Here is a 288,358-nt window from a genome sequence, read left to right as displayed (position 1 = left end):
TATTCTATCGTGCTCGTATCCGTCAGGCAGGAGCTGGCCTTCAGCTGCTCCATAAGTCCTTCCGCGGGTTTGTAGTGCCATCTACACTCGCCCCCTAACGTTCAGTGAAGTTGTAAAAGCCAGCTGCGGCCAACAGCATTAGAGTAGCCAGAAAAAAAAAGCCTATCGTGATAAATTCATCACGAATTTATCACGATGGTTTCTAGGGGGAATCGCGTGGAGGTCATTACATACCTTATTATATTGCTACTAGCATTGTAGTACATTGCTAGTAACTAGTAATAAGATAATCAGTCCACATCACTTACAACCTCTATCCCCCCTCGGCAGGTAGTTCATTCCACAATCTAAGCGTACGTAGAAGGAAACTCCTTTGTAAAGGTACTATACTAGACCACTTAGATGCAGCGTGTGGAAAAAAATAAGAGATTGGGAGTCAGTGGCGATAATTTATGAGTGAAAAGATAACAAACAAACCAACAGACTTGCTATTGACAGTAATGCCGAAATTTCCAATAATTGTTTATGATAGACATGGACGTCACAGCTAATGCACCGCACAGCGCAGCATTCGCATGGAATGTGTGTAATTGCATGTAACGGCGCGCGAACCGATCTCCGGAACCATATTTACGGACCATGAAAATTCTGGAAACTACTGCAGTATGCACGCGCTTGCAGCGAGAATAATAACATATCTAGAATATATTTACGTCACGCGATATTGGGTACAAACGTATCATTAGATAAACTAGAGAGAATAACTTATTTAAAAATGGTGCAAGAATATAGAGCTTCATTATTATCGGAAGATATAACAAGTTTTTACGACTTACTCTATTATTACAGTAAAGAAATAAAGAAATAGATTAAAGAATTAAAGAATTTATTTAAACCAAAAACATAGTTATAACAAATAACATGTTAAACGTAAGCAAATAAGGTAAAACATGGGTCGAATATGGCCACGTTAAGGTTTGACACTAGAAATAACGTATTTTATAACAATGAAAAGATACAAATAAATATTTATTTGATAACGTATAAACAGACACTCTAATTTTATTTATATGTAGGAATATATGTATAGATAATTGTTTGTATCGATTTGGGTGTTATTTATTTATATTATGCATGCATATTTATAAAAATATGTATGTAGGTATTGGTTTCAGTTGGTATCCATAACACAAATTCATCCTAACGTGGGACGAGATGGCGCTGTGTGAATTTTTCGTAGTAATAATTATTATTATGTTACGGGATACCTCTGCTATAGTACTGTGGAAATGTGGTAATGCTTTGTAAAGCAACATAGGTCCAGACGTTTTTTTATCGGACTACTCTAATGCTGTTGGCCACAGCTGGCCTGTACAGCTTCACCGGGCGATAGGGGGCGAGTGCAGATGACACTCCAAACCTACGGAAGGAAGTTCTTACGCTCTATAACTTATAGAGCGTCTGAAAGCCAACTCCAGCCTGACGGATACGACTTTAGCGTGCACTCAACGAATTGCCACAGTAACTAGCATTCAGATTAAAGGATTAATATCCAATTTAACAACCAATGGCTGTAGCAGACTGCACGTTTACTTTCTCGCAGGTTCAATCCTGCACTCAACATTAACAGTTGTAATTTACTTGTAGCTGTTTATTTTTGCTTGTATATATTGAATTAATATTTATTACCCGAGATAGCTTTCTACTACTTTCATAGAAGTTAATTTAAAGAGTGTCTCTGATTCTAAACACCTTATGTTTTTAGCAGTAGATAGAGTGATTCAAGAGGGAGATTTATACGTATAGAGGGAGATATACATGTACACGGATAGCTAGTATAAATTAGACTATGATAACACCCTGATTTGCATGCTTGCGTAATTGAACATTACGAATTAAAATAGAATGACAAAGTATTCTAAACCTGTTAAAAACTTTAACACTTTAATAATATCTAAAAGCCTAAAATTCACACGTTTCGAATAAAAAATGTAAAGTTACAACGATTATTTAAAAGAGCAACACGCAAGTTTCTTGCTCGTGTTACTTGTGATGAGCTTTTCGAATGAGCGGTAGATTCAAAGAAGGCTAATTATGACTTAAACAATTGCTTAAATTAAGTTTATTTATTTGAATAAAGGTTTTTCTATTCTATTTTAATAAAAAGGACTATAAAACCATTCAGTTTCAATTAACATTCATCTAAAACACTTTCCACAAGAGTACGCAAAATGAACCTTTACATGTAGCATTTAGTATAATTATACACAGTTTTACTCTGCCGAGAGCTAAAAGTGGTGGGTTTTTAAGGCTTTCTTCAACTATGATTATCTAGGTAATTGATCGATAAATATAGTATACTCTACAAATTTCCACAGATTAAAAATGGACCTAATATGAGTTGTGTTATCCAGTCTTCTTCAATATTGGACTTTTTTCTTATTTGGTTCTCTAGGTGTACATGGAATTATAGACTGTAGTCTGTAGGGGTTAAAGATCTAATTGTGCAACGTCGCTGCCCGCTATTTCGACTAATTTAGAGTGGCTCATTCAGCAGAACTGTAACTAAATAGGCTGTTGATACATATGAAATGAAATGTAGAATATATAAAATACAATTTATTTAATTGTAAACTAGCAATGCTCAGTTTCGCACGGATACATAGAGTTGCAGAATGATAATGAAATTATCTCTCAATTTATCACAAACTAAAATATAGCTTTTTTATATAATTTTTTATAGGTGAAAGATTTTTCAAATGATTTCCTATTTTTATATTTATACATTACTAGCTGTACACGCGACTTCGTCCGCTCGGAATTTAACTACATTAACTTTTTGTTTTCTAAATTAAAGGTAGCCTATGTTACTGCTTATTACATCAGCTACCTGCCAAAAAAAGTCCCGTCAAAATCGGTCCAGCCATTTCAGAGATTAGCCGGAACTAACAGACAGACAAAAATTGTAAAAAATGTTATTTTGGTGTATGTATTTATATTCATATGCATGTAGTAGAAAACGGTTATTTCAATATTACAAATAGACACTACAATTTTATTTATATGTATAGATGTATAGATAAACAAAAAATCTACAGTTAGACAAAAGTAGATTTTTTTGCAATACTAATACTTACATATGATAGGTTACTTCCAAGTAAAATGATTAGAACGAACTGTAATCAATCAATGAGAATAAAATTGAAGCAATTTATTTAATTAATTAGCATTGATTTGTAGAAAACAACGCCTGTTGAACATAATACTGTTTACCTACTTCTAAAATTGTGCATACCGCTAAAATGATATCCACGCTTGCAAAATTACCTCGGACACTTTACGTAAATAACATGTAGAGAAATATGAGACTAAGAAAACCTCAAAGCATGGTTATGCAACATTATTAATGTGTGTTCAACACGCTCTCGACTGGCTACATTTTTGGGACATACAAGTACCGCCATGCGGATGTACTTATGAAGTGAGTATGTAATTGTAAAGTAATATAATAATAGTCCAACGGACGGACATAAAATTTGACGAAACAATCTGGCTACTTACGTAAACGATTCTAGAATAGTATATACATATAAATAAATTTAAATTGAAGTGTCTGTTTGTATTTCAAATTAACAGCTTTTCACTAAATGCGTATTTAATAAATTAAATACGGCAGTTACATCAGAAATTAATATAAAAAATATTAGAATTTTAATATTTAAAAAATCTTAAATCTTTTATTTTTTTTGTATTAAATTAAATTTTTATAGACTTTGTAATAAATCTAGTTCGGTACCTAAATACTTTATTAATTATAACTAATTATATTTGCAAAATCTTAATATGAAATATTTACAAGTAAAAACTAATTTATGTAACTCACTTCCAGCTAGCTATATTATAATTGATATTTCCAAAAAGTCCTAAAATAAAATAAAATATATACAAGTAACAACAAATCTATGTATCTCTCTTTAAGATAGACCACTTACAGGGTAGACAGAGAGGATCGAGGGCTATTGGCTTCTATCTTTAAACAATATTCTTATTTCTTCCCATTTTATAACCCATCTCATCAATACACGCCTGTTCTACAGACTCTTGACTCCTCCACTCAGCACTCTACCTACTCAACAATGCTTAATTTTGTGTGCTATTATCAATTAAAGATAAACAGATATCCTCGTGTGCCATCTGCAAATATTTACCAAAGCCACCTACCTATAATAGCTTACAATGAACTTGTTCCGTAGAAATCAAGTTAGCTAACTGGTTTTTTTTTTAATACGAGGAAAAATCCTGTTTTATAGATCCAATAATCGCCAATGATCTACAAATATGAGAATGAACAATTGGATAACATGCCAGATTCGATAATGAAATTAATAACTCAATTTTGGACATACATATTATTTTCTCATTTTATTATTTGGAATAATAATAATAAATTTATTTCATTAACCAAGATGTTTTACTTAGTTTTTTTTACATATCAACAATCACATATTCTTATTAATATATTTTCTTAAGCTGGGACAAGAATCTCCTTGTAAGCATAATTAAATACTTGTTAATTTAATTTTAAATTTATTAATTTAATAAGTTTAACATCAATTTAAATTTGCATGCTCTAAATGTAGCTGAATATGGAACTGTGAATTAATTTCTAAAAACAATGTAATCTATTCAAAGCAAATAAATAAATAAAAATTAATTGCTCAGAAACAAAATAATATATGCGATTACTTCAAGTACAATATTTAAAAACAAAAGCCTCTTTGGTTACAGAAACCGTTGGAGCAAATTGTAGGAGGGCTGTGCTCATCGAGATGTCCTTAATAAAATACAAACAAGGAATTAAATAAGGTTTTAATAATAATAATACTTGTAAATAAGTTATAGATTTATGCAACAAACAAAAAAACTTTTTCAAATGCCATAAACAAAGTAACAATAGTATCCAAATACTCGACCTTATACTGTCTATTACTGGGTACAAAGAAGCGTTGTATTCACTATATGCAACACCGGGGTCATAGGTTCAAATCTCACACCTACTCACTTTAGGTCACCTCAATACTCATAGTACTGGACCACTTGTACCTATCTTCTATCTGCTGCAATCATTTAATTTAGTCGAAGTAGTTACACTACCTATTTTAACTTATACATGAATGCCTATAGAAATCACCTCTCTAAATAAGACGAACGAGTAAATACTTGACAATAACTATTCTGTAAATAAAAAGCGTACTAAGTAAATTCTAATTAGGTATGTACAATATAAACATTAAGTTGAAACTACAATCATATTAATATTTCGTAATATCACGCTTCGAATTTATGTTAACTCAGCAAAAATAGAATCAAATCATTAATGAAAAAACAATTGACAACACACAGTTGCCTGCTTATTAAGAAGAAAAAAACAAAAACGTAACCTTCCTATCTATTTTTACGCAATAATAACATAAAAAGAGAATAATGAAAACACATCTTTACCTCGAATTTGGGAGTCCGATCCGTGTCAATGCACCAATATTATACAACACAACACTAACACTCAGTTAAACACAAAAATGTTGATGGATCACTTCGGGAATGGGACGTTTTTCGACGCGTATTTTATGTCGTTGATAGAAATAATTGATATGAGTCGTGCGCTCGAGAAGGCGCGCGCGGTTATACTGGTTCGTTCACAAAACAGACAAACTACAAAGCTGTCCAGTGGTCAAACAGACGCATTCGGACGGCCACAGTTGCATTACAAACGTAGCGTTAGAAAACGTATAAATCGCATAGATACGGTGTATTTGCCAATAAATTAATGCGTTGAGCCATTTTATTGTGTTGTAAGAAATCGTGCACTCGGCAAGATTCATGCAGCGACCATATTTTTTTTTATAACACAGGGGACAAACGAGCATGCGGCTCACCTGATGGTAAGTGATTACCGCCGCCCATGAGCACCCGCAACACCAGGAGAATTGCAAGTACGTTGTCGGCCTTTTAAAAAGGAATAAGCTCTTTTCTTGAAGGTTTCAATATCGTATCGGTTCGGAAATACCATTGCTGGAAGGTGATTCCATAATGTGGTTGTGCGAGGCAAAAAGTTTCTAGAAAACCGTACTGTGGAAGACCGCCATTCATCCAGATGATCAGGATGGTATTTATTATGGTAGTATATATTTGATGCATGGGTCCTTATATAAACAATATGATATCTATAACTGGTATCATTAGTTAATTAATTACCGGCATCTTTACATAGTATAAAATAAAGTCGATTCCGCTGTCTGCTCGCTTAGATCTATTACTACGTAACGAATTTTAATGCAGCTTTTAACTATAGATAGAGTGATTCAATAGAAAAGTTTATATGTATAATACATGTACACCCGTGCCAAACCGGGGCTAGTACTACTAATAAATATTAAATATATATTTTACTTATATCATACAGCGCTCTCTGAAACAAAAAAGTAATAAAAACAATACTAAATTGTTATAAACTAAACAATTTATAACAATACATACACAAACAAGAAGTCAAACTATTATAAACATTCATATTAATACAAAGTAATTAATGTAGTACGGGAATCAAACTTGAGATCACAGGATAGTAGTGCAGCGTGCTAAATCGTTCGAACGTAGAAATTTTCGAATTATAAATCATCAGAAGCATTGTTGTTAATCCACTAAACCACCATGGACGTCCACAATTGTGTAACATAAAAAAATCAGATGTCCGTCGTGCTGTAGTGTTGTACATTTATATGTTCATAGTCCATTCTACGCCATCTACCACTGTCTACTCTCCTCTACCCAAGTGTGTCTGGAAGGGATTGCATATGCGATAAGACTGCCGTACTTCATTACTAATTTAATATTATAATATATCTAATTTAATTCTGGTGCAATAGAGTTAATAAATAAATAGGCGACTGTTAACACTTACCATCAAGTGGGCCGTCAGTTCGTTTGTCATTACAAATAAAAAAAACAATAGGTATTTAACAGGGATGTTATTGATATGAAATTTCGGATACGGATAGGTTTCGGATATAGGAATGATTATTATACCGGATACGGATACGGATGCGGATGTGAAATTATTTCGGATTATCCGTCAGTTTCGGATAATTTCGGTTACGGATATTTTTTTAAGAAAAATCAAAAGTAAAATACAAATAGTTAATAAAATGGTTACATAACGTGTCTCAATTAGGTTCCACCCCTATTCGATATTATCCGAAATTTTTATTTCGGATTCGGTTACGGTTATGGATATATTTTTATATCGGATATATAAAAAAATATCCGTAACTGATAAGTAAACCATAACCGATAGTTTTGGTTATGGATCTCCCTAACATCCCTGGTATTGAAATAATCTCTATTCAAATAATCTTAATATAAGGACTTTTCTAATACAAGAAGAATGAGCAAGAATCTTGTGTTGCTCTTTTAAATAAAAGTAAATACACATTACCAATATTATAAATGCAAAAATTTGTTAGTATAAATGAATATATGGAAATACAATAGAAAACCATTGAACGGATTTTGATGAAACTTTACAGTAATATAGCTTATACATCAGAAACAAAGGCTGTAAATTGATTAGACAAACCGCGGGCACAGCTAGCAATAAAAACATTGATGAAATAAAATATTACATGACTGATTGGTACCATAGAATATTTTTACCTTTACTGTCGCACTGTAGGTCGGTGACCGTCTCACAATTAGTCAGATGTCAACTTTCATCCCAAATGTAGTCACGCCGTCACGCCCGACGTCGAGACGCTGTATTATTGATGATGTGGCAATTCACATCATACCTCGGTCGCCAGTTTGAATACGGCGAGATCTAATCCTTCGAGCCGGATCATTTGTACTATTTAATCCTATTTACGACTAATAGCTATTGTAAATGTGAAAGTTAGACTGCTTAGACGTTTGTTACTCAACCATATTTTAACGGTTAATGCATTTAACATTATAATAATAAGCTAGATCAATTCATACAGCGCCATCTAGTTTAAAACTAAACAGACCTTGAACTGTTAGTACTATACAGTTGGAAAGAAATTCTGGGAAAGGAGAGTATTAGTAATATGGAGGGCTGACCCGATTTCTAGCAATGTACCATATCAAATTACTCTCTACGCGGTTCTCCCTGGAAACCATCAACATAAGTTCCTAGTGAATTTTCACGATGGGTTATTTGACCGACACGAGGTCGGTCAGCTCATCTTCTCATCCTCCACCAGTGCCCCGCAAGCATGAACCGTTAGCGCAGAATGCACCATTCCATTAACATTCATAAAAAAAAACACCCAAAACATTACAATCATCAAGTCAATATAAAACCGAGAACTTTCATACGGAAGTTTCAAAATGTCAATGTTCATTCCGTAATAGGAAAACATTCAGATCAAAGAGTTGATAATTTACTTTTTAAAATGCACAAAGCATGCGTATATATACTGGCACCATCCAGCTGTTTGGTGGTTGTTTTTTTAAATACAATGTACTACCAGCGACTTCGACTGCGTAAAATAGTGATCTTGCTCAAATAATGAAAATATATTTAATAATTCTAACCCAATCAAAACTAAATAAAAAAAACTTTCATCGTTCTAGCTTCAAAAATGAGATATTTATATACAGAATTCCATACAACTTAATCAACAGTCTATAAAATAAGTTTCAAGCTTACAGCTTTAAAAATTACGATTTTTCCATACAACCTTGCATCTCACCTTTAAACCTCTTACAACCCTTTTTTCGCATTAAAAGTCTATGTCCTTTCTCAGGGTCTGAAGTGTGTAGCAAAATTTCATTTAAATCGGTTCAGTAGTTTTGGCGTGAAAGCAAATAAAAAAGTTAATAGAAATAAATTACTGTAATTATGAATGTATGAAGTCGTGCGCTCTGTCAGATGAAATTCATGTTATAAATTAAAAAAAAAGGTAATATTAATTAAAACGATAACAGTATAATTATATGTCATTTATTCATAATCACAACTCATTTCACACAGTACAATAGTACCTACCAATATTTAAAAACAAACCAAAACATATATATTCAAAAACAATAAGGGGCCAAACAAATTAAATTCATCACATCACACCAATTTCAATAGTAATTTTAATTCTATGCTAGCACAATTTACAAATTAAAACTTCGCGTTGTAATATTAAAATTGAGATGTAATGTGCTCTAAATCTCATTAAGACTGTACAATAGTACCTACCAATTTTTAAAAATATATATATTTAAAAACAATAAGGGGCCAAACAAATTAAATTCATCACATCACACCAATTTCAATAGTAATTTTAATTCTATGCTAGTACAATTTACAAATTAAAACTTCGCGTTGTAATATTAAAATTGAGATGTAATGTGCTCTAAATCTCATTAAGACTGTACAATAGTACCTACCAATGTTTAAAAACATATATTACAATAACACAAATTAAATTCATCACATCACACCAATTTCAATAGTAATTTTAATTCTATGCTAGTACAATTTACAAATTAAAACTTCGCGTTGTAATATTAAAATTGAGATGTAATGTGCTCTAAATCTCATTAAGACTGTACAATAGTATCTACCAATGTTTAAAAACATATATATTTAAAAACAATAAGGGATCAAACAAATTAAATTCATCACATCACACCAATTTCAATAGTAATTTTAATTCTATGCTAGCACAATTTACAAATTAAAACTTCGCGTTGTAATATTAAAATTGAGATGTAAAGTGCTCTAAATCTCATTAAGACTGTACAATAGTATCTACCAATGTTTAAAAACATATATATTTAAAAACAATAAGGGGTCAAACAAATTAAATTCATCACATCACACCAATTTCAATAGTAATTTTAATTCTATGCTAGCACAATTTACAAATTAAAACTCCGCGTTGTAATATTAAAATTGAGATGTAAAGTGCTCTAAATCTCATTAAGACTGTACAATAGTATCTACCAATGTTTAAAAACATATATATTTAAAAACAATAAGGGGCCAAACAAATTAAATTCATCACATCACACCAATTTCAATAGTAATTTTAATGTTGGTCATAATGTATAAATTAAAACTTCGTGTTGCAATATTAAAATTGAGATGTCTCTCAATCTCACAAAATCTAAGACGTAGAGGGATCCGATAATTCATAATTTTTTACAACTTAAAAACTCCTGCAGTCCTTTGTCTGTACAATACTATATTTTGTCACGTATGACGTAATTTCTAAATAGCCCCTAAGTCAAAAATTAAAACAGTATTCTTTAATACATATAAATAAAACATGAATATATTACCGCACGAGCGTAGATATAATGATTCTTTGTTTCATTAGTATTCAAATTATTTATTTTCGTCAATAAATACTTAAATAACAATAAACACAGACATTGCTTTGTAATTGTGTATATAATATCATTTTACCCGTCATTCTTATGTCATTTTATAAAAATATAATCTATACATACTGTGAAACAATCCGACTGTATGTATATATATGTCGCGATTATCTCAAAAACGAATCAACGGAATTTCTATTTTCTTCCATCAACAGAGTGATTTCTGAGGCAGTTTTAGGTATATACTTCGTTAAGATTTTGTACAATTCTAAAATACCCGCGTAGAGCCAGGGCGGGGCACTATAATTACATTTTTTTTTTTATAAAATCTTATAAAAAATATTTATATATTATATATTAAATTTGACGTGATCTTTTTTTTATTAAAAAAAATCAATAGTAGCAACAAACGAAGATGTGTGAAGGTAGACGAATAAGTTAAACTTAAAACATTGTATTTAATTACAAAACTTTGACATTCGCAAGCGGCTAAAATGAATAATATATATACATGTATTTATTAATTTTACTAATTTATAAGAAAAACATCGTTACTGTTGCAATAAATAAATAAGTAAAACAGTATATAAAGTAATGAATACTTTTTAATTAATTATTTTAAAAGTTGATTACACAGTTGAAATATACAACTTAAAAATATATATACAACAAAGCGAGAACGAGATGGTTAATTTAAAAACGTTGGTGTAAAAATGAGAAAGTGATATACGTTCGGATATGCGAATGACTGTTCAATGATAGACTGACGAAACTGTGACGCCCTACTAGCTCGAGTCTCCGAGAGCCCTATTATGTAATATAATTAATTTATCAGCACTTTTGTAACGTTACATAATAGAGTTTATTTGAATTGTACTTTTGTAGGCACTCTCTTCACTCCATAAGGCTATAAATATGTTACAATAATTTCCTAAGAAAGGTATATTAAACCTTAATATAGTATATATATAACACATTTTTCAAGAAGTCTATATCGCCCCCCAAAGATCTATGACAAACTGCAAGGGGTCTACGACAGCGGCCATCTTGTTGTTTTTACTTTATGTTTTTAACGCTAAACTTTACTACGGTTAGAAATTTACAAAAATCCAATACCAGGTAAGAATGGGGAGCTACCCAAAACCGAAAAATATCCGGGTCTAAGACACAAAAAACCTCTGGTGTAAGGCAACGCGCTCGTGTCACCTCTGGTGTTTTACGGGTCCGTTGACTACGGTAACTGTTTACCATCAGATGGGCCGTATGCTTGTTTGCCACCATCGTAAACATATAATAAAAAAACAATGAGAGTTTCAAGGCATTTGTGGCCCGTGTCCGCACCAGCATGATCACCTTCATGAAAGAGGACTACTGGCCTAAGGGTGTGGTGTATCGGCGCTACCGTGGCAGATTGCCGTCGTCAGTGCCGTGACCACAGAGACAATTTATTTTTTACTATTATTTCATATGTATGTTAGTCTATAAGGTATTTATAACATGGACCATTAGTATCCTGAATTAAATAAATAAATCATACATCAATATTCATCCATATCATTACATAGTATAAAACCAAGTCGCTGTCGCTGTCTGTCCGTCCCTATATATGCTTAAATCTTTAAAACTACGCAACGGATTTTGAAGCTATTTTTTTTAATAGTGATTATAGAGGTTTATATATTTTATTTATGGTTTATATATATATAATACATGTACACCTGGGAGAAGCGTAGCTAGTTTTGTATATACATAATTCGTATATTTCAACTGTGATCCGACAATTTGTTTATATAAAATTTATACAAATATATTTTAACTACTTGACATAGCATACCAATTAGTCCACGTCAAAGGACTTTTTTCCTAATGAATGAAATCTATGAATATTTGTAGTATTTTTATACAAATTTAAGAACAATTCTGATAACAAAATATACAAAATTCTTAAAATATTGAAATTCATTTATAAATAAAAGATATAGATATTATTATAGAAGAAAACTAGTTAATTTTCGTTTTATAAAAATACATTATTACATGGATATATTATGTTAATATATTAATACAATGAACTAAAAAAAATATTAGAAAAAATGAAAATTAAAAATATTTCTGTTTAACATAAGGCTCTAATTAATATTGTATTAATATATGTCATAAATACTAAATTTTAAACAAATATATACATATAAACGATATTTACCTGAGACTTATGTTTAAAGAAAATATTTCTTCTAAATATTATTATACTAAACTGAAAACCATAGTTTGTGGTAGAAAAGAATACAACATACAAATAAAATAATACTGTCAATTTTTATTTCAAATTGAGATTCTTACTTGAGATAACCGTTAAATTAGTAAAAAAATATAATTTATGATTACAAAATATACAATTCTTCAAATATGTTATTGGTTATTTAGAGGATTCCTTAACATGTAGCATTATTTAAATTCTACGCATTTATTTGTGTCTTATACAAAAATTCAAAAACATATTTAGTAAATAGGGGTACCGTACAAGTATTACGTAAGCTGATGTATTACAATTATTTACCCCGCATTCTTCTTGTCAGCAAAGCTCTTTACCCCTCCCTCCATGCTTACGTAAACATTTTTCAATTAATGTATTGTTTTTTAGCAAAGACAATGTGAGGGTTGCCATTCTTGTAAAAAAGTAAATAATTACCGATGACGTAATCATCATCTACACTCCCCCCCCAAAATAAGCAAAGCAAACCCCCTCATATTGCTTAAGTAATACTTGAACGGCCCCATACAACATACAAATAAGTTCATATACATATATTATATGCAATCATACATTCATACACAATTGGGTATATAATCCAAAATATATAGTAAATGTGAGATTTACATTGAGATTATAATTATTTTATATTTGCATATTTCTCATTATTTTTCATTATATGTCCATATTTATTTCTTTATATTAAAAAAAAAACAAAGTGCAGTTAAATTAATTATATACAACTATCAATATACAAAATATAATAATATTAATTGAAATATGTTGATGTAAGATTCAAATTGAGATTCTTTAATAAAGCACTGTCATGAACTGAACTGAATGATCTGAAGCCCAGCTCTCTCTAATTTATTCAGACAAAATTGTCTTTATTTTTAAGAGTGTTTTTTTTATTTTGTATCAAGTTATATTAATTTACATGTAACAGAATATGATAATAACAAATATTTGCGTCTGTAGATTATTTAAAATGTATAAAATAAATTGTAATTAAAAAAAAATACTTTCGGCGGCTAAAATGTCCTACATGAATAAATGATTTTGGATTTGATTTAAAAGTCCGTCAATCTATACTAGACATATAGAATAAAGATTTGTTATGTATGTTTGTGTGTAATAGTTTTTCTAATTTAAAAACTCATTTATAAAAATTGTACACCAAATTTAGAAAAATGTTCACCTATAAAAACTTATTATAAGTGAAGAACAGGATCTGTATATAGTTACTTTTTCAATAAGTGACAATTACGAATATCAAATTGAAAATTGCTATCAATATCTAATAAAGTATCGTTTAGAAAAAGTCAATAGGTCTTTTATGGGAATAGGTATAAAAATTTACAATAAGATACCAAAGGATATATTGGAATTACCCTTAAATAAATTCAAAACATCTGTTAAATCATATTTACTGAGCAAAGCCTTACTCACTAAACGATTACTTGAATGACGAGCGTGCATGGCAATAGTTATTGCCATGCACGGGATTTTCATTTAAAGTTAGACATAGACACCTATATAAATATACATTGTAAATAAACTGGCTTTAAAATAATGAATAAAATATTCAATTGAGTTTCATGCCAGTTCGTTTGTTTCAGTTCTGGACGGTAGGGAAAAAAAATAAAAATATAATGTAATATAAAAAAATTTACGTTCATAAGCGGCTAATGATTGTCCTACATGAATAAATGATTTTTGAATTTTAATTTATATTAGACAATATATGTATAAATATCCTACATATAAAAAAGGCACATTTCAATATTTCATTGTTTTAGTAATATCAGACTTTACATTTCAATGCAAATTGATTGGTTTGTTTCAATATCAGTATTTTGTTATAGTTGCCTTACTATTCAATGAGCTAAGAGTTAAAATGTAGCAAAATATATTTTTTAATATTAATCTCATTGCCTTCATGATATCTTTTCCACACGGTAAAAAAATCCAGCATATGTCAGAGGATACTTTTCATTTTTTTTTGCACTACTCTAATGCTGTTGGCTGCAGCTGGCCTTTACAACTTCACTGTACGATAGGATGAGTGCAGATGTCACTCCAAACCCGCGGAAGGACATATGGAGCGGTTGAAGGCCAACTCCCGCCTGACGGATACGACTTTAGTCTAAGGACACCGCTAGGGGTTCAAACCTCGGCTCAGTAATTCGTAATTTCGATCCCCGTTTGAATTGGACGGGGGATCGATCGGGTCAGAAAATACGTCACAAAATCTTTGAGTATAATAATTCTCGGGATCATTTTATGAATGTACTTATACCAATTATATTATAAATGTCTCGCATTTTTTTAAAAGCACACACACACAAATATTTTACACACTAAGGCGAGCCCTTCATTATTTCCTTGCGTTTTCATTTCAGTACAAGACGCGTGTATCAAAAGAATCTATACCTAAATCATTTAAACAGAAAGCTCTTTTTTAAATGAACTCGACGAAGCGTCTACAAAAACAAAAACGCACCAATGAAGGCAAAATGACGCCTAAAGGTCATAAGCGACAATAAATTAAATGAACCTCATTCATAAAAACAAATGTCATACAAACCTATTTATTTGTATTCATTTAAATTCAATGCACATAAATAAAGTGTACATATGGCTGTCTTCTACCTTACCTTGCGGCGTTATCTACCAGGCAACCATGAGTGATGCAGAGAAAGATTGTTGACGGTGCACTAATATAAATTACCTATTTTATTTATTTATATAACTTCTATGCACATAAATAAAGTGTACATACATATGGCAGACTTAATACCTTTCGCCGTTATCTACCAGGCAACCATGAATGGCGCTGAGAAAGATTGTTGGCGGTGCACTAATATAAATGATCTATTTGTCCTTTATTTTAGTCATGTGAAAGAAAGTGACAAAATACTGTACCATTTAAAATAGATTTGTAGATATTCGTTTATATGAATAATGTAAGGTACATATAAAACTAGATTTTGTTAGCAATAGACACATACTTATCTCATTACGGGGTCAATATATTTAGTCTATGGTTTTGTACTGTCAACACACTGATGGAATGTATTGTGTTATTTAACAATAAATCATAAATTCTAAACATTTTTATAGAATATATAGAGTTTCGATAGATCTATGTATGGATTTATAATGTTTTGTTTAATACCACTACAGTTAGCAAGTGTGAGAACACTGACCCGGAATTTGGTCATAATTTGATCAACATTAGAGGAGGTCGTAGTCAGTAATAATCGATATATAATATAAAAATAGATTAGATTATATCTAAGTAGTCAGTAATCCGCACTGAACATTTGTCGTCCCACACATATTACTTCGCAGACGCTAAATGTGGCGAAATTAAACGATATAATGATCCATTAAGTGAAATATATAATAAATATTGTCGGAATATATACATGCACCTATTCAATTGATTTTTTTACTTACAACCATTAAAATTTTAATTTAACTATAATTTTATAGTTTGTCTTTAATAATTCGATGCCTTTAACACGTTAATCGCCATGTCAGTCATATGTGACTGACGCTGAGGCATGTCTGACGTACGCGATTTGGTAGAAGGCGCTGCGTTCAAAACAACAGGTTAATACTTGATTAAGTATGAATATAAAACCTCCTTGGCCATCTAAGTATATTTTACTTTTTATTTACGTAATGATTCGAAATTCGAAATTCGAAATTTGAAAATTATTATAACAAAAGTTTGATACCACAACATGGCGTGTTAATAATACATTTTTTATTTTGTAAATTACTTAATATTAAACACTAGTGGATAAAAGGAAGTGGTATTATTTTATTGGATCCGTTAAACAATACTTGTGTATTGTTTGGATGCGTCAGACATATAAAACTGACGCGGCTTGTCGAGAAAAGTTTTGATATAGGGCCATGTGAGTCTTATATGTGTGACATAAAAAAATTATTATTCCGGGAATTATGGCAAAAAAATTCTGTGATACATTAAGTTTCCTTGATACATTTTTAACTAAATTAACTAATAAAGTTACCATGGCCCATGTAATTTTTTCTGATATTATCGTGGCGATTAACGTGTTAATATATATACAAACACACAGAATAGATTTGACAATCTAAATTGGATAGTGAAAATAAATTAGTTACATGTAAAAATATTGTTTTTAATTTTTTCGTTTTTGCATTACTATAACTCGTATTAAGTATGTAAACTTTAGTTAAATAAAAGTAAATGTACATAAAAAAAAATATTGTTTTAAATAATTTTGCAATGCTATAATTGGTATTAGACTGTTTTTATAATTAAAAAAATCTCAAATTAATAATACAAATTAAAATAATGTAATAATAAATTAATAATTATGTAAAACAAAAATATTAATATCATACAATAGTCAACATATACACACATATACATCAATTAGTAGTGACTTTAAAATTATACACAAAACATTTTTTAAGGTTATTTTTTTTTATAATTATTTTACTAATTTACTTAATACTAATAATATCTAATGGAGTATATTTCATATCAAAATAGTACTGGTTTTATATTCTGGGAAATAAAATACCGTAAGGGTATGTAAATACATATCAAAAATTTTCATGTTACTACAGTATAAAAATATTTATATTATTTATTCAAGTACACACAGGGTTAATCGTATAGGGTATAACCCAAGCCGAATACGAAAAAAATAATTTACAAGCTCCTAGTTTTAAAAACGACGATACTACCATACAATTTCTTTTTCCCCTTTTTCTGCATTAAAAAGTAGCTTATGTCCTTTATTAGGGTCTAGGTTATCTGTGCACCAAATTTCTTTTAAATCGGTTCAGTCGTTTTGGCATGAAAGCAATACAGACGGACAGACAGTTACTTTTATGATATTAGTAAGGATTACATGAGTATTCCACTTAGATTTGTACTTACTACCCCATTTACGACTAACACCATGTATATACTATATAGAATACAAAATACAAGTATTCTAAAACATACAGCAGGATTACACAACTCTGTTGTTAGTAATTTACGCTTGAAAATAATTAAATTGTTTAGTGATTATCTACGCGCAGTTTGACAGAAATTAGTAGCAACTATTTTATACTACTAAATGGTAGTATTTTTTCTTTACCATATTTTTTTATTTGCTATACAACTTTAATGGTGACTTTATTTTTTTCTTATTTCAGCTATTCCTCGGCTAAAACTTTCCAATAATCAATCTAATTCAATTGAAATTTGCTAACAACAGAGTGACATAATCTGGTTGTCCAATTGTAAAAATATATATAAAAATATATTGTTTAAGTTGTATGTTATGATATATAAGTCACAACACAATGTGTTCTGAATGAACACTAGAATTTACTAGAGACGAGTTAGAGATTCATTGATGTTTAATTTTAATATACCAACGAAATAAAGTAAAAAGTCCACAAGGTCCATCGAGCCGGATAAAATTTCTTCAGTAAGATAATAATAATAGTACTAGTCAATTAGCATTTATATCTTGCTCGAAGTGTGATTAATAAAAAATAATATTGGGGTGTTAATATCAAATAAGCACGAGTACTAAAAACTCATCAGGTTCATCATCCTACGAGCCGGATATGAACAAGTAAACTAACTGTCGACATGGTTGTAGTCCTGCGAGCCGAATACGAACGCGCTAAGAGTAGGTGTGTTCATTGCTATATTAGTGACTCTTCGAGCCGGACATAAACAACAGACAGAGGTTTTTCGACCTCAATATAATCACGCTAAGAGTAGAAGGTTAAGCTGTTAATATGTCCGGATCTTTCGACCCGGATAAACTTTGTTGAAAAGTAGAATGTGTGGTCGTCGCCATGGTAGTGGACCTTCGAGCCGGATATAAATACGCCAATTATAGAAGGCGAGGACGGCGGCGTCGTCCTTCAAATCGGACACGAGCTCGCTCAGAGTAGGTGGGGATTACGACGCGGTTACGGTCCTTCGAGCCGGACACGACTTCGCTGAGTGTAGAAGGCGCGCTCGTGGTCCTTCGAGCCGAATACGAATGCGCTAATATTAGAAGGCGAGGAGGGCGGCGCGGCGGCGGTCCTTCGGGCCGGACGCGTGCTCGCTAAGAGTAGAAGGTGAGCACGGCGGCGTGGTTACCGCGCACGAGCAGCACGCGGTCGGCGGCGGTGGCGATGGCGTGCAGCCAGGCCACGTACAGCGGCGGCGGCACGACGGCGCGGCGCCGCGGCATGGGCAGCGTCACGCACACCAGCCGCGCGCCGCCCGACTGCGCCGCGATCAGCTCGCGCAGCCGCAGGTGACGGTGCGTGCGGTCCCGCGCCGCCACCAGGTCCGCCTCAGAGATGCCCGCTACGACATTAACACCACCGGTCCAGAGCGATACTACCCCCGGCTCACTGGACCGGGCGGTGGCCGCCTTCTGAGGTTGAAGGCTGGGCCGTTTAACCTCAGAGGGCAACTACTTAGCATGTTTTATGCATGCTAATTGCTTAGCTTACTTTAGCATGATTTGTTTACATTCAATAAGAACAACTATTCAATATATATAGATATATACTATAATTATAAATGCGTAAGTTTGTGAGTGTGGATGAATGGATGGATGGATATTGTTACTTTTTTATAAAAACTACTCCAGTAAGTAACCCGGGTGTATGTAGACCTTCTGAGTTATACAAACACAAGTAAAGGGACCCCGAGGTCCCAATCTCTCATCCACTTCGGTGAATTTTTTCATTTAAAAATGTTTACAATAACATTTAGTACCCTCCTGCGTACGGACAGTCTTTAGAATATTTTCCCACACAAGAAAAAACAGTGCTTATATTTAAGTTGTATTGTTATATGTTAACTTTCAAGTTACATAACAAACGCACTACATATTCATAACATTTTGAATAAAACTCGTGGTGACTTAAATGACAGTATAAACAGGGGCGGATGGTGAATTTGTCCCTGGGCTAAATCTACTTAGGGGCCTACCTAATTATATTACTCAACTAAAAAAATACACCGACCAAACACAAGCTACCAGAAATTCCCCATTCCTTTCGATAGACGCACACTTACATTGGTTGTTTGATCTCAGGGTTGCCAACCTTATGATAGGTATAGGTTTTTTAACATTCTTGATATTTTTTATATTCTAAATATCGTTTCATTGGGGACTGGGGGCCCTTTGTATCATCGGGGCCCTAGGCTGCAGCCCAAAAAGCGCTTAGGTAGATCCGCCCCTGGATATAAGTAATGAAAATATACTTACTGTTATCTGTACTGTCTTCCGACTTGAACGGCGCGATCAGTTTGTCAAAGTACGCCAGCGTGGAGTCGCGCGGTCGCTTCGTGATATCCGCCACCATCTTCAGCGCTGAGTAGTCGATACGGAACTTGGATAGGAGTGACGCCATGCTACACAAACAGTTTTATTTGTAACTAGCTGTTCCCACGATTTCGTCCGTGTGGAATTTAACTAAATTTTTCTAAAGTAATAGATATTTTCTATAATAAAAGTAGCCTAAGTTATTCCTTATTATATCAACTACCTGCCAAAATTGGTCTAAATCGGTCCAGCCATTTAAGAGATTAGCCGGAACAAAAATGATAAAAAATGTTATTTTGGTGTATGTAATATGCATGTAGTAAAAAACGGTTATTTCAACATTACAAACAGACACTCCAATTTTATTTATATGTATAATATACACCCAAATGAAATTTCAATAATAAAAAAATATATTATTGAGATGCATAAGCACTGTAAAATATCATAAAAATCCATTCAGTAGTTTTTACTTGAAAGAATAACAAACGTCCATACTTACCAACTTTCGCATTTATAATATTAATAAATAAGATTTATCGAATTTGGCTTAAAGATACATTAAACATACGTTATAAAAAAACACTGTACACTCACTTCCTCTCTTCGATCTCCATTTCAGTGTTCTTGTTAGCCAGCGTGAATACCCGGAGCGGAGACGTGGACCACGCACGGCGAGTTGACAAGATATACGGCAGCAGGAGTGTTAGACCTGCATATTGAAATATATATTGTTAACTGCAACACCCGCTGGAGTCGACAGCATGTTAGCTGTATCTTCCGCTGGAGGCGCCACCGTCGTGCAACGCGTCTATAAAAGACTGCGACCCGGCGTGCGATTGATCCCCCGATTGAACCGCTCCGATTGATCCCTCGTCCAATTCAAACGGGGATCGATATTACGACGCCCAGAACCCCTAGCGGTGCCCTCAGACTAAAGACGTATCCGTCAGGCGGGAGTTGACCGCAGCCGCTCCATAAGTCCTTCCGGTTTGGAGTGCCATCTGCACTCGCCCCCTAACGTCCGGTGAAGCTGTAAAGGCCAGCTGCGGCCAACGGTATTAGAGTAGACCGAAAAAAAAATAAAGCGTGCGGCCTCTTTTGGACGACTGACGTCCTCTCGAACACTTCCCCTTGCATATCGCGTTTGCATTATATAATTGCATTGATATATTAAACTGATTGTTAAAAATTAATTATACGAATTACTGTTATTTTTTTTATTTAATTAAATTTACAAGTCATTCCTAATTCATTCATTATTACAAGCATATTCAGTACATATGCTGTATTATTTTAATGCACAGCTAGCAATAGGGTCTATATACATTTCTGGATTCAATAAGAGATTTTTTAATTTAGTAATATAATAATAGTTTTTAAAAATTCACATAGCGCTATTTATTCCCAAGCAAAGAAGAGTGGACAACTGATATAAATACATAGTTATTTTATGGTTAAGGGTTGGTTAAATTCCTCAAACATCACCAATTATAATTTATATTATAATTGTTGATGTTTGAGGATATTTATTTATATATTTATAAAATCATCTAAATATATCGTTATCTAGAATCTACAACACACGCTTTTTTTGCTTTTGGGAGTAGAGAGCGTAGTGTGAATTGCCCAGGGGTATTATTATTATTCCTCTAAAAGAGAGGTCATAGTATATAAAGTGTTGGTGTAGTCTCACTAGGAGTAGACGGCGTAGTGTGAATCGTCTACAGGTGTTGTTATCATACTCTTCTAAAGTGAGGAGATACTTTAAAGTGAGGATTCCCGTCTAACAGTTAGGAGCCCTTTCCAAACGTGAGGAGCTTTCTCCAGACGTGAGAAGCCCCCTCCAGACATGAGGAGCCCCCTCCAACAGTGAGGAGCTTCTTCCAAACGCGAGGAGCTCCTTCCAACCGCGTGTAGCTCCCTCCAAACTCGAGGAGCTCCCTCCAGACGTGAGGAGCTCCCACAAAAAGCGAGGAAGTCCCTTCAAAAGTGAGTAGGTGTGTAGTGTATGGTGTGGTGGTGTGTACCGCCGTCGTCGTAGAGCCACCAGACGTCGACGGTGCCGGCCTGGCGGCGCGTGAACTGCTCCACCGAGGTGAACGACGACGCGCGCCGCGCCGCCCCGCCCGCCCCGCCCGCGCCCAGCGCGCGCCGCACCGCGCCGCCCACGCCCGACCTGCGCGGGGGGAGGGGACGTTAATACCTGCCCTTACTGTACGGGAAACATTAACGCAGTAACCATAGTGGTGTCCAGGTCAATAACGTACAAAATATTCATTACCAGAATACATATTTAATGTAATACACAGTACTAATATAGATAAGTTATATCAACATGACGAAAGAGAAGATGACACCCGCTCTCTTTTTTAAAAACATACAAACATACTTCGTCTGCTATACCAGCCAGTCAGTCATCGACTGCTAACCTCGTTCTAACATTTACACGTACTCCATTCCACGCGTGAATCTACCTTTACACGCACTCCATTTAACGCGGTCAGTCTACCTTTACACGCACTCCATTTAACGCATAAATCTACCTTTACACATACTCCATTTAATGCGGTCAATCTACCTTTACACGCACTCCATTTAACTCGTAAATCTACCTTTACACATACTCTATTTCACGCGTGAATTTACCTTTACGCATGCGCACACACACGGAAATCGGCTTACACGCGGATAGGAATGTGCATGTAAATACCTGCCTTTACACGTACGCTCTATTACGGGTGAACTGATTTTGACTGACTGAATGTAGCCAAACTATATCTACTAATTCAAATCAAATCAAAAATCATTCATCCATGTAAGACATTTTAACCGCTTATGAACGTCAAATTCTTTATATTTATATTTTATATACATGTTTAATTACTGACTTTACACGTACACTCTTTCATGCACTATCAGGAGCGCACGCTATACAGCGGGAGTTATATATTAAAAAGCAGTAGGTATACATAAATAATTAATACTTACTTAATTATATGTACAATAAATATCGACGACCTCGGTGGTCTAACGGTTTAGCACATTGCTTTACGACCGATGGTCGCGGGTTCGATTCCTCGCACGGCACAAACATTTGTATTCATGAGTATGATTGTTTGTATCGGTCTGGGTGTTTTCTATGTATAATATATATGTATTTACAAAAAAAATTAAAAATCTATGTATTTGTATCAGTTATCTAGTACCCATAACACAAGCTTTAGCTAGCTTAACTTGGGTCTAAATGGCGCTGTGTGAATTGTTCTATGATTATTATGATGATTATATTAAATATATATTACTAAGTATCTATATAAAAGCACGGAAAAAAACGGAGTCATCAGTAATGTGATGACTCCGTTTTTTTTGTTTGTCGTGTTTTGTCATGTGCCGTTTGGCCTGTCATACCTTTCGTTGCGTGCGGGCTTGGTGTCGGCGCCCCGGGCGGGCGGCCGGGCGGCCGGGTCGTCGGACACGGCCGCGCGCCGCAGCTCCGGCGAGCCCATGGACACGTCCGACAGGCTGCTACCTACGCACATCATTACATTGCTTTTTAAGATACTTCAAAAAGAAATAATTATATCAATATAATAATCTCAGGACTGTCTAGACCCAAGTTAGCTCAACTTGGGTCTAGACAGACAGACAGTCTAAAGCTTGTGTTATGGGCACTAGATAACAGAAACGAATGCCTGAATGAATCTATTTCTTTTTCGTACATACATTCTACTTGTATCACTTATCTAGTACTCATAAAGCAAGCCTTTGTTAGCTTTGGGACTAGATGGCGCTGTGTGTGCCCTGAAATTATTAGTATTATTAAATTTATTCATTTGACGATTGACATTTGACGACCTCGGTGGTCTAGTGGTCTAGCACACCGCTTTATGACCGATGGTCGCGGGTTCGATTCCTCGCACGGCACAAACATTTGTATTCATGAGTATGATTGTTTGTATCGGTCTGGGTGTTTTCTATGTATACTATGTATTTATTTACAAAAAAAAAATCTATGTATATGTATCAATTATTTAGTACCCATAACACAAGCTTTAGCTAGCTTATCTTGGGTCTAGATGGTGCTGTGTGAATTGTCCTGAGATTATTATTATTACTATTTTTATCCAAAAATTCTCATCTCCCCTCTTAAGGAGAGGAGATGGTAACATACCCCCGGCAGAAGCACAGTCGGCCGGGGTTCAGGGCCATGGGAGAGAAACCGGCGTACAATACGGGCAGTCTAACAAACTTTCTGCATCTTTCCCGAGTTAATCCCAACCGTCTGAGATATTGCTCCTTGGGATCCTACTGGTTGGGATAAGACCGTTCACCGATATATCGATTGGAATGATTTCGGTGGACATCACCCCCCACATTTCGGTCACCTCGTGAGCCAGGTCGAGATATTTTCTCTTATTATTATTATTATTCAACAGTGTCCAGCATGCTGGACCTCGTAACGCGGACTGACTTTATACTGGAGTTAAATCTAAGTTAGTTGGAGACATAAAAAATGGAAGAGTGCCGAGTGTTGACAGAAATATTACGTACTTATTAATATTTCTATCAATTTCGGCACCCTTACAGCCATGTAGACCCAAATAAGTAACAAACCAGAGTTAAAAGCAGTATAACTATTAATTTCTACTAATCTATACATATAAATAAAATTGGAGTGTCTGTTTGTAATATTGAAATCACCGTTTTTTACTACATGCATATGAATATAAATACATGCACCTAAAAACATTATTTACAATTTTTGTCTGTCTGTCTTTCTGTCTGTTTCTTCCGAATTGTTTGTTCTGAATTGTCTGAACCGATTTTATTGGCAGGTAGCTGATGTAATAAGGAGTAACTTAGGCTAATTTAATTTAGAAAAACAAAGTTACTTTCCACGCGTACGCGGCCGTGCAGTTAGTATATAATATTATACAACACAAACTCACAGACAGTATCAATATATTACTATAAGTACAATAATTATCATTAGTGGTCGAAATTCAACCATATTAAAAAATACGAAGAGATTTTGAACCAGCATTAACGATTAAACAAAAGAGTAAGCGTATCTATGTCAAATACACACGTGTATGTAAAAATGTTTGTTTTTTGTGTAGTTTTTATGTATTTTCGTGAAAAGAGATACAAAGCTTTTACCCATTTTAATATATAAATACTGGTACAACTATACGATATCGTGCCTCAATATGATGAATTACAAAACCAAAATTATATTATAACTTTTAACTCTTAAGGTTAGAAATTGTATGACCACCACCCGTATTAGAACAAAATAAATAATAATACATACCCACTGATTGCGTATTCAAACTCTCCGTAGACTTGGAGTCCTTGTTGTTGTCGCCCATAGAACCTGTGCAAAGCGACGGATGGTCGACGATGTCGGTGTTACAACATACATATATTCCACGAACAGTCAATATCAACAGTAAACAGTTCTTATGATTTTTACAATTGAAAATTACCTTTATTACGGTATATATAAGTTATATTTCACATCGCTAATAGAGTCCATACACAAACAGTATCAAAAAGTAACTTTTTACAAATTTACAACTACCAAGTGAAAATGGTCTCTATTAATGTACACAGTAAGTTTTATTTCACATCGTTGATACAGTTCATACATAAACTATATCAAAACGTCTATGTTCCTAGCGTGTCCTAAATAATAATCAACAAATTTGGCGGCAAAAATTTGCACAAAACCATAGACGTTTTTTACTTCTCACATCCAGAAACTAATGTAGGATGCGTCGAGTTATTCTCTCAATTTATGAAAATAACTCGAAAGAAATTAGCAAAAATAGAATTTAAGTATTATTTATAGAAAAAGTATAGTTGATATTGACTGTTTTATAAATTAAAAAGCACATAATTATTAATATGTATATGAAGGCTTAGTTAGTCATAAATACAATAAAATAGCTCATAAATTGTTAACAAAACAAATGTCACTTCCTTATTTGGCGCCCATTTAACGATCAGATCATGGATATAGTAATTTCCCTTTTTGTACTCCTGCAGATTTTGAGAATAAACCTGCCAACGTTACTCACGACTACGCAGTTTTTTTAACAATGATTTATACGGCCCTGGGTACTGGTCCAATAAGAAACGGCTTACCAGTTCATAAAATGTTACTAGATCTAAAAGTTTAACCATATCATGAGCGAAATAAAATCACTACGATCCCCACAGTTCGCAATATAATATCATAAACAACCATAGACAAAATAAAATTATATTACTAATATGTGTTATCGTTACACTACCCTACCTTGACAATATTATATTTTTTAGTTCCAATAAAATAAAAAAAATTACGTTAAATTGTAGGAAAATAAAGCATTTGTCGGTGTATTCAGAGCTTGATTTTATTTTGTAAAAAATCCCATATTTAGCGCAGTTTCGTAAACCATTGTAGTTTAAGTATAATTATTAGGCACTAACAGATATGTGGATCAATAATTAATTAAAAAAAACATAGAACACATGTTTTAGTGTATTTGGTACTCACGTTCCCTGTCGAGACGGTCGAGTGGAGCGAGTCGCGCCAGGTGCTGCAGGTAGTCTCGCAGGTCGCCGTCCAGCAGCGCACCAGCCGACTGGCCGCCCTCCACGCGGAGTATACTCAGAGCCATGTGCATGTCAAGCGCCTTGCTGCGGACGAACATCGTTAGACGTATAACTACTATTCTTAGGACCACTCAGTTAAGGTAATCTATCTATATATATATATATATATTGTCAGTACATATATACATAGAAAATAAACCATACTCTTGAATACGAATGTTTGTAACGTGTGAGGAATCGAACCCGTGTCCATCAGTGTCAGTAGCGATGCGCTGAACCGCTAGACGTCGACCGACGACTATTCATAATTCAAAAATCAAAAATCATTTATTCATGTAGGACATTTTAGCCGCTTATGAACGTCAAGTTTTACATTATAATTTTTCCCTATCGTCCAGTTCGGTATATAGATCCAATTGAGAAGAACTGGCAAGAAACTCAATTGAATTACTTTTTTTTTAAAATCCAGTTTATTTACAATGCATTTATATAGGTGTCTATGTCTAACATTAAATGAAAATCCCGAACATGAAAACTATTGCCATGCACGCTCGTCATTCAAGTATTATAGATAAGAGACATATAAAAAAAGGACGTCTGTATTTTGTACTCACTTTTTCTTTTTTATACTCTGCTGTTTTTTTAATTATACAACGTAGTACGTTATATAATATGTACAAAATATACCATATAGTACCAAAAATGTATATAAATAATAATACCGTATATACTCACTGCATATGGTAAGAAAGGAAATAAATAACGCGATGACTGCGAACAGGGATGAATGGAAGAGAAAAATATATTACGACGACCACAAATAAATGGGGATAAGGAAGAAGCAGATGATGATACTCACTGCATAACCTCTACATAGTCGACTATCTCGGATCGATCGCACGACTGCCAGTCCTCCTTGAAGCCCATCATTAGAATGTTAGGCTTCAGCTTGCCGAGACCACTCGCCTGCAAACAAGTCACATCTTTCAGGTCTTTAAGATGCACTCAGTGAATGTATTTTCTTACACAATAATAATAATAATAATAATATATTTATTTTCTCCACAAATCATTGACACAATATTATGAAAGTGAGCCAAAAATAAGATTCAAATGGAAAGTTATTCAAAAGTAAAACATTTTCTTAAAGCTTAATATACAATTGATCGTAAAAAAACTTATTAAAAAATCAAGTTTTTATAATAATAATAATTATTATTATTATATCATTGTTTGGTGATTTTTACCCGCAATGATAAGTCTATTACCCCATCAAAGGGAGATATAATATATATATAAAGAAATAATAATAATAATAATAATATTTCAGGAAAATTCACACAGCGCCATCTAGCAGAGCTTGTGTTATGGGTACTAGACAATTGATATAAATACATGGATACATTTTTTTTGTAAATAAATACATATTATACAAAGAAAACACCGAAACAATCATACTCATGAATACAAATGTATGTACCGTGCGAGGAATCGAACCCACGACCATCGGATAGTAAAGCGGTGTGCTAAATCACTAGACTACCGGCTGTCATGACTCATGACTCATGTTTATAAATGATAATAATGGGTTTTGTAGAAAAAAATCTAACTTAAAATTCATATTCAAACGAGCTCGTGGTTCACTGATGGTAAGTGATTACCGCCGCCCATAAGCATCTGCAACACCAGAGGAATTGCAATTATTTTGCCAGCCTTAAAAGAAGGAATAAGAAGAACCTCTTTCTTGAAGGTTTAAAATATCGTATCAGTTCGAAAATACCATTGCTGGAAGGCGATTCCACAATATAGTTGTGCGTGGCAAAAAGTTTCTAGAAAAACTCACGGAGATGGACAGCCATTCATCCAGATGATCAGGATGGTATGGTTTCTGGCGGGTAGTGCGATGGTGAAATTCAGCTGTTATTAATCCGAACAATTCCTCAAAAATCTCCGTGATATATGCGATAGAAAATACAGAGATGCAATGTCTCACCGCAAAGCGAATGAGTCGAGATTATCACAAATGATAACATGACGATCGGTGTCTAAATGCGCAAATGAAAATGGAAAGTGGACTGTATATTTCATATTTAGAATGAAAGGAGGTGGTACATGGCAACTGGATTACTCGATGTCTTCCCGGAGGCCGGCCGTCCTCTCGTTCTTATACGATGCTACTCCAGCACACTATGACATTTCACATCCACTAATATCTATATGCAAATCTACAAAATTAGTCTATATATTGCCCAAAATGCTAATTATGATGCGGATGAAAAACTATGATAGCCACTATTCAATGATCTCCGAGCGACTACGTGTACGACTGCCCGAGTCTCGCGGATCGGACTCGAGCGAAACACCTCTGTCCTCTTCTGTTTCCTTGCCAAGGAAAGAGATAGATATAAGGAAATGAAAATAGGTATAGCGAACAATGGTAATGGTGATACCTGTATAAGTGCACTGGCGCCATCTTTGAACCCGCTATCGTCGACCACTGTGTAGAAAGCCTTCATCTTCCGTTTCGTGAACCAATAGTAAGCACGGTCCGTTAGAGCCTCCCTCGCGCGATGGCTCACTTGACCCTGAAATAAAAAAAAAACAGTGAGTCATACATATTAGAAGAAAGAAAGAATTTCTTCTATTCATTCGTTTATTCGATACACATAAACTAAACAACAAAACAAGTATTAAATACAATTTGTTCATATATATATATATATATATAAAATAAGGGTTGATGCTAGAAGGGTGAAAATTAAGGGTTGTATGTATTTCTTAATGACACAATAAAACAATATAAATAAAAAAACTATGCCTGAAAAATAAAAAAATAATGTTAGAGGTGGACAACCCTTATTACTTAGAGGTATGAAAAATAGATAGTAACTGATTCTCAGACCTACTGAATATGCATATAAAATTTCATAAAAATCGATCAAGCCGTTTAGGAGTATGGACATTGTGACACGAGAATTTTATATATAAGAAGATATATACTACGTACCTACATCTAGGCGCATGACATTGAGTAAAATATAATATACAGCTGTATCACATTATGCAAATATACTTTAAAATCGACAAATAATCGAAAAGTTATAAACGTTATATTCTAGGTGTGCTAGGGTTTCACCTATAAACTTTCTCAAGAACTAGCCTGTGATTTTTTTATTGGGGGGTTTTGGCTATTGTCAAGTGCCGACCTAGTAGTGGCAAGTATGACCTGTAACACTGCGACCTGTATAGATCTATTGTACTCGCCCGTATTCAAAGTTCGCTACCTAGACCCGTAAGCGACAAGAATTGAAGGATATTAGGAGCGAGGCTGTGAAATGCAAAAAGGTATTTTTATCGGCCTCGATTCCTTACTACTTGAAAGTACCATTAAATTAGAATATATTAAAAAAAATACCTGAAGCACGTGTCCGCACAGCATGAGCGATAATCCTTTTGTGAGTAGATATGAGAAGTCAGTTAGAATCGGCCTTTCTGCTGGGAAACCTGATAGCACCAGGATCTGTGGTCTGTAAACATATTAGGTATGTATACTAGCTGTACTCGCGACTTCGTCTGCATGGAATTTAACTTTATTTTTCTAAAATAAAAGTAGCCTCTTAATACATCAGCTAGTCGGAACAGACAGACAGACAAAAATTGTAAAAAAATGTAATTTTGGTATATGTACCGCATTTATATTCATATATATGTATATAGTAGAAAACGGTTGATTCAATATTACAAACAGACACTTGAATGTTATTTATTTGTATAGATTTAAAACTCTAATCGTAGACTCTACCAGGGTAACCGGTGTGGAGCTCCCGGTTGATTGCGCGGTATGGTGTGTTTGGGGTCGTCGTCTTCGCCGGCGAGGACGGTGTCGTGTGTAGTATATAAAAGTGTGGTCGGGACGGAACGGTGGGTTCATAAGGAAGTTAACTACTGTTATGGGGTCATCGGGTTCAATAAGAACATGCCTCAGGCGACATAAGTAAATAAATAGATTCATAACAATACCTATAATTTTATTCAGTTAAGAATAAAATTATAGGTATTGTTAACTATAACTACATAAAGGAAATTAAAACTGTATTTGTAACAGTGCAAGAGTTTTTGTATTCTGCATATCATACCATTAGGTTCGATATATCATACCAACTGCAAAATTCTACGAAATTAATCGAAATTTCGTAGAATAGTTTGTCGATTCTCATTTGTCGTTTCATATATAATATTTCTTGGATTCAAGTTGTAGTGACTGGCTATTGACCATATAGTATGATTAAAAGAAATAAAACAGTAAATAATATACCTAATGAAACAATTTATATAAAAGTTAGTGATTTATGGGACACAGTTACCTAGAAATAATAATTGCATTTAATAATATCTAGTAAGACTATCCAATTTTGTCTACTAAGTACTGCCGTGTCCAAACTGTGTCACCTCACCTTACATTTTCCTATTGTTATTTATTTAGTATATTGTTGTTTATTTAGTATATTCGCAACGACTGCTTCTAACAGATATGTAAATTAGTAGTTTTAATTGCAGTTGCTTAATACTGCCAACTTTTTTTAACGTCAATACAGTTATCCAAAATGAAATAAGCATGTGTATTGTATATATTCACCTATAATTTTTAACATGTTCAGTAACTCTGTTTAGGTGATGCACGCCGGAGAGCGCCGTTTTGTATGTCTGGGCCTGTGTTGTGGAGCCCCAATTAACATCTGTAACATTTACAAAAAAAACTGGTAATCATACCTACTATAAACTTGCATATGTTCACTAATTATATACACACACTTCAACTTAAAAATGTAAAGTAACAATAACATTACTTAAAAGAGCTACACACGAGTTTCTTGCTCGTTCTTCTTGTGATGAGACAGCTTTCATATGAGCGGTAGATTAAAAAAATGTGATGACTATTTAAAAGTGCTTCAATGTAAGTTTATTACAATAAATGATTTTCTATTCTATTCTATTCAATTAATAAACTATCTTTGTTACAGATAAATAATTTTGATTGGTCTTAATAATTATATCTTACTAATATTATAAACGCGGAAGTTTGTGAGTATGGATATATGGATGTCTGTTACACTTTCACGCAAAAACTACTGAATGGATTTTAATGAAACTTTACAATAATATAGCGTATACATCAGAATATCACTTAGGCCATAAATTTCACGTGCGTGAAACTGTAGTAAATAGCAGCGCCACAACTAGTAGTAAACATTTTATCAATAATATAAATAACATAGCTAACTTTGTGCTATGTATGTAGGTACTTATACCATCTGCGCTGTAACATGGTGACAGTTACTAATTAAATAGTAATTTTACATTTAAAAATTGCTACAATTAAGTTAATGCAGTTGTTAATGATTTAACATATTACGAATGTGGTACAACTGAAATACTAAGTCATAATTTATAAATCGCGGCAACTTTTAATAGTGAAACGAAACATTAATGAAACTGTCACCCGCACCATGCTACAGCGCACATGGTATAGTTTGTTCACAAAGTGAAGCTTTTTTACAGTGAAGTACTTACTCACATAGACCAGCTTTTTTACAGTGAAGTACTTACTCACATAGACCAGCTTTTTTACAGTGAAGTAGTTGCTCACATAGACCAGCTTTTTTACAGTGAAGTAGTTACTCCCATAGACCAGCTTTTTTACAGTGAAGTACTTACTCACATAGACCAGCTTTTTTACAGTGAAGTAGTTACTCACATAGACCAGCTTTACACCAGCTTTTTTACAGTGAAGTACTTACTCACATAGACCAGCTTTTTTACAGTGAAGTACTTACTCACATAGACCAGCTTTTTTATAGTGAAGTACTTACTCACTTAGACCAGCTTTTTTACAGTGAAGTACTTACTCACATAGACCAGCTTTTTTACAGTGAAGTACTTACTCACATAGACCAGCTTTTTTACAGTGAAGTACTTACTCACATAGACCAGCTTTTTTACAGTGAAGTACTTACTCACATAGACCAGCTTTTTTACAGTGAAGTAGTTACTCACATAGACCAGCTTTTTTACAGTGAAGTAGTTACTCACATAGACCAGCTTTTTTACAGTGAAGTACTTACTCACATAGACCAGCTTTTTTACAGTGAAGTACTTACTCACACAGACCAGCTTTTTTACAGTGAAGTACTTACTCACATAGACCAGCTTTTTTACAGTGAAGTAGTTACTCACATAGACCAGCTTTACACCAGCTTTTTTACAGTGAAGTAGTTACTTACCTTATTAGGCGTATATGAGACATTGCTTACCCGGTTTTCTATAGGAGACGAGTAGATACAGCATGAGTAGGAACGCGAAAGTAATTAGTGCTGTGGACCACGATATCACGAACATGATCGCTACGCACATCATTGAGCCGACGAGCGACAACCACATGTTATATAACTGTAAGAAATTAACAAAACTAACTGAATTATAGGGTACAAAAAGTGGCCATATCATTTATGCAATCTCTTCCAAACAACGGTAGAGGCCAAAAGACAAAAGGTAGCGCTAGAATAGAATGGTAAAAACATCATAATAATGGTCTAATTCAGGATAACCTGAAAATGTACGTTAAAATGTATCATTAGGCCATTTGACGTCTCTATGGTGACGGTATTTTAACGAACCGTCAGTAATTAAGCGCAAGATGACTTACTCTAAATGTAGGTCTCCATCCGACCGGCCTGGCGAGGCTGGCGTGGAATGTGGCGAAGTTGATCAGCGCGTACGCAGCCAGGAAGAAGTTGGAGATCAGCGGCGCGATTTGGTCCAAACCACCTTTCAATAATAAACAAAATAATAAATGTTGTTTGTAATAAATGCGACTAGTACGACAGCGACTTATAATAGACTAGCTTTTGCCCGCTGCTTCGCTCGCGTAATTTGCCCCCTTAGGGGTGGAATTTATCAAAATCCTTTCTTAGGGCTTGCCTACGTCATAGTAGCTTTATGCATATAAAGTCTCAGCCCGATCGGTTTAAAATTGACAAAGTTTCATACAAATTTTCATCCCCTATTTTACCCCCTTGGGAGTATAAATAATCAAAATCCTTTCTTAGCGGATGCCTATGTCATAACATCTACCTGCATGCCAAATATCAGCCCGATCCGTCCAGTGGTTTGGGCTGTGCGTTGATAGATCACTATGTCAGTCAGAAAACCTTTGAGTTTTGAGATATATTTAGATACATCGCTGCCGTACTAGTCGTATTTTCAATTATCTTCGTATATTTCCTAACATAACCCTCAATACCTCTCAGGTACATCAGATATCTGCGCTTTAAATTGAAAGTGGTTATTTTAGTTATTTTTAAATACTGTTACTCCAGTCAGCTCGTGGAACCTAATCGAAACGTCGAGAGAGGTAAATAACTTTATTTGGCATAAAATTATTCGTGTTAAGACCCCGTTAAGGTCCGGCCGCTCCGAGTTTGCGTTTCTAACAGCTGGACCAATACACTGTTTGTTTTTGTAGTGATGTGACTAAATAACCTTGAAACAGTGCAATTTGATGTGGTTTGACTTTTATGAACTATTGTTTCTATATTTGTTAAGTAGTTAATAATTTTAGCCCAAAATTCATACGTTTATTCTTAGTTGGAATATTTACTAAATTTTTAATGTTTTAATTTAATTTTATCACTCGTTAACAAGTCAAATGAAAATTATTTAAAATTTTGCCGTAAATTATACGTCGGTTCAAAGTTACAGCGCCCATTCGATCACGATCTGTCAGAAACGCAAAGTCTGACCGGACTGTAATGACATACAAGTAAATAGTGGGTACTTTAAGAAATATAATTAATATTCGTATCTCACCCATAAGTATGAATGCGGTCGCTATAATGAAGGTGAGCACGTAGCCACGGACGGGTTCGTTGTTGGCGCCGTAACCTTTTGCGAAAATCTCCAAGTACGGATACAGTTTGTCCTGGCACAGCGCCTGCTCACAAATAACACATTTAAACATTATTGAAGATCAAATTATATATTGAGGAGATAAAAACCATCGCTCCTAAGAATATCCTTCAATTCTTGTCCCTTACGGGTCTAGGTAGCGAACTTTGAATAAGGGAGAGTACATTAGATCCATACAGGTGTCAGTGTTACAGGTCATAGCACCTGACAATAGAGCAAACCCCCAATAAAAAAAAGAACATCAAATTTGATGAATACTAAAACAATGAAAGAAGGGAAGATACTAATAATAATAAAATCCAGCTACATAGAACTAGAAAGATCCACCGTATAACTTCCAATGGTCGCGGGTTCGATACCTCGCACTGTACAAACATTTGAATTCGTGAGTATAGTTCTTTTTATCGGTCAGGATGTTTTCTATGTATATTATGTGTTTATATTCTGTTTACAAAACGAATCTATGTATTTATATCAATTGTCTAGTGTCCATAACAGACGCTAGGTTTAACTTGGGAGGAAATAGTGCTGTGTAAATTGTTATAGAGATATTAAAATAAATAAAAAAAAATTGAATCCAGGACTTCCATTTCTGATATCGGTTAATGACTATTAGAAGTCATCACACAATGTAAATACCTGAAATACTTTGGGCGCGGAGACGAGCGACGCGAGCGCTGAAGACAGCGTTGCAGCGAAGCAACCACCGGAGATGAGGGGACCAAACCCAGACACCAATTGTATTACCTGCCAATTAATTTATACCCAAGTGGTTTATATCTTATATATAAAATTCTCGTGTCACAGTTTTCGTTCCCATACTCCTCCGAAACGGCTTGACCGATTCTCATGAAATTTTGTGAGCGTATTGAGTAGGTCTGAGAATCGGCCAACATCTATTTTTCATCCCCCTAAATGTTAGGGGTAGTCCACCCCTAAATATTATTTATTTTCAGGCAAAACAACGTTTGCCGGGTCAGCTAGTAATACTATATATTTCTTATCAAATTACAATATGTTACTACCGAGGGAAAGGGGATTGTTAGTGTTCAGAACACTGAGAAGGGGGAGAGGGGTGAGGCATCTGCCGGCACCGCTGATCCGCGCGGCGACCGGTCTTTCTCTTCCCATTCAGAGGTCACGGCGAACGCCCGCGTCACTTAATAATAAAATATCATAAAATTTTGTAGCTTATACTTCAATATAGCAATTTAAATTAAATTTGAAGTTTATTTTTTTATGTCTACATAATTCGAGACAGTTAGTAATGTGGACTAATGATTCCATTGCTAGCAATGTACCATGTTAGGTCGACCTCCACACGGTTCCCCTTGGAAGGCATCGTGATTATTTCAAGATAAATTCATCACGATAAGCTAACTGACCTGACTTCATGTTCATCCTTATCATCCTCCACTGGTGCCCCGCCAGCGTAAACCGTTAGCGGGTGCACCATTCCATTACCCAATTTTTATCCACCAAATCTGGGGGTAGAATCAACAAAACCCGAGTCGTTCGTTGCACGTCGCGTCGAGCACACGAAGATCCGCATTTTCTCCGCGAATCAACGTAAACGGAACCATCAGCCGCAATTTCCGCGCAACCATCTTATCAGTATATCATCCAATGAAAATCATCGTAGTGTTGTGGGTTTTTAAAGTAAAACGGCAATGCGTATATAAGACCTACGCGCGGGGACGACACGAGCCAGGTTTGTCCTCAGTTTCCTTTTTTACCCAACAGTAAGTATGAGTATGCACATAAATGTATCTTTTAATAATAAAAACGCAAAAGTTTGTGAGTATGGATGGGTGGTTGTTTGTTACTTTATAATTCTATTTAATCTTTGCTATTTATATATTTACTTCAAATTTATAAGCATAAATCGTCGATAGTCGTGGGTTCGATTCCTTGCACGGTACAAACATTTGTATTCATGAGTATGATTGTTTAAATCGGTCTAGGTGTTTTCTATGTATAATATGCATTTATAGAAAAAATGTATCCATGTATTTATATCAGTTGTCTAGTACCCGTAACACAAGCTTTGCTTAGCTTGGGACTAGATGGCGCTCTGTGAATTGTCCTGAGATATATATAAATCATATTAAATAATAAAAAATATGTTGTTGGTTGTCGCTCTCAAACTAGATGGCGTTGTAGTCACTAAAATCTGCTTTAGCGGGGCACGCTGGCGAACTATTGCTATTGACGGTAACAATATACAAATATTCCTACTTGCTACCCACCCCTTTGCACAAGTGTACATGTAATATACATATAATCCTACCTCACCTTAGGTTCTACCACCTCACACCTCACTCAGCATCACCTCTACCTTAAAAAAACCGCTTCAAAATACGTTGCGTAGTTTTAAAGATTTAAGCTTACATACGGACAGACAGCGACAGCGACTTTCTTTTATACAATGTAATGATAATGATTATATACTTTGTAACTATTGTGTAGTCCATAAGGGCAGGTGAAGTTGGCGAGGCAGGCGGGTACAACGTTCATCTGCGTCACGTCTCCGGCTGCGTCTCGCAGCACTGTCCAGCCGGCGATCAATGCCATCAGCAAATACGAAAGCGTAGTCAGCAGTATCGCCAGCAGGGTGCCCTTGGGTATCGACTTCTGGGGATCCTGATGATAGATAAATACTTTATCAATTACAAACAAATAGTAGGTATATATGATACTGTATAATTCTATATAAAAATTAATTGTAACTGGCAGCCTGCAAATATGTGCGTTGCCATATCCGCAAAACATTAATAAAAAAGAAAGTTGAAAAAGAATAAAATTCAAATTAACAGAGACATTAACGCAAAAATTGCATTTTTATTTTATAAATATAATAAATATCTATCAACCATCCCTTAAATCATCGATCAGGTTTAAACAGATACGGAAAAAATCATCATTATGAAGATCGTGCCCAGTGGCGTGTCTTGGGAAAGACCTATATCCAGCAGTGGACTGCTGTGAGCTGATGATGATGATGATAATGAAATAAATGGAGTTGATATTTTTAAACTTTCGCTCTTAATATACATTATTTATATTATTAACCGGGTCTTAACTCGAAACGTCGAGAAATGTAAATACCTTATTTGCCATAAAATTAGTTCGTGTTAAGACCCGGTTAATAATATAAGTAATGTAAATGGAATTGACTTTATATATCGCAAAGATGAAGAGGCAACCAACTATTATATACATCATAAAGCTACAGATAAATCTGCAGCGCTAATATTCTATTGACTCCTGGAATTAAATAATATTAAACACAAATTAATTGTACACAATTGAGAATCTATACTAATATTATAAAGAAGAGTTTGTTTGTTTGTTTAAATCTAATCTCAGGAACTACTGGTTCGGATAGAAAAAAATATTTTTGTGTTGGATTGTCTATTTGTCGAGATAGTAAACCCTTGCTCGATAGCTAGCTAGCTAACCTAGCTTCGCTAGCAGGTTTGAGCTATATAACATTACGCTACGACCAATAAGAGCGAAACTGCAATGAATAAAATTTCAAAAGATGGAGAAATGAAATGCAGACGAAGTTGCACGGATCAGCTAATATATTAATATTAATCTATTAACATTATTTAATATATTTATTAATATATATTGCTTATTCTTCTTGTGATGTGTCTCATCAGCTTTCCGAATAAGCGGTAGATTTAAATAAAAAAAAATGTTGACTATTCAAAAGTGCTTAAATTAAGTATATTTGAATAAATGATTTTCTATTTCTATTTCTAATATATTCTCAATTTGATCACAGACTCAGAGAGAGAGATCAGAATAAAGAAAAGAGCAGTTATAGCTATGCGTTTGTGTATCAAATACATGGTAGTGTATATAATGTTTATTTTTTACTGATTTAATGTATTTTTATGCATAATTTAAATAAAATATATTCTTCTTGTGATGTGTCTCATCAGCTTTCCGAATAAGCGGTAGATTTAAATAAAAAAAAATGTTGACTATTCAAAAGTGCTTAAATTAAGTATATTTGAATAAATGATTTTCTATTTCTATTTCTAATATATTCTCAATTTGATCACAGACTCAGAGAGAGAGATCAGAATAAAGAAAAGAGCAGTTATAGAAGCGTTTGTGTATCAAATACATGTATTTATATATTTTATTTTTTACGATTTCTATTTTTATGCATAATTTAAATAAAATATATTAGCATTCTGTATCCTTTATATAATATATTAAGTGCTGTGAATATCATATTTTCCGCAGCTCAATTTAAGAAGTTTTTACTTCATGTATTTATATATTCATTACGTTTCTATAGATTTCATAGAGCAATCCTTTAAATCAATATATGAAGGATTGTTCTGAATAGAGCAATGTCTAACAAATACGCAAGAGATGAACAGGAAAGAAGAAAGAAACTTAAAACCAACGACCAATATCTACATTAAAAAACAATGACATCTGATTAGTACTTGAAAATTAAATAAACACAAATTAATTACCTTTAAATCGCCCGATATGTTAGCACCAGCCAATATGCCCGTGGCGGCAGGGAAGAATATGGAGAAGACAGAGAAGAAATTGTGTTCCACGCCTTTATGTTTTCTGTAGTCCGACCACAAGTTCTCGTGTAGTACCGTCACTGAAAAAAAAATGTTCTTACGGTTAAGAACATTTTTTTTTAGAGAAGAAAACAGCTCGTCGTAATTTCGATCCCGGGTTCAATTGGATGGGGCGACCTTTTTTCGGACTACTCTAATGCTGTTGGCCGCAATTGGCCTTTACAGCTTCATGGACATTAGGGGGCGAGTGCAGATGGCACTCCAAACCCGTCAATATGATGTGACGAGATGTCGCTACTTAATTGATTAATTACCTAATATTTAGGTAGTGAGTATACAGATATAATAGTTGTACTACATTAATAAGTTTATTTAATCGTTGTGCTGCATGGCTTATTAGTAACGCGTACACTCAACGCGGAGTCGTAACGTAGACTGACTTTACACTGAACTTAAATCTAAGATTCTAAGATTATCTTGAGACGTAAACTAATGGAAGGGTACCGAGTGTTGACAGAAATAATACAAGTAAAGGCACACTATAATTGGTTAAGAATGGTAAATTTCTAAATTGTAGAATAGTAGCAATAATGTAAGTTATTATTATGCTAATAAATAAAAAAAAATTTAAAAGTTTGTAACGTCCCAATCAGTTTGGAGCAGTCATAATCGTAAATTGGTTTGCGTGAACCCACGCATGCGCTTGATGGACGCGCTGTCTGTCTACTAAAATCCTAAATAACCAGGATCAATCCAGGATAATATTCTTCGAAGCATCGCGTTGGAATTAAGGTGCAACCAGATCGTCACACAAGACTCCATCCAAGTAAATGCACGTATCCTTCTTATATACTGTGATCGTCCCTGCAGTGGTACCAGAGGGTGACAGACGAATTCCACGGCCTCAACGGTGTCTGCTGCAAAGTTTTCAAAAAGATACTCACTGTTATATCCAACAAATCCTTGCGCGACCTCCAAATCGCTCTTGGGTCCTACGATGGACCCTATGCAGAAGTCCCCGATGGCAGCCAGCAATATTACAAGCAACACGATCTGAGCCTTCGCCTCCCACTCCATTCCCACTATTACGATGCCGGTTAGCAGAACTATTGTTATGCACCCGTAAATTGATTGATCCTGGAAATTATAAAAAGAATTGTAGCATAAATGACAAACAAACATGCCGTGACCTTTATGGTAAGTTATTAATTTCTCGATTATTTCCTTACAGTTCTTTCTGTATGTATCTAAAATTTTGTCTTGTTGTTACTTCTAATTTTGTTTTACTTTCAATTTGAAGGTGTACCAGATCATTAAGTATATATTCACGAATGCGTATGTTGAAATGGATGTAACCAGGAATGACAGAATATATATTTGATTTTTTTCCTACATTCGCACATGAAACAAAACTCACCTAATCTTGTTTACAATATAAAAAAGTATTGACTATATGAGAGATTATATTTTTAAAACCAGTAATAGAATATAATTCATTAACTCGTTGTGTTGTGTCAAGCGAAACATTAACTACATAAAATTAATTAATTATTATATTCTCATCATTCAACGACACGACGACTTTTTATTTAGACATAAGCATACACACATACCCACAAATACAAACTCGATATACTCATCTGTATACTAAGATTTTAATTTAGTTTAAGTTTCGACACTGCTCGGTATTTTTGATTAACATATCGTTATATTAGATTACTTGTATATGTATTGACATTGATAATTTATGTATGTATGCTTGTGAGACGTGGACATTGACACAAAAAGAAAAAGACAAACTGGAAGCTTTTGAAATGTGGTGTTGGAGAAGAATGGAAAGAATTAGCTGGAAAGATAAAATAAGGAATGAAGAAGTGCTTGAAAGGGTTAAAAAAAAGAGACAGATCATTGATATTATTGAGAATAGGCGGGGAAAAATGTTGGAGCACTTGATACAATACGACGAACTAATTAACAACATTATTGAAGGAAAAATAGATGGAAAGAGAGGAAGGGGAAGACCACGACACTGCTATATCAAGCAAGTTAAAGAAAAAGCTGGAGTCGTATCAACTGCTAAAAAGACTGATAGAACATCGTGGAAGGTGGCGGGAGCTCCACCGACAAGTGCACAGCTCTTAAATTATGAATGAAGCGATAATTTAGAAACATAAAACAAACTGAGTCAACGTGGACCACAAGTCAGCATAATGCAGGAAACATTGTTTCCAGCGTTTGTAGCTGATTTTCAGAAATGATACAAACAAACGGTGAGCTGTATTACAGGTTGTAACCTATTTCAGACACCAGCTTCTCACAACAATTGATAGTAATGGTAAATCTATGCAATGTATTATATAAAATACTACATGTATCTGTTCCTACACATTGTGTACAATGTTTGTGAGGAGAAATATATAAAATATTATTATTAAAAAGAACTCACCCACTCCTTGCTGACCATATAACTGGTCTCAGGTAAGAGATCTATCAACGCCTCCCCAAAACCGACGACGTACATGGCGCAAGCCACCGCATTTGCTATAGAGAATATCAGTCCTATGGATCCGCCGAACTCCGGACCAAGGGACCGCGATATCATGTAATACGTCCCACCTGCAATTCAGAAAATTATCTTATATAAAGATAATAGAAAAAAAGAATAGAAATCTTAAGTCTTTTTTGAAAAAAATATCCATTGTAATGTATTTTTTATACCAATATAAAGTAGAGATTTCAACGAACAAAAAGCCACGTTTTTTAAAAAGCAGATACTTTGATGTGGGAATTTATGATTGAAATTTGGGGCGCTTTTTGAATATTAAGTCAAAATAAAGTAAAAGTGTTTTAAATAAAAAATAATATAATAAATATTTAACCCTGGACAATTCACACAGTGTAATCTAGACCTGAGCTAAGCAGAGCTTGTGTTATGGGTGCTAGATAACTTATATAAATACAAAGATACACTTTTTTGCAAATGCATACGTAATATACATAGAAAACACTCAGACCGATTCATGCAAGTATATTACAGACTCTTATTTTATCTCTTGCGAGTTGAGATGAACTAACAAGACACTCAGCTCTCATTCTTTTCAAATGAGCTTGTACACATTTAAAAATTACAGATTTATTGTTACATTCAAATATAAACTCTTCAGTATTATACTTTTAGCATAGATTAAAAGAGCTTCTCAACAATAAATAAATTATTATTATTACAAATGCAATTTAGTGAGAGTTGTTCTTAAATAATTAATTATGAAACTATGTTTATAATATTATGTATGTTATTTACTTGTTATATGTTTGATATGATTCTTTTGTATGCGCTAAATAAATATATATTTCTTTCTTTCTTTATATAAATAGGATACAAATGAGACGTACCTCCTTTGATGACTCCGTTGGTGCTGATGGCGGACATGGAGAGCGCCGTGATGGTGGTCACAACAGATGTGGTCAATATTAACAGCACTGACTGCGCTGCCATAAAACAATAAGAAATTGTTGAACACTCACCGGGAGAGTTGTCACCTAGTGCTTTACTACCTCTAAGCTAAACTGAAAAGTCAAGAGTTTGAATCTGACTGATGCAATATATTGTTCCTATTAATATTTCCGAGTGGGGAAATAGGCATGGTTAGTAATGTGAACTGATGATATTATTGATAGCAATGTACTATGTCGGGTTGACCTCCACGCGGTTCCCCCTGGAAAGCATCGTGATAAATTCCTGATGTATTTGTAACGATGCGACCATAATAAAAAATATATATTTGATTATATTTGATATGGTTCAAAGATATTTTTATTTTTGAACCAGCAATATCAAATATATATTTGATAAAATAGAAGATAGATAAGAAAATATTGTTTAAAAAATATATTTTTTTTTAAACAATATTTTCATTTTGCACTCCTCTATATAATCTATAAATTTCATACTCCTTCGTCCGCACAATGTTCGTAAAAAGGGGTTATATAGTTATTGCCGAATAATAATTAACTAGCTTATATACAAAAACCATAAACTATACCAACCGATGCCAGCCTGTGCGACGACCCAGGACAACCGCAGGAAGAGCATGACGCCCCATATGTTGAGAAGGCATCGCATCAGCACACCCTTAATCCATCCAAATTTCACGTTGGAGGTCGCCATGGCTGGGGTGCCATCTGGGTCTTTCTCGAGGGTTTGTCCCGGCTAGAATTATACAATTTTTTTTTTTTAATCTTTCAAATATTTTTTATATATAGTTTTATTGTAAATGTATTGATAAATGGGGGTTTTCAAGTACATTACTTAGTATAAAACAAAGTAGCCTTCGCTGTCTGTTCGTTTATATCTTTTAAATTATGCAACGGATTTTAATGCATTTCTCAGCAATAGATAGAGAAAGGTTTATATACATAATACATGCATGTTATAATATAGAATGAGGCGAGAAATTAAAAGATTTGTAATGCATCCGAGCGAAGCAGTAATATTTCTACTTGTAAGACGGATCGCTAATACTTTTATTAAAATAATGTATCAAACTATTTTTATCAGTTGTCTAGTACTCATAACACTCTGCGTAACTTGGGACTAGATGGCGCTGTGTGGATTGTACATGAGAATACAAACTTTTATTGGAAAATACTCATGTTAATATTTTTCTAGGCCCCGTATATTGGAGAGAGGTCAAACGGAACATCATTGTTAGTTGTTGCATTGTCTGTCCGTCAGCGGCTCGTAACTGACAATTACAATGAGATAACCAGTTAAAATTCATATACGTGGCAGTTAAATCTTTGGTTATAAATTATTCATGGGTTATTACTTCAATGACCTAATGGTTCTACACGCGTTATGTATGTATGGAATGGAAAACGAGCTGGCGGTTCACCTTTTTTGTATAGAAAAGGGACAGATCCGGCCGCATATGGAATACTGTTCTCATCTCTGGGCGGTGCACCACATACCAGCTACTTCCATTTGACCCCATTCAGAACCGAGCAGCCAGAATCATTGGCAATCAACGTCTTTGTGATAAACTCGACCATTTATCTCTGCGGCGAATAATTGCATCTTTGTGCATTTTCTACCACGGTGAGTATTCTGAGAAATTGTTATCGGTTTGATACCAGCTGCTGGTATCAAACCGAACAATGGTTTGCTTTAAAATTGATCGTTAAAGGAGGTAACTCGAAAATGGCTGTTTATTATAATTATATGGAATGTATATTTCAACTTTTCATTATATGTATTGAATATTTTTTTTCGCAGTAACCCGAATAGACTAGCCCCCACAAGCAGCACCCGTTCACGAGTATGTCGAATGATATTAGGTCGTGTACTTATATAGATTTATAAGTTAGAAAGTCTGCAACAAACAGTTTGCTTTTCCTAACTATATCTTCTACCGTATAATTAAAAGTTATATGCAAGTGCCCACTATTCTCATAGTAATTTACGAAGTACGCAGAGTAACAAAAGGTTAATATGGTGCAGCCATACTTTATGTAGTAGTTTAATGAAACACCTACGCGTGTAACTACTCTGTGCACGGGTCGCAATCCCTTGAACCGGGGTTAATTGCATACCCACATCATGGTGTACTGGATATGCCTAATTACGAACCATCATTAACTACACGAACGACATTCAGGTATTGTACATAGTAAAATTTATGGAATGAATGATAACACTAGGTCGTCATAAACTAGTTGAAGGCTCAATATAATATGACCTCACATTCCTTTAGTCACCGGTTCGATCCCCGGACAATAGTATTTATGGTCTGGATTATCTAGCGGTTTAATACACCGCTTTCCTTCTAATGGTCGTGGATTCGCTTCTGTACAGTAGAAACATATATTCATGAGTATGTTTGTATCGATCTGGGTGTTTTCTATGTATATTATATAAGTTTTACAATACAATTTATTTAAGTATTTATATCAATTGTCTGGTAACTATAAAACAAGCTGTACTTAAATTGGGAGAGGATGGCTGTGTGAATTGTTCTGAGTTATTTAGATTTACTATTATTTACTACAATATAATTTTATTTCTCTTATCTGTAAAGTAGGCCAGATTTATATCTTGGGGGCTGGGAGCGAGGATACCATGTAAGTGTAACAATTTGTATGCAATTCAAATACAAGAATTAGTAGTTCAAAGAATATTACTATATCATCATCTGCTTCTTCCTTATCCCATTTATTTGTGGTCGACGTAATATATTCTTCTCTTCCATTCATCCCTGTTCGTAGTCATCTCGTTATTTACTCCCTTTCTTACTATATCATCTTTTACACAGTCCATCCATCTCTTTTTCGGCCTTCCTCTGCCCTTATAACCATCCACATTCATATGTAACACTATCATCATATTTCATATGTAACAATATATATATATGAAACAAAGAATTTTTAAATTTATTTTAATAAAGAATATTCTATTCTATTCTGTTATTTATTAACCCAAGAGCCAAGATGTATTTATATATGAATAACCCTGGGCAACTCAGATACCGTTATCTATATAGTCTCAAACTAATAGTTATTGCATCCTCGAGTTCCTATTGCAGTAGGGAGGTCGTAGCAATATCAATCGAACTGATGCATTCATCATTTAGTATCATTGAGTATACGAAAACAATCCTATCAATACTACTAGCTTTTACCCGCGGCTTCGCATTGAATCGATTAAATAACTTCATTACTGGCTGCTAGATGGCGTTGAAGTAACAAAATATTGATATTTTTTTTTTATATAATTTTTTTTTATTAAAATTCGCCTATGCTCATTCCTATGCCTCCAAGAACATGTGTACAAAATTTCTTGATGATCGGATCAGTAGTTTTTGCGTGAAAGCCTTACAAACACCCCTACTTTCAGGGTTATAATATTAGTAATGGTAAACGCGAAAGTTTGTAAGTATGGATGTTTGTTACCCTTTCACGCAAAAACTACTGAACGGATTTTGATAAAACTTTACGGTAATGTAGCTTAAGCATCAGAATAACATATAGGCTATATTATTTATTTAACGCGGGCACAGCTAGTATAAAATAAATAGAAATGGCCGATAAGGTAAATTATAGTTTATCTATTTGCAAAAGTTCCATATTCTTGCTCTGGAGACAATGGGACAGATTGGGGACGCCTTACAGTAGACTGTCCCGCCCAAACCAGAATAAATGGTCACTTTACACATCAGAGTGATTACAACAAACAAAACAACAATAAATTACAACAGTTACACATAAAGGAAGGAAAACAGGAAATAAAATGTGTGTAATAACACAGTGAGGTAATAATTAAGTAATTATTATTAATAATAATATTAATTACTAATATAAGTACAATAATAAACTAAAACATGTTATATAACGAAATGCGGTTTGTGTAAAAGGAAATAATATATTATTGAAAGCTTAGTATAAGAAATAACAAACAAGTTGACGATGGTAAGTGGTAACCGTAACCGTCGCCTACATACATGAACAGCAACAATATATTATTAAACTAGCTACCCAACCCTGCTGCGCTCGGGTGTACATGTATTATACATATAAACTGTCCTCTTGAATCACTCTATCTATTAAAAAACCGCTTCAAAATCAGGAGTCCAAAGTCTGGTCATCAATATATATTGACGGCCTCGGCGGTCTAGACGTTTAGCACACGGTCTCACTTCCAATGGTCGCGGGTTCAATCAGATACAAATCATACTCATCAATACAAATGTCTGTCTGGTTTACTGTGTAAAATATGCATATACATAAAAAATCTATATATTTATATCAGTTGTCTAGTATCCATAACACAAGCTCTGCTTAGTTTAGGACTAGAAGGCTCTGTGAGATGTCCTAAGATATCTTATCTTAATCCTAATTTATAATAATATTATATTATAAAAGCGAAATCTTGTAAGTATGGATGTTTGTTACTCTTTCACGCAAAACCTACTGAACGGAATGTGATGAAACTTTACAGTATTATAGCTTATACATCAGAATAACATATAGACTTATAAATTTCGAGTGAAACCGCGGGTACAACTTATTATTATATATATTCATATATACATAGGTATGTACCTCTATAGTAACATAGGGACTGGCAAATTCCCAGTAAAAGACTTAATTAATTAATGAGGATCTTCAATTAAGACGATTACCTGAAGATTACCGCGTCATAGGAGACCGTAAACATCCATACTGACCTTATTCTATGTAATTAACCTACCAGGGGAAGGGCATTGTTAGTTGCGTGGACTGTTGAACTCATTGCTAGCAATGTACCATGTCAGAACATGCGACGACAAGTAAGTCAGATATATTTCGGTTTAGTATGTTAACGTAGCGTAATATATATTATTTACATAAAAAATATATATTCAAAATACCAACACAAGTTTCTTGCTCATTCTTCTTGTGATGAATCTGCATTCCGAACGAGTGTCAGAATATAAAATATGACTATTCTATTAAACTTGTATTGAGTTTATTTGTATAAAGATTATTTCTATTTCTATGTATTCTATTATAATTAATTTTATAACCATATACTGCCGGGAGAAAGACAAAAAAATAAATTGAAATAAAATAAATTATGGAATAGCGGGTCGCATATACAGGTTTAACGGACCGCGTGTTGCTCATCCCTGGTTAGCCGATTTCACTAATGTATTCTGGTAAGTTTCACTTAAAATAATGCATACACATTATTTTACTTCCCAATGGATTTCGAAATAAAAAAAATATACGGGTAAGAGGTCGCGGCCTCATTTATATTATATACCACATCTTGACACCAGATTTCGTACAGGGTAGGCAGAGGAAACCCTGTGTAATCTGTCCTTGTCCTTAGACTTTGATTTAGAAATAAAAAAATATACGGGTAAGAGGTCGCGGCCTCATTTATATTAGTACCACATCTTGACGCCAGATTTCGTACAGGGTAGGCAGAGGAAACCCTGTATTATCTGTCCTTATCCTTAGACTTTGATTTAGAAAAAAAAAATATACGGGTAAGAGGTCGCGGCCTCATTTAGTAATATCTTTACGCCATTTCTCTTACGGGGTAGGCAGAGGAAACCCTGTGTAATTTGTCCTTGTCCTTAGATTTTCATTTTGTCATAAAACAATATACGGGTAAGAGGTCGCGGCCTCATTTTAGTGATATCTTTACGCCATTTCTCTTACGGGGTAGGCAGAGGAACCCGAGTGTAATATGTCCATAGACTTCACTTTAGAAATAAAAAAATATACGACTTCGATTTCTTTAATAATATTACGTCAGATCTCTTACGGATGATTAATGAATGTGAGAGTTACTTCTCTCACATTCATTAATCATCTCAAGGACACGCCCATTTTGTTTTCTTTATACTAGGGTTGTGGATCAAGCATACGGCCCATTTGATGGTAAATTGTTACCGTAGCGTTGTGGACGCTTGAGACACTTGAGAGGAGTGTTAGAGAGGAAGGGGATTGTTAGGGGGTCTAGTGTCCCCATTGCTAGCAATGTACCATGTTAGTTCCACCTCCAAGCGGTTCCCCCAGGAAACCATAATAGTTAATTCCAGGTTATTTAATCACGATGGGCAAACTGACCTGACCTGACTCATCTTATCCTCCACTGGTGCCCCGGCATGGCAGCGTAAACCATTGCGCTGGCGGGAGCATTATTAAATTAAATAAAAAATGATTTATTCATATAGAACATTCAGCCGCTTATGAATGTCAAGTTTTAAGTATATTTTTTCTCTACCGTCCAGTTCACTATACTGATTCCATTTAGAGGAACTGGCAAAATATACAACTGAATTTCTTCTATCTTCTATTAAAAATACACGATTAAATAAATGAAATACTTCATGCAAATCAATTTACATAAGTATGCTCGATTGCCACACGTTGTAGAAACAAATTACCAATTACAGTTTTATGTCACTGATAAGAAAATTCCGTAGCTCTATCGGTGACACGAACGGCCCGTGCCGAATGCGTGCATCGTTGTAAAAAAATAAATATTCATTTAATATGAACGCTTTTGTATTATTTTTTATTAAAAATATTAAAAACACCCCAAATAATCCTAAATTTACTAATGTCAAAAAATTTGCTTTTGTAAAAAATGTCGGTGGGTTTTTTGTTCGTTGGATATGTTGGAATCTCTTTGGACTTTCTGATTGTATAAAAATATACATTAAAAGAGAAAATACAAATAAACTCGAATTCAAGTTTTTTCAATCCTCTATAAATATAATTAAAATTGGAGTGTCTGTTTGTAATATTGAAATAACCGTTTTTTATGTATGCATATGAATATAAATACATATAGTAAAAAACGGTACACCATATACGGTACATACACCAAAATAACATTTTTTACAATCTTTATCTGTCTGTTTGTCTAATCTTTGAAATGGCTGGACCGATTTTGACGGGACTTTTTTGGCAGGTAGCTGATGTAATAAGGAGTAACTTAGGCTACTTTTATGTCAGAAAAATAAAGTTAATTCCACGCAGACGAAGTCGCGGGAACAGATAGTTATATATTTATAATGTCTATATTGTAGTAATTTGCACAGTTAAGAATGTTCCATAATAATGACTAATTTCTGTATCTAATATATACGCGTATATATAATATATTACCAGAATTCTCTAACCGTATGTTCCGTAGGTCATAATCCTGAGATCCGAATCCGTAGGTCATAATCCAGAGAATACGATCGGTCAAAAGACGCTCCTGAGAGCATCTTTTGGCCGATCGTATTCTCTGTAGATCATAATCTCTACAGAGTATGCAACTTAAATTACCTTTCTGGAGAGCGACGCGTTGTGTAGTTCGTCCAGCGTGGGTCGTGGTGCAGCATGCAGCGAGAGCACATTCCTGTAATTGTCCAATCGCGGCAGTGCTTCGCGGGTGAAATGCCTGTTATGAAAATAATTATAATAAAAATTAAATTATTTGATTTTACTTTACTTTTATACTTAGTTTCTTTTGAGACTGACTTTCAGAACGATAAACTATATTAACAAGCGACGGTAGGTTTGCCCCTTGTTAGACAGGAACTGCGGATACCGAGTCAATGGTGAGGCGAAGGAAAACTCCGAGCAGTTTCCAGGACTTGTGACCCGGGTATAGGTTTAAAGGGCCCCATGCTGACCTAAGTCAACACTCATTGTCACCTCTCGTGTTTCTCCCCCTGCCCAGCTAGATATGGAGCTTGCTAGTGCAGCTTTAGATACAGGTTCTGGTATAGAACTTACTACAGTTCTAGACAGGCCAAGATCTTTTAGAAGATTGTGGAATCAAATGAAATTTTAACACTTAAAATAAGTAAGGTTCAGTTGCTGTTCTCGTTGTGATACTTTGTTTTTTAGAAATAACTCACTTCACTCTCCCTAGTAACTATTCATATTTTCAATAATGTCACTATCTACCCGTTCCACAACTGCACGGCAGACAGAGATGAATGATCTCAGTGACAAGTTGATCAGGGAGAGAGAAGAGAGTGAAGATGAAATTTTTAAAATTATAAATAAAAATACCCTATTAAAATCAGAATTGTCAGAACTTCATAAGTCATCAGGAAGTTATTGAGCAGCGAGATCAGCTTCAAGAACTAATAAGTAGCTTTCATGAATGTAGTGACACTCATGAGCAAGCCTTGAGGCGTATCACTGAATTGAAGCTTGAGTTAAAGCAGGCATATTCTAAAATCAATGATCTAGACACAAGATTGGAATCTCAACAAAGTAATGAGATTAGTAATTTATATAAATATTCTGTACTTGTCTGTAATTCCATGTTTAAATCCTGATAGGCTTCCGTCATCATCCTGATGCACGGGAGCTCCAGAGACATATCCCTTTACTATAGACGGTAGTAGGTACCGTTCCATCATAATACACGCTATATCCTGACAGGCTTCCGTCGACATCCAATCATAAACCACCGGTGCACTCCAAACCATTTACCATTGATGATCGTTCATTACGATTGTTCATACAACCTTTAATTTACACTCAGCCCGAGTGGGCAGGGAAGTGAAGAAGTGAATCTACCCCTGGCGCTGCCCGGCGCTCCCTCGATAGTCGGTTTTTCGTGCGCGAGGCAAAGGACTAGCAGCGCGAGTGGCAGAGTGTGTTTACATTCAGCCCTCTCGCTCAGTTGTCGCCCGGCGTTTTAAGCGGAAGGTAAGGAAGAGTCTCCCGGTAAATAAGTATGAGGGCTGATTGTAAACGACACGCAAACGCGTCGACTTCCATCGACGCTGACGCGACAATATTTCCGGCAGCGCGAGTTGCAGGGGAAGCAGCTGAATGTAAACGTGTTATTACATTATCATAAACTATTTAATAAATGTGTAGGATCATTACAAACCTGAAACTCTTGGCATATTTGGTGTCGTTAGCGGTGAGTGGGTCGTCGCTGTCCATACCAGAGGCGTCCGATTCTTCAGTATGATCTTCCGGCTTGTCGACCTCCATCTAAAACAGAATATTATACTTTTACATTGCGTTTCCACGAAAAAGTGTACAAAACAAGTCATTTATATTTTCCGAATAAGAATAGAATTTTCGTGGAAAAATTAATCACATTTTATATACAAGCGTTTTTATTATATGTTCCATGTGGAACTATTCCGATTTACCGAGGTAGAATTTGTAAAAAGTCATATACATATTATTTTTTTAAAAGGATGATAATGGACTGTGAATCCGCCTGCTCTATCTAATGGCGGGGCACCAATAAAGGATGATAGGAGAAGTAAGAAGTTAGGTCAGTTAGCCCATCGTGAAGAATTCACCATGAATTAACCACTATAGTTTTCAGGGGAGAGATCTCGTGGAGGTCGAGTTAACATCGTAAACTATTAGTAATGAACTTACTATTCCCCATTACTAACAATCCCTTCCCATTACAAGGGTAGTAAGATTCATTATCCTATCATTTCAGCAGCCAAGGCTTGCTTTATATGCTGTGTTACGGTGAAAGGTTGAGACATGGCAGTGTAAATACAGGGTATTTATGCTTTATACCTTAGTTCTCCGGGATGACAACGCATGATGGATATCACAGTGAAGTGATATCTATAGTACTCTTCATATAGACGACGCCACGGTTGGCTAATTAGTTATATAAAAAACTACTGCCACTTGAAAAACAGGTTTTAGGATGTATATAAATGGAATAATTTATGTGACAGCCTATTTAAACTATACCAAACCTTGTTGATTTGGTATAATTCAAATAGGCTAACTCTACTTTATTTAAATAAAAATAAGTTATTTTTGTCATCATCATCAGCCGTCTACAGTCCACTGCTGGACATAGGCCTGTCCTAAGGAACGCAATAATCCTTTTCGTGCAGTTATCAACCTTTCATCTCTCGTTTCAACCCCTTACAAATCTTTTTCGCATTAAAAAATAGCCTATGTGATTTAGATTATCTGTGTTACAAAATTCATTTAAATCGGTTCAGTAGTTTTGCAATGAAAGCGCGACAGACATACAGAGTAACTTTCGCATTTATAATAGTAGTAAGGTTTACAATTTCAGAATATAGCACTGTAACAAACGGACGCAAAAATAACACCATACAAGATCTATTTCATCTTTTAATTCGGAGCCGTAAAGTGGATGGTACCGCCATCTGAAGGTCGGCAGGTGGCCATAAAATATTGATGACATTGTATAAACTACATATAAATGACGTCACCTCGTCACACTGCGTCTATGTATAAACGATACTAAAAAAAGAACCTCTATAACAAATTGTGTTAATATATGAAGCCGAAATTCGTTTTAGCAATGTGTAATGTCGTGCTTTACTTTTAGTGGACGCAAATGTGGACTAAAAAGTAAGGTAAATATTGCATGTAATCGAGAAGATTCACAGAACACATTGTTCTGTGTTTGATTTAAAGTTTCCACGTGGGACCATGTGTCACGATACCCACCGATGCCCAATCTACATGGCCAATCTGTCGGGTCCTGAACATCTTTTTACAGCAAGAGGCAATGAGCTTTCGGCACACCAAAAAGTAAGATGAGTATTGTATTCGAGAAGATTGATTTAAAGTATCCACGTGGGACCATGTGTCACGATTCAGATTCGGCATGGCCAATCTGTCGGGTCCTGAACAGCTTTTTACTGCAAGGACAAACGAGCTTCCAGCACACCAAAAATTAAGATAGATATTGTATTCTAGGAGATTGATTTAAAGTATCTATTTGAGAACATGGTTCACGATGCCCAATCGACATGGGATTGGTCAGGATTGATTTGTCAGGTCCTGAGGACCTTTCATAACATACGAGAGCAAATGAGCTTGCAGCTCCAGCTAGTGGTATAATACAAGTGAATACCGCCGAAAATGAGCATCCGAGCAATACCAAAGCAACTGCAGGTAAGTATCCGGCCTTTTAAGAAGGAATGGTAGGGAAAGGAATTTGGAAAGATATAGCAGAGAAGAGAATGCGTGAACACTTTACATTGGTATTATTCAGAAGATGTGATACGTGAATTTGAACTCGTTTAATTAAAACGACTGGAAGGGGAGATTTTTTTCCAATTCGAGCGATACTCTTAAAGCTGCACATCCACGCATGGACATACCGCTTGTTTTGAAATGAAAAATGATTTGTAACGTAAATTGGCACGTATACGCCCTACATACGACAATAAATCAGGGGAAATATCGGCGCTACGAGCAGGAGGAGCAGACATTGCCGCTTGTGTAGCGAATTTAGGACTCCTGTGAACTTGGCACACGATATTCAAAAATCGACTTTTTTTTTAGAGTTCTGACATCCTTTTGAATAGTTCTAGAGTTCTTTATAATCATTTTAAATAGTTCCGATGTTTAAATTAAAAAAAAACAAATTTTAAAAAATCGTGCGCTAAGTTCACGCAGCGCACGAAATCACGAAAATCACAAATTTCTTCGGAGTTCTAGCTTGCTTTACAATAGTTCTACAGTTCTCTATCAGTTATATCAATAGTTCTAGCGATTAAAACGAAAAAATCGATTTTTGAAGTTTCGCCGCGTCCAAATTATAATTCATATAAGAAAAGATCAATTTCCGGCGCGAGTTCTAGCCGATCTGATAATAGTTCTGGGCAGCATTCTCCGAGTTCTACAGAAAAGCTTCATAACTTTTTCCTGGAAAATAATTATTTTGCAAGTTATTGCAAAAAATATAAATCTACAAAAAAAAAATTACGAGTTCCAGCTGATCTGATCGGAGTTCTGGGTAGCGCTACCTGAGTTCTATCGAAAAGTCTAGTAACTTTTTCCTGTGAAATAATTATTTTCCAAATTATCGCCATTTTTAACTTTTCATGACTGACTTATAGGAGAATTTTTTTACGAGTTCTAGTCGATCTCATCGGAGTTCTGGGTAGCGCTACCTGAGTTCTATCGAAAAGTCTAGTAACTTTTTCCTGTAAAATCATTACTTTCCAAATTATCGCCATTTTTAACTTTTCATGACTGACTTATAGGAGAATTTTTTTACGAGTTCTAGTCGATCTCATCGGAGTTCTGGGTAGCGCTACCTGAGTTCTATCGAAAAGTCTAGTAACTTTTTCCTGTAAAATCATTATTTTCCAAATTATCGCCATTTTTAACTTTTTAAGGCTGACTTATAGGAGATTTTTTTTTTACGAGTTCTAGCTGATCTGATCGGAGTTCTGGGTAGCGCTACCTGAGCTCTATCGAAAAGTCTAGTAACTTTTTCCTGTGAAATAATTATTTTCCATATTATCGTCATTTTTAACTTTTCAAGGCTGACTTATAGACTTTTTTTTTACGAGTTCTAGCCGATCTGATCGGAGTTCTGGGTAGCACTACCTGAGTTCTATCGAAAAGTCTAGTAACTTTTTCCTATAAAATCATTATTTTCCAAATTATCGCCAGTTTTTACTTTTCAAGACTGAATTGTAGGAGAATTTTTCTTTTGACGAGTTCTAGCCGATCTGATCGGCGTTCTGGGTAGCGCTACCTGAGTTCTATCGAAAAGTCTAGTAACTTTTTTCTGCAAAATAATTATTTTCCAAATTATCGCCATTTTTTACTTTTCAAGTCTGACATGTAGGAGAATTTTTCTTTTGACGAGTTCTAGCCGATCTGATCGGAGTTCTGGGTAGCGCTACCTGAGTTCTATCGAAATGTCTAGTAACTGTTTCCTGTGAAATAATTATTTTCCACATTATCGCCATTTTTTTCTTTTACTGTAGGTCTTACCTGAGATTTTTTTTTACGAGTTCTAGTCGATCTGATCGGAGTTCTGGGTAGCGCTACCTGAGTTCTATCGAAAAGTCTAGTAACTTTTTCCTGTAAAATCATTACTTTCCAAATTATCGCCATTTTTAACTTTTCATGACTGACTTCAAGGAGAATTTTTTTACGAGTTCTAGTCGATCTGATCAGAGTTCTGGGTAGCGCTACCTGAGTTCTATCGAAAAGTCTAGTAACTTTTTTCTGTAAAATAAATTCTCCTTGAAGTCAGTCATGAAAAGTTAAAAATGGCGATAATTTGGAAAATAATTATTTTACAGAAAAAAGTTACTAGACTTTTCGATAGAACTCAGGTAGCGCTACCCAGAACTCCGATCAGATCGGCTAGAACTCGTCAAAAAAAAAATTCTCCTACAAGTCAGTCTTGAAAAGTAAAAAATGGCGATAATTTGGAAAATAATTATTTTACAGAAAAAAGTTACTAGACTTTTCGATAGAACTCAGGTAGCGCTACCCAGAACTACGATCAGATCGGGTAGAACTCATAAAAAAAAATCCTATAAGACAGTCTTGAAAAGTTAAAAATGGTGATAATTTGGTGATAAATGGTGAAAATAATTATTTTACAGGAAAAATTACTAGACTTTTCTATAGAACTCAGGTAGCGCTACCCAGAACTCCGATCAGATCGACTAGAACTCGTAAAAAAAAATTCTCCTATAAGTCAGTCATGAAAAGTTAAAAATGGCGATAATTTGGAAAATAATTATTTTACAGAAAAAAGTTACTAGACTTTTCGATAGAACTCAGGTAGCGCTACCCAGAACTCCGATCAGATCGGCTAGAACTCGTCAAAAAAAAATTCTCCTACAAGTCAGTCTTGAAAAGTAAAAAATGGCGATAATTTGGAAAATAATTATTTTACAGAAAAAAGTTACTAGACTTTTCGATAGAACTCTGGTAGCGCTACCCAGAACTCCGATCAGATCGGCTAGAACTCGTCAAAAGAAAAATTCTCCTACAAGTCAGTCTTGAAAAGTAAAAAATGGCTATAATTTGGAAAGTAATTATTTCACAGGAAAAAGTTACTAGACTTTTCGATAGAACTCAGGTAGCGCTACCCAGAACTCCGATCAGATCAGCTAGAACTCGTAAAAAAAAAATCTCCTATAAGTCAGCCTTAAAAAGTTAAAAATGGCGATAATTTGGAAAATAATGATTTTACAGGAAAAAGTTACTAGACTTTTCGATAGAACTCAGGTAGCGCTACCCAGAACTCCGATGAGATCGACTAGAACTCGTAAAAAAATTCTCCTATAAGTCAGTCATGAAAAGTTAAAAATGGCGATAATTTGGAAAATAATTATTTTACAGAAAAAAGTTACTAGACTTTTCGATAGAAATCAGGTAGCGCTACCCAGAACTCCGATCAGATCGGCTAGAACTCGTCAAAAGAAAAATTCTCCTACAAGTCAGTCTTGAAAAGTAAAAAATGGCGATAATTTGGAAAATAATTATTTCACAGGAAAAAGTTACTAGACTTTTCGATAGAACTCAGGTAGCGCTACCCAGAACTCCGATCAGATCGGCTAGAACTCGTCAAAAGAAAAATTCTCCTACAAGTCAGTCTTGAAAAGTAAAAAATGGCTATAATTTGGAAAGTAATTATTTCACAGGAAAAAGTTACTAGACTTTTCGATAGAACTCAGGTAGCGCTACCCAGAACTCCGATCAGATCAGCTAGAACTCGTAAAAAAAAATCTCCTATAAGTCAGCCTTAAAAAGTTAAAAATGGCGATAATTTGGAAAATAATGATTTTACAGGAAAAAGTTACTAGACTTTTCGATAGAACTCAGGTAGCGCTACCCAGAACTCCGATGAGATCGACTAGAACTCGTAAAAAAATTCTCCTATAAGTCAGTCATGAAAAGTTAAAAATGGCGATAATTTGGAAAATAATTATTTTACAGAAAAAAGTTACTAGACTTTTCGATAGAACTCAGCTAGCGCTACCCAGAACTCCGATCAGATCGGCTAGAACTCGTCAAAAGAAAAATTCTCCTACAAGTCAGTCTTGAAAAGTAAAAAATGGCGATAATTTGGAAAATAATTATTTCACAGGAAAAAGTTACTAGACTTTTCGATAGAACTCAGGTAGCGCTACCCAGAACTCCGATCAGATCGACTAGAATTCGTCAAAAGAAAAATTCTCCTACAAGTCAGTCTTGAAAAGTAAAAAATGGCGATAATTTGGAAAATAATTATTTCACAGGAAAAAGTTACTAGACTTTTCGATAGAACTCAGGTAGCGCTACCCAGAACTCCGATCAGATCAGCTAGAACTCGTAAAAAAAAATCTCCTATAAGTCAGCCTTAAAAAGTTAAAAATGGCGATAATTTGGAAAATAATGATTTTACAGGAAAAAGTTACTAGACTTTTCGATAGAACTCAGGTAGCGCTACCCAGAACTCCGATGAGATCGACTAGAACTCGTAAAAAAATTCTCCTATAAGTCAGTCATGAAAAGTTAAAAATGGCGATAATTTGGAAAATAATTATTTCACAGGAAAATGTTACTAGACTTTTCGATAGAACTCAGGTAGCGCTACCCAGAACTCCGGTCAGATCAGCTGGAACTCGTAATTTTTTTTTTTTGTAGATTTATATTTTTTGCAATAACTTGCAAAATAATTATTTTCCAGGAAAAAGTTATGAAGCTTTTCTGTAGAACTCGGAGAATGCTGCCCAGAACTATTATCAGATCGGCTAGAACTCGCGTCGGAAATTGATCTTTTCTTATATGAATTATAATTTGGACGCGGCGAAACTTCAAAAATCGATTTTTTCGTTTTAATCGCTAGAACTATTGATATAACTGATAGAGAACTGTAGAACTATTGTAAAGCAAGCTAGAACTCCGAAGAAATTTGTGATTTTCGTGATTTCGTGCGCTGCGTGAACTTAGCGCACGATTTTTTAAAATTTGTTTTTTTTTTTAATTTAAACATCGGAACTATTTAAAATGATTATAAAGAACTCTAGAACTATTCAAAAGGATGTCAGAACTCTAAAAAAAAAGTCGATTTTTGAATATCGTGTGCCAAGTTCACAGGACCGAATTTAGGGCGACTTTCAGTATACTCGATTTTATCCCCATTATTACCGCTCCTATATTATCTCTGATGAAATCAGCTCTTTGGTATAACTTGGGTATGTTAAGTAGGATAAATGCGTAGTGTGAGAATGTGGGAGTCGCTTTCAGTTACCAGTAGGTTTCACTTTATGCTATATATAGTTTAAACATTATTGTAAACTCGTCAACTAGTCTACAGATACTGATGTAATGCTGAATCAGTGTTTTTATTTTTATTATCGTTATGCTTGATTTAACAGCTTTTGCTGTGTTTTAAACTTAATATTATTAATTCATAATTTAAGAGCTGTGGTCTTGTCGGTTGAGCTCCGGCCACCTTCCACGGTCTTCTATCAATCTTTTTAGTTGTTGATACGACACGACTCGTAACTTTTTCTTTAACTTGCTTGATATAGCTGTGTCTTGATTACTCTTAATTCACCAGGAATTAATCACGATGGCTAGCAGGGGACTTCGTGGTACATTATGAGCAATCAGGCCCAATATTCCTCATTTATTTATATTTCATCGCTTATGAGTCTAATCTGTTTGGATATTTTTGACCGTTGCAAATAGATAGTAATGAAACCGATCGTCCTCTTACGATTGAAGGTTTAAATTCCTTTGCAGTTATTTTTAGCCGCACTATATTTAACTCGCTCACGCATAAGTCCCATTACAGGTTATGTTTCTGGACTGTGGTTATTTATATGGCTTTATAAGGATGTGGTGTGACATCGTTGTCTTTATTAATCTGTTCTTGGAAAGGATTTTATTAGAGCAGGTAAATTATACAATTGTAAGGACAGGTTAACTAAACTAATCCAGTCATCTGAAGTCATCCAGTGGATGACGCTTACATCACGTACTAGCGGTTATTTGCGACTTCGTCTGCTTTTTTTATAAACGACATTATACATATCTACCCTTGGGATTTGGGATTGAAGATCTATCTTCATGTTAAACATTAATAATATTATATAATATCCCTGGACAATACCATCTGGACAGTCCCAAGCTAAGCAGAACTAATGTTATAAATACTAGACTACTGATACAAATACATAGATATTTTCGTAAATATATATATATATGTCAACTATCGTGTGACGCACCATTAATTAAAAAATGGTAAAGTCAATAAACATGTAATCTGAAACGAAACGTCAGAGACCAGAGCCAAAATAATCTGTGTGACATTGACAAGTAGATGGATGGATGATTGACGTAGGCAGCGGGAGTTTTGGAGCGGAAAAGTTGGAGTGTTTATATTATTATAAAAACAAATAAGAGATAGGTAATTATGAATATTGTAGGCATTGAGTTGTTTCTCTCCCTGACCAACCGGCATTACGTAAGTCGTCAGGATACTAGTGATATTAATATATATTACACATAGAAAACACCCAGACCGATACAAACAATCACACTAGTAAACATAATAGTTCGATTCCTCGTACGGTACAAACGTCTGAACCCGTCCATCGGAAGTAAAGCGGTATACTAAACCACTAAACAACCGAAGCCGTTATAAGAATGTTCAACGTGCGTCACGTAAAGACAATATCCGAGGTACTGTTAGTCTTTCGGCCAATTCTCATCAGATGAGCTATCAATTTGAAAGCCATAAAATATGAAGTACTAAAAAAATTGTGACTAACCGTATGGTTCACCTCAGTTCGTCACATCCGTTTGTCGGCCCGGCGGCGTGCTTATCTGCATTATTCCACAAACACCTACTCGCATGAATGAAATCTAAATCACGTTTCTATTAACATAAACATTCATACCGTACCGGTGACCGGCAGGAGTTTGGCTTGTGAAATCATGAATGAACTACATACCAAACTGACCTGTTCAATGCTTTTAACTCATCGATGTATCTATATTCGCGCTAGAGATCTCACAGAATAAACATTAAAGACCAAGTGTTATTAACAGAACAAAGAAAATATTAGGAATAGTTATTTATGTGGATTAATAACCATTGGCAATCCTCCATAGCATATGCCACTAACTACTCCAATACCAGTCGTTTGGCTGTATTTTAAATTTTTTGTCTGACCAGGTGTTGCAGTAACTGAGTATTTACTCACGGACCCTAAGACGGAGAACGAGGCTATAGGAAGCTTGCTGCCGCTCGTGCACTTATCCAATTTACCGCTATTATGATTTATTGGTTCGACCAAGTAGGCGCCTCTGACCTAGACCGCTGAACAAGAATGGTGTCCATGTGATGACCATGTGACAAAAGATAAAATGTATTTGTAATCATTGCTCTGAAATTCTTAAATAAATCAAGGGATTATGTTAAAATGGTTATACGAGGCCAGGCCAAAATGGAGTTACTCGAAATTCAAATCTTAAGTTAATTTGAATTGTAAACATAATAAGATAAGAACATGGATTATATGTATGTGGAGAAAAAAAGAAGTATTTTTATGTAATTTGAATCGCTGACATCCCACCTGATGGTAAACGGTAACCGTTGCCTATAAACATGTACAGCTCTACGGGAACGTTATAATGTGACACCCAGGATACCACTCATGAGTTGCCATTCGCATTCGCTGCCTGATCTGCACCCTATCTCAGGACAATTCACACAACGCCATCTAGCCCCAAGCTAAGCAGAGCTTGGTACTAAAAAACTGATATAAATACATCAATACATTTATTGTTGTAAATACAATAAAATATATACAACAAAATGGGCGAGACTAACACACTCGTGGACGACATTTTACAGTCTATCTCAAAACCATATTATTACAACAAAATCTCTTGCAAGGATTACTAGCGATTAAAAGATGGTAAAGTCGGTTGTAGTTAGGTAAAAACTGACTGCGTTATTTCAGACGCCAATCAGCTTGCTTTGTAAGCTCTGTTTTAGTTGATAGGTGAAATCTGGCAGTGAAGTAGAATAGAATAGAAACTTCTTTATTGAAATAAACTTACATTAAAGCACTTATGAGTAGTCATTAGTAATAAATTTGTGTCAAAACAAAATACCAACTAGCACTAATTCCTGATCAAAATAATGGACACAATCAACGGGTTGAGTAACTAAATAAGAGTAAATCAGTCGTAGTGATTAGAGCAGACCAGACCCTACAAGCATATTACAAAGGTATAACATCTTAGTCCGCTAGAATGGCAACGCATGAGGGATACAAGGGCTTCATGTGAAGACATGATAACTTTTCTGTTTACCATCAGGCTATCTCCTTATTTAAAGAAGCATTACAATTATATAAAAAATACTTATGGTCATATTACAAGAACAAAAACACAACCAAGGTTGCAACACATTTTATATCGGAATGTGAAATACGTCAAATACGACAAAACTTCAGTCTGGCGTCATGTGTGAAGTGGTAATACGCAGTGACTAATACTCAAACGTGCCATTTGCTCATTGATAATAATGCTAATTATTTTTCACGTGAATACTACATACTAGCGTAGTATCTAGTTTTTTGTGGATGATAATGGAATGGTGTCTTTACCTAAATAACGGTATACGCTGGCGTGGCACCAGTGGAAGTAATATGAGGGTTTGGGAAGAATGTGGATGATGATGGAATGGTATTTTTAAATAACGGCATACGCTGGCGTGGCACCAGGGGAAGCAATATGAGGGTTTAGGAAGAATGTGAATGATAATGGAATGGTATTTTTAAATAACGGTATACGCTGGCGTGGCACCAGTGGAAGCAATATGAGGGTTTAGGAAGAATGTGGATGATAATGGAATGGTATTTTTAAATAACGGTATACGCTGGCGTGGCACCAGTGGAAGCAATATGAGGGTTTAGGAAAAATGTGGATGATAATGGAATGGGATTTTTAAATAACGGTATACGCTGGCGTGGCACCAGTGGAAGCAATATGAGGGTATAGGAAAAATGTGGATGATAATGGAATGGGATTTTTAAATAACGGTATACGCTGGCGTGGCACCAGTGGAAGTAATATGAGGGTTTAGGAAGAATGTGGATGATAATGGAATGGTATTTTTAAATAACGGTATACGCTGGCGTGGCACCAGTGGAAGCAATATGAGGGTTTAGGAAAAATGTGGATGACAATGGAATGGGATTTTTAAATAACGGTATACGCTGGCGTGGCACCAGTGGAAGCAATATGAGGGTTTAGGAAGAATGTGGATGATAATGGAATGGTATTTTTAAATAACGGTATACGCTGGCGTGGCACCAGTGGAAGCAATATGAGGGTTTAGGAAAAATGTGGATGATAATGGAATGGGATTTTTAAATAACGGTATACGCTGGCGTGGCACCAGTGGAAGCAATATGAGGGTTTGGGAAGAATGTGAATGATAATGGAATGGTATTTTTAGTGGAAGTAATATGAGGGTTTGGGAAGAATGTGGATGATAATGGAATGGTATTTTTAAATAACGGTATACGCTGGCGTGGCACCAGTGGAAGCAATATGAGGGTTTAGGAAGAATGTGGATGATAATGGAATAGTATTTTTAAATAACGGTATACGCTGGCGTGGCACCAGTGGAAGCAATATGAGGGTTTGCGAAGAATGTGGATGATGATGGAATGGTATTTTTAAATAACGGTATACGCTGGCGTGGCACCAGCGGAAGCAATATGAGGGTTTAGGAAGAATGTGGATGATAATGGAATGGTATCTTTTAATTACGGTATACGCTGGCGTGGCACCAGTGGAAGCAATATGAGGGTTTGGGAAGAATGTGAATGATAATAGAATGGTATTTTTAAATAACGGTATACGCTGGCGTGGCACCAGTGGAAGCAATATGAGGGTTTAGGAAGAATGTGAATGATAATGGAATGATATTTCTAAATAACGGTATACGCTGGCGTGGCACCAGGGGAAGTAATATGAGGGTTTGCGAAGAAAGTGGATGATGATGGAATGGTATTTTTAAATAACGGTATACGCTGGCGTGGCACCAGTGGAAGCAATATGAGGGTTTAGGAAGAAAGTGGATGATAATGGAATGGTACTTTTAAATAACGGTATACGCTGGCGTGGCACCAGTGGAAGCAATATGAGGGTTTGCGAAGAATGTGGATGATGATGGAATGGTATTTTTAAATAACGGTATACGCTGGCGTGGCACCAGTGGAAGCAATATGAGGGTTTAGGAAAAATGTGGATGATAATGGAATGGGATTTTTAAATAACGGTATACGCTGGCGTAGCACCAGTGGAAGCAATATGAGGGTTTGGGAAGAATGTGAATGATAATGGAATGGTATTTTTAGTGGAAGTAATATGAGGGTTTGGGAAGAATGTGGATGATGATGGAATGGTATTTTTAGTGGAAGTAATATGAGGGTTTGGGAAGAATGTGGATGATGATGGAATGGTATTTTTAAATAACGTGGACCAGTAATATGAGGGTTTGGGAAGAATGTGGATGATGATGGAATGGTATTTTTAAATAACGGTATACGCTGGCGTAGCACCAGTGGAAGTAATATGAGGGTTTGGGAAGAATGTGGATGATGATGGAATGGTATTTTTAAATAACGGTATACGCTGGCGTGGCACCAGTGGAAGCAATATGAGGGTTTAGGAAAAATGTGGATGATAATGGAATGGGATTTTTAAATAACGGTATACGCTGGCGTGGCACCAGTGGAAGTAATATGAGGGTTTGGGAAGAATGTGGTTGATGATGGATTGGTATTTTTAAATAACGGTATACGCTGGCGTAGCACCAGTGGAAGTAATATGAGGGTTTGGGAAGAATGTGGATGATGATGGAATGGTATTTTTAAATAACGGTATACGCTAGCGTGGCACCAGTGAAAGTAATATGAGGGTTTAGGAAGAATGTGGATGATATATGTGCTTTCCGAACGAGCGGTAGATTAAAAAATGTAATGACTATTCAAAAGTGCTTCAATGTAAGTTTATTTGAATAAATGATTTTCTATTCTATTCTATTCTATTCTATAATGGAATAGTATTTTTAAATAACGGTATACGCTGGCGTGGCACCAGTGGAAGCAATATGAGGGTTTAGGAAGAATGTGGATGATAATGGAATGGTATCTTTTAAATAACGGTATACGCTGGCGTGGCACCAGTGGAAGCAATATGAGGGTTTGCGAAGAATGTGGATGATGATGGAATGGTATTTTTAAATAACGGCATACGCTGGCGTAGCACCAGTGGAAGCAATATGAGGGTTTAGGAAGAATGTGGATAATGGAATGGTATCTTTTAATTACGGTATACGCTGGCGTGGCACCAGTGGAAGTAATATGAGGGTTTGGGAAGAATGTGGATGATGATGGAATGGTATTTTTAAATAACGGCATACGCTGGCGTAGCACCAGTGGAAGCAATATGAGGGTTTGGGAAGAATGTGAATGATAATGGAATGGTATTTTTAGTGGAAGTAATATGAGGGTTTGGGAAGAATGTGGATGATGATGGAATGGTATTTTTAAATAACGGCATACGCTGGCGTAGCACCAGTGGAAGCAATATGAGGGTTTGGGAAGAATGTGAATGATAATGGAATGGTATTTTTAGTGGAAGTAATATGAGGGTTTGGGAAGAATGTGAATGATAATAGAATGGTATTTTTAATTACGGTATACGCTGGCGTGGCACCAGTGGAAGCAATATGAGGGTTTGGGAAGAATGTGAATGATAATGGAATGGTATTTTTAAATAACGGCATACGCTGGCGTAGCACCAGTGGAAGCAATATGAGGGTTTGGGAAGAATGTGAATGATAATGGAATGGTATTTTTAGTGGAAGTAATATGAGGGTTTGGGAAGAATGTGGATGATGATGGAATGGTATTTTTAAATAACGGCATACGCTGGCGTAGCACCAGTGGAAGCAATATGAGGGTTTAGGAAGAATGTGGATGATAATGGAATGGTATCTTTTAATTACGGTATACGCTGGCGTGGCACCAGTGGAAGCAATATGAGGGTTTGGGAAGAATGTGAATGATAATAGAATGGTATTTTTAAATAACGGTATACGCTGGCGTAGCACCAGTGGAAGCAATATGAGGGTTTGGGTAGTATGTGAATGATAATGGAATGGTATTTTTAAATAACGGTATACGCTGGCGTAGCACCAGTGGAAGCAATATGAGGGTTTGGGAAGAATGTGAATGATAATGGAATGGTATTTTTAGTGGAAGTAATATGAGGGTTTGGGAAGAATGTGGATGATGATGGAATGGTATTTTTAGTGGAAGTAATATGAGGGTTTGGGAAGAATGTGGATGATGATGGAATGGTATTTTTAAATAACGGCATACGCTGGCGTAGCACCAGTGGAAGCAATATGAGGGTTTGGGAAGAATGTGGATGATAATGGAATGGTATCTTTTAATTACGGTATACGCTGGCGTGGCACCAGTGGAAGCAATATGAGGGTTTGGGAAGAATGTGAATGATAATAGAATGGTATTTTTAAATAACGGTATACGCTGGCGTAGCACCAGTGGAAGCAATATGAGGGTTTGGGAAGAATGTGAATGATAATGGAATGGTATTTTTAGTGGAAGTAATATGAGGGTTTGGGAAGAATGTGGATGATGATGGAATGGTATTTTTAAATAACGGTATACGCTGGCGTAGCACCAGTGGAAGTAATATGAGGGTTTGGGAAGAATGTGGATGATAATGGAATGGTGTCTTTACCTAAATAACGGTATACGCTGGCGTGGCACCAGTGGAAGTAATATGAGGGTTTGGGAAGAATGTGAATGATAATGGAATGATATTTCTAAATAACGGTATACGCTGGCGTGGCACCAGTGGAAGCAATATGAGGGTTTGGGAAGAATGTGAATGATAATGGAATGGTATTTTTAGTGGAAGTAATATGAGGGTTTGGGAAGAATGTGGATGATGATGGAATGGTATTTTTAAATAACGGCATACGCTGGCGTAGCACCAGTGGAAGCAATATGAGGGTTTAGGAAGAATGTGGATGATAATGGAATGGTATTTTTAAATAACGGTATACGCTGGCGTGGCACCAGTGGAAGCAATATGAGGGTTTAGGAAGAATGTGGATGATAATGGAATGGTATCTTTTAATTACGGTATACGCTGGCGTGGCACCAGTGGAAGCAATATGAGGGTTTAGGAAAAATGTGGATGATAATGGAAAGGGATTTTTAAATAACGGTATACGCTGGCGTGGCACCAGTGGAAGCAATATGAGGGTTTAGGAAAAATGTGGATGATAATGGAATGGGATTTTTAAATAACGGTATACGCTGGCGTGGCACCAGTGGAAGCAATATGAGGGTTTGGGAGGAATGTGAATGATAATAGAATGGGATTTTTAAATAACGGTATACGCTGGCGTGGCACCAGTGGAAGTAATATGAGGGTTTGGGAAGAATGTGAATGATAATGGAATGATATTTCTAAATAACGGTATACGCTGGCGTGGCACCCAGAAGTAGTGTAACCCAGAAGAAGTGGAAGTAATAACCTTATATGGGGATATAGGTAGGATTTAACCACGATAGAATTAAGGAAGACCGCGTGGAGGTTAACAGGTTATATTACTATCAACCTCCACGCGGTCCTATTTCAAATACAAACAATCCCCATTACTAAGAAAATCCTTTCGGTACAAGCTTATCCAATAAACGTATAAGAAAAATATTGTTTTACTCTCTATCTATAGATATAAATAAAAATGTATATTTATGTTTAGTTTTTTACTACATGCATATGAATATAAATACGGTACCTACACTAAAATAACATTTTTTCCAATTTTTATCTGTCTGTCTGTCGGTCTGTTTGATCCGGCTAATCTCTGAAATGGCTGAACCGATTTTGACGGGACTTTTTGTGGCAGGTAGCCGTCGTAATAAGGATCTTAGACTACTTTTATTTTAGAAAAATAAAGTTATTTCCACGCGGACGAAGTCGCAGGAACAGCTAGTTTCAAATAATAAGCGTGCACACTATATGCGTTTATTGCAGTAATAGACATACAAATTAATTTAGAGCAAAGCAATCTATTGGCAATTTGGTGATGGGGGGCAATCCATTTCATCAATCACATTATTCGGCGGCTATAAACAAAACTAATTGGGGTACTATAAACCGCGCCTATACTTGTTTTATTTCACTAACAATAGCATTACCGTATTGGTATAGGTGTTTTCTATGTATATTATCTATATATCTTTACATATAAATAAAATTTGAGTGTCTGTTTGTAATATTGAAATAACCGTTTTTTACTACATGTAAGTATATGAATTTAAATACGGTACATACACCAAAATATTTTTTTTACAATTTTTGTCTATCTATGTGTCTGTTTGTGCCGGCTAATCTCTTTATTTATTTTTCCCCGATTTTGACGCTTTTTTTGGCAGGTAGCTGATGTAATAAGGAGTAACTTAGGCTACTTTTATTTTAGAAAATTAAAGTTAAATTCCACGCGGACGAAGTCGCTGGAACCGCTAGTGTACAATAAATTGTATCTGTGTATTTGTATCAGTATTGACTATCTGTGTATGGACTAGTACCCATAACATAAGCTTTGGTTGGAATTAGATGGCGCTATGAAATTGTCTTGAGATGTTATTACTATTATTACACGCAGTATCTTAATCTAATTTGTACTTGATCATTTCGAGTATTCGAATCATTAATACTCAGAAGATATTTCGTAATAATAAGAAGGAACGGGATTGTCAGTTATGTGGACTATTGACTACATTACTAACAATTACTAACAAAACTAACAAGAAAAAAGCCCAAACTGTTTCCCTGTGCTATAAGTCTCCTGGTATCCTTAAAAACAATATATGGTAGAACTAAGAACACTCATAAAATGATAGTAATTAAATAAATAGACCAACTAGTGGGGGGCCTTTCCCCCACTAGTTTATTTATGGGGGATTATTAGTAATGCAGTTACATTGCTAGCAATGTATGTACCATCTCAAGTTGACCTCCAAAAAGTTCCCCTGGAAACCATCATGATAAATTCCTGGTGAATTTGTCACCATGCGCTACCTGACCTGACCTCACGTTTATCTTATCATCCTCCACAGACGCACCACCAGCGTAAAGCGTTAGTGCAGGCGGGTGAACCATTCTATTATTCAATAAAATAAAAAATGGTGCACCCGCCTGGGTACTGGCGTGACAGGGCGAAAATTAAATCAGTACCGGCGAGTGTGGAGGGCACTCCAAGCCCGCAGATGAATTATAGAGCAGCTGAAGGCTAACTCCTGCCTGACACATAAGATCTGTTGTAATCTACAACTGTCCTTTAAGAGGAATGCGTTAATATAATGAAATTCGATGTACATATTCTTCAGTGTTCGTTCTATCATAGAGACCTTGCGTCTCTCAAGCGCGATAGCGCTACTTTCAATCGAAATATTGCAGTAAATATTTACGTTCCTTTCTACTCGGCTATCAATACAGTAAATATGAAGGTACTTTTTGTTTCGTTATTCTGATCATTCCAATGTATTTTTTTTATTCTGTCCTGTTGATTGTTCCTACGAATGAACTAAAGATAGGTCCTTTTTTATTAGTTACTTCTACTGAATAATTAGAAACGTTGATATTACTTCCCTTATCCTATAGACAAAATTTTATCCGGTTTTATTTAGTACATCATCATCATCGCAGCCCGGAAGACGTCCACTGCTGGACATAGGCCTCCCCCAAAGATCTCCACGACGATCGGTCCTGCGCTGCTCGCATCCAATGCCTTCCAGCGATCTTGACCAGATCGTCGGTCCACCTTGCTGGAGGCCTTCCCACGCTGCGTCTTCCGGTCCGTGGATTTATTTAGTTATTGGAGAAAATTTCATAACAGCACGATTTTTATAGATAGGTGTCGGAAACATGCCGCTTTAATGTATGTTCTTTTAATGGTACTTGAAGAAGCGAGGGACTTTTAGGTATATGGATAACTAGCTGACCAGCGCAACTTGATTTTTGTTTAATTTCCCCACCTTTTGCAATATTTTTCATTGCAGCTCCACCCCTACTGGTCGTAGCGTAATATAGCTTCGCTAGCTAGCTGGCTATCGAGGAAGGCTTTAAATGGACTATCCAACACAAATATAATTTTTCAATTCGAACCAGTAGTTCCTGAGATTAGCGCGTTCAAACAAACAAACTCTTCGGCTTTATAATAATAGTACCTATAGATGTGTTAATAGTTTGTAATTCCGTCCCAGATGTGTTGTTCACAGACTAGATTATGGTCTATTGTACAGAACATGTGCGCATATGACGAAGTTTGATGCGCGATTAAGTACCTTATGGACCATAAAAGCATAGACAAACATTATGTTTATTACACAACTGCCCAAATAAAGCAACGTATTGTCTTAATACAGACGTATTGTTATTAATATTCAGGTATATTATGTATTTATCTTAATTATTTAACCGCTCGTAAACTCGTGACTGATGACAAAACTCTTGCTTTCATTCAACAATCATCAGTGATAATTGATGAATTTTTGCCTTCGTTCATCAGTGATAATGAATGAATGAATGAAAATTAATGAGGCAAGAATTTTGTTTGAAGGTTGATGATTGATTGATTGGTGATTACAATGACAATGGAGGCCACCCATGGACTATGAAGATGAACTATCCAGGTTCCAAATTAAATAATTTAGATAGTTCATCTTCATAGTCCATGGTCCATGAAGAGTTAACTTTCAATATATCTATTATAAATATAATAGATATATTAAAAAGTTAACTCTTCATTAACAAAAATCTTGTGACATGGTGTTGCCATATCAATTAAAAAAAAGATTCTCATATAGAACATATGTGCAGTTTATGGTAACCCCTAGTGACAATAATGTAAAAATTGGTGTACAATATGTTAGTATTTGGGATGGAGAATCTACATCCCAATCAACCAATCCTCATTTGTGAATTCAGCAGGTTGAATCTAGTAAAAACGTTGAATATAGTACTACTATATTCAACGTTTATTAGTATTAAGATTATAAAAAAATATTTTTTATCTTTATATTTCTTTTAAACTAAAATATTCTTAAACTTTATGGTGATTAGGTGATTAGATTAGATTAGATGAAGTACAAGAATATTTTGTTTTCTTTTTATTTCTTTTACATCTGCATCAGCCCTTCGAGCTATAATTGTATTCTGTGTTATGGGCATTAGGAGATAAGGCACATCCAGTGAGGTGCCATCTCATTTATTTTTTGAGATGCTGGCTAGGCAAGAAATTTTTAGTCTAGATGGTAATTTATTTGTAAAATGATGCCTTATTGGTCTGATGGCCAGTTATTTGTAAAAAAAATTTTAATTATATTAATTGTGTAGCCTTATCGCAATAACATTTAAATCAGAATGTATACCACATTGTTCCAATCCAGAAACAATAGTATTATTAAGTTAATTACCACATGTGTCATTGTAATACATTGTACAAATTATCTATAAATCTAATGTAAATCCTGTACATTGTCTCTTTTTTATGAATGACTACTGACTAGACTGGCCTACCATGACTTTATTTGGTTTTGTCTATATATTTTCTAATCTGTAATGTATGTACATATATAAATGAATCCCTATTTTCCTTCGTCAGAGAATCTGTGTGAACAGCTAGACAGTTTCCCTAATTCATTTTTTGTTGTATTTGTTACTTTTAGGAAAAGATTCTTACAAAAGTGCGGACCATTATAAAAGTTAATTACTAATTCAATATTTATAGTTAGACATGTCAGTCGGGTCGGCTAGTATAATATATAGCCTTATTACTGCACCTCTCAAACAGTTAAAGAATTTCTCAAATCGGAATAAGAGATCCAATGATTATTTCCTCATATCAAATCAGTTCATATTAATTTAAATGGAGTAATGAAGTAATAATTATTCAGAACTAAACAACGCTGATATCAGTAAAGGATAAAGTGCCATCAGTTCGCCTAAATACTGAGGTAAAACTAATTAATTAAAATAATCCTACAAAAGTTATAATTATATGCAAAAAGGATAAATTTATTTCACCAAAACTTTAACACAAATGGACCATATGTTTATTTTGCATATAGTATAATATGTACCTTATTTACTATGTATATTTAAAAATAAAAATGCTCACTTGAAACCTGGTCGCTGACGGTTGATCCTTAAACCTGGACGGTTTCTCAACATCCCGGAAACTACTCTTCGTAACTGGTGATGTGGAGGGCTGCACAATAGCCGACCCCTGGGTGAGGATATCTGATAGCAGCCTGTCCTTTTCAGTCGATTCTTTTGCACTGAAATGAAGACCTGCTTCTAAGTCTTCTCCCTTAGGCGTCGCTTCACTGGGATACTGAATATTCCCGTTGGTGGCTGCCATTGACTTAGCCGAACTTATCTTCCTGAATCTACCGATTATTACGTCCTCTTCATCATTTACGGGCAATGTTAATTTTTCACCAGCCGGTATTTTACTTGAGTTTCCATTCCCTTCCGACCGTACAGGGCTAAGTTCTATATCCTTCTGTGGCGAACCCATTTTTTAGTAATATTATTTAGCTTTATACAATATATTTCTAAGAAAATATTTCCCGTATAAAAATATCAAACTTCGAATTTAATATAAACATAATTCTGCCTCTTTTTAAACAATGTCAAAATGCAAACACTCTCTTAGTTTTATTAAGTTATTGTCTCTCTTAGAAGTATATTTCTTTCTGTCATAAAACACGAAACACGCTGGTTTTCACGACTTATAAAGTTAAGACCGCCGCGAAATGAAGTTCAATGAACGTAAAACACAATCGTTCAAGCAACCGGTTGGCAATCGCGGAAACTGGCAAAATGTTTTTGACAAATGCTAACTAAAACAGTGAATGAAATATGAATGACAATGAATGAGTGAACAAATGCGTTGAGCTTATTGGTTAGAATCTGTGTATCCAACTACACTGTAAGTTTACCGTATTTTCTATGACAATCTACCGTAGAAAAATCATTACGAGTGCACACAGTTACGACTCCGAAAGAATTTTTATTATTTAGTATTTTAAGCTGCAGTAATTTTTACGGAGTGCGGTGCCTGTTACTCTCTATATCAAAATTACTGAGTCTAAATTTATAGTCCACTATATAAAATACTGATTAACTTTTGAATAGAAGAAATTATTTATGTATGGAATTTGATAATTATTATTTGTGTTTATGTAATTATGTGTAAAAAAAAGGCAATTACATTAGTAATATTATAAGTACAATATTCCTTTTATATGTTCGTTTAAATTTTATTACTAGTTTTCATACAACACTGATGGGTATGGCACAAGCTGTACAGGAATAGTTTATGGTCATCAGTATCTCAACGTTATTGTTATATACAAAAGGTGGATTCAATATACCGAATTTATCTAGTACTTGCTGTAAAAATATAAAGTTAAATCCGCGTGGAAATTATTTTTCTAAAATAAAATATTTTTTTAAAGTAAAAGTATCTTAATTTACTCCTTATTACATCAGCTACGTACCTCCCAAAAAAATCCCATCAAAATTGGTCCAGCCATTTCTCTGAAATTTTTTTGAAATTAACCGGAACAAACAGACAGACAGACAAAAAATGTTATTTTGTTGTATGTACCGTATTTACATTCATATACATGTAGTAAAAAACGGTTATTTCAATATTACAAATAGACAAAAAAATGTTATTTCCGTGTATGTGTCATATGCATGTAGTAAAAAATTTCAATGTTACAAACAGACACTCCAATTTTATTTATATGTACGGATTAGGACCCAGGAGTCAGACTGATCCTATGTTCTTCTACAACAAGTGCAATATTATTTGACATATTAAAAAAGTCTCTGTGAATTCGAAAACTTTAATAAAATTTGAAAATTTTAATACATTGAATAAATCCAAGAAAACAATAAAATGTTGATTTTTCATAGATTATACAATTATTTTCAATGATAAATAGTAATATTAAATGATTATATTGAATTTTATGGCAGACTGTACGTTTGTATGAATGGGTACAGTATTTTATCTCTATTTTCACCGTAATTATAAACACGAAACGAAACAGTAATTTTTATACAGACAGGGAGTTGTACACACTGGCTGGTTTAAAGGCAGTTCTTTATTTAGTGTGTGATGTTGATGGTTAGCTCGTATCGTGCATTTTTCTTATAATATATTCCATCTGCCAGAATAAAATTAGTGGAAAATGACTTTAAATGGTGCTGAAATAGTTCTAGACAGTCCAAACAATGCGTATTATTCAGGCCAAACGATTCACGGCCGACTGATATATGAGCGGGACAAACAAAAAACTTTTCGAGGTTAGTGCCGAATCCAAATACCTACACTAAAAAAAAAATAAGGCAAACCTGTTCACCTAATTATGCAATGCTTAATTTTTTGGAATGGTCGTTCTGTAGGCGTTTACAGCTCCGATTTAGTTATCTAGATTAAGATTTGAATCTGGCGACTGTATGACTGATTTGCCGGTAATGGAAACACTGTTAACAAACAGGAAGCAACCGCTCCCATGCTACATCTAAATATTCTGAGGATGTATCCGACATCGTTTATAAAAAATCTATGGCCTAGTTGCTCTGACGAGAACAAATCCTAATAGGTATCTACATCCTTCCCTGTCTGAAAATGTCCACAAATAATAAGATTTTTTACTTATAAATATAAAATTAGCTTCTGGTCGATTGCATTTCTATCGCCATCGCTTCCGCACTATACAAGTGCCGGGGTTGTGCTTAATATTTATGAGTAATAATAAATTATAAAAATTCCTTCATGACTTTTATACCAGATATGTCAGAGGCATTATCAGTGGGCTAATTATGTAACTTCGTTCGCAACGATTTTCGTATGTAACGTTGTGAAAATGACGTCATCTGTCAATAATGCGATCATATTGACGCCATTTGACGCTGTCAACTAGCATTGCAACGTAAACGCAACTTTACATATCGATAAAAATTATTTCTATCGAATGTCGATTTAGTAACCTCGTTGCAACGTCACGTAATCGCTATTTTGCCGAAATGACAGCGTGGAATTGAAACGGTTTTTACATTATGAGAAACAATTTAGAAGGTGTTTCTTTTGGTTACAATCTTTAAAATATCAGCATTAGCAGCATTATTTATCTTGTTTTGGTAATTTTCAGTATTACATATATTTTTATTATATTAAATATTACGTAGAAAGTCGTGAAAAGGTTTTAAATTTATTAAAATGGGAAAATTGTCACGACTCACAACATGACATCAGTGTTGCCAATTCGATATTTTATTTTCGTCCCAAATCACATAGAATGTTGTATTAACTAGAGTAAATGTTTAATATAAAATTAGGGTTGATTATGATATTAATATAATTAAAAAACTATTTCAATGAATACGGTGCTCTGTGAACGGAATACAACGTTTATGATGCTCTGTGATTTGTTTAAAGTAAATAAATTTATTTGTTTAAAGTTTTTACAATTATGTACAAATTTAAAAAGATGTGCCCATATCATTCTAAATTTATATGGATACTTACGTACTTACCTAGGTATCTATAGCAGAAAAGAAAATTTAATTTGTAGGTTAGATTAATATTATTAATGATTATAAATAGTTTGTATAAAATATGCTTTTATATTCAAAATTATTAACCTTATTTTTTCATTAGAATAGAATAGACTTTCTTTATTTTATTTTATTAAATGTCTATTAATAAAATTAAAATAAAAGAACAAGTGAACGCTGCAGTATATTTTGTAATTTTTGAACGCAATAAAAATTGTTTCAAATCAACCAACTAGTGTATTAACCCAATAATTTAAAATGTATCCCTCTAAAGGTATAAGCTATCTAATGTACTGACTTTTTAAATTGGTCGGATTAACAATATTCCGCTGCAACTTCATAGTAGTGTTTTATCGATAGAAATGATTTATGTTGCGGTCATTCGACCTTACTTGATCGCATTTTTTAAATTGAAATGATTTTATATTGCATCACAACTTCAACAGAAACAATTTCATATCGTGTTACATAATTAGCCCACAGATATAGGCTTAGTGGCAGTAGCGGCGTTAGTGTAGGGCGCGGTTGTGCGCCGCCCAGGGCGCCGGGCACAAACCGGGCCCTTTGTGACCTACGTAGATTCGGCAAGAAACATCGTTATAGATCACAAGTACCGGAATAAATCTGATAACTGAATATTTGTGACGAAACCTTAAAAAAATCATAAAAATATATATGAATATTTTCTTTCTTACCTCTATGATATAATCATAATTTTAAATATTCGCCTGCTTATAACGTAAGTACTTTAAAATATTTTTTTATTTGCTGGTACGGAACCCTTCGAATGCGAATCCAATTCGTGTTTGGCCAGTTTTTTCGAATGGGTTTGCAGTTAGAAGGCGTGAGTAAATTAAGGGGGAGAGGGGCGCCGCGCCGTATGAATCTCGCCCAGGGCGCTGGTAGTGCTAAAACCGGCACTGCTTGGTGGTGTCTAACACATGTTTACATTTCGTTACTTATATTTACAAGCTTACAACATATTAGAGCATAACGCGATGGACCCTATAAGTTCATATACTACGTTAGGTTCTAATAATAATAATTTTTATATATTTTTTTAACTATTCTAATGCTGTTGGCCGCAGCTGGGCGACTGCAGAAGGCACTCCAACCCCGCGAAAGAACTTCCAGAAGCGGCTGAACGCCGCCCGACAGTTACGACTTTAGTCTAAGGGCAAAAAAAAAATTCTGTAGTGCTGTACCTGTTTATAAGCGATGATTACCGTTTACCACCAGACGGCCCGTTAGCTTGTTTACCATTCAAATCACACGTTCGCCCGGGTGCAACACTTCTTATAACCGTGACGGTCCCGTCACTTTTGGTGATTTGCCAAAAATTTACTATGTATCTAGGTATTTCATTAGTTATTTATTACCACAATATCTATATGATATCATTGACCTGTGCAAATATTAAATCAAATACAAGAATATATCATCATGATGACTCTAACAATTAACAAAATATGTAGTATATATGTGTAGTATATATAGTCTTAGGTATAATATATGTCTAAGGTATAATCATATAGTATAAACACAGATAATATAATATTACATAGTATAAATATAGTTTATGATGTCTGTGCAGTTGAGGAGTCTGATTGTAAAATGGCGGGAACGGCCTAATTCAATGTGAAACGCAAATTAGCATTTTATTTATTTGAAATATATTTCTTTTGATTTATTGTATTTTATATGAATAATTAAAAAAAATATATTCTGCACTCCGTTTCTATACAAACTATAAGTGTGCGAAATATATTCTTAAGAATTCCTACTTCCGCGCAATTTTCTTAAAAAGGCGTACAAAATTTTGCTTCACGTATTAATGTATAGATAATCCGTGATATAGATTCTACAACGCAAAGAAAATCCAAATGTGTCTGAGTAATCCCATTGTCATCATTTATTAAACCTACTAAGTACGGAAACAAATGTACAATTTTATTCTGAGTTACAGTTCAACAAAAACCGCCCCTATTGCTACAGTTATAAGTGTTATTCCGAATGTTTTTTTTTACAATGTATAGTCGACAGTTCATGGTCGAGAGCAACAAATGAACAGAGCTAAAAATATTCTAGACGCATATATTTTTGGGAGTAAACTGTACTTTATGTGGAATACCTACAGTCTATTTCACCACTCTTCATACAGGCCTTTACTGGTATTTTGATCCATAGGAGAATAGTAATAATAAATTCCAATTTACTATTGTTAGTGTCTACTATGACATCAGCACACACGAAACCAACTTTTGGATTACCAATCTAGCTGTTACCCGCGACTCAGTGTTGCCAACACGACTACTACAAAATTTGTTAAACTGCTCTTAAAATTATGCCAAAAATATGCTAATTGTCATAAAATTATGCTAAAAAATATGCTAACATTTTCCAATATCAAATAAATTTTAGACCTTAGGCTACAGTATATTATCCTAAGTTATAAGAAGATATGATATTTTATATTGTTATAAATATATTTCAGGACAGACCATTGAACTGGCACCCATTTAGATCTCACCTCTTTTGTCGTAGAAGTCAACAATCAAGGCTTATATCATAATATTAAACTCGACTATCATTTCACATTTATGTTTTTGATGGGATAACAATATTTCCCTGCCCTCTTTAGACCGAATCTGATGTATAAAATAGCATTTAAGTTTTTATTCATAAATGGTTGCGAAGTTTGTTTTTAACTAGATTCATTTGACTGTAAACTCGTTCAATTTCTGCGTTAGAATGTGGTAGTGACAGTAACGACATCGCTCTCTGTGATAAATCTGCAAAGGTGTTATTAGAATCGTTTTATTTCATGGTCAAAATATGCTATATGCTAAACGACAAATAAATATGCTAAACACCGTAAAAATATGCCAAATTTAGCATAAAATATGCCAAATTGGCAACACTGTCAGCGACTTTGGCTGCTTTGTGAGATAAAATTGGATACGGGACACGGATATCATTTTATCATATGACAAACGTTGCCATTCCTATGAACAAAGATGTCATGCCTTTTTCCATGCACTTTCACTGCCTAATCTGTACCCTACAACCGAAACACAGTTTTCTTGTGATACCACTCATGCGCTGTCATTCCAGTGAAATAAGATGGCATGGCTCTTGTCCTGTAATTTCACTGCCTAATCTGTACCCTACAACCGAAACATTTCAATGGAATTATGCAGCCGCTTGTGCTAACGGTTTAAGCTGGCGGGGCACTGGCGAATGATAATATGAGTATATGGTCAAGTCAGTTTGCCCATCGTAACAAATTCACTAGAAATTTATCATGATAGTTTCCAGGGGAAAGCGCGTGGAGATCAACTTGACATGGTACATTGATAGCAATGGGATTTTCACTCCACATTACTAAAAATCCCCTTTTTCCAGCCGTAACTCACTTTACAAGGCAAGTTGCTTGGCGGCTGAATATGTGAATCTGAGGTACCAATATAAACGATTTTTTACAGTGTACCTTGGTTTGTTCGTTTGATTTGGTTTATTAAAGTACCTATATTAACTTTGTTTTAGCACAGATAACATAATAATACATAGTTTTATGTTGTAAGATTGTGGGGGTTAGACAGGCAATCTTAGTCTGCGTACATTTAAGTCAAATTGTTAGTCTTTATTTTAACTCAGAGTTTCCCAACATGGGCCCACGCCCCACAGGGGGAGGTGTAGGAGGGTATATATATTATGGTATAGGGGTATATATATATTATACTTATATGTTTTGAAAATTTACAGTTCCGTTGACAATTTACTAGTGATTTCTTCCTATAACCTATTATAGTCTTTAAGATTCTTAACATTTCAATTTTTTAATTTTATAAAATATGTAGCTATGTTATTAGGGACAAAGGTAGGGGTATGACACTAAAAAAGTTGTGAAACTCTGTATTTCAGAGAGCTTGTTACAGCTTATCTCGGTGTCGGTTATTAAAGTTGAGTAAAATTGTTTATATTTTTTTTAGGTATTTACATAAGAATGCGTGGGTATTGTGACGTCCACTGGAGCACTGACCATACACGCAGGGTCAACGACCGTACCGAGCATTACACAGTCGACCACAACTCGTACGAAGAATATATCGACCACAAGGTGTTCCTTGCTGGCGGCAACAGTGGTGAGACTGATTAGAATAAAATATTTTAGTTTCTGAATCAATACATTTTTTAATTTATTTGTACTAGGTAGCTGTGCCCTCGGTTTCACCCGCGATTTACAGCCTTTACGTTATTGTGATGTATAAACTATATTACTGTAAAGTTTTATCAAAATACGTTTAGTAGTTTTTGCATAAAAGGGTATCAAACATCCACCCATATTTTTTGTAAACTATGGAGTGAATTTTATATTTCTTTTATAAACATGCTGAAAAAATAACGTGAATAATGAATGTTAGTCATAGTCGGAGGTAAATAAGTTATGGCTGCATCATTCCACTCGAAATGATATAGCAATGATTCATGTACTCGTAAGCACACTCGAAAACGACGGACGTAGACTACTATTTCTTCATCTCAGCCCGGGAGACGTCCACTACTGAACAAAGGTCTCCCCCAAAGATCTCCACGACGATCGGTCCTGCACTGCTCGCATCCGATGCCTTCCAGCGATCTTGACCAGAGTCGGTCCACCTTGCTGGAGGCCCACGCTGCGTCTTCCGGTCCGCGGTCGCTACTCGAGGACTTTACTGCCCCAACGGCCATCTGTCCTACAAGCTGCCCTGCCCATTGCCACTTCAGTGTTGCAATTGTTCGGGTTATGTCGGTCACTCTGGTTCTTCTGCAAATTTCCATTTATGATTCAAATCATAATAATTTTTGGTATTAAATAGACTACTATTTAATGCCAAAAATTGTTAATATTTGAAAGGTAAGATGAAAGATTATATAGAAGTATCCTCATATTATTTAAAACTAGAATTTTTTTAGGACGTTGATTAAGTATAAGTTGATTAAGTGTAATAAGATCTAAAGTTTGTTTAAATAAATTTAAGGAAGTAAAATGATACAGGGGATGAATGTTTGTATAGAAATTCGTCATCGTCTATTCCACGCGGACGTAGTCGCGAGCACAGCTAGTTATTATCTCTATAATAATTAAAATTAGAATAATAAACTATTTGATAACATTGCTTTCAGCCAGAATGTCGCATCATTAGAATTATACATTTTAATAATAATAATAATAATAATAATTTTTATTTCAGACAACATGATCCATTGTGTTAGTAACAGCTTAATGACATAACTTATCCTAACTTAACCTATTTTGTTGTTAATATATTGTTTGTCTTTTCTTGACTGTATGTTATTCCCAAATGAACTACATTCTGTCTGTCCAATAGATTACACAGCGCAATCTAGTCCCAATCTAGGTAGAGCTTGTGTTATGGGTACCAGACAACTTATAGATATACTTATTATATACATGTATGTATACATAGACCAATACAAATAATAATATTCATGACTACAAAATAGGTGTACAGTGCAAGGAATTGAAGCCGCGACCATCGGAGGTGGTTTAAACTGACTATGTTTTAACCGCCAGGTCACTGTCTGCTATTAAATAAAACAGTGAATGATTTTAATTTCAGAGAAGATAAAACTGTAATTTAAGATAAATAGTTATTCCATGCTTTCTATCGCACGTATTATTAACTAGGTATCTATGGTCCATATTCATTAAAGATTAATGTTAAAATATCGATATATGATAACATATCAATATTTTTTTTAATTCATTTGAAAAATATCAATGTGTATGTAGAAATAGAAATAGAAACAGAAACAGAAATAGAAATAATCTTTATTCAAATAAACTTAATTTAAGCACTTTTGAATAGTCACGAATTTAAATATGATATAAGAAGGTAGAACCTTCTTATATTATATTCAAATTAAATTATACTATATATTTAAATTAAATTATAATATAATATTAATATACTTAAATTAAATATCTAATAATTAATTTATGTTATCAAAACATGGGTAATGGAATGTCTTACCCGCCTGGGCTACCGGTTTTCACTGGCGGGACACCAGTGAATGATGATAGAATGACCATGACATCCCATCGTGGCGAATATCTCCATCAGAATTTAAAATGATGGTTTCCAGTGGGAACCGCGTTACTAGCAATGATCATCAGTCCACATTACTAACAATTCCGATAGGTCGTTGATAACATGGACACAAGGCTTAGTCCCAAGTCCAAAAAAACAAGATTAGTAATAATAATAAGAACAGAACAGTAACGGGTTAAGGTTAAGTGGAAACACCTTCGTTTTGTTATACTACAGTGCCGCGACTTCGGACGGGTATTTGTACCTTATTTATTCAAAACCTTAATATACTATGCACTTTAACCTTCCTCAGAAATAACACTGTTGAAGTGTTGATTATGAAAACTACATGAAAAGTAGTAGTTCAGTAGTTTTTATAATTATCGCGAATATACAGATAGATGCGGCAAAGAATTTTCATTTATAATGTACTAGCTAATCGCCCGGCTTCGTCCGGGTATGGTACATGTATTATATGTATAAACTTTCCTCTAGACTCACTCTTATCTATTAAAAAAACCGCTGTTGCGTAGTTTTTAAGATTTATGCATACACAGGGAGAGCAGCAGCGACTTTGTCTTATACTGTGTAATGATGTATACTAGCTGATACCCGCGAATTTGTCCGAGTGGAAGTTAACTTTTTTTTATTAAAATAAATAAAATTTCCAAAAGCGTATTCATTACCAATCTTCTAGTGATAATCACGTCAAATTAATTGATACAACCGTTTCATAAATTAGCACAAAAGTGTATTGTTTTATGCTAATTTATGAAACGGTTGGATAATACACAATCAACATTTTTTTAAATGTTTTTTTATGTAAGTACCGTAAGTACTTTCAGTAGGCATTTAGTGAAAAGCTGTTAATTTGAAATTACAAGCAGACCACAGATAACATAATATTAAACAGACACTTCAATTTTATTTACTTGAATAGGTACATATACTCGTACATCGTTTTCGATATCGATGTTTTTCTGATGTCGGTCATCCCTTTTACTAGCCCTCACGGCGTGGCATCGCTGACGTCCACAACGCAGAATATTGATCTGCTTTACTGTTTCGTGAATGACGTCATTCTGCACCAGTATTTCACATATTACAGAAATGTATAGGAAATGTGTACTTTCTTTATTTTTTTTGTGGTAGAGCAAGCTGTACGACCACACGTGGTTGTTCAGCTCGATTGGGCCGCTCGAACCGGGAAATACCACACCTCGGCAGAAAACCGGCGTTAAGCGATATCGCGTTTCGCATGGTGAGCTGTAGGTTCCGGACGCCCCTCCCCCTCCCCCTATCCCTTTCCTACTTCCTTCCCCTACCCACCCCTTTCTTACATACCATGGCAGCGGATTATAAGAGATTTTTACCCCAGGGTGGTACCAGTAACCATGTTACTGGAGAATCCACCCCTGAGATATCACACTCAGGCTGCCCTGCGTATTCTGGGGTGGGCAATTCTCCGCTCAATTTGGCCAGAAGGAAACCGAGCAAATCTCCATCGGCGTTTCCCTTGCTCATAGTCAGTTTTTGCAACATCAGGGGAATTCATTCCAATCTCAACGCCGTTCACCACCATCTTGAGACGGCGAGGCCGGCTTTGCTCTTCCTTACGGAGAAGCAAATATCCTGTCCCGACGAAATTTCGTACTTGACCTACCCTGGATATAAATTGGAACACCATTTTATTCCACAGGCCGGTGTGTGCGCTTATGTCAGAGAGGATATTTGCTGTCTCCGTCTTGGTACACTTGAAGGTACTGACCTGTCCATTTTATGGTTGCGTGTAGATTGCGATGACCACCCCCGCATCTATGCATGCTTATACAGGTCCCATAGCGGTAACACCGAAACTGACCGACTCATTGAACACGTCCAAATGGCTACAGATTTTTTGCTCCAACAGATTCCCTCCGCTGAGGTCGTGATTCTAGGTGACTTCAACGCCCATCACGCTGAATGGCTCGGTTCACGTACCACCGACTATGCGGGGAGATCTGTTCATGGCTTTGCTTTGGCATATGGTTTGACGCAACTGGTATCCTCGCCTACGCGAATTCCTGATGTTGTTGACCATATACCTTCACTGTTTTTTTTTTTTTTTATATTTAAATACATTTTTCCACAGACATATTCGTCCGTGCCTTTTTTAATTTACTTTAATATTATAATATTTATTTAATTTCCATTTTTGTACAACTCCAGCCGAGATGTTACAATTTGCCTAACAGTGACACCGAGGCAGACCTTATCCGTCTGGCCCAGAACCACCGCTGGCCGGCCGGGTGAGTTGACAACATGCAGTGTCACCCATCTTTATTTGGAGGATTAGATTTACCAATATGCATATACAATTATATAAACCTAATACTAATAATACCTTCACTGTTAGACCTTCTGCTGACTTCTCATCCGGACGGATATCAGATCTCTGTGGAAGCCCCACTGGGATCCTCTGATCATTGTCTGATACGGAGCGAAGTGCCTCTCACGCGTCCTTCTTTGCCGCGATCTATTGGTCGACGTCGTGTTTGGCATTTTAAGTCGGCAGATTGGGATGAGATGCGAAGTTTTTTTGCATCTTACCCATGGGGGCGAGTTTGCTTCGCACTGGACGATCCCGATGCAATAGCTGAATCTGTCACCGATGTAGTACTTCAGGGAATGGAGATGTTTATTCCAAATTCCCTGGTACCTGTCGGTGGTAGATCTCAGTCCTGGTATGGCGGATCCTGTAGATCGGCGTCTCGCCATAAGCAGGAATGCTTCCGTGCCTGGATTGCAGCTGTGAAGTCGAGTGATCCAGATCCCAGTGCCCATAAAAGGAAGTATAACTCCGCTTCCAGGTCCTTCAAAAGAGTTATAGCCACAGCAAAGTCGGAGCACATCAGCAGAATTGGTAGGAGACTGAACAGTCTTCCATCTGGATCCCGGGCTTTTTGGTCTCTTGCCAAGGCTGCTCAGGGAAATTTCTGTCAGCCATCTTTTCCACCACTGCGCAGAGAGGATAACTCGTTGGCCCAACATGCTAAAGAGAAGGCCGATCTCCTTGGGTCTCTTTTTGCATCCAACTCGACACTGGACGATAGGGAGCAATCACCGCCGGTCATCTCGCGGTGTGAGACTTCTATGCCAGAGGTAAAATTTACCCAAAAGCTGGTACGTAAGTCTCTTTTCTCCCTAGATATCCACAAGTCGAGTGGGCCTGACGGTATTCCTGCTATTGTGCTCAGGACGTGTGCACCTGAGTTGGCTCCGGTACTAACGCGTCTTTTCCGGTACTGCTACTCTACAGGTGTAGTCCCGAAACTTTGGAAGACGGCTTTGGTTCATCCGATCCCTAAGAAGGGAGAACGCTCAGATCCAGCTAACTATAGGCCCATAGCCATCACCTCCTTATTCTCAAAGATCATGGAGTCGATTGTCAACCGTCAACTCCTACGATACCTAGAAGTGAACCAGTTGATTTCTGATCGTCAATATGGCTTTCGCCAGGGTCGGTCGGCTAGTGATCTTCTAGCGTATTTGACACATCGATGGGCAGAGGCTATTGAGAGTAAGGTGGAGGCCCTGTCTGTTAGTCTGGATATTGCGAAGGCCTTTGATCGGGTTTGGCACAAGGCTCTTCTTTCAAAGCTACCATCCTTTGGGTTGCCTGCGAAGTTATGCAAATGGGTCGCCAGCTTTCTCGCTGATCGGAGCATCAAGATCGTTGTCGATGGTGCTTGCTCCGACCCACACTCTGTGAATGCTGGTGTTCCACAAGGCTGTGTGCTATCTCCGACTCTGTTCCTTCTGCATATCAATGACATGTTACAAATCAACAACATTCATTGCTATGCGGGTGACAATACCGGAGATGCCTTGTACAGCGGCCATGCTAATATGTCGCAGGCAAAAGTTATAGAGTACCGGAACAAACTTGTGTCCGAAATCGAAACTTCACTCCATCAAGTTTCGGTCTGGGGTCAGGAAAATTGTGTTCAATTCAACCCCAAGAAGACACAAGTTTGCGCGTTTACCGCTAAAAAGAATCCATTTATCGTATCTCCTCAGTTTCAAGACACTCTCCTTGATGTGAAGCCAAATCTCGAGGTCCTTGGCGTTGATATATCCAGTGACGTTCAGTTTTGCGGTCATTTGGAGGACAAGGCTAAAATAGCCTCAAAGAAGCTTGGTGTGCTCAGTAGAGTGAGACGGTATTTCACGGCGGCCCATCGCTTGCAATTATACAAGGCGCAGATCCGGCCGCATATGGAATACTGTTCTCATCTCTGGGCCGGAGCACCACAATACCAGCTATTTCCATTTGACCGCATTTAGAACCGAGCAGCCAGAATCATTGGTAATCAACGTCTATGTGACAGACTCGACCCATTGGCTCTGCGTCGAGATATTGCATCTCTGTGCATTTTCTACCGCATATATCACGGGGAGTGTTCTGAGGAATTGTTCGGATTAATACCAGCTGCTGAGTTTCACCACCGTACCACCCGCCAGAAACTGAAATACCATCCTGATCATCTGGATGAATGGCGGTCTTCCACAGTGCGGTTTTCTAGAAACTTTTTGCCACGCACGACCACATTGTGGAATCACCTTCCAGCAATGGTATTTCCGAACCGATACGATATTGAAACCTTCAAGAAAAGAGCTTATTCCTTTTTAAAAGGCCGACAACGTACTTGCAATTCCCCTGGTGTTGCGGGTGCTCATGGGCGGCGGTAATCACTTACCATCAGGTGAGCCGCATGCTCGTTTGTCCCCTGTGTTATAAAAAAAAAAAACTTTCTAATTTTCTATCTAGAAAAATTATAACATGTATTACTGACTACTTGACCAGACTTCGCACGGATGTACAAACATACATAAATAACCCTGGACAATAGTTATTTATGTATGTATGTACATAAATAACCGTTGCCCAGGCAATGAACACAGTCCCACGGTAAGCAGAGATTGTGTTATGGGTGCTAGACAACTGATGTAAATACTTAGATATATTTGTTTTGTCAATAGTTACACATATACCTTCCTCATGAATCACTCTATATATTGCTAAAAACTGCATTAAAATCCGTTGCGTAGTTTAGAAGATGTAATCAAACAGATAGCGAGTGTGAGTTCATTTTATACTATGTACTAAGTAAGATAATAAAAAATAGCTGTTAACGCAACTACCTCCGAGTGGAGTTAATTTTAATGTTTCTAAAAACAAGCACTGTAAGTACTACTCCTTATACCATTAACTATCTGCGAGTGTAAATCGCGTCAAAATCGATCCAACCGTTTCAGAGATTAGCAGGAATAAGCAAGACAGATATTTTTTTAGAAAGAGAGACCCATGCTCATGACATAATCTACCTTTTTTTTTTCTTAAACTTAACTGCCCACCGTTGAGAAAGCAAATATGCAGTTTTCCTGCGACATTACCAGAAACTAAAAAGTTCTTTCGATTTCCATTACCCAATTGCAAAATCGTGGCGAATTGGTTAGTCGCGTGATATGAATATAACAGTATCACATTATCATATCATTACATAATCGTTCGAAGAATATCAACCAATCCATCGCGAGGCCTTACATATTCATTACTTTAAATTATTCGACTACCTTTTTATGTAATTCGAATTTCAAATAAGCTACATCACTTTATCATATGACACCCGTGATACAACTCCTGTGTTGCCATTCTAGAGAACAATTTTTTTTAAATTAGGGTACGTAATATTATTAGTCTGACCATCAATACGGTTACAAATAAAAATAAACAAAATATTACATTTGAATTTGGAATCTGTCATTTTTTATGAATGTTCATTTTGTTTTCGCGTTTTCTAATAAATGATTATCCGTTGGATTATGATTTAGGGTCAGTTTTAGAGAATCGCTTGCTCTAAACACCTTGATAATTTGGAATCACTATCCATAAGATTGACAGTGAGGAATTTTCATCGTTTAAAGTACTATATTGCAGCCAATAGAGGTCATTTCGAATAAGCTTTATCTATATATTTGTTATGTTTTTATATTAATGTTTAAACTAACACATATTACTGTAGTTACTTTTAAACTTTCGTTTTCGTTTCGTTTAATATAAATTATTAAACGAAACGAAAACGATCTATCTATCTATTATCTACATTGACATCGCTGTTACTCCAGTCAGCTCGTGACCACGGTTGGTGCGATTTAGTCGAAACGTTAAGACTCGTTTAATAATATAAATACTACTGTAAATAATAATAATTATACACACGGTGCTGCTCGCCAGTTCTCTTACTTGAAACTCGGCTTTGACACGCTACCGTGTGTCTAGATAATGTATAAAAAGAAATGTTATATGCAATAGGAAAAGTAATTATTTTTCTTTGTAGTGATATATAAAGGTTGCCCCAGAACTCAACGTCACGTGAGAAAAATCGTTTGAATATTATGGGCATTTGAGAAAATCCTAGAAATTTAGTCAAACTGTAACGATTTTTCGGTCGGTTCATTTTTATTATTTTTGTTCATTTAAACTTTGGAACCATAACCCTAAATAACATTTCTAGAACCATAGTCAAAAATAATGATACAATTGCCTCAAGTTTTCTAGAATTAACGAGTATTTGTTAAATCATAAATATATAATTTTCAAAATTTATCGACTTTGAAAGGCCTCAATAATCACTGGATTTTTTTTATTGGGGTGTTCTCAAAGAAAAATATTTATTCAAAGGCCAATGAGAGCGTAGCCGAGCATTATTTAATTTTCTGTTTATTACTCTATCAGTCATTGAGAATTGTAAGTTGCATGCCTCTTGAATATGAGGCGGACGTTTGTACCTAAACACTTGTAAGATTTATACCGTAAATGTTGGACCAAATTAATTATCTTATCTCATTTCATCTGACCCCATTTCATCTCATCTCACCTCACCTCACCTCACCTCACCTTACCTCACCTCAGCTTATCTTATCTTTCCAGGTGACCATCATCTCGGACCTGGCAAACATGAGTTCCCATTCAGCATTCATATCCCTCCCTCATGCCCGTCGAATTTTGAGGGGAGCTACGGACACGTGCGTTACGAGCTGAAGGTGGTTGTCGACCGAGCGTTTAAACTCGACCAGGAAATATCTGCACCCATCAGGATAATGGCACCACTCGACTTGAACAGAGAGCAATACGCTAAAGTAAGTAACTAGTTATATATTCGTTCAAGTACTAAGAGGTTACTTTTAACGACCTCGGTGGTCTAGTTAGTGGCTAGCACACCGCTTTAATTCCGATGGCAGTTCGATTCCTGACACGATACAAGTATTATTCATGAGTAGGATTGTTTTTATCGATCTAAGTGTGTTCTATGAATTTATTTGGGTAATAATGCCAGAAATCCCACTCATTTCCCACGGGGTGGATGATCTTTGAGATCATTTTTCACACGGAAAAAGAGACTACTGTTATACCTCTTATAGACAAGCCCAAAGGCTCTAGAGGGGAGGACTTGGATATACCAATCATATCAACCACAATGTCTTCGTTTTTCCATAAAATTAACTCTATTATAGCCACCAGATTCCATTATCCAAGTTCATTGTACAATTGAATGTCGAAGCTCTTGATTGTAGGTACTAATCTTACAGATAATAGTAAATTGTGAAGCACAACAGTAATAGTAAGGAATGAAATGTGTTGGCAGTACGCCAAATATTTTACCATTGATATACTGTAGAACTAGTATACAGTACAGTACAGTACAGATTCAAATTAAAACAAATTATTATATAATTAATATATGTTATTATACTCGTCCTATTTCAGAATATAAAAATGAGATATTGAATTAAATATTGTACAATATTATTAATGAATAATATATATACCTCCATATTATGTAATAATATGTTATCTGTGCTCCATATATACATACATAGGTATACCTACAGTTTACATTTATTAATAATTAAGTGAATTAGATGCTATTATTATTATGGTTGTTTTTATGTATAGTATGACATTTTATCTATACATATAAATAAAATTGGAGTGTCTGTTTGTAATATTGAAATAACCGTTTTACACTACATGCATATGAATACAAATGCGATACATACATGCTGCATGTTATGCGGAAGTCCATTTCACTACTTAATGGGTTTATATCATTTTGTTTAATTCCGCTATAATTAGCATGTGTGGGATCACAAATATTCGTGTTGACTCTCCGGCGACCAAACACGACCAAAGAAATTAAACTATTTGCAGGATCCCATTCAGCTGCAACTCAACGACTCGTACTGCTGCTGGTGTATAAATTCAGGATCCTCGGAGACACTGCTGAAGTTGCCCCTCACGGGGTACTGTCCAGGTCAAGTCATGCCCATCGAGTTGAGTTGCTCGAATAAGAGCAATATAGAAATAGAAAAAATTAAAATAGCCATCAAAAAGGTCAGTATACATTATTTTATGACTCATATGCCTGACCTAACGCTGCTATAACATGCTGGTGAACCATCAGTGGAAGCACCACTAGGGGTTCGAATCTCGGCTCAGGCCGTCGTAATTTCGATCCCCGTTTAAATTGGACGGGGGATCCATCTGAGGAGGGCGTCAGTGTTAATTGATGATTATGTAAAGGGTTCCGTTACATCTCAGCACTAAAGCATTTCTAACAGTTATTTTATATCCACCATAGTATAAAATCGGTTTAGTGCTATATGTGCTGTGTGAAATATCCTGTGTAATTATTATCTATATGCAGGAGGTAACGTACCGAGCAGTCAACAATCCCGACTCGAAGAGCGAACGCGACAAAGTGGTAGAGGTGAAGAAAGGTCCCGTGCCCGCCAACAGTTCCCGAAGCTGGTCCGTCGAGCTGTCCGTCCCCGCAATAGATATATACAACCTTAACACGTGCTCCCATATAGATATAGAGTACGAACTCAAAGTGAGACGTAGGAATATTAATTTATAATTAGTCATCGTACAATGAATTGCTTGTACATTTTTATAGTCACTTTTATATCACCGGAATTTTTCTCACGTCAACGTATAATAATACTTTAATATTTAATTGACTGCTGAACTCTCTTATTTCCAAAAAATTGTGTAATTAAAATGACAATCAAAATTAATACAAGAGATGGCGTTAGGCTGTGCGTAATAAAAACATGTTTAACACAGTTTACTATAGAGGGCACTACAATAGAACAGATAACTGTTAATACTGTGTATAATCGTCACCGCCATGACCAAAAAAGCCTGGTCGCTTTTTTTTCGGACTACTCTAGTGCTGTTGTCCGTAGCTGGCCTTTACAGCTTTACTGGACGATAGAGTGCGAGTGCAGATGACACTCCAAACCCGCGGAAGGACTTATGGAGTAGGCCAACTCTCGCCTGACGGATACAACTTTAGTTTTAGTCTGAGGGCACCCACTAGGTGTTCAAACCTCGGCTCAGGCCGTCGAAATTTCGATGCCGTATAAATTGGACGGGGGATCGATTGGAGGGGAATATAAAAATAATACAATACCTATACATGGGTTGGGACGAAAGTCAAACATTAGCCCGTTGAAATTTTTTTACTAGCGCCAGCTAGTAACAGATCTGAAAAACAAGTATTAATAATTTAAATGTATACATAATTAAATTACATTTAAAAATTAATCTCTATATTTGTAATGATCTTTTACATAAGTTTGTACATAGCTTATTTAAAAATAATTGGAGCCGAGTTTCTTTCCAGTTCTTATCTCGAAAGCGATATAACATATAAGCAACGATAAATTTGACATATCATAAGGTTCTGTAATAGTCCTACATGAATAGAGATATTTTGATTTGGTTCTAATTCATATTTTTACTTTCTGCAGGTAACTGTATCCCCAGAAGGTTGTCACGACGATACTGAAGACTCTTGCCTGCTCATCTTAGGCACAGTTCCTCTGGTCGGTTACCAAGATAACGTACAGAATCCCATGCAAGACCAGATGCCGCAACAACCCATAATTACAACACAAGTTCAGAACTACCCAGGGAACAACACGGCGTACCCAACACCAATTATTAACCAGCCTTTACCAACAGTTTCCCCGTATCCGGGCGCAGCACCTTATCCTGGCGCAAATCCCCCTTACCCGGGCGCAGCACCTTATCCTGGCGCAAATCCCCCATACCCTGGCGCCAATCCTCCATATCCCGGCCAAAACTCTCAATACCCCAACCAAAACTCACCTTACCCCGGTCCGAACTCGCCATATCCTGGCACAAACTCATCATCCCCTGGTCAAACCTCGCCATACCCTCCTCAAAGGTCGCCTTATCCTGGCAGAAATTCGCCATACCCCGGTCCAAATTCTCCGCATCCTGGCAACTCTCCTTACCCTCCAGCAAATCAACCATACCCTTCTAATAATTCATCCTATCCAGGACAAAAACCGCCATATCCGGTTGGGATTAGCCCTTATCCGGGTTCCACATCACCATACCCTAACCCTCCGGTTTCAACCACACGGGTACAGTCTGGCACTATAGGTTTCCCAGTTGGAACTCAAGATGAGGTCACGATTCCACTACTGCCACATGGAGCTAGAGTACCTTTACCTCGGGTGAGTTTTTACCAAACGAAACTATTGACTGTATTAACATTATAAATGAGAAAGTGTGTTGACGTCGTCCATGACGACTGCGTTTTTTTCCTCAAAATTTTTGAGGAAAAAAGTTTGACGAAGGTTTCCCTGGCCTAGCGGTTTAGCGTATCTTTGTAAGGATGTACTCGTATGTACTAAATAACTAACTAGTACAAAAGTACTGATTTTAACACTAAACAAACAATATACTAACTCGATTTCTTGCCTATCAAGTACCACTCTTACATGGCGACCCTGGCAGAACTGATAATACTTCCGATAGTCGTGGGTTCGATTCTTCGCAGTGCAAACATTTAATGATCCTCATCGGTTATATTGCTCTGGGTGTGTTTGTATGTATATTAATTATGTATTTACAAAAAAAATGTATCTAAGTATTTATATCGATGGTCTAGTACCCATTACACTAGCTCTGTTTAACTTGGGACTAGATGGTGCTGTTAACCATCCGGCTTATTATTAGGATTTTGACATTGTAATTTAAAAGAGTAACGCGAAGCTTAGCCCTCACTAAGCACTGCATAACGGTCTACATTGAAATAATTGGTTTTGGGATATGCATCATCTGCACTAATATTATAAAGCTGTAGAGTTTGTTTGTTTGAACGCGATAATCTAAAAACTATTGGTTCAAATCTTTGTCGTTTTGGATAGTCCATTTGTCGAGGAAGGCTTTAAGCTATATAACATTACGCTACGACGAATAGGAGTCGAACCGCAGTGAAATTGCAGAAGGTGGTGAAATAAAACGCAGACAAAGTTGCGCGGGTCAACTAGTAATTAATAGGATCGTTTGGTCAAGTGCCGGTTTTGAGGGCCCGAGATATAGCGTGCAAAACTTTGGAGCCATCAGGCACCGCCAGGGGCGACCATGCCATAGCGGCAGCATCTGATAGCTTATATGGGTATTCACTGTAGACTACTATGCAACTTCAACGTTACTCTTTATTACTTACTAGCTGCGCCTGTCGTTTCACCTATTTATATTTCAATATAAAATAAGGCCTAACTGTTATTCTGATGCATACGCTATTTTACTGTAGTTTCATCAAAATCCGTTCAGTAGTTTTTGCGTGAAAGAGTAACAAACATCCATACTCACAAACTTTACCGTTAATAATATTATTAAGCTTTAGTTATATAAATATCATTTGTGCAGAGCGCCAGCCCTGCTCCCAGTGCGCCACCCGCCGCAAAACCGGATGATAACGGTGAGTCCATACGTGAAACAGATAGGGTTGTCACAGCCATTCTTATGGATGATAATGACAGCCTCGGTGGTCTAGTGGTTTAGCACACCGCTTTACTATCCGATGGTCGTGGGTTCGATTCCTCGCACGGTACAAACATTTGTATTCATGAGTATGATTGTTTGTATCGGTCTGGGTGTTCTCTATGTATAATATGTATTTATTTACAAAAATGTATCCATGTATTTATATCAGTTGTCTAGTACCCATAACACAAGCTCTGCTTAGCTTGGGACTAGATGGCGCTGTGTGAATTGTCCTGAAATATTATTATTATTATTATTATAATGGAATGGTGCACCAGCCTGCGCTGTTGGTTTACGCTGCGGAGCACCAGTGGGGGATGATAGGATGAGCATAAGGTCAGGCCAGTTGGCCCATCGTAGTAAATTCACCAGGAATTTACCACGATGGTTTCCAGGGGGAATCACGTGGAGGGTAACCAGACATGGTACATTGCTAGCAATGGTGTTATTGTCCACATGTCCATAGTCTAACAATCCCCTTCCCTTTGTCAGGGCCATTGTTAACCGTCGATAACTCAAAAACTTTGTACTTTTTTTTGTACTTTAAAAAAATTATGCGAGTACTATATTTCGTACTAGCTAAACCCGCGACTTCGTCCGCGTGGAATTCAACTTTATTTTTCTAAAATAAAAGTAGCCTAAATTACTCCTTATTACATCAGCTAACTGCCAATAAAAGTCCCGTCAAAATCGGTCCAGCCATTTCAGAGATTACCCGGAACAAACAGACAGACAAAAATTGTAAAAAATGTTAGTTTGGTGTATGTACCGTATAAATATTCATCATATGCATGTAGTAAAAAATGGTTATTTCAATATTACAAACAGACACTCCAATTTTATTTATATGTATAGACTAGTTTTTACCCGCGGCTTCGCTCGCGTTAATTTATACCCTTGGGGGTAGAATTAATCAAAATCCTTTCTTAGGGGATGCCTACGTCATAGTAGCTTTATGCATCTCAGCCCGATCGGTTTAAAATTGACAAAGTTTCATACAAACTTTCATCCCCTATTTTATCCCCTTGGGGGTAGAATTAAACAAAATCTTTTCTTAGCGGATGCCTAAGTCATAACATCTACCTGCATGCCAAATTTCAGCCCGATCCGTCCAGTGGTTTGGGCTGCGCGTTGATAGATCACTATGTCAGTCACCTTTGAGTTATATATATTTAGATGTATAGATTAGGCTGTTCGGTATGATTAGGGGCTTTATTTATCTGCCAGTTTTGTTTGTATATAAGAAGTTTATTAAAATAAAAGTAAATTTCGAACATATATAGTTATATAGAAGAGTATAAGATAATTAGTAATCAGAAGTACAATAGTTGAAGAATGTCTGTAGAAGTTATTTTTGTAGATAGTTTTTCCCGCGCTAACGCAACGCGCCACAGATTCATAATATATCACGGCGCGCCGCGCAGCCGCAGTAGGATAGCGAGCGCATTATGGCAGTATGCGCGATGTTAATACTATGAGTATTAACAAGCACATTAGCTGAAACGAAAATGTTATATAGAAGAGTATAAGATAATTAGTAATCAGAACTACAATAGTTGAAGAATGTCTGTAGAAGAAGTCCTTTTGTAGACTGTATTTCCTGTGCAAACGCAACGCACCACAGATTCATAATATATCACGGCGCGCCGCGCAGCCGCAGTAGGATAGCGAGCGCATTATGGCAGTATGCGCGATGTTAATACTATGAGTATTAACAAGCACATTAGCTGAAACGAAAATGTTATATAGAAGAGTATAAGATAATTAGTAATCAGAAGTACAATAGTTGAAGAATGTCTGTAGAAGTTATTTTTGTAGATAGTTTTTCCCGCGCTAACGCAACGCGCCACAGATTCATAATATATCACGGCGCGCCGCGCAGCCGCAGTAGGATAGCGAGCGCATTATGGCAGTATGCGCGATGTTAATACTATGAGTATTAACAAGCACATTAGCTGAAACGAAAATGTTTAATCCGTCTGTGCTCATCTGATTATACCTACATTTGTTATATATACATTTTAAATACCTTTTTTCCTTTGTTCTATATTAGTGTCAGTTTCAAAATTATGTCTTTTACCATCAGCGACCTGAGTTTCACCTCGTATTAAAATGATTAGTAAGTAAATAGTCTTTAAAACCATCACATTTAAATTTAGTACTGTGCTACTGTTCCTTAACAACAGTAATGTTACATATAACCTTATAACTTTAGAGTGGAATTTCCAAAGTATTTTTTTAGTTAATCTAGTATTAGTTGAATATATCTCTTATCACCTATGGTCTCCTGGTATAATAATAGTTCACTCATTCATTCATAATTTAAGAGCTACGCTCTTGTCGGTGGAGCTCTTGCCACTCTCCGCGATCTTCCATCATGCTCTTTAATTCTTGATACGACACGACTCCCATTTTGTCCTCAATTTGTTTGATGTAGCTATGTCTTGGTCTTCCCCTCCCCCTCTTTCCTTCTATTTCCCCTCAATAATAATTTTCATGAAATCATCGTGCCGTATCAAGTGTCCTAACATTTTTCCTCGTCTATTTTCTATTGTGTTCAATATCTGCCTTTTTTCTTTTACCCTGTGTAGTACTTCTTCGTTTCTTACTTATATATAGTAAAATATTATAATAATAGTAAAATATTAAAATTTATATATTTGGATAAACCTTTTACTTGAATTCACGCGAGCAGCACCGTGAGTAACAGCTAGTATAGTAATAAACTCAAATCATTAATTGCAGATAATGGCGACATCGAATCGAACCCTCCTTACAATCCTGAGTTCATGAAGGCTAACGAAAACAAGAAGAAAGAAGACGAAAAGACAAGTTAAAATGTGTATGTAACGCTTATGATCTCTTAATTTTAATGTTCTTTTGAACTGCAGTTCTACTTTTGAGTTTAAACTACTAACTAACTACTTTGGATTTTAATACAAACCATTTTTGAACGGTTCATTTGAAACAGAATCAAGACTAAACCAAATATCAATAAAATGTTAGTTGGAAGTGATCTTATTTTGAATTTAATACGAAAAGGTGCAAAACTACGCAATCCAATATCATTGGATCGGAATTGAATTCTGGAGTAAACAAGTAGAACATTAGTATTAAAATATGAAAGTAGTCAATTTAAACCCATTGCACTCATTTGCACTAGTTAGTTATTTTACCACTAGTGGATAAGGGTTTAAATAGAATTAATAACATTTTATTTAGTACGTATTATATTATAAACATTTAATATACTAATTACGCGGAATAAAGAAGTTATACAGAGTGGACGCTTTTCAGCCAGTGGCTATTCTAAATACTAAATTACTGTCAGTCTTTGCTGTGGATCTTAAGACTTTGCAGTGGATGATGTTTATATTTTTGTTACGAAAAATAAGCTGTTAAGGCAATCTACGGCCAACAGCGTTCGAGTACGAAAACAAAATTCGTATTAATATGTAATATTATGTTATCTGTGGTATTACAGACACCTATAGATATTTGGATAAAGAATCACTTGGTCCTAGTATAGATACGCGCGAAAAAGTGAAACAAAAAAAAAACAGTAAAATGCAATTCCTCACGAGTGCGGTGACTTTCCCGCGATAAATCGCGGACTACTTATTCCGCGTGAAAGAATGTGGCAGCAATTGCCTACATTATCTATACATCTATACATATAAATAACATTGGAGTGTCTGTTTGTAATATTGAAATAACCGTTTTTTGCTACATGCATATGAATATAAATGCTGTACATACACCAAAATAACATTTTTTACAATTTTTGTCTGTCTGTCTGTCGGTCTGTTTGTTCCGGCTAATCTCTAAAATGGCTGGACCGATATTGACGGGACTTTTTTGGCAGGTAGCTGTAATAAGGAGTACGGTTAAGTAAGGTAAGGTATGGGAGTAAGTTTATTTCAATTTTACAAACAGACACTCCAATTTTATTTATATGTATAGATAATAATTGTCCATTTCTAATATTTCGATGCGTGGTTTATTATAGGTGTCTGTAATAGACCTATATGAATAAAGATATTTTGATACAGTTTGATATACTTTAGTGTTTGCATTTTTTAGGTTTTTCTTTATATTTATTGACTAGTTTATACAATTGTTGCATATAATGTATAAGTTCGGTGCCTAATGTCAGACATTCTAGATATAAGTATATTATAATAATAATAATCTCAGTACAATTCACACAGCTCCATCTAGACCCAAGTTAACCTAGCTAAAACATGTGTTATGGGTACTAGACAACTGATACATATACATAGATTTTTTTTGTACATACATTCATATTATACATAGAAAACACCCAGTACGATACAAACAAACATACTCATGAATACAATTGTTTGTGCCGTACGAGGAATCGAACCCGCGACCATCTGTCGTAAAGCGGTGTACTAAACCGGTAGACCACCGAGGTCGACAATTATTAAAACTAGTTCTTTGGTCGAATGTTGTCTAATCTTTTATGTTTTGTAATTATTTGCCAGAATCTGCACTAAATCTGACAGAGAGGCAATTCAAATCCTATATTAAACAATTTTTGTGTAAGAAAGCCTATTACAGGATAGTCATAGTATCAAGCTAGTTTATTAGTACGTTATAATTTACTCATTGCTTTCTTGATTTAATTGATTGATTTTAGAAATATGAAAGCCATTGATTGCCGCATGCATTCTTATGTAAAATGTGAAACCTCTCCCTATCAGATAGCAATTGTAAGTAGCTTTGACGACAGTTTTTGATTAAAAAATGTCTAGCGCAGTTCTGGCTTGGACTCCAGTTGGTTATATATTCAATATTATTTCTATGAGTATTTAATAGAATTAGTGCTAATTGGTGGTTTGTATTCACACACTTAAACTTAAAAATGTAAAGTAATAATAAATTATTTAAAAGAGCAACACGCAAGTTTCTTGCTTTCTTCTTGTGATTGTAATTAAAAAATGTAATGACTGGAAGAAGTTTATTTGAATAAATGATTATCTCCTTTACAGATAAGTCCATTGTTTACATTATACCTAATTATATTATTGTACTGTACTTTAATGCGAAATAAAATATTTGATAGAATATTTACACCTATTATGTGGTATCAACGTAACAACGTTTAAAGATGGAAGGTGGTGGAAAGTGGCAAGAGCTCCACTGACTCCAATGGGATAAGAAGCATCATCATCTACTTGTTCCTTATCCCATTTATTTGGGATCAGCGTCCCTCTTAAATCATGAATGAATAATACGATACTGTAGAGCTATATGTATCATCTCACCGCTGTAGCGTTATATTATATACTAGCTGTTGCCTGCGACTTCGTCTGCGTTTTTCGTAAAATAAGTAGCCTATGTCCTTCCTCACGGTTCAATGCTTTTGATGTGTTTTCCTAATATTTCCCTTCACTGCTCTGCTCCTATTGATCGTAGCGTGATGAAATGTATACTATAACCTGCCCAGGAGTATGAAGAATAATTGTACCATGTTTCGTTAAAATCCGTCGAGTAGTTTTTGTTTCTTTAACGAACATACAGACAGACAGACAAAAATTTTACTGATTGCATCAGTATCGATCACTGATCACCCCCTAATAATTATTTGGAAATATATTTCATGTACAGAATTGATCTCTCTACAGATTTATTATAAGTGTATACCTTATGCAAGCTAGCCATTGTACGCATTTTACTTTACCTCATCTTTAAAAACTGAGCTATCTTCTCCAAAGTCGGGTTCCAGGTTATAAACGGAGGCAATCCTTTCCAGGCCCGACCATTATGTAAGGAGATGTAAGGAGGTGAGGTGTCGCTACTTCATTTGTTTCCTGTAGAATCTAGGTAGTGAGTGTACAGGTGTAATAATTGAACTACATTAGTAAGTTTATTTGATAGTGTGCTCCATGCCTTATTAGTAATGCGTACGCGGTACGCGTAATGCGGACTGACTTCACACTTAACTTATGTTATGTGGAGATGTAAACAAATGGAAGGGTGCAGAGTGTTGACAGAAATATAAGTACATGTAGGCACATCATATAAAAAATCATTATTACACTAAATAATTAATATGATATTCCGTAGTAACCTATATAATAGAATGTAGGCAATTGAATATAGCAAAATATGTGATAAAGTAAAACTACACTCAAGGCCCAAGTTGCAAGTGGATTTATGGAAAGAATTTATTATTAACTATAATCCTATTAAAATAAAGCATATTTTGACTTAGCCGCCGACTTAGGTCCTGCTATATTAACATGTCATTCTGGAATAATGTACCTTTGAAAAAAATTCACTAATAGGTTCTTGAGTTAATTTCCTCATTATAAACTGTGTTGAGAGAGAGACACTGTTTGTAATATTAGTACCTACCTATAGATTTTTTTTATTGAGGTTTTTGGGCTATTGCCCAGTGCTTAGATCTTTAGCATTGCGACCTACATAGATATTTTTTTTAGAAGATAATGGAATGGTGCCTGCGCTAACGGTTTATGCTGGCGGGGCACCAGTGGAGGATGATAGGATGAATATGAAGTCATATCAGTTAGCCCATCGTGTCAAATTCACCGGAAATTTATCACGATGGTTTCCAGGGGGAACCGCGTGGAGGTCGACCTGACATGGTACATTGTTAGCAACAAGATCATTAGTCCACATTACTAACAGTCCCCCCCCCCCCCACCTACATAGATATTGTGATTTTTAAATTTCTCCATCTAGACCTTTCAGAGACAAGAATTGAAGAATATTCTTAGTAGCGATGGCTTTTATCTCAGAATAGAGTGTAAGTATTTTTCAAAGGAGATATTTCATTTATGCATGAGTGGGCTACAACCACATAGGATGTGTAGTGGCATTTTCTCAACTTAGCATAATATGCAGATTTTTATTGAGCACAGGCCTAAGTTTGTGTTTATTCAATGCAATGTCCAGTGAGGGCTTATTAATTTAAATAAACAACGGGTTTTTATTGATGTAAATATATAAAAAATTTATACAATATATTATTTAGAAAACATATAGGAATGTTTAAAAAACGTTTTATTAAGGAGTTTTAATGTACTTGGCTGTGTTTACACAATCTTATGTTTCTCTTAATTTTAATTTGTATTCAACTTAAGTGATTATTCAGCATAATATTAGATTATTATTTTATATATCGCTGATTATATGCCAAAGCCACATGACGAAAACGGTAAATTTTATAGCAGAGCAAATCAAAATTTTCACTGTGATATTTTTACTTTTTTTACGAATCTATAAGTGGTATATCTATGTATTACTTCTAGAATTATGGGTGTCTTTTTTTAATATAAAAATTATAACGATTTAGATTTACAAAAAATAGTTTGTCATTTTTGCGTTGTGGCCCTTTCGCATTTCATCAGCGATGTATAATAATGGATATTTTATTATTGTCTTTAAATGCAAAGTGATTGATGGCCATAATTAATTATGACTTATATTATATTATTACTATAATGATTTGTCAATAAATATTTTTAAAATTTATTATTAAATATGCCTTTATATACAAAATAGAATATAAGTATGTATAAAACGTAACCTAGAAATTTAATTATGCAACTTAATAGTTGTAATTCCCGAAATACAGTTTTGTTTAAGTGTTGAATTGAATTTAACTGTTGTACTTATGGCAAGAAAACATGGACATCTGTTTACAAAACGTAATTATACCCTCCCCAAATTGAAAGGGTCACGGGGAATGGATATTTACAGGGCCGGAGGAAACTGGGCGCCTCGTCAAAGGGGGCGTCACGAGATTCGGATATATATATGTATACCATAATTTTATTAAAATATAGAATTTATAGAATACTTAATACATTATAATAAATAATCTAACGGAGACATAAACCGTGCTAGGATAAAAATTGTATGCGGGCGCTGAGAATCCTAGTGCCGGCGCTAGATATTTATATTAATTAATGCTAAATATATTTTTTATTTTGCAAGATCTCTTGAGACTGTGCAAGATGTCCAAAGTTAGCTTCGAATTCTTGCACGGTGCCCATCTAGTCCTAAACAAGGCAGCTATTTCGCTAACAATATTGAAATATTAGAGGCTCCGGCTTCGCAATAATTAACTATAATTAAAATTAATATTTAATAAATATTAGTAAGATACTTGCACCGAAGGGCTATTGCATAATTCAGCATCATTTGAAAAGAACAATAACTGAGTTTCTTTTCAGTTCGTCTCAGCTCGCAGTCTGAACAGACGATAGATTTGAAATATTATTATAAGAGTGTGTAATAGACCTACATGAATATAAAGATATTTTGAATTATCATACATAAACAATTATTTAAATCAATATAGTCATATTCATGAACAGAAATATTTGTATTGCGTGTGCCTCGAACTCATGACGATTGGCAGTATCCTAAACCACTAGACCGAGGCGGTCAAAGTTAATATATTACTAGGCACTTGCCCAGGGAGTAAATTATGAAGCAACATGAAAGTTATACAGTCTATTAGCAAATTCGAGGTAATTCTATTATATTCGCATATGTGTTACTGTATTTGGATATTTTTGTGTATTTTTATAAACAATATAGGTACTATGCAAGTAGTTATATATATATATTTTTACATAAATAAATAAATCGCTTATTTTTGACTACATATTTTGTATCATTTTATCTTATATATCTTTTTAAGATAAATATTAACCAATCCTTTTTTTTAACTCCTAGAAAATCCCTCGTAGAGAATACCCATGAAGAAACCCAGGAGGTGAACGGGTACTTTGAGAGTCCTACTCACCAAAAACTCCAAGGTACCACGATGAAACATTTATTGCCAGAGTTAAGAGGTCGCGTCATAACGACCGCGGCTTTGGCAGGGGTTTTTTAATTAATGACAATGGAATTGTTTCATTTAGTTCGTGACAAATCACTAGGAATTTATTACGATGGTTTTTAAGGGTAACCGCGTGAAGGCCACCCTGATATGGTTCACTGGTATTATCAGTCCACATTACTGATGCTCTACTTTCCCTTGTCCGGCGGGAGTAGCACGCCTTCTAGATGGTGCAAGGCAGGCCTCATCTCACTTAAGCCTAGCTTACGTCTCAATATCTCATATAAGGAATACAAGGAATTGCAATATATTTGCTGGAGAACAGAACGAACTGGTCAAGGTTAAATAAAATCATTTTTAAATACAAAAATCTATTTCGACATACAAAAAACACGAATATACATTAAATATATAATAAAACAATCATGAGTACAATAAATGTGCAAAAAACAACAACATTAACATTAATAAATTATACTTAACTACCTATCCGCCCCGGCTTCGCACGGGTGAACATGTGTTATACCTTTTGAATCACTCCCTATTACTAAAAGATCTAAGCGAACACACAGCGGAAGACATTTTATACTATGTAAAGATAATTACACCCAGTTACAATCTTATATAGGTTTTTTTTTTATTTGACGTTGGTGACAAAAAAGCATACGGCCCATCTTAAGGTAAACTGTTACCGTAGCTTTTTAAAGATCGTGAATGTTTGGTCAATATGCTCACAGAGTTAACTTCAAGGGTACATCAAGCGGAAATCCAGGTACAACACTCATGAGATTAACCCTCAAATAACAAAAAATAAAAAAATCTTTCATACTATTAATTATGAGACTGCATTTGTACGGTTTCAAAAAAGTACTTTTAATATTCTTTTTGCATCTTTGGGAAACTTGTATGTTCTTTTTATTTATTTGTACCTACTATAGGTATCTGTGTAGACGTACTAGAGGTAGAAAAATACAAGAATAACATTCTAAACAATACAATCTCTTTTCACAAAAATCGTGTAGATCACTCATGAGATTGAACCTCAAATAACAAATAAAAAATAAATCTATCATACTAAATTAGTCATGAGTTCATACTAAATTAGTCATTTGTACGGTTTCAAAAAGATGCTTTTTATATTCTTTTCGCTTCTTTAGAAAACTTGTAGATGTTTTTTTTATACTTCTGTACCTACCTTAAAGTATGTTTGTGGTACACATCTATGGTAGTTATAAGAAAAACATTCTGAACAATACAATCTACATACAGCTACAGTTGGCAGTGGGCGGCAACACTAATATAAAAATAAGAAGAAATGACTATTTGTACACAGCTATTAAAAAAAATGCTTCAGATATTGGAGTACTACAAAAGGTAGAAATCACAGAGTTAATTATAAAATTACAACCATAATATTTATAAATAAATAGTTTCTATTGGCAACTATTTCTATTATCTTTGTACAGTCGCGTAATGATATCGAAACAAACTTGTATATAAATTTTATTTTAAACAAACTGTAAATATACAGTTGTTTATAGTTGTACTTGGACTAAATAATAATAAGATAAAACTGAACAACGTTCCAATCCAAAAAGTGTCAATTTTTATAACCTTAATACAACCTGCGCGATCACGTAATCAATAAAAGTAAACATCAACATTTGTATTAAACATTCTACTTTGTTTCTTGGCGAATTTTGTTCAGTTTTCTACGTGTCTTTGGACCCATTACGACCAAGCTGTATATCGGGGATGTTAAGGAGATCCGTAACCGTAACCGAAACTATCGGATATCCGATATAAAAAAATATCCGTAACCGTAACCGAATCCGAAATCAAAGTTTCGCACAATATCGGATAGGGGCAGAGCCTAATTGAGCCACGTTATGTAATCATGTTATTAGCTGTTTGTATTTTACTTTTGAGTTTCCTTGAAAAATTATTATCTGAAACTAACGGATAATCCGAAATAATTTCATATCCGCATCCGTATCCGTATCCGGTATAATAATCATTCCTATATCCGAAACCTATCCGTATCCGAAATTTCATATCCATAACATCCCTGCTGTACATGCTTTCAGTGCACTTATTTATAACATCCACGACTGTACTTTGTTTGTACTTGACATTCCTGAGGCATCACAATTACATACATAAAAAATCAACATCAACATATGAACTTGAACTCTATGGTACCCACCCATAGTAATACTAGGTTCAGAAATCAATGGCACTTGATGGTTAACATGGATAGAAATACTCAGTTCTGTAAGTAGTCTGTCTGTCTACTCTGGAAACTAATTTCGATGCAATAGCTGCCTTTATACGACACGTTCTTTCACACGTAATCGTGAGCGCGCACGATTTAGCGCGTGAAATCCTTCGCGCGCTCTCATTTTTTGTACTTTACTATTTTTATGATCCCTCTTTCGCGCCTATATCATGTAATTCACGTTCTTTTAAATTATCACACAGATTTTTTTTTTATTTTCCGAAGACACGTTTAAATAAAACAATAACTCTATAATTATGTCTTTGCTCTATAGTCAGATGTCCGCACTTTTGCAATGACAATTAATTATTATATTGCAAAAGACACTAAAGCAAGTTTAAAAGTCACAGTAATAAGCAAGATGGCGGCGCGTGAGATCTTTCTCGTTCCCTTTGCCTACATTTACATTCACATTTATTCCTGCGTGAAAGAGCGAACTCTCTTTATACTCTGAATTGTGTATTAACATCACGTAGCTAAGTATGAACACATCTCGGTTCAATGAAATAACCAACGGACATTGTTTCTCGAGTTATCAGTTTGTTTACATTTCGAAAGAAATGGATTTAATTGCAACTGATATTCATATTAGTCTCCAGAGCAGACCTTCAGATATTGATGGCACCTTAAGGCTAACTTAGGCTTTACGTTAGGAATTGACTGTTTTTATGTACAATAGTACACAACATTGTAAATATGTAAAAAATAGAATTTGATGCCCGAGAAGGCGGACGGAATTCTTAACACTAAAGGCAAAATTTGGTAGCTTCAATAACTTTGAATAATTACTAGAAAATTTGCAAAAACCTTTACCCGTATTAGTAATAAGAACCTATTTAAGCTAATCATCTGCTTTGTACTTTCTTACAAATTAATTAGTTACATTTTAATGAATTTGGCAACACTAACTGAACTGATTGGTTCAGTTATTATTGTCAAATCTATTAAAACTCATTTTAACCTTTAGCCCTATTAGTCAAAAAGCCCATTTTAGCTATTCTTCAGCTTTGTAATTTACTTATAGTTTCATTTAAACAAATTTGACGATACTAACTGAACTAGTTCAGTTTGTAATATTATGTTATCTGTGGTATCGCTAACTGATTCGGTTAATTATTGTCAAATTTATTAAAACTAATTTTAACCTTTACCCATATTAGACCTATTTTAGTTATTCATCTGTGTTGTAATTGTTTTAGAAATTCAATAAAATTATTCGTATAAACTTGGCAATGCCAACTGAACTAGTTCAGTTAGTATTGTTAACTGAACTTAACTGGTTCCGTTATTGTTGTCAAATTTATTAAAACTCATTTTATCTATTAGAAGGTAATATGAGTTTTATTATTATATAAATATGTTTAGTACTTATAAATTATTGCATATCAAAAATACAATACTAAATTATAATATAATATGTACCGTTACAATTATTATTGACTTGGATTGAGGTTATAAATCCACTCATGTGCTAAATACTAATATAGACTCCAGTTTAGCAAACACTGGTTGCCTTTGAGATGACTGCCTCCATGCGAATTATGATTACTATTTGTACGTATTTGGACTGGCAAACAAGCTGAGCAAATAAGCTCACCTGATGATAAGTGGCAATTGTTGTCTATAGACTTGAATTACATCCAGGATATCACGTCATCTTTTGACGCTTACATAACTATTCACGTGTTGCCATTTCCTATGACTACGATGATATGCATCCTTTCCGTATATGCCCATCAATTGAATAACAACTTACAAAAGCAAGCTACTTGGCTTCTTAAACAAATGACAAACGACTTAATACTAAGTATACTTAGGTAAAAAAATATAATTGATTACTTTTTATATAAATATTTTTTGCCTTAATTATTTATAGCCAGAACAAGCCTCTTTATATGTATAATATAGAATTATTTATGAAAATAATCATATATGTATACTTAAATACCATCAACATGGTGCTTCTTTTTTAATATTATATTTCAGGTAACAATGACATTGAAACAAGATTAGCTCGTACTGTATATACCTCAACCTTACACTACCTTCTCCTAATTAACGTTACTTATATTAAATTTAGTGAGTGCAATGAGTTGAAAATACACGCCTATATAAATAGCGTAGGATGTTATTGTGGAGTAATGACGTAAAGTTATGAAAAAGAAAACTAACCGTATACGCTATTATTCGATTATATACACACGTACAGTGTAAGGCTGCTGGCATACTGTCGGTTAGTCGTCAGGTCGTCCTAATGCGACATTTCGAATACTATACGCTCCACCTTAAAAAAGTGCAGCAACCAATTTGCCAACCAGAAACTATATAGACTTTATTATTCGAGTAACTTGAAAATTGACCGACTGTATACCAGTAGCCCGAAGAGTATTTAAATAAAATAAAATATATTTACTGCTAAAGAACACATATGGTTGACATTACATAGCATTTTCGTCTTAATATTTAACATTTAATTTGCACTGATGTTTCAACATATAGAAAAATGACGTCTCTTGTTTCTTAAAAAATATTTTATATATTCTCAGTTTAATTAAACTCATTGGACAATCTCTAGGATTATAGCTTTTAGAAAAGTTTAGTATTTAGATTTCTTTCCTAATTTATTTTTTTAAATGATATTATTATATAATGAAGGGGATAATAAAATCAGACCCGGATTTAGGGAAAGACTAGCTCTTAGAGAGAATATAGCGCGGCAAGACTATTGCTTATAGTAAAAATCTGGGGAGGAAAATTAGCTGCATACTAGATTTGTGTGATAATAAGATTACCTAATGTAGAAATCCATAGATTGGAGGATTTCCCAAATTTTAGGGGAAAATAGTTCTTGGATACGAATGTTTTTTTAGTATATTGTAGTTTGATAGTGATACGGATTTCCAGCCGATTAAATCACCGCGCTGCCTGCTGTCTTGGGCCGCGCGGCGGTTACAGAATATAACTTTACTGTTTACGTTTATAATGCACGTATGTTTTATGAGCTTTATATATCGAAAACCGGTGAAAATAGATACACTTTACGAGAAAGTGGGTTGAAAATTATTTCGTGTCGTTATATTTATCGATGGGATAGTATAATATAAATAAATTAATATTTTCCATTATCTCATTATTTTATAGATGGCGCTGACGGCATTGACAATGGATAAGGGGGTTGAGTGGTTGGTAAATACATACCGACTTGCTCCACTGGAGGGTATGGGGCTTTAAAGCCGTAACTCGCGTTTGGTTCCCCGTTAGACGTTCTAAACCCAATTTCCACCATACTTGGTACATGAGCGGGAAAAGCCCAAGATATTCTAGGTCCTGGTGTTACATTAAAACCTGGGTCAAATGTAGTGATGCCTGGAACCGTTGGGGCACCAGGGGCCGGTGGAGGATTCTTGGGGAGTTGGTCCGCTATCGAAGCACCCCACGTCACCGTAGTCTTATCCGTTGGTATCATTCCCAGTTTTATTTCAGAGGATCGCTCGCGCTTACCGTTCCAAGCTGATAATTTGAGTATTGCCTGAAACGATGAAATATGAAAATCTTATTATTAATATTATAAACGCGAAAGTTTGTGAGTATGGATGGATGTTTGTTGCTCTTTCATGCAAAAACTGCTAAACGGATTTTGATAAACCTTTCAAGCAATATATCTATCTATCCCCGGCTTCGCACGTGTGTACACCCATGCAAAGCCAGGGCGAGTAGCTAGTAAAATATAATAGTTTACAGGCCGCTCATTATTTTACTTATCCTACAAGAGTTAACAACATGGTATATCCTTTACCTTGAAATAGTAGGTCACATCGATGAGGGAACATTTGCTGAGGTCGTACACCATCATGCGTGGTAGTATGAGGTCGCAGACGAAGGACCTCCGCGAGTGTGCCGCCACCGGCGCTGTTCGACCTTCAACCAGCAGCCACTCCGGGGACGTCAGCTCCGCGCGAGGAGTCTGGCTGCGGTACCGACTTACCTGACAACATCAAATCTAAAATTGTAGTGTCTGTTTGAAATTTTAAAATAACCCTTGACTCTTGAAGTAATTTAATAAATAGATCACTCTAAGTTGGTAATTGTTTAATTATGTTTATTATATTTAAGAATTATTAAGATTAGTTTGTTATAATGGGGTTGAAATGTTTAAAACTAAAATGTCCAAAATAAATAAAAAAAAAGCTATGACTAAATTTATGAAAGTAATTCTTAATTAAAAAAAAAGTTTTTGTATGTCCATTTGTTTGTTCTTAATCTCTGAAAGGGCTGGACCGATTTTGATACGACTTGCACTCGCAGATAGCTAATGTTATAAGAAGTAACTTAAGCTATTTTGATTTCAGATATTTTTTTATATACGATACGATAATAATGTAATAATAAAAAAATTATATTAAATTAATTGGAATTAAAAAAACTTACCACCACAATCTTCAATATAATAGACAAAACTTTAACATCAGAATCATTGACTGCGTTCACCCGAATTGGAATGGTGTCGCCGGGACAGAATCCCGACCTGGGTAACTCTATGGTGATGTTCAGAGGTCTTGGACTGCATAGGCAGCCACTAGTAAGTGTCTCATCAAAAACCAATTTCAACGGTTCCTGGGGACAAAACAACAGTATTATGATATATCGGGTCATTGGGCTATAGGCTCACTAAAATATGGTCGATCGCAGTGATGGCTCATCCGTGATACTCGTGAACAATATACAGACGTACGATACATACGGTATTTTGTATTCACACGTTTTGAATGGAAAAATGTAAATTTACAATGATTATTTAAAAAGCAACACAGGAGTTTATTGCTCGTTTTTCCATATAGTTCTATACTTCATATTTACATTGTATTTTCTATTAAGAAAGTGGCACTGATGTCGGAGAAGTTAAAGAGTAATCGTCTATCGTGGTATGGACATGTAATGCGTAGGAATGAAGATCATATCCCATTTATTTGTGGTCGGCGTAATATGTTTTTGAACTCCATTCATTCCTGTTCGCAGTCATCGATCTCTTTTTACATCCATCACTTCCTTTCTTACATTCCTCTGCCCTTATAACCATCCACATTCATATGTAACACTTTTCTTAAAATATTATCCTCAATCTTACGCATTACATGTCCATACAATGATAGACGATTACTCTTCAACCTCTCTGACACCGTGACTTTCATCACGTATGAAGAAACAGTATAACTTACATTTATTTTGGGTAGATTATTATACAAGTTATAAGGTGCAATGACGGTGAATGCCTTTGTCAATTCTTGCCAGGGCATCAGAGGGTCCGGAAACTCTATGTAAGCCACTATATTATACAACACTTGTCCTTTATTCCCTTTGAAAGAAGATGGCACTGTATGTGGTATTTGGAACTTGAATGATAAGGTATAACTCTGGGGTTGTAGTTGAGATGCTCCTGAAATTAAATAATAATTTATTAGTAGCCGAGCCTGTGGTTTAACCTGCGTCAATTTTTTATGTTATTTTGATGTATAAACTATGTTACTGTAAAGTTTCGTCAAAATCCATTCAGTCGTTTTTGCATGAAAGAGTAACAAACATCCATCCATACTCAAGCTTTTGCATTTATAATATTGTTAATAATAAGATTTATAGGTAGTAAGGTAACGTAGTATGTAGTAGTAAAGGTAATACTGATATATATTTAACATTAGATACAATAATTTTAAGTATATAAATATAATATTGTTAGGTCCTGTAGATAGGCAATATTGCCATTCCCTTTCAGGGTGTTACAAAATAATTGTAATACCTGAATCACAGTCTGTATGCATCTGCTTTATGTTTTTGTGATACTGCAATAAATAAAATAAATAATAATAATATCCCTGGAAAATTTAATTTAATTTAATCATCCCCCTATATCAATGTTAATGGTAATGTTACCATTATCATTTTATCACTATCACACAAGTGTAGGGCTAAATTCCCTACAGTGACTATACAATATATGTATAATGAGTCACAGTAAGCTATACAGAAAATCAGTGGTTGTTGAAAGTCACTTCTTATATGCTGCAAACAATACATTGAGGTGCTGCCTTCTTCCATATGGGTTATGCACACAGACTATGTTACTGTTATTTTTGTTGACTGACCAATGTAATTGTGTATCTACTTTCTTTGTTTTTGTTGTTAATATTAGTGACTCGTGTGTATGTGCCTTTAATATAAATAAAAAATATATCTATCTATCTATACACACCTTTACCCCCACATAGAATCCGAACTTCATTGAAGTACTCCTCCGTTCCCTTATAAGTTACTTCTCCATAATATTTCTTGTCATGGTACTTGACTGTCTCATTGTCATTCCACAGTACTCTCGCTGCACCAGTTATTTGTAGAGTTATAGCTGAAAGATACTTGAAATTATTAATAACTAGCTACTCTCCCTGGCCTCGCGAGATTTTACATGTATTATTATTATATATATATATGAACATTCCTCTTGCATCACTTTACCTATTAAAAAAATCCACTCCGTTGCACAGTTTTAAACATTTAATTTTAAGCATACAAATTGACAGACAGCGACCTTATTTTATACTATGTAGTGAAGTAAGAATAGAATATTCTTTATTTAAATAAATTTAAATTCATTTGAATACTTATCACTATTTTTTTAATCTACTGCTGTTTTATAAAGTTACCTCATGACAAGAGGGGTGAGAGAGAAACTTGTATGTTGCTCTTTTAAATAACTGTTGTAACTTTGCATTGTTAACTGATTTCCATGTGTGAATACAATCTACCAACTAGCACTAATTCATTAGAGTCAAAATAATGAATACACAATCAACAGGAGTGGTTGGGTAACTAAATTTATTTAGCTGAGTGAGACTGTACTAAGAATAGTTGATGATACATAAAACGTAAAGGTAATAAGAATTTGTCGATGGGTTATTTCATCATACTAATAGGTACCTTTAAATGTCAAGGTAGTGTCCAATTTGAAATGTACATTTCCAGATATTTCTTGACCAGCATAATAAACAGATTTTGGTTCATTTAACGTTATCACACCATTCTTGAAACCGGCTTCCATTTTAGAATGCAACATTTTTTTTCAGTATTAATTATAAAATACTGCTGTGCATTAGAACTTAGAACAAACAGCTAAAATTCAGTATCTATATCCATGGCCTTCAACTAATTTGTTTTAGACAATGATCATTATAATAGTAACTAACATAAAAGAATAAGTAATAAATGAAATAGAAAATTAGAAATGAAATACGTAGAAAAGAATTATTTCGATATGTTTCGTAAGTTCGTAACTCAATAAAATATAATAAAATTTATTCGAGTAATTGAGATCACTTTATTTGACAACACCACAGACTACTTAAAATTTAGAGAACTATTACGTTAACAGAATGAATTCTGCGATTCAAGATTTGTTTGACAATGACTGACATTTGGCCTACAAATTGACCGATCGTTTCATCAATATCATTCATTTGTCCACTGACATAATAACTGTTGAATTGACCCTTGTTGACTTCTAAGTTCACGCTATGATTTCTTATCAAAGAACTTGTTTTAATAAATATTTAGGAGATATAATAATATATGTTTGTTTTTATTTTCAAGTTGTCAAGTCGGACACATCATAATGCATTATTAGTCAGACTACTACTATTAGCATTCGTAAAATTTGCCACGATGGTTATGTTTGCAGACACAGTAAAATATACTGGAAAATATTATGGCGTTGGTGGTCTAGAGATTTAGCAAACCGCCTCACTTTCGAGCTTCACGGGTTCAATTCTGCCAAGATACAGAAATTCTTTTATCAACTGCTTTCTATTTAGGTATTTCAGTTGTATAGTACCTACCCACAGTAGAAAGGGTAAGAAGATTGTTAGTAATGTGAACTGACGACCTCTTTGCTACTAATGTATGTATACATTGGTAGCAAAGAGGTCATTAGTTCCAGGTTGACCTCCAAACAATTTTCCCTGGAAACCATCTTGATAAATTCATGGTGAATATCTCACGATGGGCTAACTGACCTGAACTCATGCTCATCCTTATCATCCTCCACTGGTGTACTGTCGTCGTAAACCGATAGCGCAGACGGGTATACCATTCCATTAAATATAACCAGTTTATTATTAAATAGCACTGTATGAATTGTCCTGACTTATTAATACTGCCTACTAGCTGATTTTGACCTGTCTCAACTATGAATATTGAACTCGCATTATTAATAAAAAAGAAATAAACGCAAGTTTATTAATTTTTCTAGCATAGGTAACTTTCCCTAACACAACAAAATGAGAAATAGGGAGCGCTGATATCATGACCAAGGCAAATAGAGATTATTTGTTATATAGTATATCTATACACCGATTAGGTAAGCATGAACTGGGAGTCAATAAAAAGATAAATACCTACATACATACATATATACGTAAGTAGGTTTATAGATAATAATACCAAACAAAGGTATTAACAAGCACAGTGGAAACTACAAGTGTCATAACTGGGCAATAAAGATTATACTTATCATAATTTTAATTTTGTTTTGTATTACTTTTTAGTTAATTACCTAACCAGAGAATCCTTGAACAATGCTTATATAATAATGTTTTATAATCTGTGGTAAAATAATATTTGTATAGGAATAGGAAACATTTGGTTGTTTATTGTTAAAAAAATACGTTTATTTTTTTATTGAAATATTTTATACATAGGGTAGAGTGGTAGACTGGGCATGATAGTAACGGTGGACGGTTGAAACAAAGCGAATATCTCGTGAACAGTGCGTGATGAGGTAATGGGTACACGGGAAGAAGCGGGCGACAAGTCGAATTACATAATTTTAGTGTTATATCGTTTTTCGCGCGCTGTGCGTTACTCTTTCTAAAGAATAACTACTGAAATACTTTTGTTCCGGACCTTCTACAAAAATATAGTAAAAAAACATGATTGAAATCCTCAATTCAAAATGCAAGTACTAGACAGCCTCAGTGGTCTTACGGTTTAAAAATTCTCTTTATTTTCAACGGTAAAAACATTTGTATTCATGAGTATGATTTTTTGTATCAGTCTGGTTGTTTTCTTTTATTCTATTATTATGTATGTATTTACAAAATATATATACTACTTATAACAGTCGTCTTGTACCCATAACACAAGCTCTGCTTAGCTGGGGACTATTTGGCTCATTTTTTTTTTCGGGCTACTCTAATGCTGTTGGCCGCAGCTGGCCTTTATAGCTTTGCCAGGCGTTAGGAGGCGAGTGCAGATGGCACTCCAAACCCGCAGAAGGACTTATGGAGCGGCTGAAGGCCAATTCGTGCCTGACGGATACGACTTTAGTCTGAGGGCACCACTACGGGTTCGAACCTCGGCTCAGGCCGTCGTAATATCGATCCCCGTTTGAATTGGACGGGGGATCGATCGGAGGGGTCCATGTGACTTTTTATGGTAATCAAATTTCTTCTAAAACAATTAAAGAATTAAAGAATTTATTTAAACCAAAAACAAAGTTATAACAATAACATATTAAACGTAAACAACTACATTAGTTTACAAAAAAACTGTGTTGCAGTTATTTGCGCCCATCTCCAGAGCATTGTATACAATTTAAATAAAAACAAATGGAATTAAATGAATATTACTCCTTAAGAACATTTAGAAAAAGACAAAGTATATAAAATAAAACAAATGATATTTATAATTTATGAGCATTAGAACAAGAGTGTGTGTGAGTGAGTGAGTGTGTGTGTGTGTGTGTGTGTGTGTGTGTGTGTGTGTGTGTGTGTCTGTGTGTGTTTATTGCACCTCTGTATGCGTTTTATGTATTCCTTTATTATTATTATTTTTTTTTGTTTTGTATTCGCAAGCATAACTTGTATCAGTTTTATGTAAATACATACTATAAATACAGCAATTAAACTATTAGATTTTCTGTTTCATCATAAGAGAGGTTCAATAACCAGTTAATTATTTTAATTTTACATTCGCGATGATTAAGGGAGTATATTTGTAAAATCTTATTCACTCGATTATAAACTTTAGAACTAATAAAACAAAAATGTCGATCCACAAGCCTGAGTCTACTTGGAAACTGTTTACAAATATAATCAGTCCTGCGCTTGTTCATAAATAAATTATGGTCAAATACCATACTTGAATGTTTACGCAAAATTAGTTTCATAATAAACAATTTTCTGACAGTTAGAACTTTGCATTTGCCATATAAATCAGTTGTTGGGTATCTAATAGGTTTACCTAATAATACCTTTAAAACAGCGCGTTGAGCTCGTTCTAGTCTTAGAAGCAAAGTTTTGGCTGCGCCACCCCAAGCTGTTATACAGTAGGTTAATATAGACTGTGTTAGAGTATAATATACCATTTTTAAGGTTTGTTCATCAACAGAGTGTCGTAATAATTTAAAAACGAAAATCAATTTACGTGTACGGGCAATAATAGAATCTATCTGAGGTTTCCAACTCATAACGCTATCAATGAGAACTCCCAAATATCTTATACTATTTTCACGTGATAAAGGTGAACAATTACAGGATACAGGAGTAGTAAATTGGCAACTATGGGCGATGATAGACAATGATTGAGTTGGTTGTGACGCCATATTAGCAGAAAAAGTTACGAATTTAGTTTTATTTAAATTTAGAGTTAAAAGATTTTTGGCAAGCCATTTTACAAGAATATGCATTGCAAATTCCGCAGCCTGCTTGGCCTCAGTCCAAGATTTACCTTTGATTAAAAGAGCAGTATCATCCGCATAAGATAAAATATTACAATTTGGTATAGACAGTTTACAAAGATCGTTAACGTATATTAAAAAAAGGGTGGGACCTAGGACACTACCCTGAGGTACGCCAGATGTAAGAAGTAAATCCCCACTAATATGATTGCCAACTTTCACTCTCTGAGTCCGATCACTAAGATAGCTTTCAAAAAGATTAAGTACAATACCCCTAACACCAATTTTCTCTAATGTATACAGAAGAGTAGGAACAGAGACAGTGTCAAACGCCTTGGATAGGTCGAGAAATATACCTATTGTTTTATGTTTATTATTTAAACCATTAACAACAGAGTTACAAAGATTCAATAAAGCATCCTCAGTCGATCGTCCTTTTTGAAAACCGAATTGGTTATTAGCCAATAATTTATTACTATTTAGATAATTAAGAAGTCTATGATTTAAAATTTTTTCCATTATTTTAGAGAAGGTTGACAAAATTGATATAGGTCTATAATTATTAACACTATCTCTATCCCCTCCCTTGTGTATAGGATGAATTATGGCTTTTTTGAAAACTTTAGGAAACACTCCACAAGAAAAACATAAATTAAATATATAAGTTAAAATAGGTACCATCACATGGCGTGCAGCTTTAATTAGTGATGCTGAGATTTCATCCCATCCAGGTGAGCTATTTTTTAATTTTAAAATAATATGTTCTATCTCAGCTTCGTCAGTATTCAGTAGTCCCATGGAGTTTAAGTGAGACATAGATTGAAAGAGATCGAAACTATCATTAGTTGTCGAAGTATCAACTTCTGCATGTGTAGCCATTTTAGCAGCAAGTGAAGCACCAATATTACCAAAGTAATTATTTACCATGTCAACAGACAATGAAGGGCTTGAAGACACAGACAAGAGATCATTATTGAGAGAAGTAGTATTAGAGTTCAAGTTTGCTATATCCTTAATCAACTTCCATGTAGTTCTTGGATTACCCTTAGCCTTTTTAAATTCAGACCTCTCATAATTACGTTTAACTAATTTTAATAATTTATTACAATAACTTTTGTAGCGTTTGTAACTGACCATAAGAGTTTGATTAGATAGATCCTTTTTTGTTTTCCTGTATAGGTTGTCACGGTGTCTTATGCATCGTAGAAGGCCAGGGGTAATCCAAGGTTTAATAATTCTTTTTCTATTAGAAATTGTTTTAATAGTTGTATGATTTTTAATGGCCGAAGATAGTAAGTCTACTAGACTAGATGCTGCCTGTTCTGGATCAGCAATTGATAATACCAGCGAAAAATCCATCCTCTCAATTTGTTCTACACATGATGACACATCAAAACGTGTGAGAGTATGAGATGTTTTCCGGATCGTTGGTTTGGTACTACAGCAAAGAATCAGTGGTGTATGGTCAGTTATCAGAGAGTCAAGCACTAAAGTAGTAGCTGAAAAATTAGTTTTTAATAGAATATGATCCAAGCAATTACCATTTCGCGTTGGAAACTGATGACTTGGAAGTAAACCATGAGATGCAGACATGTTTAGATAAAGATCACACTCCTGACTTTGACAGTCAGGTAATATATTGATATTTACATCGCCCACAACTGTAACAGTTTTGAAAGACTTTAGTGTACTTAAGGTGGCGTCCAGAAAATCAATAAAGTTATGGATATTTCTGTAAGATGGTGAACGGTAAAGAGCAACAATAGCAGTATCATTGGCGAACTTCAAAGTAAGACAGTTAGCTTCACAAAAATCTAGCTTAGTGATGGAACAGGGTAAATTAACCTTAACATAGGCAACCACCCCGTCATTTTGATTAGAGAAATTAGATTTAAATGAATCATAACCCGGTAATTCTGGTAATAGCGAACATTTACTGAGCCAGCACTCTGTCAACAAAATAACATCAAAACTTACGTTTGTTCGTTTTAGCAGCACTAATAACTCATTAAAGTTACCACCAATGCTTCGTATATTGACGTGAAAAATTCTCATATGGTCTACATAACTAGAAATGTAGTCATAACAATTTTCTGCCGTGCAAATAAATGATTCCGAAACAGACAACTTCTCAATTTCTTCCGCTACTTGTATATTATTTATGTTATCCAGGATTAATAATTATAAGAATTTAACAAAATGTACAAATATTCAGAGTTACTCTTTATATTGTTATTTGACAGCATAAATAATTGAGTTTCTAGAAACCGATATAAATTATTGCTAATTGCCATATAGAACAATAATACAATATAGTAAATTATAAAATGTGATATTAAGTTTCTGAGATATGTATTATAGTATGTATGCAATATGAAGTATAAAATGTTTGTGTGGGTTTCATGTAAGTGTGTAAGTGTACATATTAATATGTTTGAACCTGTTTGTGATGAGGATTTATTCCATATTATGCTCAGATGATGATGATAATCAAAGTTGATAAACATATGACTATTACAAAGATTACAAATAAAATACCAACAATAAACCAAATTTAGTCACATAGAATCTGTTAATTTCTTTATGTCCTGTTCATTGCGTATGAAATTTAGTGGTGCACCTTCAGTTTTCCGAAGAAAAATCTTTCCATTTGACACCCAGCAAAATGCATAGCCATTTGATTTGGCATAGTCACGGGCAAGGTAGAATAGTCTTTTCATTTTTTGTGATAAATTTTCTGATATAAATATTGGCTTATTGGGACCATTAATTTTTAAACTTTCTGTGGTTAATTTGCTAGGCCCTTTGTTATACTGTCTATATTTATGGATCAGCTTTTCTTTAGTAAGTACACTAGTGAAGTCAACAATTACAGTTTTAATAGAAGGATCATGTGTGTTTACACGAAAGACATCTTTTACTTCATATGATTCAATATTACTATCAATTTTCTGTGCAATAGAAATTACTTTCTTTAAAAGTACTTGTTTGGATTCGCCTTTAGCTGGAGGAATATTTTTAATTTCAATGCAAGTCGAGCGATTTCTGCTCTCATACTTATCCAATTTTTCTTCCAGAGACGTAATATACGACTGATTTTTACGGCATTCAGAATCTAATTTTTCTACTTGAATCTTCATACACTCATATTGTTCGGACAAAAAGTCAACTGAATTTTGAATAGATTTATTTTGAGTTTTGATCTCTTCCATAACCATACAAATATTTTCCATTTTAAGATCATGTGTCTCCTGGCGAGCCTTAATCTCTGAAAACATTGCCTTCATCTCGGTCATGTATTCCGACATCCTTTCATCCATACAATCACTCCGTTTGCGTTTAAAGCGGTGAATTAAACCAAGATTTGTATTGTAAGTTTCATTGTTAAGTGGTGTAACGTTTAAATCTGGTTCAGAAGCACAATGGTGCATAGAATGTATAGACGTAGTTTGTCCATCTAAAATATTTTCAACGGTTGACACCTGCACATTCGCAGTAGTTACGGACTGCGACTGTGACAATGGCGGAGTTCGTTTTAGAGGCATGTTAATACTGTTTAGCCAGTCAAAGTACCAGGAATATATAAAATATTCACCTCAATTTCTAAATGACACCGAGGGGTCAATATAAATGGACACCGATCGACAATTTCATACAAAAATTGGATCCGTCCAAGTAGCCAAGAGCTCCGGTGCAAAAATTCTAATGAGCGAATAACCATATAATTATTCAGTTGCTGATTACTGAAGTTAGAAAAGGATAGTTACATTTGATTAGTTCATGATAAGATGCACTCACACTAGGAAGACGTTTCTTTTCACAGCGAATAGGAGGTACACTGCACTTATGGACTCCTATTATTTATAATTTAATTTTGTGTCACGAATTTATTATTTAACGTTATTTAATTTTAACACAAAACACGTCTGACCCGTTCAGATGTCCAGAGAGGAGGAATGCATTATTTGCGATAGTATTTTTATAAACATGATGTTAATCCTTGTACAAATAAATACTTTATTTATTGTTATTATAATTACAAAATATTTTAAAATGTTCTCATAATATATAAGTAATAGGTCAACAACTCAATACACCGGATTTGAAAAAAAATATCTGCCTTACAATATGCGCAGGCGCATGCCGGACAGCTGCTGTGGTCCGCAGATGCAACGCTCACTGCCCTGTCACTCTAACAGGCACGTGGCCAGTGGGTCATGGGGTGATTTTTTTTTGTATCTACCGATTTATAAACCCGGTATGGTTCTCCGTACAAACTTTTTATATATGGTGAAACGGAATTATTACTTTGGTAATTTTTTCGTTGTGTTACAACATAATGATTTCAGAAAAATGTTGTAAATTTTTTTTAACTAAGAACTTAAAACATAGTAATTAAAGCATAGTACGTACGCAAGCAAGTACACACTTTTAAGGAATTTAAAGTGTCAAAAAAGTCGTCAGTCTCAGTATTCCAGTCGACATGTAGCTTACTTTGTAAACTGTGTTTTAGTTTTACGGTAAGAAATTGCAGTGGAATGACAGGAACAGATGAATCTGATGACAAAGATGAATACGATGCTTGTATGATAGCACACATGATAATGTGATGTCCGTAGTGGTCATATAGGCAACGGTTGATGCTTACCATCAGGTGTGCCGTCACCTTACTCACAATATAAAACAAAAAATCTACCAGCGTCAATAAGCTAACTTAAAAAAAAATTACGCGCGTGTTGTAAGGCCTTGCCTGTACGGTACTGTTAACATTTGCCATGAGGCTAGACATATACATTTATTTGCGGTTAAAGATAATCTAAAACAAATCAGCTCAAACGGTCAAACACAGATTCTAAGAATAAATATTTTCGGTTCTATATTAAAGAAAATATATTGAATAGGTACCTACTAACTGATACAACAGACGTTGTAAATGTTAAAATGGCTATTAGGTTTTCTGTATTTATCAAATTTACTAATAAATAAGTTTTGAACTCAAAATTTTTGTTCCAAAAAAACTCCTACAAAGTATAAAAAAATACTAAAATATATTACGCGCGTGTTGTAGGTAATGTGAACATTTACCATCATGAACTAGACATTATTTTTTTTTCTATTATAACTATACTATTACTAGCTGACCCGGCAAACAATGTTTTGCCATATAAACAAACATTGCAATTAAAAAATAGGGGATGAAAATTAAGAAGTATAAATTTAATGCAATATCATTTAAAAAAAAATGGAGCGGGGCACCGTTATCACTTAGGGGTAAAAAAATAGATAACAATATATTCTCAGACCTGCCGAGTATACATATAAAATTTCTTAAAATCGGTAAAAGCGTTCGGAGAGTATGGAAACCAACTCTGTGACACGTGAATTTTTAAGAATCTCTAATTGTCCATAAAAATGGATCTGGCTTCGGTCATTATCAACTATAAACCACTTGTATATACATATATACACCTTGTAATGTCAATTTGGTTCAACGTCCATTCATTACGCGAATATCCGAACCATTTGTTGATTTATTCTGCCAGATGAGCCGACACCGACTCACAGTACAGTTGTGACCGTACAATCGATCTCACTACACGTCAACATGTCTAAAGATAACCTCACCGCGCTTCTATACAAACCAAAGGATCTTAAATTGGCAAGTACTCCTACATTTTCCATTCATAACTACCTATTCGCTTTACAAACAGATATTTTTTTTATTGAAACGATCGCTCGTTGTCTATGGAAATTTTAAAAAGCCGGTTCTATTTTTATTACTTCTCTATTCGATTTTCATGTTCGTGTTTTGTTGTTATCTGTGTTTTCATATATATTTTTTGTTATTTAAATTTAGAATAGTAATGACTAAATACTTAATTGATTTCTGGCCAGTAACTTCAAGAACACTGTTTTTATTATCGATTCTACAATAGTCATTAGTTTTCAGGGCCGTACAACTTTCATGTATTGGTTTCTTTACTATTGATCTTTGAATTATAGGGATGTCATTAAGAAATTGCATACAGATAAGTCCATTATGCATTTTGTTAGATCAAAAGTTAATATAAAATAAAATAAATATAACACGATTTTAGATTTCAAATTATTAATATTAAATAAACAATAAAGTTGTTGTTTTCCAATTTTGCAATATACTTAGGCAAACGAAAGTTTTAAAATCATACAGCAGCTATGTTCTTCAGTAGAAAGAATAAATATTACGCGCTTGTTTACCGCGTACAATTATTTTCTAGTAGGGGTTTAAATCTTTAAATATGTGAGCAAGTCTCCATTTTGAATTAAAGATCGCGACTTTCCATTTTACCTTTATGCTAATTCTCTTGTCTGGTAGGCAGAGAGAAGATCCTCAGCGAAGCCTCCGCTTCTGCACACGATTATTTTTTTTAATCAAGATATATGTATATCCGCAACTGTCTGTATTTGCTTCGGTGGTGTACCGGTTTACATCCGATGGTCGCGGGTATGATTACTTGCGAGGTACACTTGAGTGACCAGAAAATTTTATAATTATGTTATACATGAACGTGAATATTTTTATAATAGTAGTGTTATATAAACAAACAACATAGAAATGAGCTCTATACTAACAAGAATAAAACTCCTAATCAAACATTGTATTCGCAGGTACAAACACCTATACCAGAAATATCAGACGATGGTAAGTAAGTCAGCCTGTTCAAATAATGTCAAACATTCACGTGGCATTTATATAGATATCTATACATATAAATAAAATTGGAGTGTCTGTTTGTAATATTGAAATAACCATTGTTTACTACATGCATATGAATATAATTACGGTACATACACCAAATAACATTTTTTACAATTTTTGTCTGTCTGTCTGTCTGTTTGTTCCAGCTAATCTCTGAAATGGCTGGACCCAATTTGACGGGCCTTTATTTGGCAGGTAGCTAATGTAATAAGGAATAACTTAGGCTACTTTTATTTTAGAAAAATAAAATAAAATTCCACGCGGAGGAAGTCGCGGGAACAGTAACAGTAGTATGTAATAAAAATGTCTGTCTGTACGTGGAAGATACCTTTATCTACATAATAGAATTCAAAACAAAGTTTGTTAGCATTTATTTATTTATTTTTTTAGCAGTCTAGCACCGCTTTATTTCTTATGGTCGCGGGTTTGATTCCTTGCTCGGTGCAAATATATGTATTCATGAATATGAGTGTTTGTATCGGTCTGGGTGTTTTCTATATATAATATATATAATATAAGTGTTTATATCAGTTTTCTAGTACCCATAACATAAGCTCTGCTTACCTTGGGACTTGATGGCGGGTGTTAATTGTGCAGGGATATTTTTTTATTATTTACTAGTTGACCCGTGCAACTTCGTCTACATTACACTATGTAATATTATACTATCTGTGGTTACACATACTCAATTTACATTTTATCTTTTTAAATTACAGCCTATGTGTTATTACTGAACTGTAAAGTTTTATCAAAATCCATTCAGTAGTTTTTGCGTGAAAGAGTAACAAACATCCATCCATACTCACAAACTTTCGTGTTTATAATATTATTAAGATTTATTTATGTCTGTTTGTACACGCTAATATCAGTAACAGCTTAACCAATTTGTGACGTTTTCACTTGTGTATTGTCGTAAGTCGCCGCGGGTTCAACTAGTGGTGTAATAAATAACATGTTTTTTTTGTTATCAACACCAGTTACACAATATCGTAAATACACGCTACTCGTAAACAAGCTATCAGTATTTTGAATTAAAAAATATAGAATGGTAAAGGAAAATAAATTAATTATCAAATAATAAATATGCTCACGACTATAATCCCAGATGAGGTAGGTAGAGGCATTGTCAACTTGTAGGTACAATCTTGTATAATTTTATCTGAAAAGACCTCTTGTTCAAGCGGTTTAGCGACCGCGATCTGCGAAACGCGTACCCGCGACCCAGGAAAGTAAGGGGTATCCCTTACTTTCGTTGGGCGCGAGTTCTATTCCTCACAGGCAATCAGTTGTTGTTTTCTATCATCGAAAATTCGTAAAAAAAAAAAATTATAACCGTACAACTACTCGCCCGGATTCGCACGCGTGCACATTTATTGTATATATAAACCTACCTTTTGAATCACTCCGTTGCATAGTTTTAAAGATTTAAGCATACATAGGGACGGACAGACTGCGACAGCGACTTTGCTTTATACTATGTAATGATATTGATGTCTGCCCATAGTGTAATCTCTCATTGAGACCATGACGCTGTTCAAAACTTTCATTATTATTTATCTTAACCTTACTATTTTTTTTATGTACGTAATTTTTATTATCTGTGGTCAAATCGAATCATCCATTATTATTTTTTAATCTACTAACTTTTTAATTTTTAATCCAATATTCTATCTGTGCAGAGGTTCTGCTGCGAATGGACTGCGTTGGAATCTGCGGCTCTGATGTTCACTACTGGCAAACCGGTCACTGCGGACACTTCGTCCTCAAAGAGCCCATGATCATGGGGCACGAGGCTTCCGGAGTAGTTGCAAAAGTAAGTCATCGGTAGAGACTGAGGTGAGGAGAGGTTGTTAGAAAGATGGAAAGCAAAGAAGTAAGAAAAGTTTTGAATCAATGTCAAAAATATATATAAACTGTCTATGACCTTTCCAGCCAATATTATCAACAGAGGTCTGCTAAACCACTAGATCACCGAGGCTGTCATTGTAATTTGAACATAATATGAAACAAAAAATAGGTTTAGGTAACTATATTTTTTCTATGATTTAACGTAGGTAGGTAACATCTCATAAGATATCAGCTATAGTTTACCAATATTATTTGATAAGTAAATACTTATGTACTCGTATTTATTGGTCAGTACGCACAGACGCACAAGGCTATCAATTTATCATAAAGTTCAAATTATACAATTGCAGCAAAATAATATCAATTATAATGTGCTTGAAAAAAAATATGTTGTGTCAATAGATACTTATCAACGATTACATAATATATTACATGTTATTATTATATACTGATATAGATATATACACTGTTTATTATATTTGTAAGTTATTATATGTATTTAATCAGATGTAACGTCAATACAAGACTGTTCTAAACTACAGTAGTAAAAGTTAGTTTTTATGAGCGAAATAATCACAAAAACAGATCCATAAAAACTATGATCCATATCATACAATGTTTAAACTACAGCAATTAAGTATACTCTATTGATATATGTGTGTAAAAGACATTATATTGAAAGTAAAATAGTTTCATATTTTATTGACATTTTATTAAAAAGCGAACTCTCTAGATTCTATGTATTTAGTAGATTTAAAATTTAATTACCTTATGTTATATTATGTAATTTAGAATGAACTTTAATTTACAATAAAACATATTTTCTAAAGCGAACTCACTAGATTGTAAAAACAGATTTTCATTCTTGGACAAATACGTTAATAAAATTAATTTCAGATCCTTTTACTTTACGAACACAATTCTTAACTTCAAATTACAACATAACTAGCAGTGCCCGTGGTTTCACCCGCGTTAAATTTCTATATAAAATATAATCTATGTGTTATTCCGATGCATAAGCTATTTTATTGTAAAGTTTCATCAAAATCCGTTCAGTAGTTTTTGCGTAAAAGAGTAAGAAACGTCTATACTCACAAAGTTTCGCGACTAACGTTAATTTACATGTTTCAGAAGAATTATAATTTCTTGTGAACCTCATTCGATCGTGTTTTTAATAATAAGACCATTTCACTTTATAGCAAATGCTTCAATGTTACAGCTCGGCTCTAAAGTGAAGAGTTTGAAGGTGGGCGATCGGGTAGCAATTGAGCCTGGCGTCCCGTGTCGGTACTGCGAGTTCTGCAAGACGGGACGCTACCACCTTTGTCCGGACATCATCTTCTGCGCTACGCCGCCGGTACACGGGAACCTCGTCAGATATTACAAGCATGCCGCAGACTTCTGTTACAAGTATAGTACCTTTCTAGCTCTAATAATAACGTACATGATAAACCACCTGATGGAAAATGGTAAACATGGCCTATAAACATTATAGGTATTCATTTAATTAAAAAGGATAGAAATGCTCAGCCTAAAGTCGTATATCCATCAGGTAGGAATTGGCCTGCAAAAGCTTCATAAGTTCTTCCGCGAGTTTGAAATGCTATATGCACTAGCATCTCATCCTTCGACCAAGCTGTAAAGGCCAGCTACTTCAACAGCTTTAGAATAGTTTATAAAATCTCATTGCTAGAAATATAGGGTCATTCTGTCCAGTACACCAGTACACAGTTATTTTTGAATTCCCCAGTCTTTCTCTTTGAATCCTCTCTCACTGGTGCCACGGCAGCGTAGACAAAGAAATGATCATCATTAAAAAAGTTTCTAACTATAACTTTTAGACAACGTCTAGAAATAAATAAAATGTTTCTGTTAGAAAGTATAGGATATGCGCGGTACCTATTTTAATTTCTGGTAAAACCTAAACATCATCATCATCATCATCATCGCAGCCTGGAAGACGTCCACTGCTGGACATAGGCCTCCCCAAAGATCTCCACGACGATCGGTCCTGCGCTGCTCGTATCCAATGCCTTCCCGCGATCTTGACCAGATCGTCGGTCCACCTTGCTGGAGGCCTTCCCACGCTGCGTGGGAAGGCCTCCACCTAAACATGATGCAAACAAATTATTACAGACTCCCCGATCATGTTACTATGGAAGAAGGCGCTCTTCTGGAGCCCTTGTCAGTTGGAGTCCACGCTTGCCGCCGTGGAAAAGTGACTGCTGGAGACAACGTACTGGTACTCGGTGCCGGTCCAATAGGACTCATGATATTATTAACTGCCAAAGCTATGGGTGCTAGCAAAGTTCTCATTACAGGTATGTTCTAATCTATTAATTACGCTACCATTAGTATGTGTGAGAACGCAAATATTCAATTTTGAAACCTAACCAACGCTAAATCTCTGCGACCAAACAGTGTCGAACGGTCAACACTAGATTTCCAAGTTATATCCGAAGTCTATTCAATGCCTGATGATGCCTAGTTCAGAGGCGAAACACGTGTCGCAATATGGGTGTAGACTCAATACCTAATGGTCGGAAATTCATCACCAATAAAGAAGGTCGTAACGTTTCCAATAATGGTGTTTAAGTTTTCAAACTGAATAGATGTCTGAATATTTGTAGTGTCTGACTTGATAATGATAGCAGAATTAGACAAAATAATATAAATCCATTAAGTAATTAGTACCTTTTCTCAAGAATGTGTCATCTTTTTAGACGCGCGTTTTATAGTTATACGAGTATAATAAATCTCGAGCCAGAATGTAATGTCGCACCTGATTTTGTTGGTGATGCCGAAGTTTATTTATATTTGGCTATTTCTTTACAAGGTCAAACAGTTGACATCTCAAGATACGTATCCATAATTAAATAAATACATATAACAAGATTCGCAAAATGGGAAATGTGTTGCTGTGTTGTATGTCACTCACTTTCGATAGCTGGAATGTTGGATGTTCAGACGAATGGCTCGCATTTCAATAATACTTTGGTACAATATTGTTCAACATACTCACATGGAATAAACTATGAGTGAATAATAAGCTCAGCCTGTTTTTCAAAGCTGTTCAAATAGTAAAACAATATCTAAAGCCCATGTTACATTCGGATGTTATGACCATATATGTCTGTTTTTAAAATATCAAACTGAATGGTATAAATTTATATGCCATTTTGTAACAACGCGCTATAATTGAAAGAAATAATAAAAAATTGTTAGAGATCAAAGAGGCCGATATGATACAAGAAAACTATTAAAAGTACTGAATCGTATTTGTAATTAAATTTTACAATATTTTGAATATTATTGTATAATCAGTGGTATAAAATAGTATGAAGAAAAAACACACAACAAACATAGTTCTCTATTTGAAAATTATAAAATAAAATACTTAAAAGTTTTAGTTCTTATTTTTGTTAGAGTTTTCAACAGTCGAAATTCATATAGGTAGGTTGACCATGGAACATGATGCTAATATAATAAATTATAATATTAGGTAAATTATTAGAATTACGACTTTTTGGTAATTAGCCATACAAAAAGCATAGTCGTTCATGGTCCACCCACCTTATATATTCATATATAAATGTTGATCTTTTGATATCCAATCGTCTATTGCAGATGTTCTTCAGTCACGGTTAGACTTCGCAAAGAAGATGGGCGCCGACGCAACCCTCCTGGTCAAACAGGACTCCAACGAGGCTGACCTAGTGAAGAAAGTGCACGAGTTGCTTGGAAATCACCCTGATGTTTCTGTTGACGCGTGCGGTGTATCGGCCACCACTCGATTGTCTTTACTGGTCAGTTTCATATTCATTATTTCCTTAAAATTATTTCTTTGAAGTATTTTTAGTTGTCTCACTTTTTAAGTCTCAGAATTCTCAGATCATTTATTTTTTACTACTTAATCTGTGAAACTTCTTCTGCGTGACCTTTTCCTCGTTTTTTTGCTACATTTTTCATTGCAGCTAGGCTCTTATTGGTAAGATGATGTTATGCCGATAGCCTTCATCGATAAATGGACTATCCAACACCAAAAGAATTTTTAAAATCGGTTCCGTAAACCCAATCACTACCCCCTCCCCCCCCCCCTTTCTCTAATTATATTAAGTGTTAATTTCTGTTAGTCCATTTCAATCCTTATTTGATTTATACGCTACTATTAGAATGTGTAAGACCAAAAATGCTCAGTGCGGAAACCTGACCACCGCTACTAGAAGCGTAACGACCTTCTTCATTAGTGATCAAATTCCGAGCATTATTGTATCTACACCCATATTGGATTTTTATGCATATGGCATGGCATATACTAAAATTTGTGTTATACAAATATAGAATGTTGAATTTGAACTCTAATCCATTTGAGCTAAAATCGGTAGAATACTTATTGGATTTGGAGCCATTCAGTGTGTAATGTAATGTATTAGTGAAAAACGACTTAAAAGAATATATGGATATAGTCTATGGCGACTCCGGTCCCATAGAGCATTGAGTGTGTACTAAAAATAGATTTACTAAATAAACGGTTTTTCTAGAGATAAATGAGGAGTTTAAATTAAATTAATTAATACAAAACTACACATTCAGATCGAGTGTAAATTTTTCGTCGCAGATAAAAAGAAATTCCCAGTTTGTAGATATGCAAAGTTTACCGTAATAGTCAAACGTGTGATTGGTATTTAGTGTATATACCTCCTGTATATTTTTTTTAATATTAAAAATATGTTCACAGGCGACCAAGTCTGGTGGTACGGTTGTAATAGTTGGTATGGGAGCATCAGAATTGACTCTACCACTGGCAGCGGCGGTCGCCAGGGAAGTCGACATCAAGGGTATCTTCAGATACGTCAACGAGTTAGTATATAGTTATCATTTAATTAATTTATATTATATTATGATGGCCTGTGGTCTAGCGATGTGGCACACCGCCTTACTACCGATGGTCGCAGGTTCCGTTCGTCGCACGGACAAAAATTTATATAAATGAGTGATTGTTTGTATCGGTCTAGGTGTTTTGTATGTATAATATGAATGTATTTACGAAAAAAAATCTATGTATGATGTATAATGATTCACATTTATCTATGACCGATAACACAAGCTTTAGCTAGCTTAACTTGGGTCTAGGTGATGCTGTGTAAATTGTCCTGAGATTATTTTTATTTTGTTTAATGCCGCTACCATTAGCATGTGTGAGACCACAAATATTCAGTGCAGAAACCTGACTATCACTACTAGAAGCGTTATGTCCTTCTCTATTAGCACAGATAATATAATATTACATATAGTGAACAAATTCCGAATGTTATTCTCTTGTTTATTGTATATTGTTCTCCCTCTAAACGAGGTACCATCAGGCAATAATGTTCCGATATAGCTTGGAAGCCTAGTATTGACTTGTCACCGAACAGAATCTTTGGTTACGGCATCACGCGTGAACGGCTAGACCGATTTCGCAATTACTTTTGTAGTGTTTGTTATTGTTAGAAGAATCTTTTTGGTTTGAGAAACAAACTGACAGCCCATCTAATAATAATAATAATAACCTAGGACAATTCACACAGCGCCATATAGTCCCGAGCTAAGCAGAATTGATGTTATGGGTAGTGGACAACTGATAGAATACCTACTTGAATATATATTTTTTGTAAATACATATGTAATATACATAGAAAACATCCAGACCAAAACAGGAATACGAATGTTTGCATTATGCGAGGAATCGAGCCTGCGAACATTTATAGTAAAGCGATTTGCTAAACGGCTAAACTACCAAAGTCGTGAAAATAATAATAGAACATTCTAATGTGACTACTGTGACCACTCATACATTAGTATTCCTGAGGAATAAGAAGGCATGCCTCTTATCCATAATTTCACTACGACTTCCCGAATCCCTTAAGACTGAAACACATCTTAAATGATCAAGGCTTCGTAAAAACGTAGGTAACACAGACGATTATTCACAAATTCTATTATATTATTACTATTCGGTATTAAAAAAAAATTAATACAGGTACCCGATCGCGCTGTCCATGGTGGCGACTGGTCAAGTGAACGTGAAACCACTGGTGAGCCACCACTTCGACATAGAGGAGACCTTAGAAGCGTACGAGATCGCCCGCCGGGGTACAGGGATCAAAGTCATGATTCACGTTCAACCCAGAGACGCTAACAACCCGAATAAGTTCTAGTGATTTGCTATAGTAAAGTTCCAACTCAAATATCAAATTATAGATAACCTTTTTTAACATTATGGAATGTAATGTATAAAAAAATATACTAAGAGACTAAGGCCCAATTTCACCAAAGAAAATAATCGCGTTTACTTCGAACTGAACTCAGTTCAAACGTTTAAACGAGTGTGAAACTTCATTTTGCATTTCACCGCTACAATATGAACTTAGTTTTCGCTAAGTTTTCTGAAGCCCGATTTCCTGCGGATAATTTGAAAACCTTAAACGATTTAAAGCAGCTGTCACTTGTCAAATAGTCATCAATCAAATTTTTGACAATAAATTATCGAGAATAACTATAAAAAAATCTTCAATAAAGGTAAAATATTACCGTGTTTATAGCTGAAGGTTATTGCTATATATTTTATAGTTAACAGTACTTATTACGTACTTACGTATAGTTATCACATGATTGAATTTCAAATATTTCTTAAAACTATTTTAGTTAAATTACCCATTGCATCAAATATTATTTTATGAGCGTGTAACACTGTAAACGAATGAAAATCTAAACTTGGTTTTGGTAAACACGATCTATATAATTCTGGTGAATTTCATTTAAAGTAAAACGAGATCAACGTAGATCTTTAAACTAGTTTACGCTGAACTCAGTTTCCTTGAACTTAGTTTATACTGCGATTGGTGAAATCCGGCCTAAATTACGTAACGCTGATGCTATAAATGCTGACAATTCTCATTTTAATTTTGTATGGCCGATTTACTGCAATTTCTAAATGGCTTCTACCAATTGTATAACTGTAGATATATTTTAAAATCCATTACAAATTGAGAATTACTGCAAACGGCATTACTTGATTAAACCCTGAAGTTCATTCAAAGTAAATTCTATTACTTGCACATAAAGTTGAATCTTCTTTCTCTAGGCCTATATTTTTAATTTCAAACAGGGTAAAATTATAAAAAAATATTTGTTTGTAACAGACTCATATTATATATGTAATTTAGTTCAATATATTATCAGATAAACATGAAATTATGTTTATTTTGTCTCATTTTTATTTCACTACCATTTAGCGTTCTGTATAAGATTTCTTAAAATAAGAAATTATTTATCGTATTAAAGAGTAGGAAGGACGGAACAAATAAACTACCAATATAGTTATGAGCATCATTTGTTAATGATACCAATTAAAATACAATATACAAATTGTAAATATGATTTATTGCATATTAAAATAAAGATTATAAAATTATTTTTTCAATTATGTCTTTCATTTTAAGGAATCAAATATCCTCACCGTTGCTTCTCAATACATTTATGAAAATATCATCTATGCCAGGGAGAATATAGACAGTTCTCAAAAGAGTTAGTGATTGCACTAATAAAAGCTTACGTAACAATAACAAACTGATTTTACCTAAATGTCGTTTGGCTAAAGTTAGTAATTCGTTTTTGGCAATTGCGTAAGGTTTTACAATAAAATACCAGAGTCTGTTATAAATCTGCCAGAAAAAAGATTTCTATGTCAAATAAAAAAGCTTACTATAAAATTGAAGAGTTCGTTAACGAAAATAGTGTTTTTGTAGAAAAATTTAAAATTCATAGCGCTGACAATATTATTTGATTACACTAATAATGAGTGCGTAGCGATTTATATGTTGATTTATCGCATGCCTCTTACTTGTTATACTGTAATTATTTACATAAAAAAACATCTATTCAAAAGAGCAACACACAAGTTTCTTGCTCATTCTTCTTGTAATGAATCTGCATTCCAAATGAGTGGTAGAATCGAAATATGACTATTCAAAAGTGCTTGTAATGAGTTTATTTGAATAAAGATTATTTCTATTTCTATTTCATTTTCTGAACCAAACTGTTTAAGTATAATATTACCTACCTACGCGGACATATATTAAAATATTTGACGACATATCAAATGGGCGTATTGAGGGGGTAGGGGATTGTTTAATGTTCCTCTCACGAAAATACAGTTACATACACAATCCTTACTTCTTACTAATATTATAAACGCGAAATTTTGTGAGTACCGATGGATGTTTGTTACTCTTTCACGCAAAAACTACTAAACGAATTTTTATGAAACTTTGCAGTAATAACATCAGAGTAACATATAGGCTATAAATTTAATGCGAGTGAAACCGCAGGCACAGCTAGTAATATTACAAATGCAAAAGTTTGTAAGTACGAATGGATGTTTGTTACTCTTTCACGCAAACACTACTGAACGGATTTTGATGAAACTTTACAGTAATATATCTTATATATCAAAATAACATATAGGCCATAAATTTCAAGCAGGTAAAACCGCGGGCACAGCTTGTATGTTAATATATACAAGATTGATTTGCTACCAATCCACAGTCGGTAATGAGATGGGTTTGGTCGGTGGACGAGTGTGACCGCTATATCGTTTAATAAACGGGCGCCGCGGCAAATGAATCCGAGGGTTACTTATAGTTATAAATATTTGATAGACTTTTATGTAATTTTATATCAGTTACATGCAGAGGTCAAATGATTATGCAATCTGAACCCTCACGCGCGTAACAATCATATCGCTTATAAAACAATTCATTGATTATTTGTTCAATCTGTAATATATACATAAATATTTTAATTAATTTCAATGACGGAAAACTACGCCGCCGTGCTTTATGGGCCCCGTGATCTTAGGGTGGTAAGTAATAATTAATTTTTATTACAATAATAATAGTAATAAGTCATTGTCAAAAGATATTTATTAGTTGTTTTTGCTAATTATGTACGTAATTTTTTTATATCACCTTACCTTGCTCATTCTTAGTGTTTTAATCTGCTCTTCTGAATAAGCGACAAAATAAAAAAAAATCTATTCAAAAGTACCTACTTTAAATGAAGTTTATTTTTATTCTATTATATGTAGCATTTTGTTTAATGTATTACTTAAAAATCTTAATTGGATGGTGTAATTTAATAAGACAAATCGATGAAAAGTAAGTTTAACGACATTTTGTGCTTTTATTACTAATGTTCAAGAGGCATGTAGAAGCTGGATTCAGGGGCTGCAGTAGAAATGCTAGAAGATGTAATTATTGCAGTTATTTACCTTTTTTTTCTTTCAGGTACAATGGCCTATGCCGGATATAAACGATATAGGTATGTGCCTGAAACAATCTACATAATTTCAAGAAATGTACAATTTCAATTATTTTTGGTACAAAAATAGATTTTTATCACATAAATGATACTCAAGTGGATGAACTAAAGATTATTTATGTAGGGAAACCCAATATAATAATATCTCAACAGTTCACACAGCGCCATCTAGTCTCAACCTAAGCAGAGCTGTGTTATGACTAGTTATGAGTAATAATCAACTGATAAACAATACCTACACTTATTTTTTATAAATGCATAAATAATATACATACAAAACACAGACACGACCTGACTGATACAAAAAACTGATGAATACAACACATGTTTATCAGGGGTCAGAACCCGGAAAGAAAGCGACTATCGGAATTAAAGCTATGAGCTAAATCATTAGATCACCGATGCGGTTTGTTATGAAATTATTTAAATATGTTTACTGTAATTATTTATATATACAAAAAACATCTATTCAAAAGGGCAACACACAAGTTTCTTGCCCATTCTTCTTTTGATGAATCTGCATTGCGAATGGGTGGTAGAATCAAAAATATAACTATTCAAAAGTGCTGCAATGAGTTTATTTGAATAAAGATTATTTCTATTTCTAAAGGTACTATTTTAACACGAATAATGTAAAAGTTGAACGACAAAGTCGATGCTCTCTACTACCACATGTCTTTCATCACGTGAGGTTGTACCTATTGCATTCAAAGAGTTACAGTAAAAAATGTGTACAGAGGTGCTGGTGAAGGTAGACTCCGTGGGAATCTGCGGATCAGATGTGAAGTTTTATACCGACGGGAAATGCGGATCTGAGCAGGTCATTCAACCCCTGGTCATGGGGCATGAGGGCGCCGGAGTCGTTATCAAGGTACGATTAAAGACTGTAGATATTTTTTTTGTAAATACATACATATCATGTGTAAAAAACCCATGTTACAAATGTTTGCACCGTGCGAGGAATCGAACCCGCGATCATCGGAAGAAGGAAGCGGTGTGTTAAACCGCTAGACTACCGAGGCCATCAAGTATAACAACTAAGTAGTCAATTCTCTGGTGCGTCTCCATAGTTTCCCGACTACTTAATCCAATCCTATTGTAAAATATCCAGATTGGCGCCAAAGTGGAGAATTTGAAGGTAGGCGATCGAGTGGCCATCGAGCCAACACAGCCGTGCCGCACCTGTGACCTGTGCAAGCTGGGCAAGTACAACCTGTGCTCGCAGCCGCGCTACTGCTGCACCACGCACACCCATGGGAATCTCACCCGCTACTACAAACACGAGGCCCACTTCTTGCACAAGTAATGTAAAGTTTGATAATAGTTTTTAGCTTGGGACTAGATGGCGCTATGTGAATTGTCCTGAGATATTATTATTTCAACATCAGGACAATTCTCGCACCGCTATCAAGTCAAGCTAAGCAGAGTTTGTGTTATGGTTACTAGACAACAGTTGATATAATACATATATATTTTTTTTGTAAATACATACTTAATATATAGTACATAGAAAACACCCAGATCGATACAAACAATCATACTCATGACTACAAAACTTTGTACCATGCGAGGAGACGAATCCGTGACCATTCTGCTAAAATTCATTAAATTATATGTTGAGTAGACTCAATGCGAAAGTAATAGGAACCTGGTTGGCCAGGGCTGTTCTTCTCCATGGAACATGTAATTTCACATTATGTCAATATGATCTTCTTTTGAGGAGAATAGAGGTGGTTGCCCCGTGGCGATCCCCTTTACCACAGCATTCAATTCCGAGAGCGATTACCTCAAAAGCAACAATACAAGAGTTCAATTGTTGATGACTTGTATTTTACTTTTTATGTAGACTTCCAAATAATATATCGATGGAAGAGGGAGCGGCTATACAACCTCTTGCCATTGCTATTCACGCGTGCAACAGGGCAGACATCAGATTGGGGTCGGAGGTGGTCATATTAGGGGCAGGGCCCATTGGTGTTCTATGTGCCTTGACTGCTAAAGCTATGGGAGCCACCAAAATACTGATAACAGGTATTTTAATCAATCTTATATAGCATCACGGGTATTTCCTCAAGTGTACCGTTATTTGTGATGAGTTGTCGCTTCTTTATTTGTTGGTCCTCTGTAGTATCTTGGTAGTGAGTTATTGAGTGTAAGTATAGGTCAGTAACAGAGTCTTTCAAATCTGGATAGAATAGAATAGAATAGAATAGAATAGAATAGAATCTCTTTATATTTATGAATAATGGATGATCCAGTGATGGAAACACTTCGAAATGAAATTTTAACTGAATATGCGGCTGAAATAAATATTATTACCAATTATTTTCAATAACTTGGTGATTTCTTGAAATCCTGAAATCCACTTCACAGTGCTGTCTAATAAAATACAATTTCTGTGAACTGTTTTTGTTAAAGATTTTTTTATATAACTGTGAACGAAATTATCTAAAATACTTTTATAAATATCTCACTAAATACATGGCTAAGAGTAGTCACTTTTCCTGAAGATTAAGTTATTATGTCCATTCGTAACTTGTAATTTCACTCCCACAGTATTACCTTTCAAGCTAAAAGTTAAATACTACTCTGCCAGTAGTACAAACATAACAATGCAGACTTTTTCAGATGTGGTGCAGTCTCGTTTAGACACGGCGAAGAGTATGGGTGTTAACTACACACTCTGTATTGAGAAGAATTGGTCCGACGAACAAACAGTGGATAAGATTGTTACGATACTGGGTAGTAGGCCTAATATCACCATAGACGCCTGTGGTTACCCCAACGCACAGAGAGTTGCGTTACTGGTAAGTGGGATGGACAAAATGCCCATAATGTAAGTCAGGCCCATTAAGCCTTTACACAACACGTTCTTTCACGCGCGATCAAGATCAAGAGCGCGCGATTTAGCGCGGGAAAGCCAGCGCTCGTAATCGTGAGTGATTGTATTTTATTTTTTCTTTGTTCACTTGATAGCGTGTATTTTCACGTCATTTCACATTCGCGTGTTTTTATGCCACAGAATACGAAAATGCATGTCATAAAGCAAATATTGCTTCATGATATTCATTAGGTGTCCGCCATTTTGGAATTCATTATTATAAAAAAGCGCTAAAGCAGTCACGATTTAAGGACGCGGGAATTGGTGCAGCATCTCTCCCAGTCATCCCAAAGGTTGACTGGGAGAGATATAAACATAATTAAAAATATTTAACGTAAATCGTCAGGTTACTAGAACATGTGGCGTGGTTGTGGTGGTTGGTATCGGTGGTAAGACAGTGGAGCTGCCACTCTCTAACGCGATGTTGCGGGAAGTGGACATCAGAGGTTCCTACAGGATATGTAACACGTATGTATACAGTCTATATCTATATTATGTAACGCAGTTGTGGAAAATTCTTAATTGTAACAGATTCATATCACAAAGTAAATAAACACACTTAAATAAATAAAAATGAATCTGTATACTGAATTTGACGGTACGGAAAAAATATTAATATGACTTTCTTCAATTATAATAAAATGTCAAAATATTGAGTATTTTGACATTTTATTATAATTGAAGAAAGTAATAATAATAATAATCATCATCATCATCATCTTTATTTGTCTCAAACAAAAACTAATACAATTTTTGGCCATACAATAATAAAATTTAAAAGCAATGAAGGAGACAAAACGGTCTTTAACTCAGTGGGGGCAGTGAGTCCACCCTTTCTGCTATTCTGTTAAAGCCTTTACCAGTAAATTAATACAATAAGAGATCGACGACGACGATAATCATGTACTTTAGTTTTTATGAAGGGTGTTAATGTTGGTATATTTCGCTAGGTACCCGGCAGCGCTGGCTGCGGTTTCAAGCGGAAGCATCAACTTGAAAGCATTCATCACGCACCATTTCCCGCTGGCCAAGTCTAAAGAAGCCTTGGAACTCGCCGAGAGTGGTGCCGCCATGAAAATTATTATACATCCTAACAATTAAAATGTTACATTCGATTTATGCTTTTTTCTTGCGAAGTAGGATTTAAGAATAGAATAAGAAATATTTACTCATCATAACATTGTACTGGGCAATTTTTGTTTAATTTAGACTCTAGCAACTTTTTTTATGCACATGATTTGGTTTTGGATCGGAATACAGTTTTTAAGTTCGATATTAAAAAAAACAAATTTAATAACGCCCAATCTTTTACTTGTTTTGAACTTTATATAAAAAAAATATATTTAAATATTCAGAAAACTTATTCTTATAAATTTTCCTAGTCCCATTATCCCAGTCTCTCATTATGGATTCTTAAGAAACTTAAGAACAATTTTTGCATTTTACATTTACATTACCTCAATATTGAATTGAGGTAATGTAATTGTAAAATGCACACACAAAAAATAAAAAATAAATTAAGAAATTTAAAATATGTACACATAGCTGTTTGGGCACAGTTTCTCTTGCCTTTCCTTTAAAGTACAATATATAAGCAAAACAAAAAATATAACATTTTTTTAATCTTAAAAGTAGTTCTTTAAAGCAAAGGCAAAGAGAACTGCACTCATAAAGCCTAAATATCTGCGTGTTTTTCATGAAATCGGTATTTTGCGCGGAAGTCATTCAGTTAATATAAAGCTGTCAGTAGTTTGTCTGAATGACATTTATATTTTTTTTTTTTAACTCTGCTTTCTTTATAAAATTTTTGCCAGCTGAAATGTTGTGTTTTGTTAAGATTTAGGAATTATATTATTAATTTGTAATCAAATATGGGTAAACTAGACGTTATTATTTTACGGTACTTGACCAGTGAGGACTTTCGTGTTCTAACTGCGGTAAGTTAATTATTGAATACACAAAGTTGAATGATTAATATCAATATAGGTTATAATCTGCATTTAGAACGTTTCTTTCCTTTCCAGGTGGAAATGGGTATGAAAAATCATGAATTAGTACCCGGAGCGCTGGTAGCCTCTATTGCCAATCTCCGACATGGCGGAGTTCACAAATTAATGAAGGAATTGTGTAAACATCGACTCCTAACCTACGAACGAGGAAAACACTGTGAGTACATATAAATATCACACTGTTATCTTATAAATACACTAACATTATAACGAGAGAGGGCGGTTTTTGTTATGAGGAACTTAAATTCAGGAACCTTTTCACAGATTGAGAAATTCTTCCATAATTTGAAATTATAAAAGTAACTGGTATGTTATTCCAGAGTGGCATATGGGCTATATATTATTGTTATATACACGGAATTTTACTTTTCCATAATTTTTTTTGGACTCCAATGTCATTTCCAATGTGTCTTTTGTTGTTACATCTCAAAGAAAATTATAGGGTCTCTGAAACCATAACATTGGCAAAATCACAGATTAAAACTGGTGGCAGCCATTTAAAATAAAGAAGAAAAAGAAGATCCAGAGGAGAATATAAATTCTTAACATGTTAAAGACCACATAAAATAATGTTATTTCTCACATATGATTTTTTTTATTCTTAATTACATATATAATTTTATAATATGTTTTAGTGTACAATAATTTAAGGTAGATATTATTTAACCCTATATTTCAATTAAAGAGCCCACGGGTGATCTCCCAGTCCCAATATGTAAATTTACTTTATTGCAGAGTGACCCACTGGTGGGCATGCGGTCTTTAATGTGTTAATAGCATGTTAATTAATTTGTCTTCAGATGATGGTTATAGGCTCACAAACAGTGGTTATGACTACCTCGCACTCAAAGCCCTCACAAACAGGAAAGTTATTGCTTCATTCGGTAATCAGATTGGAGTTGGCAAGGAATCAAATATTTACACAGTAGCTGATGAAGATCGTAACCCATTATGCTTAAAGCTGCACAGGTAATAGCAACCTTGAAGTTCCAGTTTAGTAGTTTCTGTGTGAAAGAGTAACAAACATGCATCCATACTCACAAACTTTCGCATTTATAATATTAATAAGATGTGTGTATAACCATCCTAAGTGAACATGTTGGGAAACTGTAAAACTCACTTAGTATGATGTAAATCTTTATAAAATTCTTATGTCACAATGTTAGTTACTATACTCCTCCCAAACAGCTTGACAGATTTTTGTGAAATTTTATTCAGTAGGACTGAGAATCGACTACTATCTATTTTCATATCCTAAATGATAAGGGTTATCATTTAGGGTATGAAACCACCACCACTCCAAACTTTTGTTTATTATTTGGACCAATTTTTAATTATTTTTATAATGTAACATTAAAAAATACATACAACCCTAAATTTTTACCCTACTCGCATCTAGCACTGTTTTTAATAGCAATTTCAAAAATTTCTTTCTTCTAGTGTATATGTATATTTGTTTAACATATATTATAATACTAGCTGCACCCGCGACTTCGTCCGCATGGAATTTAACTTAAATAAAAGTAGCCTAAGTTACTCCTTATTATATCAGCTGCCTGCCAGTAAAAGTCCCATCAAAATCGGTCCAGCCATTTCAGACATTAGCCGGAAAAGTAAAATTATGTAGATAAAGGTATCTTCCACGTACAGACAGACATTTTTATTACATATTAGCTGTTCCCGCGACTTCGTCCAAGTGGAATTTAACTTTATTTTTCTAAAATAAAAGTAGCCTAAGTTACTCCTTATTACATTAGCTACCTGCCAAAAAAAGGCCCGTCAAAATCGGTCCTTTAGCGGGCCATTAGCTAGCATCGGACAGAGATTAGCTGGAACAAACAGACAGACACAAAATTTGTAAAAATATTATTTTGGTGTATGTACCATATGTAAAATTCATATGCATGTTGTAAAAAACGGTTATTTCAACATTACAAACAGATACTCCAATTTTATTTATATGTATGTATATATAGGTTAGTAACAAACAAATAAACAATATACCTATCTATCTATCTATATGTAAATTTGTGTATTATATACTACTACATAATTTCTTGAAACCTATTCCATTAAATAAATAAATGTTTCCAGACTGGGTCGAACATGTTTCCGGAACATTAAAGGCAAGCGAGACTATCACGCGCACCGTAACCGTGCCTCCTGGCTCTACCTGTCCCGGATCTCAGCCACGAAGGAGTTTGCCTACATGAAGGCACTACACGACAGAGACTTCCCAGTGCCAAAACCAATAGACTTCAACCGACATTGTGTTGTGATGGAGCTGGTGAGAGGAGGACCAATGTAAGTTATCTACAACATACAATCTACTGTCACCATTGAATAATCAGAGGTACTTTCAGCTGTCTATGTTGTGGAGAATGCAACGCTTGGCATTTATAATATATATATAGATATTATTATAAATATGGAACTATATTATAAGCTATGATATAAAAAAATAAACGTCAAAAACGGTTCACTGAGAATAATAATAACTCAGTCCTAAGCTTAGCAGAGCCTGTTTTGGGTACTAAACAATTTATATAAATACATAGATATAATTTTTTTTGCAAATACATAAAAAAAAAAGATCGCAGACCTATACAAACAATCTTACAATAAAAATACCGTGTGTACCATGCGAGGAATCGGACCCGCGACCATCGGCTAAACCGCTAGATGCCATTGCCGACATTTATAATAATATACTATTTTTAGGATGACTCACAAAGCTGAGCAGAGCTCCTGTTATGGGTAGGAAACAATTGATATAAATACATAGATGCATTTTTTTTTGTAAATAAATAAATAAACCTGGACATTTAACACAGCGCCATCTAGTCCCACGGTAAGCAGAGCTTGTGTTATAGGCACTAGACATCTGATATAAATAATTAGATATTTTTTTATAAATATATACATAATATACATAGAAAACACCCAGGCCGATACAAACAATTATACTCATGAATACAAATGTTTGCACCGTGCTATGAATTGAACCCGCGGCTATGAGACATAACCCGTTATGCTAAACCACTGGACCACAGAGGTCGTCCCACATACAAGTTGTTATACAAAGTTTACCTCTATAGATATAGCATATAACTGTATCCATTAAAAAGGTACCACAATACCAAAATATATTTATGTTTCAGGACCCACGTGACATCGGTCGACGACCCCGAGGCTCTGTACGACGAGCTGATGAACCTCATCGTCAGACTCGGCAACTGCGGCGTCATACACGGCGACTTCAACGAGTTCAACATCATGATTAACGAGGACGGCCACCCCATCATCATTGACTTCCCACAAATGGTGTCCACTTCACATCCCAATGCTGAGTTGTGAGTTCACCATAAATCTTTACTGGCAGTGTACTATAGACTATTGGACTAATTTGAAAAAGAACCCAAATAAATTAATAATAGTGTATATAATTTTTTATAATCAACATATGTACAGTAAATACAACCACTAGTGCAATAGGTTCAAGAATAGAACTGCTTTTAGGGGTTGTGGGAACCAAAAATTACATGATTTTGGTTACCATTATTTGCAAATAGAATAAAATTTACTTTTCTAGGTGCACTGATTGACAGAAGTTCACTATTGATCTTTCGATATAAATACTACTGTAATGTAATGTAATTTGAAATTTAATAGAGCAAAAGGAAAAACATGTGTATAGGTACATAACTTCACCCTACCATGTCTATAAGAAATTGCTTATAGTGATAAGACCTCCTTTTGTTTTTACTTTCTTACATACTGTTTTTCTATTGTTTTCTTTGTGCAGGATAAAGAGTTATTATTATTAAGTAAGTGTTAACTGGGAGTTCATCCACATGGAATTTTTATTTATTAATATAAATAAAATTTCTAATATACCCTACTAAGTACCCTAATTTACTTCACTTACTTACAAAGTTTCACTCGCAGATAGCTAATGTTATAAGGAGTACCTTATAACATTAGCTATTTGCGAGTGAAAGTCCCGTCAATATAGGTCAAACCGTTTCAGAGATTAGCTAGATAGACAAAGTTATGTAATATTAATGTTTTATATATTATAAGTGCCGGTTGTACTTTCATATGCATTTAGTGAAAAGCTATTAATTTTAAAATACGAACTCAATTTTATTTATTTGTATAAATAATAATCTCTTTGGGGGGATATTGCCATAATCGCCACGCTTGGCATGCGGGTTGGCGATCGCAGTGTGATGGTAGTTACTCAGTAGAACGCTGCTGCCCGTCCACTGGTCGATGAATCCCTTAGTCGCCTTTTACGACACCCACGGGAAGAGAGGGGGTGGTGCTATTCTTACGGCGACACCACACGCCCAACAGATGGCCGTTGGGGCAGTAAAGTCCTCGAGTGGCGACCACGGACCGGAAGACGCAGCGTGGGAAGGCCTCCAGCAAGGTGGACCGACGATCTGGTCACGATCGCTGGAAGTCATTGGATGCGAGCAGCGCAGGACCGATCGTCGTGGAGATCTTTGGGGGAGGCCTACCCTATTATTTGTTTTTCTGATATGTGTTCTTGATTTTCTTTAAATATTACATTTGTATTTCAGATACTTCGATCGCGACGTGAAGTGTGTCCGTGAGTTTTTCAAGAAACGTTTCGGATACGAAAGTGAAACATACCCGAAGTTCAGTGACCTGGAGAGAGAGGACGAACTCGACACGGAGGTCGCCTGCTCGGGGTACAAGCGGGCGAAGGATGTCGACGACGAATTACTTGAGGTAAAGGTTTTGTTGCGACATGATGCCCACGGCTATCTTTTACCATCTTACCGCTCGCCATCGACAGGGATTTCATCCCTAAACACTGGAATCTAAGTGATCTCGGACAGTGTGGTTTCAGAGGAGCTTCCTCCCACGTACACTTAGATTGTGGAATGAATAATCTGCCGAGGTTCTGTCGAGAAACTACAGCATGGTATTTTTCGAGTGGGGTATATTAAGTTTCTCAAGGGTCGGCAACGCGCACGTGACACCTGATGTTTCAGGCGTACATAGGCTACGGTAACCGTTTAACATCAGATAGGATATTAAACGATATGCTTGTTTGCCACCATCGTAGTATAAAAAAGGCGAAAAATAATTTCTTACTTGCAATGGATAAACTCAAAAAAATACTTGACACATTTGAAAACTGATTTTGACGACCTCGGTGGTATAGCTATTTAGCACGCCGCTTTACTTCTGATTGTCGCGGGTTCCATTCCTTACACAGTACAAACCGTTATCTATGTATATTATGTTTGTAAATGTATTCAAGTATTCTATTAGAGTCTAGTGCCCATAATACAAGCTGTAGACAGATTTTAAATGTTCTTACATGTATTTTTAATGGATGATAATTTTACTATTTTCTAGTTTCACTCATGACTTTATCTGCTTGGCCTTAATAAAGAGTAACCAACATGGGTTACTTATTGGTTGAGTATTATTTCCTGATTGACACTGAGCTTCTTTGCCTCTTCCATTGATTGAATATATTTATAGGAAATGGGCATTGTGCTGGCTGTAAGCGACGATGAAGGCAGCTCTGATAATGAACACGAGGAATCAGAACGGAGTACACAATACACGGAGGAAGAATTGGCTGCTTTGAGGCAACAGGTAATATATTTACTTCTTTAAATGGTATGAAACAGTTATATCTATGTCTGTCTATTTATTACACCACTAACTTCTGAATATTTTGATACGGGTTTCACTGTTATTTCATTGTAATACTTGATTATATAAAAAATGCATTTAAGCCTAATAATATTGTCTGTAATCGTAACGAGAATGTTACTAATGAAATATGGTGATTTTAAAATTGATTAAATATAATATAATTAGAATAACTTCAATAAAGATAATCACAAGAATGCGGTAACTTACTATTATCAGAGACTTAAATAAATATATAAATTAAAAGAAACTAATTGAATTGTTAGTGTATACTAAAATTATATAATTTTTCAGGTCGATACATCAATAAACAGTGACGAAAAAAAATCACATATTGAACATATAACAAATAAAACCGTAAACCTAAATATAAGCGATGATAAAGACGAAGAAATACCCAATCTTGTACCAGCAGAAGGACATAATCCTGTAGTAGAAGAGAATATCGCAGAGCTTGACAGAAATTCGCAGAAGTACCGATTAGCCATGATAGAGAAGGCGCTATCAGATGTTAGATCCATGCGCTCATACACGTCGGCGAGTACGATAGCACCTGAAGTGGTGAAGCAACAGGTGAAGAAAAATCTAGAGATCCGTCAGAAGATGGAGAGGAAGAAAGCAGTTGCTAAAGGAGAAGCGAGCGCGGTGACCAGAGCGAGGAGAGATAATAGGGAGACGATTAGAGAAAGTCACGGTCTCTGGGGATGGGATGAATAAATAAATGTATATAATAATTTAGTTTTTTTTTATTTTATGATTATTTTTCAACGCTATTTTGACTCTGGATATGCAGATCTTGCGTTACTGATATAAATACATAGATACATTTTTTTCAAATCAATTTCATATAATCATAAATAAATAACAATAGTGGGACATTTTACCCGCATAAGAAGGTTAAATTATATATATATATATATATATTTTTCTCTAGTTCAATATTTGTATATTATCCTTGAAGAACGTTAATAGCGTGTTCTTGATAAATATCTTGAGAATCACTTTTCGTCACTCCCCACTCGCTCCTCTTCACTGAAAGGCTCGTCGGTAGTAACGTCACGGAAGTGGTCAAAATTGTGCTCCCTGATGTACACCAACTGTAGGTAAGCTTCTATGCAAAACATCTACAAACAGTTAACGAATAATTTTATGTATGTAAATGGTAAACATGATAATCCACCTATGGAAGTGGCAACGCTCGTCTGTAGACATAACCTACTACCTCCAGTAGTATACATACTACTACACCCTGACTCACTGGTCATCTCCACCCGCCTAAGGAGGTGAAGGTGAACCCCTTTGCCCTTGCATCAACTCCGGGAGCAACAACCTTAAAGCCTAGGGCGAGTACACTTAAACTGCTGAACCTAACTTGCTAAACGTGGGGGAAAGGGGATTGTTAGTAATGTGGATTGATGATCTTATCGCTAGCAATGTACCATGTCAGTTTGACCTCCACGCGGTTCCCCCTGGAAACCATCGTTATATAAATTCCTAGTGAATTTGTCACGATGGGCTAACTGACCTGACCTTCATACTCATCTTATCATCCTCCGCTGGTGCCCCGCCAGCGTAAACCGTACGCAGGGGGGTGCAACATTTCATTATCATCCCCAAAAAAGAAAAACTTGCTAAACGTAGTGCCACACTTGGCGAATTTTTTTAAAATTATTATTACACCGGTAGTTTTAAGGCTTAGGTTTAAGACTCAGATTTTAAGACTTCGGTACGAGTAGTTTTTTTTTTGTTCGCTCAAATTTTAATGTGTACGCCATTTTGGTCTAAGGAAATCGGTCAAAATACCTACCTATATATTGATATTTTCATAGGACTTATTATAAATTCTATGTATTATTGGTGCATGTTTATTTACCCTGCCCTGTGTATGTACGAATGTATCAAGAGGCCATCCAATTAAGAAAATGATAGTGCCTTTAGTTTATAACGCAGTTGCAAACTACATACATAAGTGTACACTACATACAAGCGAAAACTTTTTATGATTAAATTTTATATTTAAGTATTAAATCTATTATATACTTTAATATAATATTTTATGTATAATATATGTGTAATTAAGAAAATATGTATTATATATCCCTACAGTGAAAACTTCCCCTGTATCAAATCGCAGCGGGAGCCTAAGATTTAAAATAAATCAAAATATATACGTTAAAAAAAACAGCGAAACAAATAAAAGGAGAAAAAAAAACTACATACGCTAGTGTCCGTAGTGCTGTTGATGTATATAGGCGACGGATACCACTAACCATCAGATTTATCGACTGATTGCTTGCCATTCCAATTCCCCTGACGTTGCGGGTGATTATGGGCAGCAATTATCACTTACCAACAGGTGAGCCAAAAGCTAGTTTGTTTGTAGTTGAATACTATAAAAAAATTACAAAATATAATTTAATATTATTATATAAGAACCTTTATTGACTTGCTGAACCCCTCCAAACGGAACGTGTACCCAAAGATGCTGGTGGAAATCTTCGCCTCTGACACGGCTAAGTAATTATCTTGATTAAATATAGGGTAGTCCGTTATGTTGTAAATACCCGCCTTTATTGGACATGAAATGCTGTCGACAAAGTTTTTTTTTATGGATGATAATCGAATAGAGCAACCGCCTGCGCTGGCGGGGCACCAGTGGAGGATGATAAGATGAACATGAGGTCAGGTCAGTTAGCCCATCGTGACAAATTCACCAGGAATTTATCACGTTGGTTTTCAGGGGGAACCGCGTGGAGGTCGACCTGACATAGTACATTGCTAGTAATGGGGTCATGAGTCCACATTGTTAACAATCCACTTCCCTCCTGTCAACAAAGTTACCTTGTTACAAATTTTCACAACTGTTATCTCAAATGGAGTGACTAGACTAGAGGCATTGTCAACTGTCGACATAATTGTAAACGCAAAAATAACATATCCACATTCAGCTGGGTACATTTGACTCCAGCGTGGCAGAGGGGAAGCCTAGTATAGTGTCATCGATTAATTTTGATATTTTAATTCTCAGTTTTTTATACTTTTTATTTATTTACTACAATATTTTTTAATTTCTAATATAATTTTCAGTAGTCCCCAAGATACAGGTCTGTATACGGCTGGGAGCGCGAATAACATAATTATGCAGTATGTGTACAGGACAGACAGACAGACATAGCAATCAGTAATGATAGAAAAAGTTTAGTTTAATATAGCAGAGTGCAAGTTTATATAAAAACAATATGTCTATTTTAAATGTGGATAAAAGAATATACAAAACTGCCAGTGAATCTCATTGTAGGTCTAAGATGTATAAATTGACAACGATTTTTGGTGTTGGCAGGATTCAAACTCACGATTCTCTTATCTAGAACGATAATAATAATACCCTGGAGAAATCACACGTCATCTAGTGCCAAGGTAAGCAGTGCTTATATTAGGGGTACTAGAAAACTGATATAAATACTTAGCTTTTTTTTAAAAACATGCACAATAAATGTACATAGAAAACATTCAGACCGAAACAATCATACTCATGAATAAAATTGATTGTACCGTGCAAGGAATCGAACCCGCGACCATCGGAAGTAAAACAACGTGCTAAACCACTAGGCTATGAGGCCGTCACACCTAATACATAGTTGTACCATATTATAGTATGCTATGAAAGGGAAATTAAGTCTTAAAATGCACCTTGGTCGAGATCGGTTGAAGAGCAATGTATAAAACTCCACTCTGTCAGCGTCGTTATGGTTGCAGCCGTCCTTTATCACCGGAAACGACTTCAAATAGTCACACGTGTCCAAGTTACGGATGTCCTGACATTTCTGCATCAGCGCCTGGAAACCGTCATTCTTAGCTTTCTTTCTTTTTTAGTATATAATCGTAGACTGATACGAGAGATAAAACGCAGGTATTCGTAGAATTTGTTATATATATTGTATATTTTATACAAATTAATAATTTTTTATCAAGAATTAATACTGCTCAATAATAAATATATTTTCCTTGTCACTCTATTGTTATAGGGAATGAGCACTGGTTATCCTAAAGTACAAGACTTTTTGATAGTTGTTTATGTATCTACGTACTTTTATTTTTTTATTAAACTACATCTCAAATAATATGGTTTTGGTGAAAGTTGTAGAACAAAAGTTGTTCGTTACCATGAGTACTTTCATTCTTTGCAGCTTAGTGTTGAGTATTATAGGACACAAGTGAAACAAATGACTGCTATAAGCACACGATTTATTAATTGTAAGCGGCCGTCAGATCTAGAGCAATCGCTGTAATACAATTCTATACCTATCTAAATATATATATAACACTTAGTATATCCTTGCTGAGTAACCTCTTGTATACAATAATTTAAAAACAATACCTTCACTGTCCAACCATCTTCAATATTTCGTGAAATATTCACTTCGCCACTCAATGACGAGTCGTGGAGCCTCGTACTCAAACTCATTTCAGAAACTGAGACCACTGTATTCCCAACATCGGGACAGGGTCCGACCCGGGTCGTTAATAAGTTGGTAGGCGAGAAATTACTGTCAGTTTTGCTCGATACAAAGCATACAAACATTACATAAATATGTAATTTAAATAACATTTCGCACGCACTGTTATCAATGGTGTTTGAGGGCATCTGCTTTGCTAATGAGTTTTTGATGGTATTAGTTGTACATATGATATTTGGGTTATGCAAATTATTGTGTACTGAACTAGTAGATTATTCCGGTTTTGCTCTGGTTATAGATTAACCAGTTACAACGGTATATGCCCTGATTAGGAATATACATATATTAGAATATAAACTCATAAACATTGAGCAGAAAAATAAATATAATAGTGGTCCAGACATCAAAATCCGTTACTTACTTAATTTATTTATGACATGTGATATTTATTTATTTCTAAAAGTATAAACAGACAGACATATAGAGCGCTTCCTATTTATAGCTACATAGTACATATATACAAGTTTTAAGGACTATATATTAGGTCACGTACACAACAGCCAGATAATGATCTCTTCAAATAAAAAAACATGAAGGTTTAACATCTGTATTAATATTATGAGATAAACAGTGTATTTTGTCAAGAGCAAGTAGACTATGGAACCACTGCACCGATTTGAGCAATTCTTTCACTGTTTTAACGGTACAACATTCCAGATTGATACAGATTTATGCAATGTTAGAACATAACAAAACACAAAGTTATGAGCACTCCGGTGCCGCCGAAGCGGGCGGAGCAGTATCCAATAATTAAAGATATGATATGGGGGATAGGAGGGATGACCTGGTGGAATGATTGGCAGAGTAATTCGTGAAGTACATGTAAAAAAAAACATTTTTATTAAAAGTACAAAATATAATTTCATTATTTACAACTAATTATTTATGGCAGTACATCTTAACAAGGCATGTCTCTACTAAAAATGGATAACATCAGACTTTTAAATAACAATAATGATAATTCAATAAATTATAACAATATGACAATGACATTAACAAATCTATTATCACACAGCCAGCTGCATTTGGAGGTATTGCTAATATCTTATTGTTGTAACAGTTGCAGATGCAATTGAAGACCTATGCAACTACTTATAGGCACCTTGACCTATACAAAAATATGGACATCACAAAATACAAATAAGACTTAAACGAGCAAATATCGCATATTCATTTTATGAATCCGGCTCGATGGACCATTGGTCGGGGTATACAAAAACTAATAAAACTCTGTTAAATTGTAACAAATTTGATCTATATAATTATACCGTATTAGAACGAAAACAATTGCAAAATGTAAGATTATGTTTGGGGCGTACTTAATAGTTTAATGAAAAAAATGGATGTAAATGTAAAACTAGTAAAACAAATGAAACGATCCTTGCTGGTATAAGACAATATTGGAGATGTAATAATTGAATTATTGCTAATTAAATACTGTATGCAGTTTAAATGAGATTGAGACGTGAGGGATTGAACACGCCGGGTCGTGTGTTGGTCACGCCAGGCCGGGTGTTGGCTACGTTTGGCCGGGCGTTGGCCATGTTAGTCCGCGGTATCGGCATTGTCCCGAGCTTGTTGACAAACTTGCTGCCGCTCGGGCTCGCTGGAACAAAGATGCAATAGTGACCACAAAAAGATTTCCTCACAGATCCGATAAGATTTGGATTTGAAGCGATCTATTTTTAGTAGACAGGGTTCTCAATAGTAGTAGAATGTTAACGTGCGCCTATCACCAGTGTCGTATCATTTACGCTAGACTCTATGTCTATATTCTAAGAACGTGCGGCATTTCTGTGCATTTACCGGCATTATTCACGTCTGTCCATTGCGGATCCTTATTACGACAATAAATAATAATGTATTTCGTCTTATGAGAATTGCGTAAGATTTTAAAACAAACTGCCAGAGTCTGTTCTAAATATGCCAGAATAAAAGATTTAAACCCGCGACCATTATGAGTAAACTAAACTCTCAGACCACCGAAGCCGATTGTAATATATAATCGAGACTACTAGCATTTACAATGACTCAAGACTTGTTCATTTACGAGTTAAATTATATATAGATAAATATAATTAAAAGCGAACGTGTAGTAAACTAAACTCTCAGACCACCGAAGCCGATTGTAGAGACTACTAGCATTTACAATGACTCAAGACTTGTTCATTTACGAGTTAAATTATATATAGATAAATATAATTAAAAGCGAACGTGTACGTACGTGTAGCGGCTGCGTAGCCCCCGCGCCCCCTGCCGCTCGCCCCCCAGGCCCCTCTTACAGCTTTCTTCTTCGCGGCCGACGTTTGCTTGCGTTTGTACCTGTAAAAAGTTGTTACTGAACTGGAATGTGAAACATGTTGACAGTCCACTTGTTAGTAGTGTAACGATGTATGTTACATGTAATAATGTTTGTTGCTACTGAAAGTGTTTTGCTCGTTGAGCAAATTGTTCACTGAGTAGCTCAAGCCTTTATATCCCTGTGGCACCTAGTATTTTTGTTATTGTCGTTGTTTTCATTTTACATGTAAGTTAAAGTGTATTGTGTTTATATAATATTCTCGCACGTTTATTCGGACATATTTGTTTGTAGCATTTGAGGGTAATATCTTCGAGACGAAGAAAGATTTTATCTATCTATCTAATAATAATTAGTATAAACTTAAACGCCTATCATTTGCCTATCATATATGTATATATAACAGTACCAAAGACATCACGTTATCATGTGAATCCCGAGATACTATTCATGGGTTGCCATTTTGGAAGAAGCATTATCATCAGTCTATTGATGGACTTAGGTCTCTCCCAAGGCACTATATTGGGTCCGGTCTTGGCAACCAATTATTACCCGGCGGTTAATAATTAATTGGACGAGAAGTATATTCGTGGGTATGTAAATGATATTCTATAGTTCTTTTGGGGAGTTCAAAGGGCTCACTTCTTCCTGACGCCGCCGCGGTAGGTCTTCCTGGCTCGAGAACTGGACGCGGACGACGAGCCGCGACTGCTGCTCGGCTCCGGCTCAGATTCTTCAGATTCCTCTTTGGCTATCTCTTTCGCCTCCAGCTCATCCTGGTACTGCATAAGAACCCCTAAATAAGAAGTTAAATTGACATGTAAAGAAAATAATATATAAAATAAAAATAAATATATAAATTGAACGGCTCTCTCACCCAACTTCTCGATGGCGTAAGCGGAGGTGATCTTTAGCAGCGCGGCGCCGTATTTGTCGTAGTTGGCGCGCGTGATGTGCGGCAACGACAGCAGGGCCTCCGACGTCTCCGGCAGGCGAGAACTCATCGCCTTCAGAGCAGCCTGCGGCAGCACCGCCGTCAGCGTCACCCCACGCGCCTCGCCCATCTCCCTGTATACATACACATACATACATACACTCACACACTGCAGCACCGCCGCCAGCGTCACCCCACGCCCCTCGCACGCACGCACGCACGCACACTCGCAATCACGCAACCACGCACGCACGCACGCAACCACATACGCTCGCACGCACGCACGCATGCACGTCCGCACGCACGCACGCACGCACACACGCACGCGCACACGCACTCACGCACTCACGCACGTACGCACGCACGCACGCACGCACGCACGCACGCACGCACGCTCGCACGCACATACGCACGCACACTAACCTGCAGGCCTCCACCAGGTCGGCGTAGCACCGCTCCTGTATGCGCTGCAGCAGCGCGTGTACGGGAGACTGTCCCGTGTCTCCGCCGCGCGCCACACTGCCGTCGTCGCTCGTCTTCTCCTCACACTTCATCGGGAACACCACGCGTTGCCCCTCCGACATCACTCTACCAGAACACCACTTTATTTTATTAAATGGAACATTTTCGCTTTAAATGTATACTGCTGTGTTATAAGTACTAGACGACTGATACAAATGCATAGAAAAAATACATAGGGAACACCCAGATCGATACAAACAATTGTATTCATGCTACAAATGTGCCGTACGATTATAAGAAGTAAGGCGATGTGCTGGACGCGCTAGACCATCGAAACCGTGTTATATGTATATATAGATGTGAGGTGGTACTTGTGCGCGTGCGGTCCGGGCTGGAGGTAGGCGCTGGCCATGTCGTTGGTGACGACCACCCGCTCGTGCAGCAGTCCGCGCCCCACCAGGTGTCGCAGCAGGCGCTGCACGTCGCTCACGTTCCACGACTTGCATCTGTGGGGACACCAGCTCTATAACTCCTATATCTATCTTTGTTTTTCTCGCTAGTTCGTTACGGGGTAGAGAGAGAATCGAACGCCATCAGCTAAATAGTTCACGGCACACAGAAAAGCGCGTCAACTAAAAAGGTGTGACATCGTTTCAAAAAACATGTAACATGTATAACGTTTAGTACGTTATACAGATTTAATATAAAATTTCTCGGTTTGTTCTATATTATAACACGCATGTATTATACATATAAACCTTCATCTTGAATCACTCTATCTATTGCTAAAATCAGTTGCATAATTTAAAAGATATAAGTGAACAGACGACAGCGACTTTAAGACTATATAAAGATAAATTATTTAACATAATATATTTTTTACACAATACACACTTTCACACCTACACCACTTTCGTGGTTTAAAAAACCGTCATACCGTCCATGTATGGGATGTTGTATGAGCGCGGAGAGCCGTTGTTGTCGAGAGCCTCGCAGCGCGTCCGCCAGCTGCAGCAGTGTGTAGCGCGCGCTGTACGACTGCACGCAGCTCACGATCGCACACGTATCCTCCGTCACGTCCACCGGCTGATAGTATAGAATAGAATAGAAAATCATTTAATTAAATAAACTTACATTGAAGCCCTTTTGAATAGGCATCGCTCATTTTTTTAGTCTATGTGACGTTTGTAATGTCGACAGTTAAGTAGAATAATACAGATGTAATTCATAGTGTTTTTGGTCCTTCGAGTAGGATATGAACGAATCGGAAATGATATATATTTAAGACAGGCAATTGTCGCAGACGGCAGCGGTCGTACCGCTCCCCGAGGTAGGCGAGTGGAGAATAGAACCGGGTACCTTGAACCGATGCTGCGCGCGGCAGTTGTCGCAGGCGGCGGCGGCGAGGCAGTGTCGGCGGTCGTACCGCTCCCCGAGGTAGGCGAGTGGAGAATAGAACCGGGTACCTTGAACCGATGCTGCGCGCGGCAGTTGTCGCAGGCGGCGGCGGCGAGGCAGTGTCGGCGGTCGTACCGCTCCCCGAGGTAGGCGAGTGGAGAATAGAACCGGGTACCTTGAACCGATGCTGCGCGCGGCAGTTGTCGCAGGCGGCGGCGGCGAGGCAGTGTCGGCGGTCGTACCGCTCCCCGAGGTAGCCGAGCACTAGCGCGCGGCGACACTCGGCCACACTGTCGCACACCTCCACCATCCGCGCCAGGTTCTCCTCGTGCACACGCCGTGCGGCCGCAGTCGTGTTCCGTTCCACTGTACCAACACCACCATACTTTGTACAATGTCGGTACCTCAGTCTCACCCATGTCTAGCAGCTAAGCAGCTCGCTCGTCGAGACTTACAAGCCGTCAGTGCGCTTTATACGTTGTTACGATTGAATGGTGTGATAAAGTAGTACTATTACAGAGCGATATCAATTATGTATATTATTAATAATACTTCAATTTTATTATGAACAATCACACTTTATTTTACTAAATTATATTTCTTAACCATCATGACAGTTTTACATAATCCACGCTCCCTACTCTAGTGATATACACTACTGCTAGTGATGTACAATTATTTGACAAGTGACACCTTAGTCTATCGGAATGATAGGGCTTCGCTCCAGTGCACATCAACACCACCACACTTTGTACAAAGTCGTCCGTGTCGCTAGTAACGTGAACAATATATATACTTAGTTTTATATTTCGTTTATTTCTATTGTGAATAACTAAAAAGGATTTAATATATGTTTTTCTTTTTTCTATTGTTATGTTATTGCGTGTCGTTATGTTTGACATGACAATGTTTTACGAGACTTAGTGTATTGTGGAGGTAGACTCATTGGCCAAAAGGCAACGTTAGTGTGGGTTGCTACTCACTGGCCAGCAGGCGGCGGTAGCGCACGACGTCGCCATAGGAGTAGTAGAGCAGGCAGAGTGCAGGTTCGCCGTCCCGGCCGGCGCGGCCCGCCTCCTGGTAGTAGCCCTCCACCGACTTGGGCAGGCTGTGGTGGATCACGAACCGCACGTCCGCCTTGTCCACGCCCATGCCGAACGCTATCGTTGCACAGATCTGGGGAAACAGGTGAAGTTACTTATTTAGACTATTATGGATGGTGCCAGGCGGCTGCACCGTCACGTACAGCCGCCTGGCACGCTGCGGGCTGCGTACGTACCACCTGGTACCAGTAAGTACCACCTTGTGCCGGTACGTACCACCTCGTACCAGTACGTACCACCTGGTTTCCGTACGTACCACCTTGTGCCTGTCCGCGAGCCAGGCGGCCTGCACGGCCCCGCGCTGCTTGTCGGAGAGCCCGGCGTGGTAGGAGGCCGCCTGCAGCCCCACGCGCCGCAGCGACGTCGCCAGCTCGTCGCACTCCTTGCGCGACAGGCAGTACACGATGCCCGACTGTCTGTATAATATATCATCAAGTAAATCCCATACATCACATTGTAATTATGCAGTATTGCATTCTCATATGTCAAGTATATTACAAAGTCAATAATTGGAACTGGCTATTAAAAAACGCTACTGACATTAAGAAAAGCCATTAGGTATTGGCTAAAGAGAAATTGATTGATTCAAAAATAGAACACCAAATGATGTTCTGTTTTTGAAATAGAACCGTATAATGGTACGATGTTCTGTTACTTAGAATTAAGACAGCGAAACGGTTCCAAAGTGCTGTAGTATATACACAAGTTCCAAACTTACCTGAAATACTTCTCCTTGATAACCGCAGCAACTTCGTCGTTGACTGTTTTCGGTTTCTTCTTCAGTATCTTGTATATGAGGTTCGGCCGATTGAAGCTGGACATGAACCATTTGCATTTGGTCACCTAGAGCCAACTTCACTATGAGATCATTTTTATATTCTATTCCTTAAATATATATAATCTTCGTATTCCAAATACTCAATTTCATAAATATACAAGATGATTTTAGTTGTAGGGACAAAATTGGCTTAATGGGGTCTTCCTATGTGACGGCAGGGATATTTTAGGATTTTTTTTCTACGACCAGTAAATATTTAGAGCTTCAAGTTTTTTATCATTTATTAACACATATTTGGACAGTATAAATATAAAATTTCAGCTAAAAATATTCAGTCAAACTAGAGTTACAGCGCTCTGAACACCCCCGCCTCGAAAAAAAGAGCTCCCACTTCCTCCACGATTCCGGCTGATCGGCTTATCTGAAAAAAAAAAAAAAACGGCGTTTTAATTTGTAGGCTTAAAAGCACGGAATGACCTATAATCAAATGAATATAAAAAAAATTGGATTTTTGATAGACATTTGAAATAAAAGTTGCAAATTAGGCGTTTTTTTTTTTGTTTTTTGCTATAAAAAAATCGAAGTTTTGAAAATTTTCGATTGATAATAGTTCATTCCATGCGTTTACATATATTGAGTGTGCCCTGTATATTTCAAGTAATTCGGTCCAGCCGTTTCTGAGATACAAAGGAGGAAAGTTTGAAAAACACAGTTTTGAGAAAAACGCGTTTAAAGTTTCAAGTCCGTTAAAAACTATTAAAATATCAACTTACTCTCAATCGGCGATGCCTGGTCCATAGAGTATTCCTTCCTCTTCCTCGTGAAACTCTTTTAAAGCAGATTGTTCAGCTCTTGAGTCAATCCTGGCTTGTTTAACGACATCACTTACGCGCCGCTCAGAGCGTAAGATTCGCTTTTCATCCCGTTTCTCAACATACGCTTGGGCTTCACGACCAACAGGGCATCCCATAATCGACATAACTTTTAAAATACCTTGAAAACCTTCATTAAACATAATAACTGCTAAGTAGCTAGCAATTTCAACAACTTTGGGACCAGAATGAAGATGTTTAGGAGCGAAAGTCCAAATCAAAGAATTCAAAGATTCGTTATTGTTTTGTGTCTCTGCTCCTAAACAACGAATTAATAATTCGTCTTTCGATAAATCTTCGAAAACCGGTTTGATAGCTTCTTGGACTTGCGGAATTAGAGGTGGTTTATCGTGATGAAATTGGTCCAGTTCATTATTAGCTTCAGCCTTACGCCATTTACACCAACTGTCTTCGCCTTCTGGACAAAATTGATGCTGAGGGTTTTCATCAGAAGAACATTTGTGATAGTACGTTGCCCAAACTTCCTTTCTCATATCTTCAAGCGAATCTGGATGGCGTCGAATTGCTAATCCGTAGAATTTTGTAATTTCTTGGATAACTTTATCAGTAAGTTTACCTGCTCCTTTTCCTGTTTAAGTCTGTAGAAACGTGTCTAAACTTGTATAAACAAATATATTAATAAAAGGGAGGCCAGGTATAAAGCCGACGGTACACAATAGGCCCGGTCTCTAACTGCCAACTCACCGCTCCGAACCGCTCTTTCTTTTACCTGCTGTATCTTTAAAACGACTTCGAATTTTCTAAAATCGCTTTACTACCGTATTCTAGACATGTTAAGGGAGCAATTTATGAAAAAAAAAATCGATTTTTTCAACCCATCACATAGGAAGACCCCCTTAATCTACATAGTAATACAAAAATGTAAAGTTTATGAGTTTGGGTATGTGAGCGCCATGAGCGGTGGGTGCGTGAACCTTTTCGGAGGTTGGTGCGGTGGTACCTGTAGCTGGTGGAGGATGTCGGTGCGGTGGTACCTGTAGCTGGTGGAGGATGTCGGTGCGGTGGTACCTGTAGCTGGTGGAGGATGTCGATGCGCACGCGCGGCGTGGCGGTGGCTGTGAGCGCCATGAGGGGAGGGCGCGGGAACCTCCGCCGCAGTTCGTGCAGTCGCTTGTAGTCGGGCCGGAAGTCGTGCCCCCACGCCGACACGCAGTGTGCCTCGTCTACCACGAACCTGCACAAGTTTATTCACTCTTTTATTTATTTGAGCGGCCAACAACATCTACACTATGAATTATATAGTAATCTCATGCAGTGGCGACTTTAGAGGGTGGCGAACAAGGCAATCGCCCGGGGCCTCGCTCTTGCGGAGGCCTAGCGTAACGTCCAAAGCAAATTTTAAACAACCAGGAAGTAACATTTAACACCTAGACCGATACAAACAATCATACTCATAAATACAATTGTTTGTGCCGTGCGAGGAATCGATCCCGCGACCATCGAAGTAAGGCGATGTGCTAAACCGCTAGACCACCGAGCCGTCATATATTACAGTCAATATACATCATATTAGTTTTATCCATTAATTTTATTCGAACTATCCAGAACTATACAATGGTTCTTCGAGCCATTATAGAAGTTCTTAACTGGGAGGGTGATTTCTATATATATTATTATGTATTAAAAAAAAGTATATATGTATTTATATAACACATACTTTGCATAGGGACTAGATGGCGCTGATGGATGTGTGAATTATCAAAGGACGAATAATAAAAAATATCTCTCGCTTTCTTTTGACCTATGTTTTTCTATGTTTTTGTTTATGTTTTTCAGGTTCTGTGTGTGTATTCTTAGGTTACATTATCTCATTTTTTGTTAGATTACCTAGCGATCTTATCCCTCGAGTAGAGAGTGGTGAGGACATCTTGGAACTTGGGTGAGCTGCTGATCTTCTCCGGGGTGACATATAGCAGCTTCAGTAGCGGCTCGCGCATTGACAATTTGTGGTACACCTCGTCTGCTTCCGCAGCGCTCATGTCGCCGCTCAAGTGCGCTGCCGGGATCTGAAAAATTATATTAGCTGCCATTAGACATGTTCGAGCGAGCATGTGTTGAGCATCTTCCGCGAAACCTTATGCGAGCCGCCGGGTACAGGCCTCGAGCCTTATGCTCTTTACCGGGGCGTACTGCTGGGGTGGTCGTTCGTTTTGTCTCTATTATACTATACAATAGGGCGAATGCCGACTGTTCTTCGAATGAACCGGATAAACGGGTGCAGGTTCAGGGCAAGCCCCGTTGCCCCAATATCAACTACGGTGGCTGAAACCACCAGAGATCTAGATTTAAGCCCTATGAGCTGAAAATTTACATATATAGACAAGAAAGAAGTTTTTATTTTTTTTAAATGTTATTTTTATTTAATTATTATACTACATATTCTTTCAAAAGCGATCTAGCGAGGGAAAGAGCAGCGGCTTTGTGGAAGTCCATTTTGCATTTATATTATTTTGTTTAATTATTGTAAGGAAATTTCTTCGTCTCACTTTCATCATCCTCATTAATACAGAAAGGAAAATCAAGGTGCCAACGTTTTTTTCGTTTGTTGTTTATATTGTATTTTTTACATTGCACTGAATAAAATATTTTTCTTTCTTTCTTTCTTTTCTTTCCAACGTCGAGAGCTAAGAAAAAAAATATCTATAAATTTATTACGTAGTACAATTAAATACTCACATCTAGGGACAGCAACTTGTTGACCTGGTCCAGTATAAGCGATTTGAGTGGCGATATCACGATCGTCACGCCTGGGGTCAATATCGCAGGTAGTTGGTAACACAGGGACTTGCCTGCAAAACAATTCATATATCTTCAACCAATGATATGCTGTTGTATTTGAGTATACACACAGCATCTCAATTTTTACTGTTCAATTCTAATGAAGGCCTAGGTGGTCTAGAGTTTCAGTACACAGCTTTATTTCCGATTGTCGCAGGTTCGATTCCTTTTACATTCGCGGTACTACACTCGCATTAAACCACAACAACCTCACATTATATTTCTATATTATCCTTGTATTTTTTTAACACGTTGACGACCGCACTGATAAAATTAATTTTCACATAGGGACGGGCATTTTTTTTTTGTTAATTACGTATGACAAGAATTAATCACGAGAACGAACGCCGGCCGGACTGCAGTTGATAAAACTGGTGCTTTGCGGATATTCTCCTACTTTGGAGTGAGTTATAATTTTATACTTTTATTTATTACTGCGCTGTACCCGCGACTTCGTCCGCGTAGAATTTAACTTTATTTTTCTTTGAGATTATTATTTTTATTATTATTAAATAAATACCACTACACGTGATATTTTTCCTTGTATATTAAAGGGTCAGTATAGTAACCTCCTCCAGTGGGCATCAGAACGAAGCAGTCGTGTCCGAGTAGCGTCGCGTTTATCACCTGCAGCTGGTTGGGACGAAATGTCTTCAGACCAAACTTCTCCTTGAACACCTCCATCATCAGCGACGAGTGTGGGTAGTTCAAACCATCAAATTCACCTGACAATAATGAGATGGTAATCATTTATTTACTAGCTGTGCCCGCGGTTTCACCCGCGTTAAATTCAATATTTTTCTATAAAAAATATAGCCTATATGTTATTCTGATGCATAAGCTATATTACTGTAAAGTTTCATCAAAATCAGTTCAGTTAGTTTTTGCGTGAAAGACCAAAACCAAACTTTCGCGATTATTAAGATATTTGAAAGAGTATTTACAGGCAGATTAATAAACATAATTGAAACAGAGAAGCCACTTATAGACTTTTAAGATTTTAATATAAAAAAAAAATTATGGGTATAAAAAAAACTAACATTAGAAAAATAATAATATAAAAAATCAACATAATCTATCAAGATACAACAGTTATAAATCAAAGAATTGCTTAATGAAAGTATGCTATTGGATTGGACAGACTAAAATCGTATACGTCCAGAAGGAATTGGGTCTATGCCGCTCCATAAGTCGTTCTGCGGGTTTGGAGTGCTATCTGTACTCGCCCCCTATCGTTCGGTGAAGCTGTAAAGGCTAGCTATAGCGAAACAGCATTAAAACGCAAAAAAGAATGTAGATGTAGTGTTTACACTTTAACATTGAGTGAACTATTAATCCAATTTTAAAATAACTAATTGTACTTAGATCTTAATTCAATACACTTCCAATACTTCTTGATTTAATATCAAGAAGTAAGTATTGGAAGTGTATGCGAAACAAATCATATGTATATGAATCAACTGATGTCTAGAAACATATAATTACACATAATATATAGGTTCAAACACTCATGTACAAGTTACTTTCAATTTCTTAAATTATAAAGTGGTTCCAGAATTTACGCCCCAAAAAACATTATATGTCATTATAATATTATTATTATGTCACAATGCATCATTTATTTACCTGTGATACCATCATTTTTAGTGCCTTCAATGAAATCGCCCATTCCCTCGTATTTGGGTTTATTGTCCTCTTCCCCTAATGATGTGTCCATAAAAACCTCTACCTCTGATTTTTTGCTATCCGAATTCATATTACCATCCTCAAAATCTTCCATCCTGTATTCTGGCCAACCGTCTTCATCTACTGGTATCTCTTTATTGTTTACCACTTCCGCAACTTTATTATGATCACTTTCAATAACAACAGAATCACTTGAGCCATGTGTAAATTCAACATCAACATCTATATCAACTGGTACTGAATATACATCCGTTTCCTCTTCATCCAATAGGGGATAATCATCATTAAGTGGTTCATCTACAATGGTATTGGTAGAAAGTAAGGAGCTTCTACTTACTTGAGGAGGCTGGAAGTTTACAGAACTATTTGCTACTGGCAACACTTTTGGTGGCTCTCGATCTACTAAAGGCTTTAAAGTTTCTAAAGCATTCTTTAGTTTTTGAGCGGTACTTGAAATTATGGGACTTGATATTGATTTGTTATTAGACTCCTCTGTGATAATTCGCGATGGTCTCTTGAATACGAATTTGCCCTTTCCTTTAACATTTGAGGGTGTATCCAAGTTGTCAGCATCAGACTCAGTAGTTGCATCTAAATTTATGATCGAGTTAGAAGGTGAAAATGCATCATAAGACAACGATTTCTTGACCGATTTACCTAATAATGTTGAACTACTAGGTCCAACATCGTAACTAAAATTACTTCTGTCTGCTTGTGTATGTTCTGCCTTGACAGATTTTTTAATAAAAATCGGACTACTTTTTATAACAAAATCTTTCAAATCATAATCCTCATGGTTGTTTAATAATGATGGAGATTCAGACAAATTTCTTTTAAAGTCACAATCAGCTTTAATTATTTGGTCACTTTGGTGCCTGGCCTTCTGTGGACTTGTGTTTTTACTAGTTGTCTGTTTTATGGCTGATTTCAATCTATTTCTCCAAAATTTAAGATGTGAATATATGGTACTATTATATCCAGGTAATGTTTCTTTTGTTTTATTTGGTATTCTATCAAAGGCATTAAACACTTTTTCTAATATTTCTATGTACAGGGTCTTGCATTCCTCTATATCTTGTAAGCTTTTTTTCTGTGAAAAAAAATACAATGCCTAATAAATAAAAATGTACAACATGTATATTAATACTGTGAACATCGATGTGTTTTAACCATTAGTCAAGCCAGTCATCCAATCAAGCCAGTATTCGCGATCGAATTTTGCCATCAAAAGTAATTTGGTTATGCTACTCTACAAGGTGAAAGGTTTATCAAAAATAATCATAACAGAGGGTCTGTTCACAAAGTTATAATAATAAATAAACATACCATTTTTGTTTTCTTTACAGCAGGATTGGTCGATATGTTGAATAAAAAACCTTTCAATGACGTATCCAATTTTAAACTTCTAGGTTTTTCATCGGAACTGGTTTTCTCTGGCGTTTTTAAAACATTTTTACCCGTCGAACTGTATTGTTCCGATATTTTTTTTGTAGGACTAGGTGTTGCACTTATTCGTATAGATTTATTTTTTAATGGCGATGTCGTAGATGTTTTGTATACATGTAGAAAAGAGTCCATATCATAATCCTTGAACAAATATAGAAAATTATAATGCTTTATATCCTTACTACTATTGTAAATGCGAAAGTAACTCTGTTTGTCTATCTCGCTTTCACGCCAAAACTAGTGAACAGATTTAAATGAAATTTGTTACACAGATAGACCCTGAGAAAGGACATAGGTTACTCTTTAATGCAACCCTTTTTTTACATTCTATCTTCTCTATTCTCCCCCTTTTCATAGGTTACTCTTAACCTATGAAAAGGGGGATGAAAATAACTGATTTTTAGGCTATCTCAGAATTTACACACCATCTAGTCCCAAGATAAGCTAGCTAGAGCTTGTGTTATGGGTACTGGATAACTGATAGATATACTTACATACATTTATAATCCATACATAATAAAAACATAGATAACACCCAGACCAATACAAACAATCATACTCATGAAGATAAATCTTTGTACCGTGTTAGGAATCGAACCCGCGACAATCGGAAATAAAGCGGTGTGATAAACCTCTAGACCACTGAGGTCTATTACCTACACAACATTCATTGTTATGTAGATAAAGTCCGCCACTAATAGTTTTTATCGCATATACGTCGTGTACAGATAATTTATAACACACCTTTGTGGCTTTCACACATGAATAAAATTGGAGTGTCTGTTTGTAATATGAAATAACCATTTTTTACTACATGTATATGAATATAAATACGGCACATACACCAAAATACCATTTTTTACAGATTTTGTCTGTCTGTTTGTTCCGGCTAATCTCTGAAATGGCAGGACAGATTTTGAAGGGACTTTTTTTGCCAGGTAGCTGATGTATTAAGGAGTATCTTAGGCTACTTTTATTTTAGAAAATTTCTCTTATTTTAGAAAAATAAAGTTAAATTCCACGCTGACGAAGTCGCGGGTACGGCTAGTAGTTAATAAAACAATACTAACATGGAATGCATCAATGGAGTCATCATATACACTTTGATATTTGTCTGCGTTCATTTGTTCGTATATATCATTTGATGATGTAGAAAGTTCTTTTGGACTGACCTGTAACAAATTATACAGTAAACATTTCAAAAACATGAAAGTTTGGAATGCATATCGTCTACTTTCTAGTTATTAAAAAAATGACAATTTTTTTAAATATTAAATCAAAAAGGTTGCAATTTATGCTTTATGTTTTTTGACTAAAAGTATTGCTTCAACTTTTATGTTACCAAACTGACTACTAGATGGCACTTTTTTTCATTTGCATCACCGTATTGCAAATGTCTACTTTACATATTTTTTAAAAGTAAGCACTTATTATTATGTCTTTTTTTTTCTTTCTTTCAGCATATATTTGTCCACTGCTGGACGTATGCCTCTTGCATACATTTCCACTTCAGTCTGTCTGTGGCGGGTCTTGTCCAGGTCGGTCTTGCCGTCTTCAGATCTGATGTCATCAGACCATCTGGCAGTTGGTCTGCCTACGCTTCTACTTCCCATCCTAGGTCGCCACATAAGGGATCTGTATCTGTTGTCTTTGCTTCGGCATACATGACCAGCCCAACGCCACTTTAGCTGCGTGATTATTATGTGTTTATAAATTAAACAAGTAAGATGTTGGAAGCCTCAAGTGGATATTCGCTCGCAGCAAGGAAGGCTGCATCATCAGCAAATGTTGCTGTTGTAATTCCAGTATTATGAAGCTTACCTCAATATACTGAAATTACAACACCAACATGACGTAGTCAGATGTGTACAAAATGTATTAGACAGCCTCTAGCACAAAGCTCTGTGGTACTCCTGCAAGGATTTCATAAAATCGTGATGTGCAATCATTTTCATTTCATTGTGATGTGCATGTGTGTGGATCATTTTCATTAATCAAACTTTATAGAATAGATAGAATAGAAAATCATTTATTCAAATAAACTTAATTTAAGACTTTTGAATATTAAATAGAATGTGTGTGTGTTGAAGTTTACATTTACAAGTCGAAACGTGTAAACATTTAATTTCATATAATAAAAAGATTAAATCAGTCTGTGATAAGAGCCAAACAGCACTTTCATCAAAGCCATCACTGCGCTCGACCATTATACATTTTAGTGAGCAATCAATTCCACAGACCACGTCAGACAAAAATTTATGGTAGTTACTTTCGCACTTTACATAAGGATGCATGCGGCAATCAATACAAAAGCCGCTACGCTATCATATATCAAGGGCCTTTATCAAAGGCCTGTTATATGTCAATCAATACAGATAGACAATTTTGCTTTTTTCATAAGTTTTTAAATTTTTCGGCGTACTCTATGAATCTGTTCAACAGTGGCATGTTCTTTTCGAAATCCGAATTGATGATCGGGGATAAAACATTTCTCTTTGACAACATTTGTAAGTCTGTGTAGACGGGATATTTACAAACACCTTAGACATGACAGGTTTGTGTAACATTGTGATTTGAGATACTTTCCACAGGTTTGGATAACGTCCAAATCTTAATATTGCATGAGATACACTATGACTCTGGAAGACATCTCTTCAAGAACCTTTTTGTCAATCAGGTCAAACTCTTGTGCCTTTTTGTTGTCCATGGATTTTATTTTTTCATAAATCTCTCTGGGTGTCAATAGTTTTACAGTAAGGACTAACTGAAAATCCTGTTCAAGAATTGAGTCAAGAATATGTGTGCAGTCTAATTTATTCATTGAATAAGAAAAGTGACAAGCACTTTTCTTCTGTATTGATTGATATGAATGAATCTGCAGGCACTGACCATTACTCGACGTTGCTTTGTCTACAGCATATAAAGAAAAATAACCAACAACCTATTAAAACTTTATCACGTATTGACTACAATCCCTGAAACAATACAATTAATGATTAAGACTTCACACATATACTCGTACATCACGCATCACGTCGGTTTCACAGTGTGTGTACACTTCCCTTTAGGGTTTGGGTCTATGACATATTTCGTCGAGAACACCTCCATAAACAATAGGAGATGATGTAGAATGTGGAATATGCGGTGTAAAACCCAAAATCTGTAACCATATCTATAGGCTTATGAAAATTCGCCTTTCAATATTTCAGGATGAAACTTACGCCTTAATAAGATGTCAGGAGGTAATTCTAAGCCTTAACTACATCAATCAGAACATATACATTTATTCGGACAGTTAAGCTGCTCTACTAGCACTTCACTCATACAAAATCCGATCTAAACTAATTTCGTATTGCAGTACTTATATAATATTATTAAAATACGTTGTCGAGAAACTGGGAGCTTCAAATGATACATTCAAGAGAGGGAATGAAACTCAAATGTTTCAGGTGTTTGTGTTATACAAATTTAGACGCGTCGCGTACACACTCCGCTCAGATAACAACGGTTTAAGGGTCGGTTGCCGGGCGGTTTACACGTGCCGTGTGATATGAGTTCTAGGAAAGATAGAAACAAGGACAAAAAGTGGCACGTGTAGAAACTTGACACAACAAAAAACACATTAATCAAATAATTAACGAGAATTAATTATCATTATGATTATTATCGTTAAATAATCAACAGTCAATAAGACGTGTAGAGAGATAAGTCGAGTATTCGAGTCAAATTTTGAGGATATTCAATAAAGGAATTATTTGTGACATTATCACTGTTATGTTATTAACGACAAACAAAAATTCCTTTTGTTGTGCGTCATTATTATTGTTATCATTATTCACGACAAACAAACATTTCTTTGTTGTGCGTCATTATTATTGTTATGTGTGTTATTCAAATGTTTCAGGTGAATTAGGTGCGTCGCAGCCGCAGGAGTTAAAAAAACCGAATTTATTTTAATATATTTAATTATAAATAAAATATTACAAACTAAAATATGACTATAACTATCTTCGGACGAAGTTGGTACCGAATTGAATTAAATTGACAAATACTGAGCCGCGGAAACACTAATTAAGATGTCGAGTTAGCAGTTGCCCAGCGCGATGGCTCAACGAAGATGTGAGGCGCTGATTCGTCATTTCGAAGTACGGGCACAAAGTACAAGGCCGTGCTCCTCATCAGCAATTTCCTTATTAGCAACAGCTATAACAGGTGTTTGTATTATACAAATTTAGACGCGTCGCGTACACACTCCGCTCAGATAACAACGGTTTAAGGGTCGGTTGCCGGGCGGTTTACACGTGCCGTGCGATAAGAGTTCTAGGAAAGATAGAAACAAGGACAAAAGGTGGCACGTGTAGAAACTTGACACAACAAGACACACATTAATCAAATAATTACCGAGAATTAATTTTGATTATGACTATTATCGTTAAATAATCGACGGTCAATAAGACGTGTAGAGAGATAAGTCCAGTATTCGAGTCAAATTTTGAGGATATTCAATAAAGGAATTATTTGTGACATTATCACTGTTATGTTATTCACGACAAACAAACATTTCTTTGTTGTGCGTCATTATTGTTGTTAATGTGTGTTATTCAAATGTTTCAGGTGAATTAGGTACGTCGCAGCCGCAGGAGTTAAGAAAAAAAAATATTTTAATATATTTAATTAAAAATAAAATATTACAAACTAAAATATGACTATAACTATCTTCGGACGAAGTCTTCGGACCCAGCGGTGGTGGCTCAACGAAGATGTGAGGAGCTGATTCGTCATTTCGAAGTACGAGCACAAAGTACAAGGTCGTGCTCCTCATCAGCAATTTCCTTATTAGAAGTTGGTACCGAATTGAATTAAATTGACAAATACTGAGCCGCGGAAACACTAATTAAGATGTCGAGTTAGCAGTTGCCCAGCGCTGTGGTGGCTCAACGAAGATGTGAGGCGCTGATTCGTCTTTTCGAAGTACGGGCACAAAGTACAAGGCCGTGCTCCTCATCAGCAATTTCCTTATTAGCAACAGCTATAACAGGTGTTTGTATTATACAAATTTAGACGCGTCGCGTACACACTCCGCTCAGATAACAACGGTTTAAGGGTCGGTTGCCGGGCGGTTTACACGTGCCGTGCGATAAGAGTTCTAGGAAAGATAGAAACAAGGACAAAAGGTGGCACGTGTAGAAACTTGACACAACAAGACACACATTAATCAAATAATTACCGAGAATTAATTTTGATTATGACTATTATCGTTAAATAATCAACGGTCAATAAGACGTGTAGAGAGATAAGTCCAGTATTCGAGTCAAATTTTGAGGATATTCAATAAAGGAATTATTTGTGACATTATCACTGTTATGTTATTCACGACAAACAAAAATTCCTTTTGTTGTGCGTCATTATTATTGTTATCATTATTCACGACAAACAAAAATTCCTTTTGTTGTGCGTCATTATTATTGTTATCATTATTCACGACAAACAAATATTTCTTTGTTGTGCGTCATTATTATTGTTATGTGTGTTATTCAAATGTTTCAGGTGTTTGTGTTATACAAATTTAGACACGTCGCGTACACACTCCGCTCAGATAACACCGGTTTAAGGGTCGGTTGCCGGGCGGTTTACACGTGCCGTGCGATAAGAGTTCTAGGAAAGATAGAAACAAGGACAAAAAGTGGCACGTGTAGAAACTTGACACAACAAAACACACATTAATCAAATAATTAACGAGAATTAATTATGATTATTATCGTTAAATAATCAACAGTCAATAAGACGTGTAGAGAGATAAGTCGAGTATTCGAGTCAAATTTTGAGGATATTCAATAAAGGAATTATTTGTGACATTATCACTGTTATGTTATTCACGACAAACAAAAATTCCTTTTGTTGTGCGTCATTATTGTTGTTGTCATTATTCACGACAAACAATTCCTTATCATCTTCTCTATCTCTTGCAAGCTCTTGCAAACCCTCAAAACCCTCAAAAGATTACCGACATCGTCCAGCTATATAAAGATAATCACTAACTTTTAATTGTTATAAAAAATACGAATCAGACCAAGTTATACATTTCAATTGTAAAATAAATTTACTTATTTTTTTTTTAATTGAAAAATGAGTAAAAGAAAGCATGAGAATATGGAAGAAGGAGCACCTCCTCGCAAACGTATGAAGTACGACGAAGAACCCATAAAATTTGCCTTCAGTGGATTACAATGGACATTAAATAAAAGTGATCAGATGGTGTCTCGTAGATGTGACGGGACACGGAAAAGCGTGCAGGATATATCGCTGCTGAAGGAGACCGATCCTGACGACGTGTCGACTTTTGTGGCGAGGGATTTAAACGAACCTCCTCCAGTCACATTCGATGTTACCATCCTGCTCAAGGATATCGTCTCCTTAAAAAAGAGTTTGGCAGATATGACGCCTCGTGTCAACGCGTCAGAGCTCATAATTAGTGAGTTGCGCAAGAAAGTGGATAGTTTGCGAAAGAAAGTGGATAGTTTGCGCAAGAAAGTGGAAAGTTTGCGCGAATTGCGTATATCGACACTACCGTGGCAGATTGCCGTCATCAGTGCCGTAACCACACAGACAATTGATATTCAATTTAATTAGAAGAAGTTAGTTTGTAGGGTATTTATAATATAGGCCATTAGTAGCCTGAATTAAACAAATATATATATTGATCGAATCTTTGTATATTTGTATACAATAATATCACAAATATTGTTGATATAAGATTCATTAATTATTAGTTTGATTAAGATATTTTAATGTAAGGCAGTGATTCCCAAAGTGGTCTATATCGACTCCCAGGGGTCTATGACGAACTGCAAGGTGTCTACGACAGCGGTCATTCTGTTGTTTTTACTTTATGTTTTAACATTAAACTTTACTACAGTTACAAATTAAAAAAAATCAATACCAGCTAAGAATGGGGAGTCTACCCGATATCGAAAAATATGGCAAGGGATCTAGGACACACAAAAGTTTGGAAACCTCTAATCTAAGGAAACAATAAACGCTTTTATTTACTTAAAGTAAATACACTTCAAAAATGACGATACTTCCATACAACCTTTCATCTCCCCTTACATCCCTTTTTGCCATTAAAAAGTAGCCTATGTCCAGTCTCAGGGTCCAGACTATCTGTGTACAAAATTTCATTTCAATCGGTTCAATAGTTTTGGCGTTAAAGCCACACAGACAGGCGGAGGTACTTTCGCCTTTATAATATTAGTAAGAATAATTGTTAGAAATATTTATTCATCTGCAACTTTTTGTTTATATACGTCCTGAATGGTTAGGGCTATGGATAAATTAAGTCCTACACTAATTATAAAGTGTTTAAATAAAAGAATGTGAGGTTAAAACGTTTTTAATATACCAAATTAACAAAAAAAATAACAAATAACATAATTTTTATTAAATCCTACATTTTAATGACTAACAACTAATTATAACTACAATAGGAGTGACACCGTTCGATGCTAGAACGAATGTCACTCAACTCGTAACGCAAACCAAAGTTACCCCAAGAACATAGTCAGTTTACAAATTTAATATGAAATCAACAATATTTCACTTAAAACTCTCCAACTACTATATTAAAATTGATACAATGCGACCTCGTTCTTTCATCGGCGCATCTAAGTTTTGCTCTTCAGCACTTTCCAATAAGGCTGTGCACTGCATGTTATACCATGCTCCATAGAGAAGCGACTACTTTGGCACTATGAGCGAAAATGTTGCATCCTGCAAGTATCTCATTAGGTATTGAATCCGGCATGGTCACACCTTTCGTTATAACATCTGGCGTCAGCGTTGGAGTGAACGTCGTCGGCTTTACATAATACCAATTAGTACTGCGGAATTCAGTATTACTATATTATGCCACAACTCTGATGTATCCACTGGGTTCTTCGGGCATTCAACCACCATGTACACGTGAATATTCCCATGTGTTGCTATATAAGGATGCGACGGAATTAGGATTGGTTAATAGCACTTTGGAATGAACGGTTGCCATCAAAATCTGGCGACTTAAAGTTTTAAAATTATTACCTATTCTATATCATTTATATTTCTAACAATAGCTATCTACTTTATTTTAACAATAAGATTGCTGCGATTCAGTCTTCGGGGTCCCGAGGCTTTGGGGTGGGGAAGGAAAGCAACACGAGTGGTTCTGTGTAACTAACATATTTGGTTTCATCGCATGCGGCGTTGAAGTGTGGATACCTCCGTTGGCTCAACTCGTAGTTCTGGATACTCGACTTATCAACACGGTCAACGATAAAAGTCTTTCACGCTCAATAACTTGAGCATGCTGTCGACTGCCCTAATTATGGTAGTACGATTGTTATATGACAAAAACATGGCGTATTACAGATTTAGCACGAAATTAACACAACACAATCACTTTTCAATAGGACTAAATAATAATAAAAAAACGTCAAGAACGGTATGATAAAGAACGAATGCGCAAGGCGCCGCATCGACGAACGATATGGATCGTTCGTCGATGCAGCGGCACGATTTATATATATTAGAGACCCGATAACTTTCGAGGACCATGCGATAATATATCTTATCCATTTTATCTATCACTTTTAATGTGCATGATATTGATTAGCGTTCAAGTAAAAAACATAGGTATTAATTTCAGCTATACATTAATTATAATGGGCACACCAAATTTCTCAATTAAGTCTAAAAATGTTTTGGGTCTATCGGAAGCCTCAATACTATAGAATACGAAACTTCCTGCTAGTAGATACCAAAACTGCGCTCGTACATTCGTTGTTACTCCCAATCCTAAACTATGCAGATTCCTGCTATTTAAATCTCATAGAAGACCGATTGAAACTTGAGTGACTCCAAAATATTTGTATACGGTTTATATTTGGTCTTCGTAAATACGACCACATATCTCAATTTCTCAAACAACTCAAGTGGCTTCCCATTCGTCATCGCAGAAACTACCGTATGTTAACCCTCCTTTACACTATTCTTTTCCACCTCAACATTCAGGAGTATGAGCTCCTGAATACTTGAAAAAGAACTTAAGATTCAAGCTTATAGGTTCAAAAATGACGATACATACTTTCATACAACATTTCATGTCCCCTTTCAACCCTTTTTCTTTATTTATATTCAATCAACAGCCTTTTTAGGCTAAGTTTCAGGCGTCTAGCGAATTAATTAAAAACGATACTTACATACAACCTTTCATCTCCCCTTTCAACCCTTTCTCTTTATTTATATTCAATCAACAGCCTTTTTAGGCTAAGTTTCAGGCGTCTAGCGAATTCATTAAAAACGATACTTACATACAACCTTTCATCTCCCCTTTCAACCCTTTCTCTTTATTTATATTCAATCAACAGCCTTTTTAGGCTAAGTTTCAGGCGTCTAGCGAATTCATTAAAAACGATACTTACATACAACCTTTCATCTCCCCTTTCAACCCTTTTTCTTTATTTATATTCAATCAACAGCCTTTTTAGGCTAAGTTTCAGGCGTCTAGCGAATTAATTAAAAACGATACTTACATACAACCTTTCATCTCCCCTTTCAACTTATAAACATTTTCTTCAAGTTTTTAACTAATTATAAAGATTTTAGCTTTAAAAATTACGATACTTCCATACAACCTTTCAACCCCTTTACTACCCTTTTCTAATTAAAGAGTAACCTATGTCCTTTCTCAGCGTTTAGATTTAGACTATCTGTGTACCAAATTTCATTAAATAAATTCTAAATTCTTGAAATCAATTAGAACAGCACCACGAGTCGAAAACTAAGAATAGTTACTATGACGAGGGCTAGGCTGAGCGTTAGCTAAATTGTCATTACTTATCACACATCTATTACATCTACATGTAGAGATACATGTATCTTAGGACAATTCACACAGCATCTAGTCCCAAGATAAACTAACATAGTTACACATAACACAAGCTCTAGCTAGAGCTTGTGTTATGAGTAACTGATAGATATACTTAGATATATTTCTAATCCATACATAGAAAAAACCCAGACCAATACAAGCAATTATACTCATGAAGATAAATCTTTGTACAGTGTTAGGAATCGAACCCGCGATAATCAGAAATACAGTGGTGTGGTAAACCTCTAGACCACTGAGGGCTATTACCGACACAACATTCATTGTTATGTAGATAAAGTCCGCCACTAATAGTTTTTATCGCATATATGTCGTGTACAGAAAATTTATAACATTGTGGCTTTAATTAAAATTAAATAAATAGATAATAAAATAATACTAACATCAAATACATCAAAGGAGTTATACACACTTTGATTTTCGTCTGCTTTAATTTGTTCTCCAATTGGATGGTTGGTGACATAATTTCTTGGTAATACATTTGGTGATGTAGACAGTTCTTTTGAACTGGCCTGTAACAAATTATACAGTTTTAATTAGTATACATTTCAAAAACATAAAAGTTATGGAATGCACATAGTCTACTTTCAAATTATTAAAAAAAATTGTAACATGGGCATTTTATAAATTTCAGTTTTTTTTTCTATTATATCAAAGCATTGCTTCAACTTTACATGTATGTTTCCAAACTGACTACTATTGACACTTTTTTCATTTGCATCACCATATTGCTAATGACTAATTCACATTTTTTGAAAAGTAAGCACCTATTGCATTATTCATCAGAACAACAGAATTCTATGAGCATACGGGAATGAGAACAGTCAGAGAAGAAATAGAGCACAGAGCAAGAGTATACAGAGATAGTATAAGGGCGCATAGGAACCTAAGTGATCTCGGACAGTGCGGTTTCAGAGGAGCTTCCTCCTGCATAAACTTAGATGGTGGAATGAACTACCTGTCGAGATTTACTCGAGCGACTACAGCATGGAATTTTTCTAGGGTATATTAAGGTTTCTTAAGGGTCGGCAACGCGTATGTGGTGATACCCCTGGTGTTTCAGGCGTCCATAGGCTGCATAACCGTTTACCATCAGATGGGCCGTATGCTTGTTTGCCACCTACGTGTTAAAAAAAAACTAATATCCTTGCAACAACACTACAAGACCCCTTGAAATGCAGAATCCTTTGTGTGATGTTAAAACACATCACACAAAGGATTTTATTCACTGATAAGAAACATTAAAGTTCAATCTCCTGTCAACAGTCCCACAACAAATCTGTTAAAGGATTGGTGAGACAATAGCAAGATAAGAAGAAGGAAATAAAAAGAATTGATCAATTTCAGATTCATGTCTAACAATGCTGCTCAGAATGTAGATGCATTCTGTTATATTTTGTCTGTCTTTAGACTTCTTTAGATGAAATTTCAGTAAAACTTTATTTTATATAGTCTTATCTCTTATATAGAGTTGTTGGTTTATATACATATAACACACTACAATTACATTTCTATATATGTAACTATAAAGCATCTATGCAAAAAATTTCAGAGATAGGTATATAGATATATATGTAGCGAGTACAGTCTACATAGCAGGTATACACCTATTTCTGCAATGTTTTATAGAAATAGCTATATAGCTGTCACACAGTCTGATTTGCCTGTCATCTATTTACACGCTTGTTACTAAGTACCTACTAGTAATCCGAACTGCTTCAAATCTAGGGACATCTAGTGCCTAAGTTGGTGAAATAGCCTGAAGAAGGTGTAAAATTATCTTATTTTCTTCTTTTAAATTATATTATACACATAATCTTGTTCTTTTGATATTATAATATTATTGCAATTGTTGCTATATTTCTTTAATTTTTATGTGCCAATTGTATTGTTAACAATAATTATTAGTGAAGTTATAAAAAATGTAGCGGCTGGTTTTAGTCATACAATAAGATATAATATACTGTATTATTAGTTAGGTAAATTACATTGCACACATTTATTCTTGATCCAAATACATTAAAAAAAACAATAATTTTAAAGAATACTTACAAATTTTGGCACATTCTCCGTTGAAGCATTTTTAAATGGTGGTGTCCCTGAAAACAATACATTAAAACAATTTATAAACAGACAATAATGTGAGGGAAGTTACCTCTGAACTTCTCACTTTAACAGAGTAACTATAGTGGTGTCCAAGTAAACAACGTAGAATAAGATAAACAAAATATATTTCTAAACAAGATAAAATAATATAAAAACACATTTAATAGAATATACAGTAATACAGATAAGTTATACGGATACATCAATACGACGACAGACAAGATGACAAAACACACTCTGAATAGAAATAGAATAGAATAGAAAATCATTTATTCAAATAAACTTACATTAAAGTACTTTTGAATAGTCATAACATTTTTTTTTTTAATCTACCGCTCATTCGGAATTCTGTCTCATCACAAGAAGAACAAGCAAGAAACTTGTGTGTTGCTCTTTTAAATAATTTATTCTTACTTACAATTTAAGTTTCAGTGTGTGAATACAAACCACCGATTAGCACTAATTCAATAAAATAATAAAATAGAAAAAACATTAAATATACAACAACTGGTTAAACAATTAATAAGGAAAAAATAAGTCATAGTGATTAGAGCAGACCAGTCCACACAATGAGCCCAATGACCCAGCCCACCACGCCGCCACAAGTCTGGACATTTTAGTGAGCATGACTACTCAAAACACCAGGCCACGTCATAGCTACTCTCTTTTCAGATATTCAAACATACTTCATCTGCCATACCAGCCAGTCTAGACATCGATTGCAAACCTCGTTCTAACTAATAAACTGAGCTGAAAAAAGGAGAGGAGCACAAGAAAGCAGCTCTCGTCACTTCTTGACTAAAATTTGTTGTTAACAAATTATAATCACTTATTGTCATAAGTGGGTTGATTATTCTGAAAAATTTCACTTAATCCAAATATTAAGATCAAAAGAGAAGTGTTAATTGGGATAACATTCAAAACATTATTTAAATTTTACACAAAATCATTATGTATAAATAACTGAGCCTCATTTATTTTCTAAGTTTAGACTAAATATAGAGAAACGCAGGACCGATCGTCGTGGAGATCTTTGGGGGAGGCCTAAGTCCAGCAGTGGACGTCTTCCGGGCTGCGATGATGATGATAGAGAAACTTAAAAGTTGTTGATATTACAAATACTATTATTAACTATTTATATACTTAAAACTTTAAGTTTCTTTATATCACAATTGGATTTTTAAATTTCGTGCACACAATAATACAAGTGGAGTTATTGTGAGTACAAGTGAGACAACAACAATATATTTGTAGATAAACTTACACTTTGTGGAATTTGTTGATTTTGATTTAAAAATAAATTTGGATTTTTTCTCTGATGATACTTGTTGGTCATTGGTGCTGTAATTAATCATTTATTATATAATTACTCATCAATACAAGGAATTAAAACAGGTATACATAAAAAAAAATTAATAAACCTCAGGCGTATATCATTCGATGAATCTTTGCTAACTTTCTTAACAAAATTTAATAAAGAGTACTTTTCTTTTAAATCCATCTTCTAAAATTAATTTTAATAATTACATAACCTACACATAAATTGATTAAAGTATTAAAATTCAAAGGAAAATACAAACAATAATTAATCAAAATAGAAATTAGATTGAAATTCAAATGTGATTGAAACAGATAAACAAGGTAGGTAGAGTTCTATCACAGATTATAGAAAATATATGATATTGTCAAATCATATGTCAACAGTAATTTTTTTGTTCCGTTTATCTTTAAACGAAAAGGCAAAGGGAACTATTCTTATATGCCATGGCTTTTGATGTTCTTAATTTTCTTAATTTATTAGTGTATTGAATTGTTGAGATAATGTAGTCGCACAGTACAAAAACTGTTCTCGAGTTTCTTAATAGTTCAGTGCAAAAAAAATATTGAGTCAGTAGTTTCCGACACGCCTCCATCATGGCAGTCCCCAAAGAGTCTCCCAGACAGGACAACTCGTCGTATAGAAAAATTTCGACACATCGAAACACACACTCCCCAAGCGCCAAAACTTTTCCACACACCTGGAAGGCTACTATGACCGAATAAGAAACAATCCTTAAGCAGGGCAGTTCAATAGCAGGCCTTAAACAGTCCTGCTTAAAATCGTACCGTGACGTCAAATTAGGTGAACTGTTTAAGAATTGGTTTTTAATAATGAGAACGTAAGATTGTCTCTGGCCTGTTAGCTTTTAACCAGTCTCGAAATTCACTACTCCAAAGAGCACATTCCGCGCTCCTACCATTTTTTCACCAAAATTCCCTTCTTGTCATCAGTCAGCCACTATTGAATGACAAATAGCAACTCCGCTGTCAGTCTATTGTCACTGTCAGTAGGTCACTGAAAATCTTGAATTTTCTTCACCATTTGTTCAATCTTTTGAATATTTAAATGTAATTTTTATAAAAGAAAATAATGTCCCTTAGAAAAGTGTTGTCTCTATCAAAAACTGTCTACGCTCACATATCAAAATTTCAAGCTGCAAATTTGCCAAGAACGACGAAGTTCGCGGTACCTTCTACACCTGCCTCAGTTAGGTTCTATTCTGCCGAAAATTTAGGTTAGTTTTTTTATTACTCTTATAAAAAATCTCTTCCATAAAATTGTATGCAGAAATCATCACTAGTTTTGACTCAGACGTAATATTTTTTTTGTTGTGGTTACCTAATTTGTCATAATTAATTTCAGAGCCAGTTATCTTGAAGTCATATTAAATAGAAAATTTTTATGTTAACACTATACATTTTACAAAAATGGGTCCACGGCTTAGTTTTCGCCTTTATTTATATAAAAACTAATTACTTAGTTTAATGACATAATTTCTTTCTATCTTTTATTTCATATAGATATAATAACAATGGTTCTGAAGAGTTTCAGTATAATATAAAAATTGTCTCACTTTTTTATCTGATTGTATTTTGCTACTTAATAATGGTTATGTTAAATTTATAATTATTTTAGGTAACAAAAAAGATGTACAATCTGGAGAGAAAGTAGACATATTGGGACGTTTCTTTCCACAAGCTTCCGTAAACAGTAATGATGCTCAGGTTATCAAAAAAGAACAGGAGGAATTTGACAAAGAGAACAAGGAGAAAACAGAGGAGAATGAAAAAAGTTGGAGAAGGATGAAAATTGGGTATGCTCTTATTGTGTGTTGGATTTAATTATTATTTTAAACTACTCACGACTTCGTCTGTGTGGTATTTAACTTTATCTATACTTTATTGGTAGGTAACTGATGTAATAATGAGTAATTTAGGCTACATATATTTATAAAATAAATGTAGCCTAAATTACTCATTATTACATCAGTTACCTACCAATAAAGTTCTGTCAAAATCAGTCCAGCCTTTTTAGAGATTAGCTGGATATGTATTGTATTTATATTCATATGCATGTAGTAAAAAATAGTTATTTCAATATTACAAACAAATACTCCGATTTTATTTATATGTATAGATTTGAGTATTAGATGAAAATTACTGCTGTATTTAATATATAGAATATAGAAATAATATTTATTTAAATAAACTCAATACCTGTATTAACTATTGAATAGTCTTTTTTTTTTTATTCTACCACTATACAGTCCCATCTTTCAATATTAGATATTATATAACATTACATTTAATAGTTAAAATATATGAGCAATAAAACTATTCCCAACCTTCATCTACATTGGGTCTAAAATTCGTCAAGTTCTTTCTGCTTTGATTATTATCATCATAATGATCAGATTTCCTTTATATTTCAGACAATAAATGTAAAGTTCAAATATATTTGTTTTATAGAACAGCAGGAAAGTTTCTTCCTGAATTTGAGTTCCGAATAATTTGTACAATAAATAAATAAATGTTGATCTAATGTCATACAACATTATGTTTGTATTAATAATGTTTCCCTCTATCTTAAGTTCCTTTCTCTTTTCTCCTACATCCAAACTTATTATATGTTTAGCACATATAATAAGTTTGGATGTAGGAGAAAATTTGTCACAATAATATTAATAAACCTAACTTCACATTATCATCCTCCACTGGTACTGCCAGCATGAATTATTAGCTCATACCAGTGTACCATCATCCATAAAAAAATTACACTATATTTGATTTTTGTCTTTGCTATAATAACTATTTGATGATAAGTGAGCAGGTGGCAAATAAAAAATTATTATACATATGATTAATATATATTATTATACACTGAAAGTTGAGGATTGAGTGTTTAAGGAAATTATATTTTAACATCTTTTAATACAATGGATTGTATTACTCAAGATTATTTAATACTAGCTGCACCCGCTTGATATTTTTAGCCTTTGTGTTATTCTGATGTGCATATACATCAGAATAATATTACTGTAAAGTTACATTAAAATCTGTTTAGTACTTTTAGCGTGAAAGAGTAAGAAACACCTGTGGATGGACCCATACTAACAAACTTTCGCATTCATAATAATATTATTAATATAATTTTTATATAGATTTGGCGTGTTTGGCGGAGCGATCACTGTGATGGGCGGATGTCTCGTGGTGGAGATGGGTGCCCCGCGGCGCGGGGACGATGGAGAAATAATAGAAGATGAATTTACCAACATGCCAATAGTACTCCAGTATCTTAAACGTACTTGGAAAGAACTAACGTTTTATGAAAAAGTAAGTATCCTCCATTTTACAAGTTACCTTGTGCTCTTTATTCCAATCTAATCCATTTTTATATTGCTACTACCTGTCCTATTCTAATTTAAGATCAACTGCAAACATTATTTTGCCTTAAAATAAAAAAATTTGTAATTATCTATAGATATATGGGTGGACTACCCCTAACATTTAGGGGGATGAAAAATAGATGTTGGCCGATTCTCAGACCTACTCAATACGCTCACAAAATTTCATGAGAATCGGTCAAGCCGTTTCGGAGGAGTATGGGAACGAAAATTGTGACACGAGAATTTTATATATATGTTATAATGCACATTTGTCCGTGAGTCACTTATTCGGGGTTCCACTGAAAATCAGCGTCGTGGCTATTGTCATGGCATAATGCTGAGATGGGCCCCTTACACACACATCAGTACACAGTGACGCGATGACGATGTTCCGCAGTGGTGGATACGCATTTTTTTGCTTTGTTATCATTGTTTTTGGTATATGTGTTTATATATATTATTTTCTTTTGTTTGATTTTCTTGTTCGCTTTTTTTTCTCTTAATGATTTGTATTGTATTTATTATTTCTATTTATATGTTATAATAATTTATATGCTGCTGTGAGCATCGTCATGTTGTGTTGTGTTGTGATGTGTGATAGTAACAAATATTATTCTATTCTATAATCATAAACATCTACATCTAAATATGTCATCATCATACTCATTCGTCATACTCAAGAACCGGTATTTCTATAACCATGTACAAACAGATTTCAAAAGAATAAGAACTGAGTATCTTTTCAATACTTCTTAGCTTGAAAGTACACCGAACTAACGGTAGATTTGAAATAATCATAGGAGTCTATAATAGACCTACATGAATAAATATGTTTTGATTTGATATTTTTAGATGATAAAGGAACCGTCGCGCGAAAAGTTGCTTCCTGACCCGCTGCCGCCGCCGTACCAGCCCACGTACACTCTGGTGCTCGAGTTCACTGACGTCCTCGTGCATCCTGACTGGTCCTATCAGACTGGTTGGAGGTGAGCCCAATATAGATTTTTTTATGTCTTACAATGCTTTGTCTTCGACGATCTCAGTAGTCTACCGGTCTAGCAACCGCTTTACAACCGATGGTCGCGGGCTCGATTCCTCGCACGGCACAAACATTCATGAGTATGATTGTTTGTATCGGTCTGGGTGTTTTCTACGTATAATATGTATGTATTTACTAAAAAAAATATCTATGTATTTGTATCAGTTATCTAGTACCCATAACACAAGCTTTAGCTAGCTTAACTTGGCGTCTAGATGGCGCTGTGTGAATTGTCCTGAGATTATTATTTTTATAAATACCCGTGCCGCTTCCTCTGCGTCACAATTCCCAGTTTATGAATAATTTTTCATTGCAGCTTCGCAACTATTGGTCGTAACGTGATGTTATCTAGCAATCTAATTTACAAGAAATGGCAGCTTGGGAACTGCTCCACAGCGAGTCAACGGCCTACCATCATATCACACAAGTTTTTAATTAGTGACAATGCAACTTTCTTCTTTTTGCTCATAATAAATCTAAAGAAGTCTCTAAATATCTTAAGAATAGGTTTTCTCCCGAGACTACAGCATGGGGTTTTTCACGGTAACCATTTACCATCAAATGTGCCATATGATTGTTTGTCACTATATACATATCACTATGTCATATATAGAGGATTCAAAAGTTAGCGCATATAATTACAAATAAAAGCAAGCACATCTTACAGAATAGTTCATTATCTATCTCCTTTTAGAATGTAATGTAATTTAAATTGGACTCTATTTTTCGCAATTAACCTCTTCCCCTTTTAGAATAATCAGAAATCTTTTACAAAACTTTATAATGTAATTTTTCTGTTTTCAGATTTAAAAAGCGACCCGGTCTAGACCAGTTCCTGCAGACCGTCGCGAACTCTAATTACGAGGTGGTCATATTCACTACAGAGAATGTGTTCATGATATGGCCGGTCATAGACAAACTAGATCCAGAGAATAAATTAATCAATTACAGACTGTTCCGGGACTCCACACACTTCATTGACGGCGTGCATGTCAAGAATTTGGATGGGCTAAACCGTGATCTGTCAAAGGTATATAATTCATTGTACAATATATTCACTATATGGGCTGTCGTGAATGAGAGAAAATCAAAGCTGCAAATATACCGTTCCTTTCAATATATAATAATAATAACTCAAGACAATTCACACAGCGCCATCTAGTCACAAGCTAGGCAGAGCTTGTGTTATGGGTACTAGACAACTGATATTAATACATAGATTTTTTTTTTGTAAATTCATATATAGAAAATACCCAAACTGATACAAATAGTCATACTCTTGAATACAAATATTTGTACCGTGCGATAAATCGAATCCGTGACCATCGGAAGAAAAGCTGTATGCTAAACCGCTAGACCACCGAGGCCGTCAATTACTCAAACATCCTGTACATATACGAGAATCTTAACAGATATCTAAAAACTTTTATATTTATACTAAATTTAAAAACATACTTGCTGTTCCTGTCTCGTTTGCGTGTTGCTCTTTTAAATTCTCAGTATTGCCAGTTTCTGTTTTATATTGGGAAGGTTCACCTGCCTGCGCTTACGGTAACCAGTACCTGGCCTCCAGTAGAGGATGATAGGATGAAGTTAGGTTTATTTATGCATTATGGAGCTAAAATCGAAACCGCGACCATTGGAAGTGTGCTTTTGACCACTGGGGCCGTTATACTTTTGAATATTACTAGTAAATATAATTTTTATGTTTCCACTAATGCGCCACCTACTCATTTTTTTTGTAAATACTCTCTTTCCAAAGGTTGTCTGTAAGAGATTGCATTAGCGATAACCGCTTTTTGCACTTCGTTTTATTTTTTCATGTTTTTAATTTTGTTCATGTATTTTATATGTTGGTGCAATTAAGTGTTATAATAATAATAATAATAATTTAATACATAAATAAATATTGTACAGGTAATAGTAGTAGATTGGAACAAGGGTGCAAACAAATACCACCCACAAAACACGCTCATACTGAAGAAATGGAAGGGTGGCGATGATGACACTGCACTACTGGATCTCGCCAATTTGTTACAAAGTAAGTTAATTTTTTAATTTTTTGACATCATTATTTTATACTATGAGAGATAAACAATAAGATTAAGATTTAAGCATACATAGGAATGTATGCTTAAATCTTTAAAACTACGCAACGGATTTTGAAGCGGTCTTTTAATAGGTATAGTGATTCAAGTGGAAGGTTTATATATATAATACATGTACACCTGAATGCGAAGCCGGGGCGAGTAGCATATATATATGGTTAATAAAAAAGTGAAGATTTTTAATTAATAATAATCAGGACTATTCACATAGTGCCATCTAATCTCAAGCAAAGCAGATCTTATGTTATGGCAACAGCCAAAATACTATAAATGACGTAGTGGAGTAACTTGAAACAGTCATGCTCACTATAAAGTTCAAACATGTGGCGGGTTAATGCGCTCTTTCTAATATGGTTGAATGCAATAATGGCTGGCTCATCCGTCATACTCGTGAACGGATGCTGCTTGTGAGGACTGGTCTATTCAGATTACAAAACTAATTAGACTATTTGCTTTTGGTGGTGGTCACTCTATTCACAAATCACTCAAATAAATCTAATACAGATAATTTTTTTAATTTAAATTAGCTCAAATTTTAATTTAAAAAAATATCTGTATTATAGTAAACATGTATGTAATTTGAAAAGAATACGAGCTGAGCTTCTTGTCAGTCTTCTCAGCTTGAAAGCAGTCTGGTCCTGAACTGACAGTAGATAGATAAGGTAAGGTTGCAATTTTGTCAAAAGCAAATAGTCTAATCTAACCCGAACTAAATAATCTAAATATATCTAATAAATCTAAATAATGGTAACCCGAACAGATCAGTCCCCACAAACAGTCGACAATTATCTCATTCCCACATTAATCAAAAAACATATATTTACAGCGATAGCTATGTCGGACGTGATCGACGTTCGCGAGGTGTTGCTGTACTACAGCCAGTTCGACGATCCCATCGCGGCCTTCAGGGAGAACCAGCGCAAACTTATGGAGCAGATGGAGGAGAAGGAGAAGGAGAGCCACGGCGGAGACCAGCCCCTCACCAGGAACTGGCTCCGAACGTTCACCAGGCGTTAAATGCTCACACCAAAAGGCTGACCAGCTGCGGCTGAATCGCTAAACAAGTCTTCACAAGTCTAATTAGATGTTCTAAATAACAGTGATGTAACGGTCCTGTTCCTTTTTGTTTTATTCAATAGCTGCCTTTACACATATGCTCTTTCGTGAATCGGCGTTCACGCAGGAAAAATAAGGAAGTAAATGTAGACAAAAAGAACGAGAATGACGAATTTAAATAGTTTGCCATTTTTCAATATTAATTAATTATTATAAAAATATATAATAATTAATTAATATTGAAAAATAGCGGACATCTGACTATTAAGCAAAGACATAATTATAGTGTTACTGATAATTCTAAATCTTGAATCTTTAGAAAATAAAATGTGTGAAATTAAAAATGAAATTTTAAAATAAAGTGAATAACTTCAAACATACGTGTAATCACACGCGATAGAGTGAAATCTAAATAGAAATAATTTTTATTTAAATAAACTTAATATAAAATGTGACTATTCAAAAGTGCTTTAAGCACTTTTTTTATTCTACCACTCATTCGGAACGCAGATTCATCACAAGAAGAATGAGCAAGAAACTTGTGTGTTGCTCTTTTAAATAAATGTTGTTTTAAATAGATTTACGATACCATAGAAACCGCTACGCACTCATAAAATAGTAAATAGCAATCACACGATTGCGCGCGCTGTTTAAACACCGTGTAAAGGCAGCTATGATGTATTGGTTTGTTTGTGAAGAATTCAAAATCCACACTTTTCCTACAATTTTGTAGGATTCAACTGGAAATACAAAATAGAATATACTATTAATTAGAACGTAGATTTGATATCATCAATCGCTTACTATACGGATATATGTAGAGTGGACATTGAATTTTGACAACTCTATGATATTTTTATCGGAAAGTTCTCATAACGCCTATGGAATATTTTCATGCCAGGAATTGCAATAAATTATTGCAGTATTTTTTAAACTGTTACACGATACCTAGGGAAGGAAACTCCCCTCTTAAGGGAGGGGTTGTCAGGAGTGAGAATAGAGGGGTCGTAGGTAAATTAAAGACGATAAGAGAAGTTAATTTTTGGTTCTTTAACACGATACTTCTTTCGTCATTGACATAGGACCTCACATGTCTTCTGTCCTAAGACCTTAGTATGTTCAAAACTTGTTTTAGATTCATTAGTGGTTTTATTTTAAATTATAATATACGTGGATGTATTACGAATGAAATGATGAGTATGTGATGTCTACTATACACATTTATTTACCGAATATGAATTTGATAGTATAAATGATTCTGTTCATTAATGTGATCGGTTCCGCGTTTCAGCGCCTTTAAAGTTTCTGAACATATACTAACACTGTTTGTATGCAATTGTCCGGTTTATTTCATATTTTTGAAATTCTTTATGATTAAAAAATTTCAAATCTTTAATTGTGAAGAATTTTGGAGAGTGGTAAGTGATATGCAGTCTTAAGTTCTTTATGAAATGAGTATAGTACCATCATACTAACTTTCGCATTTATGTTTGTAATATAACAATTTATTTGTTGTTATGCAACAAAGTTCATGTACCTACTAGCAATAGAATAAAATTCGTATCACCAATGTAGATTGAAAGTAAAAAACGCTTCGATTTGAAACAAATATTATTGTAATATTTTAAATTGCATTATAATTCCAAATTATAAGTTTTATGTATATAATTATTAGTAGTATAATTTTGTTCCTAACATACTTGTACATAGATAATAAAGAATCTTTTTGACTTGTTCTCAAATTATTGTTTATTATAGCTTTAATGTGAGTTTATATGTACTTATCATTTAGGTGACATCTCCTAATGATTCTGTTGTAATCTATTGAATGTGATTTTAAACTTGGCTTTTCTGTATATTATTAAATTTTAGAAATTTGAGAGTTTGTCAACAAAAATTGGAATGTAAAAGTTTAAAATTATATTTGTAGATTGTTGTTATGATGCGGAATGTGTCAATGACGGCGTGCATGTTGTAATTGAACTCTGTGGGAGTGTAATTTAGTCATTTAGATAGGAAATATCTTGGAAATAAAGTTAATTGTTATAAACAGAAAAAAAAAAATTTTATTCACTATCACTTGAATTTAAAATATTTGGTAAATCATCTGCTGTTCCATTGTTTATTGGACCATTTTTCCAAACTTCTAGTAGCTCCGGCATTAGTTCTTCCTTCTCAAAGGCACTATAAATTTCCTTTTCATCAATTATCCTGCGGGGTGGTTGATCTGCGTGTAGAAATGTGTCAAGTTCCTCTTTTGTAACTTCCCTTAGTTCCTTCCAAATGTGACTAATATCATGAACTCCTGTCACCTCGAAAATTTTTCTTTTAAATTTATAGTCTTTGGACCATTCATGTAAATTTTGTAATGCATTATCGTCCATGAGATTCTCCATATAGGTTGGATACAAAACATGTGATGATATATCACCCAAAGAATTATGCATTAATATGACCCAATTATTTCCTTGTTGCACCTCCACCTTGCCCGTTATAGCCGTAGGTAATCTTTTTACGATAGGGTTCTGAAGATCCCAGCACAGTAGTTTCTGTTGGGCATCATCCAAAACATTAAAAATACTCGGTGGGCGGTATGGTATCGCCAATCCATTTATATCAGAATACCTTGTAAGTCTGTCTGAGTAATTGCTGACTATGCATAAATCTTCACACCACTGACTGCTCAAAAATATATAGTCCTTGTTAAATTCTACGTTTTGAATTGAAATGTATGTTGGTACACAATGCATTCCGTGGGTCCATCTTTGTATTGCTTTCATTTTAGATTCTTTATAAAATCTTGTGTCCATAAGGAATAGGTGGTGTTGGGTAGTGAAATACAACCCATAGCTATCTTCAGGCTGGAGAGCAGCTTTAATCTCATTACAAGTTATTTCGTCCACAATCGACTTGAGACCACTCCATGTATTGACAGCTTTATTTGTTCTTTTGTCATAAGCAGATATTGAATCTTTTTGTATGTGCATGAAAAATCCACGTTCAGCTCCAATAACATAATTTAAATTGTCTTCCAGAGTAGGATTTTCTTTTAATACGAGACTTCGTTTAGTCATTCTGTCAATATTAATGATAGATAACTTACAGTCTAATGTTGTCGCATATAGTATATTCTTATGATATTTATCAAAAGAGATACCAGTAAATGGTAACTCATTCTGAAATGATCTGAGTTTCTTAAACAATAGTTTATCCTCTTGTTCAACAATTTGCAATATAAATACTTTATATTTTGTTCTCAATACAACTATGTTCTGTGTGGAGCAAATAGTCTCTAATATGTCATTATCAACACTGTAGGACACTGCGTTCTGGAAATCTATTGTTAAATTATTCCTTGTGAAACTGGACAGATCTGTAAATAGATATGTTGGATATCATTTGATGTTAAGAAATTAATTTCAACTGTAGTTTTATTGAGTGATGAGGAAGCTTTACTGAAAACATTATCTTAATAGAAATCGCGATTCCTAAGACAAAATAATTAGTATTTATGTCAATTGAAATATAAACAAATTATTCAGAGAAATATTAAAAATACAATCCTTATATATAAAGGATTACAAGGAGGGCCTGATTACCGAGGGTCCACTGTATATATAATACTAGTATATAATATTTTAGAAAGTTTTCAACAGAAGTTTCTTGCTCATTCTTTTGATGAGTTTGCATTCAGAATGAGTATAAAAAAAAAACTTTGGAAATTTAAATAAGTCTATTCTGAATAAAGATTATTTAAATATTTATTTAGTACAAAGGGGAGTATACTTACATACATTACAGAATTCACTGTGCAACAAAAACTCTACAGATTTAATGGACACCAGTTGTAAATTACCACTACCACTGTAGTACCAATTGTAACAGTCTCTGAAATTAGGGTCGGGATCTTGCTGCAACAATTCTGCTAGTTCCACAATATACTTAGGGCACTGTATAACTTCTTCATTGCATTTCTCTATTTTTAATCTCGAATATTTCGTCAGATGTACTGTGAATAGATAGAATTTTACCATTTCAATGTATGTCTAATAACATTTAAGGTTGTTCAGGTCGTACCATGTCAGGGGGAACCGCGTGGCCCCCTGGAAACCATCGTGATAAATTCTTGGTGAATTTGTCACAATGGGCCTGATAACTAACCTGACCTTATTCTCATCTTATCATCCTCTATTGGTGCCCCGCCAGCGTAAACCATTAGCGCAGGCGGGTGCACCATTCCATTATCATCCATAAAAAAAAATATATTATTCATATAGTATAAGTGGTTTAATAACATAATTCATCACATTATTTACAGTTTATTCATATTTCATAGGATATACAACAGAAGGGACAGGAGTAGAAATCATTTATAGATGCCAAGAGACTGTGTGCTTTTCAGCGCACATTCCCCGTAGATTCAGACAGTATAACCAACAGATTGGAATGGTCATAGGTTGGTGAAGGGTTGATCCTAAGATGAGAGATACAATAATAAATCAAAGACTAATCTGAGAGATGGTGGTACTGCAACATGTTGGATTTAAATGACAGCCATGGTGGTCTTATGCTATAGAAAACCTCTTCAGGTGGTCACAAGTTTGATTCTTTCTTCAGTACAAACATTTGTATACACGAGCATGATTGAATAATCTGGGTTTTCTATGTATTAAAAAAAAATGTAGATGTAAGGATTTACATCAGTTGTGTAGTACCTATAACACAAACTCTGCTGTCAAAAACACTACAAATTTATTTGTATAGATTTAAATATTATTCACCATTTCTTACCGCACGTATTTTCTTTCTCCAGTCTGCTCTTTGCCTCAATAGTTCTGTAACTGGATCCGTTTTTTCTACATTGCGTAATTTTGTTATCATTTTTGGCATTAAACTCTTGTACGTGAATTCCTCAAAAAATTCAGGTCCAATATCACCATCGAAATTTTCTGTGAATGCATTTAAAGGGTGTCCAGGCAATGTGGAGTGGTATAAAAATTTATAAAAAACTCTATTATTACGCCTATGTCCGAGGAGTTTGAAATATAAACCGTATGCTCTGCCCTGGAATTCCCGATTATACAAGTCCTTTACAATCTGGTTTAGTGGCGCCGTGTTATCCAAAGTTGTTTTTAAACCGAAGTCAGAGTCTGCTGTCTTCTAAAAATAAAACAATACTTTTTTAATATGTATAAATATTATAGAGCGTTTAATGATAAAAAACATCTTTTGAGAGCTAATATATCAAAGTCCTCTCGGAAACGACTTATCAAGACCTACATCTGGAGTATAGCCTTGTATGCCTGTGAACGTCGACGACATTGACACAAAAGGAAAGAGACAAACTGGAAGCCATTGAAATGTGGTGTTGGAGAAGAATGGAAAGAATTAGCTGGAAAGATAAAATAAGGAATGAAGAAGTGCTTGAGAGGATTAAAGAAAAGAGAAAGATCATAGATATTATTGAGAATAGGCGGGGAAAAATGTTGGGGCACTTGATAGGACACGACGAACTAATTAACAACATTATTGAAAGAAAAATAGATGGAAAGAGAGGAAGGGGATGACCAAGACACAGCTATATCAAGCAAGTTAAAGAAAAAGTTGGAATCGTGTAGTATCAACAGCTAAAAGGACTGATAGAAGACCGTGGAACGTGGCGGGAGCTCCACCGACAAGGGCACAGCTCTTAAATTATGAATGAATGAATGAATGAATAAATCACATTCTATCAGTACACTGAGAGGTTATAAATATATTACAATGAATAAAACCAGATATCTATTATTTACCTTTGTTTTCTTAAATTTAAAAGCCATTGATTTTGATTATTTTTAAATTCGGCAAGTCTGAAATAATCATTCACAAATAAATTACAAAATTAAAAACAATATGCGAATATCAATTCAAATCAAATCAAAACACTCTTTCTTTTTTGTTTAAAACACAGTGGAAAACGAAAGCACAGATCACAAATAGTTAGTTCAAACCACAGATAACATAATATTATATAGTTCAAACCATAGATAATATTACACACTCTAAAGGAAACCAAACAAAGTAATAAATAAAAGTCAGATTGATCCTTTTGTTTCGTCAATATCAATTCAAACACAAACGAATATTGATGTCAAATATTTTAATATACTTTACGGTTCCATTTCTGTTCTACCTGTCTACTATAAAAATAAAATTTGAATGAATGAATATGAATCTTTATACAGTTTTTAGCAGAAGATAGAGTGATCCAAGAGGAACATATATAACTTCATCTTGGATCACTCTATCTACTGCTAAAAACTATATATATAAACATACACATGTGCGAAGCCGGGGCGGGTAGCTAATATATTATAAATTCAACTTCAGTATAGACACCACGAAATTGTCATAATTAAAATGTGGCCAGCTGTGTAAGAGAGGCGCTGGTGGTTTAATAACTAAAATTGATGTTATTCATACTACTCAAAACAAAATAAGGAGCACCACTTGAAACAATAGTAGTGTTTGTTTATAATACTATTTTATTAGTGGCCCTTATTTTGTTTTGAGTACTATATGTTTACGTATTGCCCCTTACTAAGAATTCTGATTCCCAGATAATATATAGGTACCTCAGTAGGTACAATATTATGTTATCTGTGGTAAGTACGTAGGAAAACCAGTGGTCTCCTTAACATCTTAGGATGTTGTGTCGTTCATTTCAGCATGTTGTGACTTGCTATTTTATATATGTACAGTAATAAAATCTATCATAACTAATATAATAAATATTTACAAATTAGAATAAACACTAGCTTTTGACTATAATTCAATTCTATAGAAAAATAAATAATTAGGCAATTAATTGTGATTAGATTAAGTATTCTTTGGAAGACGGCTTTGGTTCATCCGATCCCTAAGAAGGGAGAACGCTCAGATCCAGCTAACTATACACTCTCCTTGATGTGAAGCTTAATCTCGAGGTCCTTGGCGTTGATATATCCAGTGACGTTCAGTTTTGCGGTCATTTGGAGGACAAGGCTAAAATAGCCTCAAAGAAGCTTGGTGTGCTCAGTAGAGTGAGACGGTATTTCACGGCGGCCCATCGCTTGCAATTATACAAGGCGCAGATCCGGCCGTATATGGAATACTGTTCTCATCTCTGGGCCGGAGCACCACAATACCAGCTACTTCCATTTGACCGCATTCAGAACCGAGCAGCCAGAATCATTGGTAATCAACGTCTATGTGACAGACTCGACCCATTGGCTTTGCGGCGAGATATTGCATCTCTGTGCATTTTCTACCGCATATATCACGGGGAGTGTTCTGAGGAATTGTTCGGATTAATACCAGCTGCTGAGTTTCACCACCGTACCACCCGCCAGAAACTGAAATACCATCCTGATCATCTGGATGAATGGCGGTCTTCCACAGTACGGTTTTCTAGAAACTTTTTGCCTCGCACAACCACATTGTGGAATCACCTTCCAGCAATGGTATTTCCGAACCGATACGATATTGAAACCTTCAAGAAAAGAGCTTATTCCTTTTCAAAAGGCTGACAACGTACGTGCAATTCCCCTGGTGTTGCGGGTGCTCATAGGCGGCGGTTATCACTTACCATCAGGTGAGCCGCATGCTCGTTTGTCCCCTGTGTTATAAAAAAAAAAAGTACTACCTACTAACAGTGACACCTTGAAGTGTTTCAGTAGTTTAACGGTTGTCGCCTAGAAATTAATCAATGAAAAAAATGAATATATTTTTTATAGCCCCGATTAGCCTTCTGTAGTTCACGAAGGCATTACTTTTTGAGAGCATACCCAGACATTAGTTTTTTTATTGTAATATTTAAAATTTTCGTGCCCATAAATTTAGGCAATAAACAATAATATTGCTACCTGGACATAACATTATCATCCGTTTCTCTGCAATACATTTTTTTAGTTTTTCTAGCCGGATTCGGAACTAAATAGATGATTGTTCATCCATTAATAACCATCCGTTACCCGGGATGTTTGTTTTTTAGATAAAAGGAAAATGCAACAAGCATACGGGCAGTCACATTTTAGAATTTGTAATATTATTAGCATGAACCGTAAAGATAATAAAAGACGAGATACTAAAACCATAAATATATTCAATAAATATTGTACCAAAATAGTAGCAAAACACTTTAAAATTTCACAAAACAACATAAAGATATGATATATATGTAAGTATGTCAAGTATGATATAGAATTTCAGGAAATGAAAGTGCAGCTAAAACAGTTATTACCAACATAGAGTATACAGTTACTAAAATGTCTCTTTTAATTTTTATAAGAGGGTCAATCTCTGAGTTATTAATAGAATATGCCTTTGCCAATGTCTTGTCAAAAGATTTAATTTTGGCCACGTCATCAATTTTCATAATTGGTTTAGCTAATTTCTCTTTAGTTTTATCTGAAGCCTCAGTATCTTGACATGCAACTAGTGAATCGCTATTAATTACAAGACTGGATAATTCTATTATTTTCTTTTCATAGTTAAAGGCAGAATCCTCAGTGTACACGTGATAGTCCTTAAGAGAGAATATCGATTGATTAGATGGCGCGCTTAGTATACCTATCAGTGAATCAGTAATGTTGGTACTATGATTTAAAGTTATAGGAAAAAGACTGGATGGTACATCAGTGCAGGTATTTACAAAGTCCTTCTCAGTTATATCAACATTTACTTCTTTATCGGCATATTCACATTTCCATAGCGTACTTTTGGAGTCCATGTATAATAAATTAATTTGTTTCTGTTTGATGTCATTAGTATTAGATACATAGACAGACCTAACACTAGAGCTCGATTCCAAATGATTTAGCTTGTCTACAGAAACCATATTAAGGGGTTGAGCTATCCTTACATCTTCTATAGGGACAGCATTATTAAGAACAGTTTCAGGTTGTTTAGCTTTTACATCATCATCAACGTTTAATTGTGTTTGACAAGTTATTTTTTGTATTTCGTTCAATAAACCTACTAGCATATCTAGTGATGTTGTACAGTTGATATTTTCTGACTTTTTAGTAACAACGTCATATTTTTTTTTGTAGTCTTCTGTTTGGTTGTTAAATGTATTACGCTTTTCAATTTCTGTAATAATATCATTTGGTGACTTTTCTCTGCCGGGTATGGAGGCAAATGGTAATTCATAAACTTCGACCTGAACTCCTTGTTCTGTTTTGTTAATTGGAATTTCAGAGGAAATATTAGCTTCTTGCAATTTAAGATTTGATAGATGTTTTGTTTCATTTTTGGAAATATTAATTAAAGATTTACTAAGAACACTCGAGTTACATTGGACTGACTGATATTTAGGAAATGCGTAGCCTACAGTTGCTATTTGCATCGGGATATTTCCACATCTCCATTCTAATTGTGAAGACGTTAAAATATTTAAAGGTTTCAAATCCTCAATTATATAAGAATTGGTTTTCTGTAAATTTTGTGACGTGGAAGTATTTAATACTATGGAATTTGCATCTCCTGACTGTACAATTACTACTTGACGCATGGACTGTCTAGGCGTCAATGTCAAATTATTGATTCTTAAGCGTTTATTAAGTGTTCCAATTGATAGTCGGCGGTATAAAGCATATTCCAATTGCTGTAATTCAGTATATGAATTAAAAGGTTGTATATCATATTTCCCAACTTTTTTTAGTTTGCAGTTTTTTATATTATTAAGGATGAATTCATCTCGTATACGATCTTTAACGCCTTCAACAGCCGTTAACACATTGTTGTCCTGAAAAACATCAATACGATAATCTGAATGTAAAGATCTCGCCTCTTCTTTAGCATTGTTATCAATGATACTCAATTCGTCAGTATCTTTAATAAGTCCAGAAGCTGTTTTTTGTTTCACAGATAGGGCGGCACCTTCCGATGTACTAGAATTTATCATAGTGTGTATGATGTTATGAAGTTTACGTCCAAGTACCGTTGATTTCTCTGCAGATGATGATGACGTGACAGATACTACAACATAAATGGTAACATCATTTTGAGTTGACACATTATTACAGAATTACATTTATTCATATACAAAAGACGAGTGAAATAAAAATCGTAATGACTAAGTAGTATTAGTACCTAGATCAGTATCCTTCGCAATTACTGGCACCCGTGACCTGCTTGCCATCTGCAATTCTGGCGTTACCACCGCTGGCAACACACGTTCGTAATGATTATTCACGTAAGATTCGACACCCATCTTAACTTTCCTGTTATATAAAGAAGGAAGATACATTACAAAAAAGACTGAAAGATTGCTAAGAATCATTCCTAGAAATTGTAAACATAATACTCACAGTGCTTCAGGTGATTCGGGTACGTGACTTGATTTGTGGAGTGTTTCCATCTTTGGCTGTAAGACTTTTCTCCCAGAAATAGGGTTAGTCGAGAAGTGTAGTTTCGTCGTTTTTTCTGCTTAATATTACAAAATAAATATTAGGAATTACATCAGTAACGTCTCCATCTTCTTTATTTAATAAATAAACTACAGATTAATAAATATAATTATAATAGATTAATAATAAAGAATTCACCTTTACACACCTAAAGAAGGTGACATTGACGGCGGTGGCGGTTTCATGTGAACGGGCATTATTATCTCTGGTCCCGATCGCTTTTGCACATTTCTTAAAATAGGAAATGCTATCTTTCTATCGAGAGTTGGTTGCGCAGGAGTCTTCGTCAATCGTTGTAATCTGTCTGTCATCTTATTCCTCCCATTTTTGATTTGGTATTCTTCACTTTGTGCTTGCACATAAGATCTTTTTGGTTGCGCCAATGTATTTAATCTTGTAAGCTTAGAAGGGCCTCGTACTGCCTCACCCCTCGCTTCCTTTGCTTCGTCAATAATGTCAGACATTCTTTTCTTACTCAACTTTTCAACGTTTGTTTCATGAATCGGTATTGGTACTTGGTGATTGGGTATTTTTCCTAGAAGTTCCTTTGGAGGAATAGGTTTTACATCCTTAAATACTACAGAAGTAATATTTTTAGCAATTTGTTCATTATTTCGCAAATGCTGATCAAATCGGGAACGTCTTTTAATATAACTTTGACGGGAGGGGACTCGATTATCGGTAGGAATAATTTCATTCTTTTTATTTTGCTTTGGCACTGGAAATTTCTGTCTTGTCTTTTGAACGCTGTCAAATTCATGAAGAAGCTGCGATATCGCTCTTAAAGGATTCTCGGGTACAACATTAGAAGGGCCAACAGAAATTGTTTTTTTATCCTTTTTATTTTTATCACTTTCACATTTTACAGTCTGAGACTTTGCGCTGATTATTACTTTAGGTATTACTGAAGATAGGGTTTTTGACTTCTTATTATTTACGTGTTTTGTGATGGATACATTTGGATTGTTGATTTTCTTAATGTAACTTGCATTAGAAGATATCATATGATGTTTAAAACTTGTACCACTGTCACTAACTTCATCAAAAGAAATACCTTGAGTTACAAATTTATTTTCTTCTGTATGGGTTGAGGAATGGATTATTTTACATTTATTGAATTTACGTTCATCTGATTCCGATTTTCTGAGTTTGCTCATAAGGTCATATAATTTCTCTATACTTTTCCTACATTCTATAGATGTCGACGTTGTTATTTCTCTTAAATCTGTTTTATCATCAGCTTCATTAATTTTAGGAGAATTTGCAGGAACTATATTCAGGTTACTCCCCGAGGAATTCAAGTCTATTTCAGATTCTTCGTTAATATAGACACTTTGGTCACTGTGTAATCAGAAATTATGTTCATTAATAGCAATACGTTACACTATCGATATGACTACAAATAAACTAGTGACATTGATACAGTGGCAGTCATACATACCATCTTTCATAAAGCCAACGCAGATTAAGTCTGCTTGCAAGACTAAAAGCATAACTTGCGCTGCCAACTCTGAAGTTTTATACTCGTAGTTGTAGTACCCAGTAATTTGCATTTTACACTTTATTTATTGCTTAATAGGGATAAAATAAATACCTTCCCACTTCCAAGTGGCTTATGCATTTTTCTTCTGTGTCATTAAAATTAGAATCTGGTTGGGCGATTGCTTGGGAGAGTATACATCCAAAATCAGTGGATATGGCAGAAGTGGACGTTGAACATATCTCTGCCACTGCATTATGTCGTTTCATCTGCATTTCCGTCACTGCATCATCTAAGTAATAACTTCTATTAATATACTTTTTACTAGTTCCGTCCTGCGATAAATTTAAAGAATTATTTTCCCCTTCCCATTTTTCTTCATTATCTCCCAATGTAGATCTTTTTTTCCCTCTACGACCATCTAAATTTATTTTGCTGTCTATGTGTATATTTTCACCGTAAATAGAATTATAAAAAGATTTATTTGTTATAGACAATTTAGTTACAGAACTTGAGGGTTGAGGCATTATGTTTCCTTTATTATACCTATGTTTTGTGATTTTACAGTGTTCACCGAATGCCATTTTCTTTTTTTCGCGTCTTTCTCTTATTTCTAAGAGTTTTCGCCGTTTCTTTTCTTCTATTATGTAAGATTTATTTTCATATGGAGATTTTATCCTGATCCTTGTAGATGATTTCATTTTAACTGATGAATTTTGCATATCTTCTCCCGCTTCCTCGGGTAAAGAAGACTGTATATTGAGTCTTTGCATTGTAAAACGCAATTCATCAGGCGTAATAATGTTGTGAATATTTGAATTAGCTGCTTTTGTATGCAATATTTCTCTGAGAGCAATACCAGACTCATTAGATTCCTGATTGCTATGAGGGTTTGATGAAATCTTGTGTTCTTTATCAGTAGTAGTATATTCAATGTTATGCGTAGGCGTATCGCATTCAATATATTCTTGATTATTGACAAAGTTTTCTATAAACACATTTTCCGTGTCTTGGTTTGTTTCCACATCATTGTCATTTAGTTCAATAATTTTTATTTTATCATCTTTATTTTCGGCACACTCTTTGGTCATTGCTTGATCGTCAGAATTTAACAGTGTTAAAGCTTCTGTTGACGCAGGTTCTGAAATATAAAACTTATTTGTAACATTCTATCATTCATGACTACAGTTTATTATAAAATATATATACCGGTATGTAGTACAGGCGTCGTATGTAGTATCATAATAGAATTGAGGTTAGTTATAACTTTTCCTGAATCTGATCGTTTCAGTTGCAACACGACCTCAACTCTTGATTCTTCTTTAGTTTCTAATAATGCACACTGTTTTTCCTTCTTGCTACTAATAACTAAATTATCTGCGTAACATTGATTAAACAGTATGTCAGGTCCGCGTATCATTTTCGGAATTTCTAGAACAATCTTTTTCTCCAATATTTTGGATAGCGATCTAATGTCGATTTCAGAATGAAATATTTCATCCCAAGTGGACTGGCAACCAGTATTTTTTTGTTCAACGTGGAGGGGTATACTTGTAGATGTAGCTAGAACTTTTTTATTTTCCAAACTATCAGTTTTATTTCTTTCGACTTCCCTCCACTTCTGCTTAGCTTTATCCGTAAGATAATCGCCATTGCTAATTCTTTTGAGATGCTCTATAGTATAATTTACATATCGTATAATATTATCCATATAAAAGTTGTAATCATCCTCCAAGCGTTTGCAACAAATGTAATCTAATAATGACGTTGGAATTCCTGTACCGCCAAATCCATAACAATTAGCCATTACGTTTAAGCTCTTGAGTTGCTCTTTAATGTATGGATCTTTGAATAGGAAGTTTTTATGGTAGCCAGTATTTAAATTAGATGATTGTATTTGTAAATTCCCTAGTTTTTGGCATAGATCATTTTGTAGAGATGGTGGGCTATCTAGGAGGTCGAGCATAGTATTGTTAATGGAAAATATATTATTTAAATCCTCTTTGCTGTTGATATCGCTGAGATCGGAACTATCCGAGTCAGGGTCTTCGTGGTAGACGATAGTTTCAACTCGTTGATTTGGACGTTTTATATCGATAGCAGTATTTATTAGTTTACTTCCTACATCTATGTTTTCGTATAAAGTAATCAATTCGTTGGCTGTTAGAACCTCATTCTCTGAAATTATAAATAAATATGTAATATAGTACAAAAGCTGTAACGAGATCCAGTCTCTTTCGTCATGATCACCAAACTTAGTGGATGGCCAGGTTACTGGGCACCTTGGGTATGTTTGATGGCTGGCAGCACATTCGTCATAATCGTGAATGGTTGTTATTTCAGTATCTGTTGTATGTTATGGGTACTAGACCTAGACCGATATAAATACATATATACATTTTTTATACATAGAAAACACCCCGAGCGAGGGGGGGAAGGGGATTGTTAGTAATGTGGACTGCTGATCTTATTACTAGTAATGTACCATGTCAGGTTGACCTCCACGCGGTTCCCCCTGGAAACCATCGTGATAAATGGTGAATATGTCATGATGGGCTAACTGACCTGACCTCATGCTCATCTTATATTATCATCCACTGGTGCCCCGCCAGCGTAAACCGTTAGCGCAGGCGGGTGCACCATTCCATGATCATCTATAAAAAAAACACCGCGAGCGATACAAACAATCATACTCATGAATACAAATGTTTGTACCGTGCTAAGAATCTAACCTACGACCACCAAGAGTACGGCCGTATGCTTTAACACTGCTAGATCACCAAGGTCGTCATATTATATCATTTCTGGAATTAATTTTAAAATAGATGATGCGTTAAATATGATATATAGATTATTACCATCGATATCGTTAGAATCAAAGTCTTGATCACGATCCATAATTTCGAACAGTTCACTGGCAGTATGGTACTCATATGTGTGGTCTACCGCCATATTGGATTCAGGACCCTCACCCGCCCTCCCTTCCTCCGACTCGCGATTGATCAACATGTCTACCGTAACATAGATTTCGAACAATTTAACATCAAAATTAAAATATACTATTAAATTGAATGTGTAAAAATATAATAAGCCTACAAAAACACAATGACAAAAATGTTTCTATTGTAAATTTTCAAGTCAAAAATATCAAATCAGTCAAACATTCGTGTTAGATATATTTTGAAATTAGAATTTATTTGTAATCGTCAACAATTGACAATTGCTTGTTTAAGGTCAAAGTTAGTAAATGCAACTTCAGTTGTATATTTTTAAAACTTCTGCGGAAGCACAATTTTTGAGACTTTATATAATAGAATACTGGACACATACATGGACTTAACACAAACTTATAATTAATGAAAAGATCTATATCGCCTTGAAGAATTTTTTTCATTACTTTTTAGGCTGTATTAATTTAATATATAATAGAATACTCTAATAGAAAGGTTCAATAGTCAATCAATTTTTTTATTCAGCCCTCGTTAGTGTCATGTCAAGTCGATCGGACTCAATTCCGTCGAAAACATAGTGATTAAATACTTTTCACAGAGTAAGTACCTAAACACGTAATCGATCCAACAAATTGGCACACCAAAATTGAGATATAATAATAGGTATCATCATAAGTAGAGCGAAAGTTCGATGGCCATTTACGTGTCTAAATCGAATAGGGCCTGTGACCCCACGCAGCAAGAATACAGGAATCCGTAATTGCCCGGGACTCCAATCCAGATGTGATGAATTTACTAATGATAAAAAAAATTAATAAATATCCTTAGTTCAGGAGGGAGATAGATAAGATATCATGAAACAGATATTAATTTACAAAATAAAGTAATGATACTAGTTCTGTAGCCGGCTTCATCATCCGAGTATTTTTTCTCAATGGGTGAAAATGGAATGGTGCATCCAACTATACTAACCGTATACGCTGGCGGCACCAGTAGAGAATTACAGGAAGCCCATGAGGTCAGGGCATGATGGGAAATCACCAGAATTTCACAACGATGGCTTGTAGGCTGGTGCAGCGGCACGATCTGACATGATGTTACTAGCAATGGGGTCCCCTGGGCTCCTAGTCTAATTACAATTGACGTCATTCCCATAGAATAGATTGCATATTTTCTGCTCACTTACACTTATATATATTGAGAATAAAAAACATATATATTCTTAATATTTTTATTATAACATTTACTAAATATGTTAAGTAAATAATATTTATATAATTAGTAATAAGTTACGGGAATGTCATTACAATAATTTATTCATAAAAATTAAAGTCTAAAAATTAAATTAGATTAATACATTAAATAATTTCATAGATCTATATTCAAATTATACATAAATAAGTATAGTCATTTTTTTATGTAATTCGAATGGCAAACAAATTGATAAGTGTTAACTATCGCCTCCATGAACTGTACCACAAACATCATGTTATCACGTCACACTCGTGATACATATGTGTTGCCATTCCGAAGCACTATGATACCTTCCTTTAAACTCATTCCCTCATCTCACCTTTCATCCGTAACTAGGGTTGCCAGATAGAAACTTATCAAATCCGGGACAATTCTAGGACAACTGTGTCGGGACGTGGCCATAGTAAAAGTATCTTTAATATTTTGAAAGCATTTATGTTTGTATTTGAAAAGGAAAATTTGTTTATTTTGTTAAACAAGTAGGCTTTCAGAATTCGGAACAATAAAGTCTAATTACTGGACACGGGACAAGACGCGAAATTCTGGGACAATCCCTGATTTCCCCCTAGCTATCTGACAAGCCTAGCTGTAACATAAAGTAACTTGCTTATTTGCTGAAATAGGTAAGACTTGGTACCTCAACCAAAGCTGACGATTCTTTACACTCCACGCTGTTTTGGGGCTGAATTAGGTTAGATAGAGGTCCCAAATATACTAGACTCTTTACACACTTCGGGTTCAAAAAGTAGGGTGGTATTTATGGTGGTGGTTTGAACAGTGACTCGAGCAGTTCTGGCTCCGTGAGGTCCATCTTGTAATTCTGCGCCAGTTCCTGTATGAGGTGACGACGACGCACGTGCGGCGGCTGGTACCTACACCATGGATAGTTAAATTATATACCATATGATGTGATAGTAGAACATGTAATAATAATCTAATAATCTTATGACAACTCACACAGCGCCATCTAGACCCACGTTAAGCTAGCTAAAATTTGTGTTATTGGTACTAGATAACGGATACAAATACATAGATCTTTTTTTTTCGTAAATACAAACATATTATACATAGAAAACACCCAAACCGACACAAACAATCATACTCATGAATAGAATTTTTTCTAGCGTGCAAGGAATCGTATCCGCGATCATCGGAAATAAGGCGGTGTGTAGGCAGGCGCGGGGCGCGGTACTCACAGGTGGGTGTGAGGGGGGCGCGGGGCGCGGTACTCACAGGTGGGTGTGAGGGGGGCGCGGGGCGCGGTACTCACAGGTCGGTGTGAGGGGGACGCGGGGCGCGGTACTCACAGGTGGGTGTGAGGGGGGCGCGGGGCGCGGTACTCACAGGTCGGTGTGCAGGCGGGCGCGGCGCGCGGCGTCGAGCGCGGCTCGCCGCAGACAGTCGGGCAGCAGGTGCGGCGCGGGGCGCGGTACTCACAGGTGGGTGTGAGGGGGGCGCGGGGCGCGGTACTCACAGGTCGGTGTGAGGGGGACGCGGGGCGCGGTACTCACAGGTGGGTGTGAGGGGGGCGCGGGGCGCGGTACTCACAGGTCGGTGTGCAGGCGGGCGCGGCGCGCGGCGTCGAGCGCGGCTCGCCGCAGACAGTCGGGCAGCAGGTGCGGCGCGGGGCGCGGTACTCACAGGTGGGTGTGAGGGGGGCGCGGGGCGCGGTACTCACAGGTCGGTGTGCAGGCGGGCGCGGCGCGCGGCGTCGAGCGCGGCTCGCCGCAGACAGTCGGGCAGCAGGTGCGGCGCGAGCAGGGCGCCGTCGGGCAGGGCCCCGCAGGCGCGCGCCGCCTTCACTCGCACGAGTCCGCTGCGGTGCGCGCTCACACACAGCACGCACACGTCGTGCCGCCGCCACGGCACGCCGGTCTCGCACTCGCGCAGCAGCTCGTCTGCCGATCAAGAGTGCAAGTGTAGTTTGAAAGAGTGTTCTCAAAGACGAACTAGTTCACAGATTCTCCAATCGTTGGATACTCGACATTTCTCTAAATGAAATGTTAGTTGACCTATTTGAATTGCTAACCTATTTGCAAATTCAGGTGGTCCTCGAAGTCCTCTAGCCAGATGATGAGTATCTTCGTCGTGAAATCTCTATTGCGTCTTCCACTACCTGTAAATAATAAAGCTGGTTGTATAATTTAGAGTATAAAAATGTGTAACCATATATTTAGTACTTTCCACTTTTAGATTTGGTATGCGCAATATTGTTTAATTTCTCAAGCAATATTTAGTACAGCATCGATCTGGTGTTGGAAACACTAGCTGTTCGTAGGTAATCTTTACCAATTGACGTTGCAATGCGAGCGGTAATAAGACATAACAGAATGAGGGCATACCACTTAGGGTGGAGGAGTTCTGGTCGAGGTCGAGCGAGAGTGCGCGCGTCTTGTCACCAGTCCCCGTGCCCGACACGTCCCAGCACGAGTCCGCTCCGCCGCCACTGGCGCCACTCCCGCCGCCACCACCTACGCTGCTCGCTGAGCTCCTGGTATAACCGACGAATTCACACTAACATTTATTTTCGGTCCGGAGACATTTTTTTATTACTATTAGTTTGAGATACTAAAACACTATAATTAAGCAACATTTTTTATATTCAACATTTCTTAGATTTAGGATACGTGCATTCCATTATAGAGTTGTTCAAAAATTTCCAATTGATACTCAAAATTAGTTATATTATCTATATTCAGTCTTACGACGTTTTCAACCGCAATTGAGACCGTAGAAAGTGACTAAACTAAGGCTATGCCTATAAAATAATGAGCCTTACCTAACAGAGATGCAAGAGCCATCCACGTCGGATTTGATGCTGTCGTTCTGTCGGTCTTCAGTTTCGGTGTCGGTCTCTTCCGCGGACGGCACTATGAACGCGATCTCATTCGTTGCGTCCGCCCAGTACAATATCTGATCAAGTAACACCATAATAATTAATATACAAAGAACTTACATACGGAACATTGGTCGCAATAGTTAAGTAAAGAAATACTAGATGGCTGTGTTATTTTTAAAAAACCAAATGATCAAATTTTGTTTATATCATGTATTTATGGTAAAGCGATAAGCTATCAATTAACCTTGGTACATCTATAATTTGTATATGCTTCTGGAGTCTAGTACATTGTGGTCCTTCGAGCCGGATGAACCAGCAACCTATGGTAGCATTAATGCCGAGAAATATAATAAAATTTTCGAGCCGTCGAGGGCGAGCTAGCGTGCCCACTTGTTGGCGGCCATCCTAGACGGCGGGCGAGCCGTCGTCGAGGGCGGGCGCGGGCGGCTGCAGGTCGGGCGGCTGCGCGTCGTACTGCGGCCGCGCCGCACTACGAGCTAGCGTGCCCACCTGTTGGCGGCCGTCGTAGACGGCGGGCGAGCCGTCGTCGAGGGCGGGCGCGGGCGGCTGCAGGTCGGGCGGCTGCGCGTCGTACTGCGGCCGCGCCGCACTACGAGCTAGCGTGCCCACCTGTTGGCGGCCGTCGTAGACGGCGGGCGAGCCGTCGTCGAGGGCGGGCGCGGGCGGCTGCAGGTCGGGCGGCTGCGCGTCGTACTGCGGCCGCGCCGCACTACGAGCTAGCGTGCCCACCTGTTGGCGGCCGTCGTAGACGGCGGGCGAGCCGTCGTCGAGGGCGGGCGCGGGCGGCTGCAGGTCGGGCGGCTGCGCGTCGTACTGCGGCCGCGCCGCACTACGAGCTAGCGTGCCCACCTGTTGGCGGCCGTCGTAGACGGCGGGCGAGCCGTCGTCGAGGGCGGGCGCGGGCGGCTGCAGGTCGGGCGGCTGCGCGTCGTACTGCGGCCGCGCCGCACTACGAGCTAGCGTGCCCACCTGTTGGCGGCCGTCGTAGACGGCGGGCGAGCCGTCGTCGAGGGCGGGCGCGGGCGGCTGCAGGTCGGGCGGCTGCGCGTCGTACTGCGGCCGCGCCGCACTACGAGCTAGCGTGCCCACCTGTTGGCGGCCGTCGTAGACGGCGGGCGAGCCGTCGTCGAGGGCGGGCGCGGGCGGCTGCAGGTCGGGCGGCTGCGCGTCGTACTGCGGCCGCGCCGCACTACGAGCTAGCGTGCCCACCTGTTGGCGGCCGTCGTAGACGGCGGGCGAGCCGTCGTCGAGGGCGGGCGCGGGCGGCTGCAGGTCGGGCGGCTGCGCGTCGTAGCTGCGCGCGGCGTGTCCCGCCCACCCGCCGTGTCCGCGCACGCGTACCGCCGTCCCCAGCCTGCACCACATACCGCACCGAGTGAACGAGTGCACGCTGCGCTGTTACGTAACGGTAACTGAGCAACTAAAAATTATAAAGGCGCTATATAATGGCTCGTTTAAAAATATTATGTTGGTATATATAGTAGAAGTGAAACTTCAATACATTTCGTCTATAAAGAAGTTTTTGTAGGTATCCGGAGTCAGGCAGGAGTTGGCTTAGCTCTACAAGTTCTTCCTTTGGTTTGGCGTGTCATTTGCACTCACTCGGGAGTTGGTCTTTAGATGTTCCACAAGTCCTTCCTTAGGATTGGAGTGCCAACTTTACCTACCCTATTGTACGGAGCTGTAAAGGCCAGCTGCCAACAGCATTAAGAGTATTCCGAAACCAAAAACGAGTAGTGTAGTTACTCATTACCAGTTGACGTCGTGCACTGCGAGCGAATACAAAACACACAAAATGACGGCATACCACTGAGGGTGAAGGTGTTCACGTTCACCTCCCATCCGGTGAAGCCTCGAAGGCCGGATGCGGTCGACGGGATCAGAGTGGTCCTAAAAAACTGAAGTAGTGTAGCGTGGGTTACCCGCGCAGCATGCGGAGGAAGGGCGGCGGCAGCAGGCGCGGGCGGCGCACGTCGGCCAGCATGTGCGCGGCGGCGGCGCGGCCTGCGCGCGCGCAGAACACGTGCGCGGTGAGCGCGGCGCGCGCGCCCGTGCCGTCCAGCCGCCGCAGCGCCGCCGCCAGCCCCGACGACCACCCGCGCAGCGCCGTCAGCCGCGGACCGCCGCCCTGACCGCACGCTACCAGTTATGTTGCCGGCAAATGATACGACGTTGTCGGTCGAGACGATGTATATTACAGACTAGCTGTACCCGCGACTTCGTCCGCGTGGAATATAACTTTAATTTCTAAAATTAAAGTAGCCTAAATTACTCCTTATTGTATTAGCTATCTGCCCATAAGTCCCGTCAAAATGGGTCCAGTCATTTCAGAGATTAGCCGGAACAAACAAGCAGACAAACAAAAATTGTGAAAAATGTTATTTTGGTTACATACACCAAAATAACATTTTATTTATATTCATATGCCTGTAGTAAAAAACTATCAACAACATCGTGTCATTTACCCGCAACAAGTGTCACTCATGGATAGAATATCTTTGCACGATCGAGTCACTACCCAATGAATAAAAGGGCGCGGTGGATCACATAGTAACGATGCCGCGGACGAGCTAGCGAAAAAAGGATCTAGTATGGCGGTAGCGGGCCCTATGCGGCCTCTACCGCTTCCCTTCTCGCATATTCGAACTCGGATTCGCCAGAGATCCATTAAAATACATAACCAAAGATAGACCTAAATAATTCATTGCAAACAATCAAGGGTAATTCCAGTAACAAACCCACGACTCACAAAACGTCTATTAGATCTAAATAGGCAAAACATTAAAATATTAATGAGGACAATAACAGGTCACTGTTCCTTAAACAAACACTCCTGCATATTGCAATGGTAATTAATGCCGGCCCGCGCGCGTTTTTTCTCGCTCTGGTCGTTTCTCTTTTCTCTCTCTCTCTTTCTCACACACTCTCCCATTTGATAGCCGATTCGCGCGTAAAAGCGCGTATTTTTTTCATTTTAAAAATATTAAGAAATAATATTACCTTCTTATCACCGCCGATGTTTAGGTAACCAAAATGGGAGAGAAATAATCTCGCCGTCTGAAATTCGGTCACGGGTTCGGGCGGGACGTACTCTTCTGGTACCTAAAGAAATGAATAAATTACAACTCCTACAAGTATACAAACTTTATACCAATATCTACAAATATACAATTTTGTTACAAAATATACATCCGTTATAAACAGATAATTAAATAAAAACACTTACAACATTGTCTTCGTTCTCTTTCACTCGCTTCTCAATATTCGCTTGCTGTTCTAGGAGCTTGAACAATATCGGAGCATCGGGGTCGTTAAGCTGCCTCAACACTGAATCCAAAGTGGGAAATGCAGAATCACTGGTGAATAAAAAATATTAAATATTAAATATTTTTGAACTGAACACTATTGTTGAACGTACACGGGGGACAGCATGCGCTGGATGAGGCGGTACTTACGTGGCGGGATCTGGTGGCAGTAGCGGGGCGGGAACGGGTGATACTCAAATGGCACAGCATGTCGACGGGGCGATACTCACACGGCACAGGGCGGCGCGGGCGGCAGGGGCAGGCAGGCGGGCGCGGGGCGCGGGGCGGGCCCCAGCATGTCGACGGGGCGATACTCACACGGCACAGGGCGGCGCGGGCGGCAGGGGCAGGCAGGCGGGCGCGGGGCGCGGGGCGGGCCCCAGCATGTCGACGGGGCGATACTCACACGGCACAGGGCGGCGCGGGCGGCAGGGGCAGGCAGGCGGGCGCGGGGCGCGGGGCGGGCCCCAGCATGTCGACGGGGCGATACTCACACGGCACAGGGCGGCGCGGGCGGCAGGGGCAGGCGGGCGCGGGGCGGGCGCGGGACGGGGCGCGGCACAGGCGGCGCGGGCGGCAGGGGCAGCATGTCGACGGGGCGATACTCACACGGCACAGGGCGGCGCGGGCGGCAGGGGCAGGCCGGCGGGCGCGGGGCGCGGGGCGGGCCCCAGCATGTCGACGGGGCGATACTCACACGGCACAGGGCGGCGCGGGCGGCAGGGGCAGGCAGGCGGGCGCGGGGCGCGGGGCGGGCCCCAGCATGTCGACGGGGCGATACTCACACGGCACAGGGCGGCGCGGGCGGCAGGGGCAGGCAGGCGGGCGCGGGGCGCGGGGCGGGCCCCAGCATGTCGACGGGGCGATACTCACACGGCACAGGGCGGCGCGGGCGGCAGGGGCAGGCAGGCGGGCGCGGGGCGCGGGGCGGGCCCCAGCATGTCGACGGGGCGATACTCACACGGCACAGGGCGGCGCGGGCGGCAGGGGCAGGCAGGCGGGCGCGGGGCGCGGGGCGGGCCCCAGCATGTCGACGGGGCGATACTCACACGGCACAGGGCGGCGCGGGCGGCAGGGGCAGGCAGGCGGGCGCGGGGCGCGGGGCGGGCCCCAGCATGTCGACGGGGCGATACTCACACGGCACAGGGCGGCGCGGGCGGCAGGGGCAGGCAGGCGGGCGCGGGGCGCGGGGCGGGCCCCAGCATGTCGACGGGGCGATACTCACACGGCACAGGGCGGCGCGGGCGGCAGGGGCAGGCAGGCGGGCGCGGGGCGCGGGGCGGGCCCCAGCATGTCGACGGGGCGCGGGCAGGCGGCGCCGCCCCCGCGCGTGGCGCAGCGCGCGGCCCCGCGGCTGCTCAGTGACCACGCGTACCGTCCCCAGCCGCACCGGATGATCACTGCACACGGCAGGACAGACATGCACGTTACTATCCATTATGTTCGACGTATACTCTCAGATAATTTAGAACTAAGTAAGTAGTGTCGTGGCCCTGCGCCGCCAGCCACCGCTCGTACCCGTGTGTGTGTATCTGTGTGTGGTGAGCACGTACCGATGAGCGTGGGCTGCGGCTCCTGGCTGTTGGCGAGCGGCTCCTCGAGCAGCGAGAGCAGCACGGAGCCGTCGGCCACGTAGTGCCGCAGCTTGCCGTGGCCCAGCGCCGCCAGCCACCGCTCGTCGAGCCGGCACCAGCCCTCGCCGCCGCCGCCGGCGGTCGTACCCGTCTAAAGAACACATATTACTTACTTACTTAAAATAATACTGAACATTTTAATAACAATCATTAAGCTATAAGAGATGTAGATGATCACGTTCTCTCAGGTGATGTCGAGCCACTTAGTTTAAGATGAGACTTTAATAAATAAAGAATTAAATAAATAAAAAAACACAGACAAATGTAACACTACTATTTTGTTTAAATCACCTGTTCCAAAATAAGCATGAGCAGTGATTCAGCCGCATCCCGCACTCTCATGGAAACCGGTTTTAATTCTTTCTCGTCTTTCATTTTTGGTTGCTCGCCTGGTTTCCCTGCACAATACAAGAGAATATTACACTAAAACGTTCAATTCTTCTTATTATAATCTTTGGACTGTAATGTATGTATCTACACACCGTTGCACATGCATATCACACCCAAACATACCATTTTCCTGTCAGTACACACAAGCAAGCATCAGTCCACACAAGCAAACATTACATATACAGCTTACGCTCAAGCATACGTGTATTCAATAAATCAAGTTAGCTAGTGCGAAACTTATCATCTATACAACATCATAGCATCCAGATCGTATAAGAGTCCATGTGGGAGATAGGTACGTACCAGGCTGGCTCTTGGCGCCGGAGATGCCGAGCTCGACGACCTCCATGAGCGCGGCGAGGCAGGCGGCGTCGGCCAGCAGCGCGGGGCACAGCCATGCGGCCAGGCAGCTGTACGCCGCCACCACGCACGAGTGCAGGTCGCGCGAGTGCGCCGGCGGCGGCCGCCCGCACTGCACGCTGATGTAGTCGCACACCCACCGCACCGCGCGCTTCCGCTCCGTCGCCTCTGTAAATACAGTACAAACTCTTTATTAAAAAAAACTTAATTTAAACCCTTTTGAATAGTCATAGTTTTATAATCTACCGTTCATTTGGAGAGCTTTTTCATCACAAGAAAGTGTATAAACATAGCTAGCTAGTTCATATCCGGCTCGAAGGATCATTAATTAGTTACAATATTAAATACACCATCAACTGGTTAAGTAATAGAATAAGATTAAATCACACATTCATATAAGTACAATGACATCAATCTGTCTGTCCACCTGATGACAAGTGGTAACCGTCGTCTATGTACATGAACAGTACCCCGACCATCAAGTCACCGTGTGACTTTCGTGACTTTATACGTTGTCATTCCGGAGGACGAGTGTCGTGACTCCATATTCTGTAATTTTATCTTTTACGTGGTAATTTCTTTTTATTATCTAAATTGGTTTTGGGTTTTTTTACCTATTTGGTATAAAAAAAGACAAACCCATCAAATCTAACCAGGCGGAGTTAAAAAATTAAAGATATGGAATTAATATTAAAAATAGCAAAAAACTCACCAATAACATATTCTGAAAGCGTGTAATTTATAAAAAAAATATTTTAAGTAATTTTTATAATACAATTTTCCTTCTTTCTACCATATTCTTTTCTTTTCTGCTGCAAAACTGCGAGCACAACTAGTATGTAAGTAATAAAGTTTTGTATCAAAATATTATATAACTTAAATAGTATTAAAGTGACGAAGACGAATTACATACCTGGCTTGGCTGAGTGCAGTTTAGCGAGCCCGGAAAGCAGTTCCAGTGCAGCCAGCGACACCTGCAGGTCGCCCTTCCACGAGGATATCAGCCGGTGGCAAACCAGGTAAGTGGCGCGGACCACCAGCGCCGCTCCTGAATATGCCACACCACGTACATACATTATGATACAACTTCAATATCTGCATTTTCACACGAGAATCCGCATTCTCGCAAAAGAGAATGCAGATTCTCGGGTTAAACATATTAAAGTGGACAAAGAGAAAAAGAGAGAACATGCCACCGCCCACTTTCGCAAAATTTGGGTTCTTCTATTGTTTTATGCGTATTGCTTTAATGTGTTTTTTTTTAATTAATTATTATCCTTGTAAAATCACGGACAACTAACAATGGAGAAAAGATCTAGAACTACTAAACCGATTTTGAAAATTCTTTTATCAATAGAAAGTCACGTTATTTCTAAATGCCTAAAAATATAGTCTATCAACATCACGCTATGATGAATAGTGTAATAATAAAAAATGTTACAAAAATTGGGAAATACGACTTTGAGGACTTTGCCGAACTTTGAGGAAAGAGTTCAACAGATATTGTACTTAATTATTTTTAATTACTACATGTATTTCATACACATTTAATCAATCAGAAATAACTATATTTCGAGGCTTTTCCTGCAACAACTAAGATACAAATTCTGCTGTTTTATTTCTCAATATACTTTGGCGGATATTAATCAAATCAGTTCAGCCGATTAAGCGTTATTTCTTGTTGTTTTTACTAACATATATTCGAAATGTGAGTAGATTACTGCTGTCATTCTAAAATACTCGATAATGTAAAACATAAAATTAGCAAGCCGTGAAGTGACAAGTACATAAAACATAAAAGCGAACCAAAAACATTAACTCTTAATGTAAGCACTCACAGTGTCTTCCAAATTAGGACGTAACTTGATAAAAAAAAAAAATCTCAAGTCTGTATACACCAATTCCTTAACTTGTTCATGTTACGTTTATCAAATATCGTCCTTATGTGCATGCAAATAAAGTGTGAATTACCGAAAACAGGTGATGATGGATCTAGTTCTCTAACGTCGGCGGCAAAGTCTTCCAGCGAGGAATGTCCGTCGCTGCCCGTCGCGCTGCCGCTATCTGAACGCGCTATAACGTGCAACCATAGACAATAATACACATTTATACCCGACCTGTTACAATAATAATAACTTTAGGTATAAACAGGGTATTAACGTGTTAATTTAAACTTACATTATTGTATATGATTGGCTATTTTGTAGCTAATTTACAATTTTATAGTAGACAAATATAACATAAACAACAAATATTCTCTGCAGTCTATGGTTGACTGGTAGAAAATCCTATATAGTGTTAAGTCCGGACATTGTACTATTACCTTTTGTATTGTGTGCATTGAAGTTAAATAACTATAATCCTGTACCTAACCTTATTACAATTAAAATAAATATGCAGTAATCACAGCCACAGCCACTTCCAGATGCAAGCCATTTACTATAAAAAAACTGACTTGTTCGAAATTGAACCTGAAACTTTATTTCAATGAAGTAACCATGACTCTACCTACAGCGTGGAATTAATAGTAACTGAAGTCGAATTAAATTAATCTTTTTTTTTACGTAATTAAGTAAGTGATGTAAGTTTGTACGAATCTATTAAGAAAATAGCAAAACAAATGTAGCGTGTGTCATCGAATGAGATAAATAGCGTGGAGATCATCGGGTGGAAATCTTATCTTTTCTATCACTTTTACAAAGCTAATGGTATTATGATATGTGAATGTTGAAAAATATGTATATTTGGAGCACAGTTGTTCAAACACAACATATACAAACAATTTGTTTATGACTGCAAATCCTTTTTGTTGGTCCTGGATTGAAACCAACAAATTATACATATCACAACAAAATAGTAATATTTATAGAACTATATAGCAATGTATGTTTTGTATATACTTTATCTTTATCTTTCTTTCTTTATATACAATTTGAAAATTTTTACATTGATGGCAATGATAAACAAAATTGCCATTCATCCGATTCGATGATTAGATGTATATTAAATGGATTTTATTTCAAAATACAAGATATAATAACATTTTTTAGAGTAATAACCGTATGAACAACTGCTGCTTCATTTTCTAAAACTGTATGGTGTAGTGAGTATTATATTTACAAAACAAACAATCATAGTTATTTTTTTAACAAATTGAATTAAGACTGATTGAGTGGTATGCGTTATATTGAACATGCATACTGTAGTGACGGTGAGTGTACTGTTTACGATGGATAGACTTGGCAATTTTTCTAATTTTAAGCTTAATTATGTACCATATAATTTGTGTTTATTTTAATACATCTATATCATTATTGTACGAGAAACTTTTAATTCGGTATAATTACTGTTAAATTTCGAATGTGCTACGTAGTACGTCGTACGTCAAAGTGTACTTGGTATACCAAGTATTTCATTTGTCATGAAAGTAAATCAATTGCCAACTCTATTTATCGTGAACTATTGTTTGATTCATTTTAGTAAGTTAAGGAAACAGTCGTAAGGACGGACGAGGTGAGATGTCAGGGAAGTACAAAGAAACTAGGATAGAGGAAAAAGGCAGTAGACATGTGGTGGCCGTGACATCGAAAGGGCAGATCGGAGGTGTCAGATACGTCATTTCTCACTTTATTCTACAAAACTGCACAGAGTACTTCGACATTCTACACAATACGGCCAAATTATATACAGATTAGGTGGCGATAAGCTTTGAATATAATAAATTGAATGTTTCATATCCTTCAATTTATTATGTTCAACACGTGAATGACGTATTTGACGGGAGGGTGGTAGGGGGAGCGAGGAGGGGGCGAGGGGGGCGTACCTCTGGCGTCGCCGAGCGGCGGGGGGCCGGCGCGCGTCTCGGGCGGCGCGTGGTGCCGCACGCAGAGGTACAGCGCCGACAGCAGCGGCGCGGCCAGCGACGCCGACCACTCCACCTGCACGGCCGCCACGCACAGCGCCGCCAGCCGCGCGCGCGTCAGCTCGCCCAGCGACGTGCCCGCGCTGCGCACACACGCACACACACACACACACACATACACGTCCGGCTCGAAGGACCGACGACATTCACACGCCTACTCATTTCGTGGAGTACACCGGTCCGTTTAAGCTTTATTTACCACGTTATTTGAATGATGATTATATTTTTTATTATTGATATATTGTCTTAATAATATTATAAGTGCGAAAGTTTGTGAGTATGGATGTTTGTTACTCTTTCAAGAAAAAACTACTGAACAGATTTTGTATATACAAACACTTATATTTGGACAGTAATATATATCAGAATAATTAAAATTTCACGCGGATGAAATCGCGGGCACAGCTAGTACGAAATACAAAGATACGAATACACATTTAAAAACAAGATCATTATATTATAATATTAAAATGACTCACTATTCATTGCATCCAGGAAATTCCGGAACAGGTAGACCTCTATAATGGTAAGGGAAGGCGACCAACGACAGGAGCGCGCTGATGGCGGCCTTACGCAGCTCGCGCTTGTCTATACCACCACATTCTAGCTTGGGCTCCCTCTCTGAGAGGATACGGTCTAGTGTTGTTATGTAATCCGGTACCAGAACCAAAACTCCGTCTAAATCCAATCTAAAACCAAAATTCGTATTTATTTTTTTTTAATAAAAATAATAGTAACAATAATATCGTGACAATTCACACAGCGCCATCTAGACCCAAGTTAAGCTGATAAGCTAGCTAAAGCTTGTGTTATGGGCACTAGATATTTGATACAAATACATAGAATTTTTTTTCGTAAATACATACGTATTATACATAAAAAATACCGAGACCGATACAAACATGAGTATGATACTCATGAAAACAAATGTTCGTGCCTTGCGAGGAATCGAACCCGCGACCGTCGGACGTAAAGCATTTTCATTAGCAATTAGATATGCTCTGACCTGAAAATGTCTGGAGCGTTGAGCACGACGGCGGCGGCGACGTTGGGGTCCCGCAGCCCGTGCCGCAGCGCCGCCAGGCAGCGAGCCAAGTACGGCGCCAGCACCTCCTCCCGGCTCTGCTTCGAGCACAGCACGCGGCACACCGCGCCCAGCGCCTCTGCGCGTCCTGTACACGCACATACCATCTCTATTGGTCAACGCACGTACACAACTCGTGGCAAAGAAACATTTCAGATTTGGTAATGATAATAAAAAAAACAAACTTTTTTGGCGCTTACTTCCAAATACGATAAATATCAATTAATTGCACTGATTGATAACCTATAAATATTTTCCAATCCATTTAAAATAAACTGTGATTGTATTTTATAAAACGAGTAGATTTTCATTCAAACGTAAATTACGGGAACATTATCTGAACTTGTAACCTTACTTGTGTCCCGTTTCTCTCACTGCTTTTTTTTTTTTTTCTTCTATAATTTGTGGCTGTACATGATATTTCATTGTACCTATGTGTATAAATATGTGGCTATTTATTCATATATATTTATATCTGTATTGTCCATTATATTATTAATTTATATTTGCACCCCCTACAATTATTCCCTGCATCACCCATGGTTGACTGGTAATGCCACAAGGTACGCCATATGTACCTACTTTAAAAGTATGTGCATAAAACGATATAAAACTTAACTAACCTGCCTGATAGCTCAACATATTGAGCTTGTATTGCGCATCAGATATTGAAGGTGGTGGTGGAGTGCCATCTGCGCGTTCTGAAAACAAAAATAAATATTAATACATATTCTCAACTGTTCTTCTGTTCTTACTTCTTAGTCAAAGGCATTCTCAGCTATTGAAATCCTGCTAAGGTAACACTTGGCGTGCCCATATGTTGCTAGGAATATTAAACCTAACGCGGTGGGAGAGCGAATCTATTGCTGTCAAGACGAATAGAATTTTACAAAAAATTTGTAGCCTAAACATTTTATTTACAAAAAAGTAAATAATATGTTTAAGCGTCCATCGTTATATCATTAAAATACTTTAATAAAATTTCTTAAATAAAAAAAACAAGAGTCATGTGCGAAATTAAATGAATATTTATTGCTTAACACTATTTCGTTTATGAATGTGGTCATTATTAAACAAAATATGAGGGTAGATATTCCTCCTTAACCGTATCTTAGACCTCTATGATAAACTTTAGTTGTCCCAATATATATATACGTACGTTGATTGTTGTTGTATGCCGGAGTGGTTCCAATAAGCGCGGCCTCGAACAGCCACTCCCCGAATAGGTGGAAGATGGAGTTGACCTTCGGCCGCAGTGGAGCCAGCGGCGGCTTCTCCGTCTCACATACTGTCAGAAAAATACAAGTCGTATCATCCAAAATGGTACCGATTTACTAAGTAAAATTTATACTAAGTCAACAAGATACAAATAATCGTACTCATAAATACAAAATGTTTGTATCGTATGAGGAATCGAATCCGCAACCATCAGACCAGCAGAACTAAGCCAGTGTGCTAAACTGCTCAACTACTATTTTGAACATTCTACCATCAATCTATTTTAACAGTTATCCCATCAAAAACATAAATGTGAAATGATAGCCGAGTTTAATATTTTGATATATGCCTTGATTGTTGACTTCTACGACAAAAGAGATGAGATCTAAATGGGTGCCAAGTTCAATGGTCTGTCCTGAAATGTATTTATAACAATATAAAATATCATTTCTTCTTATAACTTAGGATAATATACTGTAGCCTAAGTTCTAACTTGGCCAGTTCTCATATACCAATTATTACTTTCGATTGCTAGTTACTACTAATATTAAAATAGGAACCGACAAGTAACATGTTTAGAACTTGCGAAGGCTACAGTATATTTCGTATATGAAAACTAGCCAAGTTAGACCTTAGGCTACAGTATATTATCCTAATTTATAAGAAGAAATGATATTTTATATTGTTATAAATACATTTCAGGACAGACCATTGAACTTGGCACCCATTTAGATCTCATCTCTTTTGTCGTAGAAGTCAACAATCAAGGCATATATCAAAATATTAAACTCGGCTATCATTTCACATTTATGTTTTTGATGGGATATCATTACTTTTTGTACATAAATTATACGAGGTACTTATTTATAACTAAATTAATACTAAATTATTTTTGATAAATTACTGTATTTTCGTATATTTACGGGGTATAATTGTCTTTTTTTTGTGTTATTTTCTATATTTTCTTGTAACTTTTAAATGTTCAAGTGCAATGCCAATTCAGTATCAGGAATTTTTGGGCAAATCGGGGCGGTATAACGTCCACAGATGGTTGTACTCTACAATAGAGCTCTCGTGACTTGGATCTAAATTATTAAGACGTACTCCATCTAAGGTTTTAACTCTGGAGAGTCCAACGTAAACCTGCCCTTTATTAAATATAGAGGAGCCTATGTTGAGAAGAGGACTGCCAAAACTAAGGCCTTGTGATTTGTAGATAGTAATAGCATATGTTAAGCAAATACGGAATTGTTCTCTTTCAACATATACATTATTTAATATCTGAAACTTCGTATTGACACGTTATAGTTCATAAAGACGATTATATAACAAATTGACTGTTATCTATGGAATTCTCAAGAAAACAATTTGTTACCAATGAGTTCTCATTCTCGAGTTAACTATACATTCCTACTTATAACTGTACTAAAATTATTATTAATTTTTGGTTTAAACTATTGTCTATACCATACGTATTTACTAAAATAATATAACCACAAATATATAAGTATAATTTAAGAAAACTATGAATTTCGTAGCATAAATACCAACCGTATAGGTTAGTTCAACGTTTTATCGCACCGCTCCCACACGGCGCCGCGGCGCCCTATACCGATATGCCTATTATTTAATAATTATTTATAAAAATAATGATCTTACACTATCGATGTGCGCTAAATATTGAAACAATAATTAATACCAAATCTCAGTTAATAACATAATAAATACGAAATTCGACTATACTCCTAGTTATAAGTACAGTATATTTTAGACAGAATCTAAATTATAGCAACTAGTGTTTACCGCTCAATGCAATATTTGAAGTTTGCTAGTTATCGACACTGATGTGAAGGGGTCAATGTAAATTGGTAATGATCGACGTTTTCATACAATATTACTATCTGTCCAGTACAAGATGAGATTTTCGCCAGGGATCAATGTCAATTGGTGGCTATCGACGTTTTCATAGAATTTTAGTATTCGTCCAGTATAAGTTGAAATAGAATCAATTAAAGTGAAAAATTGTAGTAAAATGATAACAATTTACCAGTTTCAGATTTTTTCCTTTATATTCACCTAATTACCTATCTGCATGCCAAATTTGAACTTCCTAGGTCATCTGGAAGTGGGTTATAATTTTGATCTATAGTTGATCAGTGATAAAAATGACGATTTTTGGACATTAATATCTAAATACCGTTTGAGATATGTTTATGAAATTTGGAACACATATTTATCTCGCAAGTCTCAATATATGAACCAAATTTGACAGGTTTGTGTGAAAGAGTTTTTGAGTTATGAGGGGGTCAAAAGTGGCTCCAAATGGTTCGTGTAAATATACACACGGTGCTGCTTGCCAGTTTACTTGAAACTCGGCTTGACACGCTGCCGCGTGTCTAGATATTAATAGGTACTTCAAGGGGGGGAGGGGATTAATAATGTGGACTAATGACCCCATTACTAGCAATGCACCATGTCAGGTTGACCTCCACGCGGTTCCTCCTGGAAACCATCGTGATAAATTCTTGGTGAATTTGTCACGATGGGCTATCTCACCTGACCTCACGCTCATCTTATCATCCTCCACTAGTGCCCCGCCAGCGTAAACCGTTAGCGCAGGCCAGGGGGAGGAGCAGGGGAGCGCCATTTCATTATCATTTAAAAAAAAAATAGGTACTTCAATATTTGTCTACTTTCGGAGGGCGAAAGAAGACAAATATTGAACTAAGTAAATGTAAAAATAAGACTAACCTTGCGAGGATATAGAGTTGGGCGGCGTGGTTGGTGCCACGCTGGGTGGCCGACTGCCCGTCAGACCGATCAGCGACGTACGAGGGGTACCTACGGCATTTCAGCAAACATATACCAACTAACTTTCACATATTTTATCGAATTAAGCATTATTTGCGGATGTCCATTTCATTGCTCAATGGATTTGTATTATTTTATTTTATTCCGCTGCTTTTAGCATGTGTATGACCACAAATATTTAGTGCGGAAACCGGACCACTACTACTTACTACTTACAAACGTTAGGATCTTCTCAATTGGTGATTAAATTCCGACCGGTGAGTAAAAGTACCACATTGCCACAACTTACATAGGATTATATTATATAAACTTAAAAACTAAGTAGAATATATTAACAATGAACTTATAATCACTAGTCATTTTTCTATATTATTTTGTAATTCTGCTTGGCAACAGTTCCAGAAGTCAAAAAATTCACCCGTTGTTTTTTTTTAGTAATGTTAATATTACTTAATTGAATGTTTATATAATAATTAAATTGTTATGTCTAAAAGTTGAAATTCCTGCTCTTGAACAACCAAAACGCCATGTACTTTTGTAATATGTATACCTACTCGTAGTTCACAATAGTACACAAAAAAATCTCTATTATAAATCCAAGATTGATAAACAGCCTACAATCATCTGTAATATACAAATACATAGTGAAAATATTACAGTGCATCAGCGTACCATTACCAACTCTATGAATAGCAGCATTGGCAATAAAAAATCAACACTTTTTTTAAACATACCTAATCCCAACACACATATTTATCAAATCAACCCAAAAAACCAGTGTACCCAAAAATAGACCAATTAGACTTTGTGCAGATTCAGTTCGAAGTTAATTTATTTAGTTGTTTCATTTACTAAAGTTTGTAGAAACTGATTGTGTGGGTGTCTTTGTCCTCTAGCATTTTAGCCGAATATTTTATTGAAATCCTGCGATCTACCAATTACATACTTATAGAAATCTTAAATGAAACAGTTCATTACACAAAACTGGAATATTTTTTTTTTATTTTATTAAGAGAATAAACATAAATGTGAATATTATTCTTAGTAACTAGGTACTTATTTATCTTTATATCAGTGTAAGTATTGCGTCTGAGCATCTTCCACTAGTTTAGCATTAATTAGGTTTGTAGTTGGAGATTGCCAACCTTTTTTACGACTTTTGTTGCGCAGTCTGGTCTACGTATTTATATTTTTTGGTTTGCCACGATCTACTAGTCTGTCAGTCGCGATCGACCTGTTAGCCATCCCTGTGTTAAACTATCTGTAGACAATATGTTGCGACGTACTTTTGTCGGGCGGCTTGTCTCGGGGCCGCGCGGTGGAGACGCTGAAGGACTTGGCCAGCCGGCGGTGCGCCGGGGGCGTGTCCTCCTCGCACGCGCCCTCCGCGCCTCCCGCGCCCCCCGCCGCGCCCCCGGACCCCGCCCCGCCCCCGCCCCCGCCCCCGCCCCCGCACTCCACCCACCACCGCTCTGCGCCCCGCCCTGGCCCCGCACATCAAACACATGGCTATTCGTACTCGCAAATTTAAACATGGAATCATACTAGGTAGGAATCGTCTTACAAAGACTGAATATATACAAAGTGTAAGCTCTGAGGAGCACTCACTCAATTTGGACAGTGGTATTTTCCAATATGAACATCAATGGTACAAGAACTTAAGCTGTATAATAATGACTTTATATCATGTTTTTATATAGTAGTTATGGCGAACAGCTCAGTATTAAATATCACGAATATGCATTTTTTTATTTAATGTTTGGGCTATTTCCAGATGATTTAGTCCTACAGCACTGCGATCTACATACATTCCCCTTTTCAAAGTTAACTACTTAGGCCCGATAAGGACAAGAATTGAAAGATATTCTTGAGAGCGATGGTTTTTATCTCCTCAAGATTGAGTGTAACTTTCCATAGGCGATAATATTATTTATGAGCTCACGATATTTCGACATAATAACCAGCGTCTTCACGGAGCCCGATCAGTCAAAACGTGACCGTATCGTTAGCACAAAATTCTATTTATGAATCCCTAACAATGATAAGTAAAGATTGTCGCAACCAAGTCACATCTATAAATCTATATACTCCAATATTGCAGAATGAGCACTGTCTGAAAGCTTCTACTCTATATATTCGAATATTTTATAATAACATAAAAATCCAATAAACAATACGAATAGCCATGTAAAATGCCACCATGAGGAAATAACACATAATGCGACACCTAGACAATGACAGACAAATAAAAAATAACAGTATAATAGTAAAATCACATTGTAGGTATCACATTTTGCAATCTACATCCCCAAACCACCTTTAAATAATAAAGTCAAAGATAAAAGTAGTAAGATCATATAGAATACGCAATTTAATTACATTTCTAAATAAAATACATTAAAATTTTAAACTCAACTTTGTTAATTATATATAAAATCGCTTAGAATTCGTTTTTAAATTGCGTTAAGTTCAGACTTAATACCAAATAATTAAGAATTTAATAATTCTCTTGAATAGAAAATGTATTTTCAGATTTATAACCAAGATTCAATCAGTAGATATAATACAAAATATATTATAAAAATGTGCAATACAGAATTGTACATTTTTATAAAAGAAGAAAAAAATATATGTAACCCAGTAAAAGAAATGAACTAAATGTCAGTGGAGGTCTAACTGAAATAGTGCTCAGATTTTCAGGTATGAAGTAGTAGGCGATAATAATGACATTTATGTAAAAATCATGAATTTTTACACAATTACATTACTTTACCAAATTAATCCAATTGTCTTTTTTTTATATATGTATATAGCACAGGGGATAAACGTGTTCAACGGCTCAAATGATTACCGGCGCCCATGAGCACCCCCCGCAACACCAGGGATATTGCGTTGCTGGTCTTTTAACAAGGAATAAGCTCTTTTCTTGAAGGTTTCAATGTACTATCGGTGCGGAAATACCATTGAGGGAAGGTCTAATATGATTTATATTTTATTAGAATGATTTATTCGATTATGTGATTTCTGTAATCGTAATATTGGTAGATTTCGATATATTCCATCGATAATCGAATATATCGAAATCTACGAAGAACTAATTCTAAAGGTGGTCACATTTAGAATTGGTATAATCCTAAATCCATTAATCCACAGGATTATTTTAAACGTAGATTCATTAATCCACGTTTCGCACGAGTTTTGACAGATTTTTGTAAGAAGACCGTAGGGGTGTTTCGTGCCCGTTGCCGAGCATTAAGAAACCTTAACACGTTGATTACTGAGCACTTTTTAAATTAGACCTTATTATATAAAACATATTTGCATACAAACAATACACACAAATAATGCTATTGAGTCTGTAAGAAACCAGAATTTCTTAAGCGTCGTTCACACAATGAATGTAGGCTTAAACAAAACACAACTACAGGCATGCAACATATTGTACGTGTATCTATTATATGTTGTGTGTCTATTTATTAAACAAATATGTTTTTGTCTGTGATATAATTAAAATATATATGTATAACTCAATAGAATTTGAAATACATACATATATATTATCTGCAATGTATTTCGTGCACTATTAAAATTTAACGTGTTTCACATACAGCTAATTATTTAATGTTTATGTGTTTGGCAGATATGAATAGTGTAGGTACTTTGTGTATTATACAATATACGCTAATGTAGAACTAATTTACAGATTCCAAGTTGTGTGGTAGATAATACTAAAAAAAAAAACGCACGTGCAAAATTTCAATACTTTAAATAAATATACAGTCCCGATTCAAGCTAAAAGTGTATTATTTTAGTATTGGAAACGCAGTGCACATTAATGTGCTATTAAACATAAAGTATATTGGTATTGGTCTTTGTTATAATTTGTAATTTGTAACTGACATTGTAAATAGAATTTCATATTTAAAAATATAGTAAAAAGCACTCTTTCACGGGCGATTAGGCTTTCACAGAAAATAATGTGCATATAAATGTAGGCAAAAAGAACGGAAGAGAGACCGCAAGTGCCACGCGCGCATTTTCGCGTTCTTCAATTGTATTTTAGAATTTTAAATAAAATTTGAAAAGAAAGTGAAATGACAAGACACATACATGCTATATCGCGGGAATGAGTGAACACAAAAAATACTTAAATGCAATACAATCACTCATGACTACGCGCGCTGGCTTTCCCGCTCTAATTAACGTGTCGTGTAAAGACAGCTATTTACATGCACACTCTCGCGAAAGACGATTAGCGCGAGAAAGAGCGTACGTGGACAGGCAGCTATTGCGAGGCTTATACCAAATAGATATTTTATCTTTACAATTCAATAATATTTATTAAACCAAGTATGTGCAGTGGTGTGTAGTGGGGTGAACCGAGGTGAGGTGGTGTGAGATGAGGCGTGTTGGTACGTTACCGAGGAAGGCGTCGACGTGTGCGGCGAGTCCCCGCATGGCCTTGTGGAAGATGGCCGGCAGCGCCGCCAGGCATGGATGCTGCCACGGCTCTCGCGTTCCCCCCGACATCGAGTACTGCCCAGTAACAAACAGACAAATATTATAAAAACTAGCCGATCCGTGTGTTGGAAACCACAACATTTCATTCACATAATTTTTTCATTTTGTTTTACCGTGTTGGCAACACTTCCACATTCTTGTAATAGGATTTCGATGTGAATAAAGGAACACACAAACCGCCTAACAATTTCATTGTTTTTAAGACCTTAACTACAGTCCGCTACCTATCATTTTTTGTTGTTGTTTATATTGTATTTTTTACATTGCACTGAATAAAATATTTTTCTTTCTTTCTTCTTTCCTATCATAACAAGTTCAGACATGGTCCTTCGAGCCGGATAGCTTTATCTATGTAACTTCATCTACATCACACTTACTTGACATTTATCGTTTCGCTTCCTTGATATCTTTTTAAATTATAGCCTATGTATCATTGTGACATATAAGCTATAGCGCAAAGTTTCTTCAAAATCCGTTCCGTATTTTTTGCGTGAAAGAGTAACAAACAACCTTCCATCCATACTCACAAACTTTCACATTTATAATATTAGTAAGATAATATGCCTGGACAACTTTCAAAACGCCATATAGACCCAGGGTAAGCAGAGCTTACGAGTATGTTATGAGTACTAGATAACTGATATAAATACTTAATTTTTTATACCTACATAATATATTATACATAGACAACATCCATACAATACATACATACTCATGAACACATTGTTTATATTCATGAATCGAAAAACCGACCATCGGATAGAAAGTGGTGTGATAATTACCACAAAAGTCGCAGAACAAAAAAGTAACGACCTCAGCGGTCTAGCGGGTTATGATAAACGTCGTTTTAGAACCCACCTGTAGGAAGTCAGGTGTCTGGCTGATGACGTGTGGTCGACACAAGTCGACTGGGTTCCCGATGGTGTGCAGCATACGGTACCAGCTCTGCATCACAGCTTCCGCGCTCATATCGGCCGGCACCAGGTTTGAATCCTCTTCACCTTGACAATCATTAGATAATAAACAAACATCTGTTAAATCATATTTACTGAACAAAGTCTATTACTCACTAAATGACTACTTGAATGACGAGCGCGCATGACAATAGTAGTTCATGCACGCGATTTCCATATAATGTTAGACATAGACACCTATTTAAATACGCATTGTAAATAAACTGGCTTCTTAAAAAAATTAGTAATTCAGTTAAGATTCTTGCCAGTTCTTCTCAATTGGATCTATATACTGAACTGGACAGTAGGGAAAAAAATGTAATAATAAAAATTTGACGTTAATAAGCGGCTAAAATGTCTTACATGAATAAATGATTTTTGAACTTGTATTTGAATAATATATATGTAAAACAGATTTATGCACGTATTGTTATCCAGTAGTGGACGTCTTCTGGGCTGAAATGATGATGATGATGATGATGATGATGATGATGATGATGATGATGATGATGATGATGATGATGATGATGATGATGATGTGCGGATCGTAGCATTTTCTTACAACATATACTTACTTATAGGCATGGCTGGGAATGTGGGTCCATACATGTGCTTCAGCAGCCTGGCAGTCAGACAGAGCGATGCGCGAGTCCACTGCTCGGTCAGTGGGGCCCGGTGTCTCCATCTGATGCATTGCTCGCGCAGTGTACGCCACAGTGGAGGTGAGGGAAAACATCTGTGGATAATAATTATATTATTACTTCTATAAGATTATCACTAATCATATTTTATTACATTGTAGTATTGTAAACATGTTCAAGATTTATTTGAAAGGCATACGAGCCGAGTTTCATGTCAGTTCTTCTCATCTCGAAATCATTCCGAGCTGATGGTAGATTTGACATATCATAAGAATCTATAACAGACCTACATGAATAAAGATATTTTTTAATTTTTAATGATGATTTTTTAATTCTGACATGAATAAGATTATCATTCATTATAGTTGATCACTCCTAATTGCTGCGTGTGATTTAGTGCGGGAAAACCTTGCATTGAATTTAACTTTTTTTATTTTTTTTTTATTTTTTGTGATCACTCTTTAGCACGTAATAACGTGTATGATTCAAGTCTTTTCATTGTCGTGGTCTCGATTCCATGCACCTTACTAACTTTTGTATCAATGAGTATGATTGTTTGTATAGGTCTGAGTGTTTTCTATGTATATTATTTAGGTAATGACACAAAAAGTATCTATTTATTTATATCAGTTTGTCTAGTACCCATAACACAAGCTCTGCTTAGCTCGAGACTCGATGACTTCGTGTGAAATGTTCAGAGATATATTATTATATGTTGTAGCGCCAGCAGCGCGCGCCACTCATACAAAGTGTAGTGGTACCTGTGGCAGGCGAGGATCCAGACCTCGGAGAGCACGCAGAGCACGCGGTCGGTGAGCTGGTCGGCGGCGGCGTGGTGCGGCGCGGGCGGCGCCAGTAGCGCGGCCGCCGCCGCCAGCAGCAGCGCCAGCAGCGCGCGCCACTCATACAAAGTGTAGTGGTACCTGTGGCAGGCGAGGATCCAGACCTCGAAGAGCACGCAGAGCACGCGGTCGGTGAGCTGGTCGGCGGCGGCGTGGTGCGGCGCGGGCGGCGCCAGTAGCGCGGCCGCCGCCGCCAGCAGCAGCGCCAGCAGCGCGCGCCACTCATACAAAGTGTAGTGGTACCTGTGGCAGGCGAGGATCCAGACCTCGAAGAGCACGCAGAGCACGCGGTCGGTGAGCTGGTCGGCGGCGGCGTGGTGCGGCGCGGGCGGCGCCAGCAGCGCGGCCGCCGCCGCCAGCAGCAGCGCCAGCAGCGCGCGCCACTCATACAAAGTGTAGTGGTACCTGTGGCAGGCGAGGATCCAGACCTCGAAGAGCACGCAGAGCACGCGGTCGGTGAGCTGGTCGGCGGCGGCGTGGTGCGGCGCGGGCGGCGCCAGTAGCGCGGCCGCCGCCGCCAGCAGCAGCGCCAGCAGCGCGCGCCACTCATACAAAGTGTAGTGGTACCTGTGGCAGGCGAGGATCCAGACCTCGAAGAGCACGCAGAGCACGCGGTCGGTGAGCTGGTCGGCGGCGGCGTGGTGCGGCGCGGGCGGCGCCAGTAGCGCGGCCGCCGCCGCCAGCAGCAGCGCCAGCAGCGCGCGCCACTCATACAAAGTGTAGTGGTACCTGTGGCAGGCGAGGATCCAGACCTCGAAGAGCACGCAGAGCACGCGGTCGGTGAGCTGGTCGGCGGCGGCGTGGTGCGGCGCGGGCGGCGCCAGTAGCGCGGCCGCCGCCGCCAGCAGCAGCGCCAGCAGCGCGCGCCACTCATACAAAGTGTAGTGGTACCTGTGGCAGGCGAGGATCCAGACCTCGAAGAGCACGCAGAGCACGCGGTCGGTGAGCTGGTCGGCGGCGGCGTGGTGCGGCGCGGGCGGCGCCAGTAGCGCGGCCGCCGCCGCCAGCAGCAGCGCCAGCAGCGCGCGCCACTCATACAAAGTGTAGTGGTACCTGTGGCAGGCGAGGATCCAGACCTCGAAGAGCACGCAGAGCACGCGGTCGGTGAGCTGGTCGGCGGCGGCGTGGTGCGGCGCGGGCGGCGCCAGCGCGGCCGCCGCCGCCAGCAGCAGCGCCAGCAGCGCGCGCCACTCATACAAAGTGTAGTGGTACCTGTGGCAGGCGAGGATCCAGACCTCGAAGAGCACGCAGAGCACGCGGTCGGTGAGCTGGTCGGCGGCGGCGTGGTGCGGCGCGGGCGGCGCCAGTAGCGCGGCCGCCGCCGCCAGCAGCAGCGCCAGCAGCGCGCGCCACTCCGCCGCTCCCAGTGCTCCGCCGCCCGCCAGCGAGCGCGCCAGCCGCAGTACGCGGTGGCACAGCAGCGCCTGCTTGCTGATCAGGTCGCCGCCTATTCAGCCATCGACATCAACATTTGTATTTATTGTACTCGATTTTTATATTCCAATAATTAATCTCATAAAGATTGTAACAGAATAGCAGAGGGGGTGGAGTCACTGCCGCCTCTGAATTGTATAGCGTTTTGTCTCGAATATCTTTTAATTTTATTGTAAACAGGAATTGCAACAGTTCACTATTTCAGGCAAATAAACATTATTATTATAATTACTGTTCCGGATTAAAGGGCCCGCCTGAGGGCCTTCGAGCCGGATAAAGCTGAACGATTTATTTTTGTACTTTTGATTTATTTCAATGATCCCTCTCATTAATATTTCTTAGTTCATTTTTACATTCCTTAGAGTGTTTAAAAATTTCCATATAAACTTACCCAACTCCATTTGGTATATAAACGAGAGAGCTTGTAACAAAACAACATTTTTTTTGTAAAAAAAATAATAAGGATCAACTTTTTCTTCATAAATCGATTTGCGAGAAATTTTCTTTATTGCTCCACAATAAGATATTAGTTGCGATGGTAAGGTAAGGAAAATCATATAAAACGAGCGCTCACTTTCGTCGGGGCGCGGCAGGAAGAGGTTCTGCAGGTGTCGGAGCAGCTTGCGCGCGTAGCGGTGCGGCTGCGCCAGCACGGGCGGCGGCGTGGCGGGCGGCGGCGGCGCCTGCGGAGCGCCGGCCGGCAGCAGCGGCGCCAGCCACGCGCAGCACACGCGCACGCAGTCCCGCAGCGCCTCGTGCTCGCTCAGCGGCAGCGCCAGGCCGAACCGCACCACCTCCAGCACCCACTCCACCTGCGCACCGCGGGTGTTACACCTCACATAATAATCATTATTGCAAAATTTAATTCAATTCAGTTTCTTGCAAGTTCTTCTAAATTTATATACTGAACTGGATGGTAAGGCAAAATTATAATATAAAAATTTGATGTTCATAAGCGGCTATAATATCCTAAATAAATAAATTATTTTTTAATTTGAATTTGCAACTATTATCTGACGGCGGCGACGTCTAGTGGTTTAGCACACCGCCTTGCTTCAGATGGTTGCGGGTTCTATTCCTCGCACAAACATTTGTATTCAGAAGTATGATTATTTGAGTCTATTTTCTATGTATATTATGTATTTTAAAAAAATATTAAATTTTAATATCAGTTATCTATTACCCATAACAGGAGCTCTGCTTATCGTGGGACTAGATGGCACTGTGTTAATTGTCCAGGGTTATTTATTTTAAATCATGAAACCATCTCCTAAATGACAACCACAATAAAAGTAGATGATATTAAAGAAAATACTATTTTGTAAAGGAACTAACTTCTGCATCACTTGTAAGTGGACTGGGCTCATGGGAAGCCAGCTGTCTCATGACTGCTAGCACCACATCGCGGCCGCCCACTGCTTTCAGGACACCCTGCCCGCCGCCTTCCAGCGGCAGCGAGCTCCATTCCTCGTACATGCCGCCACTCTCCTTATTCTAAAATTATAAATCACAACATATAGCAAAAGATGAAAGAAGGTGCTTATCAATGACTGTAAAAAAGAAATATGTTAAGAGGAAAATACACAGCATTTAGTGTGTGTACAAAAAATGGCGAAAAATTAATAAATTGAGGGTTTTGGACTATTAACAGCACTGCGGCCTGCATAGATCTATTGTACTCACCAAGTTTCAATATTTTGTATGTAGACTCATCAGGGACAAGAATTGAAGGTTATTCTTAGTAGTAATGGTATTTATCTCCTCAGGATATAGTGTATACTTTCCAAAGGATATATTTCATTTATGCATGAGTGGGCTATAATATAAGAACTGCAAACTAGTTCTTATTTCAATTTAACTTCTTTTTAATTATTTCTATTTAAATTGGTTATTAGTCGCAAGACCACAAACAGATATGTTGAGTACTACTTGATTTGTAGGCGGTGAGCACCTCAATTAGCAAATTAATAATACAGAGATCTGTTTACTTAACCGAACAATCTTCCTGTAACTGGTTTAACATCCAAGTAATTTATTTTAGTATACAGAGATTGTATAGGGGCGTATACTAATATCCTTGCAACAGAACTACGAGACCCATTGCAATGCAGAAGATTTAAGAGACTCCATGCATGGGATTTCATTCACCGATGAGACAGTTTTCTCACTAGAGGTACAGTTCTCTCCCGTCAACAGTCCCATAACAAATCTCTTAAAGGGTTGGTAAACCGATTGCAAAATGCAAAAGGAAAAAAAAAATTTTGAAGAAATTATTAATAACTTCATCCCATGAAAACAATAATAATTAAGGTATACAAGTTGAAAGGAACAAAAACACTCAACTGCCTAGAATGCTGTTAAAAGTATTAAATGAAATCACTCTGAATACCTACAGTATCTAATTACATTAGGTAATTGTGTTGTGTATAGGTTTGTATGATGTTATCAGTATAAACATGCATGCATTAATTTTAGATACATCAATATTTCTATTGAGTATATATGTAATGAGTAAAACATAAATAAAATATAGTTAAATCATAAATTTGCTTTTCTTTATTTATCAATATACATATACTAATATTATAAAGAGAAAAGATTATATTTTTTGTATGAATATTTATAATAGATGAAATAAAAAATACTTAAGTGTTTTAAACAATTCTTACATCTACAGAGAACTAAATCAATAGCTAATACAAGGCCAACTGCAATGTCTTACAGACTCATATTTTTCTAATGTGATAAAAATGCATGTACAAATTTCAAAGGAAGCAGAGTGTTACTAGTATTATTCTGGTATGATGTATATGTATACATAATATACATTTTTATATGATTACATGACTGGATGAGATAGGAATATCATGGACATTGTTGAGTAGTAATGTTGTAATGAATAACTCAAACTCAAAATTAATAATTAAGTTTAACGGTTTAGATCATGGTTTTGGTCACTAATGAACATTAAATTTTTATCACCATCCTTGCCTTATATGCCACACTAGATATGACATTTCATTAAGTATATGTTTCCAAATGTGGGAGGAATAAGTTTGTTTAATAAATATCTTACATGAATATAATATATAATGCAATATTGTTTTTCGTATATAATTGTGTACATGAATTATACATAAAAATAATAGTAATTTAAACGTAATAGCTAAATAGTCCTATGATAAAAAATACAAATAAAAACAAACTAAAGTCGACATGTTATGTAGAAAAGATAAAACTTGAGTTTTAAGTAATACTAAATTGTTAATACGTAATCTAAGTTCATAAATATAACATCTGGAAAATATAATGGTTACCTTATGATTAACTATGTTAAAGATTCCCACATTCATAAATAATGAGTAACGGTGTTTCGCGTCAGCAAAATTTCTCAATACAATAACAATCTGTTATGTGCTTGCTTACTTGCTCAGTGTTTTGAGCAACTTAATGTTCACGGTGGAAAGATTTTAGTGAAGAATTTTCCACTGTAAATGTATCTTTATTTAAATTGATATGAAAATCTATTAGAAATCGTAAGTTAGAATTTTCATATAAATCGCAAAACATAAATAAAAACCAAATCAAATCAGCAGTTAACTGTCAATGTCAATTTTCTCCATAATGACGTTTGTGGAACAGAATACGAATCACAGAATACCAATATCCTAATACGAATACCTAAGAACAAGATCTAACAGCCTAACAGGAAATCACTTCTCATTCCTTGCTAGGAACCGTTTTTCAATTTATTTATACTTAGTGTACAATGTAAAACTTTGGAATTTATTAAAATTAGAAAAAGAGAATACAAACCACGTGTGTTTAACCGGAATAAAAACTCGATTGTATATTAAAAAGCTTGGTTACACGGGTTCGAAATTATTGTTTTTTCACCATCTATTATCGAGTAGTCACTCTACTTAAAAATAAACGATATACATAAATGAAATGAGTTTGACTCTCTAACCCACAGAGATTTAGCACTCGTACTTACTCGTATAGCTACTAATGGTTGCAAGTACAATTCCGAGCGCGATGCAAAAATCTTTATTTATGAGTATGATTTTTTTTATGCCTGGACATTTTTATGTATATACAAAGAAGTCTATGTACCCAAAATATAGACTCTAAGCTTGGCTTACTAGATGAGGGTGTATGAATTGTCCAGGATTTTTGTTATTGTTCAATTTATTAAACCACCGATCTTAAATCCTTAGATATTTAATGTACTTACTGTATACCATTAATACTTATTTTATTCAGTATTTATTTATTTTCAGTACTATTACACCATTTGTAAGTAATAAGACAAAAAAGATGGAATATTTAATTATATTATGTATGATACACTTCAAAACAAAATATTAAAAATACTGTCATGAATTATTGAATCACTTAAGATCAATCTTAATAGTATCGAAAAGAAAGTACAATTAGTTATACATAGCAAGGAACACTTATGAATATATTAGTTTAAAAATTTTTACTGTTGAAATGACAAATGCATAACAATAGAAAAAAGATCTTTAGTTAGTACAGATTAATATTTTTTTTACCATTTTAACAACCTGTTTAATTGTCCTATGGTCACATTCAGATTTTATACTTATTTGTCAGAATTGAGACTTGAAAAGACAAAGATAAAAACCCACAAACATAATTTCAGTTAAGCATTTTTTGACACATTGATAGACAAAAAGTATCACTAGTCTATTTTCATTATATGGCAATTTAGAATACCAAAATTTATGTACAATTAAAATTGACTAGTAACATAATACATTCTTAATCTCACTACAAACGAGCACCAAATAAAGCATAATCAGTCACATTATAATCACAGAATCAAATAATTACACATTGTTTAACAAGAGAGTTATTTATCACCTTGTCCATTAGACACAATCTCTTCATACTTGGACTTCCATTTTCTCACTTCATTCTCCAATTCTTTTGTTTTCTCTTTCTCTTCCTCTAATGAAGCTAGAGCATTTTCCATATCATTCTTCATGTCCTCATAGCTCTGTGACTGCGATGCTCTTATTGTGCTAGCCAAAACTGTATCTTTAGCCAATCTGACTGTGTCATCAGCCTGCCTAATGATAGCTTCAGCCTTTAAACGCAGCTCATCCTGGATTATCAGCATTGTAATAAGACGTCTTATGACAAATGTTAAAAATATAGCAAAGCTAGTGATGTAAAAGTTTCTCTGGGCTCTAAATAATTTCACATTCCCTTTCATTTCACTAGTTAAATGTACATGGCTATCACCAGAATGTGCATATTTCCTCATTTCTCTGATAGCATCCAACAGGAATACTCCTAAAATGCCCAGGAATATGTAGAAATAGACACCTATATGGGATTGGAACATGGAAAACAAACGTGACTTGAAGAACTGGTGCCAGCGTCTAGGACTAAAAATGGGCAGCATCATTAGTATTACTACAGCTATTTCGAAGTACAGGTACCCTGCAATAAATGTCCATTGTACAGACATTCTCTTCAATTACCAGAGATAGTTTGTCCAAGGAAATGCTGATGAAATTCTTTCTTGATTCTTCGTAATTTTCGCGCAGGTTGATATTAGTAAAATGAAAATGTATATGTAAAGTCGATAACACTCACAAGTTTAGATAAGACTGTGTTTTTTAAAAAGAAATGATAAAATCGATAACGTGAAATATATCGGAGAATTAAAGAAAATATTAATTATTTTTCTTGATACTTCGATTCACAGTTTAATTAATATCAACAGATATAGTATATTTTGAGGACGATAGTTTTGTTTAGTTTACAAGAATACTGGAGAGAAAAAGAGATGACACTACTTTTGTCTGTAGTATTTTCAAATCCAGTAATTTCGTAATATTCTTGATACTAACCATAATGTCGAACAACTGTCATTGCTTTTTAATTTTTTTAATAATGCTTTATTCATGACCATGGATACAAGTCCTTCAGTCGAATACATTTTTATAATGAATTTAATACAAAACGTAAGAAATAAACTATTATATAAGCTTAGACAGTACAATTTTAGTAATAATTCATTAATATTAAATTTTTTCCACAGTATGTACAATGTAGTTATATATTGGAATAAAATATGCAAAGTGAGATAGCAAATCTTGAACGCGGCGGGGAATTTTGTGATGTTCCTTTGCGATGTCACTAATGTCACTGACAAGAATCAACCGTTGTATGTTGAAAACTTGGCATTCAAATATAATATGGTTTATGTCAGCATTTATCTTGAAACAGTGGTTGCATCTGTTGTCATTTGTGATTTTAATTCTGTTGAGATGGGATGGAACTAAACAATGGCCGAAACGTAGACGATTGATGATAGTGATAAATTTTCTATTGTAATATTTGAATTTGCTGTACCAAATAAGTCTGGCTGTAATTCTGCATACCATTTTCCTTTATTTTCTGTGGTTATGTTCCAGTACTCTTTCCACACTCTTCGTAAGTTACTTTTAAAATATTGGTAGTAGTCGGTAAATGGCACTTTCAAAATGTCTGTCTGATCTTCATCATATTGTTGACGAGTTGCCAAGTCTATCATTTCCAGGTATGCCACTGTGTGATATACATTCTTATTTTTACTTAAAGTTAATAACCTATTTTTTATTTCATATATAATATAATTTTGTTTATATGTACAATTGCCACTGGATAAAGTCTCCAATACACTCTTGAATCAGTAACTATTAGTATATTTACATTATTTACAAGGTTATTAACATATAACAAAGCACTTAATATAGCATAACTTTCGGCTGTATGCTGCAATTATAGTTTAATACATTTAGTATATTTCTTTTGTGGATCATAATAAGCTGCTTTAACATCATTTAAATTTTTAGAACCATCGGTATAAATAACATAAAATTCTGATTTCTTATTTAAAAATTTGCAAAGTCATATTTGTTATATATTAAATCTAAATGAAATGTAGTGTCAATTAACAGATTAGTGAATCATATGGACATTTGTATACTGGCCATTTGTCATTTATATATATTCCACCTGTAGCATTTTTAACATGTGTCATTATTATTGAAATTTCAGGTAATGATCCTGAAATAATAACAGATGCTGATATGGGGGAACCTACAACTAACTGAGAAAGCTGTGCAGGATATAAAATATTTTTAAGCACAATACTATTACTGGAAGATAATTCCTTTATACAAAATCTTTCTGCCAGTTGCAAACGTCTTAGAGACAATGGAGGTATACAATTTTCAACTTCCATACTATTTATAGGCGTGGAACGCATAGCTCCACTAATGATTCTCAACCCTATATTTTGTATAACATCTAATTTCCTCAACAACGTGGTACTAGCAGTCATATAGAAACTACTATAATCAAAATGACTTCTGACTATGCTTTTATACAGTATATTGAGTGTTTTGGGATCAGAGCCCCAGTAAGTCCCTGCTAAACATCTTAAAATATTTATGCTCCTCATTGCATTTTGACAAATGTAATCTATATGTTTATCAAATTTTAATTTATTGTCCAAAACTATACCTAAAAATATATATACATAATTTTAAGATTAGATTGTGTGAATGTATCTCTACTAAATACTAACACAGAGCTTTTTTCTGAACTGATTTCTAGTTTTAGAATATTTGAATAATACTTTTGTAATTGATTTAGTGCAGTATTTATATTATTTATAGCCAAAGGCAAACTTTGACTCTCAGTGTATAAAAGCAAATCATCTGCAAACTGTAGTATGTTAACTTTTGTAGTATCCACATAATTGAGGATTTCAGATGTATACAAGCCATACAATAGAGGGGACAGGGTTGCTCCCTGCATTGTTCCCCTGTTAACATATTTAGGTCCATGTATGATATTATTATACTTAACATAAACAGTTCTGTTTTTTAAAAAATTAAAAATCCAGTTTAATATTTTGCAGGGGAAATTTAAATTATGTAGCTGGTAACTATATTTACATTATCGAAAGCACCTTTAACATCTAAAAATACACACACAACATTGGAATGACTTAATTTTGCTTTTTTTAATTATAAGAGTTACACTTCAAATCCAAACTGAATATCTGGCAATTTATTCTGTTTCAAAAGTAGTCCAAACGTACTAACATGTTTTCAAATAGTTTGCCTAGACACGATGACAAGGAAATGGGCCTATAAGATGATGCACAGTTAATATCCTTATTAGGTTTCAAAATTAACACACTGGGTTTTCCAATTTTTATTAATTCTCCCAAAGTTTATTGATATATCTAATAGTCTTTTGTAGCATTTTTATTTAATATTTTAATCAATTATAGTGTAAAGGGTCTGTTGAGAAAGGAGTCACTGTCATTTTTATCAGATTGATTCAATATATCAACTAAATTTGCATCATTGCATTGTGATGGAAACATATCTAAGAAACTTTGTACCCAGTCATCATTAAAATTTTTGTTGGAAGATGTACCTATCCTTTTAAACTTTTTAATGGAACTCCATATTTTTGAAATAGGTCATTCTATTGAAGCTACTACACAACTCTTGCCAGGAATCTTTGCGTTGTTCCTTTAGAATTCTTTTTTTTTTAGCATCAACTTTTTTATAAATTATGAAGTTAACAATTGTTGGGGTAACTCTATATTGTAAAAGGGCTCTCTTATGATGTTTTGTTCCACCAAGGCATACGTTTTCTTAAAGTGTGTATAGTTTGTTTAAACTTTGATTTTGGTACTTTTGTTTATGTCATATAAAATATTAACAAAATTATTATAAAATTGTAATGGTGTGTCATTATTTACATTATTATGTACATTCCTGATAAAGAAAAATATTTCGACCAGTCTGCTTTATTATGAAAAATTTTTCTTCTACAGGTCGGACCTCATACACTGTTATCATAACTTACGTGAGTTGGATAGTGATAGCTGCCCATCATCATGGACTTTCCACTCACAGAGAGGACCAACGGGGACTAACTAATGTTATATCTATCTGATGCCTGCCTGTTTGGTGATTGAATGGTGGTTGGACTACCATCATTTAACACACATAAAGTTCATCTATGAGATTGTATTTGTTTGTACAAAAACAAAATTCTTCACCCATAATGAGACATAGGAGCACTAAGTAGAACTTTTTCAGTTTGTTGGTATCAAATCTTCCATAGTACACACATAGTAATATGGATGTTTCTATTGCAATACATATATTCTGAATGATTCATAAAAAGTAGTAGTTATGATATTATATTTAAAATTTTCTTTTATTAAAATACATCCATTGTGTGTATTGGAATAAAATTATAGGATGTAAATTTAGGAATTTTACTGTTTTTTAAGCCATGTCTCATTAATGAGACTCTATTTTGTTCATTCATGTATTTTTGCAACAGAGCTTTTTTACTCTGTAAGCTTTGTATATTAAACTGGGCTATATTTAAATAATTAAATTAAATTTGACAACAATATTTCTTTTATTGTCTTATTAGTTATTGACATTTTCTCTTTTTTAATACAGAGCAACAAGAGATTTAACTAATGCATTAATTATAATTTCATTATTTACAATTTGATCTGCATTGAATGCAGTATTATTATTATTTACATTTTGTTTAAATTGTGAATTATATACATTTAAAGATTTCTCTAAAATATACTTTTGGGGTTGTACTATTTTTGTGATTGACATATTTACTTCTTTTTTCTTCAATTTTCTTCTTTTTAATGGGACAATCTCTCGAAATTGCTAAGTGGTTACCACTACAATTGATACAAACGATTTCTTCTACATCACATTCTTTGTATGAGTGTTGACCAGCACATGATGAGCACATCTGTGAGCTGGCATACTTTAGCTGAATGGTTAAACTTCAGACATTTGTAACATTGGACTAATGGTGGAATATAAGTGTGTACAGGATATCTAAATAATTGTATGTAGGCATATTGTGGTAAAGTGGTAGCTGCAAATGTGACGGCTACAGTGCCCAATGGAGATAGTTTTCCCTCTACTTTTTTCATAAAACGTTTGATGGATATCACTTCGGTATCAAACTAATACTTTTATAAATATCTTCGTTGGACATGTCTGTCGGTACGTATCTTATGATACCAGTTTTTTCTGTGATATATGCTGGTACAAAAGCCTTGAATTTATACTTGTTTAAAAAATTGTCCATTTTTAAAAAATTATTGGCTGGTGCGGGCTTTCGAAAGGTCACACCTATTTTATAGGCGTTTACTACACCTGCAATGCCTTTCACATTTTCGGTGAATAACTTTGTTAAAGTAATGGGGTTTTTATTCCCTACTTTTTCATTTTCTGTAGATTCTACATAGACAACACAATCTACACTATGATTTTCAGGAAACTGTCTTTTGTAATTGGGTTTTGTATACATTTTATAGTCCTCGGATATAATTAAATGATTCGGCGACATCTTCCGTTTTTTGCCGCGTTGACTTTTCCACGGTCGACGGGGTTTCCCCCGTCGCTACTATCACTCATTTTCTTTGCTTGATTTATTATTTAGGTATTTACAATAAGATATACAATATTTACAATAAAATTACAATTAAAATAAAAAAATCAAAAAGGAGAAAATTTAAAACACCCGCTCAATTTGACTTCCCGCCAAAAAGTCACTGTCATTGCAAAATCAATGGGTTACCATTTTTTAACATCCGAGGTTTACTACCAGCTCTACTTTGCTGTACTTCTTATGAACATATGGAATATTATTTCTAGTGTAACAATAACATTGTAGAGATAGTAGAAACTCATGGTATACTTTGTTTGATTAACTAATTTCTATTTTATGTATTGCTTTAAAAAGCTAAAAATAAATTATCCGTCTCTATATAAGTTTGTATATAGTTCTGTTGACGAAATGTGAATAATGCAGTTTTAATATTCATGTACTTTTTTATATAGGTTTTGTAAATAATTTATTTTGTTGTAATTATAGAATTATACAACAATATTTGACTATGAGATTGTACCTGATTAAATAATATTCTTTGCACTGAACTATTAAGAAACTCAAGAACAGTTTTTGCACTGTATGTCTATAAAACAAATACCTATTTAAAATAGACTATGACGACTATGACGACAGTAATGGAAACACCAATACATATATATACGCAAATTTTAAATTTTGTTGTGGAAACGTCCTTTAAAGTTATATAATATAATAAAGTTTCCGATGAAACAAATCGGTACCGTAGCTACTCCTTAAAGCTGGTAACATTATTTGAAAATTTGACATTCACACCTGTCAATTTAGCCTCCGGGATTTAAAAACTAACTATAAGGCAGGTATCTTATCTATTTGAATTTGAATTTTGATTAATTTCTGATTGTCTTTTTCATTTTATTTAATATTTTAATCAATTATATGTAGGGTATGTAATTATTAAAGTTAATTTTAGAAGATGGATTTAAAAGAAAATTCCTCTATATTAAATTCTGTTACGAAAGTTAGCCAAGATTTATGAAATGATATACGCTTGAGGTTTATTAATTTTTTTTATGTATACCTATTTTAATTCTTTGTGCTGATGATGTAATTATATAATAGATTATTAATTACAGCACCAACGACCAACAAATCTCAGAGAACAAATCCAAATTTGAACAAACAAATTCTTCAGTGTAAGTTTATTTACAAATATAGTTTAATACATAAAATTTAATACATTTACAATACATCGTTTTGGACAAATACTTAAAATTTTTAGTTTCTCTATATCAAATCTATACATATAAATAAAATTAGAGTATCTGTTTGTAACATTGAAATAACTGTTTTTTATACATGCATACGAATATAAATACGGTACATACACCAAAATAACAATTTTTGTCTGTCTGTCTGTTTGTTCTGGCTAATAAAAATTATTGATTAAATTCAGTATATATAACTTTATTTGGGTCAAGGACAGTGTGTACAATGAAATTACTTAATTAAGAATACAGTATATTTATTTCTTACTAAATGTTCCCGCGACTTCGTCCGCATGGAATTATACTATATTTTTCTAAAATAAATGTAGCCTAAGTTACTACTTATTACATTAGATACCTGCCAAAAAAGTCCCGTTCAAATTTGTCCAGCCATTTCAGAGATTAGCCGGAACAAACAGACAGACAGACAGGCAAAAATTTTAAAAAGTGTGTTTTTGGTGTATATACCTTATTATATTCATATGTTTGTAGTAAAAATGGTTATTTCAATATTACAAACAGACACTCTAATTTTATTTATATGTATAGATTGTATGGCCAAAACAATTAATCACATTTATTTTTAAGTAATCATAATTATAGTTAACAATATAATTGGCATGTAAAATTATAAGCAATATAGCACCAATTGCTATAGCATTGCTAAAAAATTACCAATATGAGTTAAATAATATAAAAATTGAGTACTTGTAAATATCCCGACTACATAGACTTACAAATGTTCTCAAAGAAAAATCTATTATCCCCAATCATCATTTCGGATTTCGAAAAGGACATTCCACTGTTGAATAAGTTCATAGAGTATGCAGAAAAATTAGAAAATTTATGAAAAAAAAGGAAAAAAGACTGCACCTCAGGATTTTAAGAAATCCTTGCAGTAGTACCACAGGGCTTTGTACTAGGCCTGACTTACACAATTTGTACACACCCAACTTAGCTTAAAGTACTGAAATTACAACAGCAATATTTGCTGATGATGCAGCCTTCCTTGCTTCGAGTCAATATCCACTTGAGGCTTCCAACATCTTACTTGTTTAATTTAGAAACATGAAATAATAAGTGCTTACTTTTAATAAATGTGAAGTAAACATTTGTAATATGGTGATGCAAATGAAAAAAGTGCCATCTAGTAGTCATAGTTTGGAAACATAAATGCAAAGTTGAAACAATGCAAAATTTACTCCATTATATCATTCTAACAATTTATTGACTTTTTAAAAATAGATTATATGTTTTGAATGTTTGCATGATATTAAGTAATTCGTTTGATTGCAATGACGCTATCTATATTATGGTTGTTCCAAGCGAGAACCCACAGTAGGAGATGGTAGCCTGTGGTCTGAGTAAGTTGATAAAGTAAAAAGCTGTCTATGAACCGATTTTAAATTAATTTATATTTGTCTGTAATCTATACTAGTCCTTATTTATAATATAATAATAATATGTGTATTTGTTAGTTACACAATACATATTCCCATCTGTAATGCACAAACAACCTGATAAATTAATATGACAAAGAATTATTTGATATAAAGGATGAATTGCAACCTATTGGATTTTTAAAAAAAAAAACCTGAAAGTTATGAAATGAAAAATAAAAAAGTTGTATACACAATGGGGATACAATATAAATAATTTGAAAATTGTAATTCTTTTTACATTTTTTCATAACTTGAAAGTATACTTTGGGCATTCCATAACTGTCATATTTTTGAAATGTTTACTGTTTAAAACTGTATAATTCGTTATAGGTCAGTCCAGAAGAACTGTCTGCATCACCAAATGTATTACCAAGAAAATATGTTATCAACCATCCAGTTGAAGAACAAATTAAAGCAAACAAAAATCAATCAATAATGACTCCATTGATGCAATTGATGTTAGTACTGTTTTATTAACTACTAACTGTTCCAGCGCCTTTGTCCGCACTTATCCGCGACCACCCGACCGGACTCGACCCGCGACACCGCGAATCTAATTTTATATTTCTAAAATAAAAGTAGCCTAAGTTACTCCTAATTATATCAGCTATCTGCCAAAAAAAGTCCTGTCAAAATCGGTCCAGCCATTTCAGAGATTAGCCGGAACAAACAGACGGACAGACAAAAATTCTAAAAAAATGTCTTTTTGGTGTATGTACCGTGTTTATTTTCATATGCATGTATAAAAAACGGTTATTTCAATATAACAAACAGACACTCCAATTTTATTTATATGTATAGAATTAATTATGAAAGCCGCAAAGATATGTTATCGATTATCTGTACGTGACGTTTTTGCGATAAAAACTATTATTGGCGGTCTTTATGCACATAACATTCATGGCCTCGATGGTCTAAAGTGTACCACACTGTTTTATTTACTATTAACGCGGGTTCGCTTTCTAACATGGTACAAATATTTATTTCCATGAGTGCCTATGATTGTTCGTATTGGTTGTGTGTTTTCTATGTATATTATGTATGGATTAGAAATGTATCTAAGGATATCTATCAGTTGTCTAGTACCCATAACACAAGCTCTAGGTAGTTTATCTTGGGACTAGATGCTGTGTGAATTGTCCTAAGATATTATTATTACATATATGTGTCTACACGTAATAGATATGTGATAAGTAATGAAAAACTAAGAATAGTAGAAATAAAAATATTGCGAATATATTGAGATGGTAAATGAATATTTATGTATGTATCACAATAAACTGTAATTATGTAGGCCTCGGACGGAGGAATTAAAAAAAACAAATTTACTTTATGCTAATTGAATGTAAAAGTATTAATGATAATCTGCAACTTAATAATAATTATCCTACTTACTGTTCACTCCGAAGTCAGGTATGTGAATGAGCTTAAATTTATTTAATTACTAAATAACTCGTAATATGAAGAGTCGTTGTTAAGTAAGTTTCCCCTGGTCAGCGTTTTCGACTCGTGGTGCTATCCTAGTAACTTTCAAGAATATAGAAATTATTTCATGAAATTTGCTACACTGATAGTCTAAATGCTGAGAAAGGACATAGGTTACCTATTAATGTGAAAAAGGTTTGTAAGGGGTTTGAAAGAGGAGATGAAAGATTGTATGAAAGTATCGTCATTTTTAAAGCTAGAAGCTTGAAACTTATTTTTTAGGCTGTATATTGAAATATATATATAAACTAACTGTAACCTGTGCGAAGCCGGGGCGAGTAGCGAGTATAATATAATGTCACTTTGTTACACATTCACACCTATAATACGCAACCTGATAAATGAATATGGCATAAAGAAATAAGGGATATAAGGGATCAATTGGAAATTGGATTGAATTTAAAAAAAGACCTGATTGTTATAAAATGCCCCTGGATAAAACTTTCTAGTAAATAACTTGAACATTGTGATATGCTCATAGACAATTTTTTTTATTAATTTGAAAGTAGACTATGGGCATTCCATAACTTTTATGTTTTTGAAATGTACACTGATTAAAGCTGTATAATTTGTTACAGGCCAGTTCAAAAGAACTGTCTACATCACCAAATGTATTACCAAGAAATTATGTCACCAACCATCCAATTGGAGAACAAATTAAAGCAGACAAAAATCAAAGTGTATGTAATGACTCCATTGATCCATTTGATGTTAGTATTATTTTATTATCTGTTTATTTAATTTTAATTACAGCCACAAAGGTATGTTATAAATAATCTGTACACATATACGTCATATGCGATAAAAACTATTATTGGCGGACTTTATCTACATAACAATGAATGTTGTGTAGGTAATAGACCTCAGTGGTCTAGAGGTTTACCACACCACTGTATTTCTGATTATCGCGGGTTCGATTTCTAACACTGTACAAAGATTTATCTTCATGCGTATGATTGTTTGTATTGGTCTGGGTGATTTCTATGTATATTATGTATGGATTAGACATGTATATAAGAGTATGTATCAGTTGCCTAGTACCCGTAACACAAGCTTTAGCTAGCTTATCTTGGGAATGGATGCTGTGTGAATTGTCCTGAGATATCTAGACACGCGGTAGCGTGTCAAGCCGAGTTTCAAGTAAGAGAACTGGCGAACAGCACCGTGTGTATATTTACACGAACCATTTGGAGCCACTTTTGATCCACTCATAACTCAAAAACTCTTTCACATAAACCTGTCAAATTTGGTTCATATATTGAGACTTGCGAGATAAATATGTGTTCCAAATTTCATAAACATACTTGTATCTCAAACGGTTATTTAGATATTAACGTCCAAATATCGTCATTTTTATCACTGATCAACTATAGATCAAAATTATAACCCACTTCCAGATGACCTAGGAAGTTCAAATTTGGCATGCAGATAGGTAATTAGGTGAATATAAAGGAAAAAATGAAACTGGTAAATTGTTATAATTTTATTATAATTGTAATATAATAATAATAATAATAATAATACTTTAATTGATTTTATTTCATCTTATATTAGATTACTAAAATTCTATGAAAACGTCGATAGCCACCAATTAACTTTGATCCATCCTGGCTACCAGGTAGCTCATCTTGTACTGGACGGTAAGTAATATTGTATGAAAACGTCGATCATTACCAATTTACGTTAACCCCTTCACATCAGTGTCGATAACTAGCAAACTTCAAATATTGCATTGAGCGGTAAACACTAGTTGCTATAATTTTGATTCTGTCTAGAATATACTCGTACTTATAACTAAGAGTATAGTCGAATTTCGTATTTATTATGTTATTAACTGAGATTTGGTATTAATTATTGTTGCAATATTTAGCGTACATCGATACTCAAACATTTAAAAGTTACAAGAAAATAACACAAAAAAAGACAATTATACCCCGTAAACATACGAAAACACAGTAGTTTATCAAAAATAATTTGGTATTAATTTAGTTATAAATAAGTACCTCGTATAATTTACGTACAAAAAGTAATGATATCCCATCAAAAACATAAATGTGAAATGATAGCCGAGTTTAATATTATGATATATGCCTTGATTGTTGACTTCTACGGCAAAAGAGGTGAGATCTAAATGGGTGTCAAGTTCAATGGTCTGACCTGAAATGTATTTATAACAATATATAATATCATTTCTTCTTATAACTTAGGCTAATATACTGTAGCCTAAGGTCTAACTTGGCTAGTTTTCATATACGAAATATACTGTAGCCTTCGCAAGTTCTAAACATGTTACTTGTCGGTTCCTATTTTATTATTAGTAGTAACTAGCAATCGAAAGTAATAATTGGTATATGAGAACTGGCCAAGTTAGACCTTAGGCTACAGTATATTATACTAAGTTATAACTTATAAGTTAGTATTGTAGGAGTAACCTAAAGTCGGTTTTTTTTTAATATAATATATTTACTTAATCAAAGTATGTATCATTGCGATTTATGCACTTTTGCCATCTCATAGGTAGTTCATTGATCCCTTTACTAAAAAAATCATCGGACGGGAATCAATAAAATCTTTGAAAGTACTTTGGACTGTTCCATCGGAATTGAATTTTTTGCCATGCAAGAAATTATCCAAATTAAAAAAAAAATGATAATCTGTTGTGGATGTCTTAGACATTCGAATTGAAGCTCTTGTAATTTGGTAACTGTCTGTTGCGCAGTGTGTGGGCTAACGTTGTCCTGAAGCAGCAGTAGCCTAGGGCGATTGACCAGCCTCGGTTGTTTAGCAGCTAGCTTTTGCATTATAGTTTGCAATTGCTGACAATACACATCATAATAATAGCCTTAATAGTCTGGTCCATATCTAACAAAGCCGAAATGAACAACACCGGCACTAGTCCACCAAATGCTCACAAATAACTTTTTTTGAGTCAATTTTCGCTTGGAGCAGGATTCGGCTGGTTCGCTAGGATTCCAAACGCTCACAAATAACTTTTTTTGAGTCAATTTTCGCTTGGAGCAGGATTCGGCTGGTTCGCTAGGATTCCAAACGCTCACAAATAACTTTTTTTGAGTCAATTTTCGCTTGGAGCAGGATTCGGCTGGTTCGCTAGGATTCCAAACGCTCACAAATAACTTTTTTTGAGTCAATTTTCGCTTGGAGCAAAATTCGGCTGGTTCGCTAGTATTCCAAACGCTCACAAATAACTTTTTTTGAGTCAATTTTCGCTTGGAGCAGGATTCGGCTGGTTCGCTAGGATTCCAAACGCTCACAAATAACTTTTTTTGAGTCAATTTTCGCTTGGAGCAGGATTCGGCTGGTTCGCTAGGATTCCAAACGCTCACAAATAACTTTTTTTGAGTCAATTTTCGCTTGGAGCAGGATTCGGCTGGTTCGCTAGGATTCCAAACGCTCACAAATAACTTTTTTGAGTCAATTTTCGCTTGGAGCAGGATTCGGCTGGTTCGCTAGGATTCCAAACGCTCACAAATAACTTTTTTTGAGTCAATTTTCGCTTGGAGCAGGATTCGGCTGGTTCGCTAGGATTCCAAACGCTCACAAATAACTTTTTTTGAGTCAATTTTCGCAGGATTCGGCTGGTTTGCCAACATTCAGCCAATTTTTTTTACTTGAACACTAATCAATATCATACAGATTAAAGGTGACAGATAAAATTGATAAGATTTATTATCGCATGGTCCTCCAAAGGTAATGCGTCTCTAATATATATAAACTAACTGTACCCGCGACTTTATCCGCATAAAATAGTGACCAACCAACCTTGAAATACCTTGACCAACTAATAAAAGAATTTTTCGTAATCTAACCCAATAAAAAAGTTTCATCGTTAATTATGTTCATATTAGTTTCAAAAATGAAAACTTTCATATAGAATTCTATGCAACTCTATCAACATAAGCCTAAAAATAAGTAGCAAGCTTCTAGATTTGGTATCAATTTAAAATTAACAGTTTAACTTTTCAAATGGTACCATTTTTATTATTCCTAACTAGTTATTAATTACTAAAGATCGCGCGGAATCAATTCCAAGTAAGTGATTCCATACTTTTGCTGGCGAATGTAGTTAGACAGAACCATCTCGTGTTGCTTTCCTTTCTAGTTCCTAGTTAGATTTCCAATTTTGCACCCCAAAACCTCTGGACCCCAAAGACTGAATCGCAGCAATCTTATTGGAAAAAAATAGTAGATAGCTCATGTTAGAAATATAAATTATATAGAATAGGTAATAATTTTAAAACTTTAAGTATACTTCCACATTTTGATTTTGATGGCAAATCCTAATTCCGTCGCGTCCTTATGGCAACACGTAGGAATATGCACGTGTACATGATGGCTGAATGCCCGAAGAACCCAGTGGATACATCAGAGTGGTGACATATTACAGTAATATTGAAATCCGCAGTATTAACTTCATTATTCTGAAATTAACTTAATTTTTCTAAAATAAAAGTAGCCCTAAGTTACTCTTTATTACATCAGCTACCTGCCAAAAAAAATCCCGTCAAAATCGGTCCAGCCATTTCAGAGATTAGCCGGAACAAAGAGACAGACAGACAAAAATGGTAAAAAATGTTATTTTGGTGTATGTACCGTATTTATATTCATATATGCATGTAGTAAAGAACGGTTATTTCAATATTACAAACAGACGCTCATTGTTAGTATTATTAGATTATTTTCTCTAGGTTTTATTCTTGGATATTATGGTTACTGAAGGTTTTATTAGAAGGAGGAAAATACGATATCGATGATTGAACTATTGAAGTGACATTTTTCAATAGTTTATGATGATATGTTATGACCCGTAAATCTCTATGGAGGCTTTAGTAAGGAAGTAGAATATTGTAATAGTTGTGGAAGTTTTCATCAGGAGGAGAGAGAGGCTCAGATCGATGAATCTCTGATGAAGTCACATTTTCCATAAGTTGAGGATGACCGGGTCATAGTAATGAAGGTTTTAGACGACGATCCCTGTGGAGATTTCTACAATCAATAGGGACTTCAGTTTAGATGATATCTACATATATGGTTATCTAGGTCTCACACCATAACCTTTATTAAATGTGCGTTGTATGTGTGGTGTATCAATATAGAGATATGTTACTACCCTGGACATATGGCATTATATAGGTAAAGGTTTAGGACACATCACATTTATTATATAACACAAATTATTACACTGCACAAATATGTATAATTATATATAATAGATGAATTAACCCCTACTGAATATTATTTATATTAACCATCTGAAGCAGTAGCAATGCTGTTCAATATGACTCCCTTTTAGATATAGAGATATATTTTGCTTTCCGTAAGTAGTGGAATTAACAAATTATAAAATAGAATTATCATATTGAAGTTATACAAATGCAGTTATTAAAATACATCACATTGAGATTAGGCTTGAATACTAAGGGCATAACCTAACGTTTCTGTTGAGAATATTCTACTTGAATAGTATTAATAATTAGGGTTGTAATATATTACGTTAATTAATAGTTTAGTAAAGTACGTTTAGTAAAATAAAGTAAAATTTCACGCGAACGAAGTCGCCGGTACAGCTAGTTTAATATAAATCGGTTCCGTAGTTTTGGCGTGAAAGCGAGACAGACAAGTTACTTTCGCATTTATAATATTAGTAAGGATGTACAAATAAAGCATTATTATTTTCTATAAATTATAAAAATATTTCTATTTGTTCAAGGATGATGATATGGAATCTTTTCTACATGCATTTGAGGAAACATCAGCGTCATCGCCATTAGAAAATAAATCTGTACGAATAAGTGCAATACCTAGTCCTACAAAAATAATATCGGAACAACACAGTCCGGTGGGTAGAAATGTTTCAAAAACTCCAGAGAAACGCACTTCCGATGAAAAACCTGGAAGTTTAAAATTGGATACGTCGTTGAAAGATTTTTTATTCAATATATCGAACAATCCTGCTGTAAAGAAAACAAATGAGGTGTGTTTATTTATTATTATTACTGTTTTTTTTTTATTTATGACGGCCTTGGTGCTCTGGCATAGCTAGTTATGTAGGTATATATTTACAAACAAAATATTTAAGTATTTTTATAAGTTATCTATCATAACACACGCTCTACTTAGCTTGGGATTAAATTGCGCTTTGGGAATTGTCTTGAGTTATTATTTATATATATTATACTTGTTATTCATAACATTCCAGAGGTAGACTTTATGGACAGTCCTCTACGTCATAGAGTCATATACCCACTCTAAATCACCCCGTTGTGATTTGCTTGAAAGTTGATATAAGTCTGAAATTACAGGGTACGGAAGTAATCTTCCGGTGATATCGATGATGATGATGATATTATCATCCATCACCCTCTAAGTATTTAGGCGATGCTTTCTTTTTGTGGATGAGAATGGAATGGGGCACCCGCCTGCGCTAACGGTTTCCGCTGGCGGGGCACCAGTGGAGGATGATAAGATGAGCATGAGGTCAGGTCAGTAGCCCATCGTGACACATTCATCAAGGATATATAGTTCCAAACCCCAGGAGAACGCGTGGAGGTCAACATTAGTACCAATCTCCTTTCCTCTCTTTTAGGCGTTGGTTGCCACTCCTTGCTCCAGCACCTTGTTTGCCATTCCAGTTACTTAAAAAAACCTTGTAAAGTATCAAAATTAAATAACTTTTTATGGAAAAAATCGTTGGCGAATACTCGCTTTGTTGGATGATTGCCTAGACTAGTGGGTTAGCACATCGATGGGTACGGTACCTATTGATATTTATGTTGTCGGAATATTTATTTATTATTATTATTTATTAGGTATTGTATTTTTTTTTCACAGAATAAAAGCTTACAAGATATAGAGGAATGCAAGACTCTTTACATAGAAATATTAGAAAAAGTTTTTTATGCCTTTGACAGAATACCAAAGAAAACAAAAGAAGCATTACCTGGATATAATAGTAGCATATATTCACAGCTTACATTATGGAGAAATACATTGAAATCAGCAATAAAACAGACAACTAGTAAAAACACAAGTCCACACCAACAAACCACCAGAATGCCAAATCACCAAAGTGACCAAATCACTAAAGCTGATTTATTAAACGAAGATTATGACTTGAAAGATTTTATGACAAAAACTGGTCTGATTTCTAATGTAAAATCTGTCGAGGTAGAACGAACACAAGCAGACAGATGTACTTTTAGTTATGATATTGGACCTAGCAGTTCAGCATTATCAGTCAAATCGGGGAATAAACCGAAGCTTTTTGGTCTTTCTAATCCGGTAATAAATTTAGATGCAACTACTGAGTCTGATGCCGACAACTTGGACACATCCTCAAATGTTAAAGGAAAGGGTAAATTTGTATTCAAGAGACCATCGCGAATTATCACTGAGGAGTCTAATAACAAATCAATAGAAAGTTCCATAATTTCAAGTACTGCCGAAAGAGCAAAGAATGCATTAGAAACTTTAAAGCCTTTAGTAGAAGGAGAGCCAAAAGTGTTGCCAGTACCAAATAGTTCTGTAAACTATCAGCCTCCTCAATTAAGTAGAAGCTCCTTACTTTCTACCAATACCATTGTAAATGAACCACTCAATGATGTTGATTCCCTATTGGATGAAGAGGAAACGGATGTATACTCAGTACCAGGTGATATAGATGTTGATGTTGAATTTACAGATGTATCAACCGATTCTATTGTTATTGAAAGTGATCATAGTGAAGTTGCGGAAGTTGTAAACAATAAAGAGACACCAGTAGATGAGAACATTTGTCCAGAATACACGATGGAAGATTTTGAAGATGGCAACATGGATTCAGATAGCAAAAAATCAGAGGTAAAGGTTTTGATGAAGACATCATTAGGGGAAAAGGATAATAAACCCAAATATGAGGGAATGGGCGACTTCATTGAAGACACTAAAAATGATGGTATCACAGGTAAATAAACAATGCATTGTGACATAATACTAATATCATAATGAGAGAGATTTTTTTTGAGGAGGGAACTCTGGAACCACTGTATCATTTAAGAAATTGAAATTAACTTATTCATGAGTGTCTTAACCTATATACTAGGTGTAATTATATCTTTCTAGACATCAGTTGATTCATATATATATGATTTGTTTAGCATACACTTTCACTACTTCTTGATTTAACGTATTGAATAGAATAGAATAGAATAAATAAAAAGTCATTTATTCAAATAAACTTAATTTAAGGACTTTCGAATAATCAAAATTTTTTTTTAATCTACCGCTTATGCGGAAAGCTGTCTCATTACAACAAGAATAAGCAAGAAACTTGTGTGTTGCCCTTTTAAACAATTCTTGTAAGTTCACATTTTTCAAGTCGAAACGTATGAATACAAACTACCAACCAGCACTAATTTACTTAGGCTCAAATATAAAAACACAATAAGATTAAATCAGTCGTAGTGATAAGAACAGACCAGTTCCTACAAGCAGCACTCGTTCACGAGTATGACGGATGAGCCAGCCATCACTGCGCTCGACCATATTTTAGGGAGCCCAATGACCCGGCCCACCACGTCGCCACTTGTCTGGACATTTTAGTGAGCATGATTCATTCCACTTGACCTCGTCATAGCTACTTAAATTTATTATATTACAGTATTCTCACTTTACATAAGGACGTATGCGGCAATCAATACAAAAGCCGCTACGCTATCATATTTCAAGAAAGCAGTATGAAAAAAAAATATAACGTTGTCCGCAAATAAACTTATTCTTGCTAGATATTACTGTCATCTATCTATCCTATAATAGGCTTTTTTACATAACATGTGTTTAATATAAATTTTGAATTGCCTCTCTGTTAGATTTATAGTAGATTCTGGCAGTTTATTATAAAATCTTACGCAATTACCATAGAATGAATTACTAACTTTGTGTAGACGGCATTTAGGTAAAATTAGCTTATTTTTATTGCGTAAGTTTCTACTTGTACAGTCTTTAAGTTTTTTGAAACTATTTAAGTTTTTCCTTGTATACATAATATTTTCATAAATATACTGTGAGGCAACGGTGAGGATATTTGATTCTTTAAAGCATTGACATAATGACTCTCTCGAGCCCATACCATAAATAGAACGTATAGCTCTCTTATGTGAAATAAATATAGTATTTACATCGGCAGCTTTATGCCATGTGACATGATGCTATGGAAATAACTAAAATATATAAGTTTTGCCGTTGCCAAGTCTGTTAATTGTCTTATTCTTCAACTTGCATAAGCAGCAGAACTGAATCTACTAATTTTGAAATATGGGGCCCCCAGTTGTATCTTCGAGTCCATTGTTATTCTTAAAAAAACTGTGACATTCACAAAATTTATTATTTCATCATTAAGCAATACCTGCGTATTTATTTGTCTTACATTAGGAAGCGTGAATTTAATATTAGGTTCATACATGTGAACCAATTTAGCAGAGATAGCATAATTGACATCGTCTAATTGATTACTTTGGCGACCAATTTTAAACATTAACGAAGTATCATCCGTAAATTACACTATATCTGCAACTTTCTCTACTATTTAGGGAAGGTCCTTTATATAAATTAAGAAGAGAAATGAGCCTAAGATTGTTCCCTTAGACTTTACACCATCAATATCTACAGTTTGCACCCTATCCTCTAGATAAGTTTTCATTAGATTTAGTTCATTATCTCTAATACCATAATGTTCGAGCTTGTACAAAAGTGTTTTATGGTCTACGCAATCAAACGCCTTCGATAGGACACAAAAAACGTAAGCATCCTATGACTTCACCCATGATTTAAATATATGTGTAATAAGCGCTACATCTGCAACAGTAGTAGACTTGCCGGCGGTGAAACCATATTTCTGACTGTGAAGCAGTCCATTATCCCTGAAGTATTTTAACATTGGGTTAAACATAATCCTCTCAAATACTTTACTTAGAACTGGCCTAGCTCAAATCTATCTTCTGATTTAAACAGTAGAATTAATTTGCTAAATTTCATTAGTTGAGGAAAAACGCCATTGTCAACATATTTATTGAAAGTAGTAGCTGGATAAGGAGCAACAATATCTATGAATGAACTAATTACTTTAATTGACATGCCCCAGAGATCTTCCGTATTTTTAAAATATAACTTTTGAATACTTTTATTATATGAAAAGGGCTGACATGTGAAAATTTAAATGTTAAAGAGCAAGGGCCGACATTAGCCTCTAGTAATGTTTTTGCTCAAATTGGAGATGAGTCTAGAGAAGATGTAATGTCAATCGGAATATTAGCAAAAAAATCTTGGAAAATATGAACTATATCTTTTTTTCTTGCTGCTGTTATTAACTTATTGTCTTAATTTAATGAGAATTGATTTATAATTCCCCAGATTGTCTTAATTTTGTCAGAAGACTGATTAATTTGTTTATTTATATAATTAGATTTAGCTGCAATACAAACTTATTTGAAAATTTTAGAATTTCTCACAAGTCGTAAATTTGTCATCAAATCTATATTTTTTTTTGATCATATAAATCAAATAAAATGTTTCTACTTTTAAGTATTCCAATTGTTGCCCATTCTGTAAAATTAGATTTAACACAATATTCTTTATTCTTGAAAATATTCTGGTATTCTTTTGACAAAAGACTAATTAACTTGGTGTAAAGAATATCAGGATTACTGAGACTGATAGATCGTAACTGTAAGTCTAATGTATATTTAACCGTGCTTTTGTATTTATTAATATTGTAAGCATTTATTTGTCTTTTTGATCTTTTGTTATTAGTATTTTTATTAACCTTAACAACTTAACCACAGTGATCTGAAGGAAATTTATTTATTATTAATTTTTCAATATACTCGCAGTTACAAAAAACATTGTCAAGACAAGTAGCAGTCGTAGCGGTTACACGAGCGGGTTCCTGAAAGACATTATTCAAATGAAATACTGAAAGAATGAAATAAACTAGTAATTATTGTACATGTGGGCGTATCACAAAGAATATCAATGTTAAAATCTCCAAAACAATTTTTTTTACTGCTATTAAATACTTTTTTTTTATATATCCTCCATCACCTCTTCAAATAGAATATATCTATATATATCTATCCCTATTCCTATGAATAGGAATAGGAATAGGGATAGGGATAGGGATAGAGATAGGGATAGTGATAGGAATAGGGATAGGGATAGGGATAGAGATAGGGATAGTGATAGTGATAGGAATAGGAATAGAAATAAATAATCTTTATTCATATAAACTTAGTATAAGCACTTTTGAATACTCAAGTTTTATTATTCTACCGCTCATTCGGAATGCAGACTCATCACAAGAAGAATGAGCAAGAAACTTGTGTATTGCTCTTTTAAATTATAATTTGCAACAAGGATTTGGCATGCGACAATCAACATAGAAATCGCTACGCACTTAATCTCTATTCAATCAGATAACATTGTCAGCGCTATCATTTTAAGTTAGATATTTTCTACAAAAACATTATTATCATTTATAAATTCTTTAATTTTATAATAAGCTTTTTTACAAAGAAAATATTTTATAACACATTTGAATTTTTTTCTGGAAAATAAAGTACAGACTCTGGGAGTTTGTTGTACAACGTTACGCAATTTCCATAAAACGAATTACTAACTTTCGTCAAACAGCACTTAGGTAAAACTAGTTTGTTGACTTTACGTAAGCTTTTATTAGTGTAAAGTGAACAGTTTTAAAAAAGTAGGTGACTTTTTTAAAACTGTTAATATTTTACATAATGTTTTCGTAGATGTATTGAGAAGCAACGGTGAGGATATTTGATTCTTTAAAACATTCACGCAAAGACTCCCTCCAGGGAACTCTTGTCACGGTTAGCGTGTGTCCTAATAATAATATTTTTTTAATAAAATAAGTCTACACATACATCTATAATAATCATTATATATACATATATATACAACAACAAATGCAAACAATTTTATTCAACCTCAATTTAAAATTATAAATTAATTAACATACTATTATTACGACTTTGTTATTAGTTTAAATGCCGAAAATCTGTTTCAATTTAACTTACTGCATCATAATAAAACGCAACTTCGTAAACGTAATGCAAACCGACAATTAAATCTCAAGATCTACCCACGGAGAAGGAACATTACGTACGGTCGAGCGAGTTGACGTTCGCACAGCTACATTTTATATCATATTGATAAATCCTAAGTTCTTTTCTAAAATCATATTTTAAAACAAACTAATTATAATTTGTTTGTGATTACATCCCCATAATTGGGTAAGTTGTGCACTTATCGTATTTATTAGTTTAAGTAGTAGTTGTAAGTAGAAATGCATATTGCTTTGCTTTGCTTTGTCATTTTCTTGTAATATTTTCTTGTCATTCACATCATCCGTTAAATCTTTATTACACCACGATATAATTTCTAAATATTGATTTATTATAATATTCCATTGTAATGGTTATTGAGATAATACTAGTATCATTACCTACTTTAGCTAGAAATCATTGTTAGTACCTAGTAAGTATTATAAAATTAGATTTAAGTAACCGTCCTTCTGCTTTTGTTATAAACCTTGACTGCCTCATCAAGATATCTAGATATGTTGGTCGTTTACATCACGCTTTGCCTTACCCCGCTGTTTGGGATCACAGTAGATGTTGCAGTCAGGGTGAAGAATTGGACATTTTAGTAATTGTCTGTTTAATGGTAATTTCCAGGGAATTTAGTTCTGGATTTGGAACATAGCAAGATATTCCAAATATATCGTTGGACAATCGCGTGTGCATAATAACACCGTACTGCTATTACTACCGCTACACCTGCCGTCACGTCGTTTGCACTTCATCTCTGCTCCAGTTACCCTCAACTCATAAGGACGGTATCGTGATTAAACGTTCCAACTACAGAGTGACCTTTAGATTCAGAACCAAACCACAGCCCTGAGACTACATTAAAGAAAATATACATATTTGTTGTTATTTTAAATTCTATATTCTAATAAAGATTTTCTTTATAACACAACCGTATAGATTATTTTTTATTTATTTTTCTTAGTGTGGATATAGTAACATACAACGTAACACATTGGCGCCCATTCGCGCGGTTCTAAAGGTCATCTCTTCTAGTATTGGATTTCTTTCTGTCTAGTAATCTTTGGTGTTGGCTTAATGTTTAGTTCGTAATTTATAATTGTAACAGAACGGACTTGCATATTTGTTTTTGATTAATTAGATTTTAAGTGATATTTGCACAACATATCCACATAATCATACCATTTTTTTTTTAGAAAAGTAGCAACATATATTTTACTTAGTATTTTTTCTAGTATCTATTATAATTATATATTCAGTATGGAGCGAACTATTAAATTTCTCTCCCTACAAAAGTCAGAATTAGAATATGAAGTTGGTCTTCGTGGTGATACACCTGCTGATAATGTAATAGACTTACGAAAAGAAATCACTAAATTAAGTCGTGGATTCTCAGCAGAGGACATTTTAGAGTCGCATCTTGATCCAGCGGAAGATTTAAGAGGAGCTAAAGAATGTCTTATTAAATCGCAAAGTGCTATTGTAGCTCTTAAATCAAAGTTTGATAAAAACATGTATTCTCGTACACATAATCTTCTTAACCATATTTATTATCGTTTGAGTAGAATTAATCCAAATTCTCCGGAAGAAATAAAAAATCTTACAGACTTGAATAAACATCTTCAGTTACAGTCAAAAGATCTATATAACTTTGCACCATCTACATCTTCAGTTGACGACTGTGCCGATAAAATGGATGAAGCTGTCACTACTAATATTGCTGTCACTTGTGATCGCGGCATTAGTACTGACCTAAGCAAACTAAAATATGATGGAACAACTTGTGTACGCGCTTTTATACAAAAAGTTGAAGAGTTCGTTCATGCTCGTAATATTAACTCGGAAAAAATATTATCGTTCGCCCCTGAAATATTTAACGGAAATGCACTACACTGGTATCGCAGTATCAAACCTTCTATCAATACTTGGGATGATCTAATTATCCTCCTTAAAAAAGATTTTAGCCACTTCGACTACGATTATCGCCTTATGTCTGAAATACGCTCTCGTTCACAGGGAGAAGGTGAAAATATAACTATTTTCTTATCTATAATGCATTGTATGTTTTCCCGACTATCACGAACTATGTCTGAAGACGAAAAATTAGAAATTTTGCTTCATAACATAAGGCCGTGCTACGCTGCTACATTATCTAGCTGTCCTGAAATAAAAACTATAGATGCACTTCGTACGCAATGCCGTAATTATGAACATTTTCAATCACGACTCTCGCAATTTCGGGAGCCACCTAGAGTAACTGCAGAGACGCTATGTCCCGAATTTGCTTACAGTAAAGCTGGTACATCCCAATATAACAACTACGAACATAAAATAAGTAACAACACGTTTAAGTCTGATAGTCACCCTAAAACAAATTATACATACTCTAAACCAATTGAACACATGAAAACTAATTATACCTACAATATTAACAAAGATGCAGTTCATGTTGATGTAGTTGAAAATTTTAAACCCTCGCAATACTGTCCCCGCTGTCGTACAAATAGTCACTCTTTAAAGAATTGTAGGGAGCCTAAATTTCTAATATGTTTTAAATGTGGTACAAAAGACGTAACCTATCCTACATGCCCTCACTGCGTTAAACCACCTAATTATCCTAATCATAAAATGCCAAAAAACTAAATAAATCGGATTGTAGTAAATCGTCAAATTTTAACCAGTTAGAATGGGAAAACTGGTTGTCTTTTATCAAAATCTTTAGTCGAACTTATAATATCGCTACAATCCTAGATTCTAAACCTACGAATGATCCACGTCCCTATGTCAAAGTAAAAATAAATAACTGTGAATTACTATCCATCTACGGCCTCTTAGATTCGGGTTCAGTGGTCACTATTTTGGGTAAAAATTATCACGAAATACTCATTAAGTATGGCCTTACACTGAATACAAATGAGTTCATTACAGTGAGAGCTGCAGGTGGCCAAATAATGAAATCAATAGGAATTATTCATTTACCTTTAGTGTACAATAATATTTGTGCTGTAATTAAAGCGTACGTTATTCCGGAAGTTGAGGTTCCTCTCCTGTTAGGCATAGATTTCTGGTCTACATTTAAGATTTTTCCTAACAATTTAATGGATGTTCAATTCTTACCTTTTTATAATACCTCTTTATATAATTTATCTCCGAACACTGGAATTCAATCGTATAATAATCTGAATGAAAATCAAAAATCACTAGCCGATAATATAGTTGAACAATTTAAAGATATATCATTTGAATTCAGGGGGTTGGGAAGGACTCATCTTATTACACATAAAATAAACACCGGAGATGCGGTCCCTATTAAGCAAAGATACTACCGTATGTCTCCCGAAAAATGTCGTATTGTCACTGAACAAGTAGACGAAATGTTAGCACTCGATGTTATAGAACCTTGTGAGAGTCCGTGGTCCTCTCCCACTCTTCTCGTCAATAAAAAAGATGGTAAACCACGTTTCTGTGTAGATAGCAGAAAATTAAATTCGGTGACTAAAAAAGACGCTTACAGCTTACCTTATGTTTCTGAAATTCTAGATAACTTAAAAGAGGCTAGATTCATTAGCAAGCTGGATTTATCAAAGGCTTTTTGGCAAATCCCAATAAATATATCTGACCGAGAAAAGACTGCATTTTACGTACCTGGGCGGGGCACCTTGATGTTTAAAGTAATGGCGTTTGGTTTGGCAAATGCACCCGCTACGCAACAACGCCTCGTAGATAAGCTTTTCGGTCAGGAGTTTGAATTAAAAGTCTTCTGTTATTTGGACGATGTTATTGTAGTAAGTAGTAGTTTTCGGGAACACGTTTCTCTTTTACAACGGGTACTAGAGAAGTTACGTCAGGCGAATTTGACCATAAACTTAGAAAAGTGCCAGTTTTTTAGTAATGAAATGCGATATCTTGGCTATGTCGTTGATCAACAAGGACTTCGCACTGATCCAGAGAAAGTTGAGGCTATTCTGAATTTTCCTACTCCTTCTACAAAGAAAGAAGTAAAACGATTTCTCGGTACAGCTTCATGGTATCGACGTTTCATTCCAAACTTCAGCACCATCGCGGGTCCACTTAATATTCTAACCTCGACTAAAAAGAATTCTCCAGCGTTCTCCTGGACCCTTGAAGCAGATCGGGCGTTTCTTAAGCTGAAATCCTTACTAGTAAAATCTCCTATCCTAGCATGCCCTAACTTTGACCTACCTTTTGATGTTCATGCCGATGCAAGCAACTTCGGAGTCGGTGCTATGCTTTCGCAAACAGTGGAAGGTGTAGAGCATCCCATTGCCTACATGAGTAGATCTCTATCTGGAGCTGAACGTAATTACAGCGTAACAGAAAGAGAAACATTAGCTGTATTAACGGCACTAGAGCATTGGCGCTGCTATTTGGAAAGTGGTAAACCATTTTCTGTCTATACTGATCATTCTGCTTTGAAATGGTTCCTTTCACTTTCCAACCCTTCTGGACGCCTTGCTAGATGGGGTGTCCGACTTTCATCCTTTAATTTTATTATTAAACATCGACGGGGCAAAGATAACATTATTCCTGATGCCTTATCTCGTTGTCCTATTGCTGCTGTTTCTACATTTAGCAATGAAATTTCTGCTCAGTCTCCATTAGTTAGTACCTCTAAAAACTTAAATACTACAGATAATTGGTATCTTAATTTATTTAATGGTTGTTTAACCAAGCCAGTCAATTTTCCTAACTATTGTATAGAAAGAAATACCTTATATCGCTATACAAAAAGTAAGAACTTACTTATATCCGAATTTTGCTGGAAAGAAGTAATAGCAAAGGAAAATCGTGAGAATATTATAAATAATAACCACTCTACACCTACAGCGGCACATCTAGGTATTTATAAAACTTACCATCGTCTTCTTTTAAAATACTACTGGCCAGGCATGTACAGTGATGTGGTAAAATTTATATCTAACTGTCAAATTTGTCTTGCTTACAAACAACCAACTCATGGTACTCTCGGAAAAATGGGCAGACCTAAATTCTGTTCACGACCTTTTCAAACATTTTCTATAGACTTAGTTGGCCCATTACCAACCAGCAAAAAACAACATAATTACATCTTTGTCATAACATGCTGTTTCTCTAAGTATTGTCTACTTTTCCCATTAAGACAGGCTACTAGTACAGCAGTTTGTAAAATCTTAGAAGATAGCGTTTTTCTCGTACATGGTATACCACAGACAATATTAATGGATAATGGATCACAGTTTATTAGTCATCAGCTAGAAAAACTACTATCCATGTATAAAATTCCGAATATACATTTTTCCCCAAAATACACACCACAAGTAAATACTGTGGAAAGATACAACAAAACCATTATTACCGCCATATCAACGTTAATAAATAATGATCATAGAGCTTGGGATGTAAATCTACCCAAGATACAGTTTGCAATAAATAACTCAGTCAATGAAGTTACAGGATATACACCATCTTTTTTGGTGTATGGTCGAGAACTTGTATCATGTGGGTCACATTACATTGATAATGATAATTCTAACGATCTTATTTTTTTACCTCGTGAAATTTATTCAGAAAATCTAGGCCATTTAGCAGTTGTCTTTGATAACGTACAGAAAGCCTTATGGCATAGCCATCAGAAGTCAACAGAACGTTACAATCTAAGGCGTAAACACACTGAGTTTTATATTGGAGACATCGTTTGGAAGAGATGCTACTTTCAAAGCGATAAAAGCAATTATTTTGCCAAAAAACTAGCTCCAAAATTTGAAAAATGCCGCGTTATAGGTAAACGCTCACCTCTAGTTTATATTTTGGAGAATATGCACGGTCATAACTTGGGTACCTGGCATATCAAAGATTTGAAGATGAAAGTTGTTGATTCTTCGACAAATAATTGATATATCTTTTATTTATCCAACCAGATCGTAGCAATGGCGCGTTTTACATAGGTAAAACCCTTTTCTATGGAAGGGGAATGTCACGGTTAGCGTGTGTCCTAATAATAATATTTTTTTAATAAAATAAGTCTACACATACATCTATAATAATCATTATATATACATATATATACAACAACAAATGCAAACAATTTTATTCAACCTCAATTTAAAATTATAAATTAATTAACATACTATTATTACGACTTTGTTATTAGTTTAAATGCCGAAAATCTGTTTCAATTTAACTTACTGCATCATAATAAAACGCAACTTCGTAAACGTAATGCAAACCGACAATTAAATCTCAAGATCTACCCACGGAGAAGGAACATTACGTACGGTCGAGCGAGTTGACGTTCGCACAGCTACATTTTATATCATATTGATAAATCCTAAGTTCTTTTCTAAAATCATATTTTAAAACAAACTAATTATAATTTGTTTGTGATTACATCCCCATAATTGGGTAAGTTGTGCACTTATCGTATTTATTAGTTTAAGTAGTAGTTGTAAGTAGAAATGCATATTGCTTTGCTTTGCTTTGTCATTTTCTTGTAATATTTTCTTGTCATTCACATCATCCGTTAAATCTTTATTACACCACGATATAATTTCTAAATATTGATTTATTATAATATTCCATTGTAATGGTTATTGAGATAATACTAGTATCATTACCTACTTTAGCTAGAAATCATTGTTAGTACCTAGTAAGTATTATAAAATTAGATTTAAGTAACCGTCCTTCTGCTTTTGTTATAAACCTTGACTGCCTCATCAAGATATCTAGATATGTTGGTCGTTTACATCACGCTTTGCCTTACCCCGCTGTTTGGGATCACAGTAGATGTTGCAGTCAGGGTGAAGAATTGGACATTTTAGTAATTGTCTGTTTAATGGTAATTTCCAGGGAATTTAGTTCTGGATTTGGAACATAGCAAGATATTCCAAATATATCGTTGGACAATCGCGTGTGCATAATAACACCGTACTGCTATTACTACCGCTACAGCTGCCGTCACGTCGTTTGCACTTCATCTCTGCTCCAGTTACCCTCAACTCATAAGGACGGTATCGTGATTAAACGTTCCAACTACAGAGTGACCTTTAGATTCAGAACCAAACCACAGCCCTGAGACTACATTAAAGAAAATATACATATTTGTTGTTATTTTAAATTCTATATTCTAATAAAGATTTTCTTTATAACACAACCGTATAGATTATTTTTTATTTATTTTTCTTAGTCTGGATATAGTAACATACAACGTAACACTCTCAACTCCTCAACCCATACCATAAATGGAGCGGATGACCCTCTTTTCAAAATAAATACTGTATTTATATTAGCTGCTTTGCCCCATAATAAAATAACGTATGACATAATGCTATGAAAATAGCTAAAATACACAAGTTTAGCCGTTGCCACGTCTGTTAATTGTCTAATTCTTCTTACCGCATAAGCGGCAGAACAAAGTCTATTCGCTAATTTAGAAATATGAACACCCCATTGCGGTTTGGAGTCTAATGTTATACCAAGAAATACAGTATCATCAACAAAGTTAATAAGTTTATTATTCAGTACGATTTTTGAGTCTACCTTCCTTACATTGGGGAGAGTAAATTTAATACACTTTGTTTTATCTCCATTTGATAGCATATTATTAGCAGCAAACCATTTTAAGACAGAAGAGAGAGCACTGTTTACTTCGTTCATATTATTAATATGTCGGTTGACTTTAAATATTGATTAAGTATCATCGGCAAACAGAACTATGTCTGCTATTTTTCAGACCATGTAAGGAAGGTAATTTATGTAAACTAAAAATAAAAAGTACCAAGAATAGATACCTGAGGAACACCCATTTTAACACTAGAACCTTCGAACCTTACACTATTTATTTCAACAATTTGCATTCTATTATCTAAATAGGATTTCATCAACTTTAGAGCTTCATTTTTAATACCGTAATGTTATAGTTTGAGTAAGAGTGTTTCGTGATCAACGCAATCAAATGCTTTTGAGAGGTCACAGAATACACCTATAGCATCCTGTGACCTCTCCCAACAGTAAAAATGTGATTCTCAGAAACAATATTATCAATAAGAAATGATTTAGCTATACTTGGAGATGATTCTAAAGAAGAAGTAATATTAATTGTAATCTTTTGTAGACGTTACCAATTTATTATTAAAATTTAATGTAAAATCATTACCGATGGTTTTATTCTTTCCAGTTTCTTTATTTATTTATTTGATTCAATTCTTTGATTTATAAGTATTGTATCTTGATTTATTATATTATTATTTTAATTTACTAATGTTATTTTTTATGAAACCCTTAAAATTATTATTTTTATAATTAAATCTTAAGACACGTGTTTCAAGTTAGTAATGTGTATTTGTTTTCTATCTGTGAAAATCTATAAGTGGCTTATCTGTTTTAACTATGTTTATTGAACTTGAAAATAGTCTTCCAAATATAAATAAATAAATTATTACCATCTGGTTATTGTCAGGTGAATTTGATGGTTTGAACTACCCACACTCGCCGCAGATGATGGAGGTGTTCAAGGAGAAGTTTGGGCTCAGTACATTTCGTCCCAACCAGCTGCAGGTGATAAACGCGACGCTACTCGGACACGACTGCTTCGTTCTGATGCCCACTGGAGGAGGTTCGTATACGAACTGGCGAATAACACAACACGATAGTATTGAGGTTAAATTTATCAAATTTAACAATTTATGACCACTTGAAAGGCCTGGAATGTTATAAGTATTGTTATTCGCCGGTTCGCTTCAACCAATACCTTTATCAGCTTCACCCGGCCTTCCCGAGGTTGGTGCATCTTCGACATCAAAATTGCCGGATCGAAATTTAGCGAACCAGTTCTGGCACTGGCGTACTGTTCACACACCTTCTCTACACACCTCGGTCAATTTCTTTCTGGCTTGAACAGCATTTTTACCCTTTCTGTAGTAAAACAGTAAGATATGTCGAAAATGCTGCTAATGGCTATATTCAAAAGGGCACCAACCAAAAACTACTGCGTAGAATTAATTGTAATTTTTCACACACAAGCCTTGCTATATGAGTTCCCAAAGCATATAAAAATTATACGGCTTAAGTGTGAAGTTGAGTGCAAAAACGAAACGAGTGGAAAAAACGAAATTACTTTCCGAGCAACCTAATATATATAGTAGTATATTGTGAGCCGCGAATGTAAAAGGAAACGAACCCGCGATAATCGGAAATAAAGCTGTGCGCTGAACCTCTAGACCACCTAGGCCGTCATTAGAATTAAACAGTAAAAACTGAGATGCTGTTTTGTATACTCAAATACAATAGCGTATCATTGGTTGAAGATATATGAATTGTTTTGCAGGCAAGTCCCTGTGTTACCAACTACCTGCGTTGTTGACACCAGGCGTGACGATCGTGATATCGCCACTCAAGTCGCTTATACTGGACCAGGTCAACAAGTTGCTGTCCCTAGATGTGAGTATTTGTACTATTAATTGTACTACGTAACATGTATTTATATTAATTTGTTTAATCCGCATTATAACGGAATTATATAAATGGGAAATGGGAAATGGAAGGCCATTTCCCATTTCCCATTTATATAATTCCACAAAAGTATACACCTAATTCAATAAAATGTATTCTCTTTGTAATGCGTTTACTTAATCTATGATAGCTTTGTCTATGTCAGTCAGTGTGTGTAGGCAGTGCCGGTTTTAGCACTACCAGCGCCCTGGGCGAGATTCATACGGCGCCCCCCTCCTATTTTACTCGCGCCTTCTAACTGCAAACTCATTCGAAAAAAACTGGCCAAGCACGAATCGGATTCGCACTCGAAGGGTTCCGTACCAGCAAACAAAAAAAACTTAAAGTACCCTAACCCCCTATTTTTTTAAGATTTTATCACAAATGTTCAATTTCAGATTTATTCCTGTACTTGTGATGTATAACGATGTTACTTGCCAAATCTAATGGTTCTGGGTCATTTTGCACGATTCCTTCAGATCCTCTCCGGAATATTAAATGTAACTGTACTGAATTTTGTAATTTTGAGTTCGATTTACACCCAAATATATCTTTGTTTACTATCCAATTCGGTGTTGTTAGATTTCTTGGCCTCGAGTAGAACATTGGTCTTCGACCCGGACAGTGGCGACCTCTAGTGGTGGTTTAATGAAGTGAAGTTCGGTCGTGAGTGAGCTAAGCTAGTGATTTAGTGTCGTAAGTAGCTGGGACGAACTGTAAGTACAATCAAGTTATTATTGGTTAGGAGTAGCTTAGATATTTATCGAATGATCCTAACGAATAATATTATTAGAAAGGGCAGTGTGACTGGTCAAGATACACAGCTGAGGTGGATCGGTCATGAATGTATCAAAGGTTCAATTACGTGCTTGGACTAATTCAACCATAGTTTTAGCCTGGTTAAAAGGAGAACCAAACCGTTGGAAGACGTTTGTCGCCAACGGCGTAACTGAAATCGTAGAGGTTTTAGACAGCAGTCAATGGTCACATATTGAGTCTAATCAAAATCCTGCTGATTGTGCGTCCCGATGATTGAGGGGAATTGATTGAGCATGGATTATGGTGGCATGGACCGCAGATGTTACATGAAACCTATTACGAGTTTCCTCTAATTGAGAAATTGTCTTTACTCAAGTAAAGACAAGTTCTCAGTATCAATACTGAGAAAAAAGCCATTAAATCTTAAAACTAAGAGTCTCAGAACGAAGTAATGAAGAACTGCCTGTCTGGGCTAAATATTCATCACTCAGTTGAAAAGAGTAATTGCTTTTTGTTTGAGGATCGTTAATAAACTGAAACATAGAAAATTGTTACCTTATTGTCTTACAGCTGCTGAATTAAATTATAGTCTCACCATTTGCCTGAAACACTGCCAAAGCTCATCCTTTCCCATTGAAATTGAACAGTTGATGAAGTGTCGATCCATCCCAAAAGGTAGTAAAATATTGTCTTTGTGTCCATTCCTAGATGATAAACATATAATAATAGCACGTGGACGTATAGAGCATAGTCAAGAAGATTATGATGCGAAACACCCTATAGTCTTGCCGCGTGATCATCATATCTCTAAATTAATTGTAGCAGATGCTCACGAGAAAACGCTGCATGGCGGACCTCAATTAATGAATAATTATATTAGAACCAGGTACTGGATTATCAACGTGAAGAGTATAATTAGACAATATATTAAGAAGTGTATTACATGTATTCGATATAGTACCTCGGGCCAACAACCCTTCATGAGTGATTTACCAAGCTCACGTATTACAGCGAGCCGTCCATTCAGTCGAAGTGGAGTTGAGTACTGCGGTCCTATCAGTGTTAGAATTTCCAAGGGTCGCGGATGTCGATGCTTAAAGGGCTATGTATGCCTTTTCGTGTGTATGGTGACACGTGCAATCCACTTGGAAGTTATAAGTGATATGACGAGTGAAGGATTCATGGCAGCTTTCAAGAGATTCGTGGCTCGTTGAGCCCACTGTCAGGAGATTTGGAGCGGCAACGCCACGAACTTTGTGGGCGCATCAAAAGTGTTTTATTTAAGGCTGAAAAGTCGAGTCGAGTTGCTCAATATTTAGCAAATACAGGAACTGAATGGCATTTTATACCACCCCGCGCTCCTAATTTCGGGGGAATCTGGGTGGCAGGAGTTAAATCAACAAAGTATTACTTGAAACATTTGGTTAAGGTGGTACCATCAAGGTACCACCTTAACCTATGAGGAGCTTTCCACATTGTTGGTCCAAGTGGAAGCATGCTTGTATCGGTTACCCACTAGTCAGGAGGATAGTTTGCCTCTCAAATTTCTTAACATGCCATTTTTTGATTGGAGAACCGCTTATTACAGTTCCAGAAAATAATTACATGAACCATAATAACAGTATGTTGCGTAGATGGCAACTCATGCGGAAACTTACTCAAATTTTCTGGCGTAAGTGGTCAAGAGAATATTTCACAATACTTTGCAAAAGGTATAAATGGACCAAAGTTACTCCTGAACCTCAAATAGGCCAAGTTGTTTTAATTAAAGAGGATGATCTTCCTCCAAGTACATGGTTGTTCGGTCAAATTGAGGAAAAGCACCCTGGTCCAGACAATATAACTAGAGTTGTCACCTTGCATTGTAAAGGAATTTTTTTAGGACGGCCATAAGTTGGACTATAAGACGTTTAATGGTTATCCATTCATTACTGGACACCCTGTCTAATATAGGACGAAAACGAATGATCACCCCAGCAGTACGCTCCGGTAAAGAGCATAGATTCGAGGCCCGTATCTGGCGGGTCGCCTATAGGTTCGCGGAAGATGCTCATACATGGTCGCTCGAACATGTCTAATGGCAGCTAATATAATTTTTCAGATCCCGGCAGCACACTTGAGCGGCGATATGAGCGCTGCGGAAGCAGACGAGGTGTACCACAAGCTGTCGATGCGCGAGCCGCTACTGAAGCTGCTCTACGTTACCCCGGAGAAGATCTGCAGCTCGCCCAAGTTCCAAGATGTCCTCACCGCTCTCTACTCGAGGGATAAGATCGCTAGGTAATCTAATGGACTAATATATCCTTCCTTTGACAATTCACACAGCGCCATCTAGTCCTAGGCTAAGCGGAGCTTGTGTTTGTTTCACGGGTACTAGACAACTTATATTATGCGGACCGCTGCCCCCGGGAGTCGAAGGGCGCGTCGGCAGGCACCAGTCGCTGGTACGCCCGGACGTTGACCTACCCTCTTCGGGGTGAGAGAGTAACTATTGCAAAGCATTCTCTACATAAAGGACCTCAATCAACGCCGCGGGCGCGTTGCTGGTGAAGGACCAGGTGCACTAGGCACCACTGTGAGTCGTTCTCAGAAGGACGTTGGGCGAAGCGATAAACTATGCGATGGACAGTGAACGTTGAAGGCGATGTGAAGAAATAAAACGATACGACTTGATTGATGCAGCTATGTGGCGAGGAGACTTGTTTTTTCTGCGATAATCTATTGCTGTTATTTACTGTTCGCTCTCTATGGAGGTCACTGGCGTTATTCCATCATAACTCGGAAGGACGCTACTTTTATACGTTTTCTTGGCCGCTGGCCAACGGACCATCGGCAAACTTGTCTCCTCGCCCCCTCTGTTTATTTTTATTATATTTCAATTAATTTACAATCTATGGAATCAATGTTTATGCTGGGTAGGGAACATTCATTTTATCATTATTTGTGCGCTGCGCGGCGTGTAGTTTAGGAATAATCCACGATTCCGCCGGTCGCGGCTTGTATATGACCCCGCTCTCCTTCCCCCGGGTATATATATATATATATATATATATATATATATATATATCGCGCAGAGAGCGGGGTCGCGCGTCAGTCGTCCGAAACTGCCGCGCAACGCACATTACAATGTTTTATTCTATTTCTAGGTCTATTGCGCCCATTTGGCGCCTATAATACACATAATAGACCCTATTTATGTTTTTTTTATATAACACAGGGGACATACAAGCATGCGGCGATGGTAAGTGATTACCGCCGCCCATGAGCACCCGCAACACCAGGGGAATTGCAAGTACGTTGTCGGCCTTTAAAAAAGGAATAAGCCCTTTTCTTGAAGGTTTCAATATCGTATCGGTTCGGAAATACCATTGCTGGAAGGTGATTCCACAATGTGGTTGTGCGTGGCAAAGTTTCTAGAAAAGCGCACTGTGGAAGACCGCCATTCATCCAGATGATCAGGATGGTATTTCAAGTTCTGGCGGGTGGTACGGTGGTGAAACTCAGCAGCTGGTATTAATCCGAACAATTCCTCAGAACACTCCCCGTGATATATGCACAGAGGGTAGAAAATGCACAGACATGCAATATCTCGCCGCAAAGCCAATGGGTCTAGTCTGTTACATAGACGTTGATTACCACTGATTCTGGCTACTCGGATCTGAATGCGGTCAAATGGAAGTAGCTGGTATTGGAATGGTAATGGAAGTAGCAGAGATGAGAACAGTGTTCCATATGCGGCCGGATCTGCACTTTGTATAATTACAAGCGATGGGCCGCCGTGAAATACCGTCTCAGTCTACTGAGCACACCAAGCTTTTTTGAGGCTATTTTAGCCTTGTCCTCCAAATGACCGCAAAACTGAACGTCACTGGACATATCAACGCCAAGGACCTCGAGATTTGGCTTCACATCAAGGAGAGTGTCTTGAAACTGAGAAGATACGATAAATGGATTCTTTTTAGCGGTAAACGCGCAAACTTGTGTCTTCTTGGGGTTGCATTGAACACGATTTTCCTGACCCCAAACCGAAACTTGATGGAGTGAAGTTTCGATTTCAGACACAAATTTGTTCCGATACTCTATAATTTTTGCCTGCGACATATTAGTATGGCCGCTATACAAGGCATCTCCGGTACTGTCATCCGCATAGCAATGAATGTTGTTGATTTGTTACATGTCATTGATATGCAGAAGGAACAGAGTCGGAGATACAAGAAGAGCACACAGCCTTGTGGAACACCAGCATTCACAGAGTGTGGGTCGGAGCAAGCACCATCGACACCGATCTTGATGCTCCGATCAGCGAGAAAGCTGGCGACCCATTTGCATAACTTCGCAGGCAACCCGAAGGATTGTAACTTTAAAAGAAGAGCTTTGTGCCACACCTGATCAAAGGCCTTCGCAATATCCAGACTAACAGATAGGGCCTTCCCCTTACTCTCAATGGCTTCTGCCCATCGATGCGTCAAATACACTAGAAGATCACCAGCTGAGCGACCCTAACGAAAGCCATACTGACGATCAGAAATCAACTGGTTCACTGATCAGCACCCGTTCACAAGTATGACAGAATAAAGGTAATACGAGCTGAACTTCTTGTCAGTTCTTCTCATCTGGAAATCACTCCAAACTGACGGAGATTTAATATCATAAGAGTCTGTAATAGATCTACATGAATAAAGATTTTTTAATTATTCGAGGCATCCAGAACTATACAATGGTCCATCGAGCCAATATAGAAGTTTTTTAAGTTAAGAATATCGGTGACATTGAGGTGTCGCCAGGTCGCCGTTATGGTATTGGTGTGGTGTTCAGGTTCGTGGTAGACGAGGCGCACTGCGTGTCGGCGTGGGGGCACGACTTCCGGCCCGACTACAAGCGACTGCACGAACTGCGGCGGAGGTTCCCGCGCCCTCCCCTCATGGCGCTCACAGCCACCGCCACTCTGCGCGTGCGCGTCGACATCCTCCATCAGCTACAGGTACCACCGCACCGACATCCTCCACCAGCTACAGGTACCACCGCACCGACATCCTCCACCAGCTACAGGTACCACCGCACCGACATCCTCCACCAGCTACAGGTACCACCGCACCGACATCCTCCACCAACTACAGGTACCACCGCACCTTCGAGAAGGTTCCCGCGTCCACCGCTCATGGCGCCCACATACCCAACATACCCAAACACACAAACTTTACCTTTTTGTAATACTAATCAACACTTGATTAAAGCCAATTTTGTCCCTACAACAAAAATCATCTTGTATATTTAGAATATTGTATATGTATAATGAATAGAATATGAAAGCGATCTCATAGTGAATTTGGCTCTAGGTGACCAAATGCAAATGGTTCATGTGCAGCTTCAATCGGCCGAACCTCATTTACAAGATACTGAAGAAGAAAGCAAAAACAGTCAACGACGAAGTTGCTGCGGTTATCAAGGAGAAGTATTTCAGGTAAATTTGGAACTTGTGTACATACTACAGCACTTTGGAACCGTTTCGCTGTCTTAATTCTAAGTAACAGAACATCATACCATTGTACGGTTCTATTTCAAAAACAGAACATCAGTTGGTGTTCTATATTTGAATCACCAGTTTTTTCTTTAGCCAATACCTAATGGCTTTTCTTAATGTTAGTAGTGTTTTTTAATAGCCAGTTCCAATTATTGACTTTGTAATATACTTCATATATGAGAATACAATACTGTATAATTACAATGTGATGTAACGATTTACTTCGTGATATATTATACAGACAGTCGGGCATCGTGTACTGCCTGTCGCGCAAGGAGTGCGACGAGCTGGCGACGTCGCTGCAGCGCGTGGGGCTGCAGGCGGCCTCCTACCACGCCGGGCTCTCCGACAAGCAGCGCGGGGCCGTGCAGGCCGCCTGGCTCGCGGACAGGCACAAGGTGGTACGTACTGGTACGAGGTGGTACGTACAGGTACCAGGTGGTACGTACGGGTACCAGGTGGTACGTACGGGTACCAGGTGGTACGTACGGGTACCAGGTGGTACGTACGGGTACCAGGTGGTACGTATGCAGCCCGCGCCGCGTGCAGCCGCCTGATACAAGGTGATACGTACGCAGCCCGCGCTACGTGCAGCCGCCTGCAACCATCTATAATAGTATAATTAAGTAACGTCACCTGTTTCCCCAGATCTGTGCGACGATAGCGTTCGGCATGGGCGTGGACAAGGCGGACGTGCGGTTCGTGATCCACCACAGCCTGCCCAAGTCGGTGGAGGGCTACTACCAGGAGGCGGGCCGCGCCGGCCGGGACGGCGAACCTGCACTCTGCCTGCTCTACTACTCCTATGGCGACGTCGTGCGCTATCGCCGCCTGCTGGCCAGTGAGTCACACACTACACGACACTAAGTCTCGTAACACATTGTCGTGCCAAACACTACCAACGACAGGCATCACCATATCAACAGAAAAAAAGAAAAGACTACCGCCGCCTGCTGGTCGCATGTATGTGTGTGTGTCGCATCCCACACTACACTAGGTCTCATAACACCGCGTGCGCTGCAAAAAGTATTGATACTTTTTGCAGCGCACGCGGTGTTAGGTATTTTTTATGTAATATTTTTACACCTTGGGTTATATTATTGGAATTTTAGTAAGGATCCCTAATTTTTTTTAATATTATTGTTAGATGTATATACTTATATATGTATTTATTATATATATGCTTCCTCACAGATTACGGTTTAATAATAGTTTAGTTATCAAATATATGTAGATTGACACTATTGTAAGAAAATATTAAAAGGCCATACAATTCTGCAAACGTACATATTATTTATTAGTTAACATATCATCTCAACACAAAAGAACCCCAACACAACATCTGGCGACTGTGACTTTGTGTTAAAATGTTGAGATTAAAAAAATCAAGAACTAATTTACGCCGATTATTCACAAAGACTGGTAACCAGTTATCAGAGTTATTAAAGGAATCCATACCAAATAATGCGGAAATAAAGGTCTGTCATTCACTATTTAAAAGTAAAGCCGATGAATTATTTAAAGTAGACAAAGATATTTACAATGAATGGGTGAATGACGAAGAAACAAATGAAGAAGAATTTTACGCAGATTGTGAAACGACCGATGAATTTTTGATTGAATGCATTACTCTAGATAATATGTACCAAGAACTAATACAAGAGCAGAATAAACATCAACCTGCCTCTCAGTTACCAGTCGTATCACCTGAGAGACAGAATATAAGTCCAAGAACTTAAAATAGAGATGATAATGAACAGAGTGTGAGCAATTATAAAAGTACGAGAATTCTAAAGAATTCACACGATCTGATTGTCAGCAGAGATTCGATAAATAAAGAAAGAGGCGAAAGAGTCGGGTTAGCCATGTCAGGTATATAGGTTATGTGAAAGAAGTTAATGAACTGACAATGGAATATATTTCATCGGGTATGAGTAAGAAATACGAGGGAGATAAAAATATAGAAAAAGACGTAAGGAAACATTCTTTGAGGAATGAAATGACTAGTTACGACTATAAACAAAAGTAAGAAGAACAAAGACTAGATACAATTTTGACATCCGATGATTATGAAGAAGTGGAAAATAAATCAGTAATGATTATACAAAGAGAATATTTTCAAGTGAATGACGAGTTTAAGAGACTGAAAAAACAAGACTATTTTTACAGATGAAAAGGATATGATAAGAATGAAAACTAAACTAATTCTGAGTCAAGAGGAAAATAGAGATTTTAGATATTTAATAACCATCGAGTAGTGTAATTCTATTTCATCCAGTTCAAGACAAGCATATCAGCTGGAAATTTAAGCCACCGGTGGAGGGGAAGTTGGGTGGAAAGATGGTATCATTGGTGAGAATGATGGTACTCTTGGATGGAAAGATGGTACGCTTGGTGGGAAAGATGGTACCCCTGGTGGGAAAGATGGTACCCCTGGTGGGATGGAATCGAAGCTCATTTGCTGTAGACTATCCGAAGAGCACTTTATGTCTGCGGGAGGATGTTAGGTGTGTATACGGCCTCCTCACCGATTACGGTTTAATAATAGTTTAGTTGTCAAATATAGATTGACACTATTGTAAGAAAATATTAAAAGGCCATACAATTCTATAAACTTACATATTATTTATAAGTTATCATATCACCTCAACACAAAAGAACCCCAAAACAACAATAATATATATTGCCTATGTCACTCAGGGATAGTGTAGCTACCTAATGGTGAAAGAATTATTCAAATCGGTTTAGTAGTTTCGGAGTCTATTCAATACAAACATACACACAAAAATGCAAATCTTTCCTCATGCATTGCTATTTTGGAGGACTAAGCTGTCTCTATAATAATATTTTATCACATACAAAGTGAGTCGGTGACTGAAATCAGTCGAGACTCGTCTCACTTATTTAGGTGAGACGAGGTATCGACACAGACGACTTTGTACAAAGTATGGTGGTGGTTGTACAGGGGAGCAGAACACGACAGAGGACACACGACGTGTGCACGAGGAGAACCTGGCGCGGATGGTGGAGGTGTGCGACAGTGTGGCCGAGTGTCGCCGCGCGCTAGTGCTCGGCTACCTCGGGGAGCGGTACGACCGCCGACACTGCCTCGCCGCCGCCGCCTGCGACAACTGCCGCGCGCAGCATCGGTTCAAGGTACCCGGTTCTATTCTCCACTCGCCTACCTCGGGGAGCGGTACGACCGCCGACACTGCCTCGCCGCCGCCGCCTGCGACAACTGCCGCGCGCAGCATCGGTTCAAGGTACCCGGTTCTATTCTCCACTCGCCTACCTCGGGGAGCGGTACGACCGCCGACACTGCCTCGCCGCCGCCGCCTGCGACAACTGCCGCGCGCAGCATCGGTTCAAGGTACCCGGTTCTATTCTCCACTCGCCTACCTCGGGGAGCGGTACGACCGCCGACACTGCCTCGCCGCCGCCGCCTGCGACAACTGCCGCGCGCAGCATCGGTTCAAGGTACCCAGTTCTATTCTCGGTTATGAATTAATTTTCGTAGTAGTCGCGATGTTCTGTTAATTCTAAGGTCATCACCGATAACTTTAGTACAAATTGCACTCGATCAATTTTTAAATTATTTTACACTTGCTGCTCGCCCCGGCTTCGCCCGGATGTTTATGTATTATATTATGTATATAAACCTTCCTCTAGAATTACTCTATCTATTTAAAAAACCGCTTCAAAATCCGTTGCGTAGTTTTAAAGATTTAAGCACACATATATCGCTACACATATATCGCAGCTAGCGCTGTCTAGCTAGACAGCGATAGCGACTTTATTTTATACTATATAATGATAATTTAATCAAAAGTCAGTTCCAGTAATTAACTAAAATATTATAAAAAAGGACTACAAACATAAAAAACCAATCTGAAATTAGAACTCTTTCAAATAAAAGAAGTGTTTTTTAAATCAAATAAATACAGCCGAATTAAAACCTAGTTATTGAAGTCGCTAGCGGAAAATAATAAAAAAAAACTATTTTTTTTAGTTATTGATATGCTTCCGTCCAGAGATGAAAACAGTATTCCATATTCCGGGTCTACGCCTTGTATAATTGCAAGCGATGATCTACTGAGCACACCAAGCTTTTTAGAGGCTATTTTAGCCTTGTCCTCCAAATGACCGCAAAACTGAACGTCACTGGATATATCAACGCCACGGACCTCGAGATTTGCTTCACGTCAAGGAGAGTGTCTTGAAACTGAGAAGATACGATAAATGGATTCTTTTTAGCGGTAAACGCGCAAACTTGTGTTTTCTTGGGGTTGCATTGAACACGATTTTCCTGACCCCAAACCGAAACTTGATGGAGTGAAGTTTCGATTTCAGACACAAGTTTGTTCCGATACTCTATAATTTTTGCCTGCGACATATTAGCATGGCCGCTGTACAAGGCATCTCCGGTACTGCATAGCAATGAATGTTGTTGATTTGTTACATGTCATTTATATGCAGAAGGAACAGTGTCGGAGATAGCACACAGCCTTGTGGAACACCAGCATTCACAGAGTGTGGGTCGGAGCAAGCACCATCGACAACGATCTTTTTGCTCCAATCAGCGAGAAAGCTGGCGACCCATTTGCATAACTTCGCAGGCAACCCGAAGGATTGTAACTTTAAAAGAAGAGTTTTGTGCCACACCCGATCAAAGGCCTTCTCGCAATATCCAGACTAACAGATTGGGCCTTCCCCTTATTCTCAATAGCCTCTGCCCATCGATGTATCAAATACATTAGAAGATCACCAGCTGAGCGATCCTGACGAAAGCCATACTGACGATCAGAACTCAACTGATTCACTTCTAGGTATCGTATGAGTTGACGGTTTACAATCGACTCCATGGTTTTTGAGAATAAGAAGGTGATGGCTATGGGTCTATAGTTAGCTGGATCTGAGCGATCTCCCTTCTTAGGGAACGGGTGAACCAAAGCCGACTTCCAAAAGTTCGGGACTACACCTGTAGAGTAGCAATACCGGAAAAGACGCGTTAGTACCGGAGCCAACTCAGGTGCACACCTCTTGAACACAATAGCAGGAATACCGTCAGGCCCACTCGATTTATGGATATCTAAGGAGAAAAGAGACTTAAGTACCAGCTTTTGGGTAAATTTTACCTCTGGCATAAAAGTCTCACACCGCGAGATGACCGGCGGTGATTGCTCCCTATCGTCCAGTGTCGAGTTGGATGCAAAAAGAGAACCAAGGAGATCGGCCTTCTCTTTGGCATGTTGGGCCAACAAGTTATCCTCTCGGCGCAGTGGTAGAAAAGATGGCTGACAGAAATTTCCCTGAGCAGCTTTAGCAACAGACCAAAAAGCCCGGGATCCAGATGAAGTTTTTTACCAATTCTGCTGATGTGCTCCGACTTTGTTGTGGTTATAATGTCTTTTGAAGGACCTGGAAGCAGAGTTATAGTTCCTTTTAAGGGCACTGGTTTCTGGATCACTCGGCTTCACAGCTGCAATCCAGGCACGGAAGCATTCCTGCTTATGGCGAGGCGCTGATCTACAGGATCCGCCATACCAGGACTGAGTGGGAATTTGGAATAAATATCTCCATTCCCAGTATCGGGGACAGATGCAGCTGTTACATCAGGATCGTCCAGTGCCAAGCAAACTCGCCCCCATGGGTAAGATGCAAAAAAACTTCGCATCTCATCCCAATCTGCCGACTTAAAATGCCAAACACGACGTTGACCAGTAGATCGTGGCAAAGAACTTTGCTCCGTATCAGACAATGATCAGAGGATCCCAGTGGGGCTTCCACAGAGATCTGATATACGTCCGAATGCGAAGTCAGCAGAAGGTCCAACAGTGAAGGTATATGGTTAACAACATCAGGAATTCGTGTAGGCGAGGATACCAGTTGCGTCAAACCATACGCCACTACGCTGCCAACACTTTGGACATTACGTAGATTAAAAAAATTATAATTATCTATTCAAAAATGCTTCGGTTTAAGTTTATTTGAATAAATGATTTTCTATTCAAATAAATTTAAACTGAAGCATTTTTTAATAGACATCACTAATTTTTTTATAAATGTAAAATGTAAATATAATGTAAAAATAAATGATTTTCTATTGTTTTGTCTTAGCCGGTGGACGTGACGGAGGATTCGTGTGCGATCGTGAGCTGCGTGCAGTCGTACAGCGCGCGCTACACACTGATACAGCTCGCGGCCGCGCTGCGAGGCTCTCGACAACGACGGCTCTCCGCACTCACACAACACTCCATACACGGACGGTATGACGGTTTTTTTTATATAACAAAGGTGGTGTAATTAATCTATTGTTTAACAATTATATTGTGTTTAATAACTATATACATATACAGGATGTCCCAGAAGTCAACGTCAAGCGTCATGGGGGTAATCAGAAAAATATAAAAAATAATCCATGTAATTTTTTTTAATGTTATGAAGGTTTAAAATTTTTTCTAAAAAACGGACACCCTGTAATGAACTTTCTAGTCCTGACTGTAAATATTAACTTTTTGGATATTTTTTTTCTGTAATGTAATTATGAAAAACCGTGCTGTAATTCACAATAAAAAAAATTGCATGCAAGCTGCCTTACATTTAAGTAAAAAGTTAAATTTGTATACATTGAATTAAAAATAATTTCATTAACCAACTTAAACCAGCTGTACTGTAAAAAAATGTATGGCTACTATTTTGGCAAGTACATCAAAAAGTTGACGCATTTAGTCAAGATTCTAAAATGGTACAACACATGCTAGGTTTTGTCATAGTTCAGGCATGAAAATGAGTTTTCATGATGAATCCGGATTCTATGCTAATCTATTTCTTGAGGTGAAATGTTGGTAACGCAACCTTCTTAGGTAAATCCAGGTTAAAATCTTTTTGAATAGAGATGGACTCATAATTTTGAAAAGAGAACCTATCTAAACAGGTGGATTGAATACAGTGAGTGGGACGGAATTACGAGTGCGCTCCTGCTCTCGCGTTGCGCTGGCAGTTGTCGCACAGCTGTGTTGCGTAAATAACGTGTGTTGCTACAATGAAAATGTTTGCCGTGGTTTATGGACGCCTAAAACGATAGAGAGGTGTCGCGTGCAAGCCGATTTATACTCAGGTGTTATATACACAGTGCGCGGCCGGCGTTTTAATTAGAATGGTTAATTTTATATTAAATCTGTAAAACGTTCAATATGTTCTTGCGCCAGCTGCGATTCACATTTTATACAGTGTCACACCTTTTTAGTTAACGCGCTTTTCTGTGTGCCATGACCTATGTAGTTGAAGGCATTCGGTTTTCTGTTTAAACCGTAACGAACTAGCGTGAACATAGATAAAGAACACAGATAAGTATAGGAGTAATTGAGCTGGTGGCTCGACAGATGCAAGTCGTGGAACGTGAACGACGTGCAGCGCCTGCTGCGACACCTGGTGGGGCGCGGACTGCTGCACGAGCGGGTGGTCGTCAACAACGACATGGCCAGCGCCTACCTCCAGCCCGGACCGCACGCGCACAAGTACCACCTCAAATATGTACACATAAAACATGGCCTCGGTTCGATTCCACGCACGGCACATTTATAGTATGAATATAATTGTTTACATTTGCACATTTATACAGTTTATTACATTATTAGCGTATTACTCAAGCCGGCGTAAATTCGATTTCCGTGTGAATTATACAGGGACCGATCGAAGGAATACGGGGGAGATGGAGGAAGTATACATTTATAGCGAAAATGTTCTATTTAATAAAACAGAGTGGTGTTCTGGTAGATTGATGTCGAAGGGGCAACGCGTATTGTTCCCGATGAACTGCGAGGAGAAGACGAGAGACGACGGCAGTGTGGCGCGCGGTGGAGACACGGGACAGTCTCCCGTACACGCGCTGCTGCAGCGCATACAGGAGCGGTGCTACGCCGACCTGGTGGAGGCCTGCAGGTCAGTGTGTGTGTGTGTGTACAGGGAAAGGGCGAGGCGCGCGGGGTGATGTTGACGGTGATGCTGCAGTGCGTGTGTGTATGTATGTATGTGTACAGGGAGATGGGCGGAGCGAGCGGGGTGACGCTGACGGCGGTGCTGCAGTGTGTGTGTATGTGTACAGGGAGATGGGCGAGGCGCGCGGGGTGACGCTGACGGCAATACTGCAGTGCGTGTGTGTATGTATGTATGTGTACAGGGAGATGGGCGAAGCGAGCGGGGTGACGCTGACGGCGGTGCTGCAGTGTGTGTGTATGTGTACAGGGAGATGGGCGAGGCGCGCGGGTTGACGCTGACGGCAATACTGCAGTGCGTGTGTGTATGTATGTATGTATGTGTACAGGGAGATGGGCGAGGCGCGTGGGGTGACGCTGACGGCGGTGCTGCCGCAGGCTGCTCTGAAGGCGATGAGTTCTCAGCTGCCGGAGACGTCGGAGGCCCTGCTGTCGTTGCCGCACATCACGCGCGCCAACTACGACAAGTACGGAGCCGCGCTGCTCAAGATCACCTCCACTTACGCCAACGAGAAGTGGGGTGAGGGGGCCGTTCAATTTTAGCTCTGATATGATACTACAATACGTAGAATAATGAAATGCTAGCTCTCAGTGAGCTTTATAATCGTTAATATTTTCTGGTAATACTTTGGGGGTTCACCTGGGCTAGTGTGAGTGAGTCTACTCAGTCACTAGGTTGCCTAGTGGTCGAAGATCGACCATAATAATAATAATAAATCTTTATTTCTTTATCAAAATTAAATAAAAACTAAGAATTACTCAGGATTATTTTATCATATATACCATCAGACGCGGACTCGCGTACACACACATATCGACGCAACTTAGTAGATTACAATACTACGAAACGAGAGATTGTTTTTGCAGCAACCATTTGCACCTAAATATTGGTAAGGATAAAGTCAGTGATGAACGAACTGACGGAGGCAAGTCGTTCCAAATTTTTTCTGCAGCATACAACAAAAAAACAACCTCTAGTTCTTGTGAATTTAACGAAAGGTTAGAAAAATAGATTTAGAAGACATCTGTCTCTGAGGGAATCTATTTTAGATTTATAAACACTAGTTTTTACATATAAATATGAAGGTAATTTTATATTCCTGATGGAGTGCAAAAGTCAAGCATACTTTAAAATACAAACATTGTGTGAATTTAATTATTTTAATAATTTTTGAAAAATGACATGTGATTGTGCTGATCGAATGGGAAATGATAAGGAGTTCCAGAGACGACTAGCCTGTACAGTAAAAGAATCAGTGTAATATTTACAAGAATGAAATGGGAAGGTAAGACTTAGGCTTCTTGTGCTACGTAATTCAGAACCCGGAAATTTAGTACGGAACTGGAAGTTCTGTTTTAGGTATTCAGGAGTATGAGGGTGGTAGAGGATTGTATAAAGCAGGGATAGTATAATAGTAGTTCTTGCAAAGACGAATGGGAAGCCACTTGAGTTGTTTGTGAAATTGAGATCATCATCATCATCATCATCATCATCGCAGCCCGGAAGACGTCCACTGCTGGACATAGGCCTCCTCAAAGATCTCCACGACGATCGGTCCTGCGCTGCTCGCATCCAATGCCTTCCAGCGATCTTGACCAGATCGTCGGTCCACCTTGCTGGAGGCCTTCCCACGCTGCGTCTTCCGGTCCGTGGTCGCCACTCGAGGACTTTACTGCCCATCCCCACTAACGGCCATCTGTCCTACGAGCTATGTGCCCTGCCCATTGCCACTTCAAAGTCGCAATTCTTCGGGCTATGTCGGTCACTCTGGTTCTTCTGCGGATCTCCTCATTTCTGATTCGATCACGCAGAGTAACTCCGAGCATAGCCCTCTCCATTGCCCTCTGAGAGACTCTGAGCTTGTTGATGGGGCCCATAGTTAGCGACCACGTCTCTGTTCCGTAAGTCATCACTGGCAACACACATTGGTCGTACACCTTCGTCTTGAGACACTGCGGAAATTTGGACGAAAAGATATATCGGAGCTTCCCGAACGCTGCCCATCCGAGTTGGATTCGACGATTGACCTCTTTCTCGAAATTGGATCTACCTAGCTGGATTAGGGCTAGTTTGCCCTAAATATACGTAGTGATCGACAATTTCGAGTGTAGAATCACCGATTTTTACGGGAGCAGGTACGACATGGACGTTTGACATAATTTTCGTCTTGTCCATGTTCATTTTAAGACCTACTCCTTGTGAGACTCTACTGAGGTCTTCGAGCATTTTGCTAAGGTCTTCCAGGGTCTCAGCCATGACCACGATATCGTCGGCAAATCGAAGGTGATTGATGTACTCGCCGTTAATGTTGATGCCCAGCCCGCTCCAGTCCAGAAGCTTGAAGACATCTTCCAACGCAGCGGTAAACAGCTTTGGCGATATGACATCGCCTTGTCTGACACCTCGGTGCAGTTGGATAGGCTTCGAGTTCTGGTCGTGGAGGCGAACTGACATAGTGGCGTTTTCATACAAACATTTCAACGTTTCGATATATCGATAGTCAATTTGGCACCGCTGGAGAGACTGTAGCACAGCCCACGTCTCGATCGAATCAAAGGCTTTTTCATAGTCCACAAACGCCAAGCAAAGTGGCAGGTTGTATTCTTCGGTCTTCTGAATTACCTGCCGCAGCGTATGAATGTGGTCTATGGTACTAAAGCCTTTTCGGAACCCGGCTTGTTCGGGAGGCTGAAACCTGCGCGCGAGACGATTCGTGATGACTCTCGAAAACAACTTATAAACATGGCTCAGCAGTGTAACGGGTCTGAAATTCTTCAGAAGCGATTTGTCTCCCTTCTTGAAAAACAGAACCACGACACCCCCTTGCCATGCTTGAGGCGTTTTGCCCTCGAGGATGACGGAGTTGAATAGCTTCTGGAGGATTCGTAGAACAGGTCTACCTCCAGCCCTCAGAAGCTCAGCAGTAACTCCATCATCGCCCGGCGCCTTGTTGTTTTTAAGTTGTTTAAGAGCCATACCAATCTCGTACAGGCTGAAAAGTTCGGTATAGTGTCGTTTAGACGAAACGATTGTCGTGTATAACTGCCGTCATCCGTCTTAAGTCGCGTCAGCTGGCTCTGTCCGGCAGCCAGATCCCTGTTAAAGACTTTTGAGCCCTTGTTTCTCTCGATAGCCTCCTTTACACAATTTGTGTTAAAGTGGCGTAAGTCATGAGTCAAGGACTTAGAGATCTGCCTGCTAAGTTGCCGATACTGAGAAGCGTCAGTCGGAGACTGCAGGACCATACTTCGCCTTTCATCCATCAATTTGAGGGTAGAGATAGATATTTTTCCGGTTCTTTCTGCGCGGCGGGTTTTGAAGTGTTTAGACCCAGCCGCACGGACAGTTTCCACGAACCTGTTGTTGTAATCGTCCACGTCAACGCAGTCACCAAGGCTTTCGAAACGGTTTTGCAATTCTAGCTGAAAGCTTTCGAGGTTTTGGATCTGTATAGGTGTAGGGCGGAGCGTAGATTTCATCAGTCGGGATCGTTCGAGTTTCAGATTCAGATTCAATGTGCCTCTTACAATCCGGTGATCACTTCCAATTTTGACGGCATTGATCACAGAGACATCATTGAAAATCTGTCTTCTCGTTGACAAGATGAAATCTATCTCGTTTTTTGTGGCACCATCGGGACTAATCCACGTCCATTTCCGGTGTTCCGGCTTCCTGAAGAAGGAGTTCATCATAAAGAGGTTCTCCTTCTCCATGAAGTCGGCCAGCATTTGACCTCGGAAGTTCCGATCACCGATACCAAATTGCCCCACTCTCAGCTCATCACCGCTTCGCTTGCCCAATTTTGCGTTAAAGTCCCCCATGATAACGTTATAATGAGTCTTTGTACTATGTATGGCTCTGGAGATATCGTCATACATAGCCTCAACCTCATCGTCGGAATGCGTCGAAGTTGGAGCGTACACTTGGATGACCTTCAATGAATACCGTTTGGTAATTCTGAGTATCAGGTACGCTACCCTAGTCGACACGCTCTCGACCTTGATAACATTATTCACAAGGGACTCGTGGACGAGGAACCCGACACCGCCTTGGGACAGTTGATCGCCCTCCCGGAAGTAAAGCAGATTGCCCGATTTCAGGACTATCGAGTCCTCCCCCTTTCTTCGGACTTCAGATAATCCCACGACATGCCAGTGCAATCTGCTCAAGTCTTCCTCCAGTTCAGTTAACTTTTCGTCGGTCCGCAGTGTTTGAACGTTGTATGTTGCCAGGGCCAGTGGTCGTCGTTTGTGGTAGCCTGGTCTTACCCGGAGATTCTTCGCACCCCCTGCCCCGCCGTTTCCATGACCGCTACCATGGTCAAGACTAGCGGGGCCGCCGGGGACTGGGGGCCGGGGCCTTGGGTGTAAATCCATTTGGGGGGATATTGCCATAATCGCCACGCATGCGGGTTGGCGATCGCAGTATGATGGTAGGTACTCAGTAGGACGCTGCTGCCCGTCCACTGGTCGATGAATCCCTTAGTCGCCTTTTACGACACCCACGGGAAGAGAGGGGGTGGTGCTATTCTTACAGCGACACCACACGCCAAATTGAGATATGTGGTCATATTTACGAAGACCAAATATAAACCGTATACAAATATTTTGAGTCGCTCAAGTTTATTCAATTGTTCTTCAATAAGATTTAGATAGTAGGAATCTGTATAATCTAGGATTGGGAGTAATAACGAATTTTCGAGTGCAGTCTTGGTATCTACTGACAGGAAGTTTCGCAATCTATTTAGGCTTTCGATAGACCCAAACATTTTTCGACTTAATTGCGAAATTTGGTGCGACCAAGAAAATGTTTCGTCGAAATAAATATCCGAGGTTTTTTACTTGAACACTATATTCAATGTGATATCTGGGGCAAACCATCTCCCCCGTAAATTCAATGTCCAAGGAAATAAACAAAAGAAAGAAATAATGAAGAGTAAAGATATAAACATGCATATTAAAACGAAAACTTTCAACACTAGTATCCTACCTTGTATAACATATGGATGTGAAACATGGTCTTTGACTGAGAATCATAGGGATCGACTGGCAAAATGTCAAAGGGCAATGGAGAGAAGTATGATGGGGATCATACTAAATGACAAAATCACAAACTGGGACATCAGACAGAGAACAAAAGTTACAGATGTACTCTCTAGTATAAACCGTTTAAAATGGAGTTGGACTGGGCATATGCTAAGGTGCAAAACAAACAAATGGATCAAACAAGTGACTCTCTGGTATCTTAGTGACGGGACCAGAAGACAGGGTCGCCAAAAAACACGATGGACAGATGACATCAACCTGAGCTCAGTGGAGAGAGCTGGAGGAGGCCTATGCCAAAAGGCACACCGAGTTGCGGGACATTTTGTAAAACAGTAATTGTACCCCAACTATCGAAAAAAAGATCTATTATTATATTCATTACATTACATTATCTCTGTTATTATATTCAATGTCATGGCCATTAAAGATGGTGGGCGGGAGACTTGTTTTATTTAATTTAGATATAATATATATATTCCAATAATCAGGCATTGTGTTTTCTTTGGATTAATAATAAGGCCATAAGTTTTACTCCAATCAGAGATGTAGATGAGGTCAAGATTAATATCGCGAATAGCATCAGTGATATTGGATAAAGTGGCTTGAGAGTAGAATAGAATAGACTTCTATAATTGCAGGGACAGGTAATCGCCCAGCCAATACACAAAAGAGTAGGGGAAAGGGGGTAGAGCCGGCCAATTTTATATATTGTGACTATATTATCAAGAGAAATACAACGAAAACTACAAAAAATAATCAACAATATATTTATTCGTATTAGAATATTGAAAATTTGAACATAAATAGTATCCAATCATGATTAAACCCACTTCAATTTATGGTAAAATTTTGGTATCTTTTTAAAGCGGCGGGTAGCTCCGGCCTACCTACGTAATTACCTGGTACCTACGTAATTAGTGGCCAAATCGTTTTTAGCGACACACACATCACAGTTGCAATACAAATCCGATGGATTTATATCTGCGCATGCCTCGTGAGCCCAATCTTCACATTTATTTGCATTGGATCCAGTCCTCGTCGAATGTTTCACCACAAATCATTTTTGTGAACCGTCGATGTGTCCTGTCACGTTAGCATTATAAATTTGAGAGGCTTGAACATTAAATTTTTCATACAGGTTGAAGAGGATGTCAAAACCGCTATAGAACACATCAAGCTTGTTGCCTCTCTCAGAACATTTTTTCTCAAGCACCGCTTGAATTGCTTTTTTCATGTTTTCTTCATTGTCTCCGCGATTCGTAGTTCTAGTTTTAAATTTCGGCATTATGACACTGCAAACAAATATTTTTTGGAATGAAGACTTAAAATAATAACATCAATATATAATTATAAATATCTCACATATGGCCGGGGATACCCCCAAAACTAGTTACCCGACATATTTTCTTCAGAAAAATATACTTTTTCAAAAAACACGTAATACAATAATTTAGTAAAATAATATTCTATTACGTAAACAAAATCAAATAAATAATTACTTATGTTTGAAACAATTGAAATTACGCGGCCGTCGTCAACAAAAAACCAATTCAGTCGATTACATCCGAACGCAGTAGTCAATCGACTTCAGTGTTAGCATTTGACGAATTACTCTTAAACTCACACAGAGATCACACGAAATTCAAACTCACGCCGTGCGAAGTTCTAATATTTGCTATGGCCGAGGTTACCCGCCGGCCGGGGCTACCCCTCTTTCTCCTATATATATATGTATACACGTGTGTGTATCAAATACATGGTAGGGATGCAATGTTTTTTTTATTGATTTAAAGTGGGCTTTTAATCATAATTTAAAAAAAAAAATATTAGTATTCTGTACTCCGTCTCTACATATACTATAACGGTCTTATTACAAAAAAACTTAAAAGTCGGACGATATCAATTTTAAATTACAAGTAGGAGTCCTACACGGAGAAAAGGAACGGCGAGATATATTTATTGGATCTATTCAAATGGTGATTATTTCAAAGTCAAATAACAAATAACGTTTTTTTATATTTTTTTATTATCGTAAAATTAGCTTTAAATATTTTTAGTTAATATATTTTTTATTTAGTTAAGATATTTTTCAAAAAACAACAACTTACAATACAATTTTTAAAATGGAGTTTGTCTTTTTGCTTTTAGACCACTGTTAAACTAGGGGCATCGCAGGTCTAACTTTAGACCATAGATGAATCACGGTTTAGAGATAAACTTCTTTTTGTAATAAGAAATTAAGTGTGCGAAATTTCAGACTTCAGTCCATGCAATTTTCATAAAAAGGAGTACAAAGTTTTTGCTTTAACTTAACTTTTTATTTAGGGGTTCTTATGCAGCACGAGGATGAGCTGGATGTGAAAGAGAAGTCGGAGCCAGGGCCGAGCAGCAGTCACGGCTCGTCGTCCGCGTCCGGTTCTCGAGCCAGGAGGACTTACAGCGGCGGCGTCAGGAGGAAGTGAGCCTTTTTAACTCCCCAAAAGGAATCAAACTATAAAACATCATTTACATAGACACGAACATACTTCTCGGCCAATTATTACCCGCCAAGTATTAATTGGTTGTGAAGATCGGACCCAATGTCATGCCTTGGGAGAGACCTAAGTTTATCAAGGGACTGATGATAATGATTCTTCCGAAATGGTAACACATAAGTGTAAGAAGCACTAATTAAAGATAACTTAGGCTTTGAAGCCGGCTACCGCAACGGAAACAAGTCACGGGTGTAGGGTTAAAATTACTTTTTTAGAATGCATTAACACTCACCTTCACTACTTGCAGCTTCTCCCCAGGCCCAACTAAGACCGGGATAAAACCATTATCGTAGGTGCAGGGATACAAAAGGGTTGAGCTACTCAGTGAACAATTTACTCAACAAAAAATCACTGAGCATCAGCCGGAGGGTGGTGCGAATAAGTGATGCAACAATCATTATTACGTGCTACATACATTCTTATATCAAAAAGTGTCAGCATGTTTGACATTCCAGTTCCATAATGTGCATTATTTTGCATGCAAAATAAAGTGGATTATTTTATTAATATTGAAATTAATTTAATATTAATACCATGTTTCTTATAAATAAATACATACATTTCATCATAACTTTGTTCAGGTACAAACACAAGCAGACGTCAGACTTGAAGAAGAAAGTTGTAAGAGAGGCCGCGCGTGGCAGGGGGCGCGAGGGGCGCGCCAACGCCACACGTACGTACCTGCTCGCTTTAACCTATATTTATCTATATATATATATATTATATAATTTAGCTATTATATATTTATATTATATAATTTATTTATAAGATAATTTACCTTAATTTTATTGGATAATATAACTCGTGAATATAGAAGTCTTCAGACTTTGTAAATCTTTGTTGCAGCGAGCGGAAGCAACTTTGGCAATAAGCTCGGAAGCATGCCGGTACTGCGGCCTAACATGACCAACACCTGGACAGACTTGGCCGACATCCGACTAAACATAGAAGAACTCATGCCAAACATAGCCAACGTCCGGCTAAACATGGCCAACATCCGGCCAAACGTGGCCAACATCCGGCCAAACGTGGCCAACATCCGGCCAAACATGGCCAACATCCGGCCAAACGTAGCCAACCACCAACAACCAACCAACAACCAGCCTGAGCCTGGTCTGTTCCCTCTTCTCCCTTTCTTATATAAACCGCATACATTATTTAATCACCAATAATTCAATTATTACATCTCCAATGTTGTCTTTACCAGCAAAAATCGTTTCATTTGCATTATTAGTAGTTTTCCATTTACATGCATTTTTTCATTGAAATAAATTATTAATAAGCATTAATTTTATTTCACTTAAATCAATAGTTTTAGATCTAATATGGTTTTATTATATAGATCAAATTTGTTAGAATTTAACAGAATTTGGTTGGTGTTTCCATTGAGCCGGATTCTTAAAATGAATGTGCGATGCTTGCTTGTATAAGTCTTATTTGTATTATATGATGTCAACATAGACCGAAGTGCCTATAAGTAGTTGCATACGTCTTCAATTGGACCCGCAACAGTTAAAATAATAACAATCATATTACAAATAAGCAATACCACCGAATGCAGCTGGCTGTGTGATAATAGATTTGTTATCCTTAATTGTTGTCATATCGTTATTATTTATTGAATTATATCACTACTGTTGTTTATATGTTTGATGTTATCAATTTTTAGTAAAGACACGCCTTGTTAAGATGTTATGACATAATTATTTACATAGTGTTAGATATATCAACTCTATGTACTAGTAAAAGTATGTATTATAATAAAATAACAACTATATAACATTAATTTAACTATGTCTTTAAAACAATTCATTTTAGCAATTGAAATACAACCAGCAAACTGTGCTCAAAGACCGAATGCCGCGGCTTACAAAAACCCTCCCTTTTATACAGAGAAGATATGAGTGGGGGTTATATGCAACTAGTTTAACGATACCGAGTAATAATGAAACTACCTTCTTTTAATATAAAATATCAGATATCTCGAAAATATCCATGTGAACCCTAACAATAGTTGTAAATAAATGAAATTATATTTTGTACGATTAATAAAAATGATTTTTTTTTCATACACTGCACGAATTACTCACCAAATCATTCCACCGGATCATATTCCCCTATCCCTCCATAATCTTTAATTATTGTATACTGGCCTGCTTTAGCACCATCGGAGTGCTTATAACTTTGTTTTGTTACATACAAAACTAACATAGCATATAATCCATACCAATCTGGAATAATGTACCTTTAAAACAGCGAAAGAATTCTCAAATCAGTGCGGTGGTTCCATAGTCTACTGCTCTTAACAAAATACACTCTTTATCTCGTATTATTAGTACACATGTTGAATTTTCATGTTTTTTATTTCAAGAAAACCTCACACATACCTCTTAAAACTTAAATTGTACCTATAAATAGGACGCGCTCTTTATGTCTGTCTGTGTATCCTTTTAGATAAATAATATCCCATATCATAAATAAATATGTAACGAATTTCGATGCCTTATACAATGTCATTTAGATATTTCTCTATGGAAAGTTATGAGTTTATATTCTAATATTGTATATTTTTATCAGGAAATATATACCGCTGTAACCTCTGATACAATAACCAGAGCAAAACCGGGATAATCCATTACACAGTAATTTGCATAACCCAAATATAATAAGTGTGGAACATATAATACCATCAAAATCTGATTAGCAAAGCAGATTCACACCATTGTCATCAGTGCGTGCGAAATTTTATTTAATTTATGTAATGTTTGCTTTGTATCAAGCAAAACTGACAGTAATTTCTCGCCTACCAACTTATTAACGGCCCGGGTCGGCCCCGGTCCTGATGTTGGGACCACAGTGGTCCCAGTTTCTGAAATGAGTTTGAGTATGAGACTCCACGACTCGTCATTGAGTAGTGAAGTGAACGTTTCACGAAATATTGAAGATGGTTGCACAGTGAAAGTATTCGTTTTAAATGGTTGTATGGTTACACAGGGCTACATGGCAAGGATATACTAAGTCGCAACTATAAGAAACGAACAACTTTCAATAAACCATATTATTCGAGAATATTAGTCTAATATAATAAATAAATAATAAGTGGCTAAAATGTCCTACATGAATAAATTATTTTAGAATTTGAATTAATAAATAAAGTACGTAGGTACATAAACAACTATAAAAAAATACTGTACTTTAGTATAATCTGTGTCTATTCCCTATAACAATAGAGTGACACCCAAAATATATTTATTAGATATTGGGCAGTTAGTATAAGATGTAAAATTATTAATTTATATAAAATATATTAACAAATTCTATGATCATCGGCGTTTTTTCGTCTCGTCTATTAAGAACAATAAAAGCTATCAATGACGGTTTCCAGACATCGATGCAAAAATGTTAGGACATCCGTAACTTGGACACGTGACTATTTGAAGTCGTTTTCGGTGATAAAAGCAGGCTGCAACCATAACGACGCTGACGGTGTGGAGTATATGCCATGCTCTTCAACCGATCTCAACCAAGGTGAAATTTAAATCTAAGTCAAAATAAAAACAAATTCTAAGTAAAAAAAAAACAAAATCTAAACCTAAATCAAATTATCTTTATTCATGTACGTCTTCGACATAATTTACTTTTCCTAGCATACTATAATATAGTACAAGTATGTATTATGCTATCTGCTTATGTATGTATGTAGTATAAGCAATAAGAGAGAATCGTGAGTTTGAGTCCCGCCGTCACCAAAAATCGTGTCAATTTATATATGTTAGACCTGTAATGAGATTCACAGGCAGCTTTTATCCATATTTAAAATAGATGTATTCTTTTTATTTATTGTTTTTATATAAACTTGCGCTCTGCTATATAGTACTAATTTATATATACATAATAATACATATACGTTCGGTCCTGCGCCTCAAGTCCATTAATATCTATATATTTATATAAATACAAGAAATCCTGTTGTACATTGTTACAAATAAATAATAATCGATATATACCTACTACAACTGCCTGAGTAAGTCATTTTTCACCAACAAACTGGGATTACTTCCACTGAATCTTTCTCAAATTGATGACATGTATACAGGCTGTAAGGGACAGGTTGGCCAAAACGAACACAGCTAATTCAGATAAATGGTCTAAATCAGATGGCAAATTATTTTCCCACCGGAAATGCACCACAGCCATATAAGTATATAACGATTCTTAATTTTGACGTCGCGCAATATGATTTTACAACGCGGAGTATCGCGCGCGGTGACACGACAGAAGAGGCACGATACCGTACGTATACGTGAATTACAGTAGGCATTCTGGTCGGGTATTAATAATCTAACAGTACATACATAATACGGCGAAGCGAATCGGCGTGAACCAAGGCTTTATGAATATTATTGAAAATGCTACAGTCCTTGCCGGTCTTTTCGTAGCACTTCATGCACAGTCCTTTGAGATGTAGGAACTCCACGGTAGGTATGTTGTTAAGACACAACATACCTAGGCACTTAAGCATTTGTCCATATTCGCAAGCATCAAATAATCAATTAGGTGCCGACCTTACATTATTTATAATAATAAAATATTCACAACGAGAATACACATCAAAACAAAACAAAAACAGTAAATATCTAATCTCAATCAACATAAAATCGAAAAAGTTTTATAGTGCGGCAAAATACATAAAAAAAAATATGCTCTACGCTCGACGTACCCTCACCGAACGACGGTGCACACGGCGATGAAGCGACGCGACGGTAGAATATGCTATGTGCTAAATAACAGCACATAGCATATTCTTCAACGTATAATTATTTAATAAAAATTTAAGCTTGAATTAATACCACCGACAAAAGTTTGTCTCTATCGCAATTGCAAGTTGGTATGAAGAGAACAAACTCTTGTCACAGTAATTTTTACCGTTTCCGAACCCTTATTAAGATTACCTTTGTTATTATTGTTGTTGGCAATCTGTCGATGAAGACAAAGATGTATTTTATTAATTCAGGGACTTTTGTACAACCTAAAGTACATACCGGTCCCATTAAACCCTAAAGGGTCCTTAGACCAATATATAAATTTCGTTTGATAACATAATTGATTATAACAGAAAATAAATTTAATTTTGGTTGATTTTTTTTGGTTCGGTTTTTCCCTTTTTAGGGAAAGGCAAAAGGACTGAGCCCATATAGCCAATTTTAGTTGATTATTAAATATTTAAAAATAAATGAGGTTTTTCATTGTCAAAATATTGAAAAATGTTACCATATTTTTGGCATAATTTTAATAGCAGTTTAGAATATTTTGTATTAGTAATGTTGGCAACACTGTATAACTTCGAGTTATGTTAGCTGACATAAATCATATTATATTTGAATGCCAAGTTTTCAACA

At 36.2% G+C, this 288,358-nt stretch overlaps 16 protein-coding genes, 2 long non-coding RNA genes and 1 pseudogene across 18 annotated transcripts; 8 read left to right on the top strand and 11 right to left on the bottom strand.

The window, feature by feature from the left end:
* Window positions 1-18,774: 18,774 nt before the first annotated feature.
* Window positions 18,775-72,284, bottom strand: LOC131855020 (bumetanide-sensitive sodium-(potassium)-chloride cotransporter-like). Its single transcript, XM_059206228.1, has 24 exons — window positions 71,662-72,284; window positions 51,523-51,629; window positions 49,953-50,067; window positions 43,173-43,335; window positions 42,519-42,614; window positions 41,572-41,741; window positions 40,070-40,262; window positions 39,066-39,205; window positions 37,015-37,206; window positions 35,203-35,310; window positions 34,465-34,588; window positions 33,302-33,423; window positions 32,910-33,045; window positions 31,235-31,334; window positions 30,014-30,125; window positions 29,049-29,183; window positions 27,458-27,564; window positions 26,540-26,682; window positions 25,310-25,372; window positions 23,404-23,524; window positions 22,023-22,171; window positions 20,590-20,704; window positions 19,936-20,081; window positions 18,775-19,022 (listed from the first exon to the last, which is right to left on the bottom strand). Exons 1-24 carry the CDS (start codon window positions 72,061-72,063, stop codon window positions 18,775-18,777), a joined length of 3,507 nt encoding a protein of 1,168 aa, XP_059062211.1. The 5' UTR covers window positions 72,064-72,284.
* Window positions 72,285-73,713: 1,429 nt separating this feature from the next.
* LOC131855016 (arrestin domain-containing protein 17-like) lies at window positions 73,714-96,130 on the top strand. Its single transcript, XM_059206227.1, has 8 exons — window positions 73,714-73,865; window positions 79,112-79,264; window positions 88,188-88,396; window positions 89,469-89,651; window positions 89,965-90,150; window positions 91,076-91,810; window positions 93,012-93,063; window positions 95,874-96,130. The coding sequence occupies exons 1-8, from the start codon at window positions 73,751-73,753 to the stop codon at window positions 95,963-95,965; spliced, it is 1,725 nt and encodes a 574-aa protein (XP_059062210.1). The 5' UTR covers window positions 73,714-73,750; the 3' UTR covers window positions 95,966-96,130.
* On the bottom strand, window positions 82,969-84,689 carry LOC131855015 (uncharacterized). The gene is made up of 2 exons (XM_059206226.1): window positions 83,598-84,689; window positions 82,969-83,298 (listed from the first exon to the last, which is right to left on the bottom strand). Exon 1 carries the CDS (start codon window positions 84,242-84,244, stop codon window positions 83,606-83,608), a length of 639 nt encoding a protein of 212 aa, XP_059062209.1. The 5' UTR covers window positions 84,245-84,689; the 3' UTR covers window positions 82,969-83,298; window positions 83,598-83,605.
* An 11,248-nt stretch (window positions 96,131-107,378) lies between the features above and the next one.
* LOC131855058 (arrestin domain-containing protein 17-like) lies at window positions 107,379-111,518 on the bottom strand. The gene is made up of 6 exons (XM_059206270.1): window positions 111,215-111,518; window positions 110,493-110,642; window positions 109,465-109,682; window positions 108,677-108,862; window positions 108,045-108,233; window positions 107,379-107,777 (listed from the first exon to the last, which is right to left on the bottom strand). The coding sequence occupies exons 1-6, from the start codon at window positions 111,348-111,350 to the stop codon at window positions 107,379-107,381; spliced, it is 1,278 nt and encodes a 425-aa protein (XP_059062253.1). The 5' UTR covers window positions 111,351-111,518.
* A 6,008-nt stretch (window positions 111,519-117,526) lies between these two features.
* Window positions 117,527-118,513, bottom strand: LOC131855057 (uncharacterized). Its single transcript, XM_059206269.1, has one exon. It carries the CDS (start codon window positions 118,511-118,513, stop codon window positions 117,527-117,529), a length of 987 nt encoding a protein of 328 aa, XP_059062252.1.
* Window positions 118,514-120,516: 2,003 nt separating this feature from the next.
* On the top strand, window positions 120,517-130,314 carry LOC131855073 (sorbitol dehydrogenase-like). The gene is made up of 8 exons (XM_059206290.1): window positions 120,517-120,627; window positions 121,617-121,650; window positions 123,387-123,520; window positions 124,775-124,965; window positions 125,692-125,876; window positions 127,183-127,361; window positions 128,294-128,415; window positions 129,578-130,314. Exons 1-8 carry the CDS (start codon window positions 120,574-120,576, stop codon window positions 129,753-129,755), a joined length of 1,077 nt encoding a protein of 358 aa, XP_059062273.1. The 5' UTR covers window positions 120,517-120,573; the 3' UTR covers window positions 129,756-130,314.
* A 2,037-nt stretch (window positions 130,315-132,351) lies between these two features.
* On the top strand, window positions 132,352-136,900 carry LOC131855074 (sorbitol dehydrogenase-like). Its single transcript, XM_059206291.1, has 8 exons — window positions 132,352-132,460; window positions 132,885-132,918; window positions 133,656-133,789; window positions 134,030-134,220; window positions 134,765-134,949; window positions 135,547-135,725; window positions 136,146-136,267; window positions 136,750-136,900. Exons 1-8 carry the CDS (start codon window positions 132,410-132,412, stop codon window positions 136,898-136,900), a joined length of 1,047 nt encoding a protein of 348 aa, XP_059062274.1. The 5' UTR covers window positions 132,352-132,409.
* Window positions 136,901-137,592: 692 nt separating this feature from the next.
* LOC131855032 (serine/threonine-protein kinase RIO2) lies at window positions 137,593-144,229 on the top strand. The gene is made up of 8 exons (XM_059206244.1): window positions 137,593-137,736; window positions 137,824-137,965; window positions 138,609-138,777; window positions 139,903-140,112; window positions 140,970-141,161; window positions 142,398-142,569; window positions 143,335-143,451; window positions 143,806-144,229. Exons 1-8 carry the CDS (start codon window positions 137,671-137,673, stop codon window positions 144,226-144,228), a joined length of 1,491 nt encoding a protein of 496 aa, XP_059062227.1. The 5' UTR covers window positions 137,593-137,670; the 3' UTR covers window position 144,229.
* Window positions 144,230-144,509: 280 nt separating this feature from the next.
* On the bottom strand, window positions 144,510-148,093 carry LOC131855056 (uncharacterized). Its single transcript, XM_059206268.1, has 4 exons — window positions 147,890-148,093; window positions 147,202-147,347; window positions 145,948-146,098; window positions 144,510-144,635 (listed from the first exon to the last, which is right to left on the bottom strand). The coding sequence occupies exons 1-4, from the start codon at window positions 148,091-148,093 to the stop codon at window positions 144,510-144,512; spliced, it is 627 nt and encodes a 208-aa protein (XP_059062251.1).
* A 1,307-nt stretch (window positions 148,094-149,400) lies between these two features.
* Window positions 149,401-175,460, bottom strand: LOC131855028 (recQ-like DNA helicase Blm). Its single transcript, XM_059206238.1, has 22 exons — window positions 175,258-175,460; window positions 175,101-175,177; window positions 173,783-173,829; window positions 172,114-172,242; window positions 162,876-162,977; window positions 161,686-161,946; window positions 160,300-161,449; window positions 159,243-159,398; window positions 158,572-158,684; window positions 157,723-157,901; window positions 156,904-157,069; window positions 154,943-155,067; window positions 154,481-154,640; window positions 154,105-154,297; window positions 153,297-153,487; window positions 152,661-152,809; window positions 152,095-152,229; window positions 151,685-151,849; window positions 151,205-151,395; window positions 150,970-151,123; window positions 150,253-150,350; window positions 149,401-149,634 (listed from the first exon to the last, which is right to left on the bottom strand). The coding sequence occupies exons 1-22, from the start codon at window positions 175,335-175,337 to the stop codon at window positions 149,477-149,479; spliced, it is 4,179 nt and encodes a 1,392-aa protein (XP_059062221.1). The 5' UTR covers window positions 175,338-175,460; the 3' UTR covers window positions 149,401-149,476.
* Window positions 175,461-176,177: 717 nt separating this feature from the next.
* Window positions 176,178-184,796, top strand: LOC131855036 (mitochondrial import inner membrane translocase subunit TIM50-C-like). The gene is made up of 7 exons (XM_059206248.1): window positions 176,178-176,391; window positions 176,793-176,970; window positions 178,318-178,489; window positions 179,395-179,528; window positions 180,386-180,611; window positions 181,499-181,622; window positions 182,516-184,796. Exons 1-7 carry the CDS (start codon window positions 176,247-176,249, stop codon window positions 182,704-182,706), a joined length of 1,170 nt encoding a protein of 389 aa, XP_059062231.1. The 5' UTR covers window positions 176,178-176,246; the 3' UTR covers window positions 182,707-184,796.
* On the bottom strand, window positions 184,633-188,677 carry LOC131855055 (uncharacterized). The gene is made up of 5 exons (XM_059206267.1): window positions 188,538-188,677; window positions 187,527-187,905; window positions 186,536-186,754; window positions 184,820-186,118; window positions 184,633-184,730 (listed from the first exon to the last, which is right to left on the bottom strand). Exons 1-5 carry the CDS (start codon window positions 188,562-188,564, stop codon window positions 184,633-184,635), a joined length of 2,022 nt encoding a protein of 673 aa, XP_059062250.1. The 5' UTR covers window positions 188,565-188,677.
* Window positions 188,678-190,855: 2,178 nt separating this feature from the next.
* LOC131855041 (uncharacterized) lies at window positions 190,856-197,820 on the bottom strand. Its single transcript, XM_059206252.1, has 7 exons — window positions 197,514-197,820; window positions 195,865-196,833; window positions 194,770-195,796; window positions 193,324-194,516; window positions 193,077-193,191; window positions 192,859-192,989; window positions 190,856-192,744 (listed from the first exon to the last, which is right to left on the bottom strand). Exons 1-7 carry the CDS (start codon window positions 197,662-197,664, stop codon window positions 190,952-190,954), a joined length of 5,379 nt encoding a protein of 1,792 aa, XP_059062235.1. The 5' UTR covers window positions 197,665-197,820; the 3' UTR covers window positions 190,856-190,951.
* Window positions 197,821-198,902: 1,082 nt separating this feature from the next.
* LOC131855021 (ral GTPase-activating protein subunit beta) lies at window positions 198,903-228,413 on the bottom strand. The gene is made up of 29 exons (XM_059206229.1): window positions 228,153-228,413; window positions 226,171-226,329; window positions 225,410-225,647; window positions 224,614-224,848; window positions 222,494-222,654; window positions 221,824-221,966; window positions 220,866-220,980; window positions 217,731-217,928; window positions 216,385-216,474; window positions 213,575-213,703; window positions 213,039-213,116; window positions 212,338-212,503; window positions 211,811-212,020; window positions 211,233-211,414; window positions 209,381-209,482; window positions 208,323-208,457; window positions 207,353-207,577; window positions 206,951-207,057; window positions 206,579-206,750; window positions 206,251-206,425; window positions 204,947-205,076; window positions 204,721-204,822; window positions 203,643-203,848; window positions 202,210-203,074; window positions 201,640-201,773; window positions 201,203-201,351; window positions 200,890-200,976; window positions 200,539-200,758; window positions 198,903-199,732 (listed from the first exon to the last, which is right to left on the bottom strand). The coding sequence occupies exons 1-29, from the start codon at window positions 228,186-228,188 to the stop codon at window positions 199,618-199,620; spliced, it is 5,064 nt and encodes a 1,687-aa protein (XP_059062212.1). The 5' UTR covers window positions 228,189-228,413; the 3' UTR covers window positions 198,903-199,617.
* Window positions 200,149-200,547, top strand: LOC131855022 (uncharacterized). Its single transcript, XR_009358088.1, has 3 exons — window positions 200,149-200,206; window positions 200,300-200,410; window positions 200,504-200,547. It is a non-coding gene; the product is annotated as an uncharacterized LOC131855022 (long non-coding RNA).
* Window positions 228,414-229,181: 768 nt separating the features above from the next.
* On the bottom strand, window positions 229,182-230,585 carry LOC131855042 (B-cell receptor-associated protein 31-like). The gene has a single exon (XM_059206255.1). The coding sequence runs from the start codon at window positions 230,336-230,338 to the stop codon at window positions 229,715-229,717; it is 624 nt and encodes a 207-aa protein (XP_059062238.1). The 5' UTR covers window positions 230,339-230,585; the 3' UTR covers window positions 229,182-229,714.
* Window positions 230,586-234,465: 3,880 nt separating this feature from the next.
* On the bottom strand, window positions 234,466-235,281 carry LOC131855054 (uncharacterized; annotated as a pseudogene).
* A 989-nt stretch (window positions 235,282-236,270) lies between these two features.
* LOC131855017 (uncharacterized) lies at window positions 236,271-240,165 on the top strand. Its single transcript, XR_009358087.1, has 3 exons — window positions 236,271-236,358; window positions 236,439-236,498; window positions 240,076-240,165. It is a non-coding gene; the product is annotated as an uncharacterized LOC131855017 (long non-coding RNA).
* A 5,069-nt stretch (window positions 240,166-245,234) lies between these two features.
* Window positions 245,235-284,960, top strand: LOC131855053 (recQ-like DNA helicase Blm). Its single transcript, XM_059206266.1, has 18 exons — window positions 245,235-245,489; window positions 246,347-247,457; window positions 260,075-260,230; window positions 260,942-261,054; window positions 263,966-264,144; window positions 266,680-266,845; window positions 267,201-267,325; window positions 267,627-267,786; window positions 268,034-268,226; window positions 270,351-270,862; window positions 273,503-273,651; window positions 274,768-274,902; window positions 275,162-275,326; window positions 275,709-275,899; window positions 282,751-282,883; window positions 283,541-283,632; window positions 283,806-284,072; window positions 284,778-284,960. The coding sequence occupies exons 1-18, from the start codon at window positions 245,235-245,237 to the stop codon at window positions 284,861-284,863; spliced, it is 4,188 nt and encodes a 1,395-aa protein (XP_059062249.1). The 3' UTR covers window positions 284,864-284,960.
* Window positions 284,961-288,358: the final 3,398 nt, after the last annotated feature.

The sequence above is a fragment of the Achroia grisella genome, unplaced genomic scaffold (assembly GCF_030625045.1).
Source record: "Achroia grisella isolate CSIRO2021 unplaced genomic scaffold, CSIRO_AGI_Agris_v1 utg1295, whole genome shotgun sequence".
NCBI lineage: Eukaryota > Metazoa > Arthropoda > Insecta > Lepidoptera > Pyralidae > Achroia > Achroia grisella.
This window is presented reverse-complemented; position numbering and strand designations above follow the sequence as displayed.

Bases quoted from the DNA above. Each gene is read 5' to 3' on its own strand.
- LOC131855020 (XM_059206228.1), bottom strand. From the start codon at position 72,063: ATGGGTTCGCCACAGAAGGATATAGAACTTAGCCCTGTACGGTCGGAA. The intron at 23,525-25,309 runs GTATGTATTATT...TGATGTGCGTAG, and splicing joins TTTGAATACGCAATCAGTGG to GTAGCAGCCTGTCGGACGTG. The intron at 19,023-19,935 runs GTAAGTATATTT...TTAATGTCGTAG, and splicing joins GGAAGACAGTACAGATAACA to CGGGCATCTCTGAGGCGGAC.
- LOC131855016 (XM_059206227.1), top strand. From the start codon at position 73,751: ATGACTTTAAATGGTGCTGAAATAGTTCTAGACAGTCCAAACAATGCG. The intron at 73,866-79,111 runs GTTAGTGCCGAA...TATTTTTTTTAG, and splicing joins CAAACAAAAAACTTTTCGAG to GTATTTACATAAGAATGCGT. The intron at 88,397-89,468 runs GTAAGTAACTAG...AACTATTTGCAG, and splicing joins ACAGAGAGCAATACGCTAAA to GATCCCATTCAGCTGCAACT.
- LOC131855015 (XM_059206226.1), bottom strand. From the start codon at position 84,244: ATGTTGGGCCAACGAGTTATCCTCTCTGCGCAGTGGTGGAAAAGATGG.
- LOC131855058 (XM_059206270.1), bottom strand. From the start codon at position 111,350: ATGTTGCATTCTAAAATGGAAGCCGGTTTCAAGAATGGTGTGATAACG. The intron at 108,863-109,464 runs GTAAGTTATACT...TTTTGTCCCCAG, and splicing joins ATAATCTACCCAAAATAAAT to GAACCGTTGAAATTGGTTTT. The intron at 107,778-108,044 runs GTAAAGGATATA...TCATCGTTTCAG, and splicing joins ATGTGACCTACTATTTCAAG to GCAATACTCAAATTATCAGC.
- LOC131855057 (XM_059206269.1), bottom strand. From the start codon at position 118,513: ATGCCTCTAAAACGAACTCCGCCATTGTCACAGTCGCAGTCCGTAACT.
- LOC131855073 (XM_059206290.1), top strand. From the start codon at position 120,574: ATGTCTAAAGATAACCTCACCGCGCTTCTATACAAACCAAAGGATCTT. The intron at 123,521-124,774 runs GTAAGTCATCGG...TCAATGTTACAG, and splicing joins CTTCCGGAGTAGTTGCAAAA to CTCGGCTCTAAAGTGAAGAG. The intron at 127,362-128,293 runs GTCAGTTTCATA...ATATGTTCACAG, and splicing joins CCACTCGATTGTCTTTACTG to GCGACCAAGTCTGGTGGTAC.
- LOC131855074 (XM_059206291.1), top strand. From the start codon at position 132,410: ATGACGGAAAACTACGCCGCCGTGCTTTATGGGCCCCGTGATCTTAGG. The intron at 132,461-132,884 runs GTAAGTAATAAT...TTTTTCTTTCAG, and splicing joins GGCCCCGTGATCTTAGGGTG to GTACAATGGCCTATGCCGGA. The intron at 134,950-135,546 runs GTATTTTAATCA...AGACTTTTTCAG, and splicing joins CACCAAAATACTGATAACAG to ATGTGGTGCAGTCTCGTTTA.
- LOC131855032 (XM_059206244.1), top strand. From the start codon at position 137,671: ATGGGTAAACTAGACGTTATTATTTTACGGTACTTGACCAGTGAGGAC. The intron at 137,966-138,608 runs GTGAGTACATAT...ATTTGTCTTCAG, and splicing joins CTACGAACGAGGAAAACACT to ATGATGGTTATAGGCTCACA. The intron at 140,113-140,969 runs GTAAGTTATCTA...TTTATGTTTCAG, and splicing joins CTGGTGAGAGGAGGACCAAT to GACCCACGTGACATCGGTCG.
- LOC131855056 (XM_059206268.1), bottom strand. From the start codon at position 148,093: ATGTTTGTATGCTTTGTATCGAGCAAAACTGACAGTAATTTCTCGCCT. The intron at 147,348-147,889 runs GTATTGTTTTTA...GACGGTTTCCAG, and splicing joins AAGATGGTTGGACAGTGAAG to GCGCTGATGCAGAAATGTCA. The intron at 144,636-145,947 runs GTTCTTATATAA...AACTGTTTGTAG, and splicing joins GGTTCAGCAAGTCAATAAAG to ATGTTTTGCATAGAAGCTTA.
- LOC131855028 (XM_059206238.1), bottom strand. From the start codon at position 175,337: ATGGATTTAAAAGAAAAGTACTCTTTATTAAATTTTGTTAAGAAAGTT. The intron at 173,830-175,100 runs GTAAGTTTATCT...TATTGTTTTCAG, and splicing joins ATCAACAAATTCCACAAAGT to GGACACCACCATTTAAAAAT. The intron at 152,810-153,296 runs GTACCCGGTTCT...CTATACTATCAG, and splicing joins GCGCGCAGCATCGGTTCAAG to CCGGTGGACGTGACGGAGGA.
- LOC131855036 (XM_059206248.1), top strand. From the start codon at position 176,247: ATGTCCCTTAGAAAAGTGTTGTCTCTATCAAAAACTGTCTACGCTCAC. The intron at 176,971-178,317 runs GTATGCTCTTAT...ATTTTTATATAG, and splicing joins TGGAGAAGGATGAAAATTGG to ATTTGGCGTGTTTGGCGGAG. The intron at 179,529-180,385 runs GTGAGCCCAATA...TTCTGTTTTCAG, and splicing joins TCCTATCAGACTGGTTGGAG to ATTTAAAAAGCGACCCGGTC.
- LOC131855055 (XM_059206267.1), bottom strand. From the start codon at position 188,564: ATGGCTTTTAAATTTAAGAAAACAAAG. The intron at 187,906-188,537 runs GTAAATAATAGA...TTTTATTTTTAG, and splicing joins TTAAATTTAAGAAAACAAAG to AAGACAGCAGACTCTGACTT. The intron at 184,731-184,819 runs GTGAATAAAATT...ACACTCCCACAG, and splicing joins TATTTTAAATTCAAGTGATA to AGTTCAATTACAACATGCAC.
- LOC131855041 (XM_059206252.1), bottom strand. From the start codon at position 197,664: ATGTTGATCAATCGCGAGTCGGAGGAAGGGAGGGCGGGTGAGGGTCCT. The intron at 194,517-194,769 runs GTATTTATTTTA...CTGATTACACAG, and splicing joins AGCCACTTGGAAGTGGGAAG to TGACCAAAGTGTCTATATTA. The intron at 193,192-193,323 runs GTGTGTAAAGGT...AATATTAAGCAG, and splicing joins GTCAATGTCACCTTCTTTAG to AAAAAACGACGAAACTACAC.
- LOC131855021 (XM_059206229.1), bottom strand. From the start codon at position 228,188: ATGAATGTGGGAATCTTTAACATAGTTAATCATAAG. The intron at 224,849-225,409 runs GTGAGCGCTCGT...ATGGCTGAATAG, and splicing joins CCTGCCGCGCCCCGACGAAA to GCGGCGACCTGATCAGCAAG. The intron at 222,655-224,613 runs GTACCACTACAC...TATTATCCACAG, and splicing joins TGGATCCTCGCCTGCCACAG to ATGTTTTCCCTCACCTCCAC.
- LOC131855042 (XM_059206255.1), bottom strand. From the start codon at position 230,338: ATGTCTGTACAATGGACATTTATTGCAGGGTACCTGTACTTCGAAATA.
- LOC131855053 (XM_059206266.1), top strand. From the start codon at position 245,235: ATGGAATCTTTTCTACATGCATTTGAGGAAACATCAGCGTCATCGCCA. The intron at 270,863-273,502 runs GTACCCAGTTCT...GTTTTGTCTTAG, and splicing joins GCGCGCAGCATCGGTTCAAG to CCGGTGGACGTGACGGAGGA. The intron at 275,327-275,708 runs GTCAGTGTGTGT...GTATGTGTACAG, and splicing joins GACCTGGTGGAGGCCTGCAG to GGAGATGGGCGAGGCGCGTG.